Here is a 288,358-nt window from a genome sequence, read left to right as displayed (position 1 = left end):
TATGTGTTTAGGGCAAATTTTGATCTATTTTGGTAGATAATGTAATATTAACCTGCATTAAAAAAAATTACATCTTAAACAGATGCGTGGTAGTGGAGTGTTTGAAACAATAATAATTTTTAATAATAATAATTGTTGTGTTATATTACGAGTTAAAATATATAAATGTCGAATCATTTTTCGATTTTGTAATTATACTATTGCAAATCATTCATTCGATTTGTTTATATTTTCTTAGAGTATATATTTGTTCCTTAAAGAGAAATAATAGAAATTAAAATACTTGATAATCTTATAAAAATAGGTCTGTTAGAGATACGGATTGATTAAATAGATATAAAGTGAGGCTTGTAGAATGTTTAGGAGGGGAGTTAGTCACCGCGACCTTAAAGATCTATTGTGTGTTCCCCTTTCTTGAGTTATAACGACTTTTAACTCATCATACAGTCTCAAGGCTTTGACAAAAGCCAATATCTGAGCCGGCTCCACAGAGGCTAGCTCACCATCCTTGACATCAGCCGTACCAAAGTTCATGGCACGAATGGTCGTCGTCTCGGCGCACTGAGTGATGAGGTGTTCAGGTGTTTCCCCATATTCCTCACAGAATCTGCATTCGCCGTTGTTTCTCAGCTTCAGCCTACTGAGGTGTTCGTTGAGGAGACGGTGTCCTGTTACAAACCCCGTGACAATCCGAAGATTGTTTTTACTTAAATCAAGGGAAACCTTTGATTTTTCTCGGTCATAGGTTCTGAGGAACTTTTTCGAGTGTCTTGGAGGACACCCATTCCAAGTTACGGTTGGAGTCTTCCAGATTCTTCAGTTCCGTTTTCAGTTGGTTTCCGCTTGGAAAACAGAACGGTTCTGGTCCAGTTAGTGGAGTGTTCGCTCCTTTCCTAGCTAGATCATTTGCTTTTTCATTGCCTTCTATCCCTTGGTTAGCAGGCACCCAGAGTAGGAGGACTTTATTTTCTTTGCCCAACTTGTTGAACTTCTCTAGGCATTCTTTGACCAGCCTCGAATTGATGGTTACTGAGTTGATCGCGTTTAGTGCTGCATGACTATCGGATAGGATGGCAATTTCCTGTTTTCGATAGTTCCTGTCTAAGATAAATTGTACACATCTTTCGATAGCGTAAATTTCTGCCTGAAGGATACTGAGGTAGGTGCCCATTGGTTCCGAGTATTTGGTTTTCGGCCCAAATACTCCTATCCCTGTCCCTGCTTTGGTTTTGGAAGCATCAGTATACCACGTTATGGTATGGTCTTTTATATGCTGAGTAAGCGTTTCTTTCTTCCAATCCTTTTTATTACTCAATACTACAGTGAGGTGTTCCTCAAAGTTGTAAATTCTTGGTATGTCATCCACTGGGAGTTGGAGAAGTGGAATTTTCTTTTTCGTTCCAAGCCCCTGACCTAAAAATTCTCCCAGTACTGTTTCCGTCAATGACCGTTCTAATCATTGTCGCATTGGCATAACTACCGACGACAATGTGCAGTGGTGTTAGGTCTAAAATGACCTCCATTGCTGCTGTTGGACATGTTCTCATGGCACCTGTGATACAGATACATGCCAGTCTCTGTACTTTGCACAGGTTTTGCCTTGCTGTACGTTGCTTTAGTTTTGTATACCAAGCAACTGCTCCATATGTAATCATGGGTCCTACTATCATGGTATACATCCAGCGCAAAATTTTAGGGGCGCAGCCCCACCTATTTCCCGCCAGTCTTCTGCATATCATGAGAGCCTTTGTGGCTTTGCTGGTAATGTTCTTAATATGCCTGTTCTAGAGAAGTTTACTATCCAGGATTATTCCTAGATATTTCACTTCCTGTGATGGCAGTATTTCCTTTCCATCTAGATGGATTCTTTTCAAGTTTTTCAAACTTCGCTAAGTAAAAGTAAGTTTTTCAAATTTCGCTAAGTAAATAAGTGAGGCTTATATTATTTTAGAACAATTACGATGATATTTACGATGATATGTATAGTATAACGTATTCTTCTTCTTCTTGTAATAGGACGAGGTCCTGTCAATTTTTTTAATTATTATCCTCTTGCGATGTTGATGTCCATCTGTCATATCAACGCCCACTTGGCAATTCGATCTGGATACATTCTGTCTATGTGGTCTCTCCAACATCGGCGCCTTGCTTTTACCCATCTGACAACGTCCTATAGGTATACACAGGAATACACAACACAGAGACAAGAGTTGGGAGTGTACAACTGGCAACTCTTTTAGCGTGTTTGTGTTGTGTATTCTGTCGAGCAATGTAGACTCTTTTATTGTTCGTAATATTTTCATCTCTGTTGTTCTCATTTTCCTTTTTGTTTCTGATATTCCTGCTCTTGTTTCAGCAGCGTAAGTCAGTATGGGTCAAATAAAGGTCTTATAAGTTGGGGTCTTACTCTCTGCACCGATGTATTTATTTTTCCATATTACATCACGTAAATACCCTGATATTCTTGAAGCATTTTTAATCTGTTTGTCCACTTCAGTCCTTCAATGGCTTCAATGGCGTCAAAGAGAGAAACCAAAAAATAACAATCGATGATAATTTTGACCAAAAATAAAATAAAAAGCCTAAAAAAATAAGGCCAATCTTTAGAGGTCATTTACTAAAAATTTCATAATTTATGATTTCTGGGACAAAAATAGCACCTTCTTTTGCCAGTTTTGGACCTTTTTTGCAATGCTATCTTTCAAGTTAATGTAATTTAGTAGATGTTGTTGATTCCTCGACATTCAAAAGAAGTTTTTCTTAAATTTTGCTGACGTGATTGCTACTATCTGCTAGCACACAAACCTAAAACCTACACACTACTGTTAAAGAATACAAGAAGCGGAATGTAATTTTGATATTCTCTTACCAAGAATCGAATTTTTTTGTGTCTTTTGTAATCAATTTCACAGCCATGAACAAGTCACAGTTTTTTAACTATATTTATTATTCTGTTTAAATAAAGTTACTAAATTATAAAAAAGTTATAAAATTAGCAATTAATTTATCTATTTTTATAAATTATGTTAAAAAATACCTTATATCTATACAATTATCACAAGAATTTTAAATAGTTGTCTTAATTCTAAATAATATAAATAGCTTCAGAACTTTCCAATTGCTTCTTCCAAACTGAGTATACTTAATTTTCTGTCGAGTTTAACATCGGGAGTTTCTCCTTCCCATTCTTGTCTCTTATCGGTAGCGAATATTGCGAAGGTTATGCCTGAGACTATCGTAATGGTTGATGCAATACCAAAAGCAGTTCTCCACTGCTCAACATTTTCCTAAAGAGAGTATTATTAGTAAATTTTGAAGAAGTTAATGATCTAGTGTAATTTTTAGCTTGAAAAGAATAATATGATTTAATTGTTTTAGTGTTACTGTTTATTTTTTCGGTAAATTGCTAGAGTTCTTGACACTATAACTGATTTTGGATAAAGATAAGTACAGGGTGTCCCATTTTAGTGTGTTTTAGGAGGTTTTTTGTTTATAAATAGAGATACAACGACGTATCGTTGTTTTCGGGTGTCCAATCTTCGAAGAGATAGATGTCCAAGTACTTAAATTTAACTACTCTTTCTATAGGCCTCCTGGATATTATGTTAAACTTAGTGTGTAATAGTCTTTATAATGTTTCTTTATTAATAATTTATAATAATATAATTTAGAATTTAACCATCATATACATGAGTTTTGAACTTAAAAATTAAATTTTAAATGTCAAGACCTTGGAGACTACGCTTTGTTTGTTGTAAAGCTTTTTGGTCATTTGGTATAAATGTCTACCAACCTGATCACCAGTGACACACCATTGGACTGTCAGCGGTGCCAGAATACCTATAGCGTCTGCCAATGTGTTGGAAATGCCATGTATAATTCCAGAAAACAGTGGGGAAACGTCATAAATATTAATATAACTGCCGGCAACCAGTGTAAAAATTATAAATATGTCTATAAAACAGAGATCTACTATCGCCCAGGCTCTGTATTCGGAGGGTATGTATGTTAGGACAATAAGAAGAATCGATATAGTAATGGAACCTAAAAATGAAGAAACGATGATACAGTTAATAAAAAAATTATAAAAAATATATGACAAAAGCACGTCGCAATGTTGCCACGGCTACCATTTTTTCTTTGATACCTATGTAAATCGTCTCTTCTCTCTATCTGAACAGACTTACCCATTAAATGAAAAATTCTTCTGGAATTTATCACCGAAAAACGTCCACTTTGAACACTGTAATCAGACATGTAGGCTATGCCTACACCACTTACGCATGCGCATAGGGTCGGTATAGATCCTATTACACCGTTCTAAAAAATCAATACATCAATACTTTTCAGTACGTTCAGTAAGATTAAAACTTACCGATTGAATATCGTACTTCATTATTTTGTCCAAAAATAAGGATTTGTCAGAGCTGAAGAGTGTCAGGAAAAAGTTAATTCCGATTTGGGCTATCACTATAGCCCAAACAGGTGTTGACAAGAAGATTTTCCTCCAAGGCGTAGGTATATTCTAAAACAAATTAGTAATAAATTAGTAATAATGAATATCCTCTAGTAATAATGAATATCCTCTAACACAGTATACTCACAATCTTGTATTAAAAAATTCTTTATTTAAAAATTAAGGGTAATTCAGAACCAATTTTTAATTACATCATTCTTTTCACTATTGAGAGGAACAGATAAATGTATATTACACAAGAAAATTAAAATTTATTTTAGTTGACAGTTAATGAAAGCTAAAGAAAAGAAAAAAAAAACAAGTAGGTAAAGGGAACCAAAATATTTTTTGTAGTTATATTACCCTGGTAGCAAACAGAAGGGAACAATATAATCTTAAATTATTTATGTAGCGTAAATGTAATTGTAAAACACTGATAAAAGCAGTCATAAAAAGACAAAACTTTCGAGTTCTAAACTAACTCTGAGTGACAATAGAAATACCATACATGCTGTATAGAGCTAGGGACTGTAGGAAGAAGAAAATAAATAGTTTACCTTTCCTGGTTGTTGACTAAGCGAAACTTGAATGTACATTTTTTCTTCAGGACTTATACTGGGATGTGTTTCTGGGCTCTGGTGCCCGAAAATCATATAAAATATTGCATAGGCCAGGTTAAGCGCTCCAAAACTGTAGAAACCCCAAGGCCAACCCAGACTTGATTTAGACACCACTCCAGCAACTATAGACGAGACCATTATGGTTAAGGTGGCACCTAAAGAATAAAAGAAAAGATATAAATACTAAACTCTCCACATAAACAAAACTAAGGGTGCGTTTATGTTGGAGCGGCGATAAACGATAAGAGCAGCGATAGTAGCGAAACAAAGAATATTAATATATTAATTTATATGTAGGTGTTTATATTGAAGCAACGCGTCGAGACACGGTTGGCAGTTGAGCAACGATAAAAGCAGCGCTAATTCACTGCTTTTATCGTTTATCGCAGCTCCAACATAAACGTACCCTAAGAATATTCAATTCTAGCGTTATACCAGTTCTGCTATATGGCTGTAAGGGTGCGTTTATGTTGGAGCGGCGATAAACGATAAGAGCAGCGATAGTAGCGAAGCAAAGAATATTATTATATTAATTTATATGTAGGTGTTTATATTGAAGCAACGCGTCGAGACACGGTTGGCAGTTGAGCAACGATAAAAGCAGCGCTAATTCACTGCTTTTATCGTTTATCGCAGCTCCAACATAAACGTACCCTAAGAATATTCAATTCTAGCGTTATACCAGTTCTGCTATATGGCTGTAAGGGTGCGTTTATGTTGGAGCGGCGATAAACGATAAGAGCAGCGATAGTAGCGAAGCAAAGAATATTATTATATTAATTTATATGTAGCTGTTTATATTGAAGCAACGCGTCGAGACACGGTTAACAGTTGAGCAACGATAAAAGCAGCGCTAATTCACTGCTTTTATCGTTTATCGCAGCTCCAACATAAACGTACCCTAAGAATATTCAATTCTAGCGTTATACAAGTTCTGCTATATGGCTGTAAGGGTGCGTTTATGTTGGAACGGCGATAAACGATAAGAGCAGCGATAGTAGCGAAGCAAAGAATATTATTATATTAATTTATATGTAGGTGTTTATATTGGAGCAACGCGTCGAGACACGTTTGGCAGTTGAGCAACGATAAGAGCAGCGCTAATTCACTGCTTTTATCGTTTATTGCAGCTCCAACATAAACGTACCCTAAGACATGAAGGCTGACAAAAATATCTACCAACCGCCCACAGATAGCGAAATCAGCGTTAGAACGGAATCCCCAAGGCAAAAGAAAGCAAGGACGACCAGCTCAAGCTTGGAGACCTTCCATATTGGACGAGTTCCAACAAATAGGTTTAACATGGAACAAAGCAAAAGCAACTGCCACAAATAGAACCCGATGGAAAGCTTTCACTTAAATTCTTTACTCCAAACAGGAGATATAAGATCTTATTTTTATTTACTTTATAAATACTAAACCTTATGTTTAAAGTATAATTTCTAGATTTCTAGATAGATCATTATTGATTTAGTAATTTGCTGCTGGTGCTAACTCATACTAAAATTGATGCTAATATTATTAAATACTCTACTTACTACAACTCCCAATAAAACTAAGTCGAGCCCTTTCTTCAGGAGGTGTCCATATTCCTCCAACGCACACTTGTAAAGGCGAATAAGCTCCTTGGGCTACACCTTGTACTAATCTGCACAATATAACTCCAGTAGAGCCTAAGATCTGGGCTGCAAACGGAATGATGAAAAAGGCAATGGAATTTATTAACTGGGTGCCTACAATCAACCACTTTGGTCCGTGTTCTTTGCCCAAATACCCAGCAAGTAGTTGGAAAGGTAGTCCTCCCCATAAAATAGCTGATATGATGACGTTTGTGTTGTTCCAAGTGTAATACTAAAAACAACAATTAAGTATACAAGATATATTGTGATCCTCATGTTTTTATTTTTAATTTACCGGGACATAAAAATCATTTCAGACTCTGTAGAACAGCGAACAGAGTGATATTAATCTACTCAATGACTAGTAAACTAAATAGTTATTAATGATACAAGTTCGATACGAACATCATAATGAAATGCGTGTAAAGTTAAGGCTTAGTTAAACCAAGTTTCATTAAAAAGTTCGTATCGAACGTGTATCATTCAAAATTTAATCTACGACGCGACACGAGGGACGATCCAGATAGATTTGATTTAATTTAAAATATCAGAGATATCCTCATAAAAATTAAAATTCAAAATATTCAGGTGCCCATATTAGTCGACGCCGTGGTAACCGTGCTTGTTGATTGTTTCCATTTTGACTTTGACAACTCAATTATTGATGTTCAATTTTGTGTTAAACGTTCAGTTTTAGCAAAAACCAAAAAATAATATTAATATGGGTGATTCTGATTCTGAAAGTGTCTCTTCGGATATTGAAGGCATTGTGCAAAACGTTGTCGATTCCCTTCCCGATAAATCAAGACAAACGTACGAGCAAGCTTATGTAAAACTTGAAGATTGGTGTAAAGGGAAAGGAATCAAGAATAGTAGTAACGAAAAGGTTCTCCTGGCATATTTTGAACATCTTTCAAAACAAAGGAAGGCTTCATCACTTTGTGATGGACGTTCAGTTATATCAGTGAAGAAAAATACAGATATTAGTTAGTTCCTCCATTTAATTGCATTTCTAAAAAGAATGTTTACAATAAATAAACTTATTTAGGTACCTTTTTATGCTTGTTTCTTATTTTAAAATTTGCGTGTTATTATGAATTCATTATAGCACTAGTGCAAGCCATAATGACATCCAAATGACAATGTTAAATGTGTCATCATGACATTGTCGTAGATTAACAGTAATAAGTGCTCTTTTATTATTTTACCAATTTTTTCCTCACTGATATCAAGGTAGGTAAATACCCAAATCTCCCTCTATGTAAAGTCGGTAAGCTGGTTATAAATATGCTATGATACCGGTATGTTACATACAAAAATGATTTGCGTATATGAATATGCCAAATATTTATAAAAATGTGGCAATGTGGTTGGCAGTGCAATATTTTATCAAAAAATAATTTAGATAGCTCAGAGTATAGAGAATATTTTTATAAAATTTGGAAAATTTGCAAAATGGCATTTTATATACCTATTTAATAGGTAAATTATCATTTAGAGTAGATGTTTAATCAAATAAGTAGATCTGAAATTAGACTTTAATAGTCCTTTAATTGTATTTTAAAATATATATTTAGACTATAACAATAATTGTTATTGTTATCTTTTTTAATCTGATTGTAAATATCAAAGTAATTAACTTAAATGAACATTGACAAAAAAATATTATATTTATTCATAGAGGAATATTAATATTATTTGTTTCAGAAATCTTGAATGCATTCAATTACAAATAAAACAGGTATTAGCCTCATTTAGGTGCGATTAAAATGATTAAAAATATGGATACAGATACTTACTGGAACATCCGGATTTGTCGAAGATCCATTTTTGATCATGGCAACGATCAATACAGAAAACATACCCTTGGTAGAAAGCATTACGCCAGTACTAAAGGCAATGATAACCATTTGAACATAGCGCACGCCAAATTTGGGACCTATATTATTTTAGAAAAAATAAATTAAAAACAACCTTTATATTCAAAATGAAAAATAAAGAACAAAGATTATAACAAATTATGTTCTTAACATTAAGTTGTATCTATACGTTGTAGAAATAGTAGTAGAAAAAGCGTTGAAGTCTTCATTACTAAATCCTGAGATGGGCTGGTCACAGATGCAGAATTCAAGAAAACCACTTACCAAAATCTCTTCTTTACGGTGAGCTTGTAGACGGTAAGAGGAAACCGGGTGGACAACTCAAAAGGTACATGAATATTTTCCACAAAAATTTAATAAGGAATTAAGGGAATAAGCATACAGAATCAGTGGTTAGAAGCAGCGCACAATAAAACGCAATGGAGAAGGATTGTAAACTTAAGTTAACAGCGACAACCAAAAAAAAAAGCAACAAAGCAATGAGTTTTTTTAATGTCCGTAGTCATGAAGAGAGATGACATCACGTATCGTGATTTTTCAGTCACAGAAAAGCTCATGAAAAGCTCAAACGCCTTGCGTAACCATCTTCTGATGCCTGTCAAATACTCGTCAGCGAGTAATGGCATTTGGTTAGGTATGGCATTTGGTTATAATGATGTCCCATCTATTAATCCATAATAATTGATTCACTAGAGTTTTTTTTTAATAGCACTATACACGTCCACTTTTGAAATGTACACTTTTTCTGTAAAATAACTACCTTTTTCTCCGGTATAATAAACTCCATCCATTTTAGGTTTTTCTGGAGCTTGAGATTTTCTTCTAACCAGAGTCATGTTCTGGTTAAGTATATCTTCTATTACAAATGTCACACAATTAGGAATTTAATCAAGTACATAGAAGAATTGAAGATGAGGCATTACAGATAATTATATATTATAATGAGTTTTTGTGAGTGTCCGGCAGCTTTATAGACTACTCGATACAATTCAAACCACTTATCTTTTTTTGTCAAGTTATCGCCTTAAGTGGATTGAAATAATTTAAAATATTTTATACAGGTTTACTAAATAGTTGGCATATCTGTCAAATTATTTATATAACGCAACAAAATAACAACGGTTTATTTTATCTGATGCATTTTTAACATATTACTGCATATTTATTTGTGTAGGTATTGACAATTATTGTGAATGGAAAGATGTATAAGATAGACTAATCATATCCATTACTGTTTTTTGATCTAACCAATGTACAGGGACATCATTTTAAGTGTCTCACTCGATTTATAATTTTCCTGTTTGGTATTTAAAAATAGATAAATTTTCTAATGTAATTTTTCGCGAGGATGCCGATTCTCTACACCAAAATTTTTTAAAACCGCGAAAAATTACATTAGGAAATCTTTCTACTATCTTTAAATACCAAACAGGAAAATTATAAATCGAGTGAGACACTTAAAATGATGTCCCTGTACACATAGTACGCATTGATTCAATCAATGCGTTCTACCTATCCTAACGTATAGTGCCGGGGACCTTAACATTAACCAAGAAAAAAGTAAGTAAAATCAGAATAACACAAAGAGCAATGGAAAGATCAATGTTGGGGCTATCTTTGAGAGACAAAGTAACAAATATTAAAGTTTGAAACAGAACAAAAGTCATGGATGCCATAGAGAAAATAACTTCTTTAAAATGGAATTGGGCAGGGCACATTACAAGGCTTAACAATGACCGATGGACGAAGACAATAATAAAATGGGGACCAAGACAGATGGCATGAGGACTTGAAGTGTATCCACAGTAACTGGATGCAAATAGCTCAAGATAGGAAGTTATGGAAGCAAAGGAGGGAGGTCTACGTCTATCAGTGGACTTTAGTGGCTGGTTGATGATGATGATATTTAGTGTTTTTTTCTTTTTCCAATTTTGTGTCAGTTTTTAGTAAAGTCCTCGTCAAAATTATTTTCTTTCTTTTTTTCGATAATACAGTTATAGATAATGATCAAGATACATTCGTTATGATATACTGCTCTGCTATTTTTTTCTGGAGATATTCCACTGCGTTCCATCTTCAGATCTATTGTGATTTGATCGTTTTGAATGTTTTTCTGTCTTTGCTTATCAAGTCTGCCATAAATTTTGGCGAATGTTCTAGTATGAAGATTTTCGTCTATCTCTTCCATTGTGAATTCCTCCACCATACTAAAAATTTGTTGTTTGTCACTCACCGTTTTGTTGCCATTCTTGTCTGAGACATACTTTTTTTTTAAGAGGCAGGTTAGAGTTTTTAAGGGGGTTCGTCGTCGTATGCTGCGTATATCCTGGATGGATAGAGTGATAAATGAGGAGGTGCTCAGGCGGATGGGCAAAGATAAAGAGCTCCTATCAATAGTGAAGGAAGGAAAGATACAGATAAGGTCATATCATGGGGGGTGAACGATACGAGGTGCTTAGGCTAATCATTGAAAGCAAAATTGAGGACAGAAGATCAGTGTGAAGAAGCAAAAACTCCTGGCTTAAGGATCTACGTCATTGGTTCAGAAGAACATCAATTGAAATTTTCATCATAGCCAATTGGATTGCCAACCTCCGAAGGGAGACGGCAAGTGGATGAAACTTCTTATGGTAGAACTGGCAATGCTTCAAAACTTGACTACAAGCGATTTTCTAGGAATCTTCCTTACCGATACATTATTGACAAGAGTGACAGATAAAACCTTGACGTTCTTTCAGTATTACAGTTCATCTCTTTTTCTTTCTAAAGTGTGCGTTGAAAGGAGACAAAAAGAATTTTTGGTGACCCATAATTTGTTATTTGAACACCACTTTTCTGCTTGTCGGTTCGTTGACGTTGACTTGTTGCCATTTTATTTCTTTTGTTTACACGCTGCAGTTTGCTTTGCAAATTTAATACATAAATTATTTAGGCAAATATAGGTTTTTGATAAAACTCCTCGGACTAACGTGTAGGTAAGTGTTGATAAATAATGTTTTTTTCATCTTAACATGCTCATTGTCATTCTCCTGATTTAGGTGACAAATATATATAATAGGATCATGAAATCAAATTGAATTTTATATATTCTCATTCCAGGACCGATTGTAAAATATATATTTTATGGATACCTTCCTAAATATCAACGAGATGATCCATCGGAAGAAAGGGACCATAGTACAAAACAGAAAGTTGATCTTTTTTCTTTCCACTTAGGATATTGAAATTATTATATACTGTAGTCGTGTTCGGCATTATGCTCTGAGAAATATACATAAACAAAGAACAACAGATATAAAGCATCCCAGAGGAAAAGAGAGGCAATACCTGTACTCTCTAGTATTGTTGTAAATGTCATCTTTTTGATCGACCTGAAAACTTCGAGCAAAAAGATGACACTTTCAACAATACCCTGACAGATATCAGAGACGATACAGGTTTTTCCTCTCTTTTCTCCTGGAATACTTTTAATTTATTCTAGATTTTTCAGAGCACTATGAACGAACTCAGCTTGTATGTTTGAAATAATCATCCAGTTGGCTTAAAAATGATGATCGATGACATTTCCCATATAATTTTAATTTCAAAATTATGATATATATCTTTATTTCTAAGCCATCTATGACGCCATTTTTTTCAGTTTTATTATAATTAATTTTGTCTCTTGATCTACGTGTAACATTATTCTTTTAATTTTATTAATTTATTGTGGTGAAATTAATTTCTGTTGTATATTTGATATTGATATTAAACATATTTTTAAAAAATGGTGTATTTTTTGTGTTTTTATGTATGTCATAATTAAAAATAAATGAAGAATTAAAATTTTTTATTTTTTTAAACTTCCCGCCATGCGTGACAATCTAGTCCGTAGTTCCTACAAGCGATATTGGGGGCGCTAGTAGCAGTAGACTTGTCAACAGTGTCAAATTTAAACGTCAATTTCCCTTTCCAATATTTAGCAAGGCGCTAACACTTCTCCTTGTGTATACAGGTTGTTAATTTGTTCATTACTCGCGGCAAGCTCGTCGATAGACAACGCGACGGGACGAGTGGGCACAAAAATCAATAATGCATGCGTTCTCGATAGGCAGTGTTGCCATTCTGTTCCCCTATAAGTAACTGTCGAGTTAACAACCTGTATATTTTGTGGGAGACGGCGACCTAAGAAGAAGAAGGTTAGAGTTGGAGCTGTGTCAAGTCTAGCTTAGATTTTTTGCAGACTGTTTACAACTATTAAGTCTAAGGACTTAAATAAAGATAAAAACTGTTTATATCATCTTTTAAAAGTAGCTTATCATCGTGTATTGCATATTGGAGCAACGAGAAGATTTTAATATTTTTATAAGAGCTAAAATAAATTAATTTCATATTTAGACCGATCTAACAACCCTTTTAAATTAATAATCTTATCAATTCTTCCGAAATTTATACCGATGTCTAGAAACTAATGGGTACTTCATTTTTTTTAAGATAAGCAAAGCCACTGTATTTTTGTAGACGCAGATTGTGATTTTATCAGTTGGTATTTTCAGTAGCAATTGACGTTGTTAATTTCTTAGCAGAATCAATTAATTTTTTATAATTTTAACTATTATTTGATTGGCTGGTTGGAGTGGGTAGGTTCTTTTGGAATTAGAATACTTTTGACACTTAAATAATTAAAATTAAAATCAAAATATTTCTTTTATGATACAATTTTCCCAGATATCTGGTATGTATAGGATTACATTTTATTTTGATAAAAATCTCCAGAATGTTCCTCATAAAGTTTATTTGAGAAACTACTTTATCGTAACATCGCTGCCTACTACCAGTAAACAATTCTATTTAATATGATTACGTATATTTGAGATTATAATATTTGTTCTCATTTGAATCATCGTCCCTAACTATTATTTTATTAAAAAAAATACTTTATGTTGTAATCATTGGTGTGAACATAGAAAATATCACACCTAACTGTTAGAAAAAGTGTCCATTTCAAAAAGAACTATATTTTCCATCTAGGTACTTTAACTAAATCGATGCTCATGAAATTTTGCACGCATTTGTTGTTTTCGTGACATGACCATCATGGCAATTTTGACCATACACACTGTTTTTCTATATCTGCTATACTACGGTAAATGAAGAAGTATAGCATAGTGTCTTCCACACTATGATAACTCTGACAGAAAGCAACACAAATAAATTATTCCGGGTAACAGTTAAGAAGGCAAGGATCAACGGAATTTTATCTTTGTCCAAAGCCACAACTGAAAATATTCAAATGTATGGTACTTAGTTCAATATAACTCTGGATCAGGAAAAACAAACCTCGCAGAAACAGAGAGGGGTGGAGGTATTCATACAAGGATTTCCATACAAGGACTTAATTCTAAAACCACAAAGGAACTGCTAATGCTCACATCATGAAAGAGCAGAGCACATAGTATATCACTGCGAGGCTCTGGATCGCAAGCGACACTTACTATTCGGGATCAGAAGGCTAGAGGAACTATGCTCCCATCCCATCAAAGATCTGCAAATGCTGGTGCAAGGTACACAGATAGGAAACTGGGTGCAGACATAGAAAAGGTACAAACACAATATGGTTTCCGCGATAGAACATCTCCATCATATTGAGGAAAAAAATATAGGCAAACATTATTTGTATAAAAGTAAATTTTATTTCAAGTATATTAATATCAAAATCCAGTTAAACTGACAACAGACTGTTTCTTAACTCTCTCTAGTTTGGCTTCAGCTTCAGTGGCTGGCCCGTCCCATTCTTGTCTCACTGCCGATGAAAACATTACGTAGAACAGGGAAGTGCTTATATAGACAACAGCCGATGTGAGAAATATAATTCTCCATTGTTCCTGATTTTCCTAAAAAAATAAATATAATATATTAAACACTTCTCTTGCAAAAATGGATTAAAGTAGTAGACAGAATTACTAACACCAATCAACATATCGCTAGCCTAGGTGGAATATCTCGTAAAAACAAAATAGTTTAGCCATCTTTCACATTTTACATCTACAGCGGCTAAGATGGCTATTTCTTGTTTCCGATATTTCCTATCTAAGATACTTTAGGCTTACTAACCTGATCATTTACAACAAATTGAACTAATAGTGGAGAGAATATGGCAATTCCTTGACCAGTTCCATTACTGAAACCCTGCATGATTCCGGAAAATCTTGGCGACAGATCGATGTGATTGACAGCATAGCCAACCAGCAGGGCAGCGTTGGCAGCGTTGCCGACAGCTAGGATTATCACAGCTGACAGTTGAGTTTGAGGCACGTAAGCTAATATGATTAGGCATAGGGCTTGGACATTTGATCCTGAAATAGTATATAAACAGATTAATATTTGACTTAATAATATTAGTAATTAATAAAATGATATATATGGTTGTTTTATTACTAAAGGTAAATGTTCAAAGATGATTTATAGTCAGTTCAATGATAGAAGTTATGATAGAAGCAATTGGCAGTTGTCTGTCATTGTAATTCATGATTCATTTACTACAACCAATGACTAAAGAATACAAGGTCTAGAGAAGAATGTAACGTCCATATACGGGTTACAGCAGAATTTGTGACGTTGCCAAACGTATTAAAAACTTACCAAACGTATTAAAAACTTTCCTGACTACAGTTCTCGACAGATATTCTTTTGCAATAAGGTAGTCCGCTATAGGGGCAAACACAAAACCAAATAGAATGCCTACCACATACGGAATAGCTGTCACCAAACCATTCTGAAGATAATAATTAATTTTAATAACAAATTACTCTAAGGCATTCTAAAGTCTCTCAGTTTAGTTTTGCTAGTATACAGGTTGAGATATAAATAAATGCAAATATTTTTAGAGTTATTATATTTTGACCACAGAAACACGTCTATGATTTTTTTTAAATTTTAAATTAAAAAACGTAATATCTTCGTAATATGGCAACATAGGTAGTTACAAGAAAAAAACATTAAAGTTACAATAAAGAAAACCCAGAAAAGATCCAGCGGTTTTTAAAATTTAGAAGAAAAATCTTTTTTTTTAATTTTCAGTAAGTAAAATATATCTGTTATTTTACACTTATCTGAAAAACGGCAAAGAGAAAATATGTTTCTTTTATCGAGATCTACCAGCCCTGAAAATATTTGCATTTATTTAAGACTCACTCTGTATAGTCTGTCCAACGAGAGTATTCATGACAAGTTGTGTCTGTCATTTTAATTCACAGGCAAATTTTCTTTTCTGTTATTTTTTGGATGTCGTCTGTCGAATTATTCTTTCCTGACTCATTGGACAGACTATGCTATTCTAGACAACTTACAGATTTTATGTCAAATTTCATGACTTTCGACAAATACGTTGGAGTTTGCGTCATCAACATAGAATATCCCCAAGACGATCCAACGTTGGCTACCACTATAGCCCATAAATGCCTACACATGATTATGGATCTCCATGGTGTAGGAACAACCTATTAAAAAGATTTTGTTTATTATTTAGAAAAATAAAACTATATATCCAAAAATGTCCTTTTGACGTTCACAAATCTAAGATTTGTCAGCATTCATGGGGCACAGGACACAGAATAGATTTTAAAAATCCAGAAAATATAATGAAAGAAGCGACAGCCTCGAAAAGAAAAATAAAAGAAGCTTTTTTTAATACAATCTAATAAAAAGAAATGTATTGTCCATGCATCTGTAGATGTTATTAATATATGGCAATCGCCTTCTTTGATTTTAAAAAACATAACATACGTAAAAATTAAAATCAAATTAAAAATAATCATAGAGAAAGTTTTAAAGCTTTTTGGTTTTACCTTATTAAGTAATTATTGTTATCAGGTAGTAACTGTTAATTTTGAAGTCTAACTTGGATATAATGTCATTTTAACAGAACGTCAACGGTTTTTGTAGACGTATCTGTTTAAAAAAAAACTAAACTGTTCTCGAATAGCTGCATGTAGATATTTTAAACAGTTTTTTTCTTTGTTCTTTTATTTTTTTGCTTCCGACGACGGAAAGATATATTTTCGGAAACGTGAAGCATTTTTTTTCCGTTAGGCAAATTTGTTCATTACTAAGCCACTGCTGACAATTAGTCTCCATTGGATTAACGCAGCAGTGTTTACAAAAAATAACTATTTTATTTTGTAGATTTTCTTCGAGTGGTGAAATACACACAGGACTTTTTTGGATAGGTGAATCCGCCACATAGGTATAGACATTTTTTGTAAAAATATATGTTGTATTCTAGGCTTTCCTTTTCAACTGACCTCGTCATCCTCAAGTTGACCTAGTGACGCTTGAATGTATCTTTGTTCTTCCTTTGTTATTCGAGGATGCGTGGCTGGACTGTTTTGTCCGAAAATTAAAAACAGGACGCACCAAGCTATTCCGAGGCTTCCAAATAGATAGAATGATGCTGGCCAGCCTAACCAGGAAGATGAGAAGTATCCGGTGATAATGGATGATAGGACAGATCCACAGGAGGAACCTAAAATGGAATATTGAGATTTTAGATTATTTTTAAAGATGCACCTAACAAATTTTCAAAGAGTATAGATACTAATATTGTCGATACTAATTAAAAAAACTGTTTAAATAAGTATTTGTAAAAGAGGCTTCTTGTTTTGTTTTAGAAAATTACAGTTAAAAAATTTCACTTAGAAAGAAATTTGGAAAAACCCAGTTTTTTCCAAAGTTTTATGACTATCAAATGTAAATGCGATGTGTAAAGATTGATCTCGCCAAAATTATCATCGATTTTCATTCCCAGCCGTCTTTGACGCCATTTTTTTTCGATAATACAATACGCTATTGTTAGTATGCAGCAGCATAGTTATTTACCTATATATACCAAAGTGCCCATTGTAGATCTTTCTTCTGCTGGAGCCCATCGACCTAAGAGTGTATCAGCTGATGGAAACATAAATCCTTGAGTCACACCTAAGATTAAATTCAATATTCATTATATTATTATTTTTTAATTTTTTAAAACTTTTAATATTAATTCAAATACTTCTAGTATTATGTAAATTATTAAGTTTAAGTTTCATGTTCTGAAAATTCTTTTATCTTAAATTATTTATATAATTATTTACTCCTTTCTTATCTATATTGCATTATCAATTATTATTTAATTATTATTTTGTTTTAATTTAATGTAACTGAAAGGATTTTTATCTAAAATATTTAGCGATTTTTTTATCTGCTAATGGGTAAATGTTTAGTACTCAGTTGACAATTAATGACACTTGAATCAATATTGTTTATGAAAACAGAATATTAATCCAGGTAGAAGTAGATTATGATGATATTCAAAACATTGCTTTAATGCTTATAATTTAAAAATATTTATTTCTTAGAAGAAAATGATTAAAAATTCTGTGTCATGTATATGTTGCAGGCGTATAGAATAATCCGGCTTTTTGCAAAAAGACTAGGCATATTTTAATATGCCGTCTTTTAAAGGTGCGTCCACACTGCTCGTGATACTGCTCGCGCTCTTGCTTCTGATTGTGCTTGCGTAAAAGGAGGTATTTTTTCAGAAAGCCTATCTATTTTCAGTTACTTTGCAAAAGGCATAGTCAGAATTAGGTATATTAAGCAATGATGATATTTTCTGTACACATTCTGCAAAAAGACTGCCTGTTTTCATTTTGTGTCATTTTGCAAAATGCCAAATCAAGAATCGAGGCCAGGCAGATAAAAAAATTATTATTCTTAAAAAATTATAAAAAATTATTATTATTCGAGATCTACCACCTCTTAAAATATTTGCACTTATTTCTGGGACACCCTGTATATACAAATAATTAAAAATTGAATGTTTGATGCTTTTTTATATTAACATAGCTTATTCATAACCAGCATGCCGACTTACGATTATTTGTAAAAAAATTTCGTCTCTATCTAGATATTGGAGCTCCATTGAAGCTTAGTTTAAAAAGAACGTTTTAAAATGGCGCTCTGATACAGATACTAGACTGTACAAGTATAAACTCACCAGACGACAAGATATTCACAAACAAGCAAAAATGACAAGCTAGTATTAAATGAGTTGTGATATTAAATCGACTATTTTTTATATTAACGGGATTAGAAAAAGTATTCATTAATTTACCTTGAAAAACTCTGCATAGCATCACTCCTATTGATCCTGACCTAGCTGCTGCAGTTGGTATTAACATGAATGCAACTGAGCTGATAAAAAATGCAGGCAAAAGAAAATACTTTGGACCATATGTTTTGGCCAGGTGGCCTGCCAAGATTTGGAGGGTTATGTAACCCCAGAAAAATGACGATAAAATAACACTAGTATTTTTCCAGTCATACGTCTAAAAAATAGAAAAAATATTAATGTAGTGTATTATTTGGTTATCATGTGATAACAGTAACATATATCAGTTATTTATTTTAGTTGTAGTTCAAAATTAGACTCAAAGTCAAAGTAAAAGAATAAGATGTAGATCTTGGTGTTTCCTGTGTGTCTATGTTTTTTTAAGAGTCAATTACGCTGTACTGTTAAGGTCGCTCGCAGGGGTCGGGTAAAGCGGGTGTGTGGCCGAAGGAAATCTATATTATATTTCAGAAATCTGCCTAAGGCTTAGCCCGATCCTGTCGTGTTAAGCCATACCCAAAATTCCAAACACACTGGTTTTGATTAAGGCGCTTGATTAAGGTTTGCAGAGCTTCAGCATTTGCCATAAAATAGCGAGCGATTTCTTACAAAACTATATAAATTATATATCACTGTAATCACAAAACTTCAATCTATTTCCGTATTGTAATGGAATTTTAAATTATGTCTTTATTTTCGAGAAAATGTAGTCCAAACATAACGCATATTTTGTTGGTCAAAATCTTAAAAATAAAGAAGTTGCCTAAAAATGTGCTACAGTACGGATATTGTATAATCCTTTATCTTTAATTCTCTTCCTCATTTGTGTAGAAATACCTAGCCAGTTTTACATAAAACGTTAAATGCCAAAACGTTTATTTTGCTACTTTTTCGGACTAGTGAAATGGATTCCTAAAGGGCATACTTAAAACATTTTAAAGTTTGCCAATTAACAAACTCTTTATATATTATTATGTATATACCATGCAAAGATTTTATAATTATAGAAAGTTATATATGAATTCTTACCGGAACGTCAGGATTGGGTGATGTGGTGTTATCTGTCATAGCTACTATAGCTACAGACAGATTCGTCCTCATAGTGAAACCAACTGTTATACAGAGAAACATCAAAACAACCAAAACATGTCTTGTACCAATTCGAGGTCCTATATTTTTAGTGTCATAACTTTCTATGTTGTCTATTCGAACTTTGGCTTCTATGTTAGTTGAATGCTGAGTATTATCTATATGTAAAAGTGAATTATGGTGAGTTCCAAATTTGTTATTTATTGTAGTTAATTATTATTCCTCTTTTATTACAATTTTCTGCGCCAGCATTGAAAAGGGTGGTCCAATAATACAGTAATACATATTTTGATACAGTTAAGAAGAGTTAAGAGAATATTGGTATTTTTTGATTTTGTGTTAATGCTACGCCAAAAACAGGCGAATTTTTAAACTTAAAAATAATTTTCAAAGATTAATATAAATAAAGATAAGTTAAATAATAGGCAATATAAGGATAATATTAAATTAGGCTAAACGTTGGCAACGTTCACAGATCTTCTTCTTCTTCCTGTGTCTTGTGCTTAGCCGCACGTTGGCGATTGTCTGTACTCTTCATACAATGTGTAGACTGCCGTTTTTGGCTCTTCGAAATATGGTGGCTGCGTCGCTGATGTTACACCAATCCCGTATGTTTCTTAGCCAGGAATGTTGTTTTCTTCCTGGGCCTCGCCGTCCCTCTATTTTTCCTTGTAGAATCAGCTTAGGAATGTAATATTTGTCTCCTCTAAGGATATGGCCGAGGTATGAGACTTTTCTTTCTCTAACTATGTTAAGCATTTCTCGTTCATAGCCTGCAGTTCTTAAAACTTCTTCGTTGGTGGCATGTGCGGTCCATGGCACACGTAAGAGTCTCCGGAGAGTCCACATTTCGAAAGCCTCGATGCGGTTCAGAGTTCTAGCCTTGAGAGACCAGGTTTCTACGCCGTATAGTAAGATAGGCCATATGTAGCATTTTACTACCCGTAGTCTAAGTGTTAGCGGGAGACTGCGTGCTAATAGGAAGTTTTTAAGTTTAAAAAATGTTGACTGTGCAAAATTCGTTCTAAGTTTAATTTCCTCATCGCAGTCTCGTCGTTCATTGATCATGGCACCCAGATATTTAAATCGTAGAACTCGCTCTATAATATTTCCATCCACGGTCAATGCGGTGTTGATTGTAGGCTGGCGTCCTATTACCATAAGTTTGGTCTTGGCAGCGTTGATTTTAAGACCGAAATGATTTCCCATGTCCCCTATCTTATTTATTATTTGCTGGAGATCCTCTAAAGTTGGTGCTAGTATTGCCGTATCATCTGCATATCTGCATATATATATATATATATATATATATATATATATATATATATATATATATATATATATATATATATATATATATAATATTGTTAATTGAAACTCCGTTAATCTTAATTCCTCCACTTTCTCCTTCCAGGGCCATTTGAAATATCTTTTCGACGTTGACAGATGTCTGGCGTAAATTCGCTTAGGTATTTCTTACTCGCAAAAATGTAACAGTGCTTGTTTTTCATTTTTGCAATATAATGAAGTCATAGCAAAAGTTAAGCGTGCAAGAGAAAAAAATATTAAAGAACCTAGTGACTATGAACTTATTAAACGTTTTGATATGCTTGAAGTAGCGGGTTTGAAAAAACGAATAACTTCCAGTTGAAGAAAATTATGTTTACAAGATACAGAGTGTCCCAAATAAATAAAAAATATCAAAGTTTTATTTTTTTTTAAATGGAACACCCTGTATATTATTACATTTTTAGTTTCTACGATTAAAATAAAGGTAAATTTGATTAAGGTTTATTACACTTAAACCTTACTTTTTTAAAATATTTTCTATTTTGTGAAATTGCAGTATAAATTTAAAATGCTTTATTTCTCCGAGGGTATCAAAGTTTTTAATACTAAATATTTACTGAAGTTTATTTATTGATCAGTTATTGTGTTGCAATAATAAAAATTTTACTACCTTATACAGAGTGTCTAAATATTTATTTTAAATAATTATTAGCTTTAAACGGTAATAACTTGTTTAATTTAAATGGAACACCCTATATATTTTACGAGAATCAGATGCACAATTTAATTGTCTATAAAATTGTATTATACCATTTTTTACCTATCTCGTCAAGTTTCCGTAGAAAATGCATTTTCTTGTAATTTAGAACTCGTTTATCAACATACCCATGGAATACTGACATTTTAGATTATTTTTAAAGATGTACTAAATTTTTAAATAGTACAGATACTAATATTGTCGATATAGTTCGTTTATTTCATTAAAAAATAAAAAAAAACTGTTCAAATATTTGTTAAAGAGGACCAATTAATATGATTCTAGTATTCAAACTACATTAATTGACTGTTTGCGTTGATTAATAATAATTGCTCCAAATACTAAAAAACTGAATTATGTATGTGTATTAGACAGTGTGGTAAAAAAACTAACACCTTAAAAATGATATTTCATTTTTTGACAAATTTTTATTTATAACAACAGAAACGTTCATTTTCATAACTTATTATTATATTGATTTCTAATTCAAATCCACATTTATTTAGAATAAATTATTAACGAACACAATTAAGTATGTAATTAATTAGTATTTGGGCGGAAGTACTAGTGGTATATTTAATTAATGGTATACTCTTTTATAAAGATTTAAATAGTTTTCTTTTTGCATACAAATGGGCTAGTAATATTATCGCTTTACTAAAAACGATAATATTACTAGCCTGTACATTTTGTACATTTGTTGTTTTAAAAACAATCTAAAATGTAAATATTCCATGGGTATATTGATAAATGAGGTCTAAATTATAAGAAAATGCATTTTCTACGAAAACTTGCAAGGATAGGTAAAAAGTGGTATAATACATTTTGATAGATAATTAAATTGTGTATTTGATATTCATAAAATATACAGGGTGTTCCATTTAAATTAAACAAGTTATTGCCGTTTAAACCTAGTAATTATTTAAAATAAATTTTTAGACACTCTGTATAAGGTAGTATAACTTTTATTATTGCAACGCAATAACTGATCATTAAGTAAACTTCAGTAAATATTTAGTATTAAAAACTTTGATACCCTCGGAGAAATGAAGCCTTAAAATTTATACTGCAATTTCACAAAATTGAAAATATTTCAAAAACGGTAAGGTTTAAGTATAATAAACCTTAATCAAATTTACCTTTATTTTAATCGTATAAACTAAAAATGTAATAATATACAGGGTGTTCCATTTAAAAAAATACAACTTTGATATTTTTTATTTATTTGGGACACTCTGTATCTTGTAAAAATATTTTTAAATTGTGGCTCTAATAGTTCTTCAACGAACCCAAAATTTACAATTTGTAAAAATCTAATCGTTTAGCTACAAAACTCCGTGTCGTATGTGGTGAACAACCCTGTATATTAGCTTCTACTTACGTTTTGTATTTTTTAAATCACTATCATATATTTCACCAATTATAGAAACTTTCTTTGTTGAAACCATTTTGTTTTTGCCTATATATTTATTTGCTTCTTAAGCCTAAAATATTATTTTCAAATTATTAATTTTATTAAGTTTCCTTAAACTATAACACTATTTCTTTTGGTTGCATTAAAGTATATTTGACTATGACTAGAATCGAGAAGAGAATGAATCTTATTCCTCCAATGCAGTATTCTTATATTACCTACTTAATTAAAATAATATTAAAACCCCACACGTAAGATAAGATCGATATGTATTTTATTTACTTAAATTAAATACTTCTTTTGAAATACAAGACATTTTTCTCTATAGATTTAATTGAGTATTGATGACGCCAATTTGATAGTATTTGGAGTGGTCCTTAACTTTATAGTAACTAACACTTTTGTTTTCATACACTTAAATTTTTTTTCTTGGTTGGTACTAATGTACTATTACGTCTGGCTAATTTCTTAATTTTTAATGTAGTTGTGTATAAAATATCGTAGGTGTTCTGGTACCTCTAGTGTAGGGTTTCCATAAAGGCTTTTGGAAATTCCGGACAAGTGAACTCTGAAATCTGGACAAAATCCACCATCCTATGTTCTCTTAATGGATAATTAAATAATTATTATAATATGCAATATAGCTATTTATGTAACAAGTTGCGAAATGAATGTGTTTTAAACACGGGACGCAAAATGCAACGAATTTCATACAAGATTTTTTTGTGAAAGCGGATAATTTTAGATTTTCATGCTATTATTATTATTTATTTTTAAACATTTTTTAAAATGTTCTGGTAATCGATTCCTAAGGCATTGTCTATACATTGTTTAATGACAAAGTTTGCAGGTTCAAACGTCGCCGTATTTCCTACAAAGTTTTGTAAAAAAATGAGTGATAATGACGAGTCTTTGGATATTCAACAAGCTGCTGAAATTGCGCTATCCACGTTAGTGCCCGGGAAGTCGAAAAACTTATACGAGACCACCTACAACAACTTTGAAACCTGGGTCAAAGAAAAACATATTGACAATTTCACAGAAAAGGTATTGCTAGCCTATTTCCTGAAGTTATTCACTGCCTTAAAGCCGTCAAGTCTGTGGAGTAAATATTCGATGCTCCGCACCACGATTTACCTGAACAGAAACGTAGATATTAGCAAATTCACAATTCTTATTGCATTTTTAAAAAGAAAAGCTTCCGGATATCAGGCAAAGAAATCAAAAGTATTTACAAAACTGGAAATAGAACGCTTTATGAAAGAAGCCGATGAAAAAGAATTCCTGTTAGCTAAATTTGTCTTAATCGTTGGAGTATTTGGAGCATGTAGGAGGGAAGAAATCACGTTTTTGACCGTAGATGCCATTAAAGATTGTCAGTCATTTATTAGTGTGAAGATTCCGAATACAAAAACTCATTTTCCAAGAGTCTTTACGATTACTGAGGGACCAATAGATGGTATCAATTTCTTACATGTATTTCGTAAGTAGTACGCAAAACTTCGACCGCTCAATGTGACACATCATTGTTTCCGGCGCACAATGCTGGCAGATTCAGGAGAGGACATAACATTTTTAAAGCGATATTAAAAGCTGTCTGCCGCTGATGCTATCATCCAGTTGTAAAAGTAAAACGTGTTGGTGTATTATGGTGAAATAGGGTATATTTTTGACCACTGGTTATTATTTTTATAAAGTTTATATTCCTTGTCTTCGATCTGAAATGTTTGAGTTTTTATTTTTCATAAAACTACTTCAAGGATCACCCTTAAGACGTTCTCTTATATTTAGGGAACACCCTTTGCAAGTTTTTATATTAATCTGATAAAAAAAATGATAAGAAAACATCAATTTATGCGATATCAATTTTTTATGGTAATAAAATCTTACAATTCTTAATTAAACGGGTTAGATAAGATTTATAAGTTGTTTCACATTAATTATGTAACTCGTATCCTTTAACAATGATTTTCAAATCTTTGTTTATGAATCTGATAGTGGGTGATTCTTAGATGTAAAATAGAGTATGCACGCAAAATAAATTATTTTTTTATTCTTATTTAAAAATGGTACATTTCCGTCAAATTAAATTAAATTATTAAATTAAATTAAGATAACTTAACGTAGGTAATCGTTTTATACAAATTGCATTGAAGTTTGTATATGAAACCAGCATATACATTTTGCTATTACAATACAACACTCAAATTAGATACAAACATACAAAAAATATATTAACATTTCTTTTTTCCTCTAAGACATACATTTTCGTTACAATTATTTATTCTTAAATATTATACCTATGGACAGTCTGTACAGCAAGAGAATACCCAAATAGTGACAATAAAACTATTGTCTGTCATCTTATTTCTATTGTAGATTGTTTTAACGGCAATTTTTTTAGGATGACACTCTGTGAAAATTGTATATTCTCTCGTTATAAAGACTTACATTACACTTTTCAAAAAGTATTTTATATTGAATATTTCACACTTAAATGTTTTTTGAATTTCAGAATCATGATATAAAACAGACTGGAAAATTTTGAAATCGTTTTGTCATAAGTACCGCATTTTTGTGCCTCCACTTTATTTTGCTAATTAATATATCGTAATTATATATTAAGATGTTATCACAGATTCTTTGTAGGTTTTTATTCTTTGGTTGAAGTTCTTTCCTACTGCGTTATACTCTATCAATCTGAAAAAAGACATAATTTTTAAATTTTTTCTTCGCATTTTTAGTAGCTATTTTGTATCTCTAATAGATATGAAATTCCAGTGTGTGTAAATATGATTATTACCTCAATCTTCTGGTTTGTCATTCCACTTTTGTACTTCTCCAGATCCAAAGAAGTTAAAAACTAAACTGGTGGCTACGTATATGATAGCTGTGAGGAAAAATATTATTTTCCATTGAGTAGCATCAGTCTAAACAAAATAAATATTAAAATATAACATATCTGAACATTTTTCCACACAACCTACCTCGTTCGTTACTATAAACTGTACCATAAGTGGTGCAACAATTCCAAAGATATTCGATATACCATTGGTAATACCCATCAAAGTACCTGCGTGGGTAGGTGATATATCAACATGGTTGACGTTGAAACCACAGTAAACCCCGGAGTTGAATCCAACGGCTACAACGAGCAAAGCTACTGCCCTTATTGGTTCATCTCCTGGTGTAATACCCAGAAAGAATAGAGCTAACGCAGGTATAACCAATCCTGGAAAAATTGTAACATATTAGATAGATAAGTTTTCGTATATAATATATGTTATGTACCGGGTGTCCCACTAAACATCAAATTGTTATTAGATCAAGCGTTTTATCTTTTAATTGCTTTTTCAAAATGCTTTTATTATTTGAAATAGTTGAAGTTGTTGGCATTTTGAAAAAGCAATCAAAAGATAAAAAACGCTGATAAGACTATCAAAATGTTGATCTAAAAACAATTTGACGTTTATACTATTACGTCAAAAGCAACTTTTTTCCAAAGCCTACCATATGACTTCACTGAATCATCGTTTCTTGTTCACTGTTATTTATATCTTAATTATTAGATATTAATAACCTCTGGTATTGTATTCTGGTATTTCGTCGATTTTAAAATAAACTAACTATTTCTATCTTATTTTTTTTGTTATAATGGGCATAATTAAGAGGGCTACTGATACCGTGTTGTAAATATAAGGTAATTAAGGGCCTATTTTTTGGTATTTATTATAATTTTGCTAATATCTTTTTATCGGTTTTCGCTGGCTTTTTAAGCTTTTACTACTCTTTACTATCAGGTAAAATTACATATACTATTGCATTTAATATTTTGGAAAAAACGCGCAATGTTTGTTAAATTGTAAGACAACGCCCACTAGCGTCTACGTTCAAAAGCTTATTATTATTGTTTATATGGCACAACATAGAGTAAGAAACGCTCTTTTAAACAAGCCCTCGCTTGTTGGATTCCGATCATCCAGTCCAGAGTTATTAATATTTAAATAAAAACAGATCTAACCTTCCCCCACCACTTTATTTTGATATATAGGGGAAAATGGCTTTAACAAAAAATATTCAAAATTTACTGAAGATTATGAAGTTATTACTTATAGTACACCTTATCTAGGCAAAATTGTGTAAAAACTCCATTTTCTTATTTTCTGTTGCAGTTGCGCCCCCTAGCGGTCGTTCTACAAACTTCAAAATAATTTCCAGCAATTTATAGTTTGCATCACAGGAGCCATGAGAACCTGTCCAACAGCAGCAATGGAGGTCATTCTAGATCTAACACCACTGCACATTGTCATTGGTAAATGTGCCAATGCGACAATGATTAGAATGGTCACTAACGGAATTAGTACTGGGAGAATTGTCAGATCAGGGGCTTGGAACACCCTCAAAAAGGAAATACCACTCCTGCAACTCCCAGTGGACGATATGCCAAGAACATACAACTTTGACAAACATGTCAATGTAGCAATAAGAAGGATTGGAAGAGCGAAACGCTTGCCCAGCAGTTAAAAGACCATACCATAACTTGGTATACTGATGCTTCCAAAACCAATACGGGAACAGGGATCGGAGTGTTTGGGCCGAGAGCTAATTACTCCAAACCAATGGGCACTTACCCTAGTATCCTACAGGCAGAAATCTACGCTATCGAGAGATGCGTACAACTTATCTTAGATAGGAACTATCGGAAACAAGAAATAGCCATCTTGTCTGATAGTCAAGCAGCGTTAAAGGCGATCAACTCAGTATCAATCAATTCGAAATTGGTCAAAGAATGCATAGAGAAGCTGAATAAATTAGGCAAAGAAAACAAAGTCCTCCTACACTGGGTGCCTGCTCACCAAGGGATAGAAGGCAATGAAAAAGCAAATAATCTAGCTAGGAAAGGAGCGAATACTCCACTAACTGGACCAGAACCGTTCTGCTTTCCAAGTGGTAACCAACTCAAGGCGGAACTCAAGAACTAGGAAGATTCCATCCGCAACCTGGAATGGAAATCTTGCAATGGTCTAAGACACTCGAAGAAGTTTCTGAGGGCTTATGTACAGGATGACACCCTGTACAGGATGTCCCATTTTAGTTGAAATCACACGGTATCTCCGTCATTAGTGAAGATAGAAGGGTGCGGTTTACACAAACCTGTACCACTTTTCTGTCAAATGGAAGATGCCGTAAACAAAATTTGCATAGCCCTCTTCGTTTCTGAGGTACAGAGTCTTTTTGAAAATTTTCCAGTTTGGGAAACCCCTGTGGGCTATAAAAATTTTGTTTACAGCATCTTTCGTTCCACAAAAAAGTGGAACAGGTTTATGCAAAATTGCACATTTTTATTAAATCTATAATTTCTTATAAGATCAGTCGACTATAACACTTGAAATCTCTTTCCTGCAAGGAGACAACAATTGACTAAAGCTACTTAATGTTTGTAAAGCAGTTGAAATAGATCAAATAATAAGTTATCATTTACTAAAAATGTTTACCTATTGAGTTGAATAACTTCCTCGCATGTCCCAATGTCAAGATATTCCTATTTATCAAAGCATCAGAAGCAAAGCTCATGAAGAAACTCAGAATCCACAGTACCAAATACGGTAATGCTGATAGAGCGCTGTTCTGCAAACAAAAATTGATATTGCTGATAGAAAAATGTTTTTTTTAGAAACACGTATTGGATTCATACTTACTGCTTTGATATCGAAGTTCATTACTTTGCTCATGTAAGTTGGTATTTCAGTCATCAATGTCCAGAAACCCCAATTCTGACCGCAGTGGGTGATAAGGATGGCCCACAGTGGTACGGATGTCCAAATTGCTGTCCAAGGAGTTTTAGGTTTCTAAAAATAAATGTCAAATTTTATTGGTTTGAAAAGAAAGAAAAAAATTGGTTATAGGTATTCCAAAACAAAATCTTTAGAATTACTGAACAGAAACATGCAAATTAGGTTAAAGACCTTTTGCAATATCCCATAATAATAACATTCTTAGAAGCACAAGAATAATTATACCTGAATATTGCCAACTGTCCATATAATCTATCACAAAATGGAGTGACAACATATATAAACAGAACGACAAAACTGTTCTTAAACGTACTATAGAGCTGCCTTGATTTGTCATTTCTAAGAATGTCCATTTTGGGTCAAGTTTTGCACCAATTGCAATGCATTCCAATTATGGTTCTCCCTAATATATTTAAAAACTTTCTTTCTAGTTGGGCCCATTGTTTTCTATTGTTGGCTGTGCGGGCCCAAATTATCTCTGCTAATTTTCTAATATCATGGTCCCATCTCAGGTTTGGTCTTCTGCTAGGTCTCTTAATTCCTGGTGAATACCATGCTGTAATTTCTGTGGACCAGTCTGTTTTCCGTTCTTCTTGCCAGGTGTCCTGCCCATTTGAGGGATTTGATTCTGTGGATGACATCTATTACCTAGGTTTTTTGTCGTATCCACTCTATTCTTTTACGGTCTTTCTTGGTTATTCCCAGCATATTTCTTTCCATTGAGCATTGTTTTTTATTGCGCAGTTTCCTTATAATGTCCGTTTTAAGTATCCATACATAAGATCAAATACCTTCGAAGATATTTCGGATTGTTCTATATTATTGTTCACAAATACGATAAAGTATGAAACAAAGAATACGAAAGAACAAGGTAAAAAAATCAGGAAATTAAAAAATAAATAAACAATGTTCTTTTTTCTGATACAGTGTTTCATTCCCTGCGTTAAAATCTCATTATTGGTTCTTGGACTATTAAGAACTTATCTTATTCTCCATCACCCTTACACCGAATAGAGCACAACAGGAAGCGATATACAGTAAATAGAGCCTGCAGGCAGGTAATAAAGTCTTCAATAATTGCAAAGAAAGCAGGATGGTGAGAGAAAAAGATAAATGCCTACTTGTAATAATTTTGTGACCTTAGAATTTTAGAATTTAGAATGAGTGAGAGGGGGGTTATGAACTGTGACCTTACAGATCTATTGTGTTCCCCTTTCTCGAGTTATAACTCATCACACAGTCCCAGGCTCTGATAAAAGCCAGTATCTGGGACGGATTTACAGAGGATACTTCTCCATCTCCAATATCAGTCGTACCAAAGTTCATGGCACGAATGGTTGTCGTCTCGGCGCACTCAGTGATGAGATGTTCTGGTGTTTCCCCATTTTCCCCACAGAATCTGCATTCGCCGTTGTTTCTCAGCTTCAGCCTACTGAGGTGTTTATTGAGGAGACAGTGTCCTGTTAAAAACCCCGTGACAATCCGAAGATTGTTCTTACTTAACTCCAGGAAGATTTTTGATTTTTCTTGGTCGTAAGACCTCAGAAACTTCTTAGAGTATCTTAGACCGTTGCAAGATTGCCATTCCAGGTTGCGGATGGAGTCTTCCAAGTTCTTGAGTTCCGCTTTTTAGGTTACTACTTGGGAAGCAGAACGGTTCTGGTCCAGTTAGTGGATTGTTCGCTACTTTTCTAGCTAGATCATTTGCTTTTTCATTGCCTTCTATCCCTTGGTGAGCAAGCACCCAGAGTAGGAGAACTTTGTTTTCTTTGCCTAATTTATTCAGCTTCTCTATGCATTCTTTGACCAATTTCGAATTGATTGATACTGAGTTGATCGCTTTTAACGCTGCTTGACTATCAGATAAGATGGTTATTTCTTGTTTCTGATAGTTGCTATCTAAAATAAGTGGTACGCATCTTTCGATTTCTGCCTGTAGGATGCTAGAGTAGGTGCCCTTGGTTCGAAGTATTTAGTTCTCGACCCAAATACTCCGATCTCTGTTCCCGCATTGATATTTGGGACTTTAATTGTATAAAAGAAACATTGTATAATTAAGTAATTGTAAAAATTTACCGGTTTATCTTCAGTGTGTCCTAAACTGTTCTCTATAAAGTACCTCTCTGCTTCGCTTATGCTCGGATGACTTGAGGGACTGTTCGCACTGAAGAGTGCACTGAAAGCAGCCCATGCGATGGATCCTGCTCCATAGAGGTAGAACACAGTGGGCCAACCTAAGTTACTAGCTGAGATCACTCCAGTTAACAACATACCAGCAACTGTACCAAGAGGACCAGCTAAAATAAAATAACTTAACTTTATTTCGAGACAAAAATTAGCCGAAATTCAATTTTATTACATATTTTTCAGAAAAATTATGAAGACTATTCAATTAAACCCTAAGTATTACACTTTATACTTTCAATAGAGTCTATTTTTTAGCCACAACTAAGTTTTTTGATGTAATGCTAAATCCGATAAAATAAAATTATGTTTACCTGCATATACTAGTGTCGCTAATCTAGATCTTTCTTCAGGTGGTACCCAACGACTTAAAGCACAATGGACACTGGGAAATATAAATCCTTGACACAATCCCTGTATTGCTCTGCTGACCATCACACCCAGGGACCCTAAAAGGGCTGCCATGGCGGGTAGGACTATACACATGCCACCACATACAGTCATAGAACCGACCAAAAACCATTTTGGACCTAAAAAAAGGAAAAACTCAAATACTAAATTATAAATGGGAGTTTTTTCAAAAATCTTATTTCTCAAAATCTGTCAGCGATACAATGCGCGTTTCTGTGACAAACAACTAGGTGTTCCTGATATAATAAATTTAGTTATTTTAAATAGTTTTTTTTTCTTTAGTTTTTCTGTTTTTTTTTGTTTTGACGACAATGTGAGATAAATCTACTGAAACTACTGAAGTAGTTTTTGTTGCTTACGCGTAGACATTATCAAGAACATAACACCAAGGTAGATACAGTGTAAAACATACAAGGTACATACAGTGGTAAATGGCATCCATCTCGAAACCACGCAGAAATATATTTACTTGGGAAGGGAAGTGAACAGCCAGCTAGGGCTGGTTTCCTCAACATGCGGACGTTCTTATGCCATCCGAGAACAGCTATATCAACGAGGCTAAGAACATTAAAATGTGATATATGGCCCCTACTTCAATATGGATGCGAAACATGGACGCTAATACATCTAGAGACATCATACGCCTTAATGCGTTTGAAATGTGGATGTATCGTCGGATGCTGAGGATAAGTTGGACCTCCAGAACAACAAATTGTGAAGTTTTAAACAGAATGAGAACTCGTGCACACCTAACAGGCACAATTAAAATCAAAAAGACTTCCTACCTTGGACATATAATGCCGCACTCAGAATATGAAGAAATACAGCTCATAATAGTAGGAAAAATCGATGGAAAACGTAGCATAGGGAGGAAAAAGAAATCATGGCTACGTAACATAAGAGATTGGACCCACACCGACGAAAACACCCTTATTCACCAAGCTCTGGAAAGAGAGTCATATACCATATTAATCGCCATCTTCAACAGAGAAGGCATCTAGGAGAAGGACCTACAGTGTCTTAAATAAATAAATTTACAATTTTAAATTAAAAACTTAACATTATAAAGAATGTTTTATAAATCTGCCAAATATATTAGAATTTCCTTACCATATTGTCCTGCGATCCAGCCAGCAAAAATTTGTGGTATTATGTATCCCCAAAAGAATGCTGATAATACAATACTTTTATCATTCCAATCTGGATACGTCTAGAAATTAAGAATTTTTGTGGAATCATTATAAAATTTTGAATTCAGTGAATTTTAATAAGGTTTTAAGATTTCATAAGAATTACTTACTGGTATATTTGGATTGCTGCTAGCTGACGGTGTAGTCATAGCCACAATAGCTACAGAAAGGGTTACTCTGATTCCATAAGCTAGAAACACCAGTGCGAACAAGATGAGTACTTGGCTGTGACGTTTTCCAAAAGTTGGAGCTGAAAAAAACAGAAATACTTATATTACAGAATTGCAATCTAAATCTGTACTAAATAATATATAACACGTATATTTTATTTTGTTTTTTAACTTAATATAATGTCATTTTAACAGAACGTCAACGATTTCTTGTAGACGTATCTGTTTTAAAAAGTAAAGTGTTCTCGGAATAGTTCAATTTAAATATTTTAAATAGTTTTTTTCTTGATTCTTTATATTTTTTTGCTTTCGACGACGGAAAGAGAAAACTTTCCGAAACGTTAAGCATTTTTTTTTTGTTAGGCAAATTTTTATTACTGTAAACACAACTTCTGACAAGTAGCATTTTTCTTGCAGTGCAGTGGCGAAAAATCCATAAGGATATTTTTCGATAAATCTATACTAATATATAAAATCCTTAAGTGACTGACATACTGATTAATCACGATCCTGCTCAAACCACTCAACGTAAGAAGCTCAATTTTGGCATACTGGTTGATTCTAGGGTGTAGAGGTTCGATAAGAAGGAATTTTTCGGTGAAACCACCCCTCAAATATTACAATATTTTTATTTAAAAAACGGTCAAGTTTCCGAAAAAACGCTTAAACACGTATATTTTATTTAGTTTTTTTACATATTTTAAGATTTTTTTAAAAATGTATACAGGGTGTTTCGAAAAATCAGGTCATTGATTAATCACGATCCTGCTTAAAGTGCTTGACGTAAAAAGCTGATTTTTGGAAAACAGATTGACTTTAGGTTGTAGAGGTTCGATAAGAAGGGATTTTTTGAAACTCGAATTCTAAGGGGGTGAAACTATCCCTCAAATATTAAAATATTTTTTATTTAAAGACCGGTGAGTTTTTCGAAAAAACTCTTAAACACGTATATTTTATTTTGTTGTTTTACATATTTTAAGATTTTTTATAAATTTATACAGGGTGTTTCATAAAATATGACCACTGAATAATCACGATTCTGCTAAAACTGCTTGACGTTTAAAGCTGATTTTTGGCAAACGGATTGACTGTGGGGTGTAGAGGTTCGATAAGGAGGGGTTTCTCGAATCTCAAATTTCAAGAGGGTGAAAACGCCCCTCAAATATTACAATAGTTGTTATTTAAAAAACGGTTAGTCTTTCGGGAAAACGCTTGGACAAGCATCATTTATTTGTTTTTTTTTACATATTTTGAAATTTTTTAAAAAATCATACACGGTGTTTCAAAAAGTTGGTAAATTGATTAACCACGATTCTGCTTAAACTGCTTGACGTATAAAGCTTATTTTTGGTAATCAAATTCCAACGAGATGAAACACGTATATTTCATTTACGTATATTTTATATTACTACCCCTCAAATATTACCAAGTTATATAATAATTTTGTCATATTGTTTTTTCTCATGCTGAAATAAATGTGAGAAAATTTTATCCAGTTTGTATGTTAATGGAAATTCTTGCTGATGATTAAAAATGATTAATTCGACGCGAACGAAGTCGCTGGTACACGCTAGTTTATTATATTACTAAACAATCTCAAAATTTACTAGACAAAAGAAGGAAAAAGTAGTACTGTTGTCACCAGAACAAAGGAGATGATCATAACAATCTAGAGGTGACAGTTTATCAAGAGATCAAAGATAAATAACGTGGATGAAGGGCACATGAAAGATGCATACATAATGAGAACACCTTGTTTAGATTTTTTTGAAAAAAAGACATATAAAGAACGCAAATAGGTACCAAATATACGAAACCACTGGTTCTTTTCTAGGTTTTCTTTCTTGTAAATTTAATGTACTACCTATGTAGCTATATTATGAAGAAGTTATGTTTTTTAATTTAAAATTAAAAAAAATTCAAATTTTCAAATTTTTTTCGCGAAAAAAAACTAATAATCGTGTTTCTAGGGTCGAAATATATTATCCCTAAAAATATTTTTGCATTTATTTAAGACTCATCCTGTGCAAATATTTTTAGGGGTAGTATATTTAGACCCCAGAAACACGACTATTTAGGCAAATTTATTTTTTTTGAAAATTTAGAATTTTTTGAAAATATTTCTGGAAATTTTTTTAGTTAAAAAATATAATTTTCTGATAATATGGCAACATAGGTAGTAAATTAAATTTACAAGAAAGAAAGTCCAGGAAAGATCCAATGGTTCTCAAAAGAATAAGCAAAATAACTCGGTTATTTTGGACTTATTTGAAAAACGACAAAGAGAAAATATGTTTATTTTATCGAGATCTACCAGCCCTGAAAATATTGGCACCTATCTAAGACTCACCCTGTATACAGGGTGTCATTAAAATGGTGTAAAAAAAATCGGGGGGTGATGGTACTCCTAAAAAGTCTGTCAACGGTACAATGCGCGTTTCTGTGACACTACAACTAGGTGTTCCTGATATAATAAATTTAGTTATTTTACAAAAAAAAAACAGAAAACCTATATATCTGTATTTTTTTGTTTTGACGACAATTTGAAATAAATCTACTGAAATTACTGAAGTACTTTTTTACATTAAAATGGTGTAAAAAAAATCGGGGGGTGATAGTACTCCTAAAAATAGTAAAAAAAAGTTCCAATAAGAATAGGGCGGAAAATGCATATTAAGGGAGTTAGGGGCACTGAAAGGGTGAATTTAAAAAACGGTTTTGAAATTGTAGACTTAAAAAACGAGATAAGACTTCGAAAAAAAATCTTCTGCCATAAATTTTTACCCAAAATCAAATGGTGATACTGAAAAATTATTTGGAAAAGCGGAAAGGGTAGTTTTTGCAAGGGTAGGGGGTTATTTCTTGAATAACTCTTTTGAGGTTATTTTTTGGCAACGTGGGTTCATTTTTTGAAAACTACATACTTTTTCCTACAAGAAAGATACTCTTGTTGCATATCGCCCAGAGCGATGGTTTTCGAGAAAATTGAAGACAAAGAGATTGCTCTGACGGGTTGCTAACTGGTTAATCAACCTAAACTTATGAAAGTTATGGCGGTTCAAAAGTAGTTATTAAACAATTAATTGGAAAATCAAAATTTCATAATTTTTAAAACATCTTATTGCTTTAAAAACGAAATAAACTTTTTTGGTTTTAAAAAAATTTGGTTTGCTCAGTGCCGATTAATACTGAAAAGCAACTACGGCAACGCATTATTGATTGTTCCAATCAAATTCGGACAACACCAAGGATATTCCAGAGGGTATCTACGCAGATCGTGGAGAAAAAGATCAGATGTCTACATTGAAATGAATGGTGGTCACTTTGAACATTTACTATGAATGAATTAAGGAATGCATTATTTTAATAAGGAATTTTGGTAATTGGATTATTTCGTTTTTTAAAGCAATACGATGTTTTAAAAATCATGAAATTTTGATTTTTCAATTAATCATTTGATAACTACGTGGTTACTTTTGAACCGCCATAACTTTCATAAGTTTATGTTGATTAACCAGTCAAAGAGATTATATTTTATATTATGTTGATTAACCAGTCCATCAGAGCAAACTCTTTGACTTTAATTTTCTCGAAAACCATCGCTCTGGGCGATATGCAACAAGAGTATCTTTCTTGTAGAAAAAAGTATGTAGTTTTCAAAAAATGAACCCACGTTGCAGAAAAAATAACCTCAAAAAAGTTATTCGCGAAACAACCCCCCACCCTTGCAAAAACTACCCTTTCCGCTTTTCCAAATAATTTTTCAGTATCGCCATTTGATTTAGGGTCAAAATTTATGGCAGAAGATTTTTTTTCGAAATTTTATCTCGTTTTTGAGCCTACAATTTTAAAACAAGCGTTTTTTAAATTCACCCTTTCAGTGCCCCTAACTCCCTTAATATGCGTTTTCCGCCCTATACTTATAGGAACTTTTTTTACACCATTTCACACCCTGTATACAACAGAAAATTTGTGTAATGTAAAATGTAACATCAGGCATGACGACTTTATAAGATTCTTTCATTTAACAATATATTAGTTTATTGATGTAATACACAACATATAAATAATTCATAAATTCTTTAAACAAACTTACGATTAGGTAAACCAATAGGTTGGTAGCGGTATTGTCTTTTCCAAAACATAATGCGTAAAATGTTTAAACCACCATACGTAAACACAAAGGTATGTTTACGCAATAATATTTAATTTTTAACGACACTACACTATATTTTTTCAACATAACTACTAAAATATATATTCCAGCGTAACGCGAATGTTTAATATAATAACCGGGTATTTTTGTTAGACACCGATCTGATAACCTCAAGTACTCATCAACAAATAATACAGATTTTCATTAACTTTATGAGAATAATAATAGCCATAGCAGCCAAGTGAAAGTTGATGGTAGAGCTTCGATACTCAAGTAGCAAGTACTTGATTCGGTTTATGGACGAAAGGTTATAATAATATCTAAAACTTAATTAAAAACAAATTATTAAGTTGCTGTCTTCAATAATATTATTATTCATGAGATAATAAATAATGTTTTTTACTTTTCTGTCTTTATTTTCATCTGTCAAATAAAACTAATCAAATATTCTATTTTAATAAAGGTGTGATGGTAAAATTAATCGATTTATTAATATTTATTTTACTATCTGTGACGTTAATCCATAACCAAATAGTTTCAAACAATTTATTAGATAAATAATGTAATTAACACACATAGTTGATACACAACTATTCTCCTGGCGCATTCGCCCAATTTTTAAATACAGCGTTTTGAGATTAATAATAATTGCGATAAAATTTGAACTTTAAAACAAAAATATTTTGTTATTATTGTTTGGATTGTACTAATTAAGCACAGTTTTTTTAGCATAACGAATATTTTATTATTTGTTTTAGTACGAGTGCGCACTATACAGAGTGATAATTTTCTTGTAGCTAAAAATATGCCTTATCAAAAAAATATAAATAATCATATCCGTATACAGGGTGAGTCTTAAACAAGTGCAAATATTTTAGGGGTAGTATATTTCGACCCTATAAACACGTTTGTGAGGGTTTTTTCGCAAAAAAAAACGAAAATTAGGATTTTAAAAAAAAATATCTTTACAATATGGTAACATAGATAATAGATTAAATTTACAAGAAAGAAAACCCAGAAAAGATCCAATGGTTCTCAAAATTTAAGCGAAAAATATATTTTTTCAAATTTTCAGTAATATAGTAAAATAGTTAGTTGTTAAAAATCGAGATAAATAAGGGACTACTTTTCACTGGTAAATAACTATACAGGGTGAATCTTAAATAAGTGTAAATATCTTTAAGGGTAGTATATTTCAATCCCAGAAACACGCCTATGAGTTTTTTTTCTCGAAGAAAAAAAAATATAAATTTTGAAACCAAATTTTTTGAAACATTTTTTTGAAATTTCCTTAATTTTTACTTAAAAAAAATATAATAGTATCTTCATAATATGGAAACATAGGTAGTAGGTTAAATCTCTAAGAAAAAAAAACCAGAAAAGATCAGGTGGTGTTCTCAAAATTCACGTGAAAAGTCATTTTTTTTAAATTATCAAAGTAAACTATCTCGGATATTTTGGACTTATTTGAAAAACGGTAAAGAGAAAATATATTTCTTTTATCGAGATCTACCAGCCCGGAAAATATTTGCACTCAATTAAGACTCACCCTGTATAATACACGTAACGTGTAGTAAAGCAATCAGTTATAAAGTTCACTTAGAATTAACTAATTATATATCTTTTCTTGTAATTTACTACTTGTATTTACTACTTTATACGGGAATTTGTACTTTGGGGTTTCAGTAGCGTATTTGATATTTTTGTTACTTAATAAATATTATTATAAATTATCTATTTTTATTTGGAATACACTTTTTTAACAATTTTATTACCTAGTAACATTTATTGACTTATTCGAAACTGAAAAGAAACAACAAATAATTGAATCTACTCTACAACAATTTTTTACACGTTTTGAATTAAAATTAGACCGGCATCTTCTTAAACGTAACATGCTTTGAATCAACGAAGTGTATGCAAAACTCTGTAGATATGAGAATAATAAAAAGTTATTCAACCAATGCAACAGTTATTATTTATTATTTCAGAACTGAAGAACCACATTTATTATTAATTAAGGTCATTTTTTTAACATGTACTTTTGAAGTGTATTTTTTTAGCGCGCACAAAAGTATATGTTAAAAAATTATTTGACCGGCGCCGGCGCAGCCGGTATGAACGCACCTTTACATTTTTATGCTAATAGTTCATTAATTACAACTGTATTTACGCTGTCAGTAGATGAGTTAAATAGCTAAGTGATTATTGCCCAGTTTCCTTGACAATGATCCGACGATTTCACTGCGGAATGCAAACAAATTGGAGATTTTTTTTGACAACGTAGAATTAAATGTTTTTTACATTTGAAAAATCAGGAAGTAATTATCTCAAGTAATTGTAGGATCAACAGAACGATGTGTACTCTTTACAAAATGTATAGATTTAAAGGATTTATAGAGGAAATAACGACATGCCTAATATTTGTTATACAAATTAAACGTTTACATTATTTTTTGATTAACAAGTTAGGTAAATAAATTTTGAATTTCATCAATGAATATACAGGGTGGCGCCTCTCATACGCCTCAGATGCTCCGAGAAGAACAACAGCTTGTATTGAAATTTTGTGAGCATAATATGTGAGTTAATTCAGGAGCACTTTTCAAAAATATAGAGAGTTCTACAGGGTGTCCTCAAAAAAGTTACATATAAAAGTTGTGTTTATTGTAATGGAACACCCTATATATTAATTGATTTTCGGATTCTGCGAGTTTTATAAGACATATGACAAAAATATGAGGTTTTTGACAGATTTAACATTTTATAGAAATAAAGAACAATTTTTAAATTATAATAAAAGCTACCTAAATTGGAATTTACCCGGTATAGCCTAATAAATATGTAGTTAAATCAACTATTGTACTTTTAATCAAATTAAAACTTGATCCAAAAAGTTATACAGGGCGAGACAAAATTAATATTGAACATTGGTCACCTTTAAAAGCATGTTACTCTTTTATTTTAAAGGGAACACCCAGTATATTATTCCAATATTCAATGGAGAATTCATGTCTCTTCAAAATACTATTAATGTTGCCTACCCCTCACACATTGATTTTCCTAGATATTTTCATTTATATGATTTAATCTGAGTAGATCTTTATTATTTGATAAAATTTAGGTGGCTGTGAGATGTCTGACGTTACTTCACCATAGCTATTTAATTAGTCCAACTGTAACAACTAGTTATCATTTTGTGTCAGTTAAAACAACACAAAAAATTCTCAGAAATTTGCAGAAAATGGAAACTTATCCTACATCAGAGAGAATTGATATGATTCTATTTGTTGGTGAATGCAGTGTGCATTCTTAAGCTCCGCGCGCAGTGAAGGGGTATCGGCGAGAGCGAGCGGCGCGAGCGGCACGACCGGTCGGAAAGTCGATTGTAGCCGCGCACTGGAATCGCACTATCGACGGTCGAGAGTACGTCACCAGCATAAATTTTAGCATAGACGAGGAGAAGTTTATTCAAATTTAGTCAAATTCATTCGGCATTTCAAAAAATTATAAAGTATTATTACTATTTATATTTTTATGCAACTTTTTATATTTTATGCTTTATGATGGAAATTAATATTATTTAGATCTTAACCACATAAAATTAGTGAAATAGAGTGGAAGATGGGGATAAAATATACTACATGACTCTTAGCTTGACCGATTTTAACAAATTTGGTATCATTCAAAAGGGTTTAATTTGTTCTTTAAAAACAAAGCTAGATATGAAAAATAGTCAAATAAAACTTCTATTTTTAGTTTTTTAATCTAAATAAGTGTCATTACAAACATTTATATATAGCTTTTATTTTAAGTTTTTAAAATCTTTGTTTTAAGTCAGTAGTAAATAAAACGAAACTTGTGTTTACATTTTGTTTAATGATTAAGTTTCGACCAATTTTAATTCGGTCTTCTTCAGAATCTATAATATACGTATAAATAATTTTCTACGTTTGTGGTAAGAAAAAAATATATATTAAACACATTATTAGTGATAAAATTGTATTGTATATTATAGATTCTGAAGAAGACCGAATTAAAATTGGTCGAAACGTCAATCATTAAACAAAATGTAAACACAAGTTTTGTTTTATTCACTACTGACTTAAAACCAAGATTTAAAAACTTAAGATATAATAAAAAAGTCAAAGAAAATTGAAAGAAGAAAAAATACAAATAGTTTTTATAGTACCGTATTATCGAAAAGGAACGGCATCAGCGATGGCCATGAAATAAAGGTCGGTGCCATTTTATATGTAAATTTATATAGGAAATGTCATCAATCGTCATTTCCCATCCAACTGGACGCCGTTTTTTCTATCATACGGTAGATATATGTACAAATATTTATTCAAACATAAATATTATTTTCTCTATTTGTACCTTGTGCGGAGCGATCAACATAGTGATATTGTGACATGGGATGACTATTTATCAGCTGTTATTACTAACGTCAAAACAAACCAAAAATTAAATAATATGATAAGTTTTCTGACGATATTTAAATTCGATTTCCATAATAATGTGAGATAATCAAAACGGGATGAAATATAAATGTGTGTAATCGGAAGGTTATCTAATTCAGTTATTGAATTAGTGTAGTAAACAATATAGGTTACGTGCTTGTAAGAAATTTTTATAAAAAACCGCATATTAAGTATGATATGGTCTCGTACAGTTTCGATTAATAATTTATAGGACATGTTTAATGTAAAATCGCTCCACTAAAAAGAGTCGCTCGGCGTAGACTATTCGTCCCCCTCCCATGTATTCTCTCATTTCGCCTGATGGCGCCGATAACTCGAATGGCGCCGATAGCTCGAAGCGCACCGATCTAATGCGGTGCGCGGGCTTACATTTATTTCAACGTAAACTGAAAATTACGTGCCGCTCGCTCGTACCGATACCCATTCAGTGCGCGCCCTCCTTTATAGGTCTCTTAATTCCTCGTAGGGACCATGCTGTAATTTTTGTAGTCCATCTGTTGTCTGTTCTTCTTGCCAGGTGTCCTGCCCATCGCCACTTGAAGGATTTGATTCTGTGGATGACATCAATTACCTGGGGCTTTTGTCGTATCCACTCTATTCTTTTATGGTTTGTCTTGGTTATTCCCAGCATATTTCGTTTCAGTGATCATTATGCGATCTACAGTTTCCTTATCATGTCCGTTTTAAATGTCCAGGTTACGCATACATGCGTCATCACACAGTAGTCGAATGTTTTCTTCTATAGACAAAGTGGCATTCTAGATTTGAATATGCTAGATATATAGAGTTTCTTCTATAAGTACTCTATGCTAACTTAATCCTTCTATTGATTTCTGATAGTGGAGATCCTCAACTAATTATTTTTCTATATTTATATTTTATTTACGTATCAAACGATAAAAGAAACAGCATTTGAGTTGGCTTTGGAAGAGTCAATGGAATAGATAATTATATAGTTGATTAAGAAGTTCTTATTTTGAGTGTGTACGATATAAAAAAAACGAAGAAGTACTAATAACTTTGTAAAACACGAAAACATAAATTTATCTGATAGAATTCTGTAAAAAACTATTACATTTCAAGTGGATCAAAATATAGGACAACTTGTCATATGATATTTAGAAATAATATTTCAAAAACATTTCATTCAATCACTTTACGAGTTAAATGAGAACGTTTTTAAGATATCATTTCCATTAAGTTTTTTTCATTGTATATCAACTATAAATTGTATTAAACTATCTTACGACTGTATGCTACAGGTGATTTTTCAATGACGCCACTGTTTCTTCTAAATAATGCAACATAACTTCCTCCAAGACTTCTATACACACATTCAACATGTCTATTTTCTTTGCCAACTTTGTTAGACATTATTATAGTCAACCGGCACGATTTTTACTAATTTTACAACTGATCTGAATTTATCACTGAACAAACCAACAAATTTCGAATTTTTGTGTACTTACTGTATAATTCGCTTAATCCAGATAACCACGTTTTATAAATCTATTTCAGAGAAAGAAAAAGCAATTTATTTACAGAAGAGGAAAATAGAGATGAAAATGCCTGGGTTATCTTCTTATCAAAACAGGTATAAAGCCTTGATCTACATAAGCGGTTGCGATTGTGAGATTAAAAAAGTAGTTTAAACAATTTATTTTCTTTTATTCAGTACATCTACACTAAAATTCTTGTAAATTGATAAGTATGGTTAGGTACGTCCAGAAAATATTCAAAAATATGTTATTAACAAATGTTTGCATCATCACAAATAAAAAAATAATATATATATTTTTTAAATTTTATATTATAATCTAAATTAGTAACAATATAATAAATAGTAATAAAAGACAAATATGTCGAGTTCTGGGCTCCATTAAAACCTTCTTTAAGCTGTTTAAAACCTTGTTTGGACTTGTGTAGAATAATAGACGCAGAATAGCAAGCAAAGATGACCAGCTGCTGCTCTATATGCTGTGCTTATAGCCGATACATATATTATTAATCCTTAATGGACCAATAAATTGTTGCTAGATAAAGACATAATTATTATCATTATTAAAACTCATTACTAAATGAGTGTTATGTAATGAGGTAAAACCAATATGTTATTAAATTGTTTATAATTATGCAATATTTTGCGATTTATTAAGATTTATATCAGGCGTTTAATTTTTCAGACAGTTAAATAAATGATGACCATACATTGTTACCAGATGCATTCAAATATATTTAAATTGTTTGGTTAAATTATTACTCTCCTTATTTTTTATATTCGTAGCTTCTTATTTTGGTTTGTTTATTAGTTTCGACATTTTTATAGATAGACATATGTAGATTTTAATTTAAGTAGATTTGTTTGCTGAAATTAAAGCCAATAATATTTTAATTTTCGAGCACAAACTTTAGTTGTAGGATTATTAGCATTTGTAGCGTATGATCGAAAAAAAAACTGGCCAAAGGCGGCTGGGATCAATCTCTTGGAGTCGCTTTGGTGATTGTTGTTGTCTACGATTGAATATGGTTCTGAGTGTCAAAAATTATACAAAAGTCACTGATCTTGTTGAAGATTGTCGAAATTATGAATATTCGCTTGGTCCTTGAAGAAAAATGGGAAAACTTAACACAAGATATTTGCAGCCTCATTAACAGCATAGTTAACAGTATGAACCGCCGCGCCGTCTAGAGACTAGATAGGGGGAGACAATACAAAGTATTAAAGAATTTTTTACAAGTTTTTTGTTGGTTTATACACGTAATATTAAAAATAACATCATAAAGTGATGATAGTTGAAGAAATTGCAAATTGTTGGTGGCAAGTTCATTCGGCTTTTAAAAATTAACCAAGACATGTGTTGACATGAGTCAAAAAATAAAATGCTCAGGAGACACGGTTCTAATCGAAAAATAATGTTTTAGGAAAAGTAACTAGCAAATTATTGCACAGGGTGTTTTAAAGTTAGGGTAAAAAAACCTTCAGTTAACCCCGTATAAGTCAAATACAGTTTATGAATTAAAGTTAATAGATGTATATACAGTTTGCTAAAAAAATCATGAAAATGGGCTTAAAGTAAAAAATATATAACACTTTAAACTTGTCGAAAAAAAATTTCCGTTGCTTTTTTTGCATCTGAGTAATATATGAAAATAAAAAAAAATCTCAAGATAAAACCAAACCAATAATTGGAAAAACCTGATAATAAATCTTTATTGATATTATGTTAATAGAAATGTTAAGAAAATGTTGTTGTTTATAATTTTTTTCTCATAACAAGTGACATGGATTTAAAACATATATTATTTATTGAAAAAAAATTAATTAGTTTATTAGAGATACTATATCTTATAGGACCTTAACCCCATAAAGCGGATATAACTAATTATTGCTTTAGAACTTGCATTAAGTTTTAATTTGTTTTCATAATTACTTTCGATGATACTGTCACTTAAGGAGAAATGGAAACTTTCCTACTCATTTAGAAACTGATATCGAAGAACAGAAATAAAAATATCGAAATAGTCTTAATGATTTATGTGATGTTTATAAAATTTAATGGATGACTTATCAGGTTGGTCGGTGACAGTAGCAGCTATAAGAGAAGGCCAAAGAGGTCATGATATCTCTATCTCATAACTAGTTTAAGAAATTTTCCTTGTAGTATATTCAAAATTAAATTATTATTAATAGCTGAACAGTGTTGCATCTGATTTTGAATATTTGCAATGGTTGCAATTATATCATAAACAAGAACAGATTTTTTCAGTTGGTAGATCTGCAAAAAAAGTATTTATTATATTTTCCATTTTAGAATTAAGTCCATCTTGGAAAGCAGTAATGTCTCGAAAGAACTCACAGAACTTATCAAGGACTTAAACACAAATACAACAACCCAAATAAGAACAAACTTTACCTTAACGCATCATCTTCGAACTACAACTGGTATTCGCCAAGGCGACAGTCTCAGCCCTCTGTTATTCAACACAATCATGGATCAAGTAATAAAAACCGTCAAGAATACTGGATTAGGATATCGAATGGGAATGCATAAAGTAAACATATTATGCTATGCCGATGACGCAGTACTTATTGCAGAGTCAGAAGACGACCTCCAAAGAATGCTACAAGCTTTTAAGAGACAGGCAGAAAAACTTAACATGCAAATTTCCACAAATAAGACCAAATGCATGACCATTACAAAGGAGCCTCTACGGTGCAAATTGGTAATAAAAAACAAAACTATTGATCAGATAATGTCATTCGAATACCTCGGATGCAAAATTACAAGCTAAGGATTTCTGGAAGAAGACGTAAGGAAACAAGCCAATAAAGCTGCCGCAATATCAGGACATCTTAAATATCCCATATGGAAAAACAAACATTTGAGTACAGAATGTAAGTCAAGAATATACAAAACCTGCATACGACCAATGAGCACCATCCCTTGCTTGCTAATTGACGAACTCCACAATCGTTGAATGTCTGTTGACTAGGACCAAATGCAAAGGCATTGTTATTAAAACAATTTACATTAAGTAAAAAATACGAAAAAGTGTTAATGTCTTCTTCAAAAGCGAATATCTTCAAAAAAAATAAGCTATTGAGATGAAGTTATTTTTAAATTTCTTGCTTTGTTAACGTACTTCACAGGGTCTTTCAAACTTTCACCAAAATATCAACATTTTGTTTTCCCTCGTATAATTGACAGATAACAACTTTAATTTTTAATTTAGAAAGAGATAATAAAAAGTCAAATAAAATAGCTACCAATTGATTAAAAAATCATCAAAAAATATAAAACTTTAAAATTTTAAGGTACCCGTGAGTGTATTAGTAAAACTTCTCTTTTGCATTTTAGCTACAACTGTCTTTAAACATTAACAATTCAAGAAAACGGTTTTGTATAAAAATTATATAGTATAATGAAAGATTGCAAACGCTATTATAGTTATTGATACAAGTTCGATACGAAGATCATATTGAAACGCGTTTAACATTAGTTCAGTTACACAAGTTTTATATCAAAAAGTTCGTATTGAACGTGTATCATTCAAAATTTAATCTACGACGCAACACGAGGGACGATTCAAAGAGATTTGATTTAATTTAAAATATCAGAGATATCCACATAAAAATTAAAATTCAAAATTATCAGGTGCCCATATTAGTCGACGCCGCGCCGTGGTAATCGTGCTTGTTGATTGTTTCCATTTTGACTTTGACAACTCAATTATTGATGTTCAATTTTGTATTAAACGTTCAGTTTTAGCAAAAAGCAAAAAATAATATTAATATGGGTGATTCTGATTCTGAAAGTGTCCCTTCGGATATTGAAGGCATTGCGCAAAACGTTGTCGATTCCCTACTTCCCGAAAAATCAAGACAAACGTACCAGCAAGCCTATGTAAAACTTGAAGAACAACGTATTTAGATACCTTTTCTTGCTTGTTTCTTATTTTGAAATTTGCGTGTTATTATGAAATCATAATAGCACTAGTGCTATTATGAAAGCCATAATGACATCAAAATGACAATGTTTAATGTGTCATAATGACATTGTCCTAGATTAAATATTATTAAAATTCTTGTCAAATTTTATAAGTGTTTTGAATAAAATTCAATATCATGAATCAAAATAAATTAAGTATAAAACTTTTGTTGTTATAAAGTAAATAATAAATACTTTAATAGAAAACTATTTCTAAAATGCCATTGTATTGATAGTTTCAAGAGCTGATTATATTAAATTTACGTCCTGTTTTTAAACTGAGAAAGTATGCAATTTTAAGTCACTGATTGATAACAAGAACAAGATATAATATCATTTAGATTTTTTAGAAACAAAGCAAATATTGAAAATGAATGTAAAAACCTCTGCCATTACTTGATCAATTGATTCATGCATATTTCATGTAATTATTACTCTAGACCACAATAATTGTGATATATTGTATAAAAAATAACCTTTAACTAGTTGTTATTGTTTAACACTCTAATGAATAAAATCCATAACCGTAATTTTTGCTAATATTTAATAAATGCATCTTTATGATTTATTGTGAGGTAAAAAATTGTTGCTTAAATAAATACAGGGTGAGCCACTGAAAACTTACAATGGCTATAATTTTTAAACCAAAAAAGACATCAAAAAAATAAAAAATGCTGTTTCTATAATATCGAGGGGGAATACATATGACGTATTTTTTGAACCACCCCGACCTACCCCTTAGGCGGCACCCCTACTTACTTGAAAATCTTAAATGGCAACACCCCACTTGTGGCGCCTTTTTGGAAAGCCCATGAAAAATGCTAAACGATCATCATAAAGTTTTTAGGGTGAAATTAAAAACTAGCCCTTACACGAAAAATTAGGTAGACATTAATGAAAAAGGTGATTTTTTCAGCATAAATTACAAATTGGTGCCCGGCTAAATGAGGTAAATGAGGTGCCACCCTCTCTTTTCTAATCTCAAGATAGCGATACCCCACTTGTGACACTTCTTTGGAAAGCTAATTGAAATTGCTAAACGATGGTCATACAGACTTCAACTTACTTACTGGTAAGTAGTGATAAGAAATGTAGGTGTGACAATTTGAAAGAAATTTAAAATGATAACTTATTTTAACAATTGCTCAAAATGACAGCTGTTTTGTTCCATACAAAAATACAAACGATTTTCAAATTCTTCTCTCACTTTTTTGGAAAGTCTCCCTCGGAATATTGCAACATGCTTCAGTTCTCCTCTGCCGCAATTCTTGCAACGAACCTGGTTTTGTCTTGTAAACTATGGATTTAGTGTAACCCCACAAGAAAAAGTCTAAAGGAGTGAGATCAGGTGACCTTGGCGGTCACTCGATTGGACCCCTTCTGCCAATCCATTGCCATGAATAATATTTATCCAACCACCGCTTTGTGACAATAGAATAATGCGGAGTGGCTCCATCTTGCTGAAAGTGTATGAGGTCTTCATTAAGAGTTATAATAAATTTCTCTGTACCAGTTTTTTTTGCTAGTACAGTACATGGATACAAAAATAATTCATTCTATTGATTTTGACACGTTTTGACATTTTTTTTTAATTTTTAGCTCCTTTTTTTGTTCATTTTTATGACGTCGTTGAGCATTTTTATACGCTTTTCAAAGAGGTGTCACAAGTGGGGTATCGCTATCTTGAGATTAGAAGTGAGGGGTGGTTTGAAAAATACCTCATTTGCCTCATTTACCTGGGTCCTAATTTGTAACTTATGCTGAAAAAATCACTTTCTTAATTTTTATGTCCACCTAATTTTTCGTGTAAGGGGTAGTTTTCCAATTTCACCCTAAAAATTTTATGATTATCGTTTAGCATTTTTTATGGGCTTTCCAAAATAGCGCCACAAGTGGGGTGTTGCCATTTAAGATTTTCAAGTGAGTAGGGGTGCTGCCTTAGGGGGAGGTCGGGGTGGTTAAAAAAATACGTCATATGTATTCCCCCTCGATATTATAGAAACGGTATTTTTTATTTTTTTGATATCTTTTTTGGTTTAAAAATTATAGCCATTATAAGTTTTCAGTGGCCCACCATGTATAACTCGTGTTATTGATTGCCTTTAAAGTTGTTTGTATAATACCTTATTTCGTATAGGGTAAACAAGTATTAGTTAACAGGGCTTCAAGTTTCAACAGTCAGTTGGATAAATGGTATTTTAAGAATTAAAAAGCCAACATATATTTTGATAGGAAAGAGTCCAGGAAAAAAACATGATAAGCACAATTTTACTAATTTTTACAGGAGAACACTGGACGGCTGGTGGTTATCAGGTTCTTTCTGTGTATTCTAGATTTTTACTAGGCATATATCATAGGATTTAACAACTTATTACCCGGTAGAGTTAATATTGTTAATAAGAACCAGTTAGATCTACTAAAATATTGTAAAATATTACCAAACAACCCTTGCCATATAAATTTTTAATTATAATTATGGTCCTGCAGAAAATCAAATTTATTTTTTCCTTTAATTAAGCAATCAATTCTCTACAATAATATTGGTCTAAAATGCAGAATAATTTTATATTTTTGAGTAAAATTTTAAGAAAACCAGTATTTTTTGAATGCTAAATTTAGGCTCCTATATTACTATAAAATTTTGTTCTTACAATAATTTAGGAATAGTTTTTTAAGTTCAGTCATCTACATCTACGAGTACTAACAACTAAATGTTCCGACAAACAAAAATTTATTAAAAATTTTTATTTTCATTAACTGAATTATTTACATTTAAGAAATACATTAAAAATATATTAAAATCTAACATTTCTAATGAGTATTTAAATAGTTTAGTTTCTTATAAACATTTAAATAAACTGTAGGCCAATAAATAAACAAAAAGATTGCACAATATCGTGACAACTAAATGTTCGGACACTTTAAAAAATAACTGTTCTAATAAGGCGTTACATCGGCATGAACTTTTGCAACCACTGCAAGCCTGTTTGGCATTGTTTTTATTAATGATTGACTGACGCCAGAGTAAAAATTTTGCCATTAATTAGCATTAATGACCATTAGCACTTAATATCATCGTCAAATGGGCAACGGTTTCTTGGGGATCGTGGCACAATTTTTGTTTTGTTTTATGCCACGTGTCTCGATGACATTAAGGTCCGGACTGTGCGAAGTCTGTGCATGTCCCTAAACCATTTTTAGTAGTTTCACCTGTATGGCATGCCCCGCCATCCTGTTAAAATATAAAATTATTGTCCTGGTCTTTACCAGAACAATTGGTTACATCGTACCTTTGTCCTTCCCACTCGAAACAAGAATATTTTTCAAAATTTTTGGATTTTTTGAGGCATCAATTATGCCTTCTACCACCTCATACTTTGGACATACTCCTTCAAATCATAATGCCTTTAGGAAATTTCACTGTCCATTGTCCTAATCTTTATCAAATAGACACTCTAGCGGTGTTAATTATATCGATATTAAGGTGGCTCCTGTGCACATGTAATTCGTGCTCTTGCCATTTGCGATTGGAATTATTAGCGTCGGATTGGGAAATTATTATATTAGATATTTTACCTTAATGTCATTTTGGTAGTTTGTGACATCAGAAGTTCCAATCCGACGCTGATAATTCTAATCGCAAATTGCAAGTTCAAGGATTACATCTGCACGCATGCATGATCTTTATGAAAGATGGACAGTGGAATTTCCTAAAGACATTATGCTTTTAGAGTTTATGTCCGCAATGGGTCTAGGAAGGTATGAGGCGGTAGAAAGGCACAACTAGTGTGTCAAAATATCAAGAAATTTTGAAAAACAATTCTGTGCCAAGTGCGAGAGACCTTTACCAGGATATGAATTTTATATTTCAGCAGGATGGCGGGGCATGCAAAATGGCTAAAACTACTAAAAAATGGTTTAGGGACATGAACATCAAAGTCCCCTCATGGCCTTAGCACAGTCCGAACTTTAATATTATCGAGACATGAGGCATAAAACAAAACAAAAATTGTGCCACGATCCCCAACGTTGCCCATTTGACGATGATATTATGTAAATTATGGAAAAATTTTTACTCTGGCGCATGTCAATCATTAATAAAAACAATACCAAACAGACATGCAGTGGTTGCAAAGGTTCATGCCGATGTAACGCCATATTAGAACAGTTATTTTTTAAAGTGTCCGAACATTTAGTTGTCACGATATTGTGCAATATTTTTCTTTATTTATTGGCCTACAGTTTATTTTAATATTTATAGAAACTAAACTATTTAAATACTCATTAGAAATGTTAGATTTTAATATATTTTTAATGTATTTCTTAAATGTAAATAATTCAGTTAATGAAAATAAAGGTTTTTAATAATTTTTTGTTTGTTCGAACATTTAGTTGTTAGGGCTCGTACTGACTACCTACTGATGATGCTAAAATGGCTAGCGAAACGTGAGTCCAGTGTTAAAAGCAAAGTATTTTGGTGTATTGTGGTGAATTAGTGTTTCAAAAAGACATTGCCTTTAAATCTATAGAATTGGCTAAAGAAAGTTTTACAGAAATAAAAAAACTACTGAGGAACTTAATACAGTTAAAATACATATGTATTGTGACAAGAATTTTTAATTATATCTAAATAACGGTTAAAGGCTTTCTTTATAGAATCATTTGTAGCTTTTTACTATATAGAAAACCATAGTTATAAAACGTAGAATTACTTTTATTCACCAAACCATTTCAATAAACGATTAAAGACATTATTTGCAGTTAAAATACACAAAGTATTGAACTTATGAATTGCATTAAATGCATCATGATACAGTAAAATGCGATAATTCAAACAGAGGCATTGTAAACCAAATAATTTGATTTCTAAAGAATTCTGTTTTTTTTATTCTGGTGGTAATCCCATGACATTCGCAAAAATATTTTTAGAAGAATGTTTGTGGTTTGTTGTACGAATATAAACAATAATAGTATTGTAAAAATGCTCGTTAAAATGTATAACATTTTAGAAGTACATTGCGTATTTTACGAAAAAATCATGAAATTTTTTACCTTTTTCTACGGGTTTTTCCTCAATAACAAATCCATTCTTCTTCTCTGCCTCAGCAATTTCAAAGGTTTCTTTAACCATATTCTTTTATTATTTCCAAAACACTATTCACAAAAATACTGGACCACACAAAAACACACTCTTAGCCCATCACAGACTAAAACAAAATTACATCAAACTTCCTGTTACTCTCGGACTATTTATTTTATTCCGAAATTTTCAAAATACCAGCCCAGTGGAGTGTCAAATATCAGTGACACTTCCCCTGTGACATGCGAAGAAATTTAAACGGTGACCTGTGCACTGTCCGATCTTTTATATCGATCGGAGTAGGCTACGTACTATGAATGATCGCACGAATCTTTTTCGATTGTCAGTCACGATTGTTGATGTTTTTACGGTTGTTTTATCGAAGTAGCTGGCGCTAGCGGATTATAGTGGTGTGTGGAAACTATAGATAATTGATATAATAGGGCAAGAGGTCGAAACCTCTTTGATACTACGAACGATATCTTGTAGCGTTTTTTTTCAATTTTTGAATGTCTTCTTCGTCGGTCTTTAAATGATAATTTGTACAGGATGGCGCCTCTCATACGCCGCGAAGAACGACAGTTTGTATTGAAATGAAATTTTGTGAGCATATTGTAGGTTAATTCAGAACCCTTTTTAAAAATATAGAGAGTTCTACAGGGTGTCCTCAAAAAAGTTACATATCGAAGTTGTGTTTTTTGTAAAGGAACACCCTATATATTAATTGATTTTCGGATTATGGGAGAAAAATAAAGGTGAGTTTTATGAGAGAAGTATATGACTAAAATGTAAGGTTTTCGATATATTTAACATTTTCTAGAAATAAAAAACAATTTGTAAATTACAATAAAAGCTACCTAAATTGGAATTTACCCGGTATAGTATCTAGTTAAATTAACTATTGTACTTTAAATCAAATTAAAACTTGATCTAAAATGTTATACAGGGTGAGACAAAATTAATATTGAACAATGGTCACCTTTAAAAGCATGTTACTCTTTTATTTTAAATGTATATTATAATGCACCCAGTATATTATTCTGATATTCAATGGAGAATGCATGTCCCTTCAACATACTATTAAAGTTGCCTACTCCTCAAACCAAGATTTTCTTAGATATATTCATTTACATGATTTGATCTAAATAGATCTTTATTATTTGATAAAATCTAGGTGGCTGTGATATGTCTGACGTTACTTCAACATAGCTGTCTAATTAGTCCAACTTTAACAACTAGTTATCATTTTCTGTCAGTTAAAACACAAAAAAATTCTCAGAAATTTGCCGAAAATGCAAACTTATCCTACATTAGAGAGAATTGATATGATTTTATTAGTTGGCGAATGCAGTGCGCATTCACCAATTAATAGAATACTTAAATGCTCTTGATTTTATCTAATCTGTTTTTTTTTATGGGGATATGTTAAAGAGACTGTTAACAAAACTCGACCAACTATTGTCGACAACATGAGAGAAATTATTCTAGCTGCTTCGAGGTAGAACTCCACATATGCCTTTTAAAATGAAAAGATCCATTTGAAAAGACATTTTATGCAGTTAACAGGAAAGAAAGCATTTTTAGCATTTGATTTCATCTAGCTAATTTTTATCACATAATTATAGGTTTATATCTAGTTTTAATTCTGTAATGATTAAAATATGTTTTAAACGTGTATCTTTTTATTACCGTTGAGTATTTTACTCTACAATCTTTAATTTTTGTTAAATTAACAAAAGGTATAGGTATCACACAGGTTTTGGAGATATTCGCGGTTTTATATTTCATATGGCATTTTCCACAGTAATTTTTTAACAAAGTCACCCAATGATTTTTCTCTCGTATTTTACCATTGAAAGAGCCCATCGAAAGAGCCCTAATAATGCGGGTATTTGTGGAACCATTAAAAACTTTAAAATACTCCAAATACAAAAAATGTTCATTTGTTAATTCTCTATCTAATAAAAAAATAATATACAAAGTGTTCAATTTAAAAACAAACAAAGAAAAATTATTTTATATTTTAGAAAATTTGGCGAAATTTTGAACACCCTGTATGATTTAAGATTACGATACTTATAGCAAAGTAAGTATATAGACCATCTAAAGTAAATACCGTCTAAAATAAATATAGTTTTGATTTCAGGACAGTTCCTCTATTTGTAATATTTTTATTAAGGAAAGTTGGAAAATACATATATATTTTTAATTATTTATTAATATTCTTGTGTATAAAGCCATTTCCTGTGTTGACTTAGTGTTTTATTTTGCTATTCCAACCCCAAATATATTATACTTCTAATATTTTATTATACAGGGTGAGTCTAAAACCAGTGCAAATATTTTCAAGGCTGGTAGATAAAAGAAACATATTTTCTCTTTACCGTTTTTCAAACAAATCCAAAATACCCGAAATATTTTACTTATAAAACATGATATTTTGAAAATCACTGGATCTTTTCTGGGTTTTCTTTCTTGTAAATTTAATCCACTACCTATGTTGCCATGTTTTTTAACTAAAAATTAAAACATTTTCCTAAATATTTTTCAAAAAATTCCAAATTTTCAAAATTTTTTTTCGCGAAAAAAATCTCATAGACGTGTTTGAAATATTCTACCCCTAAAAATATTTGCACTTATTTAAGACCCGCCCTGTATATTATTCCCTGACTTATTTATAAATGAGGAAACTCTAGTGTTTAACTGATATTTTGTATATTTTTTATATGTATAGAGTGATTAAGACAAGAAAAGCAATAGTTTAAAAATCTTATTAAAACTGTACAGGGTGTCCTAAGTTTGAGCTTCATTAGAAGATCGGGGTCTCGGAAACTAGAAGAAATAAGAGGTTTTCTAAATAGGGAAAAATGCGCAATTTGATGCTGATCAAAATGTTACCCTAAAAGTTTCAAAAATTCCGAATATTTCTGGAGATTTTTGAAAAAAAATACAAATATATTTTTCATTCTTTTTTTAAATAAATTTCACGTTGCCATTGTTGATCTTTTCTTGTTCGACAAGGAAATGTTTCATATGGGTTCAAAAAACACTCGGTATAGGCATATTTTTGTAGACACGCGTTCATTTATCTTACACTCTTTCGTGTTTTGATGTCCTAAATGAAGTTTATGATTAAGTACTGTAAAACATCTTAAGTAGTGTTTACCTAAAGATATAATCTTTTAATCTCCATTTTTGTAATGATATGACAGTATTTTTATTAAACTGATTGTCATTTGAAATTATTACTATCGATAAAATATTTATTGCATTATTGATTGATATTTTTGAGATTTCTAGGACTAACATTATAGGAAGTAGAATATTTTAATATTGTTTTAAATACTGTATGATCGAAAAAAACCTCACGTTAAAGACGGCTGGGAATGACAATCGATGATAATTTTGGCGAGGTCAATCTCTAGACGCCATTTACTAAAAATTGGGAAATGTAAACTTGTCAAAATTGACACTAATTATATAAAGGATAGAACGTTTCCAGACACACAAATTTATTTTCAATTTTTTTTCTAGTTTTAAAAAGAGTACGGTACAAATAATGACATCTAGAGCTTGACCTCGCCAAAATTATTATCAATTGTTACTCCCCAGTCGTCTTTGACGCTGTTTTTTTTTCTCAATCGCATGGGATAAATATTTACACTAGTTAATTTAGCTAAAATGCGTCGTCTTATGGAGTTTGCTGGTGATCGTACTATGATGTGCAGCAAAAGTTATTCCAATATAATAAAATATAAATTTTCTGATATTTAGAACAATATATTCTTGAACATACTGTATATTATTCAGATACACAATTTCAATAATTCATTTTCAAAGTATAAAAAACTGATAGAAGTATAATAAGAAATGTTAAAAAAACACAAAACAAGAACAATAACTCAAGGTTCAAATTTCTTTAAAAAAACACAGATCCTGCTATTTTAATATAATCTATTTGAAGTTATTGTATATAAATATTATCACCAACTTCCTTATTATATAGAAAAGAACTGTAAATTTTATTTTTGTAATAGAAAATAAAAATTGGAAAAAATACTTTAAAAATATTTTTCATTTTCCTATTATTAGCATACACATACATATTTATGATATATCCAACAAGAGGATACATCATAATAATGAGAGTTATGTTTGTAGTTTTATTAACAGGTAAGTTATATACATATTGTCTGTCATTTTTTGGATGATGTCTGATGGAACTTTTTCCTGTATTGTTGCATAGATTATACTACTTGTATTTATTGCATGTATATTTCTTATGAGTATCACCATAGTAATCACATACTTACGTTACCAGATAAAAAAATGCAAGATATCAAAAAATTTAAAAAATAGTTTGACCTGATTCTTTATGAAACCTACTTTTTAGAAAAAAAAGTACAACATAGATTGTCTAATCTCATTCCACTTTAAAATTGAATTATTTCGCTGATTATCAAGGGCTGCTATCGAATCAATCTTTTGTAAATTAACTTAGCCATATCATTATGTATTAAGGATGATTGTATGTCATTGGAGTATGTTGTATCAAAAAGTAATGTTTCACCCTAAATTGTATTTTTACATACGTTTAATCTAGAGATAGGAATTCTAGTTCCTTAGTTCTAGTTCCCCCAGAGGAATAGTTCCTTGAACAAGGTCTTTAGTTCACAATGGTTCACAATAATAGTTCCCGACTAACATTGACATCCCCGTTGCGTGCTAGTAGGTTTCGTTGTCAGTCAGAACTATTCACAGTATGATCTGTTTTTTTTGTTTGATTGATTGTTCTGATATTTTTTTATGTACGAAATATAACGAGACGTGTAATTGCATATGTCCAAAACATATATGTAATTTTTATTGCAGATAAAAAAAAATTAAAAATAAACTCAAATCAGAGTTTAAAAAACTATATCACAAATCAATTGGAGCAAAGAAAACAAAAATTTTAAGAAAAAATTGCATTTTTACTCACTTTAAGTTCTTTGTTTTTGTCTAAAAATTCAGAATATCTAGTTCGTTTTATAAGATATTTCTAGGAACCTAAAGTGAAACATTCTCATAAAATATTCAAAGAACAAACTAAAAACCAAAAACAGTATCCACGACAATTTTCTATGGTAATTACGCCGGCTAGGCTGTGGCAATAGACAATGCCGAATTCGTCGTCGTCACCTTGTATGATATCTCGGATCTGCCGACTGAATAAATCCCCGTGAACTAGTCTTTTAATTAGTTCCTCTCAGTCGTTTCGGTCTGGGACAGGTAACATACGGCTGGCACTCTCCACTCCCGCCTAGCATCGGGCTACGATCGCGCTGGCCTATCCGTACGTAAACTAGACTTTTATTTAGTTCCTCTAGGTCTGGATCCGATAATATGCGGCTGGCACTCCCCACATTATTATATGTCGATCACAGTCTCGATCACGGAATAGGTCCTGAGGAACTAGTTCTTGGAGAAACCGGGAACTAGTTCCTTTCATTCCAGGGTCGGAATCGTTCATTGGAACTAGTTCGTTCACAAACTACACACCTCTAGTTAACACTCTTAAAGCTAGGTAATGAGGTTGCTTATTAATAAATCTTGCTGGTAAAAAATGGTTCCAATGTATCCCTTTTAGAATGTTTAAAATTAATTTACTTATTTTAAGGTCTTTACATTTTTTTGCATGACTCTGTAATATTAATAATGACACCTCAGTTTTTCCAAATACTCTAGGTGTTTGAACAAAATATCTGAATTTCGTATAAGTAACTCTGGGCGTATATATACAGGGTGAGTCTTTGTAAATCTATATTGGAAAAACATTTCAAAACACAATTCAGCCCTGAATACAAATATTTTCACAGCAATGGAGCCACATTTATTTTTTTATATAGATGGTAAATAAAGCATCTAATAATAAATAAATGACTTTCTATATTGAGACAAAAAAATGCATTCCTACTAACCTAGCTAGTGTTCTACGTTACTGAAATACAGTATTGAATTTTAAGTTGCTTTGATATTGAAAGTACGTGACACCTTCAACTATTTGTATTTTATATTTATAAATGATTGTTTAAACAAATCAAAATTCTGTCTTTTCACTAATTAGGAGGAAGTAGACTACAAAAGTAGTATTTGCAGAATACAAATTTGTTTTACCATTGACTGTGACCTACAGATTTGCGGCTCGTTTGAGGATTGAAAAAAATATTCTTTAATTAGTAGGAATGCGGTATTTTCAATCTCGACGACATAACTGTTAAAAGTACATTAAACAGGAAGAGTTAGAACATATCTTGATTTTTTTACGTATTTTCTAAAGTAGATATAATAATATACAGACCGGACCACCGTAGTAGTAACATAGGCAGAACCGGACGAATTAGCGTATACCTGTCCGCCGGATAAAAAGCAGGCGAAAAATGCGATAAAATAAAGATAGGTAGATATGTGATAAGAATGTTTCAGAATTTGTATTTATTCGTGTTTTAATAGCCTAAACGAATACATAGATTCTCGCGACAGTTCTCGTGTAAAATTTATTTTTTAAGTAAAATAATGGATGTTTACGAAGTTCGTGAGAAAATTCATATTGAAAAATTTCAAAATTATATATCCCGATAAGACCTATTTTCCAAAATAGGTCTTATCGGGATATACAAACAATTTTTCCACAAACTTTTGTAGACAGGCCAATTCCATCTTTACCTACTGTATCAAGAGTTATTAATAATTTTGAAACACATGGGTTCGTGTTCCCATAAAAACAAAAAAAACATGATGTGTTGATTAATGAAGAACAGGAGTTAAAGCAAGTGTTCATTTGTACTACCGCGGATCAAAATCCCACGTTTTCAAGTAATCAAATTGCTGAGGTGGTTGTCCTGCCCACAATGCCCGTATTGTTCACGAATATTTGAACAATACTTTCTCCAACCGTTTAATTAGTGGATATGGAACTATTTTGTGGCCCGCTAGATCACCAGATCTTTCTCCCAATGACTTATTTTAAACGAGATAAATACTATTCCTTCAAATATGAAAAGCACCAAGAGCTACGAGATGGGGACGAAATACGGCGGCAGGCGTTTTGTTTTGATATGATGGAAAGAGCAAACACGGATAGGGAATTTTTAAAAAACGTATGTTTCACTGACGAATGCACGTTTACCTTAAATAATGAACCCACTGTTCAAAATTATCGATATTGGAACAAAGAAAACCAACACAGGTTTGTCGAAACAAGGACGCAATATCCACAGAAAGTAAATGTTTGGGCAGGGATATTCGGACACAATATTATCGGGCCATTATTTCTTACGCGAAATTTAAAAGCAGAATATTATTTGGAACTACTCAAAAACCATATTTTACCTGCTTTACATGATGCCGCTAGAGAAAATCAGGAAGTTTGGTACCAAATGGATGGCTGCCCTGCACATAGTACACTGGCTGTTCGGGAATATTTAGACAATAGTTTTAACGGAAACGTTATTGGCCTAAATCATACAGTAAATTGGCCAGCAAGGTCTCCTGATATTTCACCAAATGATTTCTTTCTCTGGGGCCATTTAAAAAACAGGATATACGAGGATAAAAAATACCCCATTCTAGACGAGTTCAAAAATGCTATTTCTGCTGAATGCAATAGAATTTCAGTTTACCAACTAGGGAATGTAAGAAGAGAATTTTATGATCGCCTGGGTTATTGTCTAGCAGTCGATAGAGGACTATTTGAACATCTTCTTAAATCCTTAAGTTCTAACAATTTAATAGTACCTAAATTAATAAGTTATTGAATATTGTAGTAATACTATAATTAACCTTGTAATTGATTACTTTATTTTCCTTTAATTCATATTAATTTGTATTTATAAATACATCTTTAAGATTTCCGATGTAGGAATGAGTTTTCAATAATAATGTTGCGGGCCGGTGTGGACTCGACCTAACCTCACAATATGGCCCGCCCTCGGATGACCTTAACATCGCATAGACACCGCAATGATTCATTCGTTCGAGAAGAATCGAGTCCCACTGGAATGGACGAGTACATACGAGAACATTCGAAAACCTTCTCTACGCACCTAACGATCTATGGACAATTCTAGAGTTCTTTACCTGCCGGTATAAAAAGCCGGCGGCCGTGGCTACAGGGGGGCAGTTATAAATATACAGTTGACGCGCTAAAATTCAAAATAAATTCTTAGTTATAAATCGTTTGTAAATAGTTCTATAAGTCTTTTATCGTTATTATTTTTGTTAATTAGTGTTAAATAAATAGTGTTTAAATAAATTGTGACTTTCTATCCACACGGAACCGACGAAAAACGTAACAATTGGTGTCAAGTGTGGCGTGTGTGATAGACTAGAAGAATAAAAAAAGACTGACCATGGCTCTAAAAAATTGTTGAAAGACTTGAAAGTGTCCGAACTGAAATGCATATTGGAAGAGAGAGTGCAGACAGATGGAAAGAAAAGCATTTTGCAAGCTAGACTGAGAGACGTTTTGGTGGAGGAAGGTGAGGATCCTGACACATTTTACTTCGAGCTGGAAGGTGACCTTGACTCGTCATTGAAAAATTTACAAGACAATTTAAACGACAATTTGAATAGTAAAATAATTGGCTTGGAAGTTAATTTAGAAGAGAGAAAATCAGTGATAAAATTAATATTTTAGAAGATAAGATCGCAGAAAATTCTAAAGACATACAGGCCAGCTTTAATAATAAAATAATTAATTTAGAAGAAAAGATAACAGAAATTATAGAGAATTCTACGGAACTACAAGACAAAATAACACAAATTGAGGACGATGTAAATAAAAAAATCGAAATTTTAAAACAAAGAAATAGAAAAGGCCAATTCACCAAAATGTCAAGAAACATCGGAGGCACTGAAACTAGTCGAAAATAAGTATATCTCAAAGTCAGTTATTAAGCCTCCACAGTTTGACGGAAAACCGCTTGGGCCAATTATTTTTGCCAGTTTGAGGCCGCTGCGAGAGCGAACGGATGGACAATCGCTGAAAAGGCTACCGCTTTGACTGTCGCACTGCGAGGAGATGCGACTGATATTCTGCAGACATTGTCACCATCGGAACAGGGAGATTATCAGCAATTGGTACGACATTTAGAAATGAGGTACGGCCAAGCTCATTTGGAACATGTCTATCATTCCCAGCTAAAAATCGCATTCAAAGTCAAATGAGTCTCTGCAGGAGTTTGAAGCCACGTAGCCCGCCTCGTTCGCCTTGCGTACCCTGCTACGCCCGAGAATGTTATGGAGTGGTTGGCAGTACAGGCATTCTCCGACGGCTTACGTGACAACGAGACAAGACAAGCACTTCTCCTAGCCCACCCAACGCACTTGGTGGATGCTTTAGCACGTGCCCTAGAATTTGAGGCGGCGAAACAAAGTTCTCGGTCTTTAAGAAGAGTACGGGCCATCGACGAATGTTCCGACGAATCCGTGGAAGGGATTGTTCGGAAGGTAATGGACCAGTACATGGGCAAGAAGAGACCGATTCGTTGCTGGAACTGCGGACAGGTAGGACACGTGCGAAGCCGTTGTAAGGAGAAGAACGAAGAACCGGCTTCGTCGAGGTCGGAAAACTACTAAGGGTCGAAATGAAGGGGCACACGTCGACCTGTATCCAACATGCCCCAACGAAAACTGCTCAAGTCGCCTCGCTAGAACACAAATTCAACAGCATTTTTGTGGATGGTTTTGTTGATGGAGAGTTCCGGACCATGCTGTTGGATACAGGTGCGACGAAAACTATCATCAGACCGGACATTCTTAAAACATCGAAGAAGGTTAAAACAACACAATGGCGACTACGTACTGCTACGGGGGGCTCCGCTGCTGTCCATGGAGAAGTAAACCTTAATTTTGTTGTTGGGAGCACCAGTTTTGAACATCCAGTGTTAGTAGCAGATATCGAAGATGAACTTATTCTCGGAATGGACATTATGACCACTAAAGGTTTTAACTAAACTTCAAACAGGGAATTTTGAAAATAAATGAAGAAGAAGTGGTTCTACATCGAAAATGTGAGGAGACGCTTCGCGTGGTGGTAGCAGAAGATGTTTCGATCCCTGAGCGCTGTGAGATATTTTTGGATGGTTGCCTGGAAGGTAAAATGAATAATGGGAGTATTATTCTGTTGGAGCCAAGGAACCATGACAGCGAAATAGGACGAGGGGTCGCTGTTGGAAAAGCCCTGCTACGAGCGAAGAAGACTGTACCGGTGAGAGTAATGAACACGAATTATTATTCTGTATCCTTGAAGAAGGGAACCCTGTTAGGGTACTGTTGTTCGGTCTCCTCAGTCATTCGAAGCGTGGAAGCCTCCAAAGTTTCGACTTCAAAAATTCCGGACAAAATGGTGAAGGAGTTAGTAAACGTTAAAGGATTATCTCCCGAAAATAGTAGAAAATTGAGAAACCTAATAATCAAGTATCAAGACGTGTTTGATAAAGGAGAAGCAGGAGATAGAGGTCGTACCAATTTAGTACAACATAAAATTGACACCGGAGATGCACGACCAATCAAACAAAATCCGAGAAGACTTCCGCTCGCCAAACGTGAAGAAGCTGACAAAATCCTTCGAGAAATGAAAGAAGAGGGTGTCATCGAACCATCTAACAGCCCGTGGACATCGCCGGTAGTACTAGTAAAGAAGAAAGACGGTACCACCAGGTTCTGTGTTGATTATCGGCAGCTCAATAATGTTACCAAGAAGGATAGCTATCCCCTGCCGAGGATAGACGATACTCTAGACACATTGGCGGGGTCAACGATATTCTCTACGTTAGATCTGAAGAGTGGATATTGGCAAGTCGACATGGCGCCGAAAGACAGAGAGAAGACAGCGTTCTCGGTGGGCTCCGGACTGTGGCAATTTACCGTCATGCCTTTTGGATTGTGCAACGCGCCAGCTACCTTTGAGAGACTAATGGAGTCTGTGTTAAAGGGACTATCCTGGACTACCTGTTTAGTGTACCTGGATGACATCATAGTGGTTGGGAAATCCTTTGACGATCATCTGAAGAATTTGGAAGAAGTTTTCAAGCGACTAGGGAGCTCTGGTTTGAAACTTAGCCCCAAGAAATGTCATCTGTGTCAAGAAAGGTACACTACTTGGGCCATGTAGTCTCCTCCCAAGGAGTTGCGGTAGATCCACAGAAGACCAAGACAGTGGAAGAGTGGCCGATACCTAAAGATAAACATGAACTACGAAGCTTTTTGGGACTATGCACATACTATCGCCGCTATGTACAGGGTTTGCCACCATCGCAAAACCATTGACCAGACTTTACCGAAGGCGAGAGGCGTTTCTCTTGGGACTCAGATTCTGACGAGGCATTCCGAAAATTGAAGAAGGCCCTGACTAGTGCGCCCATACTTAGCTACCCTCTTGGCAACGGAAACTTTATATTGGATACCGACGCTAGCAATGTTGCGTTAGGCGCTGTTCTGTCTCAGATCCAGGATGGTCAAGAAAAGTCATTGGTTATTTTAGTAAGACCTTGTCAAAACCGGAAAGGAACTACTGTGTAACCAGACGAGAATTACTAGCAGTAGTTAAAGCAGTGGAACACTTCTACAAGTATCTCTATGGAAGAAAGTTCTTGTTAAGAACAGACCATGCTGCTTTGAAATGGCTGTTGCAATTTAAGAATCCTGAAGGGCAGGTAGCTAGATGGATTGAACGATTACAAGAATTTGACTTCGACACAGAACATCGAGCTGGGGCAATCCATCGGAATGCCGACGCACTTTCCAGAAGACCTTGCGCTAAGGACTGTAAGCATTGTTCCCGAGCTGAAGAGAAAGAAGTGAAACTCCTAAGAACAACTGTGGTTAATGATAGTTGGCAACCCGAAGATCTTGCAAATGACCAAACCAGTGACCCAGAATTAGGTTTAGTAATTAACTGGAAAAACACAGGCCAAAGACCAACGTGGGAAGAAGTTTGCAGATATTCGCCGAACGTAAAAAGTCGTACTGGGCCCAGTGGAATTCCTTGGTAATAGATAACGGACTACTTCGCCGTGTGATCGAGAGACCGGAGGGACAAGAAGAGAGAAGGCAGATCGTCATTCCAAAGAAGAGGGTCCCAGAAGTCTTGGAGGAAGTTCACAATGGAACCAGCAGAGACATCTTGGTGTTACCAAGACACTTGGCAAGCTGCGTGAACGGTTCTACTGGGTGAACTGCAAAGAAGATGTGAGGGCCTGGTGTAAGAAATGTGACATTTGCGCAGCCATTAATGGGCCACAAAAGCGTGGTAAAGCCCCTATGCGCCAGTACAATGTTGGTAGTCCCTTCGAACGAATAGCGATCGACGTGGCTGGTCCTTTCCCGGAGACGAACGATGGCAACAAATACATTGTGGTAGTAATGGATTACTTCAGCAAATGGGTCGAGGCCTACGCGTTGCCAAATCAAGAAGCGTCCACGATTGCTGATGCCCTTGTTAAAGAATGGATCTGCAGGTTTGGTGTTCCCATGGAGCTTCATTCAGATCAGGGAAGAAACTTTGAGTCCAATCTGTTCCAAGGCGTCTGTGAAGTCCTGAACATCCGCAAGACCAGGACGACTGCTCTACATCCACAATCCGATGGGATGGTTGAACGCATGAACAGAACTATCAACCGTTATCTGGCCAAAGTAGTCTCTGACCACCAAAGAGACTGGGACAAATTTCTTCACCTGTTCCTGTTGGCCTACCGTTCATCCGTCCAAGAATCTACAGGGCAAACTCCAGCCAGCATCGTTATGGGACGGGAAGTGCGCCTACCCTGTGATCTGAAATTTGGTTGCCGACCGGGAGAAGAAGTCGCCGGAGAAGATTATGTCCACACACTACGTCAAAGGATGGACGACATTCATCAGAGAGTCCGCCTAAATATTCAAAGTGCTAGTGACCGAATGAAGGAACACTACGACATTCAAGCTGAGCATGGAGGATACCAACCAGGGAAGTTGGTGTGGCTATATAACCCGCAGAGACGTCGTGGGTTATCTCCGAAGCTACAATCCTCGTGGGAAGGGCCATACGAAGTCATGGATAGAATTAATGACGTCGTATACCGTATCAGAAAATTGCCAAAAGGAAAACCGAGGGTAGTCCATTTCAACCGTTTGAGCCCCTACCAAGGCGAAATAGAAGATCGTGCTGGGACCGTGAGAACCTGCAGCTTTGATCCCCCTGATTCGGAGATGTCCTTTGACGATTTCATGGCCCGATACAACAGCAGTGAGAAGGCTCGCTATGGTGTAACCAAAGAAGATCAACGAGACCTCTTTTCCGTGCCTCCTGATTATTCGCTCGCTCATTGTGTGGCTCGAGATTTGCGGATGTCCAGAGGAATCGCTGCGACGTTCAATGAGAAGTTTGGGCGTGTCGGAGAACTACGCCGACAGGATCCAGAGGTTGGAAGCGTCTTGAGGCTAACCGACAATGCACATGGTCAAGCAAGGCACATCTTCTACCTGGTCACCAAGGAATGGTCCCCGAGTAAGCCGACTTATCTCAATCTATGGAAGACCCTGATTGAACTGAGAGAAGCCCTGCTAAACAACAACATTGCACGATTAGCCATTCCGAAGCTGGCGTGTGGACTCGATGGTTTGAGTTGGCGTACAATCCGGAACATGATTGAAGTCTTGTTCAGATTTACGGGAATCGAGATCCTCGTTTGCTGCTACAACCCAAAGCTGAGATCGGGAGAGAAAACTGTAGACTGCTATTTCTACCAGACTTCGCAATGTACCAGGGGCCAGCTTTGCAAATACCTTCATTCACCGTATACATCTCGGGACGAGCATGTACCTAAGAAGGGGCAGTGTGCGGGCCGGTGTGGACTCGACCTAACCTCACAATATGGCCCGCCCTCGGATGACCTTAACATCGCATAGACACCGCAATGATTCATTCGTTCTAGAAGAATCGAGTCCCACTGGAATGGACTAGTACATACGAGAACATTCGAAAACCTTGTCTACGCACCTAACGATCTATGGACAATTCTAGAGTTCTTTACCTGTCGGTATAAAAGCCGGCGGCGGTGGCCTACAGGGGGCAGTTATAAATATACAGTTGACGCGCTAAAATTCAAAATAAATTCTTAGTTATAAATCGTTTGTAAATAGTTCTATAAGTCTTTTATCGTTATTATTTTTGTTAATTAGTGTTAAATAAATAGTGTTTAAATAAATTGTGACTTTCTATCCACACGGAACCGACGAAAAACGTAACAATAATAAAGCACTAAATAGGTAAATTTCTGAAATGACAACTTCATTTGACAGTTATCGTTTGCCTTGACTGGTGCTCATAAGTAAATACAGGGCCATAAGAAAGGAGAAATAATTAAAAAGAAATCGGCTCTGACTCGTAAACGAGCTAATCAAAAATGTCTAAAGTTATTCTTTTGAATGTGAGTTTTAGTGCTCTTCAATAAACCTAAATAGAATTATTCTCTAAAATAGTTAGGGAAGTCAATAATTGACCCCATTAAAATTTACATGGGATTTCCTATGTCCCGTTCGACGATGCAACACCCGGTATATCAAAACTGGTATACACCATGCAAATAATCTGGTTTAAATTGGTTTTAATCTAAATCATATTAAATTTTTACTAATATTTACCTTGAGTTTTTTTCTGTGCAATAATAGTGTCTGTCAGAAAATAATAGAATAGTAAGGGAGTACAACAGGAGATTTTGGGATTTTCTCAAGCGAGGCAGATTACCATAAGGAGAGAAACCTTACACTATATTAAGTACCCCCACTCATACATGAACCTTTGATACAGGGTCGTGTGTGTAGGGCAGCCGAGAAAACTCGAGTGTGTCATATTAATATGAGATGAACTAATTACATGTTGAAACAGTGCCTTCTATTAAAAGATCAGCCTACGGGCGGACTTTTGTTTACTTCATCAGCTGTACATACTTAGATATTGGGTTAGATTCCGTTTCATATTTTGTCGGTTGATTTTTGGTTTTAACTCTTTGATTTTTGGTATTATTTATTATTGTGCAAAAACTGATTATTTTGGTGTTTAAGTGACATAAACTACTACCAGATATATGGTAACTCTCGGTTTCGCATAAAAATAGAAAAATTGAAAAATTACACGTTGTGTAAGTGATTTAACCTAAAAGTGCCCATACATTTTTTACTTATCGTGATTTTTGTGTGTGTTTTTTAAGACTCTAACAATTCATCAATAAAGCTTAAGTGGAGTGTGTTTTTGGTGCTATGCTTCATCTTTGTTGTGTTCCTGGTGGAAAGGATAGTTATACTAGAGCAAGAAAAGTGGGTACGAAAAATGTGGGTCAAAATCAACAGAATTCTATTGAAAATATCTTTAATAAATTTAAAAATAATATTCTCCCATGATGGTATTAATGAAAACTGGACAACTATGTTTATTTTATTCATATTGTGGAATCTCCACTCCAAGTGTTGTTGGTTCAGCTTCGATAGATTCAAACACGTAAGTAGGTATTATGATCTAGCGAAGAATAAAGAATATGTGTATTAAAGATCATGAAAAAGATTATTACTTTGAGTTCATTTTAAAAAAGATTTTTGTAAAGACAAGACAGATACAGTTTAAAAGAAGAATGTGTTTTTGTTTGATAATATATAATGTATGTCAAGCATAACATATATTTGTTCAGTAATTTTTAATGAAAGGTGTTGATTATTTATAATACCAAATTAATATCAAATATTTAAGTGATGGCTGAATAGAATATGAATAAAATAACAATAAAATTGGTATATTTGCATAATACAAAATTAAGTTTTAAGAATAAAGGTGTTACTAAAAATACAAAGAAATTCATATTTCTTTGTTTTAATTGGTCTAATGTTATTTACATTTTACGTAAGAATTATACCGTATCACCGAAAAAAATCGGCGTCTAGTTGGCTTGGAAATGAACATCGATGACATTCCCTAAATAACTGTACATATAAAATAATTAACTAGAATTTTACAATCTTGGAAAATTTGATATTCTTGAACCTTGTTTCTAAATATTCTAAATTTTTTGATTTTCTTGGAATTTAGGTTCGGGAAAAACGCTGATTAAGTTTTCATTTCGTTTTTCATTATTTTTATTTGGTTTAAGAAAAACGTTTCGGCTAACATTATAGCCTTCATCAGTGCTGTGTCATATGAAAAAAATAGTGTCGAATATAATCCAAAAAATTACATATAAAATATTCACACCACGCACATAATGTTTACTGCGTACTCCATAGTCAATGTAGATAATTTTAGTGTTAAGAATAATAATTTTAAAAAATATGTGGTCATCTTTTGATAAGTTTATATTAGTTTATTATTTGCAGTAAACATTATAAGGTGTGAATTATATTGTATCTGTAATTTTTTGGATTATATTCGACACTATTTTTCTCATATGACACAACACTGATGAAGGCTATAGTTAGCCGAAACGTTTTTTTAAACCAAATAAAAATAATGAAAACCCAAATGAAAACTTAAATCAGCGTTTTTCCCGAACCTAAAAATCCCAAGAAAATCAAAAATTTTAGAATAATTTTACATATAAAATGCCAGCGATCTTCATTTCATAGCCATCGCTGACGCCTTTTTTTAGATAAATTTGTAAATATAATTTTTCGAACACTGATACAAATATACATATAAATTTTGTGAATGCAAATAATAATACCGTATGATCGAGAAAAAACGGCGTCAACGATGGCTATGAAATGAAGATCGCTGTCATTTTATATGTAAATTTATATGGGAAATGTCATCGATCGTCATTTCCCAGCCAACTGGACGCCATTTTTTTTTCGATCATACGGTACATCACTATTAGTAGATATTGAATGTTTTTTGTTAAATTAGATCGATTTTCAAACCCCAAAATTTAAAATATATTTACATTTTACCCGTTATCTTATGTACCTATACATTATTTGTACATTGTAAAACATTTGCTGTATTTGTATGGTTCATAGTTTATTTGCCATATTGAATGTTTTTTGTTAAATTAGATCGATTTTCAAACCCCAAAATTTAAAATATATTTACATTTTACCCGTTATCTTATGTACCTATACATTATTTGTACATTGTAAAACATTTGCTGTATTTGTATGGTTCATAGTTTATTTGCCAAAGTATTTATTACTATAAATAGGTATATATGTTGTAGTTATTAACTGTATATTATATATATTTCATGTAAACTATATCATTTTTAAAATACAAACCAAAAATCTGAGGAATAATTATGTTTTCCATGTATTCTACAACATATTTATTAATCCGTTATATCTAACTAGCGTGACGTCATAAATCTCGCCCGTAGGCTGATCTTTTAATAGAAGGCACTGGTTGAAAAGTGTGCATTTAAATAATCTGACAATTTAATCATGACATTAGGAAATGGAAGAGTCACAAATTTTCGAAAAAAAGTCACCTGGATTTTCTGGAGCGTGGTTATTTTTTTTTATTTTCACTGAACCAAATGTCGACATAAATATAATGAAAAAGTTCATTAATATAATGAATTAAATCATTAATTTTGAGGCGATGAACGATTTCACTGGCACAATAAAAAGTAATTCATTAACTCTATGAACTTTAAGTTCATTAAATCAATGAACAGTGTTCATTAATTTGAAGAACACATTCATTGGTACAATAAACAAATTTTATTAATACAATGAAATAATTTCATTGTATTAATGAACCGTTATCATTAATACAATGAAATAATTTCATAACCTATTTAGTTATACATTTAAAAGTCGACACTATTAGTAACTCTTGTTACACCGTATAATCGATGATGAAGATCGCTGTCATTGATATGAAATGTCATTGATAGTCATTTCCCAGCCAACTACCTGATATAATTCTACTATAAATAGATTTCCATTTGAACAAGCCCTTAGCTACAAAGGTAACAAAATTACTAATAGTGCCGACTTACTTAGGAGCACAGTAAATTTTTCCATTAGGGATTATTAATAAAAAAAGTGCAATAAACTAATAATAATTTATTAAACTCGATATAGCATATACAAATTAAAAATTAAAAAAATCGAATCGACGAAGAGAATAGTAATGTTATTATTAATTTTAGAGTAAATTATAATAAGAAAATTAATTTACCAGTCGATATCTTGAGGGATTTCTATAAAAAGACCATTTCTTCATTATATTAGCTATATCCTTAGTCAAGACGAATTTGCAACAGGCTTTCCAAGTCGCATCAAGTGGGTCCGATGTTAAATTGTCGAATTTGAGGGCTTGAAGGCAGGTCTCAACATCTTCTTCCGGTTCTAAAAGACGTATATCAAAATAATTAAAAGTCCAAATATTAAAAGAACATTCGAATTTACCATAATCAGTTCCATGCCTCGACTTGTTACTATGTTTTTCTTCTTTTTGTTTTTTATCTTCTGAAACATATTTGGAAACCGCTGTTTTAATGAATACCCACACAAGAGATCTCACACAGCGGAATTTGATTTGACAACACAACAAATTAACTACAATACGATAGGACTTTTATTTAAAATATTTAAAATATTGAAGAGAACACTTACCGCTCTAATGAAACTAAAGCCTGACTGAATAACTCAACCACACAGACGTTATTAAAGTACCAAAGTAACCGATCAACATGGCGGACATTTAAGCCCTAATATTTTATTCATGATATTAATAACCGCGTACATTAATATAATGTAGTGTGTTCGTTGTATTAATAACATTGTTCATTATCACAATGATTTAGTACATTAATATAATGAATATGTGTTTCAGCACTAAAATAAAGAACGCGTTCATTGGGACAATGAACGCGTTCATTACATTAATGAAAATCTTACATTAATTTAATAATCAGATTTTCATTATATTGATGAAATTAGATTTATAGTATTAATAAATCGGACATCGATCTATGATTAACAAATCATTATATTAATGAAATAAATCATTGTCCCAATGAAACAACAGTTAATAATCAATGTTCATTAATATTATAAACAATATTGTTTTTAGTGTTGAAGTAAATCATTCAAGAATGACGAGAATAACATAATCTGCCGATCTCCACAAACTGAAGTAGCTAAAATCATTCATAAAGTGTGGTGCTGAAAACTATATTTCCCAAAAATCTGCCATAAGTTTTGGTCGCGTTCAAAAAAGTCTTTTGAACAGTACCATCTTTAGGGTTCACTTAACATTCCTTTTGAATATCTGACACGCTCTAACCCATTTTTTCTCTTCTCATCTTCTACCCCTGCGTAGGGCCACTCTCACCATGCAAAGCGACAGAATAATGTCCCTCCATTATCAGAAATACGTAGAGCGCATGCATTGTTAATATCTGAAACGCCCGAGTATCTCTTTGTGACTTTTTTTACATTTTTAAAAACCTGTACACTAGGGTCTCCAATCCAGGATCCTGGTGAATGTTTATGCCCAAAATCCCGGAATCCAGAAAATCTCGAAAAATTTAAAACCCAATCTAAAATGATTCGACTTTTTATTCTTTAGTTTTTCAAAGATCATGTTTGTTTATACTAAGCAGAACGTCAACGTTTAAAAGTTATATTTCTGTGTTTGCTATACATATTTGATTTTTTTGCAACAAGATTTTTTTTTACTTACTGAATATGAATGCTAGTTAGTATTGTCTATTTTACTAAAGTTCTTTTCTCACTTTCTTTTTGATATATGTACCTGCATTTTTATTAAGTATTTCTCTAGATTAAATTTATCATTGTGATAGTCAACCTCGGGATTATAGGTTCTTATACCGGGATTCCGTTCCCGAAAATTGACCACTAGTAAAAGAGCATATATCATATAACTTTTTTTCACAAAACACTAGGTCATAGCAATAGGTCTCCACGACGCGCGACGCTCTGGTATGTCCCCATTTAAGCATCTTGTGCGCCCCTACTATAACTAAGGTAAGTGTAGCTGGTCGTAATTTCGATAAAACATTCGTTAGCTTCTCTACCACCATGTAGAAAAATGGATATCAATTGTAAAAGTACTTCCGGTAATTATCACCATCTAACAACATGTAATTTAAACGTATAATGAAGTTGAGCAGCGCTGCATTGAATTAAAATGTGTGAATTAAAATAGTATTCACAATGAAATAATCGCCTCTTAAAAATACTAATTAAAACCCGTTTTAAAATGGGTGCTTATTTTTATATAACTATACGAAATTGCGTGAGTTTAATGCACTATTTTAATATTATTTAAACAATATTTTATTGAAATGTATAGGAGTGCCTTATAAGGAAACTGCAGCTCGCACAACGCCAATGGAACGAAATATGCCAGGAATAACCAAGAGAGACTGTAAAAGAATAGAGTGTATCCGACAAAAGACCCAGATAATAGATATCATCCACAGAATCAAATCCCTCAAGTGGCAATAGGCAGGATATCTGGCAAGAAGGACGGACAACAGATGGACCACAAAAATGACAGCATGGTACCCACGAGGGGGTTCTCACTGAACTAGGCTTAGATGAAAGAGATATTATCATTATAAGGAACCTATACTGGAATCACAAAGGTTGTACCAAAACAAAAAAAGAAAATACAAGATACGTAGACACACAAAGAGGTGATAGACAGGGATGCATATTGTCACCATTATTGTTTAACGTGTAATCTCTTCAAAATTGTCCAAAAGGGGCTAAAATAAATTAGAAGATTATAAACAATATAAGATACGCAGACGACACCGTAGTATTAGCAGAATCCAAAGACCATCTGCAAACTCTAATGGACAAACTGACAGAAGAAATTATCAGGGGATGAGTCTAGAGATTAACACCGTCAAGACAAAAACTGTGACTTTCAACAGACATCCGCAAAACAATGAAAACACCGACATAATAATAAACGGCGTCCATCTTGAGACCACGCAGAGATATATTTACTTGGGCAGGGAATTAAACAGCCAGCTGGACCACTCTAAGGAAATCAGAAGAAGGATTGAAATAGCTTGGGCTCCGAGCATCCGAGAATAGCTATACCAACGAGGCTAAGAACAATATCGTGTTATATATGGTCCCTGCTTCAATATGGATGTGAAATATGGACGCTTAAAAAAAGGAAACAAGAAGACATCAAACGCCTTAATGCATTTGAAATGTGGATGTATCGTCGGATGCTGAGGATAAGTTGGACCTCCAGAACAACAAACTGTGAAGTTTTAAACAGAATGAAAACTCGTGCACATCTAACAGGAACAATTAAAGCCAAAAAGACTCCTACCTTGGGCATATAATGCGGCACTCAGAATATGATAAAATACAGCTCATAATAGAAGGAAAAATCGATGGAAAACGTAGCATAGGGAGGAAAAAGGCTACGTAACATAAGAGATTGGACCCACACTGACGGAAACACCTTTATTCGTCAAGCTCTGGACAGAGAGTCATAAGCTATATTAAGGCACCTAGGAGGAGGAGGAAGACTCATGAGGAATCAAGAGATCATGAGAGGAAGACCAAACCTGAGATGGGACCATGATATTAGGAAATAAGCAGGAATAACTTGGGCCCGCATAGCCAACAATAAACAATAATGAGTCCAACTATACAAAGAGAGTATCTAAATATGAGGGAGGCTATACCATAATTGGAAATGGTTGAATAAGCTGAAAATGATGACGATGATAATGATAGGACTTACCTTTTATAAGCATCATTAAAGAAGCTCTTTATCTCTAAAATATATAAAGCACTTTGTTATAAACGCATTATCCGTTCGTACATGTTGAATTAATTTTACTGTTTGCAATTTTTAAACATTTCTATGTCATAAAACCAGGTAGTTTTTGCTATTGAATACCATAAATTTCCATGTTTATCTCTCGGACTATTTTAACTAACTAATTAAAAAAGTCCATGCATAACATCGTTGCTAGTAATTATAAAATATTTATTTAGTTAGTAAAGCAATTAAAAATCTAGTATTTAATTTATTTGAAATAATTATACATTTGAGAGGTGGTCTAAATTTACTCGTGTATCCAAAAACCACAATAAACACATTATATAAAACCAAAATATTGTTTTATTATTACAACATTAATATTTATATTATTATTAATATTAACGCAGATAACCTATGTAAACTTTTAAGAAATATCAATGGAACAACAAAAGTTATGTCAACTATTTTAAGGATAAGAATAATATTTTCCCATCATTAATAATTATAATTATTTTAAACAACAAAAATTATCTTGAACTGTGTAGCATTATTATATTTATTACTTGATATTAACCAAAATAACAGGAGTTAAGTCACAGAATCTTCTTTTAATTAGATATAAATTTTAAATAGCAATTACAGTACAGTAATTATTTATTCAACGCTTAAAATTTGTCCATCTCTTAGAATTTTCCTGCATTTTGTAATAAATTCAACTTGAAATCGATAAGTTTTTGCAGGAAATTTACAGTGTATTTTCATTAGTCTTTTGCGTAATAGATGGCGCTGGTTTAGAGTAAAATATCTTCAACGCAACGGGTAGAAAACTAAAAGAGGAAATATTATAATATAAAATTTTTAAACATTTTTATGAATCTCATAGGTGTCTCTAGAGATAGAATAATAGAATAGAAAATAGAATACACATATCTGTTGCACGACGAATGAGATTTGCTGATCTGCAATCATGGTGAGTGCAACAAATACGCTTTTTTACATGTTACACACAACATTTGCACATGTTACACACAACATTTTTTCTACGATCGAATTGAAATTCAATTTTTTTTATTTAAATGTTGAGCAACATACAGAAGTACTGTTTTGAAATATCATTGAAAATAACAAAATACTTTATTTTGTGGTCTTTTGTTGATGCTTAACCATGTATATATTATAAGGAGATATTATCTTAATTTGAAAAAAAATAGCACAAATTTCTTCAAGCCATACAAAATAATTTATAGATACATCGAAATATTAGAGCACATACAATGTAACTTTGATATGTATTTTTTACAAGCATTCGTGCTACTAATAAAAGATGTTAGTTATTACTAAACACTTTATTGGGCTTACTAAATCTTAATAATAAAAAAATATTTATATTTATCAAACTGATGGATATGGTACACCGACATATAAAATTTTAGTCAGCCTTAAATCTGCTTGCAACTGTTGAGGTTCATCCTCAGTTCAGTTCATATATTTTTAGGTCATCGGCAAATATTAGCTGACGAGTTATTTATGTTAAAAGGGGCCAGTAAATTTTATTTCGTCCACACAACCAACTTCGGTTTTTAAGCGACCCTTTTAACTATTTGTCGACAAAATTATCAAGGACATCCGAGGGTAAATTGCCTCGGGAACGGTCTCTCCCCTCTCTGAAATGGGTAAATATCTAAATAAACTGGTATGAACCTTCTAGACAGTGCGTATATGTATAATTTGTAATTGGACAGGTTAAGGTTTTTGGGACGGATGGAAGGTAAATATCAAAATACACACAACAAACTTTAGGGTAATTTAGTTTTTTATATGATTAAAAAAAAGTTTTATCAAACGGATATGACAATTTTTCTTCTTAAACTGTTTATCTTTTTCTTCTCTATGTTTATTACGTCGGCTTGTTGTTTTCTTTTTGTACTGGTGCTTAACTTTTTTTATTATTATCATTCCCTTTATTATAATCTACTTCCCCTAGGAGATGCAAAACCTTGTCGTTGGTGGGGAAGCTCCTGGTCAAGTGCTGGGGGGAATCCCCCCTAGCACTTGGCTTGGTCTAAGAAGCATCTCACTCATCGTCTTGTCCCTGACTGTAGTGTCGTGGCCAGGGAATTGCACCAAGACATATAACGATACCGGGCGGGGCTACGGACAGCCTCAACCTTGAGGCACCGGGGGGCACCCCATTGTATTTTACCCCTTACTTCTACATGCGGGGCTCTGTAGAAGTGGACCAACTGTCCCTAGCGACCCATAGGAACACTGTGAGATCTGGTAATAATAGTAATAAATACATCACCGGTGAAGCTGTGGGGAAACCCCCTAGCGACACTGGGAACAGTAACAATGAAAGTTCCAAGGGGCCAAACCCAAAGAGAACTACAAGAGAGGTGGCTGACACTTGCGTGAGACCATCCTCCCCAAGTGGCATACAAGCTACCACCTCCTCCAAGGGTCGGGAGCGTACCTCCTACCTCTAAACCCAACAGGCGACACAAGCTACCGTTTCGTCTACCCGGCCTGGGTCGTAGCTCCTCGACTGTGAGGGACACGGGTCTCCGTAGGAAGTCCTGGGACTGTATGATGAGTTATAACTCAAGAAAAGGGGACACAATAGATCTTTAAGGTCGCAGAAATTAACCCCCCTCCCACTTATTCTAAAATTCTATTATAATCTACATCTACAACCATATTACACAGTTAGTGACTTTTATTTACATTATTTTTATTAAAATATAATATCATTTAAAATTATAATTAAAAAATAAGGAAAAATATACTTGACAAAGTAAAAAAATATTTTGCCTTCCAAAAAGCCTGTCCTGATAGAAATAATACGCCATCTCGAGTGAAGTATAGGGGCTGCATTGAATCATCCTCGAAAGAAATACAATTAACCTACTCCATCTTATCCCCAATCAACATGCCCAACACTGGAGTGTTCCTCAAATACACCGGTCTCTACTTGAAAAGTTAATTATTTCTCAAATACGCCATTAACTGCGCTCCTTCGTCTCAAGTTTCAGCACGTTCCTTATCTAAATATCAAAGAAAATTGATTTAAGCAATTTAACCTGAAGGTTATGTTGATTTAAAGGCATCTAGAAAAATAAGAAAGTTAAGTGTGCCTTAAAATATTTCTTAAAACTGTTGTATCGTATTGGATAAAGTAACTATTTTATTAGATTATTTTTCGCCAGAAACTGTTCAATTTATCAGAATAAATATGTATAAATGCAAAAAAAAAGTTTTTTCTTGAAAGCAATACCACAATTTTATAAAACGGGCCATTAAAATACTATGGATAACGCAAACGACGCCTCGCGAATTGAAACGATATTCTATTGGTCTGACGTCACCCGCCGTTCTCGTCGACGCGCGATGGCCAGCAGCAGCCAGACGTGTTCCGTTTATGTACGTATTTAGGTGGCGTAATAAGACATTTTTGTTGTGAGTTTTTTGAGTGACAGTTTTGTTTTGTTGTTTTGTACCGTTGATTGAAGGAGCTTTTTATGCTTTTTTGTGTAGTTATTATTTGTATGTGTTGTGTGTTCTGAGAATTTTTTAAGTAATGGCAGATTCCGGGTTTGTAAAAGCACAATCAGATTCTTGCCAAAAGTCGATGCTTTTGTGTTGGCTGCTTTTATAAATACAAATTCCCAATTCATTGGTGTTGAATTACGAGGAAAAAAACAGAGAGGTATGTAACATTTATTCTTTGTAGTACTGAGGCATATTTAAGTATAACTAGGTACCTACTGTTACGAACTTTTATATAGTTATAAATTAATGTTATAAATTTATTTTTCAGATCAGGTAGGGAGACGTATGGAGATAATGCTGTAGGTTATGTAGAAGTGAAAAGAGACAAAAATATTTGTTTAGTACGTGGAAGAATAACTCCAGAGAATAGCGTGAAAAAGAAAGTTTTTTTTTATATATTGACACCCCTTACCCTTGTTATTTTTAAAGATTGTTTTTTTACGAAATTATTGGAAATAAATTGTTTTTGGATTCTTCGCAGATTTCTAGATATTCTAGATATATTTCATGTATAATATCCTATACCTATCTTCAAATGTTTAGGAAAAATTGACAGTTGAAAAGCGAAAAATACCTACAATTTTCTGGACCACCTTTTTTGAGGCACCCTGTATAACTAGAATTAATTTTAAAAGAGAGTATATAAAAAACCATGCAACTTTTTTATTTAATGTTTTCTTCTAAAACTTGCAGTTAAGGCTGTATGTGGGTGTCAAAATATAATGAATAACCCTGTACATTCAAATTTCATATACCTATGTAAGACAATATACATAAATATATGACTTTTTGGCCCCTTTTTCCGCTACTCGTATTTTTGTTTATAAATATATGAACTTACATCAAAATGATCTTCACAACAATAAATCGTAAAAATAGAGGATAATTTAACGTTTTTCTTTTCATCTCTTCTCATGGCCTTGGACCATTTTTTTTCTGTTTTCGCTCATCCATTACTATTTATAAATATCACTAATTACTAATTATGTATTAATTAACACAAATAACTAAAATTTTGACTCGGATTCAACAGCGTTAAAAAGCAAACTGTGTAAAATAAACACGCGTCTGGCTCCACTCAACCAAAAGACCGGCGGGTGACGTCACAGCGGCAAGGCGCGGTAAAGAGCGTTTGCCCGGCCATTTAAATTAACAATATTTAATTATTTTATATTAGAGGCATTTCTTAACCGATATCAACGATTTTTTTTGTTCAATTTGTAATTATATGAACTATTTTTTAAAACCATTATTTAAAAACATGCATTTTCCTCATTGTTGCAATATTATATATAAGTAAAATAATATATTGTATAAATATAAGTTTAAATATGCATTTAAGCTCACTAATATGGTTCATATGCACCAAACCTAAATATTTGTAATGATGTCTAAAAGAAATTGTCTGATTGGCATTTATCGTTACATCCAACAGATTTTTGATGACCGATGTGGACACTGGACATGACACAATATTTATGTTTTACTGTCACTCACATAGGCAACTAGAGTATTTGGTAGCAATAATTATCCAATATTAGTTTAACTAATGACTGTAAATAGTCGCCTCAGCGATTAGCAGGGAGAAATATTTAGGGAGAATATTTTCACAATTTTATTTTTGGAATATTAAAAACTAGTATTTTACATCTGCTAGTGCAGTTATTGAAACTATAAAACACTAAGGTACGAGGTGGCAGCACCAGCGGAGAATGCACCAAGAATATAAGAAGCCTATTGGCATGATTTCAGGAGACTGATTTGAATACTTCCAAAAAATTGATATTTTTGTTGAAATAATACAATTAAAAATCTGAAAAAATATATATTTAAGATGAGATAGAGATCAAATTAAATATTCACAACAACCAATTATTCAACACAACCACCCAGCCAAAAAAAATGGTGAACTTTTTGGTTTTTGTGTAAAGTGCTACGGTTTAGGCTACTGTCTTCTATGTAATATCTGCTGTTCGAATACAATCCATCATTAAATAAGTTCTGAGCAACATATTATAGAAACTTCGATATATTCCGTAATAATGGGCCATTAATCGGTTCACCTCTACAACAATCAAAGATTTGCCATAGCGATTAACTGGAAACCGTCATCCCACCACACGACGATTCCCCGGTCCTGGAGCGTCAACAGTCATTATCCTTATTATCCTTGCGGTTGCGATCTAATTTGTCTTATCCTCTCGCTATCTTACCCCCTCCTCCCGTTTCACTTCACCCCTCCTGTGCCGCAAACCCCCTTAACGCGTTCCTATTACGTGAGTTGAACGGTATTCTATACGATAAATTATCGTATAGTCCATATACTAAGGGTTGGGAAAGGTTAGTCTTGGGTCGAGATTTCCGTATGTAAGAAGAGTATAATGCGTTTATTTTGGGAACTGATATTTTTTTTCTATTGCTATATGGGTTATTTTTCATTAAAAGTCTTTGGTAAGGACTGAGTTTTATTCTTAAACACAAAATCTTCATACGTTTCAAAAATTATGAAAAATAATAAATGATACCACATAAGTTTGGTTGTGTGTATATTGGAGAATATAAAGAGAAATTGCATTCACAAACAGTAAAGAAATTCTAATAATAACACAGCACCGGAAATCTCTACTACCGAGAAATTAAAAGAAGAATTAAGTTGGCATGGAGTATTTATGGAAGAATGTAGAATGTAGAATGTTTAGGAGGGGAGTTAATCACCGCGACCTTATAGATCTATTGTGTTTTCGCCTTTCTTGAGTTATAACGAGTTATAACTCATCATACAGTCTCAGAGCTTTAACAAAAGCCCCTGTAACAAAAGTATCTGAGACGGCTCCACAGAGGCCAGCTTTCCATCCTCGACATCAGACGTACCAAGGTTCATGGCACGAATGGTCGTCGTCTCGGCGCACTCAGTGATAAGGTGTTCTGGTGTTTCCCCATTTTCTCCACAAAATCTGCATTCGCCGTTGTTTCTCAGTTTCAGCCTTCTGAGTTGTTCGTTGAGGAGACAGTGTCCTGTTAGAAACCCCGTGACAATCCGAAGATTGTTTTTACTTAAATCAAGGAAACCCTTTGATTTTTCTCGGTCATAAGTTCTGAGGAACTTTTTCGAGTGTCTTAGACCGTTGGAGGACACCCATTCCAAGTTACGGATGGTGTCTTCCACATTCTTTAGTTCCGCTTTCAGTTGGTTCCCGTTTGGAAAACAGAACGGTTCTGGTCCAGTTAGTGGAGTGTTCGCTCCTTTTCTTAAAGATCATTTGCTTTTTCATTGCCTTCTATCCCTTGGTGAGCAGGCACCCAGAGTAGGAGGACTTTATTTTCTTTGCCTAATTTGTTGAGCTTCTCTAGGCATTCTTTGACCAACTTAGAATTGATGGTTACTGAGTTGATCGCGTTAAGTGCTGCTTGACTATCGGATAGGATGGCAATTTCCTGTTTTAGTTCCTATCTAAGATAAATTGTACGCATCTTTCGATAGCGCAAATTTCTGCCTGAAGGGTACTGGGGTAGGTGCCCATTGGTTCGGAGTATTTAGTTTTCGGCCCAAATACTCCTATCCCTGTCCCTGCTTTGGTTTTGGAAGCATCAGTATACCACGTGATGGTATGGTCTTTTATATGCTGAGTAAGCGTGAAGTGACTTGATATTCGAAGGCAAATGATTGTACATTTTCCTGGCATTGTACAGTATTGAGCCCTTAACTAGTTCTGAGCTCGGGGTTGGCAGATAAATATCGTGCTCCGCATTCCTAAGTGGATAGTTGTGAGAAGGCCTTTCCGGAATAGAGAATATGTGCTTGCGGATTAAGCAAACGGATTCAAAAAGAATAAGGAAGGAAGAGTCAGTATTTTGAAATTTTTAAAGAAATTCTGGCAGTGTGTCCTACTGTTTAGTCCCAATAAGTATCGAACGAATCGCTCTCTTTTGAAGTTTGAAAATACGATCAAATTTTGTCGCGCAGCAAGTACCCCAGAATGGAAGGGCATAACGAAGATGCGACTCAAAAAGGGCATAATAGACCATTCTAGAGGTTGATCAGTTAAGTTCCTTAGAAACTGATCTTAGCGCAAAACAGGCAGAGCTTAGTTTCTTTGATAAGGCTTCGATGTGCAAGTCCCATTTTAACGAGTTGTCTACAACAAGTCCTAAGAATCTCACAGAGTTCACGACGTCAATAGTGGTGTTATTAAGTACAAAAGGTTGTATAGTACTTTTATATGACAAAACTTTAGTTTTTGAAAAGTTGAGGCATACATACATACATACTGCCATTACTCGCTGACGAGTATTTGACACGCATCAGAAGATGGTCACGCAAGGCGTTTTCTTTCATGAGCCTTTCTGTGACTGAAAAGCCCAATACGTGATGTTATTTGTCTACCGCACTCCGGACATTCAAAAATCTCATTGCTTTGTTGCCTCTTAACTTTTTGGTTCTCGCTGTTAACTGAGTTACAATTCTTCTCCATTGAGTTCTATTGTGAGCTGCTACTTCCCACTCATTCTGCACATTAATCCCCTTTAAGTTTTCGTGGAAAATGTCCTTGTACCTTTTGAGTTGTCCACCTGGCCTCCTCTTACCGTCTACAAGCTCACCGTAAAGCAGTGATTTTGGTATGCGGTTTTCTTGCATTCTGCATACGTGACCAGCCCATCTTAATCGGGATTTTGTAACCATGACTTCAATACTCTCGCAGTTAGCTTTTTCAAGAACCGATACGTTTGAGACGTGATGGAACCATTTAATTCTTAAGAGTTGTCTAAGGTGTCTCTGTTGCAACTTGTTTAATGCGTTCATGTGTCGGCGGTACGGCACCCAGGTTTCGCTCCCATATAACATGGTGGGGATTATTATTGCTCGGTACACTGCAAGTTTCGTTTTTGTGCTCAGGTCATGGTTGTAAAAAACCCTGTCTTTTAATTTCCAGAATGCTCTTGAAGCGCTGCTAATCCTGTGCTGAATTTCAGAGTCGATATTGGCCTTTTCCGAAATCAAACTGCCGAGATAATTGAATTCCGCTACATATTCCAGTAGCTCTTCTCCGATTTTTATAGCATTGTTGTGATCTTCCGGAGGAGTGCACATGATTTTAGTTTTGTCGATGTTTAGCTTAAGGCCCAAAGCCTCGTATGCCCAGGTATATGTGTTCAACATTTCTTGTAATTGCTGTACAGTTTTTGCAACTAGAGCGCAATCGTCAGCGTATTGAAGTTCTGTGATGAATTTTGTACGTGTTTTTGCCCTGAGTCTTTTTATGTTGAACAGACCGCCATCATATCTGTATCTAATGCCCAATCCTCTCTCCTGCAGTTTGCTGTCCACTATAATGGAGAGCGCTGCCATGAATATGTTGAATAGGAGAGGCGCTAAGACACATCCCTGCCTAACTCCTGTATTTGTCAGGAAGGGATCGCTTAGTGATCCATGATGTGATACTCTTGACTGGTTGTTGTTATGGAGGCTTTTATACACTGTAAGAAATTTGTTGGGTACTCCGAACTTTTTCATAATTGCCCAAAGTGCATCTCTGTTCACAGAGTCGAAGGCTTTTGTTAGGTCGATGAAGGCAACATAAAGTTTAGACTGCTGTTCTTTATTTTTCCTGTAGTTGGCGGATGGAAAATATGGAATCGACGGTGCCGCGGTTAGTGCGAAAACCCGTTTGCGATTCTGGAAGGATTTTTTCTATATGTGGGTGCAGGCGGTTTGACATAATTTTTGCAAGAATTTTTCCGCCGATAGCCAAGAGTGAAATTCCCCGGTAGTTTCCGCAGTCTGATGCACTTCCTTTGTTCTTAAATATATTCACTATATTTGCGTTGCAAAAGTCCTGAGGTACCTCTCCGCTTTCCCATATGACATCGAAGAGAGCCTTAAGATGACCAATAAGTTCTTTACTTGCACACTTATAGATTTCCGCCGGAATCGCGTCACAGCCAGCTGATTTGTTGTTTTTAAGCTGTTTTATGGAGGCCTTTATTTCCTGTTCTGTTATTGGGATATCTAATACATCGAGGCTGTTATACTGAGGTATTGTATTTAGCGCTTCCATATTGGGGTTATTTTCTTGGTTAAGGATATGGCTGTAATGCTCTTTCCAGCGGTTTCTGATTTGCTCTTCCTCTTTAGAAGTTCGCCATTTTGTGCCATGATTGGGCAGCTTGCCTTCTTGGTTGGGCCGTACACTTCTTTACAGCCTCGAAGAATTTACGGTAATCGTGATGCGTGGCGTACTCTTGAATCTGATTAGCTTTCTGTGACCACCAGTTATCTTTTAGTTGACGTAGTTTTCTCCGAAGCGTGTTGTTGGCTACTTTAAAGTTGTCTACCAGCCTTGGGTTGTGTGGATTTGCAGTAACTGCTTGATGTGCTCTATACTTTTGTTCCAACAAAGCCTGTATATTAGGTTGATTTTCGTTAAACCAGTCTGGTTGTTTCTTTTTGTTGGACTTTCCCAGAACAGCTTCGCTGGTTTTATGAATCGCATCCCTTAATTGTGTCCAGCCTTGTTCAGCTTCCAATATTGAGATTGAAGTTATCGGTGGAAGTGATCCTTTGATGGCTTCCCGGAGGGCGTCGGCGGTATTGTTGTTCTCTAGACCCCGTACGTTCAATCTGGTCATGTTGTTTTGTTTTTTACAGTGTGGATGTTTGGGTTTTAACTGGATTTTCATTTTGAAATTAAAAGTCGGTGGTCAGTGCCGCATTCGGCATCTATTCTGGCTTTGTGAGTCTAACATCTTTTAGATGCGTCCTTCGAACGATTACGTGGTCAATTGATGCCAGTGGCCTGATCTGGGATGTTTCCAGGTACCTTTAAACTTGTCCTTCAACATGAACCACGTATTGGTGATGCAAAGATTATACTCTGTGCATGTTGTTAATAAGCGTTCACCATTGCTATTTACGTTTCCCATACCATGTTTTCCCAATACGTCAGGCCATATTTCCTGTTGTTTACCGACACGGGCGTTAAAGTCACCTAGCAAGATAATTCGTTCGTTCTTCGGAATTCGTTGGAGAGCATTTTGTAGAGTTTGGTAAAATTTATCCTTATCCTCAATTTTAGCGTCTAGGGTGGGAGCGTAGGCACTAATGATGTTGACGTAAGTTTTGTCTGATATGGGATACCTTAGGGTCATAAGGCGTTCGGAGACACCAATAGGTACTTCTGTTAATTTGGTTGCAATTTCGTTCTTGATTGCAATGCCTACGCCATGAATTCTCCTGTGTGTTGCGGGGTGACCCTTCCAAAAGAAGGTGTAATGCTCCTCAGTGAGACTACCCTCATCCGCAAAGCGGGTTTCGCTAAGAGCGGCAACATCTATATTTAGCCGGTGGAGTTCCTGTGAGACCAGTGCTGTTCTTCTCTCTGGTCGATTGGAGTTTGTCCTGTCCAGTAGAGTGCGGACGTTCCACGCCGCAAACGTGAAACATTGATGTTTTTTGTTTCTCCGATGATACGCTCGAGTAGGCACCCCCTCCCGGAGATCCGATTGAGGGGGTATTTTACCTCCGGATGATGATTTTGTCCCACTCGAATGTTCCATCATTGATGTGTGTAAGCTGCGTGAAAAGATTTAACTGTGACGGTTACGCTGCCGCACAGTTTTGGCTGCAACTGTAGCACGGGATGGCTATGGCACAGTGAGGACCGCGACGATAGTTCCCTTGTGCTACGTTCTCGGCCGGCTAGGAGCAGTTCACTACTCCTCTTCCCCAGAAAGATGGTGGGTCCGAGGGATATATATAGGTTATACCGCCTATACTCGGACGTCAGAGCCTCGTTAGTGTAAACAGGGTGCACCACGTGAAGGTGAGGTTGACTTTTGGGTAAGCTAGGCTATATGTATCGCTTCAATACCCCTTGCACCCCCTCGTTGAAAGTTGAGGCATAGGAGATTAGAATCGCACCAATATTTAATGGTGCGTAAGTCACTGGATATAGTATTACATAAATCTCTGTATATATTCTATATTCTGTAACCTCTGGGCCGCTCCAAGTGAAACTAGTATCATCCGCAAAGAGGCAGATTTTACCACTAATGTCTAGATTTGCAATGTTGTTGATAAACACCAGAATTAAAATAGGGCCAAGAGAGAAAAATTAATAAAGAGAAATACTAAAGTAAATGTACATCGTGGTCGAAATTGGTGTGTTAACAAAGAAAACCTATTTCCTGACTAGATAGAGCAAAACCTACATAGATGTCATTGGCTCGATTTCTGAGACACGTTTAATGGCATAAACCGCCTGCTAATATTTTACCTGCCAACTGAGATACTTTTTGAATTTTTGACCATTTTGAAAATTGTCCAGAACTTTTTTATTCCGCGGAATAATAAAATTCTGTAAAAACGTTCTCTAATCCAGTGACGTAGTCATTTTTTCTATACTTACTCTTTTTGTTAGAAATAATAAAAAATACAATTTGTGAAGGTGTGATCATAAAAAATATAATTTGTGAAAGTGATCATTAAAATGTTTAAATGTAGTTAATAAATTAATACCAGAATTAGTTACATTTAGACATCTTAAATACACACAGATGCAAAAAAACCCAACGGAGAAATTTTGGCTAAATTTAAAATGTGACATTTTTGTTATTTTTAGTCTATTTTCATGAATTTTTTAGCAAGCTGTTTATAATTATTATCAACTTTAATTCGTAAACTCAATTTTTCATAAACTTTAGTATGTGGCATATTATACAGGGTTATACGAGGGGTTGTTTTTTTACCTTAACTTCAAAACACCCTGTGTAATAATTTCGTGTGTAAAATTTTCTAAAATATAATTTTACGGTCAAAACCATGTCTCCTGAGCATCTTGTTTTCTGGATCATGTCAATACCTGCCTTAGTTAATTTTTAAGAGCGAAATGAACTTGCCACCACCATTTTTTCTATCATAGCCAGTGTTTTAGAGTTGAGAATGAAATGAAATAAAGTCGAGGCAACAAACCGTATATTGTTAATTGGTATTATACACAAATTTATATTGGTATAATGGTATTATAAAAAAAACTACCGGTAGTTGAAACTAATGGTGGGTATATACTATTTGTACCATATTAGTTTGTACAGTTTGAACATACTATTTGCGCTATTTGGTACTACTTTTCATGAACGAAATTGCTCCGCGAACAAAAAGTAGTATCAAATAGCGCAAATAGTACACTCCAGCATGACCTTTCCGTTCACCCTGTATCCAAACTTTACCAACCAATCTTCATAATAAAAAAATAAAATAAATACCATAAAAAATAAAAGTAACAAACGAGTAACCAAAATAGAACATAATAAACTAACAAGAATTAACAACTAGAACTAAAAAATGAACTTAACCTTACTTATTCTTATTCAGCTTTTATTTGGTAATGGCTCCTGTTTCGTCAAACGGGCGGGTCGACGTAGTTCGTTTGCGGTCCGTTAAGATTTTTTTTGCTAAAATTAGCATCGTTGTTCATTTTTCCGTATTACATTTTGTATACGACGCTTTCCTTTTTTTCTGACATAAAATATAGAAATATTATTACCTTTTTGTTAGAATGTATAATTTTTCAAGACAAGAAATTTCAAAAGTCTTGCAAGACAAGACAAGACTTTGAAAATTTCTTGTCTTGAATTTCAAGACAAGACAAGAAATTGATTTTCAAGACAAGAATTCTTGTCTTGTGCAACACTAATCGTTAGGGTAGGTTAGGTTAGTAACCAGTGCTGTATCGTTAGTTATTAACGCTTTTTTTTAATTCAATATAGACTATCCAATGCAGCGTAATGTAACGTTACGGAAGTGGTCACCAAAACCATCTCGTCGTATTAAAAAATGGCATCAAAAAGTAATGATAATTGGAAAAATTGCAAATTGATGGTAATCAGTACATTTCGTTCTTAATAGTTAACCAAAGCGTGTATTGACATGAATCAAACAAAATGCTCAGGAGTCATGGTTCTGGCAGTAAAATTATATTTTAGGAAAATTTACAAACGAAATTATTGCACAGGGTGTTTTAAAGTTTAGATAAAAAAACAACGCCTCGGTTAACCCTGTATAATATGCCAACTAATAAAGTTAATAAAAAAACTTAATTTACGAATTAAAGTTGATATATTTACTAAAATAAATCATGAAAATAGGGCTAAAAATAAGAAAAAATAACACTTTCATCCCAAAATTTTCTCGTAGTATATTCTCGAGTGTATTTTTTCTTTGTTCTTTATTTTTAGTCTTTATTTTTTTATGTCTCTGCTTATGACGTCAGGGGTAATATACACCTTTAAAACGTAAAGCATATTTTGGTTGGTTAAGCACTCACAACCTATTCAATTAATTTTAGAAGAAACTATCTTAAACACAACGAAATTTACTAGTAACAAAATTTACTCTAACAAGTATAAGATTCTTTTTATTAAAAAATGTTTATACCGATGTGGCGGATCTCTCCAAAAAAATCTTTTATGGGTATTTAGCCACTGCACTGCAAGAAAATCTACAAAATAAAAACTAAAAAATAAAAAATAGTTATTTTTTGTAAACACTTCTGCATTAAACCTAAATGGACACTGCTTGTCAGAAGTTATATTTACAGTTATACAAATTTGCCTAACAAAGAAAAAAAAATGCTTAACGTTTTGAAAGTTTATCTCTTTCCGTCGTCGGAAGCAAAAACTTTGTATATCAATATCAATTAAAAAAATAATAATAATATTTATTATATCATTAGCTACAATATTCCATGTCGTATGTGGTGAACAACCCTGGATAATTTTTTTATTTTTTTTATTTGTATTATTTTTTTGTTTATTTTTTTATTATTTTTTATTTATTTTTTCTTTTGTAGATTCTTTTTATTCTTATTTCAGCGTACCTATATCTACTCGTAACGTTAATGATATCGTCCCTAGATGAGTAAAGTGGATCAACGACAATTCTTCCCTGTCATTCTTTTTCTAATTTCACGCCTTGCTGACACCAGCGCGGCATTTTTATTAGCCTCTTTTTAATTTACTGCCGCCGGTGACGTATTACTCCATCTTCCCCTACCGGGGCTTGATTGATTTTAAATCGTTTTGTTCCTGATTTACCTCGCAGAATAGAGTGAAACGTCTCTCTTTCGTTAAGCCCTTTTCAATTACCTGGTGTATAACGCAGATGGATTTCTATTCTCAAAAGCTATAAGGCTTTTCCTGTATATCATATGTAGTCGCTGACATCAAATCTGTGTGAATCATTAAAATCTAGAATTTTTTTTTCTGAAATTCAAAAATTTTCAAACTAGAATGAAACGGCTAGAGTTGAGGGAGGCCTTTGTTCAGCAGTTGGAATAATAATAATTGGTTGGAATAAGCTAAATGATGGTGATGATCACTATATTGTGGAAATTCCCATTATTGCGTTTCTTTAAATTCACACTTTTTCCAATACGGTTTCTTGTGGACCACTCGGACTTTCGATTATTTAATCTGACTTTCTTTATTTAATCTGATTTCCTTGTTTAAAATCTCCACTTTTTTTTAAATACCCGGTAATTCTCAAAAGTGGCTCATCCCTATAACGTTTTTTATTTTTTAGATAAAAAGACGAGATTTGGTACATTAGTATATGACATAAATGCTAAATTGATTGACGTATTCAATTGTTTTCAGTCACTTCTTGTTTCACCGGAAATGAATACAACGTTTGATTTTAATGATGATTTTCACGGTATTTTTTTACTATATTCGATAGGATTTTTTTCGAAATATGCTAATGAGCCACCCTCCTTTCATTTAAATCATTCATAATATGACTTGGACATCAAATCTATTTTTCCAAGCCACCTTGCTTAAAAATTAGTGTTTTTAAACACAGCCATGGCACTCTAGATTGAAATTTAAAATACGATTTACCTTTAAGCAAATATGTCAAAAGTTGATGTGTGTTATTTTATTCAGAGTGTCATTTTCTATCGAATAAATTAAAAAAATACGGAGGGTGCCATTTAAAAATCAAAAGCTGTCATAATTTCCGGTAAAACAGGAAGTGACGGAAGACAATAATTGAATGCGTCAATCAATCCTAATTTATGTTGAAAAAAAGTTATTTAAAAAAATAAAAAAGTTATAGGTACCTATACGGGCCAAGTAAATGACATCTAGGGCTTGACCTTGCCAGAATCTTAATGGATTGTTATTCCCCAGCCATTTTTGACGCTGTTTTTTTTCAATCTTTTGGTACTTAAATACATATTAACATAATTTATTCAGACATGTAAAAACATTTCTGTTTTTGCTGAACTCAAAATATGAATTATTAATAATTTTTCCTAATTATTAGATTAAATGAAACGAAAAAAATGCTTAAATCGCAGGAATTCTATAAAAATAATTTTCATATTTAGCCCCAAAAAGCGTAATCATTTGCATTAAAGCGCACCTATACATAACGTATAATTTTAATTGCAAATATATGTTTGCCGAAAATTATTTTTACCGCCCACCATTTAAATCGCTTTTTCGGCCGAACGTTTATGATTTATAACCGGTAAAAGTTAATTTAATTGAAATTTAATTTGGACTTTTTAATTAGAACTTTGATTAAAAATCGGTGGGTCCTTTGTTCCATTTTACATATCGCCGAATGCTCCACTAAATTTAATTTTAACATTTTGGAAAAATAATTTCAGTTATTAAAGGTTCCTGCAATAGAAAACACGGTATGTTCATTAAATAATATTTATAAAATATATTTCAGCACGGATTGGCATAGCTACTGTCTCCACACCAAACCAAACCAAACAAATAAAGGTAAAATACACAAGGTGCTAGAGAGGCTTGCAAATAGTTATTGTAAAAAAATATTTCAAACTCTGAAAGTCATATTCTGAAGAGGTGTGCTTTTATCTGTATTATTTTTACTTTTTTTACTTCAAGTGTCTAAAAGGAACTTTAATATAGTTATTTCTCTTGAGAATAATGTTATTTAAATAAAAATGTTAAAAGGAAGTAAATATCTTCTTTACTTGATGAAGATTTTTTAAATATCATGACATTTTAATGACGAAAAAATCTAGGAGAACATTTTTCACAAAGTCGATGAATATATGTAAAGTTTTTTATAATGTTCGAAACTAAGCGATGTTTTTTGATGACAAAAATCATGAGAGTTTTTATACTTTATTTTCTAACCGTTCATGAAGTATAATTAAGAATATACTAAAAAACATAATCTATGATTTTAATGATACATTCATTATAAAATTTAATCAATAAAAATAATCACCTAGATAACAAAAACATATTGGATCTTATCTAGAAAAACTGTATCATCGAAAAAAACGGTATTTGAAAAACAACATCAAAGACGACAAGAGGTCATTCTCTGGACATAATTTGTGAAAACCTATCAAAAATTAAGATTAATATTAGGAAGATTAAAAAAGGACAAAACGTTTCCAGCCACTCAAATCTATTTCCAAAAGAACATTTTTTCTCGTATTTTAAACTATACACCATTTAAAAATTATTTTTAGTCAATATAAAACTAAATCACAACCTTCTTAAGGCCAAGTGACAGTAAGAGCCATTAAAAAATAGAGCAGAATTGGCAAAAAATTATCAACTAATTTAACGCCTTTAACGTTGTTTTTTTTTCGATTCCTATATTTAATGTTTTTGTGAAATATTCCTATTATTGCTATTTTTCACATTTTCTTCCTTTATAACTATTGAATAAATATTTTCCTAATTTCTGATTAATATACCTAAAGACTCTTAACAACATATATTTTCCTTCCTATACTTCCGCACTAATTAGCATAACATCACCCTGGCAGTTCATTAGGACCAGCCGAAAATTACCTGCGCTACAATAACATTAAGCGGCCAGCCTGAGTCCACTCTATCAGATGAAAATTAGATTCGTACGTTATCGCTCCAGTTCCAGTCATTTTGGAATCGCTGACGCCGTCCCTTATTCCGCTGTTATGGATGTTGTGTGTCTTCGAACCCTTTCAACGTCGGTCCCCACTTGGCTGTCCAACTAACAAACGGTTATCATTTTATTCCAGTGGCGTAGAGAATGTATAACCTGTATAAAAATGTTTGTAAACCTTCGACGAATTTATATATGAACTCTACGTAATATATAAAAGACTTCTTCTCAAAACCTAACCAAACCTAACCAACACCTGCTCTCTAAGTGATTTATGTAATAAAAATAAAATTATTCCCGACTCTCATTGTCTTTATATATTTTAATTTGCACAATTGTATTAAAAATGTTCTTTTATATTGTAGAGATTTTCATACTTGAATAAAGACGTTATTATTGGTAGATATGAAAACCCGCTCATTATATCATATCAATTCACGACCATGTTTACAATTGTTCTAAGAACCTTGAACATGTTCTTCTTCCTCTTCCTCTTCCTCTTCCTCTTCCTCTTCCTCTTCCTCTCCCTCTCCCTCTTCCTCTTCCTCTTCCTCTTCCTCTTCCTCTTCCTCTTCCTCTTCCTCTTCCTCTTCCTCTTCCTCTTCCTCTTCCTCTTCCTCTTCCTCTTCCTCTTCCTCTTCCTCTTCCTCTTCCTCTTCCTCTTCCTCTTCCTCTTCCTCCTCTTCCTTTCCTCTTCCTCTTCCTCTTCCTCTTCCTCTTCCTCTTCCTCTTCTTTCTCTTCCTCTTCCTCTTCCTCTTCCTCTTCCTCTTCCTCTTCCTCTTCCCCTTCCCTTCCCCTTCCCCTTCCTTCCCTTCCTTCCTTCCCTTCCCTTCCCTTCCCTTCCCCTTCCCCTTCCCCTTCCCCTTCCCTTCCCCTTCCCTTCCCCTTCCCCTTCCCTTCCCCTTCCCCTTCCCCTTCCCCTTCCCCTTCCCCTCCAAATTCTCGGTATATATAATAAGGCCAGACTAGGTCTTAGTAGTTTACAAAGTTTGCTCGTCAGTAGGTCTGGTCCTTTCTGGAGCATTATTGGACAAATACCGTCCGGTCCCGGTGATTTGTATGGCTCAAATGAGCTTTAACCCATTTTATCTTCCTCCTCAAGCAGCAGAGTTAAGAAAAATATGTGCCACGGCACTGTTTGAAAGTATGGTAACATGTTAGTCTCTCTGATTGCAGTGTCTCTAGATCGCAGAATTCTTTAGTCATTTGTGAACTCCTTAAACCCACTAAGTATAGCAAATATATCTATATATAGTTACAATGTAGTCAGACGGTTAATTTTAAAGAACTCTTGAAAAAGACCTAACAAGCCGAAACATATGTAGAGATAAAGCTCCCCTCATTAAATTTGATGCATCTAAAATCATGTTTTATTAAAATACTTGATATGTTTGACGAAAAAGAACTCCGATCTATTTCAATACGCGGTGATATTTCTTTGGATTGGTCCATGTCAGTTAGCGGCTGATATGTACGCCACTGGCACCAACTAACTAATTTTCCATCAGAATTCTAGTTTAAAGTCGAGCTGGAAATGAAGTAGATCTACACATTTATATAGATAGAGAGTGAGAGAGACAGAAAACGTCAAAAATCGAGGTCAGCCACGGAACCCTAATAAACATCGGGCGCAGATTGGATTAAACGAGGGTATTATAATAATAATAAACTAATACTTTGATGGGGTTTACTTTGGGGCGAAGTGTTAAAGTAGAATCCATTAAAGGGACTAGGCAGATTATAGTTTTGTCGAATATACTTCGAAACCTTCCACGATGTGATAACGGGACGAAATGAGGGAAAGTGACAAAAGGCATTAACACGAATTAGAAGTTTGAGAGATAATATTAGGCCTTATATTTGTAAATTTCAAAGTATTAAACTTATTCTTTAATGCTTGTGTAATAACGTAGGTAGAAATTATATAGATCATGTTGAACGGAGAAGCGGTAGTAATGGCACTTTATGTCCCTTAAGTGCTGTTAAGGAGATGAGTTTTGTCGATGTAAATAATAACTGTTTATATATTTATAATTAATTTATTTTTATTTTCTAAAATAGTTTGATTAAAAGAAAATATGTAAAAGTGGGCAACGCTGTGCCCAAATTTGACAGATACCTTACGTATACAAATAACAATAATAATAGCATTCTTTTTCTATTATTACCTTGTATTATTTTTAGTTGTCACAATTCTATGCCTTCAAAATAATCACTTAGTTCCTAGTCATTAGTCAAAATATTCCATGTTTTTGTTTCTCAAGTTTCGTTTTAATCCCCAGCTGTCATTCTTCTTCCTCTTCAATGACGACGTCGTATCTTTCAACAAATTGAACCGGGGAAAGTTAAGGTGTAGACAAACGTATTTTCCTGTCAGATGTCAAAGAAGTAACAGCGGTAGCGAGGCGTCTTAAAGAAACAATAATGCTTTTGAAAGATTTCATTTCGACTCGAGAGTATTTGCATGCCATTTCTCCGCTGCTTCTGGTCAAAAGGAAAGCGATAAGAACGAAAAGCGAGCAACAGTGAAACGATCTTACGCAGACTTTTTTCTTCGGATTTGAAAAGATTCTAGCGATAGTGAATGAGCAGAAATTTGGATTGCAATGTTTTTAATTTAAAGTAAATTTTGCATTGCTTTTAACTTTTTTTCCATAGTAACTGTTAAAATTCTCTTATATCTATAAAAAATAGTAGATAAAATAGTGCTTTAACCGCAAGGGTAGATTAAATGATACTTTAAAAGCGAGGATAGGTTATAAACTTTATTTCTTCTCGCACGTTTTTTAATTGCTTTCATTTTTGAAAATTGTTGTATTCCTTTTCAAGTTATTCGAGATTTAAATGGAAGTAGTTTGGATATATTGCGTTTGTGGCCTCAGCCTGAATATCTGTTGGTAATTTACTTATTTCGTTTTGAGCCATTTCTGGCTCCAATTCAATCAGCAATCGACACGAAAGAGAATTTGAAAATATTGACTCAAAACTGACAACTAAAGAGACAGCTTTATTTATTTGTCAAATTACATAGAAACCAACGCCAACCCAGCACAATATTTTTTCTACTCGTAATAAATTCCTTGAAATAGTAATTTATGAATATTTTTTAAAACGGAACTCGTTATGGAAAAAATATTGTTTTATACACGACGATAAAATTGCATTATCGTCTCCCGAAATTAATAAATGATAAAATATCATTTATCGTCTTGTATAAAAAATAAATAAAAATTTTCGCTAGTAGTTAAAATGTAGTTCTTCCCCTAGGAGATGCAAGACCTTGTCGTTGGTGGGGAAGCTCCTAGTCAGGTGCTGGGGGGAATCCCCTCTAGCACTTGGCTTGGTCTAAGAAGCATCTCACTCATCATCTTGTCCCTGACTGTAGTGTCGTGGCCAGGGAATTGCACCAAGACATATAACGATACCGGGCGGGGCTACGGACAGCCACAACCTTGGGGCACCGGGGGCACCCCATTGTATTTTACCCCTTACTTCTTCATGCGGGGCTCTGTAGAAGTGGACCGACTGTCCCTAGCGACTCATAGGAACACTATGAGATCTGGTAATAATAGTAATAAAAACATCACCGGTGAAGCTGTGGGGAAACCCCCTAGCGACACTGGGAACAGTAACAATGAAAGTTCCAAGGGGCCAAACCCAAAGAGAACTACAGGAGAGGTGGCTGACACTTGCGTGAGACCATCCTCCGCAAATGGCATACAAGCTACCACCTCCTCCAAGGGTCGGGAGCCTACCTCTTACCTCTAAACCCAACAGGCGACACAAGCTACCGTTTCGTCTACCCGGCCTGGGTCGTAGCTCCTCGACTGTGAGGGACACGGGTCTCCATAGGAAGTCCTGGGACTGTATGATGAGTTATAACTCAAGAAAGGGAGACACAATAGATCTCTAAGGTCGCAGAGATTAACCCCCCTCCCACTTATTCATATTCTTATTCTAAAATGTAGTTTTTTATTGTACTATTGTAATAATAACTTCCAATCGATTTTACAATAAAACTTGACACCCCGAGACTTCCTCCAGTTTTATCTTACAGGATCTTAAACCTCTTTACCGTTGTAATGAGCAACAGCGCATAAACAAAAACCGTTTTTAATTAAAGGTCTTAAATTTTTCATCGCTTTAAACTCGCTACTCGATCGGGAATTCGCCCAAGTATCGAAAATCGGATCAAATTAAATAACTTAAGAGAGTTAATGTAGAACTTTGCGCAAACCTCCACGAAACAATTAACTTAGTTAATTATGGCAAACGCAAATTCAACAGAAAAATCGATTTTATTAGCTCATCGATTCGAGATGCTGCTGCAAGGTTTTATTTAACGGTTGGAATTTTAAGCTATTAACGATGGTATTTTCTATAAGATCTTATGTGTTCAAGCTAAACTAAAAATAGGTACACTCTAGCTAATAACAAAATAAAGGAAACTAGTTAATATCAAAAACATTTATATTTTAATACAAATTTTGTGAAAGTGAATTGTTTTGTTTATTTATGTTATGTCAAATAAAAAAAAACGATTGCCATACATTAGTAACCTCCACAGATGCATGACCTTATTTTTTTGAGGCTATCGCTTCTTTAAGTTAAAATCTACTCAGTGAAATAAAATGAATCTTAGATTTGTGAAAAATGCCCTTTCTTAAATAATCTTTATGTTCTTGATGTTTCACCAATATAAAATTTATCACATTCACATGGTATTATATATATACAGGGTCCGGCAATAGTGCGTCGGGCATCTGTAGCTTCTAGAATAAACAACTTGAGAATTTTGTTTAAGTGCATACCTGAAGTATGTACCAGAATGTATTTCAGGAAAATATTTTAACTTCTATAGAGTGGCTCAAAAAAGTGTGAGTGGACCTGGATGATTTTTTTTAAATGGAACACCCTGTATATTATTACATTTTTGGCTTCCTTTTCGTTCACTTTACATAACCCTAAGATATGAATAAATATATTTTGATAGTTTCAGAGATATTAAAAAATAAATCAAAAATATATATTTTTTCAGCCCTTCTTAAAAAAATTATTAAAAATACAAATACTGTTCTGAAAACAAAACTATATTAGGTATTTACTTTAGATGGTCTGTACTTACTTTGCTATAAATATGAAAATCGTAAATTATACAGGATGTTTAAAATTCTAAGCCAAACTTTCTAAAATATAAAATAATTTTTCTTCGTTTTTTTTAAATGGAACACCATGTATATTATTTTTTCAATAGACGGAGAATTAAAAAATGAACATTTTTTATATTTAGAGTATTTCAAAAATTTTAACGGTTTCGCAGATATTTGCGGTTTTATATTTCATATGGCATTTTCCACAGTAAATTTTTATCAAAGCCACCCAATAATTTTTCTCTCGTATTTTACCATTGAAAGGGCCATATGAAATAATACTGCGTGTATCTGCGAAACCGTTAAAAATTTTGAAATACTCTAAATACAAAAAATGTTCATTTTTAAACTCTGCATCTAATAAAAAAATAATATACAGGGTGTTCCATTTAGAAAAACAAAGAAAAAATATTTTATATTTTAGAAAGTTTGGCGCAGAATATTGAAGATCCTGTATGATTTACGATTATCATATTTATAGCAAAGTAAGAACAGACCATCTAAAGTAAATACCTAATATCGTTTTGATTTCAGAACAGTTCTTGTATTTTTAATAATTTTTTTATGAAGGGCTGAAAAATATATGTTTTTAATTTATTTTTTAATATCTCTGAAACTATGGAAATATATTTATTCATATCTTAGGGTTATGTAAAGTGATCTGAAAGGAAGCCAAAAATGCAATAATATACAGGGTGTTCCATTTAAAAAAAATCATCCAGGTCCGCTCACACTTTTTTGAGCCACCCTATAGAAGTTAAAATATTTTCCTGAAATACATCCTGGTACATACTTTAGGTTTGCACTAAAACAAAATTCTCAAGTTTTTTATTCTAGGAGCTACAGATGCCCGACGCACTATTGCCGGACCCTGTATATATGACATTTTTTATTTCTTGTCCAGGGTGTTCATTGGTTTAGTGTGAGTTAAAATGGATCTAAGTGTATTTTGTGTTTTTTTTTCGAGCCTTTTGTCGATTTTCTTACAGAATTACTTTTTTGAATAGATACTTTTTGTTTTGACCTCTGGTTTCTATGTATATCTTGTGTACCTGTAATTTTTATAGTAAGATTTGTCTATTTGTAGTAATTGTGTAAGAATTTTACAATCACAGTATTATTTAAATTTAAAGCTCCGTTTAAACGAAAGGCAGAAAAAATTGTGGAATATATTTTCGAGAAGGCGAAGAAAAAGGGAAAACAAAAAAAAAATAATTTGTAGACAAAGGAAAAGTACATAAAATACAAACAAAGTAACGAAGTAACAAAACAAGTAAACAAACAAAAGAGAATACAAAACAAGTATACAAATTACATTGTCAGTCTTATTGTTTAAAATAAACATTTATAAATGTTTACAATGTCAAAGAATAAAAAAATAAAAAGAGGATTCAAAAATATTTAATAAGTTTATAGTAAATATAGTATTTGCAAATATTAGACCAGTGTTTACAAGATCAAATTCGATTATGAAAATATAAGTCATTTACGGAAGCCTTGTCTAGTAAATAAGATTTCAATGCTTTGCGAAATGAAGAAAATGATGTTATGATTTGATTTCAAATGGCAGGTGATTGTGCATTTTTTTCGAGTTGTATAATATTGAACTTTTAACTAACTCTGAGCGTGGGGTAGGTAGATAAAGATCTTGCTCCGCGTTCCTGAGTGGATAAGTGTGAGATGGCCTTTCTTGAAAAGCTGATACATGCTTACGTGCTTACGTATTAGGCAAACGGATTCACACACACACACACAAATATAAATAAGGAAGAAAGAGTTAATATTTTTAATTTTTTAAAAAAGTCTTGGCAATGAGTTCTGCTGTTTAGTCGCAGTGAATATCGAACAGTTCTCTTCTGGAGCTTGAAAATACGGTCAAATTGAGTCGCACAACACGTACCCAAGAATGGAAAGGCATACCTTAGGTGCGACTCAAAAAGTGCATAATAAACAGTTCTAGCCACTGACAGGTTAAGCTCCTTAGAAACAGATTTTAATGCAAAACAGGCAGAGCTTAATTTTTTCGACAAAGCTTCGATATGCATGTCCCCTTTTTGGAGAATTGTGTACAACAAGCCCTAAAAAATTTACAGATTTTACGACGTCAATGGTGGTGTTGTTAAGTACAAAAGGCTGCAGCGAGTTTTTATACGACAAAGCTTTAGTTTTAGAAACGCTGAGACTCAGGAGGTTCGAATCGCACCAAGATTTAATGGTGATTAAGTCATTTGATATAATCCTATGACGTCCTTGTTGCTCCTTGTGAAGCTAGTGTCGTCCGGAAAAAGACGTATTTTACCACTGATGTTTAGATTTAGCATTATTCACTGATGTTTATATATTAGCAATGTCGTTAATCAAAACAAAAAACAAAATATGGCTTAGTACTGAGCCTTGTGGTATTGTATTGACTAAGAGTGGGTCCCATGGGACCCTCCACTGCGACCGCGAGGGACTATTGAGCCTTGTGGTACTCCACATTCTATTGGCTTGCTAGAAGACAACTTGGTATCACCCTCACAAGTTGACTTCTGCTGCTCAGATACGACTTAAATCATTCGAGAGATGTCCCCCTGAACACATAGTGCTGCCAAACCGTTTATTAATTAGGATATTATGATTTACACAGTCGAACGCCTTAGAAAATTGTTGCTGCAGAATGATGGTTATTTAAGTGGGAGTAAACTTTATTAAGGAGGGAAAACATAGCGTCATTTGTGGACTTGTTGAAAATAGAAAATAAGTGACAAGAAAAATGCCTAAATATTTCGTTCTTTTATTAAATGAAAAACAATTTATTTTGTTCAACATCTTGGAACTTTCGTATTTTACAATAAAATTTGTCTATTTAGAGTAATTGTTTGTTTCAGAATTTGACTCTCACAATATTATTTCTCTTACTAAATTAAAAGCCAAAGAAACCGTGGCATTTAATTCCCAGAAGACAAAAAAATATCTTGCCGACAAATAAAATACCAAATAAATGACACGAAAAACACCTAAATATTTCCTGCCTTTCCGACACAATCAATAGCTACCCAAAAAGATACGCTGTTGCGTAAAATCGTTTCCCCTCTTCCTTATCGCATTTCTCTTCGACCAGCAGAGCATCGCCGAAATGGGATGCAAATACTCCCCAACCTAACGGGAATATTTCAAAAGCATTATTGTTTCTTTAAGACGTCTCAATCTATGACAGCTGTCAGCGAAAGCATTTGTACACCTCAGCTATTTCCCGTTTCAATTTGTTGGAAGGTGCGACGGCGACGTCGTTCTCGTCATCGATGAAGACGAAAAATAAGAAACAAGAAGGCTGGGAAGGTTAAAAGCTCGCTCACGAGTGGAGGATGGATATTTTTTGACAGATGACAAGTTGACGTAAGTGGATACTTAAGACGAAGACAAAATGGTGATGAGTTGGCTTAAAGAGGCATAGGGGATTAAAATAAAGAAAATTTATCGATTGATTTGAAACACATGACAGCTTAAGTAAACAAGCATTTCAAAGTGGTATATTTTTTATAATTTTAGCCCTATTTTCATGATTTTTTTAGCAAACTGTATACAAATATATCAACTTTAATTCGTAAATTCAGTCTCTTTATAAAGTTTAGTATTTGGCTTATAATACAGGGTTAATCGAAGGGTTGTTTATTAGCCTAAATTTAAAACAATCCTGTACCATAATTTTGCTAGCAGATTTTTCTAAAACACTAAGAATGTTTATTGCTTTCTTATGTCAAAAATGTTTATTTTTATCTGCAATGATATAGTGGGTAAAAATAAAATAAAAATATGGGTCCAAAATAAATTTAATTTTTTGTTTTAATTTAACAATGATACAATAACGTCAAATTTAATTAAATAATTAAGTTAACTTAAGATAATTTGTAAGCGTTTTATACAAATTGCATTGAAGCTCGTATATGAAACCAGCATATACATGTTACTATACAATTATACATTACAATATAATAATTATCACACTCAAATGAGATAAAAACATATAAACAATAGATCAACAATTTGTCACCTTTGGGACATACATTTTCGTTACAATTCTCTATCTTTAAACCTATGGAAAGTTTGTGCGGTGAGAGAATACCTATATTGACGTTGTTATTATTGCGTTTCATCTTTTGTTTTTTCGTAGATTGTTTTTAATGCCATTTTCTTGGATATCGCTCTGTGGAAATCGTATTTTCTCTTCTTCTTAATTTGGAATTTCACAATACCTATGTTTAAAAAATCTAGTAAATGTACTGATATATTGATACACTGTGTTTGATTCTTATAGAAATACGAAACTATCAAACATGATATAAAATAGTTGACAAGACAATGCTGACAATTGGAATCGCTCCTACTAATAACAGTCGATTAATATTCAGATTTAATGCTTACATTCCCAACCAAACGAGTAAAATGGGACTAGCCAACTATATATTTCAATCCTTGATGCTCGCTGCCCACCAAGCAAAAAACCTCACATTACATTTGCAACATTGCAGTTAATCCCCAAACAGTTTGCTTTGTAATGTTGATTTCTAAAGGTTGTGTCGTGATTGATAAAACCTTGCTACAGAAACATTGTTTTTGAATGGTGATTAAAACGTTTTTTCTGCAACATTGCAACAAAGATTCAAATGAAAGATCCGCGCAACTTAATATTAATTAATAATATAACAAATATACCATAGGATCGAAAAAAAAACGGCGTCTAGTTGGCTTGGAAATGAATATCGATGACATTCCCCATATAAAATGACAGCGATTTTCTTTTCATAGCCATCGCTGACTCTGACGTCTTTTTTTTCGATCATACGGTACTGTGATACGGTATAAGAAGTTAGGTTAGGTTAACGCACTTGTTTTTTACGTTTCTGGTATCACATTTTATGCTTTTCGAATGAGATTTTAATGAATGTAAATGTAAGTATAATTTTACTATTATGTGTATTTTAGTAATACTTATGTGTATTTTAGTAATAAGTATAACAAATTTTGTTTAGTTTGTTTTAGAGCTAAATTTTATGTTTTAGGTTAGCTTTTAGCCAACTGAAAATTAAAGTAGATAAAATCAGGATACGAGTATATCAATCTAATGATAAAATCACAAATAATATTCAGTATTAATTATTCTCAATAATATTTTTTTAATGATGTTATAATCATTTGAAATTTTTAAAATAAGAACATAAAGGGGCCTCAAAGATTACTGTCAAAAGAGTATCTCATTGCTTTTTTTTATATTTATTACAACTGATTGTTTTTATTTTTACTACTTTAGAAATGATTGGATATAGATTTCAAAACTTTACCGAAGAGGAATTTAAAACCATGAATAAGACAGTTCAACATGCGAAGACAAAATATGAAAGATCCAAAAAATCAATTAAAATATAAGTTTGCTTTTCCTTCTACATACATTTAATGTTATACTTTCCTTTTGTATTTTTGAATAAAAAATATAAAATAATGTTTATGTACTGTACCTATATATTTTGTATTATTTCTGACATTCAACTTTAAGATCTATTTTAGAAATTCGACTCGAAGGTCAGAGTTGAGTAATTCCTTATTTATTGAGCAGCTGAAAAGATCACTAAGTTCTCAGTACTTGACAGTATTTTTGATATTTTTGAAGTGATAAATTTCTAATTTTTATTTGTTTTTTTCAATTTGTTTGACAAATTCGACTTTCTTGGTAGAGATATATTTATCGAGCATTTTTAATTTTTCTAAGTCAATGGATATAGAGATATACCTACATATTTTTATCAACATTGCTTATGTTTTTCGTCAATACAATATTAATAAAAGTATATTATACCTATCTGAAAGTCTACAATTTAATACCCATTAATGTTTCTGTTGATTATAACCTATTACTGATGTATTATTGTTAACATAAAATTGCATAAAATTGCTAATGTTTGCAAGAAAAAACTGTTTCATTAATTGATAAGTAAATATTAAAAAATAATTTTTATATTTTCCGAGATATTTTCTCTCTGATGAATGAAATGGTTTTTTAATGCAAACATTATCTGTTTTTTGTTATATTATTTTAGCAATAAGTCAGTTAATTATAATTAATAATATAATTTTACCAATATTGTATTGACGTAAAATTAACAATATTGCTAATACATCCCAAATTAGTACTTTCTTGAACGTTACATTAGCAACGTTTTAATAATATTGTGAAATGCAACCTAGCACTGCAATGTTATTTGGCGGAAGATTAAGCTACCCTGAAACCTTGCATAAACCTCCCTACAATGAAAAAAGCAATGTTACACCTTGCTTTGCGAAGTTTTAGCAATGTTCCAGCAATACATTTTGCTTGTTGGGTGTGTATTATTTATTAAAATCACAATAATTACCTCAATCGTTATGGACTGTCATTCCATTTTTGAACTTCTCCGGATGCAAAGAAATTGGAAAATAAACCGGTGGCAACGTTTATGATAGCTGTGATGAAAAATATTATCTTCCATTGAGTAGCATCAGTCTAAACCAAAAAAAAGTTATATAAAAATACAATCTAGCTGTATATTTTTCCATATATCCTACCTCATCTGTTACTATAATCTGCACCATTAAAGGTGCAAATATTCCAGTTATATTTGCTATGGTATTGGTGATGCCCATCAATGTCCCTGCATGGATAGGTGATATATCCACGTGGTTAACGTTGAAACCGCAGTAAACTCCAGAACCGAATCCGACAGCTATAACGAGTAAAGTTACTGCCCTTACTGGTTCATTTCCCGGCGTTACACCCAGAAAGAATAGAGATAATGCTGGTATGAGCAATCCTGAAAAAATGATTTCAATATATTTGGTTTAGTTGGTCTTAAGGTAAATTGTAGATTTAGACGACAACTGTAGTAGGGTTGAAACAAGGAATCGATTTCTACCTAAGTTTATCTAAGGATGTTACAATTTTCCAAGCGGAAACAACGGCAATTCATTGTTATCTGTCTACCGCACTCCAGACATTCGGAAATCTCATTGCTTTGTTGCCTCTTTACTTTTTGGTTGTCGCTCTTAACTGACTTTACAATTTTTCTCCATTCCGTTTTATTGTGAGCTGCTTCTTCCCATTCACTCTGCTTGTTAATACCCTTTAAGTTTTCGTGGAAAATATCCTTATACCTTTTGAGTTGTCCACCCGGCCTCCTTTAACCGTCAACAAGCTCACCGTAAAACAGAAATTTTGGTATGCGGTTTTCTTGCATTCTGCATACGTGACCAGCCCATTTTAAGCGGGACTTTGTAATCATGACTTCAATACTCTCGCAGTTAGCTTTTTCAAGGACCGATACATTTGAGACATGATGGAATCATTTTATTCTTAAGAGTTGTCTAAGATGTCTCTGTTGCTAGTTGTTTAATGCGTTCATGTGTCGGCGGTACGGCACCCAGGTTTCGCTTCCATATAACATGGTGGGAATTATTATTGCTCGGTACACTGCAAGTTTCGTTTTTGTGCTCAAATCATGATTGTAGAAAACCCTGTCTTTTAATTTCCAGGATGCTCTTGAGGCGCTGCTAATCCTGTTTTAGATTTCAGAGTCGATATTGGCCTTTTCCGAAATCAAACTGCATATTCCAATAGTTCTCCGATTTTTATAGCATTGTTGTGATCTTTCGGAGAAGTGCACATGATTTTAGTTTTATCGATGTTCAACTTAAGTCCCAAAGCCTCGTATGACCATGTGTTCAACATGTCTTGCAATTGCTGTAACGTATTTGCAATTAGAGCACAGTCGTCAGCGTATTGAAGTTCTGTGATGAATTTTGTACGGGTTTTGCCCTGAGTCTTTTTATGTTGAACAGACCGCCGTCGTATCTGTATCTAATGCCCAAACCTCTCTCCTGCAGTTTGCTATCCACTATAATGGAGAGCGCTGCCATGAATATATTAAATAGGAGAGGCGCTAAGACACATCCCTGCCTAACGCCTGTATTTGTTAGGAAGGGATCGCTCAGTGATCCATGTTTATATGATATGACACACTTGATTTATTGTTGTTATGGAAGCTTTTACACACTGTAAGAAATTTGTTGGGTTAGGAAAAGAAAAAGTAATAAGTAAAGTAAAGAAGGAGTAATAAGGCAGCCACAGACAGCCAAGCAGCGCTAAAGGTAAAGAGCGTAGCAATGTTATGTTAGCATGGGTACCAAAGCACGAGGGTCACAAGTGTAGCGAAAAAGCAGATGGAATATCCAAACAAGGCTCATGGAATAGCCAAACAATTCATAGGCCCATTCATAGGCCCAGAACCCTTCTGCGGTGTTGCAAAACCAGTCACGAGAAAGGATACAAAACTATGGGTGGCCAACAACTTTCTAGAATAATGGAGAAATTCACCAGAGCACAGACAGAAAGACAGTCAAAGTTGTAGTGGGTCTACTAACAGGGCATTGTAAGCTGAATAGGTATCTAAAAAAAAATCAGAAAAAGCAACCACTCAGTAAGTCCTGATAAAATTTCTTTGAGTATCTTCATTTTAGGTTACGGTCGTAACCTAAACCTGGTTAGCCAGAGGTCGTCTTCGAGCTCTCGTTCTTTTAGCTCCTTGTCTATTCCTTCTCTCCGGCTCTTGCGTGGTTGTTGCTTTTCGTTATCCCGCTGGTGTCCAGTTGAGCATCTGTTTCGGAAGCCTCTCCTCTGATATTCTTTGTTCGTGGCCATACCATATTAGTTGTTTCGTTCTTATGTCATCAGCTATTGTTCGATTGACCCCCATAATTTCACGTATTTTATTGTATCGCATACCTTTCTCTTCTGGATATACCTGCTATTCTATTTAGAATGTCATCTTCTATCGAATAAAGTAAAAGAATATCGAATAGGGGTGAGCCACTTTTGAGACGCCCGATAGAGATTGCCTTTCTTCCCTGAGCGTTTATGTCCTTAATTGCTTTATCAAGAGTGCAATTGCTTGAAATTTTGGCTCACGAGTATTTATAATTTATGCAATCGTTAATGTTTTGACCGTTTTCAAGGGGGACGTTTTCTTGGAAACTTGGAGGACTTTATTTACTTTGCCTAATTTGTTCAGCTGCTCGATATACAGTTAAGTTAAATTTAAATGACTATAACACTGGAAAATACTGTTCTTTATTTTCGAAACAGAATATTATTATTGGATACTGAATGTAAAATAGATCAAAATAATTAATAATAAAATGACCTTAATAACGTTACTAGAGTGTTTACCTATTGAATTAAATAACTTCCTCGCATGGCCCACTGTTAGAACTTTTCTATTTATTAAAGCATCAGAAGCAAAGCCAATGAAGAAATTTAAAATCCACATGACCAAGTACGGTAGCGCCGATAGAACACTGTTCTGCAACGAAGATTGTTATTGATAATGAAAAAAAATATATATTGGATTGATACTTACCTCTTTAATATCGAAGTTCATTACTTTGCTCATATAAGTTGGTATTTCAGTCATCAATGTCCAGTAGCCCCAATTGTTACCGCAGTGACCGACAAGGATGGCCCACACTGGTACAGATGTGCAAATTGCTTTCCAAGGTGTTTTCGGTTTCTGAAATTAAATATCTAATTATATTTTTACGAATTGTCAAACGAAGTAACCTACGTAGGTTATAATTCCACACAAAATTTAAGAACTACTAGACGGGTTAAAGTTTTTGCTGTATCCTATAACATGGGACAAGCATAATTAATTTTCATTTTTAAAGAACTAGAATCCTCTCTGAATATTGCCAACTGTCCATAGTCCTTCCTCAAATAATATGCCTCCTAAAATCATGTGCACTCCCCTGGAAGATCACAACAATGTGAAAAAATTGTGAAGGACTATTGGAATATGTAGCGGAATTCAATTACCTCGGCAATTTGATTTCAGAAAAGGCCAATATCGACTCTGTAATTCAGCACAGGATTAGCAGCGCCTCAAGAGCATTTTGGAAATTAAAAGACAGGATTTTCTACAATCATGACTTAAGCACCAAAACAAAACTAAACAAATTGCAACAGAGACACCTTAGACAACTCTTAAGAACCAAATGGTTCCAATATGTTCTTTTATCGAGATCTACCAGCCCTGAAAATATTTGCACTTATTTAAGACTTACCCTGTATAATTAAGTAAATCTAATAAAGTTACCGGCTTATCTACAGATTGTCCTAAACTGCTCTCTATAAAATATCTTTCTCCTTCGCTTATGTTCGGATGCGTTGACGGACTGTTTGCACTAAAGTATGCACTGAAGATGGCCCATAGAATTGATGCTGATCCAAAGAGATAGAACACCATAGGCCAGCCAAGATTACTTGCTGATATCACACCAGTTAGCAACATACCAGTAACTGTGCCAAGAGGACCAGCTGAAGTAAAAAAAAATAATTTTAATTTTGTAATTACTCTTAGTAAAAATTCAATTTTGCTATTGTTTTTACAGACAATTAAGTAATTAGTATGCTATGAAATGGAACTATGTCTATTAAACTTTATACCTTCAATACAGTATAACAATTTGAAAAGAAAAGATGCATGCGGAAATATCTTAGTATATTAAAAAAAACTCAAATATATATCTGAAGATTAAAGGAAGAACTAAAATGGAGATACACTTTTTGACTTCCCTTAGCTACTTCAACATTTTTTAATATGAACCTACCTTGGATTACCTTGGATGAGACGTTGTTGAAAAGCTTGTAGCGTTATTTTTACAGTTTTATAGCTACTTTTTCTAAGACAAAACTTTTATAATTCCCGATATGTACTTGAGATCTTCCTGATCAAAAATATATTTTTCAGAACAACAAACGAAGTCACTTCTAAAGCTACCATGACTCGTTTTTTTTGTAAGGCACCGATACAAAAATCCAAAATAGAATATTTTTATTAGACATAGCTACGTTGTTTTGATATATTGCTAAATCCGAGAAAATAAAATTATGCTTACCAGAATATACTATTGTTGCTAATCTAGATCTTTCTGCAGGTGGTACCCAACGACTTATGGCACAATGGACGCAAGGAACTATAAATCCTTGACAGAATCCCTGTATAGCTCTACTGGCCATTACACCCATAGACCCTACTAAAGCTGCCATACCCGGTAGGACTATACACATGCCGCCACATACAGCCATACAACCGATCAAGAACCATTTTGGACCTAGATATAAAAAAATCTATTATAAAATACAGCATTAATTACAATTGGATTCATAGTATAGTTTTCTCAAAACTCACATTTCCAATTAAAAAAAACTTTACCGATTTTTACCGATTTAACAAAAAATGACTTATCTAATGAGCCTGTCAATACGTCTATACGCGATAATACACGTTGATTCTGAGAAAAAAAATATACAGGGTGGTCCGGGGAACTGTATTCCGGAAACTTCAGCAGTATATTCTGCATATAAAAATAAATAAAAAATTCGTATAAATGTATGTCCTAAAATATTTAGTTTCGGAGATACAGGGTGTAGAAATTTCAATTTTCTTTCGATTTTTTCCAAATAATTTCTGAAGTAGCGTCAATATTTGGATGAAAATTGGTGTCTGGGAGTTTTTTGACATGAGAAATTTGATTTTGATGTCAATATGACTCTTACTTGTAGAGGGCGCCACCTACATATTTTTTAACTGCTTTTAAAAGTAATAACTTTTCGTCCGTACCTGTATAAAACTAGTTGGTAAGAAATATACTACGAATAATGGTTTTCGAGATATTTGGAATCGAAATTCTGAATACCTGTCATCAATAACATAAATTGTCATCTTTGACAATGTTTTTGGACCAAAAGTTCAACAGAAACTGTTTTGTCATCATTCGTTCCAAGAAAAATTTATAATTAATTAAAAAAAAAAGTTCCCAAATTTATCATTTCAGTCAAATAACTATCTACTCAACAGGTTTATTTTTAGTTAATAATGGCATGTATTGACTATTTCCATTGTAAATATCTTGAGAATGGTTGCTCGTAGCGATTTTTACCAAGAGATATTTTATACGTAAAAAATCACGGAAATGTATATTTTTTACTAAGCAGATTTATACAGGTACGTACGAAAGTTACTACCCTTCAAAACAGTTAAAACACATGTAGGTGGCGCCCCCAGCAAATAGGAGTTATATTGACATCAAAATCAAATTTTTCATGTCAAAAAACTCCCAGACATCAATTTTCATCCAAATATTGACGCTACTTCAGAAATTATTTGGAAAAAATCGAAATAAAATTGAAACATCTACACCCTGTATCTCCGAAACTAAGCATTTTAGGACATACATTTATACGAACTTTTTTACTTATTTTTACCTGCAGAATATGCTGCCGAAGTTTCCGCAATACAGTTCTGACCACCCAGTATATACTATAGATATAGTATTGTTGCGGACCGGTGTGGACTCGACCTAACCTAACTATATAGCCCGCCCTCGGATGACCTTAACATCGCATTAAAGAATAGACACCGTAATGATTCATTCGATGATTCGAGAAGAAACGAGTTCCACTGGAATGGAGAAGTACATACGAGAACAATCGAAACCTTCTCTATGCACCTAACGATCTATGGACTATTCTAGAGTTCTTTTAGCTGTAGGTATAAAAGCCGGCGGCTGTGGCCTAGAGAGAGCAGTTATAAATATACGAGTGCAGTTGACGCGCTAAAATTCAAAATAAATTCTTAGTTATAAATCGTTTGTAAATAGTTCTATAAGTCTTTTATCGTTATTGTTTTTGTTAATTAGTGTTAAATAAATAGTGTTTAAATAAATTGTGACTTTCTATCCACACGGAACCGACGAAAAACGTAACAGTATTTTATTTTTTAGTTCTGTGGAGGAGTGGAGATAAACCTACTGAAACTTTAGTACTTTCTCTTGGTTATGGCTATTTATTTACAAATTTCCGTTCAGACCAGGCACTCTGTTATTTTATAGGAAAACTTTTTCAATAGGCACTTCAAGAGACTTTTTAAAAGATATTTTCAAGAAATGAACCCTTCACCAAATAAAAAATGATATAAAAATCTACCAATATTAGAAATTCTTTACCATATTGTACTGCTATCCACCCAGCAAACAGTTGTGGTATTATGTATCCCCAAAAAAATGCTGATAATGCAACACTTTTATCCTTCCATTCAGGGTACGTCTAAAAATTCGAAATTTATTAAAATACATATTTCTTAGTGATGAGGAAATGCAAGACCAAAAGGTCTTGGTTTTGCAGTCTATAAGTTGTCTTGATCTTAATATTACTGTAAAACTCATGCAAGTTTTACATTTTTTAAATAGATTTTTAATACAATCACTGTCTACATAGAAATTCATCTTTAAATAATAGTTATTTTTTACACAAGAGGATAAAATGGTATTTTATCGTCTTTAGTGAATCGAATGAATCGAGTGAATTAATTTCGGGAAACGATAATGCAATTTTATTGTCGTGTATAAAATAATATTTTCTTCCATAGCGAATTACGTTTTAAAAAACATTCAGAAATTATTATTTCAAGGAATTTATTACGAGTAGAAAAAATATTGTGCTGGGTGGGCGTTGGTTTCTACGTAATTTGACAAATAAATAAAGCTGTCTTTTTAGTTGTCAGTTTTGAGTCAATATTTTTTTAATTATCTTTCGTGTCGATTGATGAATGAATTGGAGCCAGAAATAGCTCAAAACGAAATAAGTAAATTACCAACAGATATTCAGGCTGAGGCGACAAACGCCATATCCAAACTACTTCAATTTAAATCCCGAATAACTTATGAAAAGGAATACAAAAATTTTCAAAAATGGAAGCAATTAAAAAAAGATATAAAGTTTTTAACCTATCCTCGCTGTTAAAGTATCATTTACTCTATATACTCTTGCGGTTAAAGTACTACTTTATCTACTATTTTTGATAGATATAAGGCAATTTTAACAGTTGCTGTTTCGACATTTTTTTCTTCAAAAATTTTATGCAGAAGTTAGAAAAACTCTATGTGTAATAAATCAAAACAGTAATTTTTAATAAAGTAGTCAACTCCAAGTGTCATGTATGCCGGATAGTGCTTTTGGTCTTGGGTAAGTCTTTCACTGGTCGGTCTTGGTCTTGTAGACTGATGCCGAGTCTAGGTCTGTGTCCTGGTTTTTGTTCAAAACTAAGACCAGTCTCACTCATAGCTAAATTTTATGGAGATCTTAAGGGTTCATAAAAATTACTTACTGGTATATTTGGATTCCTGTTGGCTGACGGTGTTGTCATAGCCACAATAGCTACAGAGAATGATACTCTTATCGCAAAGGCTAGGAACATCATTATACACAAGATGATTGCTTGGCTGTGGCGCTTTCCAAAAGTTGGAGCTAAAAATATAGAGGAATATATTACATAATTTTTAATATTTTCAATATTTTTAGGCTCTGATATACAGGGTGGTCCGAATTGTATTTGGGAAAGTACGGCTGCATATTCTGCATATAAAAATAACTAAAATAGCGCGTACAATGTAAATGTATGTACTAAAATGCTTGGTTTCGAAGACACTAAACTTTTATTCCGATTTTTTCAAATTAATTTAAAACTAATGTCAATATTTTTCTATATTTAGAACGTATATACCCGCTATTTGTAATTGCATTTATTTCCATTATTTACCGTGTATACTGCAAAATATTGGTAAACAAATTAAAGAATGGCGATATCAGAAATTAGTCGATTCGAAATTAAATTAACAACGCCCCAAAATATAAACAAATATTTGCGTTTCATTTAATAAAGCCCACAGTGCTGGCGTAAAATGTAAATATACATGTATGTATAATCATTTGTATTAAATATTCCATTAATTTAAAGAATTTATATTTAGCCACTCCGATATATAAAAAGGTAATGATAAAAACTGTAATTTCTATTTATGTTTGTGGTCCCTATGCATACATAATAACATAATTATACAGAATAAAACCACAAAAACAATAAATATGACATCCATTTTTTTGGTAATAATTATTACTTTGATAAATATTAATAACTAGTTGAAGCCTGTGGGGCGCTATTCTGTAAAATCGTCGGTATCGGTAAGTTACGACAGCTCTCGATACGTATTTGTATACAGGGTTGTTCACCACATACGACACGGAGTATTGTAGCTAAACGATGAGATTTTTGCAAATTGTAAGTTTGGGGTTCGTTGAAGGACTATTAGAGCTACAATTTAAAAATATTTTTACAAGATACAGAGTGTCCCAAATAAATAAAAAATATCAAAGTTGTATTTTTTTAAATAGAACACCCTGTATATTATTACATTTTTAGTTTCTACGATTAAAATAAAGGTAAATTTGATTAAGGTTTATTATACTTAAACATTACGTTTTTGAAATATTTTCAATTTTGTGAAATTGCAGTAAAAATTTTAAAGCTTTATTTCTCCAAGGGTATCAATGTTTTTAATACTAAATATTTAATGAAGTTTATTTATTGATCAGTTATTGTGTTGCAATAATAAAAATAATACTACTTTATAGAGAGTGTCTAAAAATTTACTTTAAATAATTATTAACTTCAAACGGCAACAACTTCTTTAATTTAAATAGAATGCCCTGTATATTTTAGGAAATCAGATGCACAATTAAATTGTCTATCAAATTGTATTATACCATTTTTTACCTATCCCTTCAAGTTTTCGTATAAAATGCATTTTCTTATAATTTAGACCTCATTTATCAATATATCAATGGAATATTGACATTTTAGATTGTTTTTAAAGCAACAAATGTACAAAATGTACAGACTAGTAATATTATCGTTTTTAGCAAAACGATAATATTACTAGCCCATTTGTATGCAAAAAGAAAACTATTTAAATCTTTATAAAAGAGTATACCATTAATTAAATATAACACCATTATTTGCGCCCATATACTAATTAATTACATACTTAATTGTGTTCGTTATTAAATTATTATAAATAAATGTGGATTTGAGTCAGAAATCAATATAATAATAAGTTATCAAATTAAAGTCTCTGTAGTTATAAATAAGCATTTATTAAAAAATGAAATATCATTTTTAAGGTGTTACTTTTTATCACACTGTCTAATGCCCATACAAAATTCAGTTTTTTAGTATTTGGAGCAATTATTATTAATCAAAGCAAACAGTCAGTTAATGTTGTTTGAATACTGGAATCATATTAACTGATCCTCTTTAACAAATATTTAAACAGTTTTTTTTTATTTTTTAATGAAATAAACGAATTATATCGACAATATTAGTATCTGTACTCTGTAAAATTTGGTACATCTTTAAAAATAATCTAAAATGTCAATAGTCCATGGGTATATTGGTAAATAAGTTCTAAATTACAAGAAAATGCATTTTCTACGGAAACTTAAAGAGATAGGTAAAAAATGGTATAATATAATTTGATAGACAATTAAATTGTGCATCTGATTCTCGTAAAATATACAGGGTGTTCCATTTAAATTAAACAAGTTATTGCCGTTTGAATCTAATAATTATTTAAAATAAATTTTATAATGTAGTTTGAATACTGGAATCATATTAATTGATCCTCTTTAACAAATATTTTAACAGTTTTTTTTATTTTTTAATGAAATAAACGAATTATATCGACAATATTAGTATCTGTACTCTTTAAAAATTTGGTACATCTTTAAAAATAATCTAAAATGTCAATAGTCCATGGGTATATTGATAAATAAGTTCTAAATTACAAGAAAATGCATTTTCTACGAAAACTTAAAGAGATAGGTAAAAAATGGTATAATATAATTTGATAGACAATTAAATTGTGCTGATTCTGGTAAAATATACAGGGTGTTCCATTTAAATTAAACAAGTTATTGCCGTTTGAATCTAATAATTATTTAAAATAAATTTTTAGACACTCTGTATAAGGTAGTATTATTTTTATTATTGCAACACAATAACTGATCAGTAAATAAACTTCAGTAAATATTTAGTATTAAAAACTTTGATACCCTTGGAGAAATGAAGCCTTAAAATTTTTACTGCAATTTCACAAAATTGAAAATATTTCAAAAACGGTAAGGTTTAAGTATAATAAACCTTAATCAAATTTACCTTTATTTTAATCGTAGAAACTAAAAATGTAATAATATACAGGGTGTTCCATTTAAAAAAATACAACTTTGATATTTTTTACTTATTTGGGACACTCTGTATCTTGTAAAATTATTTTTAAATTGTACCTCTAATATTCCTTCATCGAACCCAAAACTTACAATTTGTAAAAATCTTATAGTTTAGCTACAATACTCCGTGTCGTATGTGGTGAACAACCCTGTATAGTAAAAATGTGTTAATTGTTGTTGTCATAGTTACCAATCGGTCCTATGGCAGATATCGCAAATTTGTACCGACGAAAATCGGTATCTCTACCGTGCCCTTGTTAGCCTCACGGTAGAGATACCCTGGCGCAATCGTCACGACATCAACATCGGAAAAAAAAACTTTATAATTTTTTTAATTAAATGAAAAACAAAAAATCCGCCGACGACAGTTTTTAGAAGAGCCAACTAGCTATCTTTTAGTAAAAAAAGCACTAGAGCAAGTCGTTACTTCAGGAGAGACGACACAGATACACATTAGCATTTTATATACAGCCCCATCGAAAACGTTACGCAAGGCATAACAGCTAGGGTATTTTTTTTTCAAAAAATCCAAAAACACGTCAATTTTGTTTGTCAGGAGGACAACTTTTGCCCCAAAAATGATTGCAAAATCTTCCACCCTCTAAGCGGGGGTGTCATCCCCCAACTTTTTTTCAAATGGGAAGGGGGGTCAAGTGGTACCGCAATGAAAAGGGCTTTTTATTCCCTATACTTTCCCGCTTCGTTTTTGAAAATCGGTCGAGTCATTGAGAAAATATGAAGGATTGAAATTTGAAAAGTTTATTTAAACATTTATCAGAGTAAATGATAAGAATAAATTCCTTCGATCAATTTGAGGTTTTTTCTTATTATTTCTAGATGTTTACGCATTTTTTTCACTTGCCACGAGGTTGAACGATCAGGTGCGGTAGTTGCTAGATAGCTGTTCTGTGACTTGTGCGTTGAAGTTCTTCTCAATATCGTTAAACTGACACAAAATAGAATTTCCAAAAATACCAGCCCAGACGTTCAATTTCTGAGGGTTTTGTGTGTGCACCTCGTGAAAAATCCCTCAGTCCAGTGCCGACAGTTATGCCGGTTAACTACACCGTTCAAAAAGAGAGTACACTCATCCGGAAAACACACATTAAATAGGAAATTATTATCATTCGCCACTCGTTCACTTACAGTTTCACAAAACTGCAAGCGACGATCAAAATCGTCTTCGTTGAGTTCTGGTACCAACTAAATTTTGTACGGGTGGAACTTGTGTTTTTATAATATCCTTTGGACACTGGTACGATTCACGCCTACTAATTCTTGTACTCAGCGTACTATCCATGGTAACTTGGCCCAATACGAATACCTCCATAGCTTTATTTACTACAGGGTTTTCCCTCTGCCTCTTTTTATTCATAACGGAACCAGTTTCGTGAAATTTTGCTACTAACTCGCGAACAATTTTGCCATAAAGGTGTTTTTCAGGATGACATTCATTGAATATCTGCGAAACCCGATTGCTACATTCAATATTTTTAAAATAAAGTTCGATTATTTCCACTTTTTCTCCAAGTGAGTACACCATAATTATTAAAAAGTTTAACGATATTGAGAAGAATATCAACGCATAAGTCACAGAACAGCTATCTAGCAACTACCGCACCTGATCGTTCAACCTTGCGGCAAGTGAAAAAATGCGGAAACATCTAAAAATAAAAAGAAAAAACAGCAAATTGGTCGAAGGAATTTATCCTTATTATTTACTCTGATAAATGTTTAAATAAACTTTTCAAATTTCAATCCTTCATATTTTCTCAATGACTCGACCGATTTTCAAAAACGAAGCGGGAAAGTATAGAGAATAAAAAACTCTTTTCATTGCGGTACCACTTGACCCCCCTTCCCATTTGAAAAAAGTTGGGGGATGACACCTCCGCTTAGAGGGTTGAAGATTTTGCAATCATTTTTGGGGCAAAAGTTGTCCCCTAACAAACAAAATTGACGTGTTTTTGAATTTTCTGAAAAAAAAAATACCCTGGCCTTTATGCCTTGCGGAACGTTTTCAATGGGCCACCCTGTATGTAGATTAATGTATTATGTTTTTTATATTGATTTAGTTTTTTATAATTCAGAGAATGACACTAAATATTATGTAACAAGAATGCTAAGTTGAGAGAAACACTATGTTCGATTTAGTTAGTTATGAACAGGCGATTGAGAATGTCGGGTCGGTCTTATGTAATACTGAGTACTACGACGGAACAAAGGAGCTACGAAGGAACTCCAGAAGTACCACAAAAGTTTAAAAAGTGTTCTATGCCATGTTGTGTGTGAATCCATAAGTTCTGGAGAACGAAATTAAACCATAAAGCAACAAGTCCAGCAGTGTTAGTAAATAAAAAGTATGATACGAGTACTCTGATAAATGTTTGGAAGTTGACTATTACGTAAAAAACCTTTGGAAAAATAACACACCTTCTATTTCAAAATGGAAAAAGCCAGGGCTGTTACGATGGGGAAGAAAATAAAACTTTGGAGGATATATTTGTATAAGATATCAATAATTAAGTTATTAATATAAAAGTTTAAATATCTCAGGCAGGTATAATTTTACATTGTGAGTATGTGATAACAAATATTAATCTTAATTTGCGCAAACCAAACTGCACCTTTTTTTCGGTCTGGTACCTTTTAGGTACATAAAATTTTAAAATTGTCTATACAGAATTGAGAAGAGGAACACTTATAATGACATTTTCCAACGAAAAAAATTGCGGATAGTCCATAAATAACACGAAAAACAACCCCCCCCCCCCCAAAAAAAAATGTTGAAACCAAAGCAATCAAAACTCGGTTACGGCGAACGCTTTTAGCATTGTGATCCTCTTCTCAACCTTTAACACAGATCAAAATATAATATCTATTCTTATCAACTTAATATCGCTACCGCTATTTATTCAAAATTAATCATCATCATCATCATCAGTTAGCTTATACCGTCCACTGCTGAACAAAAGCCTCCCTTAACTCTAGCCATTTCCTTCTATTTTGTGCCACTTGAATCCAGTTTCCAGCCACCCTCTTAATGTCATCTGTCCATCGACTAGGAAGTCGTCCTCTGCTTCTATAGGCCTCGTGTCTCGGTCTCCATTCCACAAGTCTCTTTGTCCACCGTCCATCTGTCATCCTAGCCACATGTCCTGCCCAATTCCATTTAAGATGTAAGACAGATATCACCGCATCTCTTACTCCTGTTCGATTTCGTATTGTATGATTGGGTATTTTATCTCTGAGTGTAACTCCCAACATAGACCTTTCCATTTTCCGTTGCATAACCTGTATTCTATGTATGTTCTTTTTTGTCAAAGTAAGCGTTTCAGCTCCATACCCCTGATTTATTACCTTTCGGATGTCGGTTCTGATCCCCTGCTGTTTTGATGTGTAAAGTTCTTGATAGAAAAGTTTAATAGAGTGTAGGATTTCCTGTTTGTCTGTTACTATGTTGCCGTGCATATCCTTGATCTTTTGTATTTCTTTTCTTCTCATTATACTATTTCTCAATATCTTCAAACTTTGATTCTTCTCTATGACGTTCCTAATTTTTTCCGTATTCTGTTGCCTCCTATGCTTTCTGATTTCTTTGGATATCTCTCTGTTTAAGTTTTTCTGTTTTTTTTTTCTCTCTTTGGATATCTCTCTGTCAAAATTAATAAGAAAGTATAATTAAAAGAAAATCCCGATTATCAATATTTCATTGTTACCGTCAGCGATATGCGCAGACGCGAGCAAAAGACAAAAAATAAACTAATCCTGCGTGTTCTTTGTCACTCTTATTAAACTTAATAGAGAAAGCTCTATTCTAACCTCAAATTTGGTCAAAAAATAAATAATTTTATTGAAGGGATCTCACACATTTAGCCGACGATCCGTACTTAAAACGTTAAAACATTAAATGTAGAACATAAATATTAATATCAAATTTACATCTTCAAGATTGGCAAAATACCTAAAAGGTACCATCACCCCTTTTTTCTTCTTCTTCTTCTTCTTTTAGAAGGCGTATCGCCTGTTTAGTTCCGGTTTCCTCCTCGTCTAAACAACTCTTGCGAGGTTGACTGCCAATTGTCTTGCCAACGTTTAGGTGGTCGTCCAGTAGGTCTTCTGCCATGGGGTACGTTGTTGCGAATTATTATGGCCATTCTGTCGGGGCCCATTCTATTGACATGCTGGTTCCATTCTCTTCTTCTCTGCCTTATCCATCTGACAACGTCGTTTGTTTGGCACTTTTCTCTTATGTCTACATTTCTCTGTCTGTCCCTCAATGTGTATCCAGTTATCATTCTTAAGGTCTTCATTTCAGTAGTTCGTAGGATTCTCTTTGTTACTGATGTTTCAGCTCTGGTTTCCGCACCATATGTCATCACTGGTCGTATGCAGGTTTTGTATATTCTTGACTTACATTCTGTACTCAAATGTTTGTTTTTCCATATGGGATATTTAAGATGTCCTGATATTGCGGCAGCTTTATTGGCTTGTTTCCTTACTTCTTCTTCCAGGAATCCTGAGCTTGTAATTTTGCATCCGAGGTATTCGAATGACATTATCTGATCAATAGTTTTGTTTTTTATTACCAATTTGCACCGTAGAGGCTCCTTTGTAATGGTCATGCATTTGGTCTTATTTGTGGAAATTTGCATGTTAAGTTTTTCTGCCTGTCTGTTAAAAGCTTGTAGCATTCTTTGGAGGTCGTCCTCTGACTCTGCATAAGTACTGCGTCATCGGCATAGCAAAATATGTTTACTTTATGCATTCCCATTCGATATCCTAATCCAGTATTCTTGACGGTTTTTATTACTTGATCCATGATTGTGTTGAATAACAGAGGGCTGAGGCTGTCGCCTTGGCGAATACCAGTTGTAGTTCGAAGATGCTGCGTTAAGGTAAAGTTTGTTCTTATTTGGGTTGTTGTGTTTGTGTTACCATCACCCCTTTTTTATGACTGATATTTATTTATTGCATAGTAATGATTAAATTATTCACTTTTGAAAATTTAGCGTTTTATCGTCAATTTGTAATTTAGTGACATCTTTGAAAATGCTAGAATCTCTACAACTGTATATAAATTATTAGTAATTTTCGTCTAAAATTATTTAGTTGGAACTGTCAATCAAAATCTTAAAAGGGAGAAAAATAAATTATATACTTCTAACTTGTCCAATTATAAGTATTTTTAATTACAGTCTAAATTTAGTGATATATACTTATAAATAACGTAATAACCATGTTATTCAAATGTACACGATGGAAGAAAATTATACTAAAATAGACTGGTTACGATAGTGGTAAATATATTTTTGTTGTAATTCTAAAAATATTTTACAAAGAGAATATTTTAATATAGATCTTTTTATAAATTTTAAAATAAAATCTAACCTAACCAATCATTATATTATTATCTATAATTCAAAAGTTGTTCTATAGAAAATTACAAGCTTGCACCTTATTAAGGGGCACACGACATCTTCGTATTTTATGAATAAATTATTAAACATTAGAATATTTTCTGTTAATAAAGTTTTTGATTATAAACTATTTTTACACAGGGTATCAATTATACGGGGTGAATCTTTAATAAGTGCATATATTTTCAGGGCTGGTAGATCTCGATAAATGAAACATATTTTTCTCTTTATCGTTTTTCAAAAAGTCCAGAATAACCGAGTTATTTTACTTCGAAAATTAAAAAAAAAAGATTTTTGACTTAAATTTTGAGACTTACTAGATCTCTCCCCCCCCCCCTTTTGTGAGTTTTCTTTCCTGTAAATTTAATATACTACCTATATTGTAATATTATCAAGATATTATGTTTTTAGCCGACCATACCAACAGGTATGGTCTCGGGTATGGTAGGCTAAGATCGACATGGGATATGGGAGTGGGTTAAACATTTTAAAAAATCGAAACTCCAAAATTACAGTAGCTAGCGAAACGCGGTTTTCAATTTAAGATTAGGAATAATAAAAAATGTCTATACCTATGTGGCGGATTCATCTATCCAAAAAAATCCTTATGGGTTTTTCGCCACTGCACTGCAAGAAAAATCTACAAAATAAAATAGTTATTTCCTGTAAACACTTCTGGCGTTAAACCTAAACGGACGCTGCTTGTCAGAAGTTGTGTTTACAGTAATAAAAATTTGCCTAACAGAAAAAAAAATGCTTAACGTTTCGGAAAGTTTTCTCTTTCCGTCGTCGGAAGCAAAAAAATATAAAGAATCAAGAAAAAAACTATTTAAAATATTTAAATTGAACTATTCGAGAACACTTTACTTTTGAAAACAGATACGTCTACAAGAAATCGTTGACGTTCTGTTAAAATGACATTATATTAAGTTACACTTCAAAATTAACAATTACTACCTGATAATTACTTAATAAGGTAAAACCAAAAAGCCCAAACTTTCTGTATGATTATTTTTAAATTTCATGTATGTTATGTTTATTTATGTAATGTTCTTTAAAATCAAAGAAGCGATTGCCATACATTACTAACATCTACAGATGCACGAGCAATACATTTATTTTTATTAGATTGAATTAAAAAAGTCTCTTTTATTTTTCTTTTAGAGGCTATCGCTTCTTTCATTATAATTTTGGCGTTATTAAAATTTATTCTGTGCCCTGTGTCCCATGAATGCTGACAAATCTTAGATTTGTGAAAATCTCCCTTTCTTAAATAATCTTTATTTTCTTTAATTCTAACATTTAAGGGTCTAGATGTTTCACCATTTATTAGGAATAATATTTGCAACAAAATTTGTAATAACATCAAAATCAGTCAAAGCCGCAGTTTTAGAGATAAAAAAAATCGGTAAAATTCCTTTACTTTGAAACTAAAAGAACTGCCTACCAACTTTTTACTAACATATTTTAGTATGGGCGGCTATACGTGCCTCCCGGCGCCAATTTTTTTAAGTAAAAATATTTTTTTTTTAAAAAATTCCAAATATTTCCAAAAAAATGCAAAAAAAAGCTTATAGGTGTGTTCCTGAAGCCAAATAATTATACCACTCCTAAAAATAATTGCACTTATTTCTTAAGTCTCATCCTGTATTCTAAATTCGTAATATTTTTGTGAGACATTTTAGGGATACCCTGTATAGCGAGAACGGCACATTTAATTAAGGGTGTGTTGTATGGTATTTAACGAAGCACTTATGGCTGGATTCGTCAGGCGTATTTTGAAATTTAAATTAAGCTAGTGTGTTCAGTTTGCTATCGAAAATTATGTTACGTTCCACAGAACGTAGAAGAATCAACAAAACTTGTTTCGCATGTAGGTACTTTTGTTAAATAAACTATTGTTCTGTATAATCTGCTTTTCTCAGGTAAAATAAATAGTTTAATTAAATACAATGCTTTATAGAATGAACAGTAGATACAGGGTGGTTCACGGCCATGGTATTTTAGACGTTAGAACCGGTAAATACTTTTTTTTTAAATTTGGATTTTTGCATAAAGGCGCTTATCAATGCATTGTTGCCGCTTCATACTAAAAGTGGTAGCATATTTGTTATTTTAAATGGAACGGCTGTTATATTATTACATTTTTTGAATCTACTTTCAGCTCTGATAATTTTTCTATTATGTTAACCTATACCAATCTAAAATAGTTTTCGAAAAGTCATTTCCGGTGAAACCGGTTAAAACTATTTTGCCTGCAGAAAAACTCTCTTAACTCAAGAAAACTGGTTCTCTTGAAAAAATCGAAAATTTCTCTTAAATCTATTTTCATTCAACTAAGTGCAAGTTACTTTGTTTTAAGATAATAAGAAAAATACGCTAGTAAGTACTTCATTCAAGAAACATGGTCATTTTTCCAATAGCTAAATACTCTTTTGATGAAAAATAATAACAACATGCAAAGACGATGACGAAGGGCGGTATATACAATCAGTCGGCAGTCCGATCAGTCGTACATCATAGTACGCACGGGTTTTGTTGCCTGGAATTTTCCACTTGGAATTTTGCATAATTTGCTTTTTAAACGCATACCGTATAACAAATTTAGTGATCGTTATTAACATGCATTTGTCATTTTTTATGGACAAATTTTAGGATATATGGATTTTTTAAAGGAGTTTCTGAAAAAATGGAAATTAGAGCATTTATTTGCTATATTTGAAGGTAAGAGACATTTACCTAATGCACCTGTTTAGATTAAGCATGTGTGACTATAGATAGAATAAGAATATAGGTATCGATTTTTTTATGCAAATAATTACAAAAATTTTAGAATTTCAAGTCGTCGTATTAAAAAATTCAAAACGTGACCAAAGCTTATAATTTTAATAATTTATTTCCTTTACTTTGATTAATCGTGATGTAACATTTCTTTGTAATTTGTAGAGTGATGAACCACCCCAAAAAATACCAAGGAGTGAAGAAGCAGAAATAACTACTATCGAAGAAAACAGTATCACTTTACTTACTACAGACCAGGAAAACCTAAATTTATCAGAAAATAATATACCTCGTAATATGATGTTTAGACTTCGCTTAGATCAAAATGAATTTTAGTTGAGTCAATAGTATTCGCTATTTTTTTAAGAAAAATGTCTCTTTAATCAAGAAATGGTCACTTTTCAATCAAGAATTTTTGCATGAATCAAAGAGACTATTGTTCTTGTAGCAAGAACTTCTTTGCATATTCATTTTGGGTCAAGAGTAAAATACTTTGGACAGATAGATTCTTCTATTCTCTAAAGAAATTTTTTAAAGCTTATAAAAAGATAGTTAATGCTTTGGGCAAAGAAACGTCTTTCTTGGCCCTATTGAACAGCGCCAATCTTTTGGGTCAAAGTCATATTCATTTCGACTGAGAGATCCTTTTTTTCAGTGCACCTGTTTTATTTTTTATCTCAAAAACTATTATTAGAGAGATTGGTTTAGATTAATATAATAGAAAAAATTATCAGATATGAAAGTAGTTTACGCTATTTACGTAGGAATCTGCATGGCACCTTAAAAAGAAGATATGAACTTCCCTTATTTTGACTTCTCTCAAATAAATCTACATAAAACCCTTTATATAACCGGGAAACAAAGACAAGACAATTTCCTTAGCGAGCGATCTAACAGGACTAGCGCCGACGTCTCTCCGATAACACTTCATCTGTTCTCGCGCGCGATCCCGAAGAAGAAAAAAACCCGAAAGCCGCGTAAACCTATCAGAATCCTTAGATTTTACAGGAAAAGCCGGCAGAGGATTCGCCGTCAGCTCTTAATCTAATAAAATATCGAATAAATACCGTTCGCGGCGCTGAGCCCGTCTATTTTTCTTGCTGATAGGTGTACGAAGCCGCTATTCATCTAACCAAAGCCTTACTGCGCTCTATACGAAGGCTCTTTTTCACCGAGAATGTCTTTAAACATGTGTAATACGGTGGCGGGAAAAGATTCTCCATCAGATAATTAAGTTTTTCGAGAATTTTTTTAGAACGAGTCTTAAATAAGTGCAAATATTTTTAGGGGTATTATTATTTTTAGTATAAAATAAAATATATAAAAAAAATTCAAAATTTAAATTTTTTTAAAAAAATATTTGTATTTTTTTAGTTTTTAGTTAAAAAACGTAGTTTCATATACCGGGTGCGTCTCAAAAGTGGCTCACCCCTATAACTTTTTGATTTTTTTCAGTTAAAAAAACGAGGTTTGGTGTGTTAGTATATGACATAAATTAGGATTGATTGACATATTTAATTGTTTTCGATTATTTCCGGTTTCACCGGCACCCTCGGTATTTTTTTACTTTATTCGATAGAAAATGACACTATGTCAAAAGTTGACATATGATATGTCATTCGATTCAGAGTGTCATTTTCTATCGAATAAAGTAAAAAAAATACCGAGGGTGCCATTTAAAAATTAAAAGTTGTAGTCATTTCAGGTGAAACCGAAAGATCCAGTGGTTCTCAAAATTTAAGCGAATTTTTTTTAGACGTCACAAAAGTAGGTATATTTTTGCGACGTGATTGACAATAAAAAAAGTCATTTTAACGCCTAGGCATAAAAGTAAAGCACTTTTACGCCTAAGCATAAAAGTAAGAAAATATATTATTAACATAAAGTGTCAAATTCAACGAGCGAACCATAGTTTCTCGATATACAGGGTGGTCCGAACTGTATTCCGGAAACTTCGGCAGCATATTCTGCAGGTAAAAATAAGTAAAAAAGTTCGTATAAATGTATGTCCTAAAATACTTAGTTTCGGAGATACAGGGTGTAGAAGTTTCATTTTTATTTCGATTTTTCTTAAATAATTTCTGAAGTAACATCACTATCTGGATGAAAATTGGTGTCTGAGAGTTTTGTGACATGAGAAATTTGATTTTGATGTCAATATGACTCCTACTAGTAGAGGGCGCCACCTACGTGTGTTTTAACTGTTTTGAAACGTAATAACTTCTTGTCCGTACCTGTATAAAACTACCGAGCGAAAAAATATACATCTCTGTGATTTTCTACGTAAAAAATATCTCTTTGCAAAAATCGCTGCGAGCAACCGTTCTTAAGATATTTAGAATGGAAATAGTAAATACATGTCATTATTGACGTAAAATAAATACATTAGTATATATAGTTATTTCGCTGAAATAATAAATTTGGGAAATTTTAATTTTTTTAAATTAATCATAAATTTTTTTGCAAAAAATGATGATATAACAGTTTCTGTTGAACATTTGGCACAAAAACATTTCAAATTTACGATTTGAGTCTAATAACTATTTAGTCAACATCTTTAATTTATGTCAATGATGACAGGTATTGATAATTTCTATTCCAAATATCTCGAAAACCATTACTCGTAACAGTTTTTACCAAGAGACCTTTTTCACGTAAAAAACATTATAAATGTATATTTTTTTATTCAGTAGTTTTCTACAGGTACGGACGAAAAGTTATTATTCTTCAAACCAGTTAAAACATATGTAGGTTGCGCCCTCTACTAGTAGGAGTCATATTGACATCAAAGTCAAATTTCTCATTGCTGAAGTTTCCGGAATACAGTTCGGACCACCCTGTATATCGAGAAACTATGGTTCGCTCGTTGAATTTGACACTTTATGTTAATAATATATTTTCTTACTTTTATGCTTAGGCGTAAAAGTGCTTTACTTTTATGCCTAGGCGTTAAAATGACTTTTTTTATTGTCAATCACGTCGCAAAAATATACCTACTTTTGTGACGTCTACACCCTGTATTTCCGAAACTAAGCATTTTAGGACATACATTTATACGAACTTTTTTACTTATTTTTATCTGCAGAATATGTTGCCGAAGTTTCTGAAATACAATTCGGACCACCCTGTATAATTACACACAAGGTATGACTTAAATCTTTTTATGTTATTTGGAACGTTTGAAATTGATTAAAAAGTTAAAAGGATATTCTTTGAATTTATCATTTCATTTGGAGGTGATTCTGCCTAAATTTGTATACTATAGATTATTTTCATATACAGGGTGAGCCTTAAATAAGTGCAAATATTTTCAGGGCTGGCAGATCTCGATAAAAGAAATATATTTTCTCTAAACCGTTTTTCAAATAAGTCTAAAATAACCGAGATATTTTACTTTGAAAATTTCCAAAAAAATTGTTTTTTTGTTTAAATTTTGAGAACCTACAACCACTGGATGGACCTTCTTGTAAATTTAATCCGCTACCTATGTTGCCATATTATAAAGATATTATGTTTTTTAACTAAAAATTTTAAAAAAATTTCAATTTTTTTTCAAAAAATCAAAATTTCAAAAAAAAATTGGTATTTTTCTACATTATTCGATAGAAAATGACATTCTGAATAGAATGACATATCATATGTAATCTTGACATTTTTGCTTAAAACAAAATTGTATTTAAATTTCAATCTAGAGTGCCATGGCTGTGTTAAAACATTAATTTTTAATCAAGGAGCCTTGGAGAAAAATATATTTGATCGTCTAATGCTTTTAGTGTCTTGTCCTGGTCGGTTAAAAGATGCTCTAATTATTGTATTTTTAATAATATCTCAATTTTTTCAAATGGAACGAGGGTGGCTCATCAGCATATTAAAAAAAGATTTTTTTTAAGAATAATTTGGTACCACACACTTGGTATTTCGAGTCAAATTGTCGTTACGAATCGCATGTTACAATTTCAAATAAACCATATTCAAAAATGTCAAAAGTTGACATATGATATGTCATTCTATTCAGGGTGTCATTTTCTATCGAATAAAGTATCTAAATACCAAGGGTGCCATTAACAGGTGAAACAGGAAGTGACCAAAAACAATTAAATACGTCAATGTAATCCTAAGCATATGAAATCTCGTTTTTTATCTGAAAAAATAAAAAAGTTTTAGGTGTGAGTTACTTTTGAGACGCACCCGGTATATTTAAATTTTTGGTTTTATATTTTTTCATAAATCATATTTGTTTTACGCAACTTGATGGTCTATTATTCTCACTTTGATACTTTAGTTTTGGCGATATATTGGTTATACTAGTACCACAAAATAATAGGTACCTACTTATTTATTTGTATTATGTGTCGTTTAACTCAATTTTTCCAACTTCTCACAATTTTTAATATTAGAAAAACATATGATATAATTTAAATCAAAAATTAATACCAAAATCACAAAAATTTACACCAACCAGACTCTATCTGTAACACTATTTATTTTTTATTGTTCTGTTTCCCACGTTGCTTTTCAAAAAATATAATGTTTTGGTAATTATTGGGAAAATTGGAAATCGTCTGATTTTCACCAAAATAGGGTGTATTATTTTGAGGTCGTAGATTACGAATCTGAACTTTTTTCTTGGCGGTCTCTTTCAGAAAAACGGAAATTTATTTCAACATTGATTTTTTCTTTATTTAGGCCCTATAAAGTAATAATTTAACTATATTTTCATTATATTATAGTTTATCTAAAAGCCACACTTGATTGGGGATCGAAAAATGTCCAAAATTTTACTGCAAAACACTTTTCTTAACAAAAAACAAAGGAAATTGAGACCAGATGGAAGTTTGACATTTGCTATATCCTTCTTTCTCTCTCCTATGTAATGAGAGAGACAAATACATTCTAGAACTAATCTAAAAATTTGAAAATTTACAACGTTGCAATATCCTCTATTTTTTCGGGTGATTAGGGATTTTAAATAAATTACCTATTATGAGATCGACAATAATTAAATATACCTACCCATATCCACAAAGTCACGCAGAGTTTTGATTGCATTGGTTTCAACTTCTAGGCGGAGGGGGTTAATCTTTTTTTTTGTTATATTATATTTATAACCACGAAGTTGCACGAAAGAGTTTTGATTGCATTGGTTTTAACTTCTTTGCGGAGGGGGTTAATCTTTTTTTGATATAAGTAATATAACAAAAGATTAACACCCTCCGCATGGAAGCTGTAACGAATGCAATCAAAACTCTTTCGTGCAACTTCGTGGTTATAAACAGTCAGATCTCGTAGGTAAAATAGCAATTATGGGAAGGAGCCGTTCTTCTGGCGAGCGCCTTTCGTAATCCCAGAATGAGCGAAAAAAGCACGCTAAATTTAGGTTTAGCATTGGCAACGTTGCTTTAAATGCCAGAAACACATAACCCAACATTTTCAGATTGTTTACAAATTTATTTTAGCAAATTTTCCTCTATTGTGCATAGAATTGGTTTAAAAAGTAACCGAAAATAGCAAGAACATCATTATTTATTGAATACCTAACAAAATATGTGCTAGAAAACCTTAAAAATATGAGAAATTAAGAAAAATTCGATGTTGAAATAATTTTCCGTTTTTCTGAAAAACGGTAAGAGACCGCCAAGAAAAAAGTGCAGATTCGTAATCTACGACCTCAAAATAGGGTGTATGCCAATTTTGGTGAAAATCTGACCATTTCCAGTTTTCCCAATAATTACCAATGTTCTCATATTTAATTATAAGATGAAAGCACCCTGTATTCCTTAGAAATATCTACGTTCCTCCACTCCAAGCAGCTCATTTAAAACCATTCATAAAATCGGTTAATTAATAATAAAGCCTAAAGTAACTCTTCGATGGTATACTGCCTCCGTAACTCCTCACTTTAAAACCGAAGGGCGGTTTTATATTAGGAGAGGCAAGGGAAGAGACTGTTAAACAACACCTCGCTAGTGCCTCTCTTAACCCTTAGGGGCTGAACGAAGAGACGAGTTATTATATAGCAGAATATTTCCACTAAATTTCATGTACTCTATCAATAGGGGAGGGTAGATACAGGATGTCACTATCTCAGTTTGCGTTACGTGTTCTTGGAGATCTATCTGTATAAACCTATATGATTTGTTTTGTGGTTTTTAATGTTTTATAAGAGATTTTTTTATTTTAACATTAGTTCTATTTTTCCTTCAGATTTCATTGAGGTTTTTGGTATACTTCATTAGAGAACATTTTTTTTTTCGAGTTTTAAGAATATATTACACGTGCACAATATATTCTTTTTAATCTTTTATTTAGATTTTACAAAAATACGTAAATATAACGGTTGCGTCTCAAAAGTGGCTCACTTCTATACATTTTTTATTTTTTTAGATAAAAAATCGAGATTTAGTATGTTAGTATATGACATAAATTAGGATTGATTGACGTATTCAATTTTTTTCGGTCACTTCCTGTTTCACCGGAAATAACTACAACTTTTGATTTTTAAATGGCACCTTCGGTATTTTTTACTTTATTCGATAGAAAATTACACTCTGAATAGAATGACATATCATATGTTAATTTTTGATATTGTTACTTAAAAAAATCGTATTTTAAATTTAAATCTAGTGTGGCATGGCTGTGTTTAAAACACTAATTTTTAATCAAGGAGCATTGGAAAAATAAATTTAATCGTCTAATGTGAATAATCTCTTCGTGTCCTGTCCTGGCCGGCCGGTTAAAAGATGCCCAAATCGTATTTTTAATCATATGTCAATTTTTTGAAATGGAATGAGGGTGGGTCATTAACATATTTGGAAAAAGCATGTTTTTACGAATAAATTGATATTACGACATTCGTCATCTCCCGCTTCTCAACTTCCACAGATTTCTGTCTATCCAGTCTTCTTCCTGGAAGAAGACTACGCTCTCCTTCCATCTTCGAGGTGGTCTTCCACGTTTCCGCCTTTCGCTTGGTGTCCATGAATGAATTCGTTGGAAGTGTCCGTACCAACTTAGTATTTTGCCATCAATGGCGTCGAGAATCGTTTCTTTTTGTCCTATAATTTCTGGTATTTTTTGATTTGAGATGTGTTCCAGTCTTGAAATGCTTATTCGCCAAAAATCCATTTCAAGAGACAGCAACTTATTTTTCTCTACTTTGTTTGGCTCCCACGTTTCAGCGCCATAAGTGGTAATGCTCTCTACAATGGCTTTATAAAGTAGAATTTTTTTTTTGGGAAATTTTGTCACTCCACAACAACGAGTTAAGTTGACCGATAACTCTTTTTTCCTTAACCAACTTTATTTGCAATATCTTGAGTGCTTTTTCCATTTATTGTAAAAGTGACGCCCAAGTATTTAAATGTACAGACATTTTTAATTGTACCGATTCCTACATCCAAATCCTCACGTTCGTCATCACCCACTACCATGTACTCCGTCTTCTTTGTGTTTATTGTTAGTCCCCATTTCAAATATTCATCATGCAGTTTTCTAAACATATAACTCGAGTCGTCTCTGTCTCCCGCTATTAAGATCTGGTCGTCGGCAAAGAGTAAGGTATATAAAGTGTCTTTTCCTACTGGGATTCCCGTTCCACGGCATTTCATCTTCCAACACTTTAGTACTTCCTCCAAATATACTTTAAATAAAGTTGGTGCTAATGAACACCCTTGTCTTAAGCCCTTATTCACAAGAAATTCTTGGGAAATATTGTTTCCAAGTTTAACTGTGCTACTGAAACCCTCGTATAATTTTCTTGTTGCTTGGACATACCAACTACTGATACCAAACTGTTGCATTGACACCCACAACTTACTTAGTGGGACTGTGTCGGATGCCTTCTGTAGATCAATAAATGTCAAGTGGACCGTCCTTCCCTTTTCTAGCCTTTTTTCGATTAGATGCTTAAGAGTGAAAATGCCATCCATTTTGAAAATCAACCATTTTGCTCTTCCGATTCCGTTATTTGTGCTTCTATCTTATGTTTTAGTACTTTGCCATAGAGTCGAGCAACAGTACAAATACTATTACTGTACTATTACGTACTCTACTATTACGAAAACTATAGAGGAATTAGTGTCATTTGTACGAATAAATTGATACCACTTGGTATTTCGAGTCCATAAACCCCATATTACAATTTCGAATAAACCATATCCGAAAATATCAAAAGTTGACATGTGATAGGTTATTCTATTCAAAGTGTCATTTTCTATCGAATAAAGTAAAAAAATATCCAGGGTACTATTAAAAAATCAAAAGTTGCGTTAATCAAAATTAATAATAACCATCTATGAAAGAATGAAATCGAAATTATATTATAGAAACACCTTTTTGGTCAGCCATATTAATAATATAAGAAAAAAATTCAATCATATTTTCATGTTTTTTTTTAATTCTTTCTAAAACGCTATGGAAATTTGGAAAAGTATAAACGGGATTAACCATTTTAGAACAAGCAAAAATTTTAATGAAGAATATATTTTTGTCAAAATTTCAATAATAAAAAAGTTTTTCTTCTAGTAAAGAAAATCCGGGGATATACTGTATATAAATATCAAATGTTGATTTTTATATGCAAAAAAATAAAAAATTTAAAGATGAGCCGTTTTTCAAAAACATCCAGTATTTTCCGAAAAAAATTATAGATTCAGCTTATTAAACAACAATACTACAAGAAAAGTATGTTTTTTATATTTAGTTCTCTAGAAATTTCAACTGGAAGCCTTTTCATTTACACCCTGTATAAATATATACCCTCACCTGAAATTTAACTTGTAAATATCTAATTAATTTTACTTGAGCCAAACTTAATTACCAATTCATATACACTGTGGGTCGGATAGGTTGTGTTTTGCATGTCGACATAAATAGCACTCGCAAAATACCACCCCTGCTATTCGCAATAAAATAACAATTTGACTTGATCAAATTACGGCATGACTTTGGACATCGTCCAACGGGACAACTCTTCCATAGGGAGCGGACAAAAACTAACTGTCAGTAAAACATGCAAAGCTTTATCATCTACGTAGGTTGCCTTTTAAGTTTTTACAAAAAGTAAAACAGTAATGAACAAGTTCGAAACAAAATGTTTTATTGCTTTTTGAAATATTCTTCCTTAAGGTCTATACATTTTTGACAAACGCTCAAACCGATTCTGGAAACATTTTTTCCTCTCTGAAGTCTTCAACAGCTTCTTGAGGTGATGAAAATCGCTGTCCGCGCATATTTTGTTTGACAGTGGGGAACAAGAAAAAGTCAGTCATTTGGCGATAAATCGGGTGAATACTGGCAATGAGACATTAATTAGATGTTTTTCTCTTTCAAATATTGAATTGTTCGACGTGCTTTATGGGAGCTGGCATTGTCGTGATGAAGAATGATGCGACGTTTTTTATTCTTTTTCTTTATTTCATCGAATACTGTTGGAAAACAAATTGTTGTATACCATTCGGCATTGACAGTTCTTCGTTCCTCTAATGGAGACGCGTCCAGTACAATCGAAGGAACAAGCGATTCTAAAAACTTAAAAAACAAGCTACGTAGAACAATCTATTCTAATTTTTTTAGCTATTTAGAAAAAAATGTCATACTTCATTTTTTCTAAGTAATTATATAATAGTATACATTTTATTATAACTGTGAACATAGGCGTTGAGAAACAACGGCGAATGCAGATTCTGTGGGGAAAATGGGGAAACACCAGAACACCTTGTCACTGAGTGCGCCGAGACGACGACCATTAGTGCCATGAACTTTGGTACGGCTGATGTCGAGGATGAAGAGCTGGCCTCTGTGGAGCCGTCTCAGATACTGGCTTTTGTTAAAGCCCTGAGACTGTATGATGAGTTATAAGTCATTATAACTCAAGAAAGGGGTTCTCCACACACTAGATATATAAGGTCGCGGTGATTAACTCCCCTCCTAAACATTCTACATTCTACAACATAGGCGTTAACCATTGTAATTTGTAAATCAGTGCTATAATCAATCTTTCATCATCGTTTGATTTATTATTGACAGGCAATGCAGTTTTTTCAATAAAATATAATAGACATGAAGTAAAATTGAACTATTTTTGTTAAACAAAATAAATTATTTTAAAAGAAACCAAATATTATTTTTTGTAACTTTTCTTTGTAATTTGCGTATTGTTTGTTGCATACATAGACTTAAAATAAAATTTTAATCATTCAAATCCATTGTTCCACTTTAAAAATGAACATTGCCGAATAGCATTGTATATTAATCCTTATGTTCACAGTTAAAATAAAAGCACGGTATATATACATACTACATTATTTTCCAAGTATTTCTAAGTAATCCGTTCATAGAAAGGAAATTGACCAAAACAAAACCAAAGCAGGAACAAGGAAAAGAATACTTGAGCCGAAAAATAAATACTCCAAAATAATGACACCTATTCCAGCATCATTCAGGCACAAATCAAAGGAAAGATGCGTACAACGTATCTTAGATAGAAACCATGAGAGAAACAAGAAATAACCATCATATTCGATAGCCAAGCAGCTTTAAGCGATCAACTCGCTAATCATCAATACGAAGTTGGTCAAAGAACCCTTAGAACAATTGAACAAATTAGGCAAAGAAAATGAAGTCCTCCTACTCTGGGTATCAGAACATCAAGAGAAGGTTATAAAATATGATACGATTTGGTTTGAAAAGGAACGAACACTCCACTAACTGTACCAAAACCGTTCTGATTCCCATGTGGAAAACAACTTAAAGCGTAACCAAAGTACCTAAAAGACTCCACCTGTACCTTGGAATGGGAATTCTCCAACGGTCTGCGACATACAAATGAGAAAAATCAAAGATTTTCCTTGATTTAAGTAAGAATAATCTTCGGATTGTCAAGAGGTTTTTAACAGGAGACTCTCTCCTCAACGATTGATTTCAATAGATTGAAGCAAAGAAACAACAGCAAATGCAGAGAATTCTGTGAGAAAATGGGGAAACACCAGAACATCTCATCACTGAGTGTGGCGAGACAACGACCCTTAGTGTCATAAACTTTTTTACGACTGGTATCGGAGATGGAGGACTAACTTCTGTAAAACCATCTCAGATACTTGCTTTTGTCAAAGCTCTGACACTGTATTAGAACTCAAGAAACGGTGAATAACTTCTCTCCTTCCATGCATTATTCCATTATTAATATTTTTTGGTCTGTGGTATTTTGGTTATTAACCATTGTGCGTCGAGCTCCCGACCACAACCGTGCATTCTATAACTATTGTTGTCATAACTAAATAAGTTGCGATTAACAATGAAGTGATATCTGGCAGCGGAATACGAATTATTCTAGTTTAGTATTTCGAAAGTCCCTCTATATGTCCTCTTTCGATACTCAGAGCAAATATACTGACCGAATACGTGTTATTTCAATCGTATATATGCATGTTGGTTTAGGCTATGATACTTGTTGTGGTCGTTTTGTATTTGCATTGTCAGATCTGTGATATCATATTAAATGTTAGACCATTATAAATATTTTTGTTATAAATATAAGTCCGGTAAATCAAATTTTTCTGTATGAGTAAGGCTTTCAGAATTTCGAAACTGAATAACCTAAAAATAAACATATTTCTTTAAATATAAAACATTCAGTTTTAAGACACTCTATACACATAAATAATTATTGATTTTTAAAATATTTATCAGATAATGAACAGAGATGATAGGTGTTAGGTAATAGCTTTGAGACTATCGTTCGAGACGCATTGATGTTATTTTGGTTTGTAAGTTTTGCTTATTGTAAATTATTATAATTGTGATATTAGCTTTTTTCGTTTTCCTGCTATTACCGATTCTGAACCGTCCTAGAATTGTGATGCGTATGCGCAGAAGGAAATATGAAGACATTATTTCATTTGCGCATGCGCTGGAGAGTTCTAGGACGATTCAGAATCGATAATAACAGGAAAACGAACAGACCTATTATATATTACTGTTTTTTTTTTTAATTCCACAGGTTTTTCATATGCGCTAGCCGCGGTTTAACCAAGGCTACCACACTTCCACATCACCTGGCTAGAATTCGTCTCACAATTGCTGTAGTGCCCAGAATTGCTGCTTTTTGTAGTAGAGCCAAGGACTGATCTTCGCAATCCCAAACGCCTCAAGATATCAGGTAAGTTTTTATGTATTAATCCGTTGGAAGTAATAATTATATTGGCAACATTTTTACGGATTTTAGATTCCAAACTCTCTTCAGCTCAACGCTTAGACCCTCATATTTATCCATCTTTTTCTTGTACGCTCTGCATATGTTGTCTTCTACAGGAATTGACACGTCTGTAATGGTAAGTTCTTTATTTTCCTTTTCCAACAGCATGATATCTGGCCTATTACTGGATATTAGTTGATCTGTAATTAAGCTCATATCTAAATATAGCTTAGCAGAATCATTTTGGATTATTGCTTTAGGCTGGTATTTATAAAATGCCTCTTTATTTTGGACTGTTTTGTCTTTCAGCCCTAGTTCTTGGTGGATGATTTTGGCTACTTCATTGTGTCGGCTGAGGTATTCTGTAGGAGCCAAATGAGTGCAACTTGACACTATGTGCTGGATTGTTCCTCCTGTTTGCATCCCCTGCGGCATGATGTATCGGGTAAGTTCTCTTTTAATATGAAGTTCCTATAGTTTTTAGTTTGAATTACTTGGTCCTGCATTGCTGCCAATACCCCTTCAGTTTCAGTAAATAAATATCCCTGTGTTAGATACAGAAATTATTCTTCTTTTGCTACTTCAGGATTTTTCAAACTGTTATAGAACCTACTATGCAGAGACTTCTTTTGCCATGTTTCTTTTAAAGTTTGTGGTATAGTTTGGTCTTCTTTAACCTTTGAGAGTGATAGTGGTGATAACTGCTTATCTATTTGGATTATTGCTCTAATTAATGGATGGTTTTGTCGATTGAAATATTTACATAAGCTTATTGTACTATTATACAGGGTGGTCCGAACTGTATTCCGGAAACTTCGCCAGCATATTCTGCAGATAAAAATAAGTAAAAAAGTTCGTATAAATGTATGTCCTAAAATGCTTAGTGTCAGAGATACAGGGTGTAGAAGTTTCATTTTTATTTCGATTTTTTCCATATAATTTCTGAAGTAACGTCAATATTTGGATGAAAATTGGTGGATGGGTGTTTTTTGACACGACAAATTTGATTTTCATTTTAATATGACTCCTACTTGTAGAGGGCGCCACCTACATATTTTTAACTGTTTTCAAGAGTAATAACTTTTCGTCCGTACCTGTATAATCCTTATGTTATTGCATAATGTACTTATAAGTATTAATTGTTCTCTATGTGTGCTCTATGTGTTACACTAATAGTTTTGTTAATGCTTTATATTTTTTATATTTTTTTGTATTTTTCATTGTTTTTTTTTGTTATTATATTTATACATTTGATATATTAATTTAAGATAAGGTAGTAGATATTGATATTATTTGTTAGGTTATACTGTAATGGTACTCGGTTAACTAAGCAGTTATTTACTGAAATTCGCCGAGGATTATTAAAATAAAGACATATTATTATATTATTATTATTATTATAAAACAACTGAGTAAAAAAAGAAGCATTTACAACGTTTTTTCGTAAAAAATGTCTATGGAAAGTAATGGTTCTCGAGATATTTTGAATCGAAATTATCAAAACCTGTCATCTTTGTCATAAATTAAGCATGTTGAATAAATAGTTATTAGGCTGAAATCATAAATTTGAAATGTTCTTGTGCTAAATTTTTTTTATCATCATTTTTTCTCAGAAAAATTTAAGATTAATTAAAAAAAAATTAAAAAGTTCCCAAATTTATCATTTCAGTCAAATATCTGTCTACTCAACATGCCTATTTTTTGTCAATAATGACATGTATTGACTATTTCCACTCTAAATATCTTGAGAACGGTTGTTCGTAGCGACTTTTACCGAGTGACATTTTTTACGTAAACAATAACAGAAATGTATATTTTTTCACTCAGTAGTTTTATACAGGTACGGACGAAAAGTTATTACTCTCCATAACAGTTAAAACACATGTAGATGGCGCCCTGTACAAATAGAAGTCATATTGACATCGAAATCAAATTTCTCATGTCAAAAAACTCCCACACACCAATTTTCATCCAAATGCTGAGGTTACTTCAGAAATTATTTGGAAAAAATCGAAATAAAAATAAAACTTCTACACCCTGTATTTCCAAAACTAAGCATTTTAGGGCATACATTTATACGAAGTTTTTTATTTATTTTCATCTACAGAATATGCTGCCGAAGTTTCGAAATACAGTTCGGACCACCCTGTATATTATATATTATTGTAATAAGTGTATTATTATTATTTGTAAATTACTTTAAAACCTGATATTCCGAACTGAAATCAAAACCTAAAGCTCCGTTTTACGATACAGTAAAAATTCATTTCTTATAATTATTTGAACTTTAAAAATTTCATATTCTTATAAAAGTAACAGTGTGAAAAAAGTGTAAAAAGGGGAGTGATAATAGGATTATTTTAAGGGTTGAAAAAAGTATCGAACTTGATTAATTAACAGTGATAAAGGGGTTGTTAGCAAAGGCAGCTGTGCTTTTAGATAAGCCGCGAAAATTAAAATATTTATAAGCGTATTAAATTTCTTTATTAAGAAACTTTGGTTAATGAATTTTGGAAAATGAAATTGATATTAGAATTCAAATTGCTATTAATTCTAAATTAATATTAAGTCTATGTAACAATATCCAATTTATCAAATATAATATACAGTGTGAAAACGGAAAGATGTAGAAACAACATTTTTTCTGGGTATATGTAGAGAGATAATGTGCATAATTTAAAATTATTGTCAATTGTACAGGGTGTGTCAGAACTAAGATCCATACCAAAGTTATATTTTTTCTTATGGAACACACCCAATATTTTATTTCATTTTTGGATTCTTGAGCATAAAAGTGCGAGTCGGACTCGCGCACAAAGGGTTCCGTACCATTCATTATCTATACAACATTAGACACTATATTATTATAAACTTTTTTTCCGATATAGCTGAAATTTTGAATGCGCGTATAAGTAATTTAAAAAAATGAAGAAACACAATACTAAAAATTGTATTAATCAATAATAAATATGTAAAAATTAAAAAAAAACGATTAAAAAAAAGTCGCCTTGATCAGGATTCGAACATGCCTTACTACGGCTCCAACGTCATAGCAGCGTCAAGTCCTAACGCTTTAACCACGCGGCCACCGAGGGCTTGAAAGATTCGATGTAAAATTCTTACTTAAAAGATAATGGTTAGTGAAAGAAATTTTTTTATTTATAAACATTTATTTAATTCTCTTTTTAGTATTTGTTCTTATAGCGGCAACATAGATACATTATCTGTAAAAATTTCAACTGTCTAGCTATAACGGTTCATAAGATAGACCTTTTTACCCTTTGGGTACGGAACCCTAAAAATCATCAAGAAACTGAAAATAGCGACATAAGATTTAGATAAAAAACCTAATACTGTATATTGAATATAATTTAATATTTTTTTCTGCACTACGATATACCATTGTTGGTTTGCATTAAGCTAACCCACCGGCGCGTTATTGGCCCCGACAAACAAATACGGAAAAGCGCGAGTGGCTGCTCTAGAGGGGGGCTAAAAACGCCGAGAATAATAACCGGTAATATTTACACCTCGTTGTGTCCGAACAATGATACCAACGAAAGCGGTAATTCATCGGAGTAGAATAGACAATGGAAAGTTTACGGGGGCGCGCTGCTCGTTGTTGGACGGTCTGGAACGCGCAAAATGGAAAATAATTGTTCCCGATTTAATCGAACACTCAGAGCAGTAAAACTCTTGGGGAACAGATTTTCCTGGAATATAACTTGTCTTTTTTCATTAATCAATACATATAAACAAATTAAAAAAACTTTCTTTTTTATTTGTTAGAAATTAAATTTCTTACAGATACTTAAAGATAATTAGGGTACGCACTGACATGTAAATTTTAGTCGGCCGACTATTTAGTTGCAAAAGTGAAAACAGTGCATTCTTATGGAGACGATCGGCCCAATATTTGATTGTATTGCGTACCTTAGGCTATGCGCTGACAGGCGATTTTTAATCGGCCGACTATTTAGTTGCATATTTGTAACCAATATATCCTTATGGAGCCGCGCTCACATGGAATCAACTAGTTCGATCGGCCCCATAAGTAAGTATGTATTGTTTTTGCTTTTGCAAGTAAATACTCGACCGACTAAAAATTACCGGTCAACGCGTAGGCCTATTGTTTCGAGTTTCCTTAGTATCCAAACTATTTGTAACCGTAAATTACAAATAGGAACATAAGAAATAAAAGGTCAACCGTTTTTTAGAAATGGGACTTTTTATATAAACATAGAATAAAAAATACTTAATTTTTAATATTACAAATCTACAACGTTAATTTCAACTTAATATAATCTTATTTTCTAGATACTCTCTGTAAAAATCGTACCATTACTCGTTAGACCTTAACACGAAAGTCAGTAAAATATAACACAACTAAAATAAACCACCCTATCAGTAGAATCACTATAACAATCAGCCCAGAATTAGTAGTAGGTTTTGTTCATGTTGAGTTGAGTAAGTGCCACGAGATGGCGTAATCTTCTACAACCCACCGTCTGTTGTAATACTGCAATATATTTAACCAACCGCATCTATAATGTAAGGAAAATAATATGCTGAGAAGAATAGGATTTGATATAGATATAAATTATAAACTTACTGCATTGATATTAAAGGCTTTGTCATGGAGAAATATTTCGATAGATGTGAATTGTAAAAGAATGTGATTTTCTATTTTCATATTATGCCTAATTGTAAAATGTTATACATATGGAAAAAAAACTATTTTCTACTACTCTGAGTCGGTGTCTCGTCGTTAGAGCAGTCGGAAAACAATAAACGCCATTTTAAAAGCGTTTTATTTTCGGGAGGCGACAAAACGGTTGGCGTTTAACAAATTGGACAAATCCATCCTGGAAAATTGTTTATGACAATTTTGGAAAAAGCCCAGAATCTTACTGATTATTGTCGCACATTCAGATCGTTTTAAATAACAGGATTAACTAATGCCAACAAACAATTATTTGGAATTAAATAAAAAATAAGTAATCATATAAAAGAGATTTCATTTTCAAATAATTTAGTTAGTAATTGTAGAAAAGTCAAAAAATATTTAAAAAAATCTGTAATAAGCATTTATTGGACTCTTTTAAATGATACGAAAATAAATAAAATCTTATAAAGAGCTTATTTCTTCTAAGTTGTTCTCTAAGAATATAAACCTTCTTCAACCACTATTCAGTAAGAGAAACTCTTTGTGATTCTGGTAATTAATATTCTAGAGCTTTCCATTACAGAGAGTAGGGCTATTAAGAGGAATGAATTTCTTGAATTGATGCATAAAGTGCATCTTGCATATTCTTAAATTTAATATTCCGTTTTGCTGTTTTAGTAATATTGTGAGATATAAAATGCTGCAAGTTATAAGCTAAGACATATAATGTTTATTAATAATATTTTTAAGTAGTATTTATGATTCAAGACTTGTTTTAGTATTACCTAAAAATATATACAGGGTGGTCCAAACTGTATTCCGGAAACTTCGGCAGCATATTCTGCAGATAAAAATAAGTAAAAAAGTTCGTATAAATGTATGTCCTAAAATGCTTAGTTTCGGAGATACAGGGTGTAGAATTTTCATTTTTATTTCAATTTTTTCTAAATAATTTCTGAAGCAACGTCAATATTTGGATAAAAATTGGTGTCTGGGAGTTTTGTGACACGATAAATTTGATTTTGATGGCAAAATGACTCTTATTTGTAGGGGGCGCCACCTACATGCGTTTTGACTATTTTGAAAAGTAATAACTTTAACTAACCTGTATAAAACTACTAACTAAAAAAATATACATTTCCATGACTTTTTACGTAAAAAATGTCTCTTGGTAAAAATCGCTACGAACAACCTTATCTTGCTTTTAAAACTGACTAATGTTCCATTTTAATTTTGTCTCACCCTGTATAACTTTTCGGGTCAAATTTCAATTTGGTTTAACATACAATAGTTACTGTAATTAAATACCAGGCTATACAAGGTCAACTAAAATTTAGGTAGCTGTTATCGAAATTTAAAATTTACTCTTCATTTTCACAAAATGTGAAATATGTCAAAATCTTTAGATGTTAGGTATATGCTTCTTTAATAAAACTCACATTTATTTTTTTATAGAATCCGAAAATCAATTAATATATAGGGTGTTTCATTAGAATAAACAGAACTTTGATGTGTAACTTTTTTTGGAGATACTCTGTGTAATTCTATATATTTTTATAAAATGATTTCAGTTAACTGGAATGCTGCCAAAATTTCATTGGAGCTTCCGCGGCGTATGAGAGGCGCCACCCTGTATTATTTGAATCTTTTACACACTACAAAAGAGTTATTTTTCTCAGTTTCTACTGTTAGTAAAGTCTAGAATTTTATGTTTTTACCACTCTAAAGTTACGGGTCCAACTAGTTATTTATTTTAGTTCAGATCAAAGTAAGAGAGCCCTTACACGCTAATTAGTTCACGCTAAACAAGTTCAGTAAAAGAAACCTACCACTTTACACCCATGTTTCCCCACGTCCTACTATTTTTATTTTGGCTAATATTTAACCAACCAACTTCAAAGCAAGTTATAAATGTGAATTTAAACTTGCCCCGTACGAGACCGAAACCAGTCCGAACTTATCTGTTTACGCTAAAAATGAGATATTAAAAATTGTTCTCGTTAAACCGGCGTAGTTGTTAAATTCACGCTCTGGTGAAAACCCGACCGACGCCAACAAGTTTTATTTTCGAAAATGCCGGGATATCTAAGGGAATTTATTACTGCAAAACGGATTTTTTGCGGTCTGTGCAATTTTCATTTTAAATTAAACGTTTCGCTGTGTTCTCGTTTATCTAATATTAATAATAGTGTTGGTATTATTAATTTTACCGGATGATTTGTTTAATAATTTAATTTTGTGTTTATTTTTGCTGAATATTATAAAATAATATTCATAGAAACTTTTGGGACAGAAACAAGAAAAGGCTGGTTATTTGTCCCTGAAACATAAATCTAAAATTTTTTTTAATTATATATACCGGGTGCGTCTCAAAAGTGGCTCACTTTTCTGTTTTTTTTTTCAGATATCAGATATCAAAAATCAGTAAAATTCTATGAATATTGATGTTAAACACTCTATACCTAACATTAGACGTTTTTGAGAAACAAAATATTTAACCTCCATTTTTGGACGAAAAAAACTATCCGTCAAAAAAATTTGTATAGCCTAAAAGTCAAATTTAGTGATTACTATAGCCACTGTGGCATAAAGAGAAGACATGTGGCTATCTATTTCAAAAATTAAATTGTTCAAATGTCATATAATAATGGTAGCTGTCATGGAAATGAACGATTAAAAAATTATCATAAATATTTTTTTTTTTCAAATGGAAACCTACATATTTCACTAGCGAAAAGGTTTTTCAATTCGTTACTTTTTAACTGTTAATGTTCGTATACCTAAAATAAATCGTTTTTAAATTATTTAAGATTTAGTTTGGAAACGTATATTTTTCTTGTTTTTATCCAAGGACTGTATATATTCTAAAGAACTGTTCGATCGCGTCAAATCGCCGCTATCGTAGTCACCCTGGATGCTTACGTCACGCAGGGACCAGCGCTCCACAGTGCGGCGGATGGTTATTCTAGCGGGACAAAATCTCAGGAGCGATATTATATTTATGGTTGGTTGATAAAAATGTATCGAAATACAAAGAATATATCGACCAAAAAATAATTCGTGCATTTTTATATCAATTGGAATGTCTACCATTTATTCTTATCAGTACACATTTTTGGCTTATTTCTAACCAAACGGTTTTGTCCCGTTAGATTTATCTTCCGCCGCACTGTGCGCTTGTCCGTCAAACGCAAAAATAACTGTCACTGTCTAAAATCTTTAGCGCGAACTTCAACTCGGTCCCTAGTAGAAAATGTAAAAAAACTGACAGTACAGGAAGATAGGAATCGAACTATCCTTATCTCTATAGTATCCTTGGTTTTTATCTAGCTTCTTTTGACAATTAAGTGTCAAACAGTCAGACAACTTATTTCCATCTCTCAGAAACCGAACTATTTGAATTTCTTATATTATAAATACCTTAGTTTGGGGCGAAATTGACAACCGGGGGCGGGTGTGCCATTTTTGCAAAAATGCCATTTTGCAAAAAACGCGGTTAAAATTTTAATTTTAGTTAATTAATTTTAACCGCGTTTTTTTGCAAAAAAAATAGATAAAAAATGACACACCCGACTGCATACTTCTTGTCATCAAAGCTTTACTAAACAAGACCGATGCACACCACTGCTTCTAGTTGCCTAAATTTGGCGCTAAATTTACAAATTTGACTAAACCATGTAATTATCAATTTCGCCCCAAACTACGGTACTGCCTGCTTAAGTGTATTTATAAAAATATATCTCGTATTTTCGCCTTTTAGTGATATCTAATAGTTGATATTATTAATAATATACCGTATGATAGAAAAGAACAGCGCAAAGTTGGCCTGGAAATGATCGATAAAATACACCTTTTTGAACAAAGTGTCACAATATGATATGGCCAGATTATTGTTTTACATTACTTGATGTTTAAAGTCATAGGCTATTGGTTAAAATCAAGAAAATTATACGCTTTAAAACTAAATCTTAAATAACTTAAAAACGATTTATTTTAGGTATAGGACCATGTAATAGTCAAAAAGTAGCGAATTAAAAAGCCTTTTCAGTAGGGAAATATAAAAAGTTGGGTTCCATTTGAAAAAAATGATTTATGATAATTTTTTAATCGCTCAATTCCATGACAGCTGCGGCAATTATTATATGACATTTGAACAATTTAATTGTTGAAATAGATAGCCACATGTCTTTTCTTTATAGCACAGTAGCTATGGTAATCACTAAATTTGACGTTTAGGCAATACGCAAATTTTTGACAGGCAGTTTTTTTCGTCCAAAAATTTTAAATATTTTTTTTTTCTCAAAAACGGTTAATGCTGAGTATAGAGTGTTTAATATCAAAATTCATAAAAGGTTTTCAGAGAATTTTTAAGTATGTAATAAAAAATGTGAGCACCCATTTAAAATAAGAAAGTTGCTGTTAGCTTCCGGTGTTTCCGGAAAGTGCCGCCATATTAAAATATTTTTAATCGATAGATCTCATGGTGAAAGAATGATGTACAAAAAATATCCGTTCTAGATATTGTAGTTCTCTAGAAACTTCTAATGCATGCTCAGTCTGGGACACCCTGTATATAGATCATATTCGTTTACTTAAACAAGCAAAATTTCAGACCATTATTATAAGATTCTCCCTGTATACTAAACTAAAAATTTTTTGGCACAGACAGAGCGAAAAACATTTATATGAGATTTTTGTATTAATGTTTTTAATACTCTAAGGACCCACAACCACAGTAGCGACGTTGCCAGCCGCACTCTTTTTATTCCATTTTTGTTAATTAACTTTTATGCTTGCAATTTAAATTTTGTTATTCGCCTCGGTTCAGTTCGACAATTTTTCCGGCAGATGGCCGATTTGACTTTTTTTTATCTCAACTCTCCCAGTTAGAACAACGGTATCTGTTACAATAGAAGTCACTTAGTTTTTCAATGCTCTTTCAAGATTCTAAAATTGTATATGATTGATACTTTTTAACTAGAAGTTCCAAATAATAATTGGGCCTGTTAAAATATATAATGTTTTTTGATATACAGTATGTCTCCGGATTTTCTTTACAAAAGGAAACATTACAGTTGAGGGTTGGAACCTTTGGTGCTACACAGCAAAATAAAGCACTAAATCACCACAATACACCAAAACACTTTTACTTTTACACTGGACGCGCGTTTCGCTAACCATGCTAGCATCATCAGCAGATGATTATAAACTAAAGTACAATCTACAAGTTGAGCGTATATATACTCGCTCAGTGGGCACCGAGAGGGCGTGGCAAAATCTAGCCAACTGAATCAGAGCCACGGAGCGTAACAGTTAGATTTCCGCCACTAGAGTAGTAGGAACAAAGAACTTGAAGGAATTGGACCGTTGTCTCTGTTCATACTACCTTTACATTTATTAATTCTGATGCTTTCATATGCATCTAATTGCCTGTAATTTGAAACTTGTTTAATTAATTTTAAATTATTAAGATCTATACGATGTTCTTTATCACCAATATGTTCGGCAACGCAAGATTTATCCGGTCCACCATATCTTATCTGAGCTAAATGTTCTTTAAATCTAGTTAATATTGATCTTCTAGTTTGCCCAACATATTTCTGATTACAATCTTTACAAGAAATTTCATAAATACCCGACCCTTCCGAAGTGTTTTATCCTTTGGATTACCTAATAATTGTTGTAATTTATTATTAGCACTATACACAAGTTTATAATTGACATTCTTAAAAATTCCTTTGAGACCACGGGATAACTCTCTATCAAACGGTATTGAAAAATATTTAGACGTATCTTTCTCCACTTGAAAAGTCGAATTTTCAGAAATCAATAACATATACCTACGTTTTCTAATTAATTTATCAACTAGTGAAGGAGAATATCCATTACACTCAGCTACATTCCTAATGCAATCTCTTTCTATTTCATATCTTTCATTGGAAAGTGGGAAACTAAGTAATCTATGAACTAAGAAATTTATACAAGCCATTTTATGCTCAACACTATGATGTGATTCATTAGGAATATATCTGCGTGTGTTAAGGAAATACTTCAAATTTATTTTATAGAATATAATTCAATATACGTAGGTATATATTTTTTTCAATGGTGAAAAATTATTATCATTTTTTTCTTTTTTTTTATTCGACACCAACCCACCAGAAGAGAAGATGAAAAAATAAATAAGTTATATATAAAATCGTGTTTATTATTATTTATTTCCGAAATAAAATGAAAGGAAAGCCTCAAGCACCTTTCCGTTGCGTATTAGTGATATTCAGCACGATATTCTATTATGTTATTTTTTTATCTGCGGCGTGAAACTCATCTCGCCCTGGCGCAAAACGAAAAAGCGACACGAGGGATGAAAATAAAAAAACAACATATTCTCATTCACCCCAAACGAAAGAATAATCCTGGAGGAGGGGAAGGAGAGCGACGCTTTCGATGATATTCGAGTGGAGAGAAAAACAGAAAATAAGAGGGAGGAAAATTTGCAGTGCAGATTTACCTTTGCACCATTCCTTGTATGGATCTTTAGACAATACTTGGTGATATTTAGCTATATTTGTGAGTGTGTATAAAAAGAAAATACATAAAATATTAAAATGATGTTTCTGTTTAATATAAAATATATCATTTCTATGCTAATAGGATTTACTTCATAAATATCAAAATATTCCAAAAAATATACCTTTGAGTTGGAAAAAGTATACATCACAAAACACCCCCCTTAAGAACATTTTTTTGTAATGGCAATGATGGAAGTAAAAGCTATACTATGCGAACAAACACTAGAGGTGCTGCTAATCATTAAAAAGTTAACAAATATTCATTTGTTTTTAAATATGTCAATATTTCGATTTCGTTGTGTTTTGTGAATATTCAGTGTGTGATTTTTTGAAATTCCTCATTTAATTACTGGTGTTTTTGTACTTATTTTACCAAGTACATTTTATTTTTTGATTATTCATATTTAATTGCGACAACAAAAATGGTAGTTTTTTTCGTTTTCTAAATCCCGGAAAAATTCGAATTGTTTTATACTTTTTTTTTAATTTATAGGTATGTAAAATACATAATTTATAATAACGTCAATAATTGTTTTATTTTTATAAACGTTCGATCGGGTATTGATATAAACATTTTTTTATTGTGACAAAATAAATATATTAAAATTAAATTATATCTTATATATTTATAAATCACAAATTTTTATTGTAATTTTTAATATATAATGTAATTTTAATATACAGGGTTGTTCACCACATACGACACGGAGTATTGTAGCTAAACGATGAGATTTTTACAAATTGTAAGTTTGGGGTTCGTTGAAGGACTATTAGAGCAGATACAGAGTGTCCCAAATAAATTAAAAATATCAAAGTTGTATTTTTTTAAATGGAACACCCTGCATATTATTACATTTTTAGTTTCTACGATTAAAATAAAGGTAAATTTGATTAAGGTTTATTACACTTAAACCTTACCGTTTTTGAAATATTTTCAATTTTGTGAAATTGCAGTAAAAATTTTAAGGCTTCATTTCTCCAAGGGTATGAAAGTTTTTAATACTAAATATTTACTGAAGTTTATTTATTGATCAGTTATTGTGTTGCAATAATAAAAATAATATTACCTTATACAGAGTGTCTAAAAATTTATTTTAAATAATTATTAGCTTTAGACGGCAATAACTTGTTCAATTTAAATGGAACACCCTGTATATTTTATGAGAGTCAGATGGACAATTTAATTGTCTATCAAATTGTATTATACCATTTTTTACCTATCTCTTTAAGTTTCCGTAGAAAATGCATTTTCTTGTAATTTAGAACTTATCAATATACCTATGGAATACTGACATTTTAGATTATTTTTAAAGATGTACCAAATTTATAAAGAGTATAGACTAATATTGTCGATATAATTCGTTTATTTCATTAACCAATAAAAAAAACTTAAAATATTTGTTAAAGAGGACCAACTAATATGATTCCAGTATTGAAATTACATTAACTGTCTGTTTGCGTTGATTAATAATAATTGCCCCAAATATTAAAAAACTGAGTTTTCTATGTGTATTAGACAGTGTGGTAAAAACTAACACCTTTAAAATTATATTTCATTTTTTAATAAATGCTTATTTATAACAACAGAGACGTTCATTTTCATAACTTATTATTATATTGATTTGTGATTCAAATCCACATTTATTTAGAATAATTTATTAACGAACACCAGTAAGCATGTAATTAATTAGTATTTGGGCGGAAATAATTGTGTTATATTTAATTTTAATGGTATATTCTTTTATAAAGATTTAAATAATATTCTTTTGCATACAAATGGGCTAGTAATATTATCGTTTTACTAAAAATCATTTTGTACATTTATTGCTTTAAAAACAATCTAAAATGTCAATATTCCATGGGTATATTGATAAATGATGTCTAAATTATAAAAAAATGCATAGTCCACGAAAACTTGAAGGGATGGATAAAAAATGATATAATACAATTTGATAGACAATTAAATTGTGCATCCGATTCTTCTAAAATGTACAGGGCATTCCATTTAAATTAAAGAAGTTATTGGCGTTTAAAGCTAGAAATTAATTAGAATAATTTTTTAGACACTCTATATGAGGTAGAATTATTTTTATTATTGCAACACAATAACTAGTCAATAAACAAACTTCAGTAAATATTTAGTATTAAAAACTTTGACACCCTTGGAGAAATGAAGCCTTAAAATTTTTACTGCAATTTCACCAAATATTTTCAAAAACGGTAATGTTTACTGGTGTTATATAAACGATATGTATGTATATATGGTGTTATATGTTCGATAAACCTTAATCAAATTTACCTTTGTTTTAATCGTAGAAACTAAAACTGTAATAATATACAGCGTGTTCCATTTAAAAAAATACAACTTTGACATTTTTTATTTATTTGGGACACTGTGTATCTTGTAAAAATATTTTTAAATTGTAGCTCTAGTAGTCCTTCAACGAACCCAAAACTTACAATTTGTAAAAATCTAATCGTTTAGCTATAATACTCCGTGTCGTATGTGGTGAACAACCCTGTATATCTATTTCGTTACAATTAAAAAAAAGTTTCTGTAAGATTAAAAAAAAATTAAATATAGGTATCGATATTTCATGAATTTAGTGCGCAAAATCAAATCTAGAATGTTACTTTATCTGTCTTATTTATTATTTTATTCCTATAAAGCTGGTTTTTGACTAGATATTTTTGCGGCAGTTTTTTTATTAAATATGGATTTTAAAATATTTTTTCTGGATAAGTATTGAAATATATACAATGTGTCGCAATATTCCGTGAACATAGGACTTCTGCGTATTTTTGGAGTCAAAATAAGTTCATTCGACTCAATTTACCTCTATACAAAAGTGCTTTGTTTCTCTGCTAGAGGGCATCAAACTCCAAAAAAAAATGGATATTTTTTGGATTTTCTTTCTTGTAAATTTAATTTACCATTTATGCTGCCATATTATAAAGATAATTTGTTTTTAAGTAAAAATTAAAAAAATGCGCAAAAATTTTTTCAATAAATTCCAAATTTTCAAAACTTTTTTTCGCGAAAAGCACCTCGTAGATGTGTTTCTAATTTACTATTTACTACCCCTAAAAATATTTGCACTTATTTAAGACTCTCCCTGTATATTATGCTAGTGGATTTTGGTACACCTAGTTTTAAATATGCACAAAATTTAATGGTCATATCTCAAAAGCATTCGTCTAGAATATGAGTGTGAAAATAATAATTAACAACAAATATGCTGAGTGAATAATATATAGTATTTTAATTAAAAATATACTACTATTGTTTGTATATGTGTTTAAATCACCCTGTATATCGATAAAAATATTTTTAAATTGTGCGACTAGAAATCTAATATAGAACTTTTTTCGAAAGCTAGATCATCCTGTATATACATACATATTTTTCTTTTCAACAAAAAATATACCAACAACAGTGATTACCACACTCGCCCAAGTATTTTTATCAAATTATTTTGTTTTATATTATTTAACATCATCATTGATGCCATTACTCGTATTTTATTTACTTATTTAGTGCGTAGCCATTCAAAATATCGACGTATTATTTTGCAGAAAACGGACGCTCAGTTCCAGGTTTTAATGTCGGACATGCAATGTTAAACTTCCATAAAAATGACCCCATTTGTATTTTCAATACTAAACATATAGCACATCAATTCAAAACCGTATGACATAAAATCTACAATACAGTTAGTCCTTACAGAAGACCCAACGAGAACGATGGCCAAATTGATGTACAACGCAACGTAAAAATTGTCGTTCGCCCTGGAATAGAAATAGAGCTTCTCCTCCTTATACATTCGCCATCGATTGTCAGAAACCAATATTACCCCACTTAAGCGCTATTCCAGATCGTAAATTTCTTGCTATTCAGTTCGGCAAATTCTTTATTATTCAAATTGCGCGCCGGCGGCAGCGTAAATTCTTCGGTAAAACGGCTGCAAATAAAGAAACAGGGCGCCGTCGATAAATTTTCCGGTAATCGATTCCAATAATTGTTTTTAAGGAGCCGCGACATACTTGGTATTCGAAGAAATAAGTGGAGGAATCGACCGTTTCATTAAATTAACGTTTTGTTAGTTTAAGTGCGGCGTTGGAATGGTACGGTATAATTTATGGTGTTGATCGGACTATTATTTCAACTCGTTACTGGTTTAAAACAACGAAATATAGATCATTTTTTTGTAATTTAAGGTTATAAGTAAAGAAAGTTTTTCTACAGTAAATTTTATATACAGGATGAGTTTCCTACGATGTTATCCGAGATACTATTGGTATCTCGGAAACTACTGGAGATAGAGAGTCGGTTAAATGGAAAAAGAATTGCAGTTTTGTGGGGTCATAAATATGCGCCTTTCAGATTTTAGAAAAAGTTCATAGCTTACTAGATATTTAAAAAAAACAAATTCCGGCTATTTTAAAAATTGTCTCTAATTCCATTATAAGCTAATTTAGACAAATAGTTTTCAGATAAAAGTTGTAGATAATCACATCCTTAATGAGACTGTGCCTTCCGTTTTTTTTTTCTAAAGCCTGTCATTTTTGACATGACACAAACATATGTTTTTGTAAATGGAAACCATAGTTGGCCATGACTTTATAAAAAGCGCCGTTTTTTAGGCTTTTCAACGATATAAGCTATAATATGTTTTCTTCGAAAAATTACTGAGTTAATAGCTAATTCTTATTATTTTTAAACAATTTCACTTAGTTAGCCATGGAAACAGGTTTAATCGTCTTTGCTCTCATAAATGTGAAGCTGTCACATCCAAACTTTGTAAATTAAAATAAACAAAAATTGTAAATATGAATTTTTCAAATGAAGAAAAGCGTGTAGGATTATTGGTTCAACTTTCCTTGGCCATACATTTTCGAGGATACGTTAAACGGTGAATGTTACATTTTATAGAGAACGGTTTTCAAAACATGTTAGAAAAGCTAAATTTAGTTATAGCCAATTCTTATCTTTCTTGACTAATTTCACTTAGATTGCATGGTATTTTTATTCTGTTATGATTTATAACTTATAAAAAGTCACAATATATTCCTAAACGGTTCTTTACAATTTACATTACACAAACTAAATCTTAAAAAAATAATATCGCTACATACACTTTAAGTTATTTTAGAAAATGTTCAAAAAATCCGCCACTGTTTTGAGTTACATCTTTTTAAAACTGAATTACTACCTATTCTCACACAAGGACCGATCGACTTAATTAAACTTTTCTCGTACCGCCACTTCGAGTGCCTCTCTTAATGCATAAGTTCTTTTGTAAACCTTATTGTTAACTATACCGCATAAAAATTGTAAAATGGATAGTTCAGGTGATCGAGGAGGCCCATGGTCTCAAATAGTGGTCTTCCTATCTCTGCGTTTGTATACTTATGATATAAATAATTTTTAACATTTTTTTCATTATGAAATGTGGGGGGTGGTGTGTCATAATGAAAGTCATGTTGGAACCACTCTATTGATGCACGAGTATCTACACGCTTTTCTTCATTTGAAAAATTCATATTTACAATTTTTGTTTGTTTTAATTTACAAAGTGTGGAAAAAATGGATGTGACAGTTTCACATTTCTGAAAGCAACGGCGATTGAACTTGTTTCCATGGCTAACTAAGTGAAATTGTTTAAAAATGATAAGAATTGGCTATAACTCAGTAATTTTTCGAAGAAAAGATATTATAGCTTATATCACTAAAAAGCTTAAAAAAAGACACTTTTTATGAAGCCATGGCCAACTATGGTTTCCATTTAAAAAAACCTATGTTTGTGTCATATGTCAAAAATGACAGGCTTTAGAAAAAAAAACGGAGGAAACGGTCTCATTAGGGATGTGATTATCTACAACTTTTATCTGAAAACTTTTTGTCTAAAATAGCTTATAATGGAATTAGGGACAATTTTTAAAATAGCCGAAATTTGTTTTTTTCGAAATATCTAGTAAGCCATGAACTATTTCAAAAATCTGACAGGCGCATATTTATGACCCCACAAAACTGCAATTCTTTCCCCATTTAACCGACTTTCCGGTAGTTTCCGAGATACCCATAAAGAACATTGTAGAAAACTCACCCTCTATACTAAGGGCTGGCAAAAGTTAGTTTTGGATCGAGATTTTGGTATGTAAGAAGAGTACAATGCGTTTCTAATGTACTGAACAAAGAGAGAACAGTGAAAACATTGCCAAACGTATGAAATAAATCGAGAATCTGTGCACATTGCTAAGAGACGTGGAAGAGGATACAGCAGATTCGTCGCGGTCGACCGGTCGACCCTATCACTGCTTAAAATTTTAGGAGAAGGGTGTATATCATGCGTTCAGCTTTACGTCTCGTGATACTTTATTTGTTTATTTATTAACGAGTCGTTGTAATTTTCCCTGTAGCTTGTAAATATTTAAAAATTCGGTAAAATAAGTGGAATTTAGCTAGTGTTCGACAGTGGTCGCGCTATTAGAACTCTGAATTCAAAATCGATATCTCGAAATCTATTACAAATAATTTATTGTAGTTTTTTTTCAAAAAATTTCTTAATATTTCTACTATATTTTCTTCGCAGACAGTATGTGAAAATCTTTATAAATAAAAAGTTACACGATTGCTGAAAATTGCTATGCACTAAAAGTAAATGGATGGGGTTTTAGAACAACACAACAAAGCGATACCTCCAGGCATACCTAGTGGGTTTCATTAAAAAGTTCAAATTGCATATTTTTCTTAACTTATTTACTATTTTTCTTAACTTAGTTATTAACTTAACTTTTTTTACTACCTTCAATAGGTAAGCCTACAGGTATCGTATTAAATGTCTCTGAAAACGCTGTTCATATTATTTTTCATAATTTATTTGGACATGATTTTCACTTTCAACTAATACCAAGAAACTTCAGAATATAGACAATATTAAAGTCCAGTCATTTATTTTTAATATCCAATATATCTAGAAATGGTAGTCTATCTTTGCTCGCAAGTCGAAGTTTTTTCCAAAATAACCATAACCATCAGGAACGAACCAGTAGAGCATAGGAGAGAGTTTACTATATGATTATTAAAACTAAGTATCATAGATGCCACAACAGGATGAAGTAAACTATAAACATGTTTAACATTTTTTTCCTTCACGTTTGCTTGTTTTCTACAAACACATAGATGAAACTTTGCCCTGTTGACAATTTAATCAAAGAAACGCTGTTAAAACTATCGTCCCGTGTGCATACTTAAAAGTATTTTACCCCCGAAGCAAAAAAAAATCCCGCGGGCGACCTTAAAACATCTATTTGTTTTTGCTCACCCTTTTTTTCTCCATCACTCTCCACTTCACTCACCCTACGTTGGAGGGTGTTGTCATCTTATACGTCTCCGAGCTTCACGAAACAGTTAAATCGATCAAAACGCTGCCCTTGTTAAATGCGAGGGACGAAAGAAAAGGAGACTTTTCCCGAGTTTTTTTCGTCGACTGCGGAAAGGAGCAGCAGCGTGTCGGGTTAAGTAATTTTTCTTTGTTTGGTCGTAACGCCCCCGGAGGCTATTAGTAATTAGAGTGGGAACGCTACGCCGAGTGACAATTGAAAAATACTCTTCTGGTTCTTTATGCTTAGGATAGGGTTTAAAGCTTTTACAGTGTGCCAATTTGAAAAGGCGTTTCCTTAGGGGGGAATAAAAAAGGCCACTTACACGAGTAGCTGTGAATAGCTCTTTCTTTCATAGTTGTTAATGTTTTTTAGTAATAGTGGTCAATATTGTATTCAAGTATTATTTGGAGGTATTATTTTTTTATAAGACCACAGGACTTTTTATTTTTTAATTAACAACAAATTATTAACTTATGATTTAATGGTCTTTACTTCTAATAAGGCTTTTGAGATTATTTAATGTTTACATTTTTTTTTAATTCACTACCCTGTCAAAAAACTTCAACATTTTCTAAGACTACTATGGCGTCGTTTTTATTTGATACAGCAATATATGTTCATGTCTTTATTGGTTTTGTAGTGGCTCCTTTCTAGTGAGTACACTATTTTATACACTTCTAGTATGCAAGATATTTTAGTGTAAAAAATTGTTTATACCAATTACTCTGATACTTAACAGCAAATAATATTTTTGATAATCTATACTAATATATAAAATCCTTAAGTGACTGACATACTGATTAATCACGATCCTGCTCAAACCACTCAACGTAAGAAGCTCATTTTTGGCATACAGGTTGATTCTAGGGTATAGAGGTTCGATAAGAAGGGATTTTTCAAAATTCCAGTTCCAAGAGGGTGAAACCACCCCTCAAATATTAAAATATTTTTTATTTAAAAAACGGTCAAGTTTCCAAAAAAACGCTTAAATACGTATATTTTATTTTGTTTTTTTACATATTTTAAGATTTTTTAAAAATGTATACAGGGTGTTTGGACAAATCTGGTTATTGATTAATCACGATCCTGCTTAAAGCGCTTGACGTAAAAAGCTGATTTTTGGAAAACGGATAGACTTTAGGGTGTAGAGGTTCGATAAGAAGGGATTTTTCGAATCTCAAATTCCAAGAGGGTGAAAACGCCCCTCATATATTACAATATTTGTTATTTAAAAAACGGTTAGTCTTTCGGGAAAACGCTTGGACAAGCATAATTTATTTGATTTTTTTAACATATTTTGATTTTTTTTTAAAAAATCATACAGGGTGTTCCAAAAAGTTGGGTAATTTCTTAGCCACGATTCTGCTTAAACTTAACGTAAAAAGACTTAAACTTACTTAAAACGTAAAAAGCTTATTTTTGGCAAACGGATTTTTCGAAAGTAAAATACCAACGAGATGAAACTACCCCTCAAATATTACCAAGTTATATAATAATATCGCCATATTGTTTTTTCTCATGCTGACATAATGTGAGAAAATTTTATCCAGTTTGTATGTTAATGGAAATTCTTGCTTTGCTTTGTCATCACCATTACAAATGATTAATTCGACGCGAACGAAGTCGCTGGTACACGCTAGTATTCGTATATTTTAACAAAGTAAATCACTATAAATAATGAACAAAACATCTTCCATCTCCGACACTTACCCCCGTGGGGCAGTTTTTTTTTAATGACACCTACAATAATGCGTACTAGATTTTTTCTGTGCTAGATAATTACAAAAGGACTATTTTCAAAACTTTTAACATCCTGTAACTCTAAAACTATGCATTTCCGCAATCATTTTAGAGGGACTTTTTTATATTCTATGAGGAATCAGTGGGTACTTATTTTTAACACTTTGGCAAGTTACTGGTATTATAATTTTTAAAGGTTACTATTAGAATTGGATTAAGGCGAATTCATTAAAATGCGTTTATCTCATCAAGGAGGCCCAAATCGACAAAATATCAAGAAACAACTGTTAATCAGCATTTAACGATCTACACAATTTTAAACTAATAAAGTAAAAAAGTCAGTGACGCACATATCTTTATTAGAAAATATTCCTGTAGACACATTTTTATCATTAAAATGTGTCGCAGAAATTTCATTCGAATCGCTAAAAGGACTTGGAACAATTACAAATTATAATAAATCGAAAAAAGATAAAAACTTTAACCCCCTGCAGCTACGAAAAACAGCATATTTTAATGGGATATCTCCCCCACGGGAGATGACACATATTTTGTGAAACACCCTGTATTGCTTCAATTCAGTATTTTTTAAAGAAAATATATTTTCGTTTTCCTCATTCAACACCTCTCATAAAGATTGGATTTGTCAAAGGCTCAAAAAAGCGTAAACATTGAAAAGCGAAAAGATAAAAGATAGACAGAAACAATCGCATATCGAATATCTGCGACGATTTTTTCCTTTCCCATCGAAGAAGGCCGTACACGACGAGACAAGAGAGGGCATGACCGTTCCCGTTTCGAACAGATGACAATCGAAACTCACACATACACACATTCGGAGGGAAGTACAAGAGCGGAACCAGATTACTAGGATCGAGTGAGGACAAAATGGCCGATACATGTCCACGGAACAATCGTCGCTGTACGCGTTGGGCGAATGTGGAATTCGGAAACGTGTCCTACTTGATTTTCGTCGAAGGGAGGTCGGTGTTGGAAGGGGAGGGGAAGTCTGACGGTCTGAGAAGGATAAATGTGGGTATTGGAAAGGATAAAGGCTGGAGAGGATAGGTGTCGCGTGGGCTGGAAGATCGAGCGGTCTCCATTGAAGTTAGACTAGACAAACGTTGTGTTTTAGAGTTCCATTTAGTTTATTACAACGTGACGGATATGACTATTTAAAAAAAATTAACAGTCTGTTTGAAAAAAATTAAACAAAAATGTTTAGTTCAAAATTTAAATTGTAAATGTTATGTCAATGTAATTTGAAAGTGTGTATAATGTTCAAATAAATTGTGAAAAATAATATATACATATTCTTAGGGAAAAATTTGATTTTAATGTCAATATGACTTCTATTTGTAGAGGGCGCTACCTACATATTTTTTAACTGGTTTGAAGAGTAATAACTTTTTTCTGTACCTGTATAAAACCATTGACAAAATTTACATTTGCGACGTTTTTTACGTAAAAAAAAGTCTCTTGGTAAAAATCGCTACGAGTAATGGTTCTTGAGATATTTGGAATCGAAATTATCAATACCTGTCATCACTGACATAAATTAAACATGTTAACTAAATAGTTAATAGATTGAAATCATAAATTTGAAATGTCTTTGTGCCAAAAGTTCAACAGAAACTGTTTTAACATCATTTTTTCGAAAAAAAAAATATGATTCATTTAAAAAAGTTCCCAATTTTTTTAAATTTTTTTGTCAATAATTGACAAAGGTATTTGTCATGTATTGACGATTTCTATTCTAAATATCTTGAGAACGATTGCTCGTAACGATTAAACATAATAATGAGAATAAAATAATTAAATATAAAATATAAATAATGATAACCAAGAAACATTTTTGACTTAAAAAATCATTGGAATGTATATTTTTTTAACCCAGCAGTTATATACAGGCATGAATGAAAAGTTATTACTCTTCATAACAGTTAAAATACATGTAGGTGGCGCCTATTTAAAATAGGAATCATATTGACATCAAAGTATAATTTCTTATGCCAAAAACTCCCAGACACCAATTCTCATCCAAATATTGACGTTGCTTCAGAAATTACTTGGAAAAAATCGAAATATAAATGAATCTTCTATACGTTGTATCTACGAAACTAAGTATTTTAGAACATACATTTGGAATATACATCTTACTTGGGATTAACAATCCTGGGGTAATAATGGGCGGTTAAAGCGTAGTGCTAGCCACATTACCTTCCTTGTATACCGAACGGCTCTAGCATGGCAAGCTGTACCTTGCTACTCCCAAGGCGTTAAACGCTATATACGGGAGCCATTATTATATATCTGCAAAATATTCTGCCGAAGTTTTCAGAATACAGTTTGAACTACCCTGTAGATGTAATAATATTTTCTCGAGGTTTCCTTCATTGGTATACCTCAAGCTTTTCCTTAACCGGTGATTCAATTTTTCCGCAACAAATCGAACAAAACCTAAACGAAGCGGCGGACAATCGCTTAATGCCTCGAACTAAAGGAATTGTTTCGCTGACGGGCCAACACAATTTGTCGAATTAAAGTTTTAATTCGGCATTTAAATTCTCTGCGACGCAAAAGCCCCGCCGTTCTATATGCATGCCATTTTGTAATTTGTTTTCTGCCCCGTGTAGCCTATGGCGATGCGCGCCGCGTTTCAGACGCGGAGGCCCTTTGTTGGCTTGTTGCGCGCACAAAGCGCCCCGACAAAATATTTCCCTATTAACCGATTTCCAGCTTAAAATTGAGCCGTTTTGGCGTTTTTCCTGCTTCGCTTTCTTTCTTTTTCGACTATGGCGACGCTGTTTACGATAGACAATCGCTCGTTTGCGAGTCGAACGATTTTAAAATCCTATTTATAGAAGGGCGTCGTTGTGTTTAATCGGCAACTTGCAGCGCTCGTGATTTAATTTGTACGAAAGATTATTCAGAGTGCCTTTTAGTCAAGTGATAATAACTGTTTTTTTTTTATGGGAAAGCATTCAAAGTTGGATTCACAATTTTGCGTAAAATATGATATATTATGTATAGTCGATTTTCCGAAATCAAATGTCGATTAGGGTTCACCAAAACTAGTATTAGTTTAGTTTCTTCAATTTTGTCATGAAACAGTGGCGTATCATTAATTCGCTCATTAATTTATGAATAATTAATTGTCGTGCTGGACAGCATTCATTGCGAACCACCAGGTTCAGCATTGGTCTGGTTGTACCAAAGATGCCGAAGAATAGGGTGGAAGAAAACAAAACAGGCATTACTCCAGTCAGAACGTTGAAAGATCCAAAATCCCTGTTGGCATTTTTATCCTGTAAATGCAAAACCAACAACTATGGTAAAGCCTGCGGATGCAGAAAAGCAGGATTAAAATGTTCAATGATTTGTGCATACTGCAATGGAAAATCCTATGACAACGTCACTGAAGTGCCACTCGACGAATTCGATGAAGAGGAGTTGGACTTGCCAGTAGATATCGCGATATTGTGACTTGCCTAACCTAACCCTCTGGCGGCTGAAGATGAAGAGTTGGACGTATTGAGAGACCACCTTGATGAGCCCAGCACAGCAGACACGATCGACTTTGACATCAATTAGCCAGATCCGTCGGGCTTGTGCAGATAAGTTAAAGTTTTTAATTTACCTAGTGGAATAGGCCTCCGGGGAGACCATGTTAAAATAAACGCGCTATATACTTTACGTCTTGGGTGGTGTGGAAACAAGTACACATTTTCAATAATTAAAATTAATTATTCATAAATTAATGAGCGAATTAATGATACGCCACTGTTTTATGACAAAATTGAAGAAACTAAACTAAAACTAGTTTTAGTGAACCCTAATCGACATTTGCTTTCGGAAAATTGACTATACATAATATATCATATTTTACGCAAAATTGTAAAATTTCCAGGGATTTTGTGCCTAAACGATTGACTTTAGCGAAAATTTTCATGTAACCTTTTTTATAAGAAATTTTATTCTCTTTAATTTTGCTCTCCTCAAATTTTCGCGAAAAACACATAGTTTTCGAGATATTCACAAAATACCGATTTTAGGCGCCATCTTGGCAAGATGGCGGCACCAATATTGAACAAATGCATGTCGTAATATCGCTACGGATACTTTTTACTTTGACTTTTGAGAGGTGTCAAATAAAATTTGAAATTTTGACATCCATTTTTACTTGAATTTTAGACACAATATACAGGGTGGTCACAACCAATCACTGCGCGTCTCGATCTATTTCAGGAAACGCGGGAACTAATTTTTATAACACGGGCTTATATTTGAGTTTACTTCTGAAAGTATTTCCAGTTATATAGATGTTAATTGAAATTGAAGAATAATTATCGAATTCAATAAGAAAACGCTAAAAAGTTGCGTGGTCCTATGAAACGTAACTCCTGGCTCTTTCTTATCGCTGCTGCTTTTATATTTGAAAGCTGAACAACTAATCACCATTGTAATAAAGTTTATACGAAGTTTACTACACACAAACTATTAAAAATCGCTAAAATTGTCGCTGGTGACCAAATGATGACTCATTGCTTGCCACCAAAAGAAAGGTCTCTAAGGTCACAAATTCTGCTGCAGCCCGTATAGGGGCGTTACATGTCCTTATATTCTTTAGTCATTGAAAGCGACATATTTTAAAGCTAAAAAAGTGTCGACATATTCACCATCAGGGACGTGCATATGGGTTATCACTAGAATATTTTTCTAAAAAAGTATGTATGCCACTGACTTTTTTCTCTTGTTAGCGAAATATTATAAGCTGTTTAATGCCGATTGAAAGTTGTCTTTCGATATTTTGTCGATTTCGGCCTCCTTGATGAGATAAACGCAATTTTAATAATTTACCTTGATCCAAGTCTAATAGCAACCCTTAAAAAATAATATCATTAACTTGCGAAAGCTTAAAATGGGTACTTATTGATTCCCCATAAAAAAATATAAAAAAAGTTCCTATAAACATGGGTATGGAAATGCATGTAGTTTTAGAGTTACAGGATGTTAAAACTTTTAAAAACTAGGTTTTTGTAATTATCTTAAATACCATTATTTTTTTATTTGAAGTTGCTGTAGGTTGGGTTAATAGGAATAATAACTAATAGTAATAATATTTAATAATAAATTAGTTATAATATACAGGGTGTCCCAGAAATAAGGGCAAATATTTTAACTGGTAGTATAGTTCAACCCCAGAAACACGCCTATGAGTTTTTTTGCGAAAAAAAATGTTGAAAATTTAAAATTTTTCTTGACATTTTCCGGGAAATTTGAAAAAACTTTTTAGTGCCACTTGTTTATTCACCTGTGATTTCTCTACGGTGTATCTAAACGTTGCAGTGTTGCAACCTCCTATGTTATCCACATTCTACATAGTTCTACATTTATAAATTCATAGACAAATTTCTACTCAAAAATTAGGAATGTTAAATTTAATCTTTTATCAGTGCTCATTATTAATAATTATTATAGAAAAAAAAACACATTAATTAATTTTAGTACTTACCTTTTCAATGAAAACTTAACAAAAACCACCGAAAATTAACTAAATGGCTAAAACATTACGTTTATGACGTTTACGAAAATAATTCATCATATTATTCATAACCAGGTCACAAAAAAGAAATTCCTAAAATGTTTATAGTAATTTAGAATTCAATATATCGAAAACAGCCCAACGAATAATCGATTAATTTCTGTTTTGTTTGTTTTCTTAACCGATTTCCAGCTTAAAATTGAGCCGTTTTGGCGTTTTTCCTGCTTCGCTTTCTTTCTTTTTCGACTATGGCGACGCTGTTTACGATAGACAATCGCTCGTTTGGGAGTCGAACGATTTTAAAATCCTATTTATACAAGGGCGACGTTGTGTTTAATCGGCAACTTGCAGCGCTCGTGATTTAATTTGTACGAAAGATTATTCAGAGTGCCTTTTAGTCAAGTGATAATAACTGTTTTTTTATGGGAAAGCATTCAAAGTTGGAGTGATCAAAATATTGAACAAACGCATGTCGTAATATCGCTACGGATACTTTTTTACTTTGACTTTTGAGAGGTGTCAAATAAAATTTGAAATTTTGACATCCATTTTTTACTTGAACTTTAGACACAATATACAGGGTGGTCACAACCAATCACTGCGCGTCTCGATCTATTTCAGGAAACGTGAGAACTAATTTTTATAACACGGGCTTATATTTGAGTTTACCAAGTAAAAATAAGATTTATTTTTCATATCAACATTCTGCTTTGTTTCGTATTGTTTTGATTTATTATAATTTTCTCCCAAGTACTTTTAACGTTTCGAATGAAATTTTGATGGTAAAAGTTACTATAAATGCGACATATTTTAAAGCTAAAAAAGTGTCGACATCAGGGACGTGCATATGGGTTATCACTAGAATATTTTTCTAAAAAAGGTATGTATGCCACTGACTTTTTTTCTCTTGTTAGCGAAATATTATAAGCTGTTTAATGCCGATTGAAAGTTGTCTTTCGATATTTTGTCGATTTCGGCCTCCTTGATGAGATAAAATAATATTTATTAATAATTTACCTTGATCCAAGTCTAATAGCAACCCTTAAAAAATAATATCATTAACTTGCGAAAGCTTAAAATGGGTACTTATTGATTCCCCATAAAAAAATATAAAAAAAGTTCCTATAAACATGGGTATGGAAATGCATGTAGTTTTAGAGTTACAGGATGTTAAAACTTTTAAAAACTAGGTTTTTGTAATTATCTTAAATACCATTATTTTTTTATTTGAAGTTGCTGTAGGTTGGGTTAATAGGAATAATAACTAATAGTAATAATATTTAATAATAAATTAGTTATAATATACAGGGTGTCCCAGAAATAAGGGCAAATATTTTAACTGGTAGTATAGTTCAACCCGAGAAACACGCCTATGAGGTTTTTTTTGCGAAAAAAAAATGTTGAAAATTTAAAATTTTTCTTGACATTTTCCAGGAAATTTGAAAAAACTTTTTAGCGCCACTTGTTTATTCACCTGAGATTTCTCTACGGTGTATCTAAACGTTGCAGTGTTGCAACCTCCTATGTTATCCACATTCTACATAGTTCTACATTTATAAATTTATAGACAAATTTTTACTCAAAAATTAGGAATGTTAAATTTAATCTTTTATCAGTGCTCATTATTAATAATTATTATAGAAAAAAAAACACACTAATTATTTTTAGTACTTACCTTTTCGATGAAAACTTAACAAAAACCACCGAAAATTAACTAAATGGCTAAAACACTACGTTTATGACGTTTACGAAAATGATTCATCATATTATTCACAACCAGGTCACAAAAAAGAAATTCCTAAAATGTTTATCGTAATTTAGAATTCAATATATCGAAAACAGCCCAACGAATAATCGATTAATTTCTGTTTTGTTTGTTTTCTTTCATGTTTCTCGGTTTTATTTCAACCACTGATTTACAAAACACCTTGAAAAGCGCACATTACTTTGAATACCGTCTCTTACTTTACGAACTACTTTCAATCTAAGAAAATACATGTTTCACTCAACAATTTTAAATACGTATTTTGTTTTTTCGCTATTTTTTCGATGTATTTCGACAACCCAAACGTCGCGCGTCGGCCAAGAGTGCCACGTGTGAACTGGTCCTTTGAGCCGCGCCGTCGTGGCGGGCTTGCGTCAGACGACGATGTTAAGCAACGTTGCCGTAGTTACAACAATTTCAAATTTAAGACATTCGAAGCAATCAAATTCGTATTAAATTTTAAAAATAAAACAGAGAAACATGAAAGGAAACAAACAAAACAAAAATGAATTGATTATTCGTCGGGCTGTTTTCGATATATTGAATTCTGAATTACGATAAACATTTTAGAAATTTCTTTTTTGTGACCTTATCAATAATCAATTCATTTGTGTTTTGTTTGTTTCCTTTCATGTTTTTCTGTTTTATTTTTAAAATTTATAAGAATTTGATTGCTTCGAGTGTCTTGAATTTGAAATTGTTGAAACTACGGCAACCTCGCATGACGCAAGCTCGACACGCCGGCGCGACAAAGGAGCAGTGAGCAGTTACCAACCAGTGATGCGCGACTGTCTTGGCCGACGGTTGGGCTGTCGACGGAATTGTCGAAATACATCGAAAAAATAGCGAAAAAACAAATTACGTATTTAAAATTGTTGAGTGAAACATGTATTTTCTTAGATTGAAAGTAGTTCGTAAAGTGGCGGTAGGAGACAATAATTCTCAACATTTATTCATTCAGAAAGGTATTCACAGTAGTATGTAATGTGTGCTTTTCAAGGTGTTTTGTAAATCAGTGGTTCAAATTGTGATGAAGCCTATATGAAAATAATGTGTTAAGTTAAAAATGGGGAGTGTTATTTTAGCAGTTTTTATAATAGCATGTACAAGTAAAGCAGCACAATGAAGTGTATTTTAGTTAAGTGTGTATCGAAAAAGAGAACTGTCGCAGTTACATCGATCTGTCATAAGTATCTTTTTTAATGTTGGGTAAGTTTTTTAATTTAACTTTTTTAACTTTTAAACATTTAACTTTTAATTCATTTTATGTAATAATATAACAATCTTATAAATGTAATGCATCTCTGCAAACTCCTCAGGTGTTGTGATTTTATGACTTACTTTTAAACAAATACTTTCTTGTCCATATGGCAACACAGTGCGTCGAATTAACTGAAATCCGGGCTTGATCCGGGAAATTGGATGTAGTTGGCGATATCTGCCGGCGGTTCTCAAAATGTTGCGATTATTTTTTTAAATTTTCAAAGTTAAATAATTCGGTTATTTTCAATTTATTTTAAAAATGGTAAAGAGAAAATATGTTTATTTTGACCAGATCTACCACCCCTTAAAATATCTGCACTCATTTCTGGGACACCCTGTATAATTTTATTTTAATTTGATTAATTGTGATTAATAAAATTGCGTTTATCTCATCAAGGAGGCCCAATTCGAAAAAAATATCAAGATATAACTTTTAATTGTCATTAAACGATCTACACAATTTTAATATCAAAAGAGAAAAAGTCAGTAGCGCATATGTTTTTTTTTTTTGATAAATATTCCAGTGATAACCCATATGCATGTCCCTGATGAATTTATTGACACTTTTCTAGCATTAAAATATGTAGCACTTATAACAACTTACCCTCAAAATTTCATTCAAATCACTAAATGTACTTGGAAGAAAATTATAATAAATTAAAATATTATTAACCCCCTGTAGCTACGAAACAAAGCAGAATCGGACCTATGTTGATATGAAAAATAAGTCTTATTTTTACGTGAGGAATCTCACCTGTATAACAGGCCAAACCAGATTAAAAAACATAAAATAAGAATAATTATATAAAAGATATTTTACTTTTTATTGTGTAAAAGAATAATAAATCACTGAGATCACTGAGTCTAAATCGTTTCGGGTTCGCCTAAACCAGATAAGAATTTTGTTTTATTACTTTTGCTTCTTAGTTTCCGTTTATCCATCTCGAACCGAAACTTCCGATCCTTTACCCACCTATCTCTCCGGCTGCCCATCGAAAGTAAGCGGGGCGAAACCCATCGCATTGTTTTAAAGATATTTGTACTGAACGTAGACAAATGATCCGGGATCCTGTTCGAGACGTTTCTAGATCGATGCCTACATTATCGGAGGGATTCCGCATGTTATCCTGCAGGGGCAAATGCCTTGGCCACAGCAGTGGCATCGTGTCTTAAGAATGAAGGGACAAAGGGTGAAGCGAAAATATATAGGGAAACAGGGTCGGTAAGGTAGTTGCGGTCGGTATCTTTAATTATTGAGCGATCCTCCCTGTCTTGGCACTTTGGTTATTGGGAATATAAATTGAGGGTCTTAAGTGGAAAATTCCTTTGCGTCCTCGAGGGTCTTATAACCATAATTTTTCTAGTTCGGAGTTCACGCGGGCCTTGTCGCTGCTATTGAAATTAGAACTGTGTCTTTTGAATAACAAGTAGATAGACATTTACATTAGTTAACTTAATTAGAATATTAAGGCTAGATCATTTAGGCCCAGTCAACATAGATATACTATAAAAAGTTATAGTGCGAGAGCTAGCAATGTCGGAAAAACAAGTATTTTAATAGCTGGATCTTTAATATATCGTTTACTATTTTCTCTGGAACAGCACGCGGCCCGTCTGGCTGCCGGTAAACGTTGCGTTCCCTACTGCGCATTGAAAGAAGATCCTATATTTCTATTAGTCTTTTAAATTTTAGTATTGAATATAAACCAATCGAGTCTCCATAGCTCAGCGAGGAGTTAGAGTTCGAGACCGGGTCAGGACAAAAACTTTTTTATTTTATTTTCGTTTATATTCGGATAGTAAAGTATTAAATAATTCTGGTGATTCAAAAAAAAACAAATATTTAATATGCTTGCTTCATCTAAGTTACCGTAGATGGAGCTGAAGGCTTAGTAGGGTTTATATAAAAAAACAAAATACAAGAAGCAGAAATTAAGACCTAAAAAACCCTCCATATATGCTAATTCTCTGCATTAAAATTAAGCAATTACATTTAATGCCGAGGATTAGCATAGATGTAGGATTTTTTAGGCCTTAATTTCTGCTTCTTGTATTGTATTTTGTTTATTTATATAAACCCTACCAAGCCTTCAGCTCCATCTACGGTAACGTAGATGAAGCAAACATGTTTGTCCTGTAGGCCGCTGGTTTTATTTTTGGCGGTACGATCTGTAATTGTTACAGCTGCCGCTAGATGGCGAGAGCGGCTAGCACTCGCTATATATCAAAGAGTCAGCTTTCTTAAAATACTTTCTCAAAAACGTTGCTAGCCATGGTACAAAGAATACAAGGTATGATATTGCGCAGGTTGGTCGCTACGTCACAGGTGATAACTGGCGCTATTGGTCAGCACTCTCCGCGCGCCAGTTCAAATCGTCAAGATATTGTTATAAACCTGTTTTTTTGTTTATATACCGTCTTTGAATTATCGTTAAGCAAGTTACTGTGGAGCAGTGCGTAAGGAGTCGGGCTAGGAAGCGAGAGACCGGAGTTCGAATCTCGGCCGGGACATAACTTTTTATTTATTTTTTAAATACTGTTGTATTCTATAGTTTATTTTTGCAGTATAAAAAAAAAGAACTATTTATTCTGTTATTTTTTAATCTCCGGTATTAATATAAATTGATTGTTGGCACAACACCTCATTTAATATAAAATAATATTCTACTTTTTGAAATGTATCGGGCACTAATTGTACCTAAAAGTAATATATTTTTAGTGATATACCATATTGTAAACTATTTAATATTTCAGTCACTTAAAAAGTTAATTTGCATTGAATTGCCTACCATTAAAGGAAATTTGAGCTATATAATCCTTGATGGTTATATTCTGGGTATGCTAAAAAAAATGGTAAATACTTCCTCTAAATTTTGGGTTTCGTTCAACCGATTTATTCTCAAAACCTGAAACATCTGCATATAAAAAGAAGAGCACAGGTCACTAATTATAATAGACTTCACCCTTGGAATTACTTCTATCACAATTACAATACATTCATCTGCATTGGCATTTTCTACTTTTCGATGGGAAACTTCAACTTCCCAACATTTTTTAAATGATGTAACAATTCCTCTTGTGGTTACTTTTCCATAGATATCCTCATCTCTGTCCTCATGTGAATTCAGAGGCAATGAACATGAAAAACATGAACCTAATAAACAATTTTATACCGAATATAGAAATAAATTTAGTATTCTTACCTATTATTATCGTCCAAATCCATGTTAATAGATAATTATTTTTAAATATATTTTTTGGAACTGCTGGTTTTAGTAATTATTAAATTAAACGAATTAAAAAGTCTTAAAAATAAACAATTCTTAACCATAACCCCCAAAAATGCAGATCTCCTGTCAACTTTCTTTATTTTTTATTTATTCATTATTTTCCTAGTGACGTCACAGGTGGTATGCGCGAACTGAACAAAATTGGAGCCGCTATCGATCATACCTTGTATTCTTTGTACCATGGTTGCTAGCTCTTAAACTATTAATTTTCGGTTGTTCAGCGAGATTTTTTTTATTTCTTGCTTCCACTTAACAATGTGTAACTGATTAACGATCAAAAAATAATGGATATGATGAATAACAAATTTTAAGGTTAAAAATTATTTGAATATTCAGGGTGAATCAACGATAGAGTAAAGTCCATTATCACATTTGTTTCAAGGTTTACAAAAATATATTAAATATAAAAGTTATAGAGAAGGTTAAAGTACACATTTTAAAATTATTACAGAGTATAGAGATTGCTTAAAAAAGTGTTGCGGATATGACATATTTTAGTTTTTTTTAATATAAAACCCTACTTAGATACACCCTTTTATAAAACCACATAGGTATTAATTAAAAATATATAAAGAGGGGTGTGAATACATCCTTCATCAACGTAAAATTTATGTTCACTTTCCCGCAACGCACAAACGTTCCATTCACCCTCGTTCTTTATCGCTATCAAAAAGCCCTTTTCATTTGTTTATCATTTTGAAGTGACGCCGGGTTTCCGTAAGCTCTATTCCTCCTCATTTTCCTAAGTGTACCCCGGAGAGTTTCTCTTCTGCAAACAATGTTTTCTAAAAGCCCATAAAAAGCATAAAAAATTGCTAATAAGCGCTTTTTGGTGTTTTCCCTTTTTTTGATATATCGAGGGTAATATACATTTAGATTAAAACTATTGATGTAGTGTGATGGAATATTATATATTATAGATAGAAAGGCGATGTAAAAAATGGATAAGTTAGATTAATATATCAAGTGGGAATACTACGGAAATATATACAAGGTGGCCCATCAAAAACGTTCCGCAAGACATAACGGCCTTATTTTCAAATGGGAAGGGGGGTTAAGTGGTACCGCAATGAAAAGGGCTTTCTATTCTCTATACTTTCCCGCTTCGTTTTTGAAAGTCGGTCGAGTCATTGAGAAAATATGAAGGATTGAAATTTCAAAAGTTTATTTAAACATTTATCAGAGTAAATGATAAGGATAAATTCCTTCGAACAATTTGCTGTTTTTTCTTATTATTTCTAGATGTTTACGCATTTTTTCAGTTGCCACAAAGTTGAGCGATCAGGTGCCGTAGTTTTTAGAATTTAGAATTTAGAATGAGTGGGAGGGGGGTTAATCACTTCGACCTTACAGATCCATTGTGTCCCCCTTTCTTGAATCATAACTCATCATACAGTCCCAGGGCTTTGACAAAAGCCAGTATCTGGGACGGTTTTATAGAGGGTAGTTCTTCATCTCCAATATCAGTCGTACCAAAATTCATGGCACGAATGGTTGTCGTCTCGGCGCACTCAGTGATGAGGTGTACTGGTGTTTCACCATCTTCCCCACAGAATCTGCATTCGCCGTTTCTTCTTAGTTTCAATCTACTGAGGTGTTCATTGAGGAGACAGTGTCCTGTTAAAAACCCCGTGACAATCCGAAGATTGTTCTTACTCAGACCCAGGAAGATCTGTGATTTTTCTTGATCATAAGCCCTCAGAAACTTCTTTGAGTGTCCTAGACCATTGCAAGATTTCCATTCCAGGTTGCGGATGGAATCTTCCAAGTTCTTGAGTTCCGCCTTGAGTTGGTTACCACTTGGAAAGCAGAACGGTTCTGGTCCAGTTAGTGGAGTGTTCGCTCCTTTCCTAGCTAGATTATTTGCTTTTTCATTGCCTTCTATCCCTTGGTGAGCAGGCACCCAGTGTAGGAGGACTTTGTTTTCTTTGCCTAATTTATTCAGCTTCTCTATGCATTCTTTGACCAATTTCAAATCGATTGATACTGAGTTGATCGCCTTTAACGCTGCTTGACTATCAGATAAGATGGCTATTTCTTGTTTCCGATAGTTCCTATCTAAGATAAGTTGTACGCATCTCTCGATAGCGTAGATTTCTGCCTGTAGGATACTAGGGTAAGTGCCCATTGGTTCGGAGTAATTAGCTCTCGGCGCAAACACTCCGATCCCTGTTCCCGTATTGGTTTTGGAAGCATCAGTATACCAAGTTATGGTATGGTCTTTTAACTGCTGGGCAAGCGTTTCGCTCTTCCAATCCTTCTTATTGCTCAATACTACATTGACATGTTTGTCAAAGTTGTACGTTCTTGGCATATCGTCCATTGGGAGTTGCAGAAGTGGTATTTCCTTTTGAGGGTGTTCCAAGCCCCTGATCTGACAATTCTCCCAGTACTAATTCCGTTAGTGACCATTCTAATCATTGTCGCATTGGCATATCTACCAATGACAATGTGCAGTGGTGTTAGATCTAGAATGACCTCCATTGCTGCTGTTGGACAGGTTCTCATGGCTCCTGTGATGCAAACACATGCTAGTCTCTGGACTTTGCATAGGTTTAGCCTTGCCGTCCGTTGCTCAGTTTTGTGTACCAGGCAACTGCTCCATAAGTAATCATGGGTCTTACTATCATGGTATACATCCAGCGCAAAATGTTAGGGGAGCAGCCCCATCTATTTCCGGCCAGTCTTCTGCATATCATGAGAGCCTTTATGGCTTTGCTGGTAGTGTTCTTAATATGCCTGTTCCACAGGAGTTTACTGTCCAGGGTTATTCCCAGGTATTTAACTTCCTGTGTTGGCAGTATTTCCTTTCCATCTAGTTGGATTCTTTTCAAGTTTTTCAGACTTCGCCTTCTGGTGAATGGCACTATCGCGGTTTTGTCTGAGTTGATACTCAGCCCGACAGTCCTACACCATCTCTCAGTGATACGGAGTCCTCTTTGGATAATATCACACAAGGTGCCTTCATGTTTCCCCCGAGCGATCATGACTATGTCATCTGCATACCCAATGCAGTGTATTCCCGCTAGAGTTAATTCATCTAGTAGTTCATCCACCACCAAGCTCCACAGCAAAGGGGAGGTTACTCCACCTTGTGGAGTTCCTTGCGTTGTTTTAACAGCTACAGTTTTGGTGCCCATCTGAGCCTCTGCTGTTCGTGTTGACAGCATTTCCCAAAACCAGCGAATAATAGTTCTGTTCACCCCTCTTGTTTCTAGAGATCGCCTGACCACCTTATGTGGTATATTGTCAAACGCCCCCGCAATATCCAAGAAGGCACAAATTGCTGTTTCTTTGCTATCCAGACTTGTCTGTATTAGCTCCGTTAATTGGTACAGAGCAGTTTCTGTGGATCTGCCCGTTCTATATGCATGCTGACTATCATGCAGTGGTTTAACCTTTAGATGATTTTCTCCAATATGGTTGTCAACTACTTTCTCCAGCGTTTTTAGTATGAACGATGTGAGACAAATAGGCCTAAATGACTTGGGATTTGTCCAGTCAGTTTTGCCTATTTTGGGTATGAAGATTACTTTTGCTCTTCTCCATGTGGTTGGTATATATCCCATCGCTAGACTGCTTCTTGTAATGCTTAGTAGATGGTGAGTAGGTGCCGTAGTTGCTAGATAGCTGTTCTGTGACTTGTGCGTTGAAGTTCTTCTCAATATCGTAAAACATTTTAACAATTATGGTGTACTCACTTGCAGAAAAAGTAGAAATAATCGAACTTTTTATTTTAAAAATAATGAATGCGAGAATTCGCGAAATAGTAGCAAAATTTCGCGAAACTGGTTCCGTTATGAATATAAAGAGGCAGAGGGAAAATCCTGCAGTAAATGAAGCTATGGAGGTATTCGTACTGGGCCAAGTTGCCATGGATAGTACGCTGAGTACAAGAAAATTAGCCAATAAGACCGGCGTGAATCGTACAAGTGTCCATAAAGGATATTAAAAAAACACTAAGTTCCATCCGTACAAAATTCAGTCGGCACAACTGTCGGTACTGGGCTGAGGACAACTCCAGGGTTTTTCACGAGGTGCAAACACAAAACCCTCAGAAATTGAACGTGTGGGCTGACCCACAATAGAATTTTCAAAAATACGAAAATTCTATTGTGGGTCAGTTTAACAATATTGAGAAGAACTTCAACGCACAAGTCACAGAACAGCTTTCTAGCAACTACCGCATCTGATCATTCAACCTTGTGGCAAGTGAAAAAATGCGTAAATATCTAGAAATAATAAGAAAAAAACAGCAAATTGGTCGAAGGAATTTATCCTTATCATTTACTCTGATAAATGTTTAAATAAACTTTTCAAATTTCAATCTTTTATATTTCCTCAATGACTTGACCGATTTTCAAAAACGAAGCGGGGAAATATAGAGAATAGAAAGCTCTTTTCATTGCGGCGCTACTTGACCCCCCTTCCCATTTGAAAAAAGTTGGGGGATGACACCCCCGCTTAGTGGGTTGAAGATTTTGCAATCATTTTTGGGGCAAAAGTTGTCCCCCTCAAAAACAAAATTGACGTGTTTTTGGATTTAAAAAAAAAAAAACTCTGGCCGTTATGCCTTGCGGAACGTTTTCGATGGGCCACCCTGTAATGTTTTGGGTAGTATAGAAAGATATATTATTTTTACCGTGTACCGTTCGTATGTTGACTTGAGAATTAGGCCCTATTTGTTTGTTTTTTGTTGTATCTTTTTCTAACTATATGCCTAATATACCAAGGTCTAGGTAGGCTATTTATCGATATAGAGATATTCTATATTTTATTTTGATATATTGATTATTTTAGAGGAATAAACATGAATTTAACCAAATCTTTTCATAAATAATGATATTATTTTCCTTAGGTGCCCGGTGGCGTAGAGGTACAGGCTCTCGTCTACCAATCTCAAAGTTGTGGGTTCGAATCCTACACCCGGCATTTCATCAGCCGACAATTTTTATTAAAATAAAAATAGTTTGGGTACCTAGGTCGACTCAGCCTTAAATGAGTACTTGGGATTCACAATCCTGAGGTAATAATAGGCGGTTGAAGCGTAGTTTACCACATTACCTTCCTTGTATACAGAACGGCTCTAGCATGGCAAGCTGTACCTTGCTACTCCCAAGGCGTTAAACGCTATATACGGGAGCTATTATTATTATTATTTTCCTAAACTGTTCGAAATTTTAATACGCCTAAATTAGAGCAAAGCGAATCTCTATAAGACAATTCGCCATATTGCATCCAAAATAAACAACCTTAATACGGCGTAATAGTCCATTTCTGTAATCTGCCTTTCCCATCTTAAAGCCTATTTAACAGTAATATTCGCTTTAAGCCCCACGACGCCCGGCTCCACATTAAAATAACTTATTCAGCACTTACCGTAAAGTAAGCGAGGTTAAAGATAAGCATTAGAATACAGCACTTTAATACTGAATGCCTCTCCAGTCGGTCATCATCGAAAACGTATAATAACGCTGCGCAATACAGAAAGTCTATTCTCGACTAACTTACTCGTTCAACTTTGCGCTGTGCTATTCCGCAGTGTAAATTATATTTTAGCGTAATATCTTTTTTTATTCCTTTTATTTCTCTCTATCTTGGAAGTGTAAAAAGTAGACGTAGCCAGGGCTATATTAAAATATTATATTCCTAACGGTAAACTTAGTTATTTCTTTTCATATTCAATGCTCTAGTTGGCTGACGCCGATGTCGTAATGTAGATTAGAGTTCTTTTGTGAGACTGAGTTGAATAGGGAATTCTGGGATATTTATTTTTATGCTTTTCCTCAAATATACCTAAACGGCATAATATATAGTAATATTCTTTTCTCTCTGAATGTTTTAAGTATTTTATAAGTTAAAGTTTCTCTCTTTCCTTGCGTGCCCTCTCTTTTGTGGAAGTTGGCGATCGCATTGGCAAATTCTTGGCGAGTTATTTAGAAGTAAGGTGAGTCCAATTTCTGATGTTTCTCAACCGATATAGTTACTTCTTGCCGAGACCTCTTTAACTATTAATTGTCTTCTAGGTCTCTTAATTCCTCGGGGGACTCTTCAACTTAGGTTAATCAACTTAATTATTAAGTATGTCATATACCTATTTTTATTAGTTTGCGATTTATTCCAATTTTTTCTATTTTTACCCATATTTTTAATACAATTACTGCGCTATATCATCATAGTTGCCATGACGAAAAGTAATCTTTATCACAATTTCATGTCTGTTAAGCAAGTTAAGAACAAAATTTGAATTTTAGTTTAATTTGTTGTAATAAGTATAAATGGTTGAGATAATAGTTACAGATTTTCTTGAAATTAATTAGTCAATATGACTGATATACACGGGCAAGCCTAGAAAACCACATTTTTTGGTTCAGTACTATATATTATATAGTACTTTGCTAACTACTATAAGAATAGATGTATATTATCTAGAAAACATCTTCAAGTGTGTTAATGGGACGGTTTCGCGGCAGTAGTAATATTGGCTTTGCCAAATGAATTATATAAACCAGAATTACTACGAGAAAAAACTTTACTGTATGTTGAAGAAAATTCCTATATCAGTAGTTTTCAGCAATTAGGTAATCTTGTATTACCCTAATCTGTAGCTATTCGCTCCGTCGAAAAATTCCAAGTGCCATCTTTCATAATATAAAAATACTCCCCTATATATACATATACAAATAAATTCATTACTGCGATTTAGTTTATTTGAGTAAAGTTAATTAATTTTAACTAATACCAACAATTGTAACATATTATGAAGCTACTTGTTAAAGGTAAGTAATAAATAGTTTTGTTTTCTCATGGCAACTATGATTTTATAAGGTAATTGTATTAAAAATATGGGTAAAAGTAGAAAAAATGGGAATAAATGGCAAACTATTAAAAATCGGTATATAACATACTTAATAAAAGTTAAAGAGTTTTGTAAAATCTATCAGAAAAAATTGATAATATATAGGGTGTCCCATTTAAAAAATTTGAGATTTTTTAATTTTAAGTAGTTGAAATTCATAAATATATTTTGAACATCCTGTATTATTTAACTAAAATATATTTACATATATCTTTTTTTTTTCATCTCTATAAAACTCTCCTACCAAATTTTGATACTCCAGCTGCAGAAACAATGGCACCACTGACGATTTTTTAATACACTGCAATTTAATATTTATTTAAATAAATTGAAATATTACAAAAACTACTAATTTTAGGTATATAACATTATATATAAAAAAGTTATAGAATTTTACGCAAAATCTAAAAATAAATTAAAAAAATAGGGTGTTGCATTTAGAACAACATAATATGTTATAGCCGCCACACTTTTTTGGAGCACCTTGTATACTCTATAATAATTTTAAAATGTGTATCTTAACCATCCCTATAACTTTTATATTAAACATTTTTTTGTAAACCTTGAAACAAATGTGATAATGGACTTTACTCTATCGTTGACTCACCCTGTACATTGCTTTAGTTTATGCTAAATTCATTTTGAGACCTAGTTTATTGATGGCTGTATTGAGCTCGTTAATTTGTGTTTGTAGTTCTTTAGGACTGTTGGCAATTAGGACTACGTCATCAGCGAATCTTGCCTAGTAAGCCTAGTTGACAGAAGATTTCTTCTAAAATGTTTTGATATATTTTATTAAAAAACATGCTATTTTTATAAAATAATCAAGTATGTTGAAAAATACGTTTTAATGTGCAAAACACGCAAAATATGCCTTTTTCTAGTTTTATCACGTACTAACAAATTATTCTTTAATAAACTCATCACAAACACATAATATGGTCCAAAATTTTTTAATATAAATGAGTTTTTGTTTGTGATTTTTTTAATTAAAATAACTGTACTACCTGCAACTTTGTTTTTGACTTGAATTTTTGATCTGAGTAATGTTTCTCATTACTCAATAGGGTTTAGTTGTGTCGGAAGCAATTAACGCCATTATCACTGCGTCGTCCGTACAAAATGCATACATTGATCAGCGACATCCCGCTAGTGCGCGCATTTGCATACATAATTTCGGTTTAATCTAAATGCCACTAATTCTAGTAAACCTTTTGTACCGACCGCCGCACATCGTTACCGGTATGTATGTGCGGTTTGGGCTGGTTAAATATTTTACCCGTGTATCATAATGTAGTGGTGTATGAAACTCATTTTGTTTTGATATTAGTTTTTTTTAAAGTAATGCTATTTTTATACCTTTACTAAAAAAATCATATTTTCTTGGGTTGGTTAAATAAATAAATTTAGTTTTCTTTAAAACATCTTCTTGACGTTTTGCCCTTAATTTTGGGGCATCTTCAAAAGTTTTTATTCCCTTGAATTTTTTTTCAGCACTTTGGATGTTCGTGCTATTCGTTCTCGAGATATTTGGAATCGAAATATAAATACCTGTCCTGTAAATAGTTACTAGACTGAAATCATAAATTTCAAATATTTTGGCTCCAAAAGTTCAACAGAAACTGTTTTATCGTCATTTTTTCGAAGAAAAATTTATGATTAATTTAAAAAAAATAAAAAGTTCCCAAATTTATCATTTCAGTCAAATTACTATCTACTCAGCATGTTTATTTTTTATCAATAATGACATGTGTATTGACTGTTCCGATTCTAAATATCTTGAGAGCGGTTACTCGTAGCGATTTTTACAATTTTTTACGTAAAAAATCACGAAAATGTATATTTTTTTACTCAGTAGTTTTTTACAGGTACGGACAAAAAATTATTACTCTTCAATACAGTTAAAACACATGTAGGTGGCGCCCCCTATAAATAGGAGTCGTTTTAACATCACTTCAGAAATTATTTGGAAAAATTCGAAATAAAAATGAAACTTCTACACCCTGTATCTCCGAAACTAAGAATTTTAGGACATACATTTATACGAACTTTTTTACTTATTTTTATCTGCAGAATATGCTGTCGAAGGTTCAGGAATACATTTCGGACCACCGTGTATATGTCTTCCCTTTATGTCACAATGGTGTGGCAATCACTCTGTTTGGCGTTTAGGCTAAATACATTTTTTTAACAGAAAGTTTTTTTCAAAAATTTTAAATATTTTTTTCTCAAAAACAGTTTACAGTACAGGTATAGAGTATTAGATATAGAAATTCGTAAAATTATACAGAGAATTTAAGTAGGTAATAAAAAATAGGGGTCTCTATTTAAAATAAGAACGGTGCTGTCAACTTTCGGTATTTTCGGAAGTGCCGCCATATAGAAAAAAAATCTAGTAACTGTAGTTCTCTAAAAACTTATAATGCACGCTCAGCTTGTGACACCCTGTATACCCTTTTCGTTCCAAAAAAAGTTCGTGCAGTAATAATAACTCGTTAAACCTAATTTTTTATTATCATTGTAAAATTATGTCTCAGGCAATATTAAATTACTTTGTAAGCGGTTTTAATATTATATTTTCCAAACTTTAAAATATAAAAAAGGGATATTACAACGCTGTGTGCAAGTACGCGACGTTTTTCTATTAAAATTAAAATTACTTTGTCGTTGAGCCGAAGTTTACCAGGAAGCAAAAATCCTTTATTTAGTTTTTAGTGGTTAATTAGATAATCGAGTCAAGTTGGAATTTTAAAACAACCAAAGAATAATTAAAAGCGTACTTCCACTTGTTATTCGGCTACTAAATTAATTTTTTAAGTACTCCTTCTAAGTCTACCGAAACTTGGTACAAATATTTGTTTAAGAAATTTTTAAAGTTCGAATTTTTAATTGAAAGGTTAATGAAGTAACGTCATCGAGCTAAGAAAGCACAGGGAATGTCCAAACAAAAAAAAAATTGGAATAAAACAATGTTTATATATAATTATACAGGGTTGTTCGCTGCATGCGATACGAAGTATTGTAGCTAAACGATTAGATTTTTACAAATTGTAAGTTTTGGGTTCGTTGAAAGAGTATTAGAGCTACAATTTAAAAATATTTTTACAAGATACAGAGTGTCCCAAATAAATGAAAAGTATCAAAGTTGTATTTTTTTAAATGGAACACCCTCTATATTACTACATTTTAGTTTCTACTATTAAATTAAAGGTAAATTTGATTAAGGTTTATTACACTTAAACCTTACCGTTTTTGAAATATTTTCAATTTTGTTAAATTGCAGTAAAACTTTTAAGGCTTTATTTTTCCAAGGGTATCAAAGTTTTTAATACTAAATATTTACTAAGTTTATTTATTGATCAGTTATTGTGTTGCATTAATAAAAATAGTACTACCTCATACAGAGTGTCTAAAAAATTATTTTAAATAATTTCTAGATTTAAACGGCAATAACTTGCTTAATTTAAATAGAACGTGCTGTATATTTTAGGAGAATCAGATGCACAATTTAATTGTCATCAAATTGTATTTTAAAAATCTATTTTTTACCTATCTCTTCAAGTTTCCGTAGAAAATGCATTTTCTTGTAATTTAGAACTCATTTATCAATATGCCCATGGAATATTTACATTTTAGATTGTTCTTAAAGTAACAAATGTACAGGCTAGTAATATTATCGTTTTTAGCAAAATGATAATATTACTAGTCCCTTTGTATGGAAAAAGAAAACTATTTAAATCTTTATAAAAGAGTATACGATTAATTAAATATACCACCATTATTTCCGCCCAAATACTAATTAATTACATACTTAATTGTTTTCGTTAATAAATTATTCTAAATAAATGTGGATTTGAATCAGAAATCAATATAATAATAAGTTATGAAAATGAACGTCTCTGTAGTTAAAAATAAGCATTTGTCAAAAAATGAAATATTATCATTAAGGTGTTACTTTTTACCACACTGTCTAATAATACACATATAAAATTAAGTTTTTTAGTATTTGGAGCAATTATTATTAATCAACGCAAACAGTCAATTAATGTAGTTTGAATCATATTAATTGGTCCTCTTTAACAAATATTTAAAAAGTTTTTTTTTATATTTTAATGAAATAAACGAACTATATCGACCATATTAGTATCTGTACTCTTTGAAAATTTGGTACATCTTTAAAAATAATCTAAAATGTCAGTATTCCATGGGTATATTGATAAATGAGTTCTAAATTAGAAGAAAATGCATTTTCTAGGGAAACTTGAAGAGATAGGTAAGAAATGGTATAATACAATTTGATAGACAATTAAATTGTACATCTGATTTTCATAAATAATACAGGGTGTTCCATTTAAATTAAACAAGTTTTTGCCGTTTAAATATAGTAATTATTTAAAATAAATTTTTAGAAACTCTCTATAAGGTAGTAGAATTTTCATTATTGCAACACAATAACTGATCAATAAATCGTCCCATTGCTGCCAAAAGTCACTAACTTACTTTTGAGTATTTCCGAGAAAAATGCGTCTAAGATGAATTGCATTGCGTAAAGATGTTATAGTTAGTAACTATTCTGTATTAAAATAAAACATAAATAGCCAGAAATCGTAGTTAATGACTTTTGCAATCGATTCTCCGCTTCAAAACATAGTTAGTGATTGAATTTGGTTGTTCGAAAAAATGTTAGTTAGTGACTTTTGGCAGCAATAGGACGAAATAAACTTCAGTAAGTATTTAGTATTAAAAACTCTTGGAGAAATGAAGCCTTAAAATTTTTACTGCAATTTCACAAAATTAAAAATATTTCAAAAACGGTAAGGTTTAAGTGTAATAAACCTTGGTCAAATTTATCTTTATTTTAACCGTAGAAACTAAAAATGTAATAATATACAGGGTGTTCCATTTAAAAAAATAAAACTTTGATATTTTTTTATATATTTGGGACACTCTGTATCTTGTAAAAACATTTCTAAATTGTAGCTCTAATAGTCCTTCAACGAATCCAAAATTTACAATTTGTAAAAATCTAATCGTTTACCTACAATACTCCGTGTCGTATGTGATGAACAACCCTGTATATAAGCAGTATTATATTATTGTTTATCAACTCCCTTTAACTTATCCTAGGAGATGAATTGCTTGCTTAAAACGCAAAAGGCACTTACTAGATAACTATATTTATAGAAGTAATCAAGGAGTTGAATTGTTGTAAAATATTTATTTTTAAACTATATTTTTCATTTCTTAAAATACCTACATGTTTACCTTACTTCTTAGATTTAATCGGGAAGTAATATAACTCATAATTGCCAATAATCTAAAAATAAATTCAAGAGATACATTTCTCGTAGGGATGTTATTGCTAGTTCGCATTCTTACTAGATACGTTTCAAACCGAATAGTACAATATATTTCTTTAGAACGAAAAATTTATTTAGCAAATTGGCTTGCTCCTGAAATAAATATTTGTGCCTCTATCCCGAGACTTTAAAAATAGATCAAATAAATAGATATACTGTAAAGCTGAAAGGAAAATGGAACTAGGGATGTTATAGGGCACTTATTTATTTATATTGTTAATCTTAAATTATGTCTAATATCCCAAGTGGCACAAATGTGCTTAAAATGGTTATATAGAGTGTTATATAACAATTCATGATAAATATGTACTATTTTTTAAGTGCTTTATAAACCTTAATACGATAGTTATAAGCACGAAAAAGGCGGAGCAGGTTTATAAAATAATATACTTATTTAGAAGTACGTTAAAAACTCTCCGATAACGCTTACAAAATAATATTGAGTACATTACAAAATATTTATAAAACTGTTTTATAAAAGATTTATAAATATTTTATAAATAACATATTTGTCTCAGTTAAAATATTTTTGTAGCATGCATCTGCATTTTTGTTTTTTAGTTATCAAGAATAAAATTATAATATCGTGTATTTATAGTGACCAAAATAAAACTGATTTTAAAATGGCAAAGTACACATATATTCTATTTAAATGACAGATATGGCTAATTTAAAGAAAGATGTAAATTGTATAAAAATATATCACCTAAAACGCTCCAGAAGTCAAATTTTCCTGCGGAGTAAATTTTACTGATATTATATATCCACATTTGTGGAAATATTTTAAGGCGCTTTTATTTTAATAAGATTTTGCAGTTATAATAAATATTTAATTTTTAGGAAATTACTGCAAAATTACCTGTAAACTGGAAAATCGACATTGTCCAATATCCGATATTATTGGAAACTAATTCGTTTCTTTTAAATACGTTTATTTTGAATTAAATTTCGATTATTTTGTTTTGCAAATTTCGACTCGATAAAATGGCCGACATACAGTCATCCAAATTCAACATAAAATCATGGCGTCGACTAACAAAACATTTTTTTGCTCAGGGAGCAGTTATACAATTAACTTGTTTTACAATAATGCTATACGGAACATATTTGTTTTATTACTTAAAATAATGTCGGGAAAATACAATTAAATTCGTCTTTATATTCCGGTGCTGTCACATTTACAACAATAAAATTATAGACGTGTTTTAAATTCGCTAGTAGGTTCATCAATACTTAAAACATAGGAAGACATTTTAAAAAATTAAAATGTTCATTGATTTTTCTACGGCAAATAATTAGAAAAAAATACATAATTAAACACAAATTTGACTTTTAATTATACCTGCAAACTTTATTTTTATTCTGGCAACATTCGATGACTTTCTTTCCTTCGCCTTTTAGATACGAACGCCCCAGAATAATAACGTAGAAATGGGCCTCACTACTATATAGTCGAACCGGGTTTTAAAATAGCAATATTGTTGCACTTCACGTGTTATCCCGCTATTTCAAAACCTGATTATTTTTTATTCATTTTGCTTATGTTATTTATTTTTTGTTAGCTACACTTAGACACAAATATGTTTAATATCAAAAATAAAATCTTCCAGTTAGAAATACTTGACATTTTAATTTTTAGAGATAAAATCACAAATTTAAAATATATTTTAAGTTAGTGCTATAGTATGTTTATAAGGTTTCCTAAACAACATTTTTGTATTTGGGGAAACACTTTTGTTTTTTAATCGCTTTATAAGAATTTTAATTCGTTTCTTTAACAGTAATTATAAAATTGTTTTCTTAGAGTATCGGTCGCGGTTAAATTATTGCGAAGATCAAATTGTTTTATAAATCAGTCGTAAAAACAGCTATAAAACATGTCGATAATGTTTTAATAAACTAAAATGCATATTTTTATAGCTGTTTTGTAAATATTTTATAATTGTTTTAAATCATATTATAAATCAATTATAAAATATATCTAGCTCAAGCATAAATAGTTGTATAAGATTTGTTATATAAACGGTCCTGAGCATATTAACGAGTATATTTATAAAAATGTTTTATAAATTAGTCGCCAAAACATCTATATAACAAAATAATAAAACACATTTGTAAACACATGATAAATTTGTGTTCTTTGCGTTTATTATATAACAATTCAGTGTATAAGATCGCTTTAATAAATCGTATATAAAACAATTCACTCTCATAATAACTTATTGTGCTACTTGGGATGGTATACTTTAAAGTATTTGTATTTCTATTAGTTGTATGCTGTTATGTTGGATTTTTGGAATCATTTTTTGCTTTTGTTTTTATTTTCTTTCCAGCTTTGTCATTACATATACAGGGTGAGTCAAATTCGACTTTTTTAAAGGGAAACAACCATCTCTATAGGAGAAATTTATATCGGTATCTGGAGCTCAATTTTTATCAAATATATGTTGGTGAAAATCGCACATCGATATCAGTTACCGTTTCGGAGATACGGGGTGTTTTTCAAAAATGTGCAAAAAAACAATGTGCAAAAACATTTCCAAAGCAAAAAAACCTTTTTACGTAGAATTTAATGGTTTAAGTATAATTTTTTAGAACTAATAATTTCAGAGTTAATTTTCAGATAAATTGATTTTATTATTAGCGACGCTCTGTATATCTTTAATTAAATGAAGAGAACTTAAAATTACCTTTCCAAAAATATAACACACATGATATTTTGTTATAATCCCTTCGAAATACAGAATTTTTAAAAGTTCGCCACTTTTAACTAGTAGGCTTTGGACCCCTTATTGATGATCAGCCCCTAACACGGAACTCGAAAATATATTTTCCAAACACGACGAGTCACCGCCTCAACACGCTGAAATTCATCAATCAGATAACTTTTGCAGCCAATTTCGATAATAATTAATTAGCTAACCAAGATCCCAGCCGTTGGCCATCGAGGCCGCCGGACTTATTGCCTTTGGATTTTTATCTTTACGAAAGAATAAAGGTTGTAATTTTTAAATTAATATAATCTAGTCAAAAATTTGAAGTACTTAGCGGTTATGCGAGGGTATCTTTCACCCCCATTGAGTTAATAAATTCCTCCAGAAATGTCGCGAAAACGATCCCGTCTGGCCATAACAGAAGATGGTCGACTTGTCGAACACCTGTAGCAAAATGTCATGTCTTGGTTTGCAATTAATTTTTATTGTTATTAGATATAGTTTATATGTATGGATGTTATTAAATATAGTTTAAATTGTTATAAAATTATAAAACTCTCATTGCAAATATTATTTTCGTTTTAATTGCTGCTCACAGCTACATTTTTTTTGCATTACAGGTTCAAAGCCTATTTATTCAAAGTGGGCGAATTTTTAAAAACTCTATATCTCGAAGGGGAATCGAGCAAAATATTAAGTATGTTATATTTTTGGATAGGTAATTTTAAATGATTCTCAATGAATTAAAAATATACAGGGTGTCCTATATAAAAAATCAAATTTTCTATTGATAATTCTTAAATTATTAATTTAATAAAAATATACTTAAACCATTAAATTCTACGTAAAAAGGTGCTTTGGAAATGTTTTCATAAAAAATTTTCCATAGCAAAAAAAGTATAAAAATGCACATTTTTGAAAAACACCCCGTAACCCATAAACGGTAACAGATATCGACGTGCGGTTTTCACGATATGTTTTTGATAAAAATTGAGCTTTTATAGAAAAGGGTGTTTCCCTTTAAAAGCGTCCAATTTGACCCACCCTGTATAACGCTAAATAAATTTAATTACTCAGATAACTAAGTTTGCCTAACACAAAACAACGTAAAGCAACGAATTTTGCGAAAAAAGAATGTCGACTTGGATGAAAAACTTTTCTCAGTACGTCGCAACCGTTTGCTGCTCCATTTCGTATTCCACTCTCACTCCGTATCAACGGTAAATATCATTTTATCTTCCGAAAGTCATGTCATACATCAAAATATATTAGTCTCTCTTCCAAAGCATAGGAGGGAGTTTTTCCATCATAAACGTTCCTGTTACTGTACATTGCATCGAATGTATATGTCCCTTTTATGTGTTTGACCGGCTCGGATAGTAGTACTCAATTGTAATATATTGAAAATCGTATTGGCCTTTGACTTCATTAATAATTCCTTTGACAGAGGAACAGAGTACGCTTTGTCGGTTTAGAACATAAAAGTAATATACAGGATGTCCCAGAAATAAGTGCAAGTTTTTAACTGGTAGTATAGTTTATCACCAGAAACACGCCTATGAGGTTTCTTTCGCGAAAAAAAAAAATGAAAATTCGAAATTTTTTGATTTTTTTTTGGATTTTTTTTTAGTTTTTTATTAAAAAACATAATTTCTTGATAATATAGCAACATAGGTGTTAGATTAAATTTACATGAAAGAAAATCCAGAAAAGATCCAGTGGTTCTCAAAATTTTGGCAAAAAATATTTTTTTTTGGAAATTTTCAAAGTAAAATAACTCCGTTATTTGGGACTTATTTGAAAAACGATAAAAAGAAAATATGTATCTATTATCGAGATCTACCACCCCTTAAAATACTTGCACTTATTTCTGGAACACCCTGTATAAGTGAGTAATTGAAAAATGTAAATATTTTTCAATAGCAGTTAATAATAACAGAATGTTATAATTTATGATTAAGATTATTTGTGTATTTCTGTTCAGTTAATGTTAAAATAACTTTTAATATATTTCCACATTGTAGCCCTACTTCTCCGACTTCGTTTGTTACATAACTAGTCAGTTTATGTTGCACTTTTATTATTTTTGAAGTTTTCATTTAGCGAATTTGAGAGTTCTGATTTATTTTATAAAATGTAGTTTAGCTAGTGTTAAGTATAACTGTGTAAGGAATATAACATTATAATATATTTTTTATAATATGACTTTATATCATTTTCATTGTACTAAGTAAGAGATTAAAACTTTTATTTTCATATTTGTGCCTGCTCATATTACTTAAAAAAATAAGTTATAGTAATTTGAAGGTATTTTAAACATAGCATATGTTTCAAGAGAGCCTAAAAAAATAATTAAAGCTGTAATTGCCCTGTTCAATATTATTTGATCTGGCTGTGTTCTCAGCTAAGATTATGTAAAGGAAATTCATATTAAGTCAAACAAATAACAAATAGTTATTTGTTTATTATATTATATATAAAGTATAAATTCAAAAATATAACAAAATATAAACATTTCTTCAAAATTATATTATATAAAAAATATATAATGAAAACTTATGTAAGTTTGTAGGATATTGTCAGCCTGGATGATAGCTGGCTCTCCAAATAGAACCAGGTAGGATCTGATCCAACTCACTTTTATCTACATGGATATGCTGATGGAACAAGTCCAGATGACGTATGCTTGAAAACACGTTGAATGAGGCTTCGGAAATTGCTGACTTTGTAGCAGTACAAGTAAATGGCGTATGTAGGTAGGTATAACAGATATTTGTTTCTAGTAATCTTGGGGAAGCATGCAAGTTTAGAGACTCTAACAACGAACGACAATCTTTTGCGGAATTGCATAATATACAGCGTGGTCCGAACTGTATTCCGGAAACGGCGGCAGCATATTCTGTAGATAAAAATAAGTAAAAATGTATGTCCGAAAATGCTTAGTTTCGGAGTTACAGGGTGTAGAAATTTCATTTTTATTTCGATTTTTTTCCAAATAATTTCTGAAGTAACGATAATATTTTGATAAAAAATTGTGTCTTGGAGTTTTTTGACATGAGAAATTTGATTTTGATGTCGATATTACTACTACTTGTAAAGGTCGCAACCTATATGTATATTTTGTAATTCGTTTGAAGAGTAATAACTTTTTGTCCGTACCTGTATAAAACTACTGAGTAAAAAAATATACATTTACAAAGTTTTTTACGTAAAAAAGGTCTCTTGGTAAAAATCGCTACAAGTAATGTTTCCAACCATTGACATAAATTAAATACGTTGACAAAATAGTTATTAGACTTAAATCATAAATTTGAAATGTTTTTGTGCCAAAAGTTCAATAAAAAGTGTTTTATCATCATTTTTTCCAAGAAAAATGACTAATTTAAAAAAACAAAAAGTTCCCAAATTTATCATTTCAGTGAAATAACTATCTACACAACATGTTTATTTTTTGTCATTAATGACATTTGGATTGACTATTTCCATTCTAAATATATTGAGAAGGGTTGCTCGTAGCGATTTTTACCTAGAGGCATTTTTTTACGTAAAAGATCACAAATTTATATACATATTTTTTTTAACCCAGTAGTTTTATACAGGTACGGACGAAAAGTTATCCCATGCCAAAAATCTCCCAGACACCAATTTACATCTAAATATTGACGTTACCTCAGAAATTATATGGAAAAAATCGAAATAAAAATGAAACTTCTATACCCTGTATCTCCGAAATTAAGCATTTTAGGGCAAACATTTATACGAACTTTTTTACTTATTTATATATCTAGAATATGCTGTTGAAGTTTCCGGAATACACTCTGTATAAGGATATTTAATTTGAAAACCTTACTAGGAGTCTCTTATGGTAACAGGAAATTCCATCTTACCAAAAGATTGGCATGATTACTTCCTCGTAGACAGTAGCTGTCATTAGTCTTAAAAAATAAAAAATAAAATAAAAAAAGGCCCTGAACACGTTAATAAATAGGATTTTGCGCGCGTAAAGAAATTTCACTTCAATAAATACTACAAAAATTTCTGTATTCGTGTATATTTTTCTCATCACTATCTACTACCGGCACCATTTCACCAAAAACAATAAAGATGCGCGAAGGAAGAGATTAAAATAATTAATAGCAAAACTCCTCCGCTCTAAGTGTGCGAACACATTGCAAGCAGGTTTGCCGCTTACTGGTAGTCAGCGCCAATCTGGGCACCTATGCTTGACATCGTTCGCAACTTTGCGTATACGCATCACGTGTATTTTTATAAAGAGGGTATCCCAGAAATAAGTGTCCCCTTTAAAAAGTATTTTAAAGGGTGGTAGATCTCGATAAAAGAAACATATTTTCTCTTTATCGTTTTTCAAATAAGTCCAAAATAATGGAGTTATTTTACTTTGAAAATTTCTAAAAAAAAATTATTTTTTGCCAAAATTTTGAGAATCTTCTTCTTCATGTGACTTCTCCTCATCGGAGGTTGGCGACCATCAATTGGAATTCCTCCCTGTCTTGAGCCAAACTGATAATTGCACTGGCCTCTCCTGTATTAAACCACTGGCGCAAATTCCGCAACCAGGAAAACCGTTTACGCTCGATGCCTCGTCGTCCTTCAATCTTTCCCTCAACGATCAGCTGTAGGAAACTATATTTGTTATTTCAAAAAATATGACCAAAATATGCTGCTTTCCGTCGTTTTATTGTAGACAATAGTTCTTAGTCCTTACACATTCTTTCCAATACTTCGAGATTTGTTTGAGAACCACTGGATCTTTTCTGGATTTTCTTTCTTGTAAATTTAATCTACTACCTATGTTGCCATATTATCAAAAAAATTTTTTTTTTAAATAAAAACTAAAAAAAATTGCAAAAAAATTCCAAAAATATTTTCAAAAAATTCGGAATTTTCAAAAAAAAATTATTTAGAAAAAACCTAATAGGCGTGTTTCTGGGGTTGAACTATACTACCAGTTAAGTTAAAATACTTGCACTTATTTCTGGGACACCCTGTATATGGTTACATAGTAGCGCCGCGCCGCGCAGCCTCGCGCTTATAACCTTGAAAAATTAAAGCGTGTTATCAAATCGGCTAGTTCACAGTGAAAGCAGGCAGGCACCGTCAACCAGCGTTCATCGGCGTTCTCGCTTTTACCGGAACGAAAATTTATTTATTTCTGCTTTTGCACGCGCCGACGGCGCACAGGGGGTATTAACAACTAAAAGTTGGCCAAAATTATGTTTTATGATTTTGTGCTTTTTGCTAGTAATATTAATTATTAATTAGAGGAGAGGTTGCTAATATGGAACCCCATTTTGTTTTTCCTACACAATATTTTTTCCTCTACTCTGAAACCCTTTCCACCGATCAAATAGGGCCATTCTGTGCAAAACCAAGCAATTGGATGAGGATGCTAGAACAAGAAAGTAATTTGTATATTATAGACGATATTTGAGCGAGGATGGGTGTTATAAGGGTAAAGACTATTTCCTTTAAGAATTTATTTAAATCAATGTTTTTTTTAGCAGTGGCAAATATTGGCAAGATTTTTGTACATATTCCAAAGCTGGAGACTTTAAGCATTGAACGGATACTAATTTCCATGCGGAATATTGCCGAATAGTCTTACACCTTATAAAAATGCCACTGATTTTTTAAATATAAAACATTATAAAAAAAATAGAATAGAAGGAAACGTTTCAAAATAAAAATATGGCATAAAACAGGACTTGCCAGCTGGCTCTGTATCCATCATGACAGTTATTATAAACAATTTAAATAAATAGAAATATTCAGAATACACTCAAGATAATTCATACTTATAATTGAAATATATTATTTATTTGATAGTCAACTTACGACTTAAAAAAAAGCTAATAAACGCGCTTACATTTAGTATTTATAAATTTGTGGTCAGTTAAGATAAAAAATGAAAATAAAAATATTTCACTTTTGGCCAGGTTTATAGACCAAATACTCCTATGTGCGGCGTTTGAATATGCTTAGGTTAGTTAATCAGGTAAATTTCCTATTAATTAACTACTTCCGAACCCTGCTCGCATCTCCGAAAAAGCCATATAACAATACACGGCATATACGCAAAGTTACGCATCACGTGTATTGTTATTTGGCTTTTTCGGAGATGCGAGATGTGAGCGATATTTGAAGATGCGAGATAATGCGAGTGGTCAAGAATAGGTCCCCAGAGACGGCGCTGGTTGCCGGAAAGCAGAAACCTGCCTCCACTATGTTCGTACCCTAAGGCACACCACTACACCCTCCCTATTAATAGGTTCGTAAAATTTCATTAGATCGCAACGCCGGCCCTAGTTGTTTAAACAATCGGGTGCCGGAATCCAAACGGAACCGAGATAGCTAGCAGGCCGATGCGCGAGTGTGCCGGCTCGTCTATGTGTGTATATGCCAAACGATTATACCGATGGGAATAAGTGGATTAGGCTTGGGGTTACCTGGGAAGGCCGCTTTATCTGCGGTAATTAATAGATTTAATTAACATTTTTATTGCTCTGAGTACGGGGCAGATGTTGGTGTTATCGCCGACGTGTTGTCTAAGATTATACAATCTTAGATAATATAATGACCGGCCATATATTTCTCGAATGAGGCTAAACATAATTGTTTATTAAGGTAGTTACATTATAGAGCTTAAACCATTAGTTTGCAAGTTGTAGTACAATATACAAGGTGTTGCAATATTCCAGTACAATGAACCAATATGTTTTTTCGAATCAAAATAAGTTACTTAAACAAAATTTAAGGCTATATAAAAGTACTTCGTTTGCATTAGGGGCATTAGATTTTTAAGATAATTTAAGAACCAATATTTCTATTTGAATGAGATTTGGGATGATTATGTTTTGTTAGGTGCCTTAATATTTTACTTAGTTAAAAAATAAAAAGGGTACGACAAGGGTGAAAACTACCCCCGCCCTTATATAAATTCTAGCGGAAATGCTTTGAAACTTTAACGAAGTCCTTCTAGTGTTTGCTACATATTTTTTCTCGACATAGTTTTGCTCGACACCTTGCATAGTTTTTGAGAAAAAAAAAGTTTTTCCTAACTTGATCTACAAAACATATTTCTTGTAACATCAAGCGCTAATATCTAGATAAGATAATAAGATAATAATCTAGAAAGCAAGCTATGTCAATGTCTCAATAATCTTTGGCAATAAACTTCATAGTTTTTATATTTATTATCGTTTGGGCTCATTTATGATAGTGATCCTCTAACGCACAAAGGAGGCACTTTTTTTATAAAATTAAAGTGTTGTGTCCAGATTATTTGTTTCTGATTTTGATGTGTTATTATGATATGTAATTATTCTTCTTCCTTCTTCATACTAGGCGAATCGCCTGTTGGGTTTCGTCGTCTCTACCGGTCAGAATGACAAGTAGTCACTCCATCGTTTTTATGGACGTCCTAAGCTTCTGCAATCTAGCGGTGATTTGTCGCATGCAACTCTCACTATCCTTTTGTTGTCCATTCAGCTGATATGCTAGTTCCATTCTTCCTTTTTGCTGAGTACCCACCATTTACATTTTCCACCTTGCATGCTCTTCTTATGCTTTCATTTGTCTCCTTGTCCAGAAGCGTCTTTCCAGCTATTCTGCGTAGTACTCTTATTTCGGTTGTCTCTAATAGTTGTTTAGCTTTCGCTGTATCAGGTCAAGTTCCTGCAGTGTGTGTCATTATTGGTCGTTGCCTTGTAAATTCTTGCTTTAGTTTAGTGTGTCATTCGGGCATCCTGCTATTCTGGTTGCCTTCGTTGTCCGATGTAATTAATATATTTTACTCTAATGAAGTTGATGTTGATGTCAATCTTAAGCGAAAAAAATTGTAGTAGTTCTATGTGCATGAAAAAGCGGGATACCTTGTAGACACTAGAGTAAAAAGTTAACAAGTGTAAAAGGTTAGACAAAGTTGAGTGGCATATCTTTGTCTTACCAAAAAACTGGAACTTGACATCTTAAGTTCATTTAACTAAAATGAACCCGCATATTTTGTGTTACTAAGAAACAATAATTTTGAAACTTAAAAGATCCCAACGTGCGAAACTTTTAATTACAGAAAGAAGCCGAGGAAATTTAGCACGAAATCTTTGCAAACAACGAAATGACACAAGTTAAGAAAACGACGGCGGGTGGGCTTGATAGGGGAAGAGTGCTTGGAACGAGACAAACGCCCTGTCTCCCCTACAACAATCTTTTGTTTTGTTGCTCGTACGGGGCGACAACTTTCCCGAAAATTTATATACTTAATTCCAGTCGCTTTGTTTTGTTGTTGCATGTAAATTATAAAGTTAACCGCCAGTTAAGTTACGTTAAGCCTGGCTTTGAGCGAAATTTATGGTTAAAGCGAATCGATAGGCCCCGTGGAAAGTTTACAACGTCATAAGCGTCAGTCTAACACTTTATTCCTCGAACAATAAGAGTCTCACTGGCGCCCAGACCGTCGGAGAATGTTGAATGCCGAACGAACGAACGGACGGCTTACGCCAGTCAAACGGTTTAAGCTTTTGCGTCTTAATTAAAATGGCGGTCGTGAACAGCGCGAGAGGTAAAGGTAATTGAAATTTCTGTCTTATTTAAAGTTGTAATTTGCTAAAAAATGACAGAAGAAAATATTTGCCTAATAAGAGCTTATTTTATCTTATTTGTGTACATCCATTTAGGGGATTTAAAGCTGTAGATCACGTCTGTTATCTGGATCTTCTGTCTTATCTTCTCTACACTCTTATAGTCCCTCTTTGACTTCAAGCATACATTATTTCATAAATTTTTATATAATCTGGAGTTGCCTTATTTATCAATTTTTGTTTCATTGTCCAATCCGCACAGGCATATCTAAAATCTTCGAAAATTACTGGGTTTAATGGGAATTCCTTTGTCTGACCAAAATTCTGGAAGTTTGTATCTTAAGTTCATTTAACTAAAATGAACCCTCATATTTTGTGTTACTAAGAAACAATAATTTTAAAACTTAAAAGATCCCAACGTGCGAAACTTTTAATTACAGAAAGAAGCCAGGGAAATTTAGCACGAAATCTTTGCAAACAACGAAATGACACAAGTTAAGAAAACGACGGCGGGTGGGCTTGATAGGGGAAAAGTGCTTAGAACGAGACAGACGCCCTGTCTCCCCTACAACAATCTTTTGTTTTGTTGCTCGTACGGGGCGACAACTTTCTCGAAAATTTATATACTTAATTCCAGTCGCTTTGTTTTGTTGTTGCATGTAAATTATAAAGTTAACCGCCAGTTAAGTTACGTTAAGCCGGGCTTTGAGCGAAATTTATGGTTAAAGCGAATCGATAGGCCCCGTGGAAAGTTTACAACGTCATAAGCGTCAGCCTAACACTTTATTCCTCGAACAATAAGAGTCTCACTGGCGCCCAGACCGTGGGAGAATGTTGAATGCCGAACGAACGAACGGACGGCTTACGCCAGTCAAACGGTTTAAGCTTTTGCGTCTTAATTAAAATGGCGGTCGTGAACAGCGCGAGCGGTAAAGGTAATTAAAACTTCTGTCTTATTTAAAGTTGTAATTTGCTAAAAAATGACAGAAGAAAATCTTTGACTAATAAAAGATTATTTTTCTTCTTTTTTCCCATCTAACTACATCTTGCAACTTGTGCGTTGATCTTATTTCGCCAAGTGTCTTTCCAAAGTTGGTTCTTAGAGCTTTCATCTCTGCCTTTCTTATTTTTTTCTATTTTACCGATTATGTACAGTGTGTCCCATTTTGGTTGAAATCATACTGTATCTCCGTTATTAGTGAAAATAGAAGGATGCGGTTTGGAAAACCTGTGCCACTTTTTTGTCAAACGGAAGATGCCGTAAACAAAATTTTCATAGCCTTCTTCTTTTCTGAGCTACAGGGTCTTTTTGAAAATGTTACAATTTGGAACACTCCTGTATCTCTGGAATTGTTAAAGCTATCGAGAAGGTGAAAACTGTTTATTGTAGAACTTTTTACGTAGAATACAGTAGCGTAGTCTGTTTTTCTACGAAAAAATAATTTTAAAGATATAAACTAAAATTATGTTTTCTTAAATGGAAAACTCTGTATATTTATAAATTATACAATCTGGCTTGCCATAAGCTTCTCAAAAATATATATATCACTCTATATTTATTTTCACTATTTACTGCAATATTTAAAAGTTTTATTAAAAGGTCATATTTATTAGTAGGCCATGATTGATAACAAAAGAAACTGAAGAATTATTAAAAGTATACTGCTACCTCTGTCTTGTTTTATTTTAGGAGCCACTAATAAATTCTTGATATATCAGGGAAACTTAACTCTCTACCATTATTTGTAAATCTTAGAAGCTATTGTACCGGAAATTTTAGATATTCCTTTTGCTAATTTACGTGAAATATATAATATATAGTTTCAGCAAGATGGAGCGCTTTGAAAATATTAGAATTTTGTTAAATTATTATTATTAATCAATAATAACAGTTAAAATATATCAATCTCAAATAAAATTTTAATGTGTATGAGATTATTTTAGTAAATACCATTTTGTCTACTAATAAGAAAATGATATATTTTAAATATTGCAGTAAATAGTGAAAATAAATATAGAGGATATATATTTTTAAGAAGCCCATAGCAAGACAGATCATATATGATTTATAAATATATAGGGCATTCTATTTGAAAAAAACAGAACTTTAGTTCATATTTTCAAAAATCGTAGTATCATTTTCGTAGAAAAACAGACTACGCCACTGCTTTCTACGGAAAAAGTTCTACAATAAACAGTTTTCACCTTCTCGATAGTTTTAACAATAACAGAGATACAAGGGATGTCCCAAATTGCAAAATTTTCAAAAAGTCCCTGTAGCTCCGAAACGAAAGGGGCTATGAAAATTTTGTTTACGGCATTTTCCATTTGACAAAAAAGTGAGACAGGTTTGTGCAAACCGCACCTTTCTATCTTCAGTAATAATGGAGATACCGTATGATCTAAACCAAAATTGGACACCCTGTACTGGTTTTGGAACAAAAAAAAAACATTATTTATTTCACAATCCCAGAAGGATTATACTTCCTATATGTTAGAACACAACCAGAAATATACTTAAAATAAACCAAATTTCAAAAGATGTTATTACATAATAACACAAAACTCCTCTAAAATACTTTTCCCATGATTTCCCCTTCAACTCACTTTGAAATAATGGATGATTATAATTTTCTAACAACCTCAACCATATCCGAAACTTTTAAGGGCGTGTACGATAAAAAATTCTAAAACGTATAGGCTTTAGAAACCCTGTTCTCCACAACCAGCGAAAAAGGGTCTAATGATGTTTTTTACGCGTTATATGGAGGGTTAGACAGATATTAGCCCCGGTTCATTAGCGGAGTCTTTAGCCGCGAGATGGATCGCAATGAAAAAAGGGAAAAGTTTATTGAAAAATATGATTCTGTCCCTAATTAACTATGTAGTTAGTACTTGGCATTCTTTTTTTCTTTTCTTTATATTCGGTTGGCTTTTTGTTTGCGAATAACCACTGATAAATTTTAAGTAGCTTAAGTAGGTATAATCTTTTTTTGTGGTCTGGATTAATGTGTAATTATTTTTATAGTTTCATTTTTACATTGTACGCGTCGACTGGATTTGTGTCTACGAAATTAATCTCAAAAATGCAGACAAAATATTTTAGTATGATCAATTTACTACAAAACATATTTAAATAAACAGCATACATACAGATTGTTAACTGGATGGTTACTTATTGGGGAACAGAAAGGCAACACTGCCTACATTTCAAATGAGTACTAAGCTAAGCTGCCGACCCATCCCGTCGCGTCGTCTCTCGACGAGCGGGCCGAGGTTGCCATATTTCAACCATATAGCTCTTGCCGCGAGTAATGAACAAATTAACAACCTGTATACATTTTGCATACAGCAAAACATATTGACGAAGCTTGGAAATCAGTACAGTCGTTATCGGTAAAATAGTTTTGTGATTGTGATCGGAAAAATAGATTGTGATACCTAATATAGTTTTGATTTCAGAACAGTTCTTGTATTTGTAATACTTTTTTTTAATGAAGTTTGAAAAATATATTTTTTTTATTTATTTATTAATATCTCTGAAACTATCGAAATATATTTATTCATATCTTAGGATTATGCAAAGTGATCTGAAAGGAAGCCAAAAATGTAATAATATACAGGGTGTTCAATTAAAAAAAATCATTTTGATCCACTCACATTTTGGCACCCTATAGAAGTTAAAATATTTTCCTGAAATACATCATTGTACATACTTTAGGTTTACACTTAAACAAAGTTCCCAAGTTTTTTATTCTAGGAGCTACAGATGCCCGACGCACTATTGCCGGACCCTGTGTAATAAAATCAGCGTTATTGTAGAAAAAAAACATTTTTTAGAAAATTTTACCACCCTCTATCTCAGAAATTCAGATGTTTAGGACATATATTTATAAGAAGTTGTTCTCTTAGAATAGGTCCAAGAATTACCCCCTTAAATATGAGCATGTCATTAAGGAACACCCTATATAATAGTTTTTTTTGCTATAAAGACTTGCGAAATCCATAAATGACACTTTCTAAAACAAAAAAACTGCTTGTCAATGTTGAATGAGTTTTTTTTAGATTTCATTACATAAAAAAAAACTCTAATAAAACCTCATTAAATAAATTGACTTCACAAAAAAGGCTTTATCTTGTTACAATACCCGTTCGGTTTCGGATAGGCTTTTACTTTGAAATTTGGCAAGCACTCTGTTTTTCATTAAAGCGGGATGCTTTCATTATTAATTCTTGAAATCGGATCCACCCCTAAAAATTCTGTAGTCATTCGCTTAGTAGATCGGCTAATATTACCCTATTCTGTTAGAGCACTATTTTTTTTCTAACAATCCTGTCTATTCGCCATGATATATTATACAAAATCAAACCTGCTGAAATAGTTTTTTTTAAGATTAAAATTATCATACTTTATTAGTAGCTATATTTTTCAGTTAACTTGTAACATCAATATATACGTACCTTAATAATCGTCATAAAATAAGATGTTGTAGTGTAACAACCCAAATTCGTCAACGAAGTTGAAGAGGTAATATTTTGGCCAACTGTATAACAAGAAATTTAAATGAAAGAAAGGAATCTATTTGTGTTAAATAATTTTTTATTGTGATTACCTCGGATGCACCTCGACAGAAGCAATATTTTGGGAAATTTGAGGAGAATAGGTTATATAAATAAAACGCTAAATTTGTAAATAGCCCTACTTATTTTATCAAATGAAATGAATGGTGTGCCGTACTCTGCCTGGAATTCACATGTAAAAGAGCACGGCAGAGAAAACCATGATCACTATTCCAGAGAATCTAACTATGCTGTCCTGAACTTTAATAAAAGAGAAATAATAATATAGAAACTGTCCTCATACCTAGGTTTATAGTTTAATACAATCAAAACATGCCACATTTATATCGTTCAAAACTGAAGAAATTTTTGTTAGTTTAACGGGTCCCCACCCGTAGGTACGAAGTCCCTTGTTGCGGGATCGACGCTAAAGTTGAAGGTTTGGTGCCAATATCTTATAATTTAATAAATTGTAAGTTATTCTATGAGTTATTCTTTTTATTGTTTTCGTTTGCCCTTTTGCGAGCTAAGATATTCGCCCCTGCACGGTCGAAAATTGTTAGTACACTCAACAAGGCCCTTATTCTCACAAACCACAAACATCGGCACGACGGAACAGTAAACGATTTTATTTAGATTACTTTTAAACTGAAATTATTTACAGCATAAATAGATTCCATTAAATGCATACACATGTTATATATTGTCTTCGTCAGATCAAATGAATAAGGAAAAGCTTTAGAACAGAATTAGAAGAAAACAAAATAATATGATTTAGTTAACATTAATTAAATAATGAGAAAACTTTTACTTTACCTTTAATAACATTCTTTGTCACAAAACTCAAGAACCAAAATAATATCAATGCGTCTCGAATGGTAGTCTAGAAGCTATTATTTAACAACTATCATCTCTGGTCGTCGCTCGATTTCCCTCTCCCTAGTTTGTGAATAATATTTTAAAAATCAATAATTTTATTTATGTATACAGAGTGTCTTAAAAATTAATGTTTTGAATTTAAAGAAATATGTCTATTTTTAAATAGGCGGTTCATCTCAATGTCATAAACAAAAAACACTATTCTAAAACTGGTTTAGCATTTAGAACGTCAGAGACTCTTCTCTCACCGGCATCAAATAACCTCAAATGTCACGCCGACAGCAAAGCAAATGCCGCAATTAAAACTGAATGGTTTTTTGCAGTTCGCGCGTCATTCCAAATAACACCGCACCAGCACCGACCGCTCTACCCTTCGTTTCACTCATTAAAGCAGATACGTATGCGGCGCGGCGCGAGGCTGCAAAATTAGACCGGAAGTGACTGCTCTTGAAGTCTGCCGGTTTGAATTTCCGGTAATTCAGCGTTTAAGGAGTGCGAACCGAGTTTTATGACTAAAACATTTCCTTTGCCGTTCTCTGGCTAAGAACATATCTCGGACGGGGTTGGGAAAATAGGAAGAAAAGCCGCGGCTCTCTAAGTTTCTAAAGCGCAAATTGAATTTTTAGCTGGGAAAACACTAGAATTAATTCCGTTCGTAGGTGCGGAGGAGATATACTCTGCGGTGGTAAATATGTATAATTAAGCAAGTTATGAAGTTCCATTTTAGTTTTCAGTTTGTTTTAAATTGTAGTAATGGAAGTTTCTACTTTTATATGATGACTACTACCGTATGATCGAGAAAAAACGGCGTCAACGATGGCTATGAAATGAAGATCGCTGTCATTTTATATGTAAATTTATATGGGAAATGTCATCGATCGTCATTTCCCAGCCAACTGGACGCCATTTTTTTTCTATCATACGGTACTTGCGTGTATAAAATAAATGGAGACACACCATTTATTTTATACATGACCACCGTGTACCCACAACTTCGTTCCCGTCGAATTAATCATTTGTAATGGTGATGATAAAGCAAAGCAAGAATTTCCATTAACATACAAACTGGAGCAGAATCGTGGTTAATCAATTACCCAGCTTTTTGGAACACCCTGTATGATTTTTTAAAATATTTCAAAACATGCAAAAAAAACAAAATAAATTATGCCTGTACAAGAGTTTTCCCGAAAGACTAACCGTTTTTTAAATAACAAATATTGTAATATTTGAGGGGCGTTTTCACCCTCTTGGAATTTGAGATTCGAGAAACCCCTCTTTATCGAACCTCTACGCCCCACAGTCAATCCGTTTGCCAAAAATCAGCTTTAAACGTCAAGCAGTTTAAGCAGAATCGTGATTACTCAGTGGTCATATTTTATGAAACACCCTGTACAAATTTTTAAAAAATCTTAAAATATGTAAAGCAGCAAAATAAAATATACGTGTTTAAGAGTTCTTTCGAAAAACTCACCGGTTTTTAAATAAAAAAATATTCTAATATTTGAGGGGTGGTTTCACCCCATTCGAATTCGAGTTTTGAAAAATCCCTTCTTATCGAACCTCTACACCCTAAAGTCAATCCGATTTCCAAAAATCAGCTTTTTACGTCAAGCGCTTTAAGGAGGATCGTGATTAATCAATGACCAGATTTTTCGAGACACCCTGTATACATTTTTAAAAAAAATTAAAATATGTAAAAAAACAAAATAAAATATACGTGTTTAAGCGTTTTTTTTTTCGGAAACTTGGCCGTTTTTTAAATAAAAAATATTGTAATATTTGTGTGGTTGTTTCACCCATTAATTTATAATATTATTTTGCCATAGTTAATTTTTTTTAAATTTTTGTTAATAATTAAATTTAAGGATGTAAGTTTATACCAGTCAAAGTATAAAACAAAGGATACCGTTACTCGATAAATTTCTTTCTGGTGGATATTTACATAACGTGAAAATAATTGCAAAGGTTGTTAGAGCTCTTTTGAAAACGTAAATCAAAAGATGTATTCCAATTATTTTCTTATTACTGGTAGCAATTTGCAACGGTCTGAACATTTATTTTTTCTTTTTTTTCTATTTCAAAGGAGAATTAGTTTTCCTGACGAGTGAAATAATAGGTTTCAGTGAATATTTTTCAATTAATAGATATCGAATTATTTTTAGAAACATTGATTTTATCGACTGGAAAAAAGGAGAAATGTAAATAGTTATTTTTGTAATTACAAGAAGGTTTATATACAAAGTGTCTATAATTTGAGGATAACTATCTAGGAAACCATAAGAGATACAAAAGAGGTCATATTATGACACCAGTTTTAAACTCCCATGCTGAATAAAATGACCATTTAAAAATTCAAAATTATGAATATTTATTAGATAGATTTGACATATTAGAAATAGTTATTTATGGTCCTAGTGTGTTATCTTACATACTAAGGGCTGGCAAAGGTTAGTCTTGGGTCTAGATTTCCGTATGTAAGAAGAGTACAATGCGTTTATAATGTACTGAACAAAGAGAGGACAGTAAACACGTTGCCAAACGTATGAAATAAACCGAGAAACTGTGCACATCGCTAAGAGACGTGGAAGGGGATATAGCAAATTTGTCGCAATTGACCGGTCGACCCAATCAATACCTCTGTCAGTACTTAAAGTTCTAGGGAAAGGTGTCCGTCATGCGTTCAGCTTCACGATTTAATTGCGTCTCGTGATAATTAATTTTTTTATTTATTAACGAGTCGTTGTAATTTTCCCTATAGCTTGAATTTTTTTAAGTGCAAGCTAGAAACACTTTTTTTGGTAAAATTAATTGGAATTGAGTGGGTGTTCGATAGTGGTCGCGCTATTAGAAATCTGAATTCAAAAATCGATATCTCAAAATCTATGAGAAATAATAGATTGTAGTTTTTTCAAGACCTTTGTTAATATTTCTGCTGTATTTTCTTTGTAGACAGTATGTGAAAATCTTTATCAATAAAAAAATTACACGATTGCTGAAAATTGCTATGCTCTAAAAGTAAATGGATGGATTGTTTACAATTTTTGAATGGAAAAAGCAACCTTATCGAATTTTTCTTATGTAAACATATTGTAAAATATCCGATCTTGAAAATAAAAAAAAAGTTTTAATATCTAAAGTGGTTCTTGAGTAATGGCCTGTTATGTGTTAAAAAGTTGAGTTTTTAAATAATGGCGATTACTGGCGTTTTCTCGTTATAAAAAAAATGACACCTTAACGATATCCTTATAATTCCATTTCAGATGCTCAGAAACATGTCTAATTATTTTATCTAATTATCTCTTGAAAAAGTCTTTTAAAAATAAGCGGTTTGCGATCGTGATTTTACTTTACTTGATAGGGAAAGACGTATCGGCAACGCCGCAACAGCACACCGTCGCGCGTCGCGTCGGTCGGTTGCATTTCTCTCACTCCGACTTAATAAGATCCCTATGCGATTTACTTCCACACATGTAAATGCCGACCCAAAATTAACAGTTGCCAGCACGGTATAAGATACGCTGGGAAATAAAACTCTTTTATATTACATTTATATTTGAATAGTTTTTTTTCATTAAATAGTCCTATTTATTCATATTAATTAATCCTAATTTTAATCCAATTAAACGAAACAGACTGTGCATCTGTCGTATCTTTTCATTGTAATGTTCATAACTCCTATCCGGAACGGTGTCTCAATTAAGGTAGACAACTAACCGCAAACCAATTTCAAACTCCGAAATGTCAAAGATTATCAGGCTCATCACTTTATAATCCAAATTTAACTTGTTCCGCGTCACTTGGCGCACTAGATTGATTCGAGCAGAACAAGTAGAACCGTGTTAAAAGTTTAATTCATTTATAATTATGTGCGTTATATCGTAGATATAATCTGCTACCTGATAACTAACAGAACTAACAGTATATAGGGCCATTAAATATGGTGGATATAGTGAGCTTTGTGCCATTAAAAGGATTGTAAAATGCGAAGTAATATATTTTATTTATATTGTTTTTATTTGGTTTTCGTAAATACGGATCATAAAATAGGTAAGTGCTGGGGTTTATAGAATAATAAAATCTATCAAAGTATGTAAGAATATTATTAACTTAGTCGTTAAAACCTTCGAATAAAAATGTTATAGTTATTTTTGTGTCAAAGTAATTATAAAGGTGATAATTACCGAGGGCAAGGTTTCTGGATAATAATTGCCCGAGATTATTAAGAGTCTATTACGCTGTACTATCCGGGTCGCTCTCAGGGATCGGGTAAAGCGGATGTGTGGCCGAAGGAAATATATATTTTATTTCAGAAATCTGCCCTAAGGCGTAGCCCGATCCTGTCGTGTTAAGCCACACCCAAAATTCCAAACACACGTGCTTTGATTAAGATTTCATTAAGGTTTGCAGAACTTCATTTTCATTTGCTATAAAATAGCGAGCAATTTGTTACAAAACCATATAAATTATATATCACTGTAATCAGAAAACTCCAATCAATTTTCGTAGTGTAACGGAATTTAAATTATATCGATATTTTCGAGAAAATTTAGTCCAAACATAAGGAATATTTTGTTGATGTTTAACCGTCAAAATCTTAAAAATAAAAAAGTTGTCTAAAAATGTGCTACAATACGATATTGTATAATCCTTTATCTCTAATTTCCTTCTTCATTTGTGTAAAAATACCTAGCCAGTTTTACATAAACCGTTAAATGCCGAAGGCTTATTTTGCTACTTTTTCGACTAGTAAAATGGACTCTTAAAGACGCTTCACCAGTGGTGTTCTAATTTTATATTCAGTATGACCCCGGATTATCTTTACAAGAGGAAAAACTCTTTTATTATTGGCATTTTGAGAAAAATGCATTGTTCATAAAACAATTTGCTTGTTCTAAAAAATAGTTAATGCCGTTCATACTTTTCCAAATTTCCATACCGTTTTAAAGAAAATTAAAAGAAAAAAAATCATGAAAATATAGTTGAATAGAGAGATAACGCTAATACAGGCAAATCATTTATTTAATATCTCGATATTAACTGCCAACTAAAAACAGTTATTGTATTGTAAAATTAAGTTATGCACCGTAAGACCAGGAAAACAGTTTTATAAAACAACAACCTTCAAATCTAAATTAAAGTTAATTAAATTTAAATTCGCCAAACATGTCTCCCGCATAAATTCGTAACGTATATTGTACAACTGCTAGCGAGAGAATTATTTTCGCAAAGAGAGAGATTTTAATTAAATTAATAACAACACTAAAGGTAATTTTAGTGAAACTACCTTATTAGTACACGCATATCTTCAAGGTGAACACAGAAGAAGCAAGTTTCAATTTGCAAAGTCATAAAGTCGTTAACCTGCGGTCGTAATTAACAGTATGCCATGTCAAAAACAATTAACAAGACATACACACATACACGTAGGCACATACGTGGAGGGAAGAACTCCCTTCGCACAACAGAAGTTTGAAAACTCCAGCTTGAAACTAATAAATAGACACAAACATAAATAAAACACGCAGAACGAAATTGTAGTCGTGACATATTGTATTAGAGAAAGTTTTATAATTAACTTTGTATGTAAGTTGATAGTTTATTTAATGTTAAAAGCATAACTCGCTATCATATGATACGCACTTAATTGAGTTTGCAGAAGTATTGTTTTGTATTAAATATGTTTTGTGTCTAATCAAATATGTATTAAAATTATATTATTTATTAGTATTAAATAATTTATATTCATATAGAGAAAATTTAAAAAAGTTAATAAAATAATTTTTACATTTATAAAATCATAATATTATAAAAAAATGTATAAATACCAATAATAAAATAATATAAAAGTGTTACGTGCTTTTGTAGATACCATACGATTGAAAAAAGGCAATGGCTGGGGAATGACTTCTTCTTCTTCTTAAGGTGCCATGCAGATTCCTGCGTAGGCGTTCATCTTTTTCTTCCTCATCAGATGGTTCTATTTATTGCAGCGACCTCGAGTGCTTGGAACTCCTGTATGCCTGTCCAATGACGAATATTTCTCAGCCAAGATAGCTTCCTTCGGCCTATTCCCCTTTTGCACCCCTCGATTTTACCCTGGAGAATTAGACGCTGAAAGTGGTATCGTTCTCCTCGTAGTATGTGTCCCAAATAGGCTATTTTCCTCTTCCTGATGATTTCGAAGAGTTCACGTTCTTATAGACCAGCTCTTCTAAAAACATCTTCATTCCTCAGACGGTCGATCCAGGACACTCTTAGAATTCGTCGTAGGGTACACATTTCTAAGGCTTCAATTCTGTTTATTGTTGCTACCTTCAGTGTCCATGCTTTCACATTATATAACAAAACGGACCAGACATAGCACTTCACCATTCTGTATCTAAGGCCAAAGATCAAGTTCCTATCTGTGAGAAACCTTCGAAGTTTTAAAAAAGTTGTTCTTGCTTGCTTGATCCTGCATTTGATCTTCTGATCTGGATCCCACGTTTGGTTAACCATGCATCCCAAGTATTCAAATTGTGTGACCTGCTTGATGACCTCTCCATTTAAGTAAATTCTGGTGTACGGAATGTTGTTTCTGCTGACAGCCATAAATTTAGTTTTTCTAGTATTAATGTTTAAACCCAGTTTTCGGCTTTAATTGTTAACCTTATTTTGGGGAATGACAATCGATGATAATTTTGGCGAGATCAAACCCTAAACGTGATTCACTTGATTATTTTCTTCACTTGTTTCAAGGTCAATACCTAATACAAATTATATATCTTAATAAACAATAGAAGATACAAAAAATCAAATATCAATTATTTAAACCACATGTTTAATATTAGCTAACTGTGATCAAGTAATAATTGCTAATTTAAAAAAAAAATCATTTAAAAGATTTTAAAAAAGGTTTGTTCAATGAGTGAGGAAAATTTCAACAGACGACCGATGTCCAAAGAAATGATAAAATACAATTTAAAAAAAAAGAGCTTCAAGGCAAAAAAGCGTCAAGAACAAAACTAAAGTTGAATCGGAAGGTTCATCGCGGTCATATTTGTAGAGATATATTTGTATAGATACATTTTACATACATTTCTACACACGTAAAAATCGGCAACGCTGTATACCGTATGTTTTTTATTTTGTTTTATTTTGACTCTCTGTTTGTTAACCCGTCATTTATATTTATCTCCGTCACATGCATTAAAATACAGACAGATGAAGTGACCAGGATGGTAGAGTTCATACAGGGTGAGTCATAAATAAGTGCAAATATTTTCAGGGCTGATAGATCTCGATAAAATAAATATTTTCTCTTTGCCGTTTTCAAATAAATCCAAAATTACCGAGTCATTTTACTTTGAGAATTTCTAAAACAATAGTTTTTTGCTTAAATTTTGAGAACCAGTGGGTCTTTTCTGGATTTTCATTCTTGTAAATTTAATCTACTACCTATGTTGCCATATTATCAAGAAATTATGTTAAAACTAAAAAAAAATGAAAAAATTCCAAATTTTCGATTTTTTTTCGCAAATAACAACTCATAATCGTGTTTCTGGGGTCGAAATATACTACCCCTAAAATATTTGCCAAAAAAATTAATTCACCAATTTATATTATTTTATATTCATACTAGTTGAAGCCTGGCGCATCCGCCACAACATTAGGAAAAAAAAACCTTTTTATTTTTTGTTTAATTAAATAAAAAACAAAAAATCCGGCGATGACAGTTTTTAGAAGAGCCAATTAGCTATCTTTTAGTAAAAAAAGTAACTTTCTAGAGCAAGTCGTTACTTCAGTAGAGACGACACAGATAAACATTAGCATTTTATATACACTCATCGGCAAAAGTCTTGCACCCCCCAGACAAATTTATTTCTTTGCATAGCATATTGTTGTGGCTATGTGTACAAATACCTTAATATGTGTCTACAAAATATAGGTCATAAAAGCAATGAAAGAAAATCTTATCGATGGAATGTGTATGGTTTTGCTATTTGCGGTCAAATTTTGTTTCTCAGTTCGAGTTCAATCTTGTAGTAAGCGTTGTGACCGGCGACAAAAATGTCAGGGCACGAAATTTCTGCCTTCGATAGGGCCCGAATTATCGCTTTGCATGAAGAAGGTCTCAGCAGGCAGCAAATTGCTGATCGTTTAAATTTAGTGCGAAGTACTGTAAGCCGAATTATACAACGGTATATGGACACCGGAAATGTAAGATCTCGTCCTAGGTTGGGTCGTCCAAATGTAACGACTGAATGACAGTATCGCTACTTGGCTCAATTTGCCAGAAGATTTCGGTCAGTTCCAATTCGAGAGCTACGATCTCAGTTTCAACGAACTTTCCACCGAGTGATATCAAGCCGAACCATTTCCAGGCGACTTTCTAATGCTGGATTGCGGCGTAGACCTCCACTGCGAGTCCATCTATTAACTTTACATCATAAGCAAAGGAGGCTACAGTGGGCTAGAGAACACCAGAACTGGTTATTACCTCAGTGGAAAAACGTAATTTTGACTGACGAAACCAGGATAGGTTTGATCAGTGATGACTCTCGTCAGCGAGTGTGGAAGGAGGCAGGGAGGTGGCATCGCTTCAATACAGCCCTTGCTATTGGGGAGGAACTGAGATGCTAATGCTTGCTATTATCAAGGAGGAACTGAGATGTTCTGGGGTGGCATCATGTACAATAGGCGAACAGAGCTCATTCATACTCCTGAGGTGATGAACGCCCATTTGTATGTGGAACTGTAATCAGACCAATAATTTATCCACTGCGAGAAGAAATCGGCAATAATTTTATTCTCATGGATGATAACGCTCGTCCTCACAGAGTTAGGATGGCCCAGGAAGCATTAAATGAAGGGGAAATAACTTATCTGGACTGGCCTCCACTCTCCACCGACATGAATCCTATTGAACATGTCTGGGACTACATCACCAGAGCTGTATTTCGCAGAAATAACCCACCAATAAATCGCCAGGAGTTGATCATTGCCGCTCAAGAAGAATGGCAGAACTTACCTCAAGAAACCATAAACAACCTTATAGTGGGGATGCCCCGACGACTTGATGCACTCATAACAAATCGAGGAGGCAATACTTTATATTGTAACCTAAATTTTGTCAGAATTTATTATTTATTTATTTATTTTCTCTTTTTTGTCAAACATTTTTCTTCATGGAATTTGCTTTTTTTTTTTTGTATTTTGGCAAAATATATTATTAAACTTGGTGAAAGTTTTCCCTTTTTGTGTTATTTTTTAACATAACTTTAGCATCTATTGATTTCCACGAAAAATTAGTTTGAAATGTAATTTTTATTGAAATAGTAAGGGAGTGCAAGACTTTTGCCGATGAGTTTATGTAGATTGAAATTAATGTTACTCATACAAAAATCATGAGTAAGTATAAGTAAAGAACTTCTACAATTCACACTCTCTGAAATAAAATGTTATTTCCGCTCTTACTGTGGCAAAGTTTTCGTTCGACTCTGCATTATATCTATCCACGATTGTTTCATGATAGAGATCAATTCAACGTAAAACCGCAGCGAGTGCAAACAACGAATTTCGTTTTACCGACAAATTAAACTGCAGAATCTTCCATCCAGAACGGTTTCTTTTCTTTCCCGTTCGCCAATTGTCGCTACGCCCGACTAATGGCCGCCGTGTTTTATCTGGCCGAAAACCATTTAAATGCTAATGATTCGGGCGCTAAACGTTAAACGGCGGGACAGTAGTCCCTAACCTCAAAACGCGGAACCAGGTAGAGCGCCGCAGAGCCAAAAAGAGCGTGGCGGTGGTGGCGCCATTATGTACATACGTTCGTTGTGACAGAAAACCGCAAACTGATTGACAATGGTTTGAATTTTAATTGGGAAATCGTTATTGGTTAGAGTGAATTTGCACCGGTGAGACTATAGAGAGATTTAGGGGGTTGATGGTGTTGTTGGATCTATAAAAGTCTTAACAGACGTTGTTATTTATTGGCAGTTTTGGCAGACAGAGGAAACATGTGTACAATTTATTTTTGAGCACATAATTATGCTTTATAAACGCACTTTTTGTTTGACACTAATTACAAAAATGCCCGTCGGTTTTGGGGCTTGTTTCTCTCTAAAATTTCCTGTTTCACAATGTACCGTTTGTGTCCGGGAAGGGTTCATAGTTTCATAGTTGTCGATTTTCGAAAGAAATCAGTACATGTATATTATTTCGTATATTTTTCATTTTATTGATTTTATGGAAAGCACTATTCATTAAAATGTTGTATCCTATGTTATAGGGTTTATTTCTTTCTACAATTTCCTGTCTCACAATGTACCGTTGGTGTCAAGGAAGGGATCATAGTTTCATAGTTGTCGATTTTCGAAAGAAATCAGTACATGTATATTATTTCGTATATTTTTCATTTTATGCATTTTATGGAAAGCACTGTTCATTAAAATGTTGTATCCTATGTTATAGGGCTTGTTTCTCTCTATAGTTTCCTGTGTCACAAAGTACAGTTTGTGTCAAGGAAGGGATCATAGTTTCATAGTTGTCGATTTTCGAAAGAAATCAGTACATGTATATTATTTCGTATATTTTTCATTTTATGCATTTTATGGAAAGCACTGTTCATTAAAATGTTGTATCCTATGTTATAGGGCTTGTTTCTCTCTACAGTTCCCTGTCTCACAAAGTACAGTTTGTGTCGGGGAAGGGATCATAGTTTCATAGTTGTCAATGTTCGAAAGAAATCGGTACATGTATATTATTTCGTATATTTTTCATTTTATTGATTTTATGGAAGACACTGTTCATTAAAATGTTGTGTCCTATGTTATAGGGTTTATTTCTTTCTACAATTTCCTGTCTCACAATGTACCGTTTGTGTCAAGGAAGGGATCATAGTTTCATAGTTGTCGATGTTCGAAAGAAATCAGTACATGTATATTATTTCGTATATTTTTCATTTTATGCATTTTATGGAAAGCACTGTTCATTAAAATGTTGTATCCTATGTTATAGGGCTTGTTTCTCTCTATAGTTTCCTGTGTCACAAAGTACAGTTTGTGTCAAGGAAGGGATCATAGTTTCATAGTTGTCGATTTTCGAAAGAAATCAGTACATGTATATTATTTCGTATATTTTTCATTTTATTGATTTTATGGAAAGCACTATTCATTAAAATGTTGTATCCTATGTTATAGGGTTTATTTCTTTCTACAATTTCCTGTCTCACAATGTACCGTTGGTGTCAAGGAATGGATCATAGTTTCATAGTTGTCGATTTTCGAAAGAAATCAGTACATGTATATTATTTCGTATATTTTTCATTTTATGCATTTTATGGAAAGCACTGTTCATTAAAATGTTGTATCCTATATTATAGGGCTTGTTTCTCTCTATAGTTTCCTGTGTCACAAAGTACAGTTTGTGTCAAGGAAGGGATCATAGTTTCATAGTTGTCGATTTTCGAAAGAAATCAGTACATGTATGTTATTTCGTATATTTTTCATTTTATGCATTTTATGGAAAGCACTGTTCATTAAAATGTTGTATCCTATGTTATAGGGCTTGTTTCTCTCTACAGTTCCCTGTCTCACAAAGTACAGTTTGTGTCGGGGAAGGGATCATAGTTTCATAGTTGTCAATGTTCGAAAGAAATCGGTACATGTATATTAGTTCGTATATTTTTCATTTTATTGATTTTATGGAAGACACTGTTCATTAAAATGTTGTGTCCTATGTTATAGGGTTTATTTCTTTCTACAATTTCCTGTCTCACAATGTACCGTTTGTGTCAAGGAAGGGATCATAGTTTCATAGTTGTCGATGTTCGAAAGAAATCGGTACATGTACATTATTTCGTATATTTTTCATTTTATTGATTTTATGGAAGACACTGTTCATTAAAATGTTGTATCCTATGTTATAGGGTTTATTTCTTTCTACAATTTCCTGTCTTACAATGTACCGTTTGTATCAAGGAAGGGATCATAGTTTCATAGTTGTCGATTTTCGAAAGAAATCAGTACATGTATATTATTTCGTATATTTTTCATTTTATGGCATTTTATGGAAAGCACTGTTCATTAAAATGTTGTATCCTATGTTATAGGGCGTGTTTCTCTCTACAATTTTCTGTCTCATGATGTACCGTTTGTGTCGGGGAAGGGATCATAGTTCCATAGTTGTCGATTTTCAAAAGAAATCAGTACATGTATATTTATGATATTATGTCATTCTATTCAGAGTATCATTTTCTATCAAATAAAGTAAAAAATAGCGAGGGCGTCATTTAAAAATCAAAAGTTTATGTCAAATATGTATGTGTATGACAAATTTATGTCATATACTACCATACCAAATCTCGTTTTCTATCTAAAAAAATTGAAAGTTATAGAGGTGAGCCACATTTGAGAGGCACCCGGTATAATGAAAAAAAGTTTAATTAGGAACTTGTTGATTAAAACCATTAGATATAATTTTTAAAATGTATTTCAAAAAATTGATAAAAAAATTACAATGTACAATAATTTCTAAACGTAGTTTGAATTTAAGTAAAAAAAAATGTTATTAGTTGAAGTATATTTTTGTACGTGATAATTTGATTTATGAGAGATTTAGCAGGAAACAGCGAATTACTGGCAGTATAAAAGCAGTATAAAACAATGTTGCCAGTTATAACAGCTTTCGATACCAACTTACTCGATATGTGATACTAAAATATGTATAACTAAGGACGTAACTTATAAACCAAAATAATTAAATAGGATACTAAAGATATACTCTAGTACATCAAACTTAAAATTTGATGCATTTTTGTAGTATTGATTTTATATATTACATATCGTATATGTACTTATATTTTTTTATATTTCTTTTCATTTATTTTCTACAATAAATAAAGTACTATATTGAATAGGATTTATTCGAAAATGCATAGACCGGCGCAGCCTTTATAAAAGCATTTAGTGTGAACTGCAAATCTGCTTAAGTCCTATAAATATTTTAAGGAACGGTTGTTTTCTTATTCTGCAGAAATTCCTTATGCACGATTTCGTGCTTTTAGGGCCGAGATAGAAATTTTTAAAATACATTTTACGATCTAGCGTTAGAAGGGAAGAATTGCAGATGTATTTCTATAAAGAGGTTTAAAATATTTCTGAGTATATGTGCTGTTCGGATGTGCCGAGAAAGATGTGAAATAAATTGTACATTAAAATGTTACTCTTTATAAAGTACTCTATAATCCATATAAACTAAACTGTATTTATAATTTTAATTTTTAAATTATATGTAACTAGCTGACTCGGCTAACATGGTATAAGCTAGGTAGATTGTATCGGATGGGAGAAGTTAATCACCGCCACCTTAGAGATATATTGTCTCCCTTTCTTAAATTTTTAGTAATAACTCATCATACCCAAGTAAAATTTTTGGACACATATTAGGTAATGCTTATAAAAATTGTGTCTCCTTCTTGACACAAAATGGAAACGGTATGCCACAAACAGAAAACATTTTCAAAACCTATGATGGCACTAGCCGTTTCCCGAAATGTTTCGATGCGGAATCAATACTTTTGGAAGGAATGTTTCGAAACATTTTCTGCAGTTTGTGTCCAAGATGTTCCCGTTTTCACCAGTCACTCTTTCTAAATGTGAAGAAACAAAACACACAACTAAAATAGTCTATGTCTTTGTGTGGATTTCAAAATGAAAACAACCATCAACAATGACCTCCGCCATAATTATTTTGTCTTAAAATCTTTGCTTTTGGTTTTCTCGCACAAAAAATGTCTGGCAAAAGCAAATTCTTTTTTTAATTTAATAATGTACTTTCATATTTTTATTTATCATTACTTGTTGCTACAAAATGAATCGACAATAAATGGAAACCATGTTTCCAAAATGTTTCGGTTTAGCGCTATCTCTGTAGAAATTTCGAACTAGTCACCTGTCAACAACGCCAATCAAAACTTGTAGTCAAAATAATGAAAACATGTTTATTTACTTATTATAACACAATTAAAACATAAAAACATGTATTCCATTGTGGAAAAAGAGAAAAAAACGTTTGCTGGTAATATTTTTCTTCGGTCTCCTCTTGGGTATGGGTAGTGGTTGTTATTATCATTTATTCCTAAAACAAATCATCTTTGTAATGTGTATAATAAATAATTATAAAATCGCATGAGAAAAATATCTGTATTTGTACTCACCATACTTTTTTAATAACAGTATTATAAAGACTTGAAGAATGCTTAACTACAAAAACTGCACAACAAAATTAAAATAATAAAGTAAGGTATGTTCTCATATATGGCAGAATATCAAATAAATTTGATTAGATTCTTCCCCTAGGAGATGCAAGACCTTGTCGTTGGAGGGGAAGCTCCTGGTCAAGTGCTGTGGGGAATCCCCCCTAGCACTTGGCTTGGTCTAAGAAGCATCTCACTCATCGTCTTGTCCCTGACCGTAGTGTCGTGGCCAGGGAATTGCACCAAGACATATAACGATACCGGGCGGGGCTACGGACAGCGTCAACCTTGGGGCACCTCATTGTATTTTACCCCTTACTTCTACATGCGGGGCTCTGTAGAAGTGGACCGACTGTCCGTGGAGCGACTCATAGGAACACTATGAGATCTGGTAATAATAGTAATAAAAACATCACCGGTGAAGCTGTGGGGAAACCCTCTAGCGACACTGGAAACAGTAACAATGAAAGTTTCAAGGGGCCAAACCCAAAGAGAACTACAGGAGAGGTGGCTGACACTTGCGTGAGACCATCCTCCGCAAGTGGCATACAAGCTACCACCTCCTCCAAGGGTTGGGAGCCTACCTCCTACCTCTAAACCCATCAGGCGACACAAGCTACCGTTTCGTCTACCCGGCCTGGGTCGTAGCTCCTCGACTGTGAGGGACACAGATCTCCGTAGGATGTCCTGGGACTGTATGATGAGTTATAACTCAAGAAAGGGGGACACAATAGATCTAAGGTCGCAGAGATTAACCCCCCTCCCACTTATTCTAAATTCTAATCCAATAAATTATGGAAATTGTTCGGGTACAAAATCTGTAAAGCCACATCTGTTTCTTAAAAGTTTCGAAAAAATTGTAACACTAAGGTCTTTGTTATAGCTTATGTAGCAAAACCATATTTTGGTAAAATGTTTCGGAACAAAAAGCGATTTATGGTTACGAAACATATGTATCAAAAATGTGACGAAACTGTTTCGCAACGTTTCTCAGCAGAGATTTTGTTTCGATTTTGTGTCTAAAAATGCTACGTGGGTGCACTTACAGGGCTTTGACGAAAGCCAGTTTTTGAGTCGGTTTTACAAAGGTTAGTTCTCCATCTTTGATATCAGTTGTACCAAAGTTTATGGAACGAACAATAATGATCTGTACTAGTGTTTCCCCATTTTCCCAGAGAATCTGCATTCGTCCTTCTTTCTTAGCTTCAATCTACTGAGGTGACCATTAAGAAGTCATTGTCCTGTTAAAAACCCCGTTACAATCCGAAGATTGTTCTTACTGAAATCAAGGAAAATCTTTGATTTTCTCAGTCCTAAGTCATGAGAAATTTCTTCGAGTGTCTTAGACCGTTGGAGGATTCCCATTTCAGACTAGTATAACATGTTCTCGAGTTCCGCTTTAAGTTGGTTTCCACTTGGGAAGCAGAACGGTTCTGGTCTAGTTAGTGGAGTGCTCGCTCCTTCTTTAGCTAGATCGTTTGCTTTTTCATTCCTTCACCTTCTATCCCTTGGTGGACTAGCACCCAGGGTAGTAATACTTTATGTTCTTTGCTTAATTTCGGTACAACTTAACAATGAGGTGAAGTATGAGTTTCTGTCAGATTATGTATTCTAAAGTATTTCTTAAATTCTGAAAAAACTAAAAAACTAAAAAAAACTTTAAAAAAAATATTAAAAATATTTACCAACAATCTTTCAAACTTTTTATTCTAATCTTGTAAAAAGCAATTGAAAGGAAACACAGAACAAGAAAAACGCACAACTATTTACTGTATATTTTTTACCTCTGTTGGCTTATCTGTTAGAAATCTTGAAAATATCCAGGCGCAAACTAAATCTAAATTCGAGCATACCAAATATTTAAAGGCGTGCTAGTTTCTCGATACAGGCGAATATTTCATGTCACATTTCGACTATTGAGATATGTTGCCGGCGAGGAAGCCAAGCAAAACGAATAAATTGTCACTTTAAAAATATATATTCCAGAGTTCAAGCCAGAAAAGTCTATTCTCATATATTTCGGATTTGGTGGCAACAGTAGGAACACAATAACGTTTGTATTGGGTATCCAATATTGATTATAGTTTGATATCTATTGATATAGATATCAATAGACTTTTATACAGTGTCTGCCAGAAAGTAGTCTGCTTCAAATGGAATTCTCTTTTATTACGATAGAGACTTAAACTTTACAGGTTATACAATGTGAATTAAGTAGAATATGTTACAGTAGTTTTTGATGTCAAGGTTTGTTTTGATACATGGTCAGAGTAGGTAAATTATAGCGTAGTCATATAACATTTTAAGACAAAAAACATGGTTTTATTATTCTTATATTATTTTGATAGTTGATGACAGACAAAAAATTTAAAACAAAAAATATTTTTAATTTTTATTTACTCTATAACCTTCCATTACACTAATCGTATTCTTTTTTTTTGACATTTCTGAGAAATTATATCCAAACTTTTCCGTTTTCCTTGAAACAGGCACTTTTTGCAGCAAAACCCGTATTTCAATGGCAGAACTTTCTAACAGGAGCATCATTCTTAGATCAACAATATGATGTTAAGTAAGAAGTTTTAGTTGGCAACCTTCCCCGGTTTGTTAGATGTCTTCTTTTGGGAAATAGATCAAGTTTATATTAGCAGAACGAAAAATATCCGATTAAGAAAAGTTGCCGGTCAAAAAGAGAAAAAGTGTCTGTAAGTTGTTTAGTAGTAAAGAAAAGTCATGTAACAAGAAACTTTCTATCCACGAGTTGTGGTTACGACACCAAAAATAAATTGTAAATTATATTAACCTAACTTTTGGGTTGTATTATCTGATTATATTTTTCATATAAAAATAACTACAGTAATGTATATTTTTTCAGAAATATATATTTTAGTAAAACTACGATAAGATTATTAACAACCTTTCTTTATTTTTTCGTATATCTAAAATAAAAAAAAATATAACATTTTCTCTACAATATTATATTTTTTTTTCAAACGTCACAAAAGTATTAAATTTTGCGACATGACAATATAAAAAAATAATTTTAACGCCTAGGCATAAAAGTAAAGCACTTTTACGCCTAAGCATAAAAGTACGAAAATATATTATTAAACTGACATAAAGTGTCAAATTCAACGAGCGTAACCCTAGTTTCTCGATATACATACAAGATATGGATTTAAATCTTTTTAGCCGACCATACCAATAGGGTATGGTAGGCTAATAAAATCGGCAAAAAAAAAGTTTTTTTAATTTCACTCAAAATGAGTTATTCTCTGTCCGTCTCTAACACGATAACTCAAAAACCGGTGAACCGATTTTAAAGAAATTTGGCACAAAAATACTGCGGCACCCGAGAATCTGGTCATTAGATTTTGGTGGGGGTGGGGGGTTGGTAAGGGGGTATGGGAGGGGATTAAATATTTAAAAAAAATCGTAACTCCAAAATTACAGTAGCTAGCGAAACGCGGTTTTCAAATTAAGATTAGGAATAATATTTGCAATAAAATTTGTAATAACATCAAAATCAGCCAAAGTCGTAGTTTTCGAGATATTAACATATTTTAGTATGGGCGGCTATACGTGCCTCCCGGCGCCAATTTTTCATATTATTTAGAACGTTTGAAATTGTTTAAAAAATTATCTTTGGCGTTTGAAAAAAATAGCATGTCCTATTCGGAGTAAAAATAACTTTTGTACTTTGTCTGTAATGTCAAATGTACAGTCTCGCCGCAAAAAGTGTCATTTTTACTCCTAATAAAACAATATACTTTTATAGACAATTAAAAGTTAAATAAAAAAGTGTATTTTTTCTGCAGATAAAATTTAACAATGTAAAATCCATTTAAAACAGTGGAAAATAAAGGGAAGCATAGTATAATAAAGCAGCATAATACACCTTCATTATTATAGAGGCGTCATTCTATATAGCACCTGATTAATTATCTTTTGCGAACTTTAGACGTACCCGGCTAGTTTCTGCAAACAATGCAAAACCACTGTATACCAACTAACTAAAGTGATTTTAAAACAAACATTTTTTTTAATAAGCAAAAAGGAAAACTTCGGTATTACACACATATTATGGAAAATAATGAATACTTATATTATACGATTCACATTAATTTACTTTCTAACTACTGGTACGTTGTTTCAATATGATTTTTTCTGAGAACGTAGTATCATAAAAGAATAAAAATGGATAAATGAAAAAAATTCTTTCATATTGTTATACTATAGGATTATTCTGTAAAGGATCTTATTAAAAACTAGCGTGTACCAGCGACTTCGTTCGCGTCGAATTAATCATTTGTAATCGTGATGATAAAGCAACTGGATAAAATTTTCTCACATTTATGTCAGCAATGTCAGCATGAGAAAAAACAATATGGCGATATTATTATATAACTTGGTAATATTTAAGTGGTAGTTTCATCTCCTTGGAATTTGACTTTCGAAAAATCCGTTTGACAAAAATAAGCTTTTTACGTCTACCAGTTTAAACAGAATCGTGGTTAAGAAATTACCCAACTTTTTGGAATACCCTGAATGATTTTTTAAAAAATTTCAAAATATGTAAAACAACCAAATAAATTATGCTTGTCCAAGCGTTTTCCCGAAAGACTAACCGATTTTTAAATAACAAATATTGTAATATTTGAGGGGCGCTTTCACCCTCTTGGAATTTGAGATTCGGGAAACCCCTCCTTATCGAACCTTTACACCCCACAGTCAATTAGTTTGCCAAAAACCAGCTTTAAACGTCAAGCAGTTTAAGCAGAATCGTGATTACTCAATGATCATATTTTATGAAACACCCTGTATAAATTTATAAAATATCTTAAAATATGTAAAACAACAAAATATAATATACGTGTTTAAGAGTTTTTCCGAAAAACTCACCGGTTTTGAAAAAAAAATATTTTAATATTTGAGGGATAGTTTCACCCCCTTAGAATTCGAATTTCAAAAAATCTCTTTTTTTCGAACTTCTACACCCTAAAACCAATCTGTTTTCCAAAAATCAGCTTTTTACGTCAAGCGCTTTAAGCAGGATCGTGATTAGTCAATGACCAGATTTTTCGAAACACCCTGTATACATTTTTAAAAAATCTTAGAATATGTAAAAAAAATAAAATATACGTGTTTAAGCGTTTTTTTCGGAAACTTGATAGTTTTTTAAATAAAAAATATTGTAATATTTGAGGGGTGGTTTCACCCTCTTGGAACTGGAATTTCGAAAAATCCCTTTTATCGAACCTCTACACCCTAGAGTCAACCTGTATGCCAAAATTGAGCTTCTTACGTTGAGTGGTTTGAGCAGGATCGTGATTAATCAGTATATCAGTCACTTAAGGATTTTATATATTAGTATAGATTAAAAAAAAATATATGCCCTTTTGAAAACTGTTCAAAACTTGTTTGTTAATTTATACACAACGTAATTTTAATAAGGTATTTTTGAGATATATTTTTTAATTTATTTTCCAAATTTATCACTATTTAGATAGAAAAATAGTGTGTTATATAGAAAATAATAGTTACCTTATCGAGAACTGAAAAATAGAAATGGATATTTATAAAATAGTAAAAATATTTTGTAGTTTATTTGTGCAATTGAAAATGACACAACTTAGTAATATATATAACAGAGGTTATTTTTTATATTATATAGTAATTTAGTGTAATTTTATGATTTTGTATACTTTAATAGTATCGTTAATAGATATATTAAAGTATAAAAGTTATTTAAAATGCTTATATATTTTGTAGATAGATCTGTATTTTTAAAATTTAAATTGATATTTTGCAATGCAACCTTAAATCTAACACTCAGATTGAGATTTCTGGAATCTTATGTCTGGTCGCCTTTACCTACTGTATGGGGTAGAAACATTGACGGTGAAAGCAGATATAATAAAAAAATTGAAACCTTTTTTTTTAGCTATGGATATACAGATGTATGCTAAAAGTATAATGGACAGCGCAAATTATTACTAGAATAAATGCAGTTTTTCTCAAATTAGTTAAAATCGGCTTGTTAAAAATTGTTCAAATTTGACAGACCTTTAAAAACATATATTTACGACTTTGCTGTAAAATCAATAGAAGAGCCAATATTATTTGGAAGATTCAAAATTTGCATGAGATTTCCTATGTTTCCGACACCGATGCACCAGTCGGTATACTGTGAAGAATGTGACCTCTCAGATACTCACTCATTTGTATACAATTATTCTTACAAAACTCTCTTATGTCAGTTTCTACTCTATTTTATTTAATTTTTAATTGGAGAGAAATACGCATAATAAAATAAATAAGAACTTGCCTTTCATGGCCCTATAAATTATGACAATTTAATAAAACTTTAGTTTTCGAAAAACATTACGGAATTATGCCATATTTCTAAATGATAAGATTTTAGAAGTCGCAAACATACGTCGCGTCCATTTATCATGTTCCATCTTAAATCTGGTGTAACGCGTAATCCGGGCGAAGCGACGCCGACGCCGAGCGAGGTAAGGATATTCGTGGTGGCGCGACAGCAAAAATATACGACGCGACGGTGGACGTCACGGCGAGCGACTGTAGCGCCATCTGTAATCGTTATAGGCGCGCGGTGGCGAAATCGCGGATAAAGCCCCGGATCAGTCTAATGGAGATGGACGTGCCGCACTGTTTATTATAATCGTGATGATATCGGGAGAATGAATTAGGAAAAAACTAGGGTAATATGTTACATTTCTATACAGGGTGGTCATAATTGTAGTGGAAAAATTTCACCAGCTGCAGCGTATTCTATATTCTGTTCAACGCCAAAATCCGTGACAGTAACAGATGTATATCTCATTTTAATTGTAAAGTAGTTTATTAGTCGTTTCCCAAAGAAATAAGTTGATAATTAATATACAGGGTGAGTCTTAAACAAATATTCTCAGGGCTGGTAGGTCTCGATAAAAAAAAAACATATTTTTCAAAAGAAGTCTAAAATAACCGAGTAATTTTACTTTGAAAATATAAAAAACTAGATTTTTTACTTAAATTTTGTGAACCACTGTTTTTTTCCTGGGTTTTCCATCTTATAAATTTAATCTACTACCTTTGTTTTCAAGTTATCAAGGTCCTAAAAATTTTAAAAAATTTCAAAATATTTTTAAACCTTTTTTTTCGCGAAAAAATCCGCATGGATGTGTTTCTGGGGTAGAAATATACAATAATCACCCTGTATTGAAATTTTAGTCACAAATAATTCAAAGTATTACAAAAAAATTGTATTAAACCAATCGAAGGTTAAATATTAAAGCCATATATGTTCACAACATAAAAGTATACTATTCCTATACAAGATGAGTCATAAATAAGTGCAAATATTTTTAAGGCTGATATATCTCGATAAAAGAAACATATTTTCTCTTTACCGTTTCCTAAATAAGTCCAAAATAACCGAGTTGTTTTACTTTGAAAATTTCCAAAAACAAATATTATTTGCTTAAATTTTGAGAACCATTGGATCTGTTCTGGGTTTTCTTTCCTGTAAATTTAATCTACTACCTATGTTGCCACATTATCAAAAAATTATGTGTTTTAACTAAATTTTTAAAAAAAATTGCGGAAAAAGCCTCATAATCGTATTTTTGGGGTCGAAATATACTTCCCCTGAAAATACTTGCACTTATTTAAGACTTACCCTGTATAATATATAAAATAACCTCTATTATTAACTTTAATCGTTTTCTAATTCACTCGACATTTCTCGCAAATTTTGAAGTATAATTATTGGAAAAGTTAAAAGTTTAGTAACTTTTTCTACTAATTGAAAATGTCTACCACTAATTTTGACGTTCTGAATGCTCATATAGAAATTAAAAGAAAACGCTAATTCAAACCACTAATCTATTCCACCAACTGCGAGCTTCTGAATGAAGCTTGATGATTACTAATTAGCTAATTAAACAAATATACGTAACGTTTTCTAAGTGAAATTTTGCAAAAGAAAGTATAACCAAAATTCAGATCGCTGTATCTCTCTCGCACATGTTACACTAATAAATATTTCACACACGCATATTTATATATATATATATATATATATATATATATATATATATATATATATATATATATATATATATATATATATATATATATATATATATATATATATATATATATATATATGGGGCGGCAAGACAAATTTCGTAATTTTGAAATGACGCCGGCACTTATATAGGCGGCAGACTTGGAGATGTGCCGCTGAATTATGTCGCCCAATTTATTTTCGCAGAAACGAATACTGTGTAGAGAATGCCGGTTATTTGTTTTTTTGGTAAATTATTGCTTAGCGTGTATTGTCTTATTAGGCGATATTTCGGCCTGAACGATGACAGACGTGCCTGCTTTTGACAACGATTCAGTCAAAGTCACGGCCATTTGTAGCGGGAATAACCGCAGTAAAAATAATATATATGGGTAGTTATTGGGAATTGAAAAAAATATATACAAGTAAATTGCGATATATAAAGATTTTAATGCAACCGATTTTATATAACAATCTTCAAGATTATGTTTAAAAATATACAGGGTGGCCCATCGAAAACGTTCCGCAAGGCATAACGGCCAGGGTAACACTTTTGTCCCCCCAAAAATGATGGCAAAATCTCTAACCCTCTAAGCGGGTTAAAGCCCCAACTTTTTTCAAATGGGAAGGGGGGTCAAGTGGTACCGCAATGAAAAGGGCTTTTTATTCTCTATACTTTCCCGCTTCGTTTTTGAAAATCGGTTGAGTCATTGGAGAAAATATGAGGGATTGAAATTTGAAAAGTTTATTTAAACATTTATCAGAGTAAATGATAAGGATAAATTCCTTCGACCAATTTGCTGTTTTTTCTTATTATTTCTAGATGTTTACGCATTTTTTTACTTGCCACAAGGTTGAACGATCAGATGCGGCAGTTGCTAGATAGCAATATACCAGCCTACACGTTCAATTTCTGAGAGTTTTGTGTGTGCACCTCGTGAAAAACACCTCAGCCCAGTACCGACAGTTATGCCGATTAACTCCACCGTTCAAAAAGAAAGTACACTCATCCGAAAAACACACATTAAATAGGAAATTATTATCATTCGCCACTAGTTCACTCACAGTTTCACAAAATTGCAAGCGACGATCAAAATCGTCTTCGTTGAGTTCTTGTACCAACTGAATTTTTTACGGGTGGAACTTGTGTTTTTTTAATATCCTTTGGACACTGGTACGATTCACGCCGGCTAATTTTGCATTGGCTAATTTTCTTGTACTCAGCGTACTAGCCATGGCAACTTGGCCCAATACGAATACCTCCATAGCTTTATTTACTACAGGGTTTTCCCTCTGCCTCTTTTTATTCATAATGGAACCAGTTTCGCGAAATTTTGCTACTAACTCGCGAACAATTTTGCCATAATGGTGTTTTTCAGGATGGCATTCATTGAATATCTGCGGAACCCGATTGCTACATTCATTATTTTTAAAATAAACTTCGATTATTTCCACTTTTTCTGCAAGTGAGTACACCATAATGGTTAAAAAGTTTAACGATATTGAGAAGAACTTCAACGCACAAGTCACAGAACAGCTATCTAGCAACTGCCGCACCTGATCGTTCAATCTTGTGGCAAGTGAAAAAACGAGTAAACATCTAGAAATAATAAGAAAAACAGCAAATTGGTCGATGGAATTTATCCTTATCATTTACTCTGATAAATGTTTAAATAAACTTTTCAAATTTCAATCCTTCATATTTTCTCAATGACTCGACCGATTTTCAAAAACGAAGCGGGAAAGTATAGAGAATAAAATGCCCTTTCAATTGCGGTACCACTGGAGCCCCTTCCCATTTGAAAAAAGTTGGGGGATGACGCCCCCGCTTAGAGGGTTGAAGATTTTGCAATCATTTTTGGGGCAAAAGTTGTCCCCCTCACAAACAAAATTGACGTGTTTTTTAATTTTCTGAAAAAAAATTACCCTGGCCGTTATGCCTTGCGGAACGTTTTCGATGGGCCACCCTGTATGTATATTGGTAATAATTAACTTACTTTTGTTTCATAAAATATTGTACACTATTTTTCACTAGAACAAAATATATTGAACTTTAAACTACATGAAAATGTTACCTTATGTAGAATTTTTTTTAAATTAATAGAAAAAATATAACAGCAAATGCTATAATTTTTTTTAAATTAATAGAAAAAATATAACAGCAAATGCTATAAAAATATGAGATATAATTTAAAATTATAACTTACTGCTTAGAAAGCCATTTGGAGGCTCCTGCATTAGCTATATAGTCTGGAATCCATCTTTATATAACTATTAATACCAATAAACTGGCATTATTCGTCCTCAACCACTCAAAAAAATAAAATTACGTTACTGTCCAACACATTATTATTGTTCTAAAGTTAGATTAACCCGTAGAATGCGGTTACACTCCACGATTTTAAACCGTTTTTGAACTTAGTCAGAATTATGCATAAGTTTTCGATATACGATGACAGATAAAGAATGACAGCGGAATTTTGAGGTTCCAGTCCAAAATGTGAAAATGTCAAATTACTATAAGTTATTTGGTTATATAAATATGTCAATGTCAATGTTTTATTGCAATATTGTATGTGTTACAGCATAGACAAACAAATAAAAAGAGACTGGCAAATTAAATGGCAAAGAGAGGGACAACGTTCCCGTAGAGCAACTCAGAACGCAAAATTTCGTTCTATTTATGTTGATCTGCGCATTGCGTCTATTGGGCCCACTATCTCATTCTAATATAACAAGAGAAAAAGAAGCAACCATATAAAACGTAATTTCTAAATAGAAATTAGAACAATCGCCTTTCGTTTTCGTCATCATGACAACCAAGATGACAACATCATGACAATTCGTCATGTTTGTTAATTTTTCTTTTGGCGATTTACCTTTTTTTCTAAACTCTCCATTTTATTGACTTATGAATATGTATAGGGAACAAATTCCTTTGTCCCATATAGGTATTTATATTTTGTTACTTATAACTTTCGGTTATACTATTTGTTATTTTATTTGCTGCAGGACACAGTATCATCTATTTTTTATATGTATTGGTGCCCCCTTTCTCTGATAGATATGTTAAAGACACCCGGTAAAATAAAAGTAAGTTAGATAAGTAAGATAAATAAGTAAAATAAAAGTAAGTAGTTAGTAAGTAAGTAAGAAAAATCTCCGAACCGGTCGTCGAATGCCTGTTCCCTTCGGTCTGATGAACTTAATGCAGAGAATAAGCATATGTGTAGGGTTTTTTGGCCCCTTTTTCCGCTACTCGTATTTTTATTTAAAAGTAAGTAGTTATATTTATCATCTTATTAAGAAAAAAGTAGAAGTAGTAGTGTCAAAAATATTTCGAACCTCTCTTAACATAACAAAATAATACAATTATTTTTTTTCATTTTTTGGGTAGGCAGTTTATAGCTGGTTTATTGTAACCAGAAACTTTATATTAATATACCTACTTTGTTTTAGGATTAAAACTGGACTTGAAAATGGTTCAGGATCATGATTCTCGTAAAGTCTTCTTTGCTTGGATATTCACTTTGTTATTGTAATTAGGCAGTTTTTTCGAAAATGAGATTTTTAATGCCCTTTAAAAAAATTTTCCGATCGTTTCCTGCAACAGTCAGTTCTTCTGCATTTAAAATTGGTAGGTGGGTTAATAAACACTGTTATTTTTTGTTATTATATTATAAAAAGTTTATTTATTTTTATGTATAAATAAATATGTTTATAAAACAGTACAACTTTTGCTTTTTTTATAATTTCCCTTATAATAGTAGTATTCTTTCGTTCTGAAAGAAACTGCAAATTTTCACTTAAACTGATTTATTCTCTACACCACGTTCCCTTACGGAGGGAATAAATCAGTTTAAGTGAAAATTTTCAGTTTCAGAATGAAAGAATACTACTAATAAAGGCTAATTTAAATTTTCCGCCAGCCAGAATGTGCGATAATGTCTTACGATACGTTTTATACCTATCTCTTTCTTTTTCATATAAAGCACACATAATAAAGAAAGATAGCAATAAAGACGTACGTCCTGCCGTGGTCCTGCTAATTGGTTTCAAAATTGTTATTCTAGGTTGCGCTACGGGAACGCGGTCCCACTCTTTACCATGGGATTTGTCAGTCTCTTTTTATTTGCTTGTCTATGTGTTACAGTCGGGAATCCAATAAATATTAACAATTATTTAACTATTACAATATAGAGTACCTGGATTTTCTTTTCAAGAGGAAAAACTTTTTTATTATTGATATTTTGAGAAAAATGCATTCTTCATAAAATTGTTTGCTTGCCCTAATAATAGTTAACCCCGTTTATATCGTTTCAAATTTCTGTACCGTTTCAGAGAAAATTATTTTTTCTCCTAAAAATCAAAACGCGTTTCGACTTACGTAATTTTTTTGCTGTTTTAAGCACAAAATTTATTTAGTTCAATGCTACGGAAAGGGTGATAATAGTTATCGGAAAATGTGATACATTAACAATAACAAAAATATGGCAATAATCATCGAAGATCAAAGAATCAAAGAATGAAATCAAAATTATATTACCGTATGAACGCGCTTTGATATTTTGAAAATTCAACTATATTTTCATGTTTTTTATTACTTTTCTCTTAGACGGTATAGAAATTTGGAATATTATATATACGGGATTAACCATTTTTTATGAACAATGCATTTTTCTCAAAATGTTAATAATAAAAAAGTTTATCCACCAGCCACTACTTATAGAGACATTACTCACATGAATACATGCATATAAAATAAATAATAACACACGCGTGAGTTTTTGAAGTTATAACAAACTAGTGAGTTACGAATTCCGTATCATATACGCCACGAGACTTTTCTGGCAGTATTTGTGTTGTAGCCGCCTCTGCCTGGTTAATAATTTCTTGCGGAAGATCTTCTTGAATCATTTTTATTTAAATTCTGACTTGCCGTTTGATAGTTCATTATTTTATCGTTAAAAAATCGCGATTTATCTAAATGACGTCTTAATGTCAGTGCCATTTATTATTCACAAAAAACAAGGCGCACATCCATACTGCATAGTAACATAAACGCACCCTGATAATTTATTAATTCCCAACAATGAAAGTAGAACTGGTAGATTTTTTAAATATATAGGGAGGCGCCACCCTGTATAATTTTTACAAAAGAAATAAGTTTTAAAGTTTCAACGAATATTAACTTAACGAGACCCAACCCTAGGGTCACAGTTTCCATTAGACCTCTAAGAAAGTTAATACCTTCGGGACACTCTAATGGCTGCGTGTATCTCGGAGACAGATAAGGCATTTTATCTGGCCGGCACGCATCCTTGGAAACGTATTTAAGGTGGAAACACTCTGGAAACGGTCCTTATTGGGCATTAGATCAGTCGTGGCTTTGGCCGAGCGGCAGACCTTCGTAATGGAGACATTTTAAAGTAAATGGGATTGAATGGGATAGAGGCAAGGAGAGAGTTAGTCGGCTGAACCGTGAAATGAATCTTACGAAGCGGTCAGAATTGATTTTATTTTGTGGCACAAGGTTCTTGTAAATTAGTAACAGAGGAAATGGATGTTACTAGATAAGTTGTGTAATTTTGCCACTAAAACAAAGTAGAAAATCAAAAAATCAAAAAAAGTATTTCCTTTAAAATGAAAACAGATTTAAAATTCAAGAGGAATTTGAACTGAAATTGACTAAACGACAGCTTTTTTCTTGATGGCAAATTATTTCTATGCCATAGTCCGAATAAAAAAAAATATTTTTAAAATGACATACGGAAAGAATAAAATGAAAACGGAAAGATGTAGAAACAAAATATTTTATGGGTATATATGGGGAGGCAATGCGCACAATTTAAAATTATTTTAAAATGTACAGGGTATGTCAGAACTAAGATCCACACCAAAGTTACATTTTTTTCTTATTAACACCCGGTATTTTATGTGCCATATTTGGATCCTTGGACACAAAATAAGGCATTTATTATAAAGATTAAATATGTTTACAGGCTTTGGTTTTTGAGATATTTCAAGATATTTAAATATCCTTGCTGTAATAAAAAAGATTTTTAACACCCTGCACATTAGTTCGAACTAATTCTTGTGCTGACATTTAAGCCAAAGAAATAACCTTTACTGAAAAATTTGATTGCTTTAATGTATAGTATACAGGGGTATCAAAAATTGCTGGTCTGGTTTTAAATATTTATACTTCGTTATTTCAAATACACACATCCTCTGTTTTTTTAAACAAATCGAGCAGATTTAAATGCCCTTTTTAATTATATTAGGGTTTCCTATACTTTTATTTTTAAATAAAATGGCAACCAAGAGGGCTATTGTCGTCATGGTAAATTTTTAGTGACAGTTAGTAGCTATTTTCAAAATCGAAATTAATTTATGGACTTATTTATATACTTATACCAGTTTACTTTTATTTAATTTACCTACAATAGTTTAATAAATAATATTTATTAAATATGTGTTTATTATTCTATCAACGAAAACGAAGAAGTAGTTCTTTGACATATTTTACGATAACTTAGTAGATATAATATGGATTTTCTATAAAAGGAGACAATTACGGCAAATTAATTTTCTTCACTCACCGTTTGACAGGTTTCTGCCTAATAGGTTTTTATCAACCACACTACCAGCTCTGCGCAATAAGACAAGTAGTTTTTCAAAGAAACGCTTATTAGGATGATTCCTATTTGGATACCTTCGAGCATAAGCCCTTGAGGCCAAGAAGCTATTTTATTTACAAAATAAAACCACTACTAACATCCATTCGTTGCTCCAGCAGATACTGCTGGCGCTTTTTTCGAAAAACTCACCGGTTTTTAAATAAAAAATATTCTAATATTTGAGGGGTGACTTCACCCCCTTAGAATTCGAGTTTCGAAAAATCCCTCCTTATCGAACCTCTACACCCTAAAATCAATCCATTTTCCAAAAATTAGCTTTTTACGTCAAGCGCTTTAAGCAGAATCGTGATTTGGTTTGGTTTGGTCAATCAGTGACCAGATTTTTCGAAACACCCTGTATTCATTTTTAAAAAAATCTTAAAATAAGTAAAAAAACAAAATAAAATATACGTGTTTAAGCGTTTTTTCGGAAACTTTTTTTAAATAAAAAAACCGTTTTTAAATAAAAACCGTTTTTTAAATAAAACCGGAACCGTTTTTTAAATAAAACTGGAACTGTTTTTTAAATAAAAAATATTGTAATATTTGAGGGGTGGTTTCACCCCCTTGGAACTGGAGTTTCGAAAAATCCCTTCTTATCGAACCTCTACACCCTAGAATCAACCTGTATGCCAAAACTGAGCTTCTTACGTTGTTGAGTGGTTTGAGCAGGATCGTGATTAATCAGTGAGTCAGTCACTTAAGGATTTTATATATTAGTATAGATGACTAATTTATTTTCGTTTTCTAAAATATTTTGATTAAAAGAAAATGTGTAAAAGTGGGCAACGCTGTGCCTGTCAAGCTTAATCACGTTTTCAAAAGTTTATTTGATATGAACTATAAGTGTGAATTGAATTGAAGGGTATTTTAAAGCAATAAATTGAACTATTAGGTCGTTCCCAAAAAAGCGCGTTTTAAAAATTATTAGTGCCGCCGGATATGCCGTTTTTGTATTGATATTAACTGAAAATGTAAAAATTTCCCATAGGAAAACGGATGTGGTAATATATATCGCGAGCTTTCAAACTGGAAAATGTAATGTGAAAAGTAAAAATGGATAATGCGTAGCGGTAAAAGTTTTAATGGTATGGCCCATAATATAGTCTCCGGTACAAATTCGAACTAAAATTGTTCGTATCGCATTAAAATGATATCGATTGCACTTGGCAGAAATAACGTTTTTATTTCAATAACTTTTTTGTGTAGTTTTAGCATTATTTTGAACTATACACCAAATGTATTGTTCTAAAAAATAAACTAATAATATAACAAAAATACAATAATGAAACTAATATACAAACAAAATAACTTTCATCTTCAGCGACTCGAGACGGGACATTGAAAAATCTCCGAAAATTTTGAAATAAAACAAAAACGAGACAAAAATGTTGCAGACATGTATTGGATTTGTCGCAATTTTGTGATAAAGCATGAATGTTTCTGTCATGTTGCTATGTCGGCTTGGTCTGGACCCGGCATAAGATTTTTGACTATCTAACATTTTCTAAAAATGAAGAAATTAACTTTAAATTTCAATAAAAGCTAAATACCTAGCAATTGTGGGCGCGATTTTTAAATTCATTGTTGCCAACCATAGTAACCAGTAGTGGGAACTATCGAATGAATACTATCGAAACATTCGATAGTTGCAATTCATTCGAATAATTCGATAGCTAGTAAGAAAACATTCGTCGAAAACTATTCGAATAAAAATTATCGAATAGATGCGTCATCTGCCTTGAAATATTGTATTCTAGTAATTCGGCAGCAAAAACCATTCATTTATAAAAATCATTCATTTATAAAATTCATTTATTCGTCAGGATCGATTATAATAAAACATAATTTAGATTTTAGTTGTCGCCCGGCGACGCGCGACGTAGTTTTTTTTCCTAGAAACCCGACAGCGGTCGGTGGCAATTGTATGAAAGAAGCCGGCATCTTTGATTGACACATTATTTTTTTTATTGAGGTGCTAGTATTTACACAAAAAATACATTATGAAGAGCATTGGTATTAGTTGGTATTAGCAAAGAATATTATTCTTTGCTATTACCTATATAGTTAGTTAGGGATAGTATGTCTATATATTTTGCATTTTTTGTATTAATATTCTGTTGTTACACTGCAATAATACTTTTTATTTTGGATGTAGGAAAATGATTTTTAATATTTTTAAGCAAAGACTGGTTTAATAAATAATATTAACAGTAATAATTTGTTATACTTATTAACAACAAAATTTTAAATCATTTAATATTAACATTTTCTTTAAGTAGTAGCAAAATATAAACAACAAATTAGAAATCAAAATTATTTATATTAGATTCTATTTAAAAATAATATAGTCTCTAAATTATTTGACAACCGTTGGTGTATTAAATAATAATAATTACAGAACTAATTTGTTATATTAACAACAATTTTTAAAATCATGAAATATAAAAATTTATTAATTTTCTAAGCATGCAGTGTAATGGAAGGAAAGTATAAATTATTGGCACGTAAATAATTAAAACTTTCAATTTAATTTTCTCACCACAAAATTTGAGTTCGATAACCATTTACATAACCACATTACTTAAATATGATTATTAAGTTCAACTAATTCATATTATTAAGACATCTAAAATACAAATATGTATTTTTAAAATTAATTGTAAGTTCATCTCATCTCCCTTAAAAATTGCTACTTCTCAAAATTCCCCATTAAAAAAATAAACCATGTACCATATAAAATTAAATAATTGAAACATCGGGCTACGGAAAATCACACAAATTTTCGGAGACATTTTGACCACCTGCACACGCACACAATCGTCAATTTAAAAAAAAACTATTTTAGTATTTTAAATATTTTAATAAACGCAAAAATAGCACAGTATTTACAAGAAGTTATAAAAATTTGGAAGAACTAATAATTCACTAACGCACACAAAAATCAAACGAATACTAAATTTCATTTATCAAAAGCATTCGATAGTCGTGGCTCGACGATAACCATTTAGTCGCACGGCGAGGTTGTTACATATGCTTTAGTATACAAATGAATGAATGATTTTATTCGAATAAAATCATTCGATAGTTGGAATCTTTCATTCAGTAACCATTCGATAGTCTAATTCATTCGATAGTTCCCATCGCCAATAGTAACATATTTTTCTGGTTACAACCTCTTTTAGCGCTAAGTCTACAAAACGTAAATTACACATTGCAACTTGCAACGGACAACAGATGGACTACAAAAATTACAGAATGGTACCCAGAAAGAATTATCTAGAAGAAGATCAAACCTGAGATGGAACCAACTACAAAGAGAGTATCTAAATATCTCAGGGGGGCTACACCAAAATTGGAAATGGTTGAATAGACTGAAAATTATGATGATGAAGGCCTAAATTAAATTACAGAAGTTTCAATGTATAAAAGAAAATCAAAAAAGAAGTCAACAAAATAAGCCAAATTTTATTTCCGCTGTTATAAACTTCCCTTCTCCATAAGCAGGTAAATTAATATTCCTAATTACATTGATTTAAGAGGTTTTAAAACCAAACTTGGTTCTTTTCCCCAAAGTTAAAAAAGGTAAATATTGGCTCTACCTTGAGCAAAACCGGGCGAGAGGGAAACAGTCTCTGTTTTTCAGTTTTGTTTGTTTTATAAAATAATAATTAAAATGTTCCAAAAATTCCTTGGCTCGTTCCTTAGTTTCAAATGGAATTCTTAAATTGAAATTCTTTCGAGGGATATTCTTAAGTAAATGTCAAATTAGAAATGCCTTTTAGAGTAACCTGGCAAGAAGTAAACAATCTCTTTGGATAACTAGTCTCTTACATTTGATTTACTTAATTATTTCCTATGTTAAAAGTTTTATTATTGGTTTATTTATTGACATTTAATGTCCCTTTTTGTAAATGTATTTTTGTAAACTCTATTTTAATCAATACCATATCTATTTTTAGTTAACGTACAAAATATTTAGAACCATGTCGATAGGACAGATATAGAGAGACATAATAGAGTGAAGTTAACTCTAAAATAAACCCTACAAAGCGACCAAAATAGTTTTTATTTTGCTGTAAGGGAGCTTGTAAATTATTAACAGAGGTATAGCACGTGGTTGTTAATTATAAATGATATATTATAAATTTTGGATTTGAGAAAACAACCATCGAAATAGATTGGCTTATACTCGTTAACAGAATTAAATCCCTCTTTAAATAATAATCTGGCCTACTATAAACTATTCATACATTGCTATGAAACGTACAAGATGTGTAAATTGCTTTGGTTTTGAAATATACACAGAAAATATTAAACGATTCAAAATTCTGTTCAGCGATCGGTACTGATGCAAAAAACAATGAATCGACGTCAATTTTTTAGATTTTTTTCTTTATTTTTATGAAAATTTACCAGTTTTGATTGTGTTATTCGTCCAATAAAACATATTTTTAAATGTAAAAATTCTTGTTTGGTTTGCTTTGTATATCCTTATATTTTACTTATTTGTATTATTTATAAAAGGTTTTCATATGGACATCTGAAAAAAATAACAAAAATATAATCAGTACTTATACTTTCCATTTATATACTATTGATTAAAAATTTTACTAAACAGATAATTTTAAATTATTGCCTTTTGCTTCTTAAACGTCCTTCTATTGTCATCTAGTAGCCCACAAAGTCTATAAAATAAGACTCTATTAGTCATAGATTTACAAATTTTAACTGCGCTATCGTAAAGTTAACGCTACAAATAGTGCTTTCGGTGAAAAATGGCTGAATAAAAAAATAATGATTATTTAGCAAAATGTATTTCAAACATCTGGAAATAATAGTTTGATAAATCTATTAATATTTTTACCTAGGCTAAAGTGTGTGCAATTTCAAAGCTTCCATAATGAAGCCAACAAAAAAAAAATACTAACTGGACCAGAACCGTTCTGCTTCCCAAGTGGAAACCAAAAAAAAAGCGGAACTCAAGAACCTGGAAGATTCCATTTGAAACCTGGAATGGGAATCCTCCTACGGTCTAAGAAACTCTAAGAAATTTCTCAGGACTTCCGACGGAGAAAAATCAAAGATTTTCCTTGATTTAAGCAAGAACAATCTTTCTATTGTCATGGGGTTTAGAACAGGAGAGACTGTCTCCTCCATAAGCATCTCAGTAGATTGAAGCTCAGAAGCAGCAGCGAATGCAGATTCTGTGAGGAAAATGAGACAACACCAGAACACCTCATCACTGATTGCTCCGAGACTACAATTATTCGTGCCATAAACTTTGGTACGACTGATATCGGAGATGGAGAACTAACCTCTGTAAAACAGTCTCAGAAAATGACTTTTGTCAAAGTCCTGAGACTATATGATTATTTATAACTCAGAAAGTTCTTAGCCATGAAGACATAAAATTATGAACAACAATAATTATTGACAAAAATAAAAAATAAGAAATTAAATTAACAGTACAAAAAACAGTAGAATACATTAAAAAACAGAAACAAATTAAAATAAATTTGATGTACTAAACGGTTTTTAAAAATGATATAATAATATAAAAGAATGTTCTGCGGTATGGAGGTGTTTAGTAAATCAGTAACGATTAAACTATACCATTCCTACCCCGAAACTGTCGTGTTTTGCATTAACCTTTTGTAATACCGTTCTGCCAACCTTAAAAAGCTCTTTTGTAATGTTTTCGTGTTCGGCGCCACAATCTGGCGTCTAGTAAAAAGGGATAAACGTGACACCATTCGAATGCAAAAAGCGTTATTGCTGTTTACAACTATGGATTTCGCTTTTTGTTGCCATTTTCTCTTGTTGTAAACTGTTATTTGTTGCTTGAAAAACGTCCATGAATTCTAGAGGTACTAAAATATAAATTACTGATTATTTATTTTAGTCAATATTTATTTGAAATTACATTCTAATAAAATATAATAAATTACAGAGGAGTAAAAAAGCCTTAACCCCTACAAGTGTACTATATTCTGCATTAAGATGTTGGCACCTTCGTACCATGCCTTCGTTCTGATAAACAAAACGCAGAAATCGCACTTGAGTACCAAAAGTACTGCTAGAATGTCGAGATCTAGACGATCTCGCCATCGTGCGGCAGTCGTACACATCGATCCGTACCACTACTGAAACAATTGGTAAGATATGCAACCTAATGGTCGAATTCGTGACAAGAGTGATTGACGTTGCTTTTAGCTCCATCTACTACTATTCGCATCAAATTAAATTAATAAAATCAAGTGTAATTCAATTATGGAAAGTTCCACAATATATAGCAACCGGTCTTTAAGTACCAATAGGTTCTAATATTTTTCAGTACCATTTTTTTCGTCCTGGAAAATTTCAAAATTATAAGGATTATTGGTCTAAAAATATGTAACAATTACTAAACGCCAAAAATTGTATTTTATATATTTACCCGACTAAAATATTTATTTTAATATTAATACTTACAAAACAGCACGTAAAATGTCCGTAAATTTTTCATTTCTGTTCTTTCAGGCTAAGGAGACGTAAACTTAACATCTCTGCTTTCGTTTATATTAAAGTTTGTGCCAGTTTAAACGAATTTTAATAATAAATATTTTCTAAAAGAGTAAAAGAATGCAATATAAGAAAATAAATTAATAGTAAAACATTCTGAGAGGGTATAATACACAAAGTATGAGTTAAATGCTAGTAGTGATTTGATTTATTGAACTGAAACTTCTTTACGCGCTATGGGAGCAGAAATTGAGGCCCGTAACACACGAGACGCGAGAGGAAAAGTGGTAACGATCCTGGAGCGTCTTAACTCGAGGCCCTATGTGAGCTGGGGGCTGAAACTCAGAACGTACTGTACTCTTTGAGCCCCATTTTCATGATATTTTGACGACGTTTCGTGCACTACGAAACCCCATCATCAATGAATCAAATAAAAAAATCGTCATATTTAAATGAAATTTGGCATATCGATAGATTGGACCAAGGCCAAGTTGACCGTGTACGACACGTGTCACTGTGACAGTGAGGTTTGGCATAAGAAACGTCAAAAATTGATGTCGTCTGATTGCGACCAAATTTGATGCGTAGGCTATGTGAGCGACGGTGCACACAGTCACCTGCAACGTTAGGTACGACGTCTTTTATTGTAAGCAATTTATTCAAACTAGGTTTATTTGACACAAATGATGAGTACTCTCATTGTACTAAATGATGATGTTCTTAGTCCCACGTTTATGAAAAAAAAATCTTATAAATAATAATAATGTTGGAGCTGTGTTCCATCTAAGCAAATAATAAGTTATAGTATGAAAACGGTGTAAGTATTAAATAAATTCCTGTGATAAAAAAAAATTGAAATAACATTAGAACAAGATTCCTACAATATAAGCCTAATATAAGATAAAAATGTTTTTCTTTAATGAAAAAGAAACATTAATGTTATATTTAATTAAAAAAAAAACTTAAGATACTATAAATTTACTTTAGGACAAAAAAATGCATAGATCGTAACTACTCTGATTCAGGAGAATCACTGCTGACAGAATCTTCCAAATCTATAGTATCCAAATCACAGGTAGATGAACTATCCTCACATATAAGATATTTCTGTACATCATTTTCTAATATGTTACTTTTTCGCGTTGTTACTGTTCATTTTGTCGGTATGAGGGGTTCGGATGTTAATAGTTACCTCTTTAAGAGACCACATTCATATATTATTTTTTTCTTTTCTTGGGTATGAGATTTTATAATAAATTGAAAGATGGATACTTTTTTTATGCGACGTTTCGCTCCAACATAGTGGACTTTTTCAGGCACAAGTGGTGTCTCATTTGACTGGAAGGTTTATCAATATCTAATAAGAACATATTTTTTGACATACAAATAATTTTGAGTTCTTGTCCTTATGATCAAGCCAAGTATTAGCCAGATCGGCATTGCTTATCAATTTTACTCCATCTGAAAAGTATTATAAAATAAAGTTCGTCGCAAGCAGACGCAGATGAACTATACAAAAATTAAAAGTGTATGAATATGGCAACAAAAATATTCAATAAATACGATATGTTTTGATATGTTTTTTTTAAATGCCTTTTTGAAGTTTGAAAACGTAAAATTTTTATACCCATTTAAGAATCATCTTAAAAAATAAATAAAAACTAAACAATCACGAACTTGTTTAGTAATAAATTTAAAGTACATACCTTGTTTAACAATATCCATAGTGGCTTTCAATTAAGTACGTACCCGTTTAACTCCATAATATACAGAACTACTATGAATGTTATTCTTTTCACTGATGAGATAATGATCGCAAAATTTATTTTTAGTGAAAATATTTGCTAACAAAAACGCTGCATATGAAAAATAATATACAGGATGGTTGAACATTGCTATAAGTATAAAATTATATATTCAGATGTTAGTAAATTTTAACTTATTTTTTGATTTTTGTCCATGGGACGAAGCACTGTGCGACGTTTCGTTGATATCTTCATCAGAGTGGGACTAACGATTTGATATTGAAGAAAAATGTGGGTCAATTTCGGTTGCAGGTAATTGGAGACGTGCTACAGTATGACGCCTCGACATTTCGAACCGATGCCTCTAAATGCACATATTGCACACACAATTTTTTATTTTTGGTGTCTTTATTTGTGTTTTACGAGGAAAACAAACGGCCTTAGCGTAAACCTTTCAAATAATATATTATTTTCAAAGAGAATCAGATTTAAATAGATATAAAATGTTTGAGTGGATGAACTAAACCAAACAAAATTTTAATATTGATTTTCTCTTTTCTCTTAATTACATAAAAGATTTTTATGCTCTTCTCCATATATAAAGTTTTTAATTACTCAACCTCGGGCCGTTTTATAAACGAACGAAATTCCTTTTCCCCGGTTTTAATTTAATCCAGCAAATAATGCGTTACGCTAAATTAGTTTTAAACTCGTTACACGTTATTTGGACATAAGCGGAGATGTGCACAATAAGAAAAAAGAGCTGTATAGTGGAGAAAAGGTGCTGCTGAAAACGCAAAAATAAAACAAAGAACGGTAATAGAATTTAACAAAGATTCAATTTTAGAAAAGGCTGGGTGAACAGAAAAATTCAAACCCAAGTAGCATTTTAGAGCAAAATAAAACCACAATACATCAAAATGGTGTATTGTGGTGATTTAGCGTTTTATTTTGCTATGTAACACCAAAGATTCCAAACCTCAACTGTAATGGGTGAACAGAAATATACAAACCCAAGTAGCATTTTTTAGACACAAAATCGAAACAAAATCTCTGCTGAGAAACATTGCGAAACAGTTTCGTCACATTTTTGATACATATGTTTCGTAACATAAATCACTTTTTGTTTCGAAACATTTTTAAAAAATATGGCTTCGCTACGTAAGCTAGAACAATAAAGATCTTAATGTTACAAATTATTGGAAACTTTTAAGAAACAGACGTGGCTCACATTTACAGTATTTGTACCCGTTTTGTGTCTGAAAAGTTTTCATAATTTATTTGCAGGCAAAAATTGTTAAAATGGCTATTTGATATGCTGTCAAATATGAGAACACAACCTTACTTTATTGCTTTGTTTTGTTTTGCAGTTTTGCATTTAAGCATTCTTCAAGTTTTTATAGTACTATAATTAAAAAAGCAGAAGGAAGGACATATTATGGTGAGTACAAATACAGATATTTTTTTCTCATGCGATTTTATAATTATTTATTATACGTATTACAGAGATGATTTGTTTTATGAATAAATGTAATAACAGCCACTACCCAAACCCAATTGGAGACCGAAGAAAAATGTTACCAGCAAACGTTTTCTTTTTTCTTTTTTTCCACAATGGAATACATGTTTTTATGTTTTAATTGTGTTATAATAAGTAAATAAAAATATTATTTATTATTTGGACCAGAATTTTGATGGGCGTTGTTGACAAGTGACTAGTTCGAAATTTCTACACAGGTCTAAATCAAAACATTTTGGTAACAAGGTTTCCATTTATTGAAGATTAATTTTAGTAACATGGGTTTCTCTCTTTTTAGACACAAATATGATATAATGTAGATGATTTGTGTCCGACTCCATGTCAAAAACTAAAATAATGAATTAAAATTTCGCCATGTTGACTAGTGATAGCGTTTTTAACTAAAAATATATATTTTTATCGGCTGTTGAGCTTTTAAACTCATAAGAACGCGTTCTACTTACATTGATTTATATATGTTTATTTTCAGAACAAGATATAATAAATAAGAATCTATATTTCAAGCAAAAATATATTTTGTAGCAACAAATAATAATATATAGAGAGGCCATTAAAAATATAAAAGTACATTATTAAATTAAACGATCAATTTGCTTTTGCCAGACATTTTTATGAGAAAACCTAAAAACAAAGATTTTAAGACAAGAAAATTATTGCGGAGGTCGACTTTGTTGATGGCTCTTTTCATTTTGAAATCCACACAGATATAGACTATTTTAGTTTGGTATTTTGTTTCTCCACATTTGGAAACCGTGACTGCTGAAAACGGGAATATTTTGGACAAAAATTGCAGAAAATATTTTCTCTAATAGTTTTGATCCCGCATCGAAACATTTCAGAAAATGCCTAGTGCTACCACATTGAAAACACATGAAATAAAGCCATATAAAATATATAGGTTTCGAAAATGTTTCCTATTTGTGGCATACCGTTTCCATTTTGTGTCAAGAAACAGACACAATTATTAGAAACATTACCTAAAATGTGTCCAAAAATGCTACTTGGGAAACTACTGGGTTAGACTGAAACAGAAACAGTGGCTTTTTAGTGATAAGCAGATATATCGAATTAAAAAAGACAACGTTTGGAGGTATATCTCTTCCTCGTCTTTAGAAGCAGATCGAGATGGGAAGAAGAAGGAAGAGAGTGTCAAAATTAATAAATTTGCAGATAGTATTAACAGAGATAATGGCCCAATTCCTTCCAATCCTTTGGTCCTATTAATCTAGTTTCGGTAATTAATTGCTACGCTCGGTTTTGAAATCTCAATTTGTTGATATTAGTTTAGTTTTAATCATCTGTTGATAATGCGGGGTAAGCGAACGGTAAGCGAAACGTGCGTCCAGTGCAAAAGTAAAGTGTTTTGATGTATTGTGGTGAATTAGTGTTTTATTTTGCTGTTGTAACACTAAAGATTCCAACCCTCAACTGTAACTCAATTAATTTTTAATATAAATCATTTAGGATTAGCTTTAACTTTTTTGGGCTTTAATAGTAAATATAAATTCTGAATAATAAATAAAGAACTGCATTTCCGAAGTAACGCCTGAAAGGCAACCGGAAAAGAAATATGGCGGTTCATAATTCAGGGGCTTTCTTAGACCGGAAAAGTGTCCGTGGAAGACGAATGCCGCAGCTTTGTAACCTAAGAAAGTGGCAAGGATGTATTCCCAGTCAATTATTGAGACCGGCGGTTTGAAAATTGAGAGCGGTCATTATTATTGTACGGTTTTGTAAGGGGAGTGCGGTCGAAAAGACTGATGTCGTTTCATAAATTAATTTCCACTCTTGTACCGAAAATTTCGCGTGGGTTTTAATATTTTGTTATAAAATATTAGTAAAGAAGTTTATAGTCTGCAATTTATGTAAACTGTTATTTGTTCGAAAAACGTCCATGAATTCTAATTTCTAAAAGCGTAAACAACAAAGAATTAAAGAAATAAATTAAAAAATACTTCAATGTCAGTGGTAAATTTAATTTTCGAGCAACATCGCGGGTCATCAGCTTATAAAATAATATAGCATAGACTTAAATCTGATTTTAATTTAAATTGTTAAGGGGTAATTTTCCAATTTAAAGTTACCGATAATGTGAAAAGAAAAGAAAATAATATTAATTAAAAACAGTATCAACTTTACCTAACCGAGGCATTGCATGTCAAGCGGTCATTACCATTTGCAGGATCTATTTGGTTGATTCGATAACATTATGCTTATAGTTACCTCTAAATTCTAACGGGTAGGTACAATTACCTTTAAAATAGGGCATTAGTTTTGTGTTGTATGCAGACAGAAACTCTACTGTAAATATACAGAATGAGCTATAATAATTTGGACAATAGTTATGAAACGAAATGGTCGAATCCCTTTGTAGATTTTGTCATTGAGTGCGACAACCTGGCAAATCGACGGTTCTTTGTATTTGGTAATCATAGACCATTGACAAACATTTATATGAGGGTTCAGTGCCACAAGCGTTGGGCGCCAAGAATGGCCGCGTCCTTTTCTAATTTAAAGTTCAATAAAACACAAGTTTACTTAATTAGGATGAGTTGCATAGAGGCCACTAGCTTTTAATTTTAACAGGGTGGTCGGGGTTCAAAGATCTTAATAAAAGGGCGCCACGAGATTATACTCTATGAACTCGGCATAAAAGATGTTACTATTAAGTAGACTTCAACACTAACCTCGAACTGTTGAGTGTAACTACCATAAACTTCAAATCTCACTATAATTATTTGAACTTAAGTGACTAACTTAACTATGATACTAGACTGTAAATAATACTACTAAAAATATTTAAGCAATTTATGAAAATATCAAAATGTTAATATATATAAAGAAATGAATGAAATGTAAGAGAAATGGAATGTGTTAAGAAATTTAAATCGAAAGGTTGGAAGATAAAATAGAATTTAAATCAAATGAAATAACTAAACGTAGGGCGTCAAAAAAAAACCCTTATCTAATTTAATACTAGATACAATCCCAGGGCGGTTTATACCCATAAATAAAATCTAAAATTATACTAATATCTAAACGATCTTACTCTACAGTCTTGAAATTACTCAGAAGTTCCTCCGGCTGAGCTACGGTGTATAGCTATGGGGTGGCTACAGCACGGTACAGCAGCTCGGTGTACTGTCACTGGAGCCCGTCAGCAAATGTACAGGCAGATGTAGGACTTCAAAAGGTGAACATAAAAACCGTAAATAACATTGGTTATCTTAGAAAAGAGCCTCGATTACAGAACAAGGACTAGCACAACGTGTAGGAGTTAATAAAGGTAATAAAGAAGGACTAATCAAATCTGAACTTTACCTCAACGAGGGTTTATGATGTCCAACGGGTACCTCTACACGGACAACAGGAACGGATGGAATTCTGGACTGTTCTGTACTACGGTCTGGATCGGTCTTCTTGCTCTACAATTACGAACAACCAAATAAGATTTAAGAAAGATAACACTCAACTAATCTTTCTACACCACGTGGGCGTGGAAAAGTCGAAAACCAGACAACAATATGAACAAAAATCAGTTGAGCATTGACTTAGAATAGGCAGAAGAATTATAGCATACCTTGGAACTATTCGGGGACTTCTTGGGCACGTGGAATCGGAATATCGGTTGGAAAATTTGGCTATTTTAATCCCATTGCGGAAATTGGTCGGCGGTCCATACAAATCAACAAAATCCAACCACGTCTCTGACCAAAGGTATTTCGGAAGCCTTAATCCTTCTTTACGAACACCTGCTATTCACCAACAGCGAATGCTGCACGAAACGGCAGCCAGTTCTTCACGACGATATTCTGACGGTGTATACACAAGAAGTGATGCAAAGATTCGATTTCCTTCACAAAATCAGATTTCAACCAGAAATCTACCTCCAGGATATAGATAGAGAACTATATATCTTGACTAGTCCAACTCACAAAAAGGCATAAATAAAAAACGATGTTCTAGAATATTTTTAACAGCCATATTTCATATCCGGTCAATGAACGAACTTAACTCACAAATTCCCACAATTAAATGAACGAATTGCACACTGCGATCCACATTAAAAATAAACAATTTAACTACGAAATTTTATCGGATAATTATAAAATTTCAATAACCAAAACAAAGGATAAATAAACCCAAAAACATCTGACTTAATCTGACAAAAGATAAAGAGAGGTCGACAAGTGATGACCAAAGATAAAGAGAGGTCGACAAAAATTCTAGTGCTGGGCCAGTGACAATATTGTGGAGCTGTTGTAAAATTTAGCATAATTGCATAATTGTAAAATTTAAATAAAATAAAATTTAACAATAAAATTATAGTAAACATGATGAAAAATAATAGCTATTTGCGATATTTTATGAGCTAGCACACAGAGGTCGTTGGGAGGAGATTTGACTGTTACATCAGTCGTTAAATGACTAGACCTTTTCAAAAGGATAGGATTGGAGAATGTATTCTAGAGATCAGAATGAGTACAACAAAATATCTGAAAATGTCATTTTTTTTCAAGGCATTTTTTGTCTACCATGTTATTTCATGATATTTGCGTTTAAAGATTACAATACATCAATTTTAGTATTACTGAAATTTGAATGAATGTATTAAAACAACTGACAATATAGTTACATACCAGATTATATGCTCTAAAAATTTACAAGATACATATATGTTCAAAGTCAGAGCTGAAGTGTCAGGTTTCCGAGAGCTATAAATACTTCAAAAATGTTTTCTCTATTATTTAGCTGTATTTTCACCCAACTGACTGCACTAACTGGACCAGGACCGTTCTGTTTCTCAAGTGGATACCAACTTCAAGCACAATTCGAGAACTTGGAAGACTGCAACCATAAACTGTAACCTCCTGGAATAGAAATCCAGGAGGTTTAAGCAAGAACAGTCTTCGTGATGTCACGGGATTTTTAACAAGACATGGTCTCCTCAGGATGAATCTAAATTTATCAGATTGAATTTAAGAAACAATGGTGAATGCAGATAGTGTGGGGAAAATGGGGAAAGACCAGGACACCTCATCACTGAATACGCCGAGATGACATCCATTCGTGCCATAAACTTTGGTACGACTGATATGGGAAATGGAGAACTAACCTCTGTAAAACCGTCTCAGATACTGGCTTTGGTAAAAGCCCTGACACTGTATGATGAGTTATAACTCAAGAAAATGGGACACAATCTACAATCACCCAACTAAAGTTTGATGTACTATTTTTTCTACATACTTTATATTAAAAAATCTACATAAAAAAACTACAAATTAGTCAATTACAAGCATAGATTTTCTTTAAAATTATCATCATCTCAATATTTTATTTAAGTGAGTATTTATTATACCGTACTTGTCTCCCTTTCCAATTAAGAAATAAAATATGTCCCTCTGTCCGAAGCAATTAGTTCGACGTTAGCCAAATATTGACTATTCGAAAATAAAAGCACTCTCTCTCTCTCTCTGGATAGCGGAATTGATCTGTGCACAAATTTACCCCACGTCGCTTTTTAGAGGGTGAAAAATTCTCGGTTTACCTGATACGCTTTCGTAGGCCACTCTTCGATTTGTTAAATTGTTGGGGATGCGATGAATCGGAAGATTAAACGAACGACGGGCATTCGAAAAATTTCCTTAATTGACCGTTATTTCACGGACAATTTGATAAACAATGGTACAGTCTGTTTGTGATATACTGTAAAAAATATAATGGAAATAAAATATAATAATTAATAAAAAGGGTAAAAATAAGATTTCAGGTTTGTAGATAGATATTTAGATTATATTAGAGGGAGTATCCTTGAGTTATAACTCATCAATTTCTTAACTGGGGCCATAAAAACCACTCCTACAAATGCGATGGAAGTCTTGTTGAACTTACCACCACTACATATTTTCATATAAGGCGAAGCCAGATCTGTCATGTACAGGTTAATTCACGGTCAGCAGCACATAAGCCAAACGCATATTGCTGCTAACCAGAAGCTAATCGAAGAGCTAAAAGCAGACAAAGTATTGGGATTACCAATTGATGCAACAGCTACTAGGTATAGCTTCAACAACAAATTTAATATAACCATACCAGGAAGGGAAGACTGGAGTAAAGGTGTACCCATTCAAGCTGAGGCAACCTGGTATACAGACGGCTCAAAAACGTCAGAAGGCGTAGGAGCTGGGATAGTACGGCCGAAACAAGGGAGATCCTTCCACGTAAGCCTATCTAAGGATGTCACAATTTTCCAGGCAGAAATAACGGCAATCTACTGTTGGGTAGAAGAAATAATAAGGCAACACAGAACAAATAGTTCTGTGGCCATCTTTACAGACAGCCAAGCGGCGCTAAAGGCACTCGGCTCCGCGGAGGTCAATTCTAGACTAGTGTGGGACTGTCTGCGTGCTCTGAATACTTTGGGCGGACGTAGCACTGTTACGTTGGCCTGGGTGTCAGGGCACGAGGGTCACAAGGGTAACGAAAAGGCAGATGAAAGGGCCAAGCAAGGCTCATCAATGCCATTCATAGGCCCAGAACCCTTCTGCGGCGTTGCAAAGGCGTTCACGAGAATGGCCACGGAACGATGGGTGGCCAACAAATCTCTAGAACGGTGGAGAAACTCACCAGGGCAGAGACAGGCGAAAAGGTTCATTGTAGAACATTCGCCAAAATTCACGGTAGACTTGATAAGCAAGGACAGAAAGACATTCAAAGCTGTAGTAGGTCTACTAACAGGGCATTGTAAAATGGGCATCTAAAGCTGATGGGATTCACAGACGAAGCTATGTGTAGGTTTTGCCAATCTGACGAAGAAACGTCAGAACACATTTTATGTTGGTGTGACAGCCTGGCAAATGTGCGGTTCTCGGTAATAAGCAATGATAGGCCATTGCCAAGGAGCTACATGGAGGGTTCAGACTCCAAGTTGCTAAACTTTGTAAAAAGGATAGAACTGGAGAATGTAATCTAAGGATCAGAAGAGGACCACAATAGATCTGAGAAGGTCGCAGTGGATCAGACCAAAAGCCACCTTTAAGAATCTAATGTATAACTCATCAGTCTCAGGACTTTAACAAAAGCCAGTATCTGAGACGGTTTTGTAGAGGTTAGTTGCCCATCTCCGATATCAGTCGTACCGAATTTTAAGGCACGAATGGTTGTTGTCTCGGTGCACTAAGTGATGAAGTAGTGTGGTGTTTCCTAATTTTTCCACAGAATCCGCATTTACTGTTGTTTTTTAGCCAAATCCAGTGGCGAAACGCCCATACGATTTTTTTTGGATATTGTAGGACTCTCATTCCAGGTTATGGATGGAGTCTTCCAGGTTCTCGAGTTCTGCTTTAAATTGATTTCCGCTTGGGAGCCAGAATGGTGCTATTCCAGTTAGTGTATAGATTTCAGGTTCAAGATAAATATCAGGTTAGTGAAGCAGATCAACAGCAACTTTTAAAAAAGCATGGCAACAAGCTAGTACGCGGTGTTTACTAAACAGGGTGGCCCAGTCTTCCGGAAAACATCACGTAAGTTCAGTTGACATGGTACAAGTGTACTTATAGAGACCGGACCACCGTAGTAGTAACATAGGCAGAACCGGACGAATTAACGTATACCCGTCGGATAAAAAGCAGGCGAAAAAATGCGATAAAATATAAATAGGTCGATATGTGATAAGAATGTTTCAGAATTTGTATTTATTCGTGTTTTAATAGCCAAAACGAATACGTAGATTCTCGCGACAGTTCTCGTGTAAAATTTATTTTTTAAGTAAAATAATGGAAAAATTAATGGTTTATGAAGTTCGTGGAAAATTCAAATTGTAAAATGGCATTTTCAAAATAGGTCTTATCGGGATATACAAACAATTTTTCCACAAACTTATGTAAACAGGCCAATTCCATCTTTATCTACTATATCAAGAGTTATTAATAATTTTGAAACACATGGGTGCGTGTCCCCACAAAAACACAAAAAGCCTGATGTGTTGATTAATGAAGAACAGGAGTTAAACAAGTGTTCGTTTGTGCTACCGCGGATCAAAATCCCACGTTTTCAAGTAATCAAATTGCTGAGGTGGTTGCCCTGCCCACAATGCCCGTATTGTTCAAGAATATTTGAACAATACTTTTCCCAACCGTTTAATTAGTGGATATGGAACTATTTTGTGGCCCGCTAGATCACCAGATCTTTCTCCCACATGATTTCTTTTTGTGGGGTTATGTAAAATCCAAAGTGTATGGTCATAATAGGGTTAATAATCTGGATGAGCTTCAAGTAAAAATACGAGAGGTATTCCAAACTATTAGCCCTAATATATGTTAGCCAATGTCAGACGGGGATTTTATGACCGCCTAGGCTTCTGTCTAGCACAAGAAGGGGGTCTTTTTGAACACTTGTTATAACTTTTTTTTTATTTAGAGTAATATTATAGTTTTTTTTTTGGGTTTAGAGAATTTATTTATTTTTAGTTTTAGCTTGTAAACACACTGAAATAATAAATATTTAAGAATTTTCATTTTAAATGTTACCTTAAGTGAAGGTAAACACTTAAAATAAAAATAATAAATACTCGGCACTCGCGTCATATTCCTAGTCTGTCACGACCGACCCGTCCAAGCACAACTGCAACTGCGTACTGCCTGACCAGCCGACTAGCCGGCAGTGACTCTCGAGTACGAACGCAAAACCGGTAAACGTAAATTCGTCCGGCAACTTGCAAGTTACTAGTAGCTTGGTCTTCTCTGTATATCAGTTGGAATCGAGTAACTTGTACAAATATACACTTGGCTCGAGTTGATGTCCATGAGGGTATAATTGGATAGATAGTAGTAAGATGAAATTTAATAAAGTTTGGGTCTAGTTGCAGATATACTTGCAAATGTACCAAAATAGTACAGAACCCTTCGTAAAAATGAAGGAAGAGACTGTGGACCCTTTTAGCGTGAGGTACTTGTGACTTATTTCAATTTTCTTTGTGAAGTACGAATTGAGAATACAGTTCTAGAAAATTTCACACTTGGACAAAGTAGGTTGAGTAGGCATTAGGATACTTTGGACAGACAGCAGACTTTTACTGATTTTGCTGTTTGCTTTACTATTTTGTTATCTGTTTATACTACCTGCTTCACACTTTTGATGTCTGTTTTACTGTTTTTACTGTTTTTAAGCTGTCAGCTTTTAAACCTCTATAAATAGAGAGTCAAAACAGGAAAACAATAGAGAGTCAAAACAGGAAAACAATTAGCAAAAACAACAAAAGAAACACTTAAAACAGTAAAACAGACCTAAAAAAGTGTGAATCGGGCAGTAAAAAACAGTAAAACCGATAACAAAAACAGTAAAGCAGGCAGTAAAATCAGTAAAAGTCTGCTGTCTGTCAAGTTGTCATCCAGCCTACTTACTTGGATGTTGTCAAGCTTTCCTACTTGACTTAGTAGACAAAATACTTGATCCAAGCAGGCTAAAGTGGAATGCGAGGAGCACTCTTGTGTACATACTTGATCCATTTTTTTAAATAATGAAAATTTTGACTCACCCTGTATGTAACATGAGGTATGGTGTATTTAGTACATTTTTTACTTTTCAAACATACGCTGTTATAAAAGGCTTTAAATTAATAGTTATTTTTTATACAAGACGATAAAATGGTATTTTATCGTCGACCAAAAACATTAATTCACGAGCGATGAATTCGCGAGTGAATTAATTTCGGGAGACGATAATTTGCGATTTTATCGTGTGTATAAAACAATATTTTTTTCCATAGCGAATTACGTTTTAAAAAATATTCAGAAATTATTAGTTCAAGGAATTTATTACGAGTAGAAAAAATATTGTGCTGTTGGCGTTGGTTTCTATATCATTTGACAAATAAATAAAGCTGTCTATTTATTGATGATTAAATTGGAGCCAGATAGATGATAGATTGCTGATTAAATTGGAGCCAGAAATGGCTCAAAAGGAAATAAGTAAATTACCAACAGATATTCAGGCTGCCGCCCTATCCAAACTACTTCCATTTAAATCCCGAATAACTTATTGAAAGGAATACAAAAATTTTCAAAAGTGATAGCAATTAAAAAACGTGCGAGAAGAAATAAAGTTTTTAACTTATCCGTATCATTTAATCTACACTTGCTGTTAAAGTACTATTTTATCTACTATTTTTGATAGATATAAGGAAATTTTAACAGTTGCTATGGAAAAAAAAATATATAAGTTAATAATTTAGCGTTTTAAAACTCTAAGAGAGCATTAAATGTGCTAAAGCGAATTCTTATTATATAGTACATAAAAATAATATATTGAGAATTTTCCTGTTAAATTTTGTTTACTCATAGAATAAGTAGAGAAATTTAAATTCATCAGACGTAAATCTCAATGAATGAGATAAACAAATGCATTAGCTTATTCCGTTGTTTCCGATTATACAAAGGCTCCGTGATAAAAATAATAAATATTTATAAACATGTTTTTCGCATATACCTTTTACCGTTGCTTCCCTAACGCCCACCGTCGTGTATTTTATACTAGAATTTATTTTGTTTTAAATTATACTTTTTCATTAAAAAGGCGAATCCATTAACTCGAGAACCACCGTAAAAATTTAATGGTACTCCTGGGCGATCTTAAATTAACAGACGTTTTTGCAGCTGAAATAAAAAGGAATTTTTATGTATTTTTTGCATTTTGCCTTTTTCACTGCGCGTCGTTAAAATACACAAAAAGACAAAATTATACGGGCGTTTTAGCTTCGAATCGTAACATAAAATGTCTCAAGGTGAATATTAAAATAATAATGTTTCGTCTTGTATCGTTCGAAATAGCAGCTTTGTTTCGTTTTCTTTATGGCGTTCTTTATCAGAGACGAAGCAGCTTTTGTTTTGCTTATCGGAGTAAGATATCACAATACTGTTTAGGCTTGGGATTGCTTTAAAATCGAGGCTTGATTAAAATTATATTTCAGGTAAGAATAATCTTGAATTTTTATTAGGTGGTAATCTTAAATTAACTTGTCCAACTTAGTGACTGCTAATTTTAAACATTTTTTTCTAGAAATCAGAACAGATGTAAACGAAAAAGTTAAGAATCATCATCATCATCATCATCTTTGTCAAAGGCTTAGCATTGCCTTATAGCGTTTTTTAAACAACTACCACTGCGAACGGCAGCTTTTCATCGGAGAGCAGTTGTTGATAAGGTATTTCACTGGAAAGAAAACTAATTAATAACAATAAACAAAAAAATATAGATATTGGGCGCGAGGCATGTACACAGAAAGAAAACACAGTTGTATAATACTTAAAACTAATGACCATATTTATTCATGGACTCTGATGGTAAATAACATTGTAAAATTCTAATCATTATAGTGGTTATAATTATGTAGAAGAACGTTGTGTTAAAAATAGTACTAAATATGTTCTATGAAAACGACTATAATAATATACAATACATGTAAAGTTATAGAAAATATATGAAAGGTAGCATTACTTTATTTAATTTGTTAAATTTTATACGATATTAAATCTGAGATGTCTCAAGCGTAGATTCTAGAATCTGTTCGGTTATTCACCTTTAAAATCACGCAATAGATATATACAGAAAGTAATACTATAACAAGAAATGTTCGTAATGAAACCTAAGAACTAAATCATATTTTAAATACTAAACAGACATAAGAAATTTAACCAATAAGCGTAAAGTCTGTACGATAAGATGTATGTTATTATTTTAAGACTGAAAATGTAAATGTAAAACATAAAACTAGAACTTAAATCTAAACTTAGCTGTTCGTTCTTGAAGCAATCCTGTTTCAAAGAATAGCAGCGTGAGGTGGGACTCGTATCTCTGTACTGTCTCTCGGCTTCGTTTTTGTCCAATACAACAAAAAGGGGCCAGACTGAGGACACCATGAATCAATACAGCCGTAACTATCGATTAGGCTTAAAAACAGGAACGAAGCAACATGGGGCCTAAGCTACATCCACGCTGGGGCATCTAAAGATAGGATAAACTATCCGTCCATAGGAAATCTGTACATGGGGACACTACCCGTACCTTGGAACACTACTAGGACCTTGTATAATGCCCGTACCTTGGATACTGTCCGTACCTTGGACATCCAACAATAAGATAATGTCCGTAACTTGGACATCTGTCCATACCTTGGACATCCAACCATAGGATACTGTCTATACCTTGGACATCCAACCATAGGACCCTAAAAATACGAAACTCTTGTTTAAAATCAAACAAGGTCTAATAAACAAAATAAGCCTACCACGAAACACTTCCGAGGGCTCAATAATAAACAAAAGAACTGTCCTTTCTTCCATTTAACATTCTGGAGGACAACAGCATAAGTACACCAACGTGTCAGCAAACTACAAATACGAGCTAAGGTGGGCCAATCCAAAACTCTACCCTAAAAATACTCAATAATAATAACGAATCCAATAAAGATAATATCTCATCTTTACCTGTAGATTCGAAATGACAGCTGATTCAAATTATGCAGCAAGATTTAAATTACCAATTTCTAAAAGTCGGGTTTGTGACCGTGCCGCAAAGGCCGCAAACCGGCCAAAACCAAAAGTGAGGTTAAACGCGGAGAGCGAAATCTTGGAACGATGTTGACAGCGCCTCCACAGAGCAGTGAAACGATAACAGGGTTGTGGACTAGAGAATGTAAAAATTACGCCAAGTGTCTCAAACAAATTATCAGGCCTGAACGATACGGAATCCGGTAATAATACGCCAGACATCATATATCATATATAAAAAAGAGACGTAACGAACTAAAAACGTTACAGCCTAATACGAAGAACCTATCATCTTACAATTCCCTGTCAATTGACCCATTACAACTTTGACATTCTGTATTTTCTTTTCATGTCTAAGTTTTATTATTTTTTCTCTGGAGATGGTAAAGGTCTGGTAAGATTTTCTGGTCTGTTGTTCTAGCGACCGAGGTGTGCCGGATTCCTACCGACTAAAAAAATCCACCCTATTTGTTTGATAAACTGCGCTGGAACTTTGGTCAAGTCATTCATCAGCCCTTCGTTGATTAAGCTCTTTCTGTCTTAGTATTTGTGCTATAAACGCCATGAAAGCCTCCCATATATATCTTCGTCCTCCACAATAGAGTGTATTAAGTTTTCTTTTTTAAAGGGTTGTATCCTTGATTTAGAATCTACTTGATCCCCGCCCATTCAAAAATGGTGTGACTAACATCGTCGATGGCACTGTTGCAATATTTACAGGCCGCATTAGCTCTTTTCTTGAAGCGATAAAAGTAGTGTTCGAAAGCTCCGTGACCGTTAAGTATCTTGGAAAGATAACACCTATCCGTGCTTTCGTTAAGTACATCTTATATTCAGGATTAAGATATATGTCCATTTTCCACCATACGCCTCATCCCATCTTCTTTGCCACTGTGATGTAAAATATCTCCTCACTTCATTTTTCATATCAGCCTTATATGTTCTTCCTCTAGTTTTCTGATCGTATGTATATACCGGGTGCGTCTCAAAAGTGGCTCACCCCTATAGTTTTTTTATTTTTTTCAGATAAAACAACGCGCTTTGGTATGTTAGTATATGACATAAATTGGGATTGATTGACGTATTCAATTGTTTTCGGTCACTTCCGGTTTCACCGGAAATGACTACAACTTTTGATTTTTAAATGGCACCCTCGGTAGTTTTTTACTTTATTCGATAGAAAATGACACTCTGAATCGAATGCTCAAAAACAAATTCAATTTTAAATTTCAATCTAGAGTGCCATGGCTTTGAGCAAAACACTAATTTTTAATCAAGAAGCCTTGGAAAATTAGATTTGGTTTACAACCTAAAACCGTTTTGGGTTATTATTTCGATTTTTTTTGTACACCGGCTACTTCTGTTAATATAGCACTGGTAATAAGGAAACACAGAAACCGGCTAAATTCAGAATCGGTAAGAAGTTTAATTTGTTTAAATTCCTGGATGGATGAATTTCCATAAGTTTATTTTAGTATTGAAAATACTTCTAGCCGTGTTTATATGGGACCCGTCTTTGAAAAAACGACATGCTAGAAGCGACATGGGTTCAATAACCTGCCTGTCAACACGTACTTAAGTCCTAATTAATTCGTAAAAAAAATATTTTTTACGAATAATTTGATACCACACACTTGGTATTTTGAGTCAAATTGTCGTTATGAACCGCATGTTACAATTTCAAATAAACCATATGCGAAAATTTCAAAAGTTGACATATGATATGTCATTCGAGTTTCAGAGTGTCATTTTCTATCGAATAAAGTAAAAAATACAGAGGGTGTCATTTAAAAATCAAAAGTTGCAGTCATTTCCGGTGAAACCGGAAGTGACCGAAAACAATTGAATACGTCAGTTAATCCCAATTTATGTCATATACTAACATACCAAATCTCGTTGTTTTATCTCAAAAAATAAAAAAGTTATAGGAGTGAACCACTTTTGAGACGCACCCGTTATAGGCCCGTTCCTCTAGACGTAAAGTTCTACTATGAACTGTTTCACAAAAAAAAGTTCTGCTAAAGTTCTACAATGAACAACTTTATTCCACCAATTTCAAGGTTCTGAATGAAGATTTAAGCTTTTTTTTTCAAGTGGAAATAATAGTTTCTATTAGCGTAGAAGTTTGTTCCTTTAATTTCAATGTAAGCATTCAGAACGTCAAAAGTAGTGGTAGACATTTTCAATTAGTAGAAAAAGTCATCAAACTTTTAACTTTTCTACTAATAATACTTCAAAATTTGCGAGAAATGTCATTTTGGCCTTTGACTTCAAGAGAAATTTTGATTAGAAATCAAAAGTTGATTGTTTTATAAGCTTAATATTAGGCTTTCTCTATGGATACAACCGACTAACGGAAGCTGTTGCTAGGATATTCTATTAATTTTAATTGTTTTTTTAAATATTGTGAATGATCGTAAACTAAAAAATATAAAGTGTAATTGAAACTACTAATTTATTTCTGAATGAAGCTTAACGCAAATTAATTTAGTAACTATACAGGGTGCTACAAATTCGAGGTACGAGCATTGGTATTTCGGAAACCGTAATAGATACGAAAATGGTTAATTTGGGACAAAGTTGCGTCTTGGGCTGTTCACCAAGATGTCATCAAAATATTTTTAAAAATTTCAAAGATTGCTGAGTTTATTGGAAAAACGGATTTTTTGAAAACTAATTTTATTTTTTCCTGTCGTTACTTTGTAGAAAATCAAAAAACTAATTGCACATTCTCATAGCCACTTTATTAGGGCTATCTGGTAGTATTTTTAGATTTTGAAATTAGCTGATAATTTGTGAGATACAGAGGCCAACTTAATTTTTTTAAATACAGACCTGCATTTTTATATCAGGTTTTGTAAGAACTTGCTTCCTTGAGTACAATGATATGCCACACTTTATACTTTTTTTTGGGGACCTTAACAGCAACAAAACTATTTAATTATCATTTAAAAAAAATTCAAGTCCGACTCTGTTTTTTAAATTATTTAATCTGATTATATTCCTCGCTACAATATTGATCAGTGCTAATTAACATTGAATAAGGAAAATCGTGGGCCAATTGAAAGATTCAAATAAATAATATCCAGATCAGCAATTTAAAGATATTATTTTTAACTTTTCTTATTGTGAATTTGAAATTCTCAGTGTACGATCTAATAATTTGCCATTTGCATAATATTAATAGTAGTTATTATAAATAAATTAACTACGATTAATATCGTAGTATACTACAAACTAATTTCTAATGCTTTACATAGTCTACATGTTCGAAAGGTTTACCACCACCCTCCCTATTACACAAATTTATTTTTCGTTCAATTTTACTTATAGCTTTTGAATAGATCTTCTTCTTATACTTTAGAATGCATTTTGTACTCTTTATTGTAACCGAGATGTGTTGATTTCACTTTTTTGTAAAATTTAGACCTGTCGAATTACTTGACGTCATCAGACGGTCCAGGAACCTCGCTGGCCATTATACTGCTCTACCATTTTCAACACATATTCCCGGAAAATGATTTGATTGTTTATGTTACATTTTATTTATATTATTTTTTATTATTTTATTATTATTTTTTATGATTTTCCGTATTCAACGCACGTCACTGTTAAGTTTGAAAGCTTATCAATATTGTAACGATGAATATATTAAATATTACAAAAAAACAGAGCCGGACCTGAAATTAGTTTAAATAAATTGTGTCCAAATTTCCAAAACAAAAAAAAATAGTAAGTGTGGCATATCATTGTACTCAAGGGAGCGAGTTCTTACAAAACCTTAAATAAAAAATGCAGGTCCGTATAAAAAAAAATTAAGTTGGCCTCTGTATTTCACAAATTATCAGCTGATTTGAAAATCTAAAAATACTATCAAAGATCGGATAGCCCTAATAAAGTGGCTATGAGAATGTGCAATTAGTTTTTTGATTTTCTGAAAAGTAACGACAGGAAAAAATAAAATTGATTTTCAAAAATATCAGTTTTTTCCAAAGAACTCAGTAATCCTTGAAATTTTTAAAACTTTTTTGATGGTATCTTGGTGAACATCCCAAAGCGGCAACTTTGCCCCAATTTAACCATGTTCGTATCTATTACGGTTACCGAGTTACCAATGCTCGTACCTCAAATTTGTAGCACCCTGTATATTGACTATCAAAAATATTATGAAATAAAATATAAAAATTATATTCAAAAGACGTACCAAGAAAGTTCTAAAACGATTTTTATAACATAACTTTTGAGACTAAAAACATTCAACTCTTAATCAGATGTTGACGAACAGCAATATCCTTAGTACAAACCAGCTGAATCGCCTCGAACCATAATACGCCCATAAAACTTTGCAGTTTTTCCCTGGTTGTGTTATCTAGATCAAGTTTTAACAACGCCAAATAAAGTTATCGAACGATTCGGCAACTTTTACGTTCCTCGCCGCTTTTCTCGGTTACATTCCACTCGGAAAAGCCAGTCTGGTGTAGTTGCCGTTTTTAGTGCCGCCGCCCGGCCACCTCAGTCGAGATTTTAAAGTTATGAAGTTGGAAAAACGTCTCAACTTGCCGAAAACTTATTTACTGGCTGGTTTGAAGAGGGCCGATTGTGCGCCTGGGACTGTTTGACAGAATGTTTTTTTTTGTAATTGGGTAGTTACTGGAATATTATTTCTCCGAAAAAAATCTATGTAATAGTAAATTATTTTAACGGGTGCGTGTTAAAAGAGGCTTACCTCTATAACTTTTTTATTTTTTCAGATAAAAAACGAGATTTATATAACATAAATTAGGATCGATTGACGTATTTAATTGTTTTTGGTTATTTCCTGTTTCACCGGAAATGACTACAAATTTTGATTTTTAAATGGCACCATCGGTATATTTTTACTTCATTTGATAGAAAATTACATTCTGAATAGAATGACATATCATATGTCAACTTTTGACATTTTCACTTTAAAAAAAATCGTATTCTAAATTTCAATCTAGAGTGCCATGGCTGTGTAAAAAACGCCAATTTTTAATCAAGGACCCTTGGAAAAATAGATTTGATCATCTAATGTTTTTCGTGTCTTGTTCTAGCCGGTTAAAAGATGCCTAAATCGTATTTTTAATCATATCTCAATTTTTTCAAAGGGATCAAGGATGGCTCATTATCATATTTGGAAAAATCATTTTTTTACGAATAATTTGGTACCACACACTTGGTATTTCAAGTTAAATTGTCGTTATGAACCGCATGTTACAATTTCTAATATACCTTATGCGAAAATGTCAAAAGTTGACATATAATCTTTCACTCAATTCAGAGTATCATTTACTCTCGAACAAAGTAAAAAAAATCCGAGAGTGTCGTTTACCAAAAGGAATATAAAAAATAACTCCAGTGGTTGGTACAGAAAAATATTGTAGCAGAGGATATCGATTAAACTGCTCTCTTGTTATTATTAACAAGTTATTAGAGTAATTAGATGAATGTCCATTTCTATTTTACGTTATTACTCAAAATCTCTATTGTCTATTGTCATGGTTGTTACCTATAAAAGGAAGAGAGAATTATGACTTATTATACTTGACGTATTGTCTTAATTCCCCCGAGGTAGTTTTTTTAATAGTTAGCGTAACTAAGACGATATAAACTTATATTAATTCAATAAGAAATAAAATAACATATTAATTTTTATTTGAAATTCATCTGATATATAAAATTCTCTTGTCACAGTTTCAGTTAACATAATCCTCCGAACAGGCTTCACCGATTTTCATGAAATTTTATATATATATACTCAGCAGGTCTGAGAATAGGTTGTTATCTATTTTAATACCCCTAAGTGATAAGGGTGGTCCACCCCAATTCTTTTTTAATTTTTGGTCAAAAATTTTTATTTTTATTTTTTTATGATGTGGCATTAAAAAACACATACAACCCTAAATTTTCACCCTTCTACCATCAACCCTTATTTTTAATAGCGATATTTGTAATTCAATAAGTTTCAACCTCGGTCGATAACTGATCAGTTATCCCCGCCAGGCGTCTACCGGTGTCACTTCTGACCCAGTCAACAGCACGGAGTAGGGATAAGATCTCTCTCGCACAATAAGCCGTTTCGCACTCCCTACAGTTTTTGGCCATTATTATTATTGTTTTTGTGTCAATCACGTTGACGTTTATAATTATAATTTCACTATTTCAGTATTAATTTCAAATAAATTTACACACTGACAATAAGTTAGTCATTTTTTTCTACTAAATTAGTCCTAGCAATATTCCTAGCAATAAATCCTAGGAATAATCCAGGAATAATCCTAGAGATAATATTAGGAATAATCTTAGGAATAATCCTAGGAATAATACAAGGAATAATTTATATGGCAAAACAACGTTTGCTGGGTCAGCTAATTTTTATATAATTTTAATAAATAATAACATGTATTTACTTAACGTATAAGAAAAGCAGTAAATTATTAAGTCTGTCTTAATTTATATTTAAATTTGTTTTAAATAAAATTAGAAAGCCACTGACCAACAGTAATTTAAGTTATCAATATTGACTCTCCATCGCTGTCGCGATACTTTTGTTGAAATATTCTCTTAAGGAAGCTAATGGCCTACTATCAGAAGACTTGTCTGTACTGGGAAAATATTTCGTAAACTGAAGACTAATCTTATATTAAGTTATTGAAGTATACTTCAATAACAACTTACTACGTTATAACCCTTATCCAGAATATCTAGGAGTAAAAATGGACCGAACACTCTCGTATAAAAGGCATCTAGAGAATACACACCTCTACCTTGGCTACCCACTCTGAGCCATATTGCACCTCCCAGTATTCGAAGACAGGAAAGACTCGTTAAGGAATATCAGAAAATATTATCAAATCCCCACCTTCCAGTCCACAAAAACTTACCCGATGCCCGTCTGCGAAGACTGAAGTCTAGATCCCCCCACTACTATTAGCAGAACAACTTTTGGGAGAAATCTTCAGTATAAATGATAAATAGAGGAAGTACTGAGACTCTTTGAAACCAGATCAAGCAGCTTATGTCACCGACCCTACAGCAGCTCTACCAGGGATGGAGCTGCCCCGGCACGAGTTGAAGGTACTCAACAGGGTAAGAACGTCTCATGGCATATGTCGTGATTCTTTTTATAAATGGGGACTGACCGGATCACCTACTTGTGACTGCGGAGAACCACGTCAAACTGTTCATCACATTGTAACTGAATGCCCTCTTACAGCATATGGAGGAGAAGCGAGTGATTTCTTTGAAGCCACAGACACCGTGTTGAACTGGATCAATAGCCTCGATTTTAAAATTTAAGTGTACTTTTTGCAATATGTTGTGTATAACTTTTTTTATAAATTTTTAGATTTCTAGTTTTATTTTTACAATTTGTGACAATCTGTTTACATGCTATATTGTGTCTGAATATATACATTTGATGTAATTAAATCCATGTACGCCATACGCTAAATTAATAAATTCTCTCTTAAGAGCCCATTTCACTAGTCCGAAAAACTAGCGTTCGGCATTCAACGTTTTATATAAAACTGGCTATAGTCTGTCCAACGAGAAGATCCTTGATAGTGATAGATGTGTCTGTCATTTTAATTTCAAAGTAGTTTATTTTATTTTACAAAGAAATAAGTTGGTACAACTGGAACGCCATAGCAGGAAATATTTAAAATTTGATTGACAAGATGACAAGTGATTACTTCAAAATATTGTGAAAAAAACTGTATAAAACTGAAAAAATGTAATCGAGTTATTTTATTTAATAAAAACGGTATGTGTTAATACAAAACAAACAAGAACAAGACACTACATACCAAAAAAATATAAAAAAGAACTATTATTTACTTTCAAGCTTTATGAAACTACATACAACATAGGTAAATAAAATAAACTATTTTATTAATAATAACACCTACCAAATTTTATACCTTAAAGGTTGATTAATTAACTTTAATCTTAATTTTTTTAAACCAGTACCTTTTGACATTATTTTTCTGCAGTACTAAAATCCATTATTTACCTATCGTGTGATGTCGATATTTTACAGCTACTCCAGTTTTTAGTATGTGTTTAGTTTGATCCTTCTACCATATACGAGATGCACTTATCTACGACGAAATGGTATACAAACTTTATCGATGGCAACTTCATTGGTGTATAAGACTTTCTGCCTGGGCAGCGAGTATTAACCATAAACTGTGCTCTGGGTCTACAGTTAATTTTCACTCGATTTTTCCTCCACTTGACTTCAAAAGACACAAAACACACGTAATAATACGAATCAAAATGCATCATCTTCCAAAACGCAGGATATTTAACAAAAGTTGACACAAAATTATAACCTATAATTTGGCAAGACTTTGACAAGCGTCAAAAATGACAAAAATCTAAAGGCGAGTTCATACGCATCGGCGTCCGTTTGTCGTTCATCATTCCGTCAAACCAATAAAATTGAAATACGATCTGTCATTTTTTAAGTAAACCAATAAGACTGGTTAAAAACAACAAGACACGACGCATGACGGATTTATATTTAAACCCATCCATAGATAACTTAAAAATTATTAGAAACTTTTTTTAGTAAAATAAATAGATTGGTATGGGACGTCATCTGCTTTTCTTCTGTCATCGTCTGTCGAAATCTTACCTGAGAAAAAAAACAGAGTATAGGTATTTTTACACAAATGAAGAAGGGTGTTAAAGATAAAGGATTATACTATCTTCTTTATTTTTAAGATTTTGATGGTCAAACATCAACAAAATATTCCTAATGTTTGAACTAAATTTTCTCGAAAATAAAGACATAATTTAAAATTGTAAGAAATTGCTAGCTATTTTATGGCAAATGCTGCAATGGCAAATGCTGCAAACCTTAATCAAGCCTTAATCAAAGCAAGTATGTTTGGAATTTTGGGTCTGGCTAAACACGACAGGATTGGTCTAAGCCTTAGGCAGAATTCTGGAATCCGAAAGTACGGCGTAATAGACTCTTAACTCTTCTATTGAAAAAGAAAAAAAAAAGAGAGATACGGAGCACGATCTAGTCATATAAAGTTACGGAATTGCGTGCATAAAAAATCAAATAGAAACTCTCTCTCTCTCACCTCGCTATTTAGATTGATTAAGAGCGGCGGGTTACACATAAATTTTATGTTGGAACATAAAAAACCGAGCCTTATAATAGAGTTGTTAGTGGATTATGTCGGAACAAATTCGTGATGATCTTATCGTGTCCCATAAAAATAAAGTTCTGTGTGGAGTGGGCGCTAGGTGACTCGAAAGAAATAAAAACGAGCATTTTTTTGCTTCCCTTTCTTCGACTCGTAAACATGAAACAGTAATTATTCCATGAATCGGAGAGGGTGAACCGTCGAGATTTTAGAAAAAGAATTCCATTGATAGCGTCGTCTAAAGTTTCGTCGCTTTTGCTGGTTGTACTGAAGTTAAATAAAATAAATCTAGGATTTTTTGATATCTACTTTTTTCAGTTTTAAATAATTTCCTTGTTTAATATTTTTGATTTTTTAAATTTTTAGTAAAAAACATAATTTCTTTATAATACTTATAGCAATATGGGTAGTAGATTAAATTTTCAATGAAAAAATACAAAATCCCAGAAATGATCCAGTGGTTTGGTTTCTCAAAATTTAGTGCAAATATTTTTAGAGGTAGTACATTTCGACCCCAGAAACACGATTATGAGTTTCACGAAGAAGAAAATTTGGGAGTTTTTGAAAAAAAAATTATTTTTTTAGTTTTTGGTTAAAAAGAATAACTTCTTGAAACATAGGGAGTAGATTAAATTTGCAAGAAAGAAAATCCAGAAAAGATACAGTGGTTAAATCAAACTTAAAGCGAAAAATACAGGGTGAGTCTTAAATAAGTGCAAATATTTTTAGGGGTAGTATATTTCGACCCCATAAACACGATTATGAGTTTTTTTTTCGCGAAAAAACAAATTGAAAATTTGGGGTTTCTTGAAAAAAATATTGTTTTTTTTAGTTTTTGGTTAAAAAACATAACCTCTTGAAAATATAGCAACATAAGTACCTAGTAGATTAAATTTGCAAGAAAGAAAATCCAGAAAAGATCCAGTGGTTCTGAAAGAGAATTTAAGCAAAAAAATATTTTTTTGGTAATTTTCAAAGTAATATAACTCCGATATTTTAGGCTTATTTGAAAAACGGTAAAGAAAAAAGAAATGTTTCTTTTATCGAGATCTACCAGTCTTGGAAATGTTTGCCCTTATTTAAGACTCACCCTGTATATATTTTTTAATTTTCACTACTAATACCACTAGAGGTCAAATTATCTCGTCTTCGACTCGGGATAATTTTGAAAATATTCATGAGGTCGAAAAAATGTTCGGATTTAATTTGAACTCGTGTGGTATTCGGTAAGAAAATTCCACGCCAAACTGTGTTTGAAAATCAAATAATTAAAATGTATTTTTCGATTTTTGGTCGAATTGATTATTCAGTTACTATGACAACTAAGTGACACCCGAACCTAAAAACTCTTTGAATAAGAAGACTAAGGAAGGAGCATAATGCTATCCATGTATTCATGCATGGTGGGCGGAAAAAGCGCCATAAAAGCACTCTAGGGTGGGGATCCCTGACAGTTCTGTTTGACGATTCATTTGACACATTTGAATTTGATTTGAAATTTTGTGGATTTGTCAGTCTTTACGGTGCTTATTTTATGTTATTTATTATTTATTCTACTACTGATAGTTGTATAAAGGTAGTAAATCCAGATGGAAATTGTGGCAGCACTTAAATTAACAGTGACACTATCGCGATTTATCGAAAAAGACTCTAAAATAGTTGGTTGTGTAGCGTGCGGTAGATCTCGGCAAAAATTGAGTGAAATAATGGAACAACTTTTCGCTAGTAAGTTACTATATAATATACATACGTGTAGTAAACCGATCATTTATGAAATTCACTTAAATTAACTAAATTATATATTTTTCTTGCATTTTAGCTTTTATTTATTACTTGTCAAAGATTAGATGTCAAAGAATTTAGATACGTTAATTTGACTTACCTGCTTCAGTAGCGTATCGGATGTTTGTGATAATAAATACTTACTATAACTTATCTATTTTTATTAGAATTATATATTTTTATAACAATTTTAATAATTACCAACATGTATTCACAACGTAAAATAAAACAACAAATTATTGAGTCTACCCCACGTCTACCCTACATCATAGTTTAACATTTTTTAAATCAAATTAGAACGACACTGATAAACCGGAATTTAAGTCGGCCATATTTGAGGCCCATCGCGGTGTACCTAAGATTTTTGATATGCTCCTTCCTTAGTCTTCTTATTCAAAGTAAAAGCTATTTCAGTTTTGAAGCTGTCAAGCGGCACGGCTTAAAAAAAATATTTCCCTTCGGTCACGAAAGCAAAGAAAATATTCGCCAGGAGATTAAGCAGTTGACATCCGCGAATACTAGGAAATCGAAGTCAAGCGTATGGAAGCAGTTTACAAACTTTCATCTCAGCTTTGTAATTGAAATGTATCAAAATTATCATGTAAACAAATAAAAACCGGACTCTCAAAAAGATATTCTGTCATTATAAACGTCAAAAAAATTTCCAGTATAATTCGATTGTGGTGATTTGTCAAAAAAACACGTTTTGATTGGTTAAAAATTACAGGTGTGGAATTTTCAAAGAAAAATATCTTGGTTATCTTGAACTTATTTGTAAAACGGTAAAGAGAAAATATGCTTCTTTTATCGAAATCTACCAGCCCTGAAAACATTTGCACTTATTTAAGACTCACTCTATATAATTTATATAGAGTGATCCAGGACGATGTTGGATTAGTCATTTATGGAGAACCGTTGCTAGGATATTTTTGGAAATTTGGATTTTTACATAAAAGCACCTTAAAAAAAAGCATTCCATTTATGTAAATTATTTTAGCGTTACAGCTTTGCCGCCTCATTTGAAAATCAGTAGCATGTTTGTTACATTAAAAGGAATATCTGGAATATAATTAAATTTTTGTAAACTAAATAATTTTACTATCTTATTATACTATTTTTTATATTTATGTTTAACTTTACCTTGCTTATACTATACATATGTCTATTGAACGGTCGATTATTAGGTAAAATATACAAGGTACCGCAAAAAGTTAAATATAAGAGTTATATAGGGTTTTTAAATGTCTATTAGCGAGTAACAAATTTAAGTATACAGGGTCTCTCATAAAGGACATCAAAGTTTAATTTTTTTAAATGGAGCCCCCTCTATATTATTGCCTATTCAATTCTACCTTCAATTCTAAGCAAAAATCGAGATACACATAATGTACCTCAAACCAACAGTTTCCAAGTTATTGACTTTTAAAAATATCACTTAAACAATTCGAGTTAATTAATTTCGATGTGTTCGGTTTCATTTAACGATGCCATTCTGCGGAAACTGCGATACTTAATAATATTTGACATTAGTTTTCAAGTTAGCATTTATAGATGTATAAAACGAGATTATATCAAGTCTGGAAATTGCGAAATGTTCGTTTAATATGTCATAATCAAAACTTCATAATTTGGAAATGTTTGAATTTAAGTACATTATGTGTATTACGATTATTGCTTAAAATTGAAGGAAAAATTAAAATGTGCAATAATATACAGGTGGTTGCATTTAAAAAAATAAAATATTGATGTGCCACAACTTTATGACCGACCCTGTATATTTAAATTTACTAAGCTACTAGAGATTTAAAAACCCTATAACTTTTGTATTTAACTTTTTCCAGTACCTTGTATATTTTACCTAATAATCGACCGTTCCCATACATACTCGTATCAGCGACTCTGTATATTAAATTATTACACAGTAATAAAATCTGATTTGTCTCTACCATAACCATAAAATTCATAAATAGTTATTTTTTATACAAGACGATAAAATGGTATATTATCATCGACCGAAAAGATTAATTCACGAACGATGAAATCGCGAATGAATTAATTTCGGGAGACGATAATGCAATTTTATCGTTGTGTATAAAACAATATGGTTTTTCCATAGCAAGTTACGTTTTCAAAAATATTCAGAAATTATTATTTCAAGGAATTTATTACGAGTAGAAAAAATATTGTGCTGGGTTGGCGTTGGTTTCTATGTAATTTGATAAATAAATAAAGCTGTCTCTTTAGTTGTCAGTTTTGTGTCAATATTTTTTTAATTCTCGTGTCGATTGCTGATTGAATTGGAGCCATGGCTCAAAACGAAATAAGTAAATTACCAACAGATATTAAGGCTGAGGCGACAAACGCCATATACAAACTACTTCCATTTAAATCCCGAATAACTTATGAAAAGAAATACAAAAATTTTCAAAAATTAGCAATTAAAAAACGTGCGAGAAGAAATAATGTTTTTAACTCATCCTGGCTGTTAAAGTATCAATTAATATACCCTTGCGGTTAAAGAACTATTTTATCTACTATTTTTCATAGATATAAGGCAATTTTAACAGTTGTTGTGGAAAAATTGTTCACCCTATAGACATTGTTCATCCTATAAACATTGTTCACCCTATAGATAAAAGAAAAAGAGAAAAAAAGTCAATATCATCCGTTTAAAAATGAAAAGGGACATTAGCACGCGATCGCATTCCCTCCATTTGAGGATAAAGAAAAGTAAATCCTGGAAAAAGGAAATATCTTGTCACATCGGATGTCGGAAATTAATTTAATTTCGAGGGTCGAATGTTAGTCATATGGAAATTTGGCCCGGTTATCCGAAGGCGCACCTTGGATTACACGAAGACCTTGGAGACATAAATAATCATATCTGGCAAGATCCGAGCAGGGAGAAGAAGCCATTTCGAGCATAATAGGACTTTGATTGGCGATTATTCCTTAAAATTCTTTTCGAGAAAACGAATTTTATTGAACTGGTTAAGTAGTATTTAGGGCGAGGTTTTATTGAAATGTTAATGCGGGATACTTTCGAGTCAAATATTAATTTTTCCAGCATTATAGTACTATATTATTAGATCTTTTTTCAATAACAAGGGGTCGTTCTCTGCCGGAAACACTGCGACCTGTGAGGGCTATTTTGTTTGTCCTCTTTCTATATAAGCACCAATTCTCCTATCCCTGTACCCTACACTAACTTATATGCAGGTCCTTGATGGGATGGGAGCGTAGTTCCTCCGGTTCTAGCCTAGCTTTCCCAAATAAAAAGTGTCGCTTGCGATCCAGAGCCTCGCAGTGACATATTATGTGCTTCGCTGTTTCAGGATCTTTATCGCAGAGTCTGCAGCAAAGACTTCCTTCATACAGGTTGAGCTTGTTCAGGAAACACTTGACAGTCATGTACTCTGTCAATAGGTCTGTTGTAATCGGAACTGTATTCCTGCTAAGCATTATCAGTACTTTTGCGGTTTTAGAGCTAGGTCCTTGGATAAAAGCCTTGCTGTACCTGTACCCCAGTCTGTTTCTCCAGTGAACATTCTGCTTTTCCCTGATCCAGAATTTTAGTGCACTACGGGCCATACCTTTGGATATTCCCAGTACTGGCTCTGGACCAAGATAGAATGCTGATAATCCTTGCAAAGCTAGCTCATCGAATGTTTCGTTGCCTTGGATGCCGTTGTAGCCTAAACTACACCCATAAAAATAATATTTTTAGATGCTTTTATGTAAAAAAATAGTAATATATGTTTTTAAGGTCATAACGTAACGGCAAAATATATAAGATAAAAATTGATGATAATATTGCTACAAAATCAAAATATCTATTTTTCATAATTTTGGAGACTGTGATTCGCATTTTCTACATAATTTTTAATTAAACACCTTCATAGCCTTTCGAAATTAAAACGCGATTTTTTTAAAAAAGAAGAATATTGCAATAGACAGCAACCGCAAAATATTTTTTAAAATTAATATACGACAAGCTTAAAATAATTTTTCAATTAAAAGAGCAACGGGACCGGTTAAAGTCTGGCTTGTGTGCTACCCGGCTTGAAACATTACGGAGTCACGTGGGGTTTTGAATCTCGCGTTATACAAAACTGCATTAATAAAAGCGTTATTAATAATTTGAGCGGAGCGGAAATTGAAAAATATTAGCGAGATGGGATTAAGGTAGCGCGAGGCGGTCACATTCGCTTATTAAAAAATATACGCCCAAACGTATTTTCATTAGACGGCAAGTTCAGGTTTGGTTTGGTTTTTATTCGTTAATTAACAAGTTCAACACCGGTAGAAGAAATTATGAAAGTTGCTAAATTAATTTATGTTTTGTGCAAGTTTGCGTTTTTTGCCATTGTGTAATAATTAAAATAATTTACGTTCTACTGTAGTCGGAGCAGGCAGGTTTTTTCTTTCTTTTAATAAAGTATAAAAATATGGCCATTTTTCTCTCTTATTTTTTGGTACTACCAGGACTAATTATAGTTTTTGTTCGTTTACAATTGCAATCGTAAATCTTGGTTATACTTTTTACTCTACCCAACTACAATTTATTCTTGTAAATATTATAAAGTAACACTAAAATGTATAAGATAAAAATTAATCATGATAGTCCTATAAAATCGAAACATCTATTTTTCAAAATTTTACAGACTCGCCTTCACATTTTCTACATAATTTTTAATTAAACACCTTAATAGGTTTTCTGTTTGAAAGAACAATATCTGTAATGTATAAAAATGGAGTAAAACGAGATAACGCGATTTTATAATAAAGGAGGAATATCTCACGAGACAGCAACCGCAAAATATCTTCTAAAATTAATAAACGACAAGCTTAAAAGAATTTTTCAATTAAAAGAGCAACGGAACCAGTTAAAGTCTGGCTTGTGTGCTACCCGGCTTGAAACATTACGGAGTCACGTGGGGTTTTGAATCTCGCGTTATACAAAACTGCATTAATAAAAGCGTTATTAATAATTTGAGCGGAGCGGAAATTGAAAAATATTAGCGGGATGGGATTAAGGTAGCGCGGGGCGGTCACATTCGCTTATTAAAAAATATACGCCCAAACGTATTTTCATTAGACGGCAAGTTCAGGTCGGCTTATTCGTTAATTAACAAGTTCAACACCGGTAGAAGAAATTATGAAAGTTGCTAAATTAATTTATGTTTTGTGCAAGTTTGCGTTTTTTGCCATTGTGTAATAATTAAAATAATTTACGTTCTACTGTAGTCGGAGCAAGCAGGTTTTTTCTTTCTTTTAATAAAGTATAAAAATATGACCATTTTCTCTCTTCTTTTTTAGTACTGACAAGACTAATTATAATTCTTGATCGTTTACAACTGGAATCATGAATCTTTGTTTTATTTTTAATTTAATTTATAATTTATTCTTGTAACTACCGTAACGTAACTCTAAAATAGATGAGGTAAAAATTAAGAATAATGTTGCTATAAAATTAAAACATCTATTTTCCATAATTTTAGAAACTATAATTCACATTTTCTACATAGTTTTTAATTAAACACCTTAATAGGTTTTCTGCTCGAAAGAACAATATCTGTAACGTATAAAAATAGAGTAAAATTTGATAACGCGATTTTATTATAAAAGACGAATATTACACGAGACAGCAACCGCAAAATATTTTCTAAAATTAATAAACGACAAGCTTAAAAAAAATCAATTAAAAGAGCAACCGAACCGCTTAAAGTCTGGCTTGTGTGCTACCCGGCTTGAAACATTACGGAGTCACGTGGGGTTTTGAATCTCGCGTTATACAAAACTGCATTAATAAAAGCGTTATTAATAATTTAAGCGGAGGGAAAATTGAAAAATATTAGCGGGATGAGATTAAGGTAGCGCGGAGCGGTCACAGTCGCTTATTAAAAAATATACGCCCAAACGTATTTTCATTAGACGGCAAGTTCGGGTCGGCCTATTCGTTAATTAACAAGTTCAACACCGGTAGAAGAAATTATGAAAGTTGCTAAATTAATTTATGTTTTGTGCAAGTTTCCGTTTTTTGCCATTGTGTAATAATTAAAATAATTTACGATTAACTGTAGTCGGAGCAAGCAGTTTTTTTCTTTCTTTTAATAAAGTATAAAAATATGACCATTTTCTCTCTTCTTTTTTAGTACTGACAAGACTAATTATAATTTTTGTTCGTTTACAACTGGAATCGTGAATGTGTGTTTTATTTTTACTTTACCTAATTAGAATTTATTCTTGTTAATATCATATCGTAACTCCAAAATATATGAGATAAACATTAAGAATAATATTGTTAGAAAATCAAAACATCTATTTTTCATCATTTTGGAGACTGTTATTGATATTTTCTACAGAGTTTTTAATTAAACACCTTAATAGGTTTTCTGCTCGAAAGAACAATATCTGTAACGTATAAAAATAGAGTAAAATTTGATAACGCTGTTTTATTATAAGAGACGAATATTACACGAGACAGCAACCGCAAAATATTTTCTAAAATTAATAAACGACAAGCTTAAAAAAAATTCAATTAAAAGAGCAACGGAACCGGTTAAAGTCTGGCTTGTGTGCTACCCGGCTGGAAACATTACGGAGTCACGTGGGGTTTTGAATCTCGCGTTATACAAAACTGAATTAATAAAAGCGTTATTAATAATTTGAGAGGAGGGAAAATTGAAAAATATTAGCGGGATGAGATTAAGGTAGCGCGAAGCGGTCACAGTCGCTTATTCAAAAATATACGCGCAAACGTATTTTCATTAGACGGCAAGTTCAGGTCGGCTTATTCTTAATTAACATGTTCAACACCGGTAGAAGAAATTATGAAAGTTGCTAAATTAATTTATGTTTTGTGCAAGTTTGCGTTTTTTGTCATTGTGTAATAATTAAAATAATTTACGTTTTACTGTAGTCGGGCCAAGCAGTTTTTTTTTTCTTTCTTTTAATAAAGTATAAAAATATGACCATTTTTTCTCTTCTTTTTAGTACTGACAAGACAAATTATAATAATTCTTGATCGTTTACAACTGGCATCATGAATCTTTGTTTTATTTTTAATTTAATTTATAATTTATTCTTGTACCTACCGTAACGTAACTCTAAAATAGATGAGGTAAAAATTAAGAATAATGTTGCTATAAAATTAAAACATCTGTTTTCGATAATTTTAGAAACTATAATTCACATTCTCTACATAGTTTTTAATTAAACACCTTAATAGGTTTTCTGCTCGAAAGAACAATATCTGTAACGTATAAAAATAGTATAAAATTTGATAACGCGATTTTATTTTAAAAGACGAATATTACACGAGACAGCAACCGCAAAATATTTTCTAAAATTAATAAACGACAAGCTTAAAAAAAAAATTCAATTAAAAGAGCAACGGAACCGGTTAAAGTCTGGCTTGTGTGCTACCCGGCTTGAAACATTACGGAGTCACATGGGGTTTTGAATCTCGCGTTACACAAAACTGCATTAATAAAAGCGTTATTAATAATTTGAGAGGAGGGAAAATTGAAAAATATTAGCGGGATGAGATTAAGGTAGCGCGAAGCGGTCACAATCGCTTATTAAAAAATATACGCGCAAATGTATTTTCATTAGACGGCAAGTTCAGGTCGGCTTATTCTTAATTAACAAGTTCAACACCGGTAGAAGAAATTATGAAAGTTGCTAAATTAATTTATGTTTTGTGCAAGTTTGCGTTTTTTGTCATTGTGTAATAATTAAAATAATTTACGTTTTACTGTAGTCGGGCCAAGTAGTTTTTTTTCCATCTTTTAATAAAGTATAAAAATATGACCATTTTCTCTCTTCTTTTTTAGTACTGACAAGACTAATTATAATTCTTGATCGTTTACAACTGGAATCATGAATCTTTGTTTTATTTTTAATTTAATTTATAATTTATTCTTGTAACTACCGTAACGTAACTCTAAAATAGATGAGGTAAAAATTAAGAATAATGTTGCTATAAAATTAAAACATCTATTTTCCATAATTTTAGAAACTATAATTCACATTTTCCACATAGTTTTTAATTAAACACCTTAATAGGTTTTCTGCTCGAAAGAACAATATCTGTAACGTATAAAAATAGAGTAAAATTTGATAACGCGGTTTTATTATAAAAGACGAATATTACACGAGACAGCAACCGGAAAATATTTTCTAAAATTAATAAACGACAAGCTTAAAAAAAATTCAATTAAAAGAGCAACGGAACCGGTTAAAGTCTGGCTTGTGTGCTACCCGGCTTGAAACATTACGGAGTCACGTGGGGTTTTGAATCTCGCGTTATACAAAACTGCATTAATAAAAGCGTTATTAATAATTTGAGAGGAGGGAAAATTGAAAAATATTAGCGGGATGAGATTAAGGTAGCGCGAAGCGGTCACAGTCGCTTATTAAAAAATATACGCGCAAACGTATTTTCATTAGACGGCAAGTTCAGGTCGGCTTATTCTTAATTAACAAGTTCAACACCGGTAGAAGAAATTATGAAAGTTGCTAAATTAATTTATGTTTTGTGCAAGTTTGCGTTTTTTGTCATTGTGTAATAATTAAAATAATTTACGTTTTACTGTAGTCGGGCCCAGCAATTTTTTTTTTCTTTCTTTTAATAAAGTATAAAAATATGACCATTTTTCCCTCTTATTTTTTGTACTAAGAAGCCTAATATTTTTATTAAGGTTTATTGTTGTAAATATCATAACGTAACCGTACAATATATGAGACAAAATTAATAGAAATATTGTTACAAAATTATTATTTTTTTTTAGTTTGACAGACTACGATTATAATTTTCTATTTTGTTTTTAATTAAACACCTTAATAGGTTTTCGATTCTAAAAAACGTTACTAAAGTAAAACGTGCAAAGAATGTAATCAGAAAATGTTGAGCAAAGTAGAAGATTAATATTAACTAGATATGAAGAACATATGGCTCAAATAAGATATGGTAGACCGGATAAATCTTGTGTTGCTCAACATATTGTTGATAAAGAACATTGTATAGAGATTAATAATTTAAAATTAATAAAAGAAGTTACAAATTACAGTCAATTGATGATGACGCTGGTTAGAAAAACGCGCGTCCAGTGCAAAAGTAAAGTGTTTTGGTGTATTGCGGTGAATTAGTGTTTTATTTTGATGATATTATAATTTTGTCTAATATGCTATTATAAATCAACTTTTTCTACCCATTAAGTACATTCGAACAATGTACGCGAGTTTTTGATTTCCTTCAGGGTAATAATACGCAAACGTCACAAAAAACCACTTAAGGAATATTAAAGGACATGTTGCCGTTGCGAACAAATCGGGAAACCGCACAAAACATCTTTTGGCTATAAAACGGCATTAGCATCCGGCAAAAAGTATGATTTCCCGCGTTCCCGAAGCGCAGTTTAAAAGGAAACAGTCTCACAATCGTCGGGAAATACAAGGAACGAAGCTTTTCCTCCCTGCGAAAAACACTTTGGAAGGAAAAAATACCGGTTTTAATAATTTAAAGAGCACTTAAGTAATTTCGCGAGACGCGGCGTCGCTTAAACGCTCTCGAAATGGATACGTGTCTGTTTCATTCTCGATTGTCTCGCCGTCTGAAAGATGGAAATAGAAAAACGCTGTTGAGTTTTTTCCTTGTTTTTAGGGCGTTGCACTGTTGGTGAAAGAGAATAAGTCCCTTGCACGTGTGGGATAAAATTTTACTATTTGTGATTCCTCGATTCGCACATTTTTAGCTAAAATATGTGTTACGACTTAAATAGATAGGGGAGGTCGGGGCATGATGACGAACGGGGCAAGATGACGAAGTACTGATTTAAAGAAAACTGTACATCCTAAAATCCCATTTATTTTTCTATAAATTCCTTTAGGTGTATAATAGGTCGGGTTACACATAGATGGAGCTATCACTTTTGCATCAGGTTTAAAAAATCATAACCGCTTTTCACACCTGTTAGATGTAAATATCCAGCTCGAGAAAATAAGCAATTTCGCAGGACATTTTGGAGCCTTAAGTGGTACCTTTTGCTCTCTTTATAGGGGACAATTTTCTCTTTATGCACGATAAGGCCAGGCCACATAATGCCAGAGTTATCCACAATTACTTGGGGGAGGTCCAAATCGAGACGAGGGATTTTCCAGCGCATAGCCCAGACCTCAATCCCATCGAACCTATGTCCCAGATAGGTTTGGTTTGGTTTGGCGTCTGGATAGGCGTCTACGAGCTTTACCAAATCCACCCAACAATTTAAATGAGTTATCGCTAAGACTAGAGGAAGTATGGGACGCTATCGAGCAAGATGAAATCAGGAATGAGGTTTTCAGCATGTTGCCAGACGTTGCCAGGCCGTAATCCGTGCCAGGGGAGGCAACACCCGTTATTAAACCGGGCCTTCTGATTATTTTTTTGTAATGCTTTTGTACTGCGTTTTGCGCATTATTCTTTGAACCAATGTATTTTCTTGTTTAGCTAGTTAATAAAATTTCTTTGAAATTTATTATTTTGGTAACGAGTTGTCTAACAAATACATAGTAATTTTACTTTTGAATTCGTTTTAGTTTTTCCAAAAAAATAAAATTATACGTTAGTTTTGCTGGTGAGTGTATTTTAAGGGATAGTACCGTATGATCGAAAAAAAACGGCGTCCAGTTGGCTGGGAAATGAACATCGATGACATTTCCCATATAAATTTACATATAAAATGACAGCGATCTTCATTCCATAGCCATCGCTGACGCCGTTTTTTCTCGATCATACGGTATATTTCGAATCCAGAAATACTATTATGAGGTGTTTCTGAAAAAAAAATTGAAAATTTGGAAATTTTTGAAAAAAAAAATTGAAAATGAAAAAATTATTTTTTTTAGTTTTTAGCTAAAAAAACATAATTTCTTGATAATATGGCAACATAAGTAGTAGATTAAATTTACAAGAAAGAAAAGCCGGAAAAGATCCAGTGGTTCTGAAAATTTAAACAATTTTTTTTAATTTTCAAAGTGAAATACCCCGGTTATTTTGAACTTATTTGAAAAACGGTAAAGAGAAAATATGTTTCTTTTATCAATATCTACCAACCCTGAAAATTTTTGCACTTATTCAAGACTCACCCTGTATTTAATCAAATATTACAAAATAAACATTTATGAAATATTAAGAGCGAAAATTGAAACTCCGAACAGTATTACAGTTTAAGATCTAAAAACTCGAAACTTTAAGACGCTTTTACAACGAGAATTCTAAGTGTAGTAGACGGTACGGAATTAAGTGCACAACTGTATAACGCGCGGCCGACTTAATCTAATGGAATTGATGTTAAAAATAATGGCTTCGGTTAAGATAATTCCCGTCCAAATAATTTTCAGGTTGTCTGCCGAAAACCCACAGACATAAATAACCGGGGCCGTATGCTAGCGTGCATGTTCGAGGCCACGCCCCTCTAATCCGCCAGAAAATTCTCTTTTTCTCCGTCTTTCTCTATCCCGGATACGTTCCAAAGCCAGACAAATACAGGGTGGCTTTTGAAAAATTTTCACTCGATAAACAGAATCTGCAATCGTGAATCTTTGTTTTACTTTTTACTTTACCTAATTACAATTTATTCTTGTAAGTATCATAACGTAACCACACAATATATGAGATAAAGATTAACAATAACGTTACAAAATCAAAAAATAAATTTTTCATAATTTTTTAAACTGTGATTCACATTTCCTATGTAAATTTAAATTAAACACCTTAATAGGCTTTCGGCTTTAAAGAACAGCAGTATCTGTAACGTATAATATTAGTGTAAAATTAGATATCGCAATTTTAATATAAAAGAAGAAGAATTTTACATGGACAAATACAGGGTGGATTTTGAAAAATTTCCACTCGATAAACAGAACAAACAATTTTTTTTTATTTCTTACTAAATTAGCATATGGAGTGGTCAGAATTAAAATGGAGCAAGTCCAATTTCCTACTATTTTAAGATAACCGTCTTTATACTTTATAAAATATTGTTTTTTCCAGTAGAGAAATGGAATCAAGTCATACTTCACGCAGTAAGCAGCTATAGCCTGTTTCTGGTTGGTTTCTGAATATTCTGTTGATTCCTTTTAAAAGTGAACTGGATCGAGTCCATAAAATTTAACGCTGTGTAAGATTTTAACACGCATGCTAAAGTCTAGACCTAAAAAATTCTGTTTTTGATAAAATGGATGACAATGAAACAGAGTCTGAACCATTTGTAGCAAGTGAATCAGATTATCAGCCATCTGAAAGGTCTGATTCTATCGATTGTGAAAGTATAGTTTGATTTATCATTATTTTCACTATTAGTATACATCAATAAGTTATGCTGTTTTTCTTACAAATACTTAGATATCTGACATTTTGTTGATCTGAATAAAACTGCATTAGAAAGAAAAATCATATCATTTCATATAGACGTAACGTAACAAACTCTAGAAGGCAACACATGAAAGATCTTTTACTTTTTATCCCGCCTATATACCATAATTTTTATAACAATCGAAGAAAACACAATTGATAGGCAATGTGATGTCAACAAATCCCTTAATGACGAAGAAAAATGTACCGATGAACCAACTTATATTTAAAATTTCAAATATTTTCAAAGATAAAATGGTTCAAGTCCAAAAAAGTATAAACAAACATTCTTAAAAATGACCACAGTTGTATTTTGAGTTACTTTAGTTCGCAATTATATAGTTTAAAATATAATAAAGCATTGTGTCAAGTTGTCTTCTCCAGTTTGTTTTATTTTAATTAAGTAACATTAAAAAGCTTAACTCTCATTTTCTCCAGAATTATCTTCTAGACTTGATCCAGTTCACTTCTGAACTCCTCATATATGTATATAGGTTTTAGTCACGTGTTTAAGCTTTACTGGTACATCCTTGCCAATATTTACATATTTTCTTTTAATCAAAATCTTTTAGGAAACACAATAAATTACTTATAAATATACAGAGTGTCAAAAAATAGTGTATCTAGCTGGCGTTAATATAATATATAACCTTTCGAGGGCTGTAACTTCTTCGAGAAGCATTTTAGGGCATTTTCAAAGGAACTTTTTGTTTTATTTTTATCTGTAGAATCACACACCAAAGATCCATTATTTTTTGACACCCTATATATATCGTCTTGGTCACAATGGATCTATTCGAAATTATTTTAGTATCAATACAGAATAATTGCCTACTAAATTAAAAAAAAATCCGCAAAATAGATATTGCTCTCAATATCTATTTTGCGAATTTAAATAAATCGCTTAAGTCCTTTTTTGCCAAATCTGTTCGATGAGAAACCGATATGGCATTTAGTTGAATTTCCAGGGCATGAATAAAACATTGTCAGCGGACAAAATGTAGGAAACCTTTTGTGTCGCTAACGTTCATTACTATTCCGTCGTAATATATATCCTGGCCGTTGTTTGCTAAAGACGAGGACAACGTTAACAAAAAAAACACGGTTTATCCACACGTTTTCATTAAATAATGCAAATCATCATCAATGTCAAACGATATAAAGTAAATTAAATTTATCGTTAACAATGTAAAAGAAATTTACGTTTTTGTAATATGTTTATTTCTTATAGAATAATTAATATAAGGTTATATGGTCTTGGTTAAACTAAGCCATAGACTAATGTCGACACTAATAGAAAACAAATAAATCCGTTATTTAGAGCCACCTGGTGATCCAGACGAAACTAATGGAGAGTTTTGGCATAACATAATTTTAGCGTTCCGTTGATTATTAACGCTAACTAAAACAGTAACGTTCAAGCGAAAAATTATTCCTTATTGTAAAATATAAAATAATAAATATAGACTTTTTTACTACATTTTATGTTTTTTTAGATCCTTAGTAACATAGTCAAAACAAAAATAAAATTATGAATATATACATTTTAAACACCAAGAATAGAGCACATAATGCCTATTTTTTTTTGTTTAACAAGTAAATTATAATAAATATAGTAAAAATATTATAGACTACTAATTAACTGTTACTAAAAATATTATATATTACCAACTACCTCTGTAATTACTTATTTATTATTAAACTACTTACAGTTGAGGGTTGGAACCTTTGGTGTTACACAGCAAAATAAAATTACACTAAATCACCACAATACACCAAAACACTTTTACACTGGAACGCGCGTTTCGGTAACCATGTTAGCATCATCAGCAGATGATTATAAACTAAAGTACAATCTACAAGTTGAGCGTTTATATACTCGCTCAGTAGGCACCGACTGGGCGTGGCAAAATCTAGCCAATCGAGTCAGAGCCCACTGAGCGTAACAGTTAGATTTCCGCCACAAGGAACAAAGAACTTGAAGGAATTGGACCGTTGACTCTGTTCATACTATCTTTACATTTATTAATTCTGATGCTTTCATATGCATCTAATTGCCTGTAATTTGAGACTTGTTTAATTAATTTTAAATTATTAAGATCTATACAATGTTCTTTATCAACAATATGTTCGGCAACGCAAGATTTATCCGGTTTACCATATCTTATCTGAGCTAAATGTTCTTTAAATCTAGTTAATATTGATCTTCTAGTTTGCCCAACATATTTCTGATTACAATCTTTACAAGAAATTTCATAAATACCCGACCTTTCCAGTGGAGGTGTTTTATCCTTTGGATTACCTAATAATTGTTGTAATTTATTATTAGCACTATACACAAGTTTATAATTTACATTCTTCAAAATTCCTTTTAGACCACGGGATAACTCTCTATCAAACGGCATCGAAAAATATTTAGACGTGTCTTTCTCCACTTGAAAAGTCGAATTTTCAGAAATCATTAACCTATACCTACGTTTTCTAATTAATTTATCAACTAGTGAAGGAGAATATCCATTACACTCAGCTACATTCCTAATGTAATCTCTTTCTATTTCATATCTTTCTTTGGAAAGTGGGAAACTAAGTTATCTATGAACTAGGAAATTTAAACTAGCCATTTATGTTCAACACTATGATGTGATTCATTAGGAATATATCTGCGTGTGGTGGTATTTTTCCTATAGATATCAAATTCCAGGCAATTATTAGTATTTCTAATAACTAATACATCTAGAAATGGTAATCTGTCGTTGTTCTCAATTTCATGCGTAAATTTAATGGAAGGAAAACGATTATTTAACTTAGAAATAAAATTATCTAAGTACTATTTTATTTGGTTCATAAATTTATTATTTCTAAAATGTCAAAATGTCTTTAATATTAGTATCTAACACGAAAATGATGATCGACTGTAAATATCAAAATTCAGAAACTAATAAAAACACAAACTATACCCAAATCGTAGACCAAAAGTAGACCATAGACGGTAGTCGACATAGAGGCTGTCATGTCATCTTCATATATATAGTTTAGAAACGTTTACTTTAATATCTTTTGCGCCGTCTGGCGATGCGGAAGTTACTAAATTTGTAGTTCTATAAAATTACTATTAAGTGTCTAGGGTTTGCTGTATATGTAACAAAATATATTACATATAAATATTCATCTGTCTACTAGCCTGTCTTGAATTTAAAATAGTTCCTTCTTACAGACATAGGAGAAGATCTCCTGCTTCTTACGATAGTTATAGATATGAAAAACTTGAAGCATTAAAATGAACAAGTTTATATATATTGAAAATGGTAATATGATGCTACATTCTGTCAACAAAATAATAAAATTTCTGCCAGAAACTTAGCTCTAAAGAAAATTCGAAAATAAGACACACAATACAATATTTAATGCTTAAATTCAATTAAGCCGGTACACATTGTTCTCTGAATTTCGTGTTGTAAGTTTAAACTCGACCACAAAAACCTTCTAATTATAAAACCTAACCTAATTATTTTCTTTTAAGAACTAACCCTTAGCACAACCTAAATACTGAGGACAACAAAACCCTCCTTTAATTATATATTGTTATCTTTTAGGCCCGGTCTTGTTTTTAATGTGACAGTATTTAATGAAAATGAAATTAGGTTTTTAATAATATCTGGAATAAAATTACTAAGGACGTTCTGTAAAAAAATAACGACAAGGTAAAAGAAACTAATCAGCAAACTTAATTTTGAAAATTTTCTTATTTTAATAGACAGTAAATGTATAAAAGTTTTATATAATTTGTATTCTTTAAATTAAATATTTTGAAAAAAAAACAAATCTTCTAAAAATTCTGTTAATTTATAGCATCTAAAATAATACATATTTTTAGAACTATATTTATTTATTGTAATATAATTGCTGAATACCTGGGTCCTCTTTCTGATTCTGGTACTTGGACCTAATGGGCCTTTAGCAAAGGTTTAGTCGTATAAAAGTACTATACAACCTTTTGTACTTAATAACACCACTATTGACGCCGTGGACTCCACATTGAAGGTTTATCAAAGAAACTAAGCGCTGCCTGTTTTGCGCTAAGATCAGTTTCTAAGGAACTTAACTCATCAACCTCTAGAATGGTCTATTATGCCCTTTTTGAGTCGCATCTTATCGCATCGAGTATTTTCAAACCTCAAAAGAGAGCAGTTCGATACTTATTGGGACTGAACTGTAGAACTAACTGCCAGAATTTCTTTAAAAATTTCAAAATACTGACTCTTCCTTCCTTATTCATTTTTTGAATCCGTTTGCTTAATCCGTAAGCACATATCTGCTATTCCGGAAAGGCCTTCTCACAACTATCCACTGAGGAATGCGGAGCACGATATTTATCTGCCAACCCCGAGCTCAGAACTGGTTAAGGGCTCAATACTGTACAATGCCAAGAAAATGCACAATCATTTGCCTTTGAATATCAAGTCGCTTTCATTCTTTTCCGCATTTCGCAAAGCTCTCAAATCATACTTACTGGAGAGAGCCCTATATGCGGTAAACGACTTTTTTGTTGATGTTTAATCATGAACAATTTTGAATTTTAAAATTTTGATCATCTCACACACTGGTTAACGGTCTAGTATTTAATATTTAATATTTTATAACTCTTGATTTTATGATATATAACATGATTTTATCCATTTACAATTTTCCTTTTGTAAAATTTTCTTGATACGCCTGTGTTCTACAATGTCCATTTATGTTTTATTTGTAATTTTATGACGTAAATTTTTTTGAATTGATTTGTATTGTATAACATTTTTCTATTATTTGTTTTTGTGCTTTTATGTTTTGTAAATGCTTTGTCGATGAAGCTATTTTGGCTTTTTGTACAATAAAGCGTTGTTTATTTATAAGGCATGGCTTTAATGTAAAAATTAGGAAAAAATGTTAGTGTCTTCTTCAAAAGCGAATATCTTCAACAAAAATAAAGGTATTGAGATGAACCAAAAAACAAACTATCGAGAAAGAATGTACTTAGATGATAAAATTATTTCCAAATTCCTTGATGTCTTAATATATTCCACAGGGTGTCTCAAAGTTTCCCCAAAATATCAAAGTTTGGTTTTCTCTCGTATAATTATTTACAGATGGAAAGTTTCATTTTTAGTACCTGATGGTAAAATTATGTTAGTAACTTGATTGTAATTTAAGAAACACTGGTCTAAACAACCGAAACATATGTAGAGATAAAGTTACTCTCATTAAATTTGATACGTCTAAAAACATGTTTTATTAAAATACTAATATTGTAGTAACAAACTAAAATATTATGTAATAAACAATGCATATCAATATCATTAAATAACCATTTAAAACAAATAAGAAAACGTTTTAGGACATATTGACCTTAATTACATTATGAAAGCATAAAATCTGTTAAATAAATTATCAATTAATACCCTTCAAAAATAATCCGACTGTAACAGGTAATTAGGTTTTAAGTATATTTAATAGTGATTATAATATTAGGTTATCAGGGTAAAAACGACCTAATCCACAAAGTCGCAAATTTGAGCTGAATGATATTTATTTTATTTTATTCATTTTGTGTCTAAATAAAAATAAAAGTTTTAAACTAATGAAATTGCTTCATTAATAGTTTTCATGCAATTATTAACATTAACTTACTAACTTTGCAAATAAGTTCATAAAGAAGAACGGCCTAATCCACATTTCTTTAGAAATCAACTATACATATACTTATGATAAACAAAGTATGTTAAAAAAGAAAAACGAAATTTTATTATCAGGCAAAAAAAAGCGAAAATAAATTTGTTTAAAATGTCTAAATTTTAGTTCATTAGGTTTTTAGGCAAATATTTGAAGCAAAATATCGAAATATTTCTCGAAAATTAAACTAGTAGCGATATTGTAACTAAACTTTATTCCAAGTTTTCTCAAAACAAGCTTTTTGGGGTTAGAGAAGAAAACATGTTTATATTTTGCAGTAATCATCTCTACAGATAAAAAGAAAATTCCAACTCCTAGTGGATGACCTACCAAGAATGTACAACTTTGAGAAACACCCTACTGTAGCAGTGAGCAGCAAAACGAATTGGAAGAGAGAAATGTTTGCGCAGCAGGTAAAATACAATGTGATAATGTACTATACTGATGCTTCCAAAATCGAAGCAGAAACAGCGATAGGAATAGTCGGTCTGAAAACTAAATATACCCCAGCATCCTTCAAGCAGAAATGTACGCCATCAAAAGATGCGTACAACTTATCTCAGACAGGAGCTATCGGAAAAAAGAAATAGCCATCTTATAGGATAGTCAAGCAACATTAAAAGCGATCAACTCAGTAACCACAAGTTGGCCAAAGAATGCCTAGAGAAGCTGAACAAATTAGGGAAAAAATTAAAGTCCTCCTACTCTGGGTACCAGCCCACCAAGGGATAAAAAGTAATGAAAAAATAAACAATCTAGCTAGAAAAGGACCAAACAATCCACTAACTGCCCTAGAATCGTTCTGTTTCCCAAGTGACAGATTCCCATTTGTAACCTGGAATGGGAATCCTCTAAAGGTCTAAGACACTCAAAGACATTTTTCAGGATTCCCTGATTTAAGTAAGAACAATCTTCGGATTGTCACGGGGTTTTTAACCAGGACACTATCTCCTCAACACCTCAATATAATATTGAAGCTATAGTCTGTCCAACGAGAAGATCCTTGACAGTGATAGATGTGTCTGTCATTTTAATTTCGAAGTAGTTTATTTTATTTTACAAAGAAATAAGTTGGTACAACTGAAACGCATTGCAGGATATATTTAAAATTTGATTGACAAGATGACAAGTGATTACTTCAAAATATTGTGAAAAAAACTGTATAAAACTGAAAAAATGTAATCGAGTTATTTTATTTAATAAAAACGGTTCGTCTTAATACAAAACAAACAAGAACAAGACACTACATACCAAAAAAATATAAAAAAGAACTATATAACTGCGCAGCGAGTATAAACCATAAACTGTGCTCTGGGTCTACAGTTAATTTTCACTCGATTTTTCCTCCACTTGACTTCAAAAGACACAAAACACACGTAATAATACGAATCAACATGCATCATCTTCCAAAACGCAGGGTATTTAACAAAAGTTGACACAAAATTCTAACCTATAATTTGGCAAGACTTTGACAAGCGTCAAAAATGACAAAAAATCTAAAGGCGAGTTCATACGCATCGGCGTCCGTTTGTCGTTCATCGTTCCGTCAAACCAATAAAATTGAAATACGATCTGTCATTTTTAAATAAACCAATAAAACTGGTTAAAAACAACAAGACACGACGCATGACGGATTTATATTTAAACCCATCCATAGATAACTTAAAAATTATTAGAAACTTTTTTTAGTAAAATAAATAGATTGGTATGGGACGTCATCTGCTTTTCTTCTGTCATCGTCTGTCGAAATCTTACCTGAGAAAAAAAAAAACAGAGTATAACAAACAACGGCTAATGCAGATTCTTTGGGGAAAGTTGTTTATCGACTCATCACTAAATGCGTCGAGACGACAACCATTGGTGCCTTAACTTTTGATAAAACTAATATCGGAGATGAAGAACTAACCTCTGTTAAACCGTATCAGCACTGGATTTTGAAAAAGCCTTGAGACTGTATGATGAGCTAATGAACTAATATAAGTACACGTTGTGTTTGTTATTTGGGGAAAATTAACCAACCTTTCACGACCGGTTTCTGGGCCTTTAATATTCATCAGGTGAGCTCTGGTCGATTTCCTAAAATGACAAACACATCGCGGAGAATTTCAATGGGTACTGTCGGAACCTAGCGGTTAGATATTAAATCGCCAGTACATTGTGGAGATTTGGCAGAGACACCTACCCGTGCGATAACCGTACTTGCGTAAAACCTGGGTGAAGCGTATCGATTAAGGCTTTTTTCGGCAGCCTGAATATACAAAGTGGAGATAGTTTTCTTGCTGTTTTACGTATATAAATAAATTATATAATTCTTGCCGTGAACTGCTATGAAAAAATGTCTACGTTGTGTTTGTCATTTCGGAAAAATCAACCAACCTCTCACGACCGGTTTGAGAGACCTACCCATGCGATGGCTGTACTGTGGTGTCTCTGCCAAATCACCACAATATACAAGGGTTAGATGTCGTTAAAAGAGCAGCAAGTCTGAAGTGGCAATGGATAGGACATGTGGCAAGACAGGATCCAGACCGATGGCCCCAAAAAGTAATCCTATGGAGACCTAGGGGAACAAGAAGTGTGGGCCCACCAAAAAAGAGATGGGTCGATGACGTCAGGGCAGTGGCGGGAAGACAATGGATAAGATTGGCTAGAGATCGCGAAGCATGGAAAAACCTAGAAGAGGCCTATATCCAACACTGGATGGAACCAGGCTGAGAAAGAAGAGAAGAAGAAGAAGTACAGGGTGAGTCAACGATAGAGTAAAGTCCATTATCTCATTTGTTTCGAGGTTTACAAAAAAATGTTAAATACAAAAGTTATAGGGAAGATTAAGATACACATTTTAAAAATATTATAGAGTATACAGGGTGCTTCAAAAAAGTGTGGCGGATATAACGAAATAGTTCTTTTTATATATTTTTTGGTATGTGGTGTCTTGTTCTTGTTTGTTTTGTATTAACACATACCGTTTTTTATTAAATAAAATAACTCGAATACATTTTTTCAGTTTTATACAGTTTTTTTCACAATATTTTGAAGTAATCACTTGTCAGTCAAATTTTAAATATATTAATCTCATGCTATGCGTTCCAGTTGTACCAACTTATTTCTTTGTAAAATAAAATAAACTACTTTGAAAAAAAAATGACAGACACATCTATCACTGTCAAGGATCTTCTCGTTGGACAGGCTATAGTAAGAAGCTTTAAAATTTTCTCCCGAAAAATATCAAAAAATGAGTTAGGCCACTTTGTGATATTGACGACGATATATTGTCAAACTCTTTCAATCACTTGCCAACCAGATGAAAGATAAAAGAGATTGGTGACGTCATTACGACATTTTGTAACTTACTGCATATTCAAATGCATATTCTTTTTAGTAATTATCATTGTCATTTGATTGGGGGTTAAAATTTGATTGACGGACATCGATCAATGTCAAAATTAAAATTTGATTGTTGCTGTAAAAACAAAATTGAATTTTTTTATTACAAAATGCCTCAAAGATTTAATTAAAATGAACAAGAGCTCATTGCTAAGCTTATAAATTATTTTTCTCGAGAAAGAGACGCTGGTAGAACACTCTTGCCTTTGGACATCGATGACGTAAGTAAAATGCAAAGGTGTAATATTCCTATGTAAAATACAAACCAATAGTGTTTTTAAAGTAATATAGCGAGTTCCTGATGGCTTTAGAAATAGGAATTTCAACAGTCCAAAGGATTGGAACTAAAGGGATCGTAACTGATGAAGGGTTCAAGAAAAAATGAATAAATGCCGAAAAAATTGAATTAAATGGTTTATTTTTGGTATAAACAAAGATCAGAAATCAGTTTTTCTTGCCTTTTATCCAATAAATTTGTTAATAAATACTTAGCGAGTTAAACTAAACTATATCTTTAAAACGTCTTCAGTTTTATATTTTATTAATAGTTAAATTTACACATTTTTTCAAAACTGGGAAATCTAATAATTCAGAATTATGGATTTGTGGCATGTATTGTTTATTACAATAATTAAACCCTTCATTCATAATTTCATTCTCCAGCATAAAGAGCTCAGAGAACACAAGATTTTAACTTTGTTCCGTAGGACATTTTGATGTGTGGATCTTCGAAACCAATTTGATTTTCTTGATGAGTGTAGTGTGCAGTTTTATATATAACACCGTGTATATTATAAGTATCTACTTAAAAAAAGTAGAAAACAAATTTCTTGCAGTAGAGGTATATAATAAAATTATATAAGGATTCTTGCCACTTAACTGCTAATATAGAAATTTAATTCTACGCTGTGTTTGTTATAATGCGGATCAACCTGCTCTCACTACCGGTTTCGGAGCCCTACTCCATCATCAGGTGAGCTTGGGAGATCCACAAACCGGTAGTGAGAGCAGGTTGATCCGCATTATGACAAACACAGCGTAGAATTAAATTTCTATATTAGCAGTTAAGTGGCAAGAATCCTTATATAATTTTATTATATACCTCTACTGCAAGAAATTTGTTTTCTATTATATATAAAAAAGTTATAGAATTTTAAGCAGAATCTAAATATGAAATAAAAAATAGAGTGTTGGGGCCTTTAAAAAAACATATGTTATATCCGCCACACTTTTTTGAAGCACCCTGTATACGTTATAATAATTTTAAAATGTATATCTTATCTTTTTTGTAAACCTCGAAACAAATGAGATAATGGACTTTACTCTATCGTTGACTCACCCTGTACTGGCGATATAATATCTAACTGCTAGGTTCCGACAGTACCCATTGAAATTCTCCGCGATGTGTTTGTCATTTTAGGAAATCGATCAGTATGAAAAAAACCTGAAAAAATCACCTGATGAAGGCTAAAGGCCCAGAAACTGGTTGTAAGAGGTTGGTTGATTTTCCCGAAAATTCACGGCAAGAATTATATAATTTATTTATATCCGTAAAACTGCAAAAAAACTATCTCCATACTCTATATAAGTTAATATACGTTCGCCAATATATAGAGACAAAATAATTTATCTTGGGGGAGTTTAAAATAGCTCGCTGCTACCTTAACCAAGGTCGCATATTACCATATATTTCCTACCGTAATTCTCCCGACTAGATATACTGCTCGCCCATATCGACTTTTACATATTCTTACTACCCTCCAGGTGGTTCATTTATTAAACTACCCCTTCCGTTATTACCCCATTATATCGACTTTCGCGGCTCCCACTTTGATACTACAATATTTAATCTTGCTAAGCTGTATTTTACAGTTTGTCTAAGCATATTACCGACGGACGTTTCGAATAAATTTATAGGAGCTTTTATATAGACGGTTTTATTATTATGGGGAGCTGGTTGCCCTGGCGCACTCCAAAGACGTTTTAATTAATTTTTGACATTGGAGAAGCGCGAGGGGGGGTGAAGTAAAGGCAAGGAGAGTGGGAGTAAAAAGTCTTTTGAAGTTGGAGACAAAGTTGGTCTAAAATTACCCGAGCCACGATGCGAAGGTTAGGGTAATTTTGTAGGCTTAAATTAGTTATAAAACTTAATTAGTTTTATTTTGTTAAGCTTTTTTTATCTACTTGGGTGAATAGTGAAAAAAATATTTTCTAGTTTTTCATGTACAATAGATGGAGAATTAAAAAATGAACATTTTTTGTATTTAGGGTATTTGAAAATTTTTAACGGTTTCACAGATATTCGTGGTTTTATAGTTCATACGGCATTTTCCACAGTAAATTTTTTGTCAAAGCCACTCAATGATTTTTCTGTCGTATTTTACCGTTGAAAGAGCCATATTAAATAATACTGCGTGTATCTGCGAAACCATTAAAAAATTTTAAATACTTTAAATATAAAAAATGTTCATTTTTTAACTCGCTATCTAATAAAAAAACAATATACAGGGTTTTCCATTTAAAAAAAACAAAGAAAAAATATTTTATATTTTAGAGAGTTTGGCATAGAATTTTGAACACCCTGTGTGATTTAAGGTTACGATATTTATAGCAAAGTATAGACTATGTAAAGTAAATACCTAATATAGTTTTGATTTCGGGACAGTTTTACATTTGTAATAATGTTTTAAGAAAGGTTGAAAAATTTATATTTTTTATTTATTTATTAATATATTTAAAATTATCGAAATATATTTACTTATATCTTAGGATTACATAAAGTGATCTTAGACAATATAAACAGAGTCTCTAAAACAAATATTGACTAAATAATGATGAAATAACATTAAACGATAATTGTACAGACTATATCACCTTATTTTTATTCAAGACATGACATGATCAGAAATGTTCTATGAGAAGAACTATAGATAATTATTATTCTTTATTGTCAATGGACTGGAAGCAGTAATGACTCAAAAACAATTTTATTGAAAGGAAGCCAAAAATGCAATAATATACAGGGTGCTCCATTAAAAAAATCATCCCGATGCACTCACACTTTTTTGAGCCACCATATAGAAGTCAAATTTTTTCCTGAAATACATCCTAGTACATACTTTAGGTTTGCAGTTCGACAACACTCCCAAGTTATTTATTTTAGGAGCTACAGATGCCCGACGCACTATTGCCGGACCTATGCTATTGTTTCAAAGGATATGCTATTGTTTCAAAGCAAGAATTTAAAATCTCAATAGATTTTAAGGTGGGTCCAGACCTAACGAAACAAGAGCGAAACGAGAGCGAGGCAACAGCGAGGCAAGAGCGAGACGAGAGCAAGACGAGAGCGAGAGATCTTCTGTCCATTTTTTGAGACAAGCCTGCCACGAGACAAGCCGAATTGGATCATAGTAAAAAGAACTCAAACACATATTAAATTGTAATTGAATATATCAAACGATGGCCAAATAATAACGCATGCAATAATAATTTTTTTGTATCTTTAACATGGTATTTGGTTCGTCATATTTTATTCATCGTCGGTTTTTCCTCTTTTATTTTTAACGACACTGAAATCTAACACTTGTTTAAACAAATTGAAATATTACAAAAACTATTAGTTTTAGGTACCTATCTAACATTAAACATAAAAAAAGTTTTTTATAAAATTTTACGCAGAATCTAAAAATAAAATAAAAATAGGGTATTACATTTAAAAAACCATAGTTAGCGTGGTTCAAAATAGTGTGACGGATAACACTATTTTGAACCACACTGTATACCCTATAACAATTTTAAAATGCGTATCTTAACCTTCTTTATAATTTTTCTTATTTTTTGTTAATAATTCTCAAAACAAATAAAATAATGAACTTTAGTCTATCGTTGGCTGACTCCGTGAATTTAATTTACTAACACGATTCAGTAATAATTAAACTTATCACTTCCAGTGCCAGAGCTCCCTTTTACTTCTTTTCCTTACAGGAAGGATCCTGTATGTTGCCAGTAGAGAAATATTTTTTGACATTCTTCCCAAGTTTTATTAATTGACCGTACAATATCTATCCACACATGGTGTTTTTTTTTAAATATTCCTTATCTTTCAGATTCTACAACACTGATTTTGCTCTATATAAATCTATGAGTTTCAGCTGATCTTCTTCCGTCCAAGTCTCCATTTCAATATGAACTAATATCAGAGCTAATATCTCGCAGTCGAGCGAGGCTACCAAAAACACGTTCAGACTGAGCCGCGAGCTTTCTTTGATCGGCCGTACCGAAAACTTTTTCTGTTGTAAAAACCAACAGAAAAAGAATAGCATCGAGGCTTCGTGGGTTGTCTCAGACCCATCCACGCTTGGCAAATTTGGAATGCCTTGCGCTCGTCTCGTCAAGTCTGGACGCACCTTTAGATTTTCAATAGACGTCTATTCAATAGCGCCGGTTAGTGGCCGGTTGAGATTGGATATCTCGTGAGTATGAGTCGATTTAGATAGCCAACAAGTTCGATTCCAAACCTGCAAGAAAAGTAGATGGGCTTAAGAGTTAATTTGCAATGCTTTACTATTAAAAAATATAAAATTTCTTAGAATAGAATATCTGGTGAATAACATAAACGATATAATAAAGAAAAATTTACATTTTCAAAACACCTGTTACCAAAGGAGACAAAGCCAGAGACAAGAAAGCCAGAAAAAAAAATCAAAAAAATTAAAATATATATTAAATTTTTCCTTTTCTTAAACCTTTGAATCGCGCCCCATTTTTATAAGAGCAAAAATGAATCGAGCCCTTAACCGAACATTTAATCCGTTTTATTTTCGATTCGTGCGAAAGGCAAATAAATTACGATACCGTAAAAATGTTAAATGAGAGTTCTGTAGATGATTAATATCGTATTACGGTTTGCGATAGCGTAGCATAACCGAGGCCTCGTTTAATAATTCGAAATGTCTTGTAACAGACAGTTATTTTGATTAGAATTTATAGGAGGTAACGTTTGTAAAATAACGAGCGGTATTTGATGTGGATTGGGCAACCGCTGAACCATATTTTGATAGTTTTTCCCGATATACCATTGTAAAATAAGTATACAGGGTGGCGCACCTCATTCGCCTCTGTTGATTATACGAAAACGGAAAGATGTAGAAACAAAATAATTTATGAGTATATGTGGGGTGGCAATGTGCACAACATACATACCAAAGTTATATTTTTTCTTATGGAACACCCTGTATTTTATTTGATTTTTGGATTATTGGGCCCAAAAAAAGGTATTTATTATAAGGGTTAAATGTGTTTAAAATCTTTGGTTTCTGAGATATTTAAAGATATTTAAAAATGCAGGCTACAATAGAATAGATTATTAACACCCTGTACATTGCTTTTCAGAATTAATTCTTGTGCTGACCTTTAAGCCAGAGAAATGAACTTTACTGAAAAATTTGATTGCTTTGTTTAATGTATACAGGGGTATCAAAAATTACTGGGCTATTTTAAATATTTATTTTACATAAAAACTTCGTTATTTCAAATACAATACCCTGCATTTTTTTAAATATATCGAAGCAGGTTCAAATGTTCTTTCAAACTATATTAGGGTTTTCTATACCTACCTAGCTCAGATTTTGAATAAAGAGCTATTTTTCAATAAAATGCCAACCAACATGGTTGATGTCAAGTTTCTAGTGACAGTTAGTAGCTATTTTGAAAATCAAAATTAGTTTATGGACTTTATTTAAATTTATAGGCAGTTTATTTTTATTTAATAATAAAATTATATAAGAGTTTCTTGCCTTGAACTGCTAATATAGAAATTAATTCCACGCTGTGTTCGTCATAATGTGGATCAACCTGTTCTCACTACCGGTTTCGGGGCCCTACCCCATCATCATATACATACGACTTGTCGTAAAGTAGCGGTAAGATATTAAGTCCCGCATCGCGAGATAGTGGCCTATGTGCAATGGTAGTACTTTCGTACCACCGAGGCACAACTATCGATAGTAAATAAAGGCTTTTTTCGGCTAGCCCAAAATATATAATGGAAAATAAATTTCTTGCAGTTTTTAGGTATATAATAAAATTATATAAGAGTTTCTTGCCTTGAACTGCTAATATAGAAATTAATTCCACGCTGTGTTCGTCATAATGTGGATCAACCTGCTCTCACTACCGGTTTCGGGGCCCTACCCCATTATCAGGTGAGCTTGGATATTTTTACGAAACGACGAGCACATCGCAGAGTATATACATACGACTTGTCGTAAAGTAGCGGTAAGATATTAAGTCCCGCATCGCGAGATAGCGGCCTGTGCGCAATGGTAGTACTTTCGTACCACCGAGGCACAACTATCGATAGTAAATACAGGGTTTTTTCGGCTAGCCCAAAATATATAATGGAAAATAAATTTCTTGCAGTTTTTAGGTATATAATAAAATTATATAAGAGTTTCTTGCCTTGAACTGCTAATATAGAAATTAATTCCACGCTGTGTTCGTCATAATGTGGATCAACCTGATTTTCAATAAAAGAGCCAATTACGGTAAATTCATTTTCTTTACATCCAACGACAGGTTTCTGCCTACTAGGTTTTTTTATAAACCACACTACCATATAGCTCTGCGAAATAGAAAAGTATTTTTTTCAAGAACCGCTTATCAGGAAGATTCTTATTTGGATATCTTTGAGCATAGGCCCTTGAAGCCAAGAAAAAAATTTCTTCACTAAATGAAATCACTAAATGACATATCCATTCGTTCCGCCAGCAGATACTGCTTTATTTTTCTTGATAAAATAATGAATACTTACTTATTAAACTATTGTAGCTAAATTTAAGTACACTATTATAAATCTAAATAATAATGCCCATAAACTAATGTCGATTTTGAAAAGAGTTACTAATTTTAACTAGAAAATTGCCATGGCGACACCAGCCATCTTGATTGCTATATTATTCAAAATCTGAGCTAGATAGGTATAGGAAACCCTAATATAGTTTGAAAGAGCATTTGAATCTGCTTCGATTTATTTTAAAAAATATAGTGGGATGTATTTGAAATAATGAAGTTTTTATGTAAAATAAATATTTAAAATAGACCAGCGATTTTTGAAAACCCTGTATACATTAAACGAAGCAATCAAATTTTTCAGTAAAGTTTATTTCTCTGGCTAAAAGGTCAGCGCAGGAAATAGTTCTGAACGGCAATGTACAGGGTGTTAATAATCTATTCTAATGTAGCATGCATTTTTAAATATCCTTAAATATCTCAAAAACCAAAGATTTTAAACATATTAAACCCTTATAATAAATACCTTTTATTGGGCCCAAGAATCTAAAAATAAAATAAAATATCGAGTCTTCCATAAGAAAAAATAAACTTTGGTATGGATCTTAGTTCTGAAACACCCTGTACATTTCAAAATAATTTTAAATTGTGCACATTCCCTCCTCACATATACCCATAAAATATTTTGTTTCTACATATTTCCGTTTTCGTATAATCAACCGACGCGAATGAGGTGCGCCACCCTGTATATACCGGGTGCGTCTGAAAATTAACTCATCCTTAAAACTTTTTATTTTTTCGGATAAAATATCGAGGTCTGGTATATTAGTATATGACATAAATTAAGATTGATTGACGTATTCAACTGTTTTTCGTCACTTCCTGTTTTACCGGAAAAGACTACAACTTTTTACAATTTTTAAATGACACCCTCTGTATTTTTTTTACTTTAGTCGATAGAAAATGACACACTGAATAGAATCACATATTATATGTCAACTTTTGACATTTTTGCATATGGTTTATTTGAAATTGCAACATACGGTTCATAATGATAATTTGACTCGAAATACCAAATGTGTGGCATCAAATTATTCGTAAAAAATGCTTTTTCCAAATACGCTAATAAGCTACCCTCGTTCTATTTAAAAAATTGTGATGATTAAAAATACGCCTTGGGCATCTTTTAACCGGCAAGGACCAAACAAACCAAACACTAACCAAACAAAACACTAAAAAAACATTAGACGATCATATCTATTTTTCCAAGGCTACTTCATTAAAAATTAGTATTTTAGGCACAGCAGCATGGCACTCTAGATTGAAATTTAAAATACAATTATGTTTTAAGCGAGAATGTCAAAAGTTGACATATGATATGTTATTCTATTCAGAGTGTCATTTTCTATCGAATAATGTAAGAAAATACCGAGGGTGTCTTTTAAAAAACAAAAGTTGTAGTCATTTTTGGCCAAATAGGAAGTGGCCGAAACGAATTGAATACGTTATACCAAATCTCGCTTTTTTGCCTTAAAAAATAAAAAAGTTATAGGGGTGAGCCACTTTTGAGACGCACCCGGTATAGATCATTCCAATAAACTTTTATTGACGTGATTAAGCTTGACCGGTACAGCATTCTTCTTCTTCTTCTTCATATCTTACATTACGCAGATTGCCTGTTCATTCTTCACATCATGCCTACAGATTCAATCGATTGTAATGTTATCACACCATCTTTTTCTTGGCCTTCCCCTACTTCTTCTTCCCAGTGGTGATTTGTTTCGAGCTGACCTTACTATTCTTCCCTCCCCATTCGGCTTATATGTTCATTCCATTTGCGTCTTCTGCTCAATACCCATTCTTAATGCTATTCACCTTGCATGGTTGCCTTATATTGATGCTTTGTTCTCTATATAGCAGCGTTCTCCCTGTGATTCTGCGGAGGATTTTCATCTCGCCTGCTTCCAAGAATCTTTTTGTTTTTGCTGTATCCCGTTTGGTTTCTGCTGTGTAGATCATTATGGGTCTGACGACAGTCTTGTATATACTTGACTTGACCTCGACACCTATGTATTTATTTTTCCATATAGTGTCGTTCAGACATCCAGCCACTCTCATTGCCTTTGGTGTTTGTAATTATTATATTAATTATAAACAGACATACATACATACATTTCGCACTAAAAGCGGTTCTTTTGGTTAGGTTGTAACAACTTACGACTACAAGGTCTGCTAGTAAACATTTTTAAGCTTAAAGTATCACAACACAATTCATTTAAACCAAAAACTCCTAATACAAAACTAAACTGTCATAACGAATGACAAATAAATAATAAATAAATAAATATGGCAACTTGACATTTTTTACAGCGGAGCTACCACCTAAATCCCCAGC

General features: G+C 32.6%; 4 protein-coding genes across 10 annotated transcripts; all 4 read right to left on the bottom strand.

Moving 5' to 3' along the window:
• Nucleotides 1-2,951: 2,951 nt before the first annotated feature.
• LOC115880951 (putative inorganic phosphate cotransporter) lies at nt 2,952-9,532 on the bottom strand. Its single transcript, XM_030898290.1, has 8 exons — nt 9,336-9,532; nt 8,495-8,634; nt 6,615-6,927; nt 5,014-5,231; nt 4,376-4,525; nt 4,188-4,320; nt 3,794-4,044; nt 2,952-3,287 (listed from the first exon to the last, which is right to left on the bottom strand). The coding sequence occupies exons 1-8, from the start codon at nt 9,409-9,411 to the stop codon at nt 3,105-3,107; spliced, it is 1,464 nt and encodes a 487-aa protein (XP_030754150.1). The 5' UTR covers nt 9,412-9,532; the 3' UTR covers nt 2,952-3,104.
• A 4,692-nt stretch (nt 9,533-14,224) lies between these two features.
• On the bottom strand, nt 14,225-23,491 carry LOC115880946 (putative inorganic phosphate cotransporter). 3 transcript variants are annotated; one of them, XM_030898285.1, is made up of 10 exons: nt 23,477-23,491; nt 23,222-23,324; nt 19,734-19,951; nt 18,708-18,921; nt 17,432-17,530; nt 16,858-17,078; nt 15,904-16,053; nt 15,197-15,329; nt 14,669-14,910; nt 14,225-14,448 (listed from the first exon to the last, which is right to left on the bottom strand). In XM_030898285.1, exons 2-10 carry the CDS (start codon nt 23,286-23,288, stop codon nt 14,266-14,268), a joined length of 1,527 nt encoding a protein of 508 aa, XP_030754145.1. In that variant the 5' UTR covers nt 23,289-23,324; nt 23,477-23,491; the 3' UTR covers nt 14,225-14,265. The 3 variants fall into 3 exon arrangements, with proteins under 3 accessions (XP_030754145.1, XP_030754144.1, XP_030754143.1); XM_030898284.1 differs by lacking the exon at nt 23,477-23,491 and adding an exon at nt 23,380-23,444; XM_030898283.1 differs by lacking the exon at nt 23,477-23,491 and having other exon boundaries at nt 23,222-23,456.
• A 1,796-nt stretch (nt 23,492-25,287) lies between these two features.
• LOC115880942 (putative inorganic phosphate cotransporter) lies at nt 25,288-73,992 on the bottom strand. Of its 5 annotated transcripts, XM_030898277.1 has the most exons (11): nt 52,398-52,562; nt 52,189-52,343; nt 32,945-33,084; nt 32,755-32,854; nt 31,548-31,763; nt 31,126-31,346; nt 28,954-29,103; nt 28,750-28,882; nt 26,242-26,486; nt 26,058-26,184; nt 25,288-25,954 (listed from the first exon to the last, which is right to left on the bottom strand). In XM_030898277.1, the coding sequence occupies exons 2-10, from the start codon at nt 52,265-52,267 to the stop codon at nt 26,059-26,061; spliced, it is 1,410 nt and encodes a 469-aa protein (XP_030754137.1). In that variant the 5' UTR covers nt 52,268-52,343; nt 52,398-52,562; the 3' UTR covers nt 25,288-25,954; nt 26,058. The 5 variants fall into 5 exon arrangements, with proteins under 5 accessions (XP_030754137.1, XP_030754139.1, XP_030754135.1 ...); XM_030898279.1 differs by lacking the exons at nt 52,189-52,343; nt 52,398-52,562 and adding an exon at nt 73,965-73,992; XM_030898275.1 differs by having other exon boundaries at nt 52,189-52,562.
• A 26,640-nt stretch (nt 73,993-100,632) lies between these two features.
• LOC115880953 (putative inorganic phosphate cotransporter) lies at nt 100,633-220,146 on the bottom strand. The gene is made up of 10 exons (XM_030898292.1): nt 219,908-220,146; nt 110,838-110,977; nt 109,678-109,777; nt 107,569-107,784; nt 106,767-106,987; nt 106,032-106,181; nt 105,842-105,974; nt 103,186-103,430; nt 102,996-103,123; nt 100,633-100,841 (listed from the first exon to the last, which is right to left on the bottom strand). Exons 1-9 carry the CDS (start codon nt 219,936-219,938, stop codon nt 103,004-103,006), a joined length of 1,356 nt encoding a protein of 451 aa, XP_030754152.1. The 5' UTR covers nt 219,939-220,146; the 3' UTR covers nt 100,633-100,841; nt 102,996-103,003.
• Between the last annotated feature and the right edge of the window lie 68,212 nt (nt 220,147-288,358).

The sequence above is a fragment of the Sitophilus oryzae genome, unplaced genomic scaffold (genome assembly GCF_002938485.1).
Source record: "Sitophilus oryzae breed Bouriz unplaced genomic scaffold, Soryzae_2.0 scaffold_1667_pilon_pilon, whole genome shotgun sequence".
Taxonomy (NCBI): Eukaryota; Metazoa; Arthropoda; class Insecta; order Coleoptera; family Curculionidae; genus Sitophilus; species Sitophilus oryzae.
The sequence above is the reverse complement of the archived record's forward strand: the minus strand, read 5'-3'. Positions and strand labels throughout refer to the sequence as shown.

Excerpts from the sequence above, each read along its gene's own strand:
- LOC115880951 (XM_030898290.1), bottom strand. The coding sequence starts at position 9,411 with ATGACTCTGGTTAGAAGAAAATCTCAAGCTCCAGAAAAACCTAAAATG. Across the intron at positions 5,232-6,614 it reads TAGTTTTATTGGGAGTTGTA|GTGCCACCTTAACCATAATG; the intron begins GTAAGTAGAGTA and ends TTTATTCTTTAG. Across the intron at positions 4,321-4,375 it reads TGAAGTACGATATTCAATCG|AACGGTGTAATAGGATCTAT; the intron begins GTAAGTTTTAAT and ends TTGATTTTTTAG.
- LOC115880946 (XM_030898285.1), bottom strand. The coding sequence starts at position 23,288 with ATGGTTTCAACAAAGAAAGTTTCTATAATTGGTGAAATATATGATAGT. Across the intron at positions 18,922-19,733 it reads CACCCAATCCTGACGTTCCG|ACGTATGACTGGAAAAATAC; the intron begins GTAAGAATTCAT and ends TCTATTTTTTAG. Across the intron at positions 16,054-16,857 it reads GTCAACTTGAGGATGACGAG|GTTGTTCCTACACCATGGAG; the intron begins GTCAGTTGAAAA and ends TCTTTTTAATAG.
- LOC115880942 (XM_030898274.1), bottom strand. The coding sequence starts at position 43,021 with ATGTCTAACAAAGTTGGCAAAGAAAATAGACATGTTGAATGTGTGTAT. Across the intron at positions 32,855-32,944 it reads GCAGCAATCCAAATATACCA|ACGTATCCAGATTGGAATGA; the intron begins GTAAGTAATTCT and ends CTTAATTTCTAG. Across the intron at positions 26,185-26,241 it reads AGTTTATAGTAACGAACGAG|ACTGATGCTACTCAATGGAA; the intron begins GTAGGTTGTGTG and ends TATTTTGTTTAG.
- LOC115880953 (XM_030898292.1), bottom strand. The coding sequence starts at position 219,938 with ATGCAGGAGCCTCCAAATGGCTTTCTAAGCA. Across the intron at positions 107,785-109,677 it reads GTGGATAGCAGTACAATATG|GTCCAAAATGGTTCTTGATC; the intron begins GTAAAGAATTTC and ends TTTTATATCTAG. Across the intron at positions 105,975-106,031 it reads TGAACTTCGATATTAAAGAG|AACAGTGTTCTATCGGCGCT; the intron begins GTAAGTATCAAT and ends TCTTCGTTGCAG.